Here is a 288,358-nt window from a genome sequence, read left to right as displayed (position 1 = left end):
TCATTTCAATTTGTTAAACAATTAAATATCAATACCTTCATTAAATTACTTTGACATCGAACATAAAATGTTTACAATAAAAAACTAATTCCAAACTATTTACAGATTGTACAGTTTTTTTACCATTTAAATGCATTTTGGACAAAGGAACTCTTCGTCTTTTTCAAGACTTTTCACAGGAGAACAGAAGTGCAAATGGACCCAGCCATTGCATTTGTCACACTGACCCCAGTCTAGAAGTCTGATTGATTTCGATAGTTTAAAAGCTGGAGGGGTCCACTTCTGGCATACTATACATACTTCCGTGTCTTCCAACTCGTCCTCCAAGATTTTACTATCTACTATAACCTTTGAAAATCCACTAGGTCCAGCCTCTTGACTTATTCCTTCTACACAATTTCTTTTATGAGGGTTGGTACTTTCATTTGCCTGATCACATCTGTCTGTTTCAGCTGATCGTTTTCTGCTGTTCTGTTTCTGCTTTTTCACTGACTTTTTGGCACTTTTCTTTTCATCCAGATCTTTTCTTCGTTCTTTCTCAAGTTTCTTGTTCTTCTTTTCTTCAAGTTCTTTTGTTTTCTGGTCCTCGAATTCTTTCTTCTCTTGTACTAAACTGAAGAAATCATCACACGTGACAGCTTTTCCACACTTTGGTATAAATAACCTCCTTGACGTGTTCTCTTGTTTAGATTTATCTTGTTTTACAGGTGTCTCTTCTGATTTCTGAAGTTCAATTTTTCTTTCCTTCTCGATAAACATCTGTTTCACCTCATTTACTTCCCGTCTTTCCTTTCTCGAGAGTGTTTTCGTGTTCTCATCTAAATCTGCTGTTTTCTTTGGCAGTTTATCAATCACTGCTTGAGGATTGAAAGGGTAGATGCCAGCAGTTCTGAAAGCACTTTGTAGATTACCTGGAGATAGTGCCTTGTCGTATGATTTGCCAATTAATTTAGGAAGCTGGTACCTTGTTATTACTTTATTGATATTGTTGTCTACATACTCATGACAAAGAGCACTAAATGTCCTCTTAAACGGACTGAAAACACCAACATCCAATGGCTGTAAGATGTGGCTGCTGTGGGGAGGTAACACAAATATATGAATTCCAACGAGTCTTGCCTCTTTAATGACATCAAAGGTAATGTGCGTCAAATGCCCATCATACAGTACTATAGCTGGGGGATTGACGTACTTTAAGAAATGATTCTTAAAGAAATCAAGAAATGTTTCACTGTTAGACCAACCTGTGGCTGAGGTTGTATATTTAGTGTCAGGAAGACCATCAGAAACAAGTTCTTTGCAAAGACGTTCACCTTTATATATTACATAAGGTGGTAATCTGTGACCTATCGCATTCCCACAGGCGATTACAGTAGTAGTTGGTGACTTACCAGATGTTACTGCGTTGACTCGGGTGTATCTGGACGCAAGAATTTTAGGTGGATTGTAATCACATGTAATACCTGTTTCATCAATATTCCAGACTCGGGAGGGTTTGTCAAATAAGTCAACTTCTACTAAAGTTGATTTCAGTTCTTTATAGTAAGCATCTACTGTAGATGGAGACACACACAGTGCTCTCACTCTCTCTAGCTTTTGGGGTTTTCTCATGATCATGTGGGGGAATCTGTTTACGAATCCGTTAAACCAATGCTTACTTGGTTTGTCATTTCTAAATTTATCGGAGACTCCCAAAGCCTTTGCTAACTCCATAGCTATATCTAAAACTTGCCATTTTGTGTAACCGTAACCCATTTGTGCCATAAATGCACAGTGGTCTGCAAGCTTTTGTTCTAGAGGGAAATTTATTACTGGAGGCCTTCCAAGCGATACTTTTACTCCAAATTTTCCATTAATTTTGTTACGCAACGTCGTTTCAGGGACTCCGAATTCCCTTGCAATTTTTCTTACAGAAAAGTTCTTGTTTTCTTTTGCAAAATCTACAGCTGCAAAAACGGCATCACTCGAATATGTACGTCGCTTAGACATATCTTCAATCTAAAAAAAAGAAAAGACAAAAACACATTATTTATCATCTTTATTTATCATAAATACCGCAGATCAAAAACAGCCGTTATACGTGTAAATAGTAGCGATATACCAATATGACATATATGACGTAAATAGTTGCTGTGTACAAGCGTCAAAATGGCCGATTGTGGATAGAACATTTTTATACTGCAGCTGGAAACGGCCGATAGGGTGTTAAATACCTACCTATACAAGGACTGTTGTGTTGGATAATGAGTCTAAAGTTGCAGTAAGTGTAAACAAACAGTTGTTAAAAATTTCTATGGCCGACTGTTCTTGCGCAGCGACATGGTTACATCACAGAACGTGTTTTTATTCAACAGGTGCTGCAAAAACGTCAACGTCCCGCGTATTTTGCACGTATTTTCAACGGCAACGTCATTTGCGCCATATTACCGGCCGCGCCATATTACCGGCTTTCACGATATTTAGTAAGCGATGGTTTCGCGGCTATTTTTAAAGCTTACAAAAATATTGTCCTTTATAAAAAGCACGAAATCATTTACAGAATGACAATATATTTTGCACTTTTGTGCTGTATCAGTGGCAGATTATTAATGATGTCACAGTCTAACATACGTGACGTCACTTCACAAATGCTAGCATTTTATAACTTAGGTGAATTACAAACCATTCCAGGTTCTCTACTGGAAAAATACTTTGATTTTTTTGTTGGGTTAAACGTCACATTGACACACCTATAGGTCATACTGCGACTTTCTAGCTTTTGCTGGTGGAGGAAGACTAGTTGGCTTCCTCGCATGAAGAATTCAACGCCCAGAGCGAGGCTCGAACCCACGTCGGTAAGGGGCAGGTGATTTGAAGTCAGCGTCCTTAACTACTCGGCCATGGACGATCCCTACTTTGAAATGCATTACATTTCTTGAACAACAATGTCAACAATAAATATAAATCAGAAAAAAAAATCTCGGTTATATCAAATTCGTAATGACCCTCCGCTGATTCAGTTTGTTTATTTCTAACACGCAATTATTTCAAGGTGAAATGAGGACCAAAAGGTCAGTGCTTCGGGCTTTTATTGTTGGTAACCAATCAGACCAATAGATTAAATGTTGGTACATGACTCTGGTGTTCTTACCCGATTAATTCGATAAACAATATATCTGACATCCGGGTTGATGATACAGATGTCCGGGTTAGCTCAGGTATATATGGTCACGTCTGCGGTCAGTTTGGTATTCAAAATTTTAATTTTGAGTGTTAAATTTTACAGCCAGAATTTCAACTCTGGACGAGGTAACTTGCATTTTTTCTTTCATTAATTTGGTTTTTAGACAAATATTTTTCATCTAAAATACAATTTGCTAATTATCAAAATGAAAGAATGTACTGTTAAGATTATGTACAGCCTTTCTCGGGATGGCTTTAAAATGAATTTAATTCATACAAATACAAAAAAAAAAATAGTTAGAAACAATAACTTTTCGTTTTTGTTTCAATTTAACTTTCATTTTCAATGTTCGTCATTATTTTTTTTTAATTCATATGATGTTTTATCTATGTTTTCAATTTTAATAAGTTTACAATTATAGGCAGTCTGTAAATCTCTTATTTCATACCTCTCATTTATTCATTATTTTATTTGTTTACATGTCTGTTTATTAGTTACTTGATTTATTTAATAACTGACCTTTTCATATTTGTTATTGATTTTTTGTTAATTTATTGGTTAATTGATTCATTTAATAACTGAATTTTTATTATATATATATATTATTTAATTTCTTCATTATTTTAATTTATAGCATAAAAAAGAAGAATGCGCCTTGGAAAACTTCTTTTCGCATTAACCGTGGTAGTTTTAGCAGCTGTGTTGGAAGGGCACCCCACGTGGAAGCCAATTAGGCCTAAGTGGTGGAAAAGTGAGTAGTTATCTTTTCAAATAATTCCAAGTGTAATCAAACTGCATTTTTATGTGAACTGAAATTGTTGGATTTGTATATAATTCCGCGAAAATTTGCGTGTATGTCTTTCTATGCAATGCTAATAACCTTTTTTTACAACATACACATCTACTTTTATAACTATTATATAAATGACAGAAGTGTGCTCTTTAATATGAAATGTACGCGTCAGTACGAAAGAATATCACATACATATTTTTAATTTACATTAAGTTACAATGAAACCTGAAACGTCAATATTTATAGGTTATTAGATTTGTATTGAGAAATATGCATGAGTTCTGCAGCGGAAATATTGCGCGACTTTAAGAGCGCAATATTCTTTCGCTAAAGAACGAGTGCATATTTCCCGATGCAAAGATAATAACCTTTTTGTTACATACGTATCTACATGTACTGTATAAATGTAATGTTAATATTATGAATTTGTTCAATAGCCTAAATGCTGACAATACTGAACTGAATAAAAGAATTTATGCAACGACACACATTAAAATACGTCAGGCACCCCTACAATATGAAATTCAGGCGTCAGTGTATGGAAAAATATTGAGGTTTCCAGTACCATTTTATTTAAGGAGGAATAAAAACGAGTATGTAATAATTATCGATATTGACTTTCATGTTCTAGATGTGTACTAAGAAATTTTCGCGAAATAATATGTTGTTTTTTTTTCAAGTCGTGCAATATTTCTGCTACGGAGCTCGTGCAATTCTCGATACAAATCTAATAAACTTTACATCTCTCAGTTCCTGTTGTAAGTACGTCGAGTTTGAAAATATGTGTGTGTGTGTTTATGTAAGATATGATGTTCAGGATTTATCTAATAATACTTTTTTATTACTTAATTTCTTTATAAATTGATGTATTAGTTATTTGATTAATTTAATGACTGAACTTTTATTATTCGTAATATTTATTGTTTATGTGTTAATTTATTATTCTCTTTTTTGCTTTATACTTAAACTGTAAGTCCCGCACAGTATTATGGCGTTTCTATTTAACTAAATTTCAACCATTTTATAGTTTAATATCAGTAGAAAATACATTTTTTGTGAAAGTACCCAATATAATTCATTGTGGTATTCACCAAAAATCATCATATAATCATTTGCCTTTATCCGTTAAAGTCTAACCTGATATGATTTTATATATTATTTGTGTAAACTAAAGCCGAATGTAGCAACATTTAGGACAGAGAATTAAGAAACATTAACATTATCTTAACAATATTACAGTGTAATAAAAATGAGTTCAAGACGGCAGGAAAATGAAATTCGCGTTAAATTTTGACACACTGAGAAACTACATGTAACAAAACGAACAGAATATTTAAAAGCCGCAAAACATCAGATACCAGTCACGTTATTTATATGTTTACACCAGTGTTTTTTTCTTTACTTTATGAGATAATAGTACTTTCTAAAAATTAGAATTCTTTATTCTTTCAGAGTTCTTATGTTCCCAATGGTACAACTGGCCATGGGTAGGAAAAGGTAATACTTCTTTCTTATTGCTCGTGTACATCTAACCGGTTTACTTTTTTAACACTGTTTCTGAGTAATATAATTCTTATGTAATGCTAAAGGTATTAGTGTTTTTACATGCTCTTACCTCTCGTGGAGAGATTCAGTCAAACCGAGTCTGTTTTTATATGAGCAGCACCATGAGAAAACCAACATAGTGCGTTTGCGACCAGCATGGATCCAGACCAGCCTGATCCATGCTGTTCGCTAACGGTTTCTCTAATTGCAATAGGCTTTGAAAGCGAACAGCATAGACCTTGACCAGACTGCTCGGATGCGCAGGCTGGTCTGGATCCATGCTGGTCGCAAACGCACTATGTTGGTTTTCTCATGGCGCGGCTCATATTTTATTTAGTGGCTTTCTATGCTCCCAAATGACCTTTTTATAAATTTTATTTTAACAATGTTCCGGCGGATTAATCATGTAGATAATGTTTTATTTTGCTGTTTCTAGTTTTAAGTTCTGTTGTATGTTTTGCATATTATTCAATTAATTGAAGTAATGTTAATAGAACAGGATAATCATTTTCTAAAATATTTTCTGTTTTGCTTGTAGCTCAGAGTCCAGAACCGACGGAACGAATTCCACAGATGCGAACACTGATTGGATCTTGCCGAGTTGATGTTGGTACATGCCCAGTTGGGTTCTGCTCAACTAAACTTAAATTTTCTGAGTTTTGTCCCGATGACGGCTATATATGCCCCGAAACCGAGACCCGAACTGCATTCTGTGGAGTATTTGGAAAGAGGAGATTCGAATATGTCAAACATTGTGGCTGTTGCAAAGACAATGGTGTTATTGTCAAAGGTGTTATTAAAGACTCAGCTACTAAGGATCCACTGAATAAGATAAATGTCTACTTCAATCGCAAACCTGTTGCTCGCACTGGGGAAGATGGTGAATTTAAGTCAACGATAAAATCAAGTGTCCGATCTATTGTGATAACGACAACAGACAAGAGTAGGAAATACATGGACACTGTCAAAATTGTTGATATACCTGAAGGATTTAGAGGCCCGGTAGAAGTTGAGCTTTTAATGGTACAGAAATCTGAACCTGTGAAAATTGACTCAACGGTTGGTGCAGTACTTTCTCTTTCAAACGATCCACTTGACCCAAAAGCTGGTAATACCGTCATTGAAATTCCAGCTAATTGGTTCACAGATCTAAAGGGTAAACCTTACAATGGAAACGTAAAAGCACGTGTAACATTCATTAACTCTAACGGCAACTCAGATGAAGCAGCCCCAGGTCGATTCCAAACCATTGATGATGGTACGAGAGAACCGCTCATTACAGATGGGATTGCCTCATTTAATTTCGAAAGTCAAGACGGAAAATCTATCAAACTTTCAGGGCCAGTGAAATTCACCGGAAGAGACGGTATGAAAGTTTGGGAACTAAATACGGTAACTGGTTTATGGGAACCTGCAAGAGTTATTCAGTCTAGAAGAAAACGTCAGGTCACACTTGATGACATAATCAACATTGAAAGCGATCGTTGGTACAACGTTGATAAGATCCCTGGTGCCCCTAGATGTTACTTCAAAGGTAGAATTTTTGACGAAACTAGCGGGGATGAGATCACAAGTAGTGCAACGACGTCATTTAGACCGGAAATAACTGCCTATACCTCCATTGGACAACGTTTGCGATTGTACGCAGCCTACACAACAGAGCCTAGTACTACCTGCTACGAGGTTAGATGTCCGATTGTCAGTGATCCTAACACAGCTCTAGCTGGATTTATCAACATGTCTGCTACAGAAGTTATTTCTGTCGGAGGAATAAATTTACCGTCCATAACATACCTTACTCCAAAAGAACTTATTAATTATGATGTCTCTATACAATCAGCCCTATCTGCTGTTCAATATGAAATTGCTCCAAATGAGCTAGACGTTTTCGTTAATTTTGTATCCGACGTTGCAGGTCCATTTTATACCGACAGAAATGATTGCGAAAGCTCTGACATAACACAGCCGTCTCTTCATTTCTTTAAACCAGAACTACCGAGCTACGAACCCGTACCAGATGGTACGGACATTTGTACTGCAAGGATAGCTTTCAGAGATGAAAGGAATTTTTTCAGTTATGCAACCACCTTAACAGACTTACCGGAAGTGACAGGAATCAGCGTATGGGAACAGGATGGCTCGAATTTCTATTTTACCGATGTCGCTCAAATGGAATTTTCTACTGATGAAACATATATATTCATATGTCTGAAGTACCGATGTAGTAAAGAAAGTGAAGTTACCACTGTCTACCTCGATATAGATATCCCAACGGTTGAAGAAACCTTCACTCGTACACTCCCAAATGGTACAGACATCACCTATACGACCACAACACAGGAGTTTTATTGTCGAGGAGACTATGCTGAAGGTTCTCTATCAACCGGCAAGGAAGACGCTGATGAAGTAGCTACTATTGAAGGATCGTTCAATGCTCCAGAAGATGTTGGAACTGGACCGGATTTCTACGACTCGGAGACCAACGATTGCAAAGAAGAGACTGACCCTGCAACATTCGCGTATGAATTCAATTGCTACAGGAAGCAATAGCTTTAATAATCGTAAACCATCGGGGTTTATGAATATAAATATTCAAAAGGGTTTTTTTTTCTTTAAAAATTATATTTTCAAACTTTTGATATAATTGACATTGAAATGTTCTTCAACAAGTACTTTACTACTACATTTTACAGCTATTACATATTTCACACAGTTTGCAAATCTTCTGTTCGAGACTAGTAATTATGAATTTCAATGTTGATGTTAATATTTCAAAACTGTAGGAAATAACATCTGCAAGAATATCTTTTGAAAACACAGAATGCAACTAAGGAAAAGTAGGAAGATTTATACTTTATGTGTACGCAAATGAAATAGTACACAAGTATTAATGGTAAATGTTCTTTTTTTCTTTAACTTCTGTTTCGGGAATTTGGAAATGTACTTATTTTATATAATTTTGTAATAAAAATATTTGTATTTCAAGTCTAGTTGTTTTTTTTTTTTCAGAAAATATATTTTCTTCCAAACCATACGTGTTAGGGAGTAAGAAAAGTACCAATGTTATATAATTTGAGTCCACAGATTAAAAGATTTTAAGTTTTCGTAGTGGAACATGTATCCTTGTTTGAATTAAATCTTTATTCTTGCTTGAAATTGGTAACAAATTCATCTCGCGACAGTCTACACGTTTTGAACTGCCAGTCAATTTTTTCAATGTTCTGAAGCAGGGGCTTTTTAGAAATATATAATAATCCTAAAGTATTATTTCCGTACGAAATCTACAATTTTCAATTTCCGCTATATCTGTCTGCCATATAGCTATTTCAAATATCGAATGAAGGAACAGAACACATAAGAAATGAAAATACCCGAAATGCAGTAAAATCTTTTCAAAGAGTAGGACATTACCATAGAATGTTTTTTTTTTTCCTTTATATGTAAGCGGATATTAGGGAGCATGCCTCAAAATAGAGTTACAAAGTTAGAGTAAGGAACTGGACTTATATTACATGGAATTGTCCAATAAGGAATAAAGAACAGGTTCCCCATTCCTTTTTCAAATTTCGAATAGATAGAACAGACGAAAAATGAAAATATTTGATATGCGATAAAATATTTTCAAAAAGTAGGTATACATTGCCGTCATAAAATGTTTAGATATGCAAGCGATATTTTCAACGGATATAATTATATATATACGGTATGTATCTGTACATTATTGTCTTGATGTGCTTTTACAATCATGTCTTGTGTGATAATTGCAATAAACTATAATTAAACTAAATTAAAGAGTATGGCTCAAAATAGAGGTATAAAGTTCAAATAAGGAACTGGACTTTTTTCAAAAGCCGAAAAACGGAACAGAACCCAAAGAAATGTAAATGCTACCGTTGCACTAAAATCTATTCAAAAAGTAGGCTTACATTTCTGTCATAAAATATTTTAACTACGTAAGCAGTTTTTTCCAAGAATTTGAGAGAGTATGCTTCAAAATAGAGGTACAAGGTTCGAATAAGGAAACTGAAATATATCAGGTGACAATTTCAAATAAGAAGCTCGCAGGTAATGGGACCGATCTCATTTGACGTAACTAGCAGAGCAACTCGTGACAATTGAAGGTTTTGAGGACGAGCCGCCGACGATTTCACTAGCCTAAGCTAAAAACAGAAAAGCGGGGTCGCCCCAAAGCGCCTTTTCGCTGTATTACGGGGAAACTATGTCAGGAAATTGTTGCTTGCGAACAGATGGGTGCACAGACATGGGGCTGGTCCCATTCAACGCAGATAGCCGGGCCAGGTCCTTAATCCATATTTAACTTTTCCATCTGATATTTAGTCCAGTTCCTTATTCGAACTTATACCTCTATTTTAAGGTATATTCTCTCATATATACGTTAAAGATACCGCTGACATATTGAAAGCACTTTATTACGTTAATTTATACCTACTTTCTGTAAAGATTTTATTGCATTTCAAGTACTTCCAGTTTTTTGTGTAATATTCATTATTCGACATTTTTTTTTTTGAAAAAGGAACAGGGAACCTTTTTATTATTGGACATTTACATCATATATATGTCCAGTTCCTTATTCGAACTTTCTACCTCTATTTTATGGTATCACTCTCTCATATCCGTACAAAATACCATGTATATACTTAAAACATTTTATGACGGTATTTGAAAGATTCTATTGCATTTCCAGTGTTTTCATTTTCTTGTGTTCTATTCTTTATTTGACTTTTGAAAAAGGAATAGTGAACCAGTTTCTGATTCCTTATTTGACAATTCCATCTAATAGGGAATCGATCCCTCTACGGTAACATGCAACATACCGAATGAGATATATACTGTCGAATTAAAAATGTGCGTGCACAGAGCGTCTGACTTCGGATTATTTGGAAGAATATGCTTTTTCCTTGTGCCTAATAAGCGTCCACATAACTTCCTTTCCAAACCGCAACGTCTTGCACATCAGTTCAAATAAGAATATATTATATATATACACGTAGTGTGCATTTGTAAATAAAATCACCTACAGTTCGATTAATAGGTCATACGTGTTCATACTTTTCAAACAATAATTTCTCTACTTACAAAATAAACTTTCTACTTTTTGATTATGTTTTGTTTTAGCTTCAGCTCACGTTTTTTCTTATACAAGACATACTAAAATATGGAACCCTGAGTTAAGGTTATAAAACACAATCTTTAATGTTTACAAACATGATGTTTACGAAAACGAATTGTAGTAAGCACAGTTCATATAAATAGATATACCTCTCCGGATGGTGCGCCTATCCAAGAGGCGGAAATTACCAGCCCTTTAATACAATACAATATGGGCAGTGTTGACTTTATTCCAAAATCTACCTTTAAATTGATAGGGAATCGATCGTACGCGTAGTGACGAATCTACGGTAACACGCGATATACCGAAAGAGATATGAGCAACGTCATGAGAAAACCAACATAGTGGCTTTGCGACCAGCATGGATCCAGACCAGGCTGCGCATTCGCGCAGTCTGGTCAGGATCCATGCTGTTCGCTAACAGTTTCTCCAATTCCAGTAGGCATTAAAAGCGAACAGCATGGAGCCTGACCAGACTGCGCGGATGCGCAGGCTGGTCTGGATCCATGCTGGTCGCAAACCCACTATGTTGGTTTTCTCATGGCGCGGCTCATATTTACTATCGAATTGGAAAATGTGTCCTTCCATGCTGTCATTAGAAAGTAATTTTCAAATGTTAAATGTTGAGTTGAAGTCGGATCGATTCCTGATTGAGGCAGTGCATTATTTAATATTATTCAGTCCAGTGGCTTATTCGAACTTTTTACCTCCACTTTGAGGCATACTCTCTCACATCTGTGGAAAATATGGCTTACATATTTAAAACATTTTATGACGGTAATGTATGCCTACGTTTTGGAATTAGTTTATTGGGTTTCAAGTATTTTCATTGTTTTTAGTGGGTTAAAATGATTCAGAGGCTGCTGGGACGGTGTTATCTCCCTTGGCACCGGCTCCTGGAGGTCTGCGAGTGTTCCTGAAACTGTCGCAGACCGTTTTAAATGATTAAAAAAGAAATAGGAACTACTTGATTAGTGTTATCTCTCGGTTCCTAAAAGTCTGCGAGACCTCCTGAAAATGTCACAGACCGTTTTAAATGAATAAAAAAGAAACAAGGATTATTAGGATGTTGTTTTCTCCCTTGGCACTGGTTCTTGGAAGTCTGCGAGGCCTCCTGAAAGTGTCACATACCATTTTTAATGGGTTGGAATGATACAGAGGCTACTGGGGCGGTGTAATTATTGATCCAAAATTAATAGGGGCTATCTGCTCTTGATTCCCAATCACCCTTTGAATAAAATCTGTAAAAAACCCATGGCAGCTCTTGTTTGTTTGTATTTGTTATCTAAATTTGTATGCAAAATGTTTCTGTTTGTTTCAACTTAACGCCATAATATATTACATCGACGGTCAATGCCACAAGTAATATTTTCACGAGGGATTTAATACTTTGATCTAACATATTTCCTTTTCATTTATTATTTTGACTAGTTTTAACTAAGTTTTACCGATTTTGTACCTCCTTATCAATAAAATGTCAATTTTATACGTGCATTTGTCCCTGTGAAATTACAAGATATACGTTTTAATATTTGAATGTTTCAAAGAAAAAGCATTAAAAGAACGATTTTTTCTAGTGTAGTGTATCTGTACTTATGGAATTAAATGTAGATAGCATGGTTCAAAGTTCAAAATCATCCATGCTAAACAATACGTACGAGACTGTCTTACATGTCCGAAACGTTGCGACTTGGTACTATTTCACTAAGTTACACTCGGTTTTTATCATGTTCAATATAATATTAAACTGAAACTTTGAAATGATCCTTTAGGGCAAGCGTAGTTTTTTATTATCGTGATATTCCTTTTGTATCAGTCAATATCTATCGTTAAAATGTGTTTTTTAACCAAAGTGGAAAATATTAGGTACTTGAAAATGCAGCTTTCTGAATGGTCATCTAGAACTATCGATGTCATTTGTCAGGCATACGCCTGTAAATAAATAATATTATCTGAGCAGTAAAATCACTGTAAATGCGCTCTACGTAAGTGCTCAGACCCTTCTCGCACACTATACTTCTTAAATGTGTAAAAGCATGTGCACAAAAATGACAAATTTTGCCGACACTTGGTTAGTTGTAATGTAATAAAGTAATAAATGGAAATAGAACAATAGCGCTCAGCTCATATACATGGATCTGAATACCCAACACAGAGCTATATTATGTATGTTATAGTTTTACGTATTTATGCATTTATGCCTGATGATACAGAATACTAGTACCGAAAATTGTGACACCAACATACTGATGACTTTTATTAAGTCTTTTGATTAAAATGAGAGATCAGTACTTCATGGTTCTAACTTATTGTCACTTTGGAATGAAGTTTGTTTTACAGTAACTTCAACATTCCTCAGAAACAATATCATGTACCCCACCTACCTAATTCATGCATTTCAAAATAGCATAGTCCTTAGTAAATTAGCAAATATATAAACCGAAATTGAGAGGAGCTGATTATAAATTATGCATTTCAGTTTTTATGTCCGCCGAGCGTGCGGACTTAACAAATGTTAAATGTTGTAGCTAACATTACGTCCAAATCTCATCTGCTGCCAATTGTTGCACCTTAGGGTCAAGGGGGCGCAATAGAGCGCCATCTAGCGGAACGTGACATATTATGTTTGACGACGCCACGTCTTTGCGTTCTAAGCGTTGACGGTAAACAGCTTTTATGCTCAAGATTTCATTTCGCATCTAGATTTTCGTCATATCTAAACAATTAAATATCTACTTGTAGTACATAAAAGGAGTTGAAATAACTACTGCTTACTTTAAATATATTTTCTGATATCATTCTTTTCCATCAAAGCTAGAAATAACGCATTGAAGCAAAACAAAAATATTTATTTATAATTAGAGTAAAAATATGGCTAAACGTTTGTCAGCATTTGACCGTATTTATATTCAATACTCATGTTAAAAACTTGCACCGTTTTTATCAGTATGTGTAATTGTTTTCAAATTAAACAACGTGAATATTGTATCTGGATATAGCCGCTAAATTACTGTCATTTTCAATTTTAGCTCGAAACAAAACCGTGTGATATGAACTGTCAAGTTGCCTTAAGGTTATAGCAAGCATTTAATTTACCAGGCAATGCCAAGAATGTCGCCATTTTAAGGATCACATGGTTGAACCATCTTCACGTGATTTGCTTGGATACTACTTTATGTGTTCGATAAGCTAGCAGATGTATAAGATAACTGTTTTGAGATGTACCAAATCATTCTTTACAGGCTGAAATGCTTCCCACCAGGATTTACCTTAGTCATTTTTATAATTTTTATATTGTTAACGTAGGCAGAACACGTGTACGGTTGTGGTTCAACCAATCATTATCGAATATAAATATTCGGATTTCATTAATGTCTTTCAAATACGTCTTCGATTATCGAACACATACAGCAGTATATATTAGATAAATCTTCGATCATTGAACGCATATTTCGATTATCGAACACTTGTATCAGTATGTATTAACTATCTCAATAAACTGTTACATTGAATAGATTTAAATTGATATTTTTGTACTTCAATACATGTTAGATGGTAGAAATTACACGTACTACCGACTAAAATAGTATTCAAGATGACTGCGCTTCTCACGATGTCTGCGGCACCATCGAGATGCCTGCCGCACTGGACTGAAAAGTCGGCAGAACGAGGGGATATGCCTTTTCCTTGACATGTATTTTATCTCAGTTGATCAGATGTCATGTCTTTATATAATATACTACAGAAATACATCATTCATTTTTCAGCAGGATATGAAATGACTCGGAATATTCACTGCTTTTGTAATTTTCATGTTACTGTATCCGATGAAAAACATGCGCAAAATAACAATATTACATATTTATTCACAAACTGGGCATGGATTTGTCGGCAAGACACAACTACATTCCGCTGCATTCCCCGATTTCTAAAAAGTTTTTACTGTAAAAAGACAATAACCAAAAACATTCAATTTTACTCACCTTGCTCGTTATTTTTGTAAACATCCTGCGCAATGCCTGTGCCGAAGGCGCGATGCCTTCATTTCAGTGCGGCACATTTTGTGCCGCAGGCAACGTTTCATACCCGTGACTCAGTTTGTTGGTGAAGTTATTGACACTTTTCGAAGAAATAACTGTCATATTAAAGCATATTCTCCTCCATATTTTGTCTTCCTTTTTGTTACATAAAAATTGAGTTTTAAGACAAGTCTTTACAGTAGCAAATGAAAAAAAAAATCACATCGTTCGAGATTCGAACACAAAACGTAAGATTGTCTTCTGTTTCGCCTATTGCTAACCGGCTTTGCCTGTTTAACTTTACTCTGCTAAATTTCTAAAGTCGACTTGTCCATTAATCAATTTGGGCAGTACCACTTATTATCCAAAGGGGTGTTCACTGAAAATTTCCTGACTGAATAGCGAACAGTGCAGGCCATGATCAGCCTTGATGTGCAGACTGATCTTGGTCTGCATTGATCACAAAGGCATAATCACCTGCCCCCAGCAGGCTAAAGGTTAAATACGCTTTTTCAGTGCAAACCTTATATTACTTTAGCATGGAAATTCATCTCATATTGTTGTGCAAAATGTAGAATTGTAAATTAATAATCAAGTTTTACAGGAATAGAAGTTTTTGACAAGGTGTTGCATCGAATCCATTATTCTCACATTTATGTAGAGTTATTCGGACAGAGGCACCTTTAATGATATCATCTACCATATTTCAACATAAGGAATAAACAGTACATAAACATCAATAACTAAAAACGAGAAGAGAAGAGGTGATAATAATGAGAATTAAGAAATCAATGGCTCTTGTCACCTTTCCGCTACCGAGAAAAACGTTCAGCCGTTGCAATGGTAACCATTAGCGAGTTGTGGGTCTTTACTCAGTCTTTGTAAAGGAAAGGAGTTAGACAACAGGTAAAATATTGTTAAATTTTATATATTCATGTTCATTATTTTTTTTCAAGAAATAATGTAGTATTTTTGAGTCAAAAACTTTTAACTATGCAAAATTATTCCCTAAGAATTTCAAGATAACGCCTGGTGGATCAAAGAGAAAGGGGTCTTAGAAATCCATCATTACTGTTCATATTTACTTTTAAAAGTAACTAAAACGTAGATGTGGATATGCTTCATATACGATAAAATATGAAGTGTTGTTGCAAGCAGGAGTGTACCCGAAGGATTTTTCATTCTTGCTAGTTCAATATTACATAATAAGAACCCGGGGCAAACAATAGAACGGACCTACATTGTAGATTTCGCATATAAAAGTGTTATTATCTTTATTCTTCGTGGTTGTATTGATACATAATTATGAAGTCTTAGAATTTCAATTTCAGTTCAAGATGCCGTTTTGGCAGAAATCTGGGGGTAAGGTTGCCCCTGCTAAGCCCTCAATGACCTCCTCGATGACATCACTGTCACCATCTCAACTAAATGCAGCCATCATGGACATGCTGCACGTGAACAACACCGGGAACCAGTGTTTAAACGCTTGCAGAGGTAGGTTTCCTAAATTTAAACAGATAACGCAAATTGGATGTCATGTTTTCATAGTTATTAATTTCTTTGAACTGCGCAGTTTCTGTTTTTTTATTGAAACGAATGTTTAATCATGTTTGATATACTAATTTGATAATACTTTTGTTAAACATACACGTTGCGACGGAAACAAATAATAATGGTAACAAGATTGGTTATCCCACAGCTTCTGAGTGCCATGCTTGGGATTGTCTGTAAATGGAACACATGTGCACAGTACCAAAAACTGCGTCGTGAATTTTGTAAACATTTTATGTAATCACGACAACAGGTATTTTTAATTAGAAAATCATGTACTTCTCAACGCTTGTTTTCCTTTTCACTTTTCGTGGTTTTGTAAGGGCAAGCTATTTTTGTAAAAAGTCGCAACTTACGCTTCATGTATAATGTGATTCTCCAAAATCAAACAACGCTAGAGACTCGATTTTCAATCAACCCTCCATTTTATAAAACCAGATAACGTTTGAGGTTTAGGTACCAATCCTGTGATTAATGATTAAGCGCAAAACAAATTGCAAGCCATTTCATGTGAATACACGCACCGATCTCTTTCCCCGTTTGAAAGTATCATTTTCTTTTTCGCATAGTTTCTGACATTATAGATCATGTACAAATTGATTTGGTGATGTTTCATTCCCGAACATGCAGCTTTACAACAAGCGATGCCTTTACAAATGCCTGTGCGAAAGAATTTACAAATAGTAGTTTCTGCAAGCGTTGACATACGTGCAACCGGATAAATCAGTTGTAAACAACAATTAAGAAGTAAAATACGACGACAAACATGTATTATGTTACATAATATATTACACTAAATTAACAGACATGTGCAGACAAATGCATATACACAAATGGGGCGACATTCAGTTTTTACCAATGCAGATACAGATCAGAGGGACAGAACGAGTCAAAGCCCGCGGAACACACAGCGAGATACATGCATGTCAGGTTAACTTAGCCTAGCTCTCTGTGAATTGACAGCCTGTTTCATTAACGAGCTCTGTTGGGTGGGAGAAACTCAAGAGCATCTCATTGTGGTTCATAAGATATTATCCGCACCATGAGAAAATCAACATAGTGTGTTTGCAACCAGCATTGATCCAGACCAGCCTTCGCATCCGCGCAGTCTGGTCAGGATCCATGCTGTTCGCTAACGGTTTCTCTAATTGCAATAGGCTTTGAAAGCGAATAGCATGGATCCTGACCAGACTGCGCGGATGCGCAGGCTGGTCTGGATCCATGCTGGTCGCAAACGCACTATGTTGATTTTCTCATGGCGCGGCTCATATTCATCATTATTGTACAGCAAGTATTTGTAAGCATTTAATAAAATCTATGAAAATATCCTTTGGAAGCATAGAAGGCAGCCAAGCAACATAATAGCAGACTGTTCATGAGAGGAAATGAAATGTTTAACATCCCTCACGCCCTCTGTCACCGACTTTGCGGATTTTATTGTTCTATTATAGTAAAAAATGAATGTCCATTTTTTGTCAAGGTGACCCAATCACGACGGCTGGTCAGCGGAACCAGATGATCAAGATGTTAGCCATTATTCTTATACCTGTCTCTATTCTTGTCGGACTCACCGGAAACTCATTTGGCACGACGCTCAACAACTACCTCTACTCAACGTCCATCAGATCTACACTTCTCTTCAGGTTAGTACTCCTGCTGCAGACAGGCACTTAGTTTTTTTTCTGACAAGTTTAACAACATGCATTGACTGAGGTTCCACCAGAAAGAAGTGTTTCAAACAAAATTGAAAACGCTTGCTTGTATGACAATCGAATTATTACACTTGGTATCGTTAAGCAGGTCATGGCTTGTTAATGCTGCTACAGTAATGGTAGATAATATCTGCCAAACTTTGCCTTTCAATTTTTTTTGGTTCCCACTACTTTTTAACATCTTTACAATTCTATTTGTCAATTAAAAATGTCTGTCATAATCTATCTATATTAACATTGAGTATTTCTGTTCACATTTCCATAATCCGGCTCTTCAGTGAAAAATAACAAAGGAAATATACTTTGTGTTAATACACTTCGTTGACTTACCTTAGATAATATTGTATTCTCTATGAAAATACAATATGAGCCGCACCATGAGAAAATCAACATAGTGGATTTACGACCAGCATGGATCCAGACCAGGCTGCGCATCCGCGCTATCTGGTCAGGATCCATGATGTTCGCTTTCAAAGCCTATTGCAATTAGAGAAACTGTTAGCGAACAGCATGGATTCTGACCAGACTGCGCGGATGCGCAGGCTGGTCTGGATCCATGCTGGTCGCAAACGAATTATGTTGGTTTTCTCATGGTGTGCCTCAATTATGTTTTTCACATTAAGTATCACCGGTTAAACTTCAGTTTGGATATGGCGTACATGATTCGGTCTCTGCAGCGTGAGAGAGACGGCAGCGCCCTCTACCTAAGTTCAATCCGTCCGGAGACAAAAGACTTCTTACTACAACGCTATCTTGATACAGACGAAGCTGTGCAGAATCTGCCAGAGTGGCCGACTTCACTCAGCAACACTAGATCTGAGTTCGATTCCAGCGAGACCTTCTTAAAGACTTTGAATCGACACAGGTATATTTGTAGCATAACGCTCGGCCAGTTAATGATCAGTTACCAACATCTTGATCAAGACAATTAAAGATGTTAAACATACTACTTTGTATCTATATATGAAATGAAAATAGAATATATATAAATATCTAACCCTTGAAGAAACCTATTTTATGCCTACATGTATAATGAAAACGCTCATGTATTTTTCTGTATATTTAGCAGTCTGGACAGTATTTTTTGTCTTTTTTTCGATACCGTCTGTTGCTTTTAACTAAATGGAAGCGTTTGTGTCAGTTTCAAAGATATAGCAAATGACAAAGTTTCGTCTTACATTGATAGATATGAGTTAGATACGTTAAAAGTAACGTTTCACGAGGAATTGATCACATACTCGGACTGGATTGAAGTTTTCATCAAGTGGTTCTACAAGTCTATCACTGAGGCACGTGCAGAAAAGGTACGAGTCAAAATCGATAGGATATGGAACTAGGCAAAAAATAACATATTGAGCGCGCCCTGAGAACCACATGTGCTTGCGCAGCATGATCAACCAACTGCGGATCCAGCTGGCTGGATCCATCGTCCAAATCACTATGTTGGTTTTCTCATGGCGTGGCTCATTTGTAGATTTTAATATCCTTGATTTGTTTTCGCATGTTTTGTACTACGTTTCAGTGCCAGTATTTGTCATTTACCAACTAAACTGGTAGAGACCATTTCTAACGTATTCCTTGAAAGTAAGTGATAACGCCACGACGTCATGTCTGTCTAATGCTCTGTCCGCAGAGCGAGCTACCCGTAAAAGCTTGCCAAATAAACAAAGTCTTTGTTTATGTTATAACAGTAATTATATACTTAAAACTGAAATGGAGAAAAATGTATTGAGCCGCACCATGAGAAAACCAACATAGTGCATTTGCGACCAGCATGGATCCAGACCAGCCTGCGCATCCGCGTAGTCTGGTCAGGATCCATGCTGTTCGCTAACGGTTTCTCTAATTGCAATAGGCTTTGAAAGCGAAAAACATGGATCCTGATCGCGGATGCGCAGGCTGGTCTGGATCAATGCTGGTCGCAAACGCACTATGTTGGTTTTCTCATGGTGCGGCTCATATGTAGTTTTACAGGCGATCCACCATGACATTATATAAAATGCTACAGCAATGTCCTAGAAAGTACTTCCACTAATACCATTTCTTCAACATGATCTAGGTATGGAAAGCTTTCGTTGCATACCAAGAACTACTGGTTGCATCGGAGTACCTCGGTCGTGAACGTGCGATGGGTGTTATATTTTACACCCTTGGCGAGTTCCCGACACGAGAAGAATACTTGTATTTCGTGGAAAGCCAGGATACCTCCAACGCTTCATTCGCCGCTGCTCGGCAGTACTCGACAATAGCGAAGGAGATCTACGACGCTAAAATCAAAGGAAATCCTGAAATCATGCGCACCATCCAGAATAAAAGGGGAGAAATTCGCTCTCGGAACTCTGGGGCCGTCATCAATACAGTGGGGTCTCTGCAAGATGCCAAATTCTGGTTTGAAAATATGACATACTTTCAGGTAGGTCGTAAGTGTGAGACAAAACAGGAGTATCTTCAAGGCACTGGCACACGATTTACAGCATATTTAAAAATATAGATACTGAATATTTTAGGTATTAGTCTAGCCTAGCTAATAATCGAGTCGGAGAAACATATCAAACCATTGATGGAAAGATACTAATAAAACTTCAGTCAGCATAAACTATTGTCAGAGCGTTCTTATGCGCAAGGTTTGAAAAAATCATTTCAAGCAAAAACTTTTATATTGTTTAGCTTTTAACTCAAAAAGGCGATACCGCCATTGATTTTAGCAGCAACTGTTCTTTTATTAATTTGAGTGGACAGTACATGCAGTGTATGGTAAAACTTGAGCTCCAAGCTTTTTGCTTTTCTTTAATTCCGCCTTTTTTTTAAGAATTCACTACATCAACAACTAATTTTATGATGCAGTTGTCTCGCCCAAAACATAGTTTTATGGAAAAATCTTAAACATATGAAACTTATGTAATATTTTCGTTTTGTTAAGGATATTATCCGCGAGGCCCAGGTGTCACTGGCTCTAACAATTGACGGTCTTCTTGCGGCAAGACAACAGACCGACCTCACTAATATCATCATCATCTGTATCATATTCAGTGCCGTCCTTATACTCTGTCCCGTCATTATCTACGCCGTCTACAATCTCACTGTTGAAATCCAGAGATGTTCTCTTCATATCGCAGATAGGTAAGTGGTCTCTGGTTTATCGCCTAACTTTAACAACGGCCCTATACTGTGCCCATTGATCATCAACGACGTTTATTATCTCGTTGTAAAATTCCAGATTTGTTTCCTTCATATCGCAGATAGGTAGGTGGACTCTCATCAATCTCTTTGTTTATGTTTTCCGTATATACTCTACCCTGTCATCACCTTCGTCGTCTATAATCTCATTGTAGAAGATCAGAATTGCTTCCTTCATATCGCAGATGAGTAGATTGTTTCTTGTTGATCTCCTAATTTAAACTTCGGCCCTTACTCTACCCTGTTATCATCTATGTCGTTATAAACTCACTGAAGAAGTCCAGAGTTGTTCTCTTCATATCGAAGATGAGTAGGTAATTTAATTTCGATGTCCTTACTTAAGCGTCGTCCATTTACTCCGTCCTGTCATCGTATACACAGTGTATGATATCACTGTAGACATCTAGAGATATGCCTTAAATATCGCGGTTAGGTAGAGGCCTAACTAAACTAAAGGAACCAGCGTGGGAGCCATCTGGTCTAGTCGCGTAATGGCTGTCAGGTATTTGAACACTAATTTTTCACTTGGCATGGCAACAGAGGTCTAAATTGAAGCTAGTTTCTGTTTAAATTTCATTGTGGATGTATTTTTGACATTTTGGTAGGAAAAAATGGGAGAGCAGGTTGTATTTGGTGAAGTGAAGCTATTTAGTTCGTATAGTACTCTACCCGTCATCAGCTCGTGTATATCATTGTGAGTCAATGTTCTAACGAGAGAAATTGTTCCCTAGAATCTCTCTTAGAAACATGCCCTTACTTCCTCTGTTATTACTACGTTTATGATCTCACCGAAGAAGTAGAGGATTTATTTCGATGGTCTACAATTTGGTTACTCTTTAAACGCGTCCTGTCTTTATATAGAATATATAGGAACTAAATATTTAGATTATGTTAGCTAGAAGGCCTGTCATCAATATAATCTAAGCTTCCGTCTAATCCATTTAACATGACTCGCCATCATTGTCGTCCTTTATACTCTGACCTGTTATCATCTGCGACGTCTGTAAGCTCTCTGTAAAAATCCAGAGATATCGATAGAACTGTCATCAGACTCCTAACTGACGGACAACACACAGGTATAGGCTATTTTTCTTCCGAAACTTACACACCAAGGAATTGTCTTGAATATTTCAGACAGGCTTTAGAATTTCATATAAATACAAATAAGTGTGGTACGTTTGAATCGCATCTTACACACTGTACCTATTCTAGGTATTCTATCTGTATTTATACGCCTAGGGTCTTTCTTCCATCTCTTACAATATGCTATGTGGAGAGAAAGTTAATCTTTTTATCTATAAGGTAAATGATACAAAAGATTTCCTTGAGGGAAGCTGAAGAAGAAATCTTATCTAAATAAAACTGCATGAAATATTCACGAGAATAAGCATTTTAAGCAGCCTTAAACAGATTCCCATTAACGTTGAACATTGTTTGATGATGTGATTCAGAACTAAGGCTTTAAGCAAGGAGAAGAAGAGAACAGATACCCTGCTGTATCAGATGTTACCCAAGGAGGTTGCCGAGCAACTGAAGCAGAATCAGGAAGTGAGGACCGAGGAGTTTGTACAAGCTACCATCATGTTCAGTGATATTGTCGGCTTCACTAATATTTCTTCACGCAGCTCGCCACTTCAGGTAAATTTGCTTTCCTTCGCTCTTTCACTCGCATTCCATCAACGTGTTAACCCTTATAAATAAATTCTAAGATATTTAATGTCCTTATTAACGTTTCGTTTCTTTCTAGTAAAATCAATATACTGGTAGCGACCAAAGCCGTTTGTATTTCATTTTCTCAGCTTTATGATGTGTGATAACCGATTTGAATAAGACATTTAATTAAAAGTTATCTTCTGCAAATAGTTTTCATTCATGACTATATGCATCAATTTTTTCTGCGCTTTTCCACACGTTTAACTCAATAGGAAGAGCGCAGATCTACGGATCGGCGAGCCGTGAGTTGAGTTCTCGGGCAATGTTTATGTTCTCCATGACGATTCTATAGAAGAAATGCCCCTACTTCAGATTCATGCGGAGAAGTTGGCAGTTACTTGTGGAGAACAAGTTAGAACTGGTACAGAATCCAGGAATGCTGTTAGGTAAACTGACCGTCGGTACGGAACTGATAAAAATATTGTTAAACAAGAGCTGTCACTATTGGTGACAAATGCCCCCTTAAGTAGGCCCAAGAATGCCACAGTTGTATTCGCAAATATCACATTTCATTTTGTGACCTTGACCTAAGGGGCCTCGATCATAAGTGTGACACATCTTCTCAATATGGTTAACATTTGTGTCAAATTATTTTCAAATCCCTTGATAAATGGCAGAGTTATGGACCAGACAAGAAACACTTTTGACTTCTAAGTGTGACCTTGACCTTGGAGCTAGGGGTCTGGGTCTTGCACATGACACCTCATCTCATTATAGGGAACATTTATGCCAAGTAATTTCAAAATCCCTTCATCAATGGAAGAGTTATGGACCGGACAAGAAACAGACCATGTTAACCTTTGACCTCTAAGTGTGACCTTGACCTTGGAGCTAGGGGTCTGGATCTTGCACATGACACGTCGTCTCATTATGGTGAACATTTATGCCAAGTAATTTCAAAATCCCTTAATGAATGGCAGAGTTATGGACCGGACACGAAACATACCCTGTTAACCTTTGACTTGTAAGTGTGACCTTGACCTTTGAGCTAGGGGTCTGGGTCTTGCGCATGACACGTCGTCTTATTATGGTAAACATTTATGCCAAGTTCTTTTAAAATCCCTTCATGGATGGCAGAGGTATGGACCGGACACGAAACAGACCACGTTAACCTTTGACCTCTAAGTGTGACCTTGACCTTTGAGCTAGGGGTCTGGGTCTTGCGCACGACACTTCGTCTCATTATGGTAAACATTTATGCCAAGTAATTTCAAAATCCCTTTATGGATGGAAGAGTTACAGCCCGGACAAGAATTTACCGGACGCACGGACGCACGGACAGTGCGATTTTAATATGCCCACCTTCGGGGGCATAAAAACACAAGACAAACGATATCAACTACTGATTTTACTGTCCAAATAACTCGGTGAATATCATGTCGCATGTAAAACTTTCAGATAGTTGAGATGCTGAACACGATTTACTCGTGTTTAGATGAGAGAATAGATCTGTACGATGTTTACAAGGTAGAAACTATCGGAGATGCTTATCTCGTAGTATCGGGTAAGTTGCCTATTGTCTTTGATGGATTGTTCTCTAGTTAGTAGTTCGTACAGAGCAGCTACTATTGTAACCATAAATGGAAGATAGAGACCCGGTGTTGTGATCCACGGCCTTCTCTCGATTATTTCGACAAAAGTCTCATTTCAAACAGGTTTTGGCAGGGTTATATACGCTTCTTATAGGCAACAAATCTGTGTCCCTTTTATTCTATGAAGAATATTATGATTAGTTTTATATGGAACTTGAAACAGCTTGAATTGTACTCGCTATAGACACCTAAGTATATAAAATTTAGAAATTAAAATAATCCTCATTTCTTGCACATACTGTTGTTTTACTAATTATTAATTTAGGTCTCCCTAAACCAAATGGTAAACGACACGCCTCCGAGATAGCTTCGCTGTCACTTGACATTCTAGAGCACGTGAATAGAATGGAAATCCCACACATACCTGGAACAAACGTCAGACTGCGAATCGGCAGCCATAGCGGTAGGTACTTTTTAGTAGTACTCATCAAGAAAGCCGCTTGTGCGTCAGCAAGTAACGCCAGCAATACATAACGATAATAAGTTAGAACGAAGCATTTATTAATTTAACCAAAGTTGATTTTACTATGTAATATGCAACATGCTTGATTTACAATGTATAGTTAAAGTCATGAAATACTGAATTTAGACATCCAATATACAGAGACTTTAATATTGTTCTGCGAATACTGCATTAAGAACGCTACAGAAATATATGAACCTCAGATACTATAAGATTCATAAGACGTTATTAATTCGCACGTACCGACCAGTATTTTAGGAATGAAATGAAATTGAATATTTCGCTATACCTTTCTAACACCCGCTATGTTTTACCAAATTAGCATGAAATTTTCTAAATGAAGAAATTACTGGTCTTTCTACAACAGCTTTTGCAACTGAAAGAATAAAACAACTGCCGTCAAAAGATTGAAGGAGTCATAGCAGACCCAAAATTTGTTCTGATGGTCAAACATTCTGGAAACAATTTCATTTTAATACATAATTTACTCGAAATATTTTATGGTTTCAGGTCCGGTTGTGGCGGGAGTTGTTGGTACAAAGATGCCTCATTATTGTGTCTTTGGTGAGGCCGTGAACGTGGCCAACAAGATGGAGGCGCTCGGCAAACGTAAGTCCAAAAGCCCATTACATAATGAATAAACATGATATGTTCTATCGAGAAAAAAAAACAAACAAAACCACCTGAACATGGCCGTGTATAGCTTCAGCTTGCAATTAGGAAAGCATACTTGTATACAGGTCAGTAGATACAGCAAATGATCAGTTTATATATCTGAGGAAGAAAAAAAAAGTTCGAATTTTGACAACAATCTTGATAAAGACTGTAGGGAAAACTCCATTTTTCATTGGTCTTTGTACTCATTAAACATGATATGTATGGTATCATAACTTCATATCACAGGCATTTTCTAATACCAGTATTTTACTGGGCATTATAAGTATGATATTTCAACAAGATCTCCTGTATTTTGCCAGCCTGTAAAATCCACTTGAGTAAGACAACAGCCGACATTCTCACAGAGGTTGGAGGGTACGTGATCAAAGAGAGAGAGGACTTTCCCGAAAAGGTAAATGTTAGCACTATTCTTCTTCCATATTTTTATATATTTCTCACCTCAGCAAAAAAAAAGTTGCGAATTCTTCATTATACAAAAACATTTACTTACATTTTTTCACATTTTTGTTCTGGGGCGACGATTTATCATTCAACAGGAATTTAAACAGATATCAAAAGTCAACCATCTTTGTATACTCATTTCTAGTGCTTGCAATTTTTTACATACAAAGTTTATTTGGTATATTTTGCATGGAATAAAGAATAAATAAAATGAAAGAAATACTAGACGGAGTCATTTTATGGAACCTGATGTTGCTATGAAAACTATAATACACTACAATTATAGTACATGGAATAAACGTTCAGTAAAGCAAGAGCTCTCACTGTAAGTTGACATATGTCCCCTAGTGTGTCCATCAAAAATATTACAAGATTTATGCCTGATTGGACATAATACGCCCGTCAGCAAGCAGAATATTAGTAGATCAAGGCAGTAAAATGGGCTTTAAAACAGCAATTGAGCCGTGCCATGTGAAAACCAACATAGTGCGTTTGCGACCAGCATGGATTCAGACCAGCACAGGTCAGGATCTATGCTGTTCGCTTTCAAAACCTGTTGCAATTAGAGAAACCGTTCGCGAACAGCATGGATCCTAACCAGACTGCGCAGATGCGCAGGCTGGTCTGGATCCATGCTGGTCGCAAACGCACTATGTTGGTTTTCTCATGGCGCGGCTCAATTCTGTTTGGAGGTTGGAAGGGGGAGGTGATGGAAGCTTGCCATTAAAAATAGAAATAAGGAAATAAACTCAACAAAAAGAAACAAAAAAACAACAACAGCGACGGCTTAGTGGGTATATGTATGGATATAGGCTGTAGATAAGAGGTACCAAGATACAATATCAAGAAGAAAAAACAAATTTGTGCCAGACACTACCCATAAAAAGATTTTAACTTTTCATTCAACAGGATCGGAATACAAAGAAAGATATACATCATGTTCATTTTTTCACATTCTTGTCATGAAAATACAATGTATCTTTTCTACTTTAATATTCAAGTTTATGTCTATGTATGTTTAAGTCATTTTACTCATTTACTTGAATGGAAATTGTCCTACAACACTGACAACCATTTATTCAAGATAAACAACAATATAAGTGTGTATATTTATACTAAAAATCTCTTTACTTTAGAATGACCATGACCTGCAGATGGCATTTAAAGGGAACGTGAAGACATACTGGTTGGTTTGTCGTGAAGGTTTTACTCCCCAAACGACCCCTGACCTCGAGACAAAGGCTTGAACATACTTCTGTGTTGTATAATAACATACAGATGTTTTCTTTTATTTCTAGCATTTCATTTGATGAAAAAATAAAGTATGAATCTAACATCTTTATTGTACAATAAAGAGATGTGTTTTATTGTTATGAGATATTGTGTTTCTTTTTTTACAACATTTATTTCAGTTTGATAAACTGACACATCATAAACTCTGTACAAACTCTGGTCATAAAGTATTGATCAATATCAATATGAAAGCAGCATGCCTCCAGATCGTTCGACAACAGAAGTTTTTATTTTTTTAGATATCTTGAAATAAATGATATATTTCTTAAGAAGGCTCTAAAACTTAAATTACCGACAAACTTTATGTTACGGAAACACATGAGAATTTGCTGTTTTTACTACTTTTTACGATGAAAATCGAAAAGCGTTTGTCATGCTTTTCCTTCAGGTAAACTGTCTCGATTATAAATATCTATATTTCGAAGTCATTATTCACTACTTCAGCTATAGCGCTATTGGTTGCGACGACGGATAAATGTCTTTATTTCCACGGCGGTCCGGGGGTTCGATTCCCGGCGCGGTCATATTTTTTTTCTTGATTTGGAACTTTTAAGATATTCTAGAAACAAAAAAATATATTCTAATGTTCATAATATGACCAAACTTCAATTTGAAAGAAAGATTATTTTTTAGCCAAATCTGGAAGCATGCTGCTTTAAGATTGTGGGATGGTGAATTAAAGGGAAGGGCAATATTGTTCTTATGTTAATTCTGTCTTCTAGGATTTCTTAAATCATTTAAAGAAGAGAAAGAATTCTCAAAGTCGGTTTGAAAATGAGAAAGATACGAGCATTTAAATATTTGATCAAAATAGTGGCCATTTGGTTTCCATGGCAACAAAAAACAAAATGGCGAATTTATTAAATTTCTAGATACATATTTGAACTGTATTTACTTATTTTTGTAAATTAATTTGTGTACTTTTTCCAGCTATTATGAAAAAGATTACCATACTTTACATTGTACACTCAAGAAACATATGAAAAAAAAATCAAATTAATATATTTAAAATGTTGTTTGCTAAAATAATTTCAGCAGTGTGTAAATGACGTTATAATTAAACACGCTAAAATGGCTGCCTCCATGATCACCAATTTTCTTAAATTTCAAACTGCCATATCTTTTTCAATAATGGTCCGATTTTAAAAATTCGTTCAGTGTTATGGAAGGCTTCAGAATGGCTTTCATATAAAATTACCAGGCATTCCTAGCCCTTTAACTTACAGCATTAAAGACTATCAAAACTTGTAAACTGATAGTATGAAAGGTTACCAAAGATTGTAAGTGATGGTGACATAGGTTACAGTATTAAAGATCATCAAAGATTGTAAACTTACAGTATTAAAGGTTACAAAAGAGTGTAAGGGATGGTGACTGAACTCGTACAGTATTAAATGTATGCACATATATTGGAGGAGGTTATTTATTGAACTAATAGTATTGAATGTTTTCAAAGATTGTAGAGGATGATAACTGAACTTACAGTAATAAAAATTATCAAAGCCTGTGGGCGATTATGACAGAACGTACAGCAATTAAGGTTATTAAAGATCATAGGGGATGGTGACTTATCTTACAGTATTAAAGGTTACCAAAGATTGTTGTGGATAGTGACTGAACTTACTGTTTAAAATATTATCAAAGATTGTTAAGTTACAGTCTTAAACGTTATCAAAGTTTTAGGGAAAGGTGACTAAATTCACAGTATTGAAGGTTATCAAAGATTGTAGGGGATGGTGACTGAATTTAGTTTTAAATATTATCAAATGTAGTTAACTTGCAGTCTTAAAGGTTGTCAAAGAATGCAAGAGATGGTGACTGAATTTATAGCATTAAAGGTTATCAATGATTGTGTAGGGGATGGTGTCTGATCTTACAGTATTAAAGGTTATCGAAGATCGTTGGGGATGGAGATTGAACTTACAGCAAAAAGGTTTATCAAATATTGTAGGGGATGGTGACTGAACTTACAGTATTAAAGGTTATCAATGATTGTAGGGGATGGTGACTGAATGTACAGTATTAAATGTTATCAAATATTGTAGAGGATGGTACCTGATCGTACAGTATTAAAGGTTATCAAAGATCGTTGGGGATGGTGACTGAACTTACAGTACTAAAGGTTATCAAAGATTGTAGGGGATGGTGTCTGATCTTACAATATAAAATGTTATCAAAGATCGTTGGGGATGGAGACTGAAGTCTGCAATTTTCACTATTTACCTTGTTCTCGGTGCTTCCGAGGGATCTACTTTCCAGATTTTATTTACTGTATTAAAAATTGGAATTAGAAATTATTGTAGGAGATGGTGACTGAACTTACAGTATTAAAGATTATCAATGATTGTAGGGGATGGTGACTGAACTTACAGTATTAAAGGTTATCAATGATTGTAGAAGATGGTGGCTGAACTTACAACATTAAAGGTTATCAATGATTGTAGAGGATGGTGATTGAACTTACAGTATTTAAAGTTATCAATGATTGTAGAAGATGGTGGCTGAACTTACAACATTAAAGGTTATCAATGATTGTAGAGGATGGTGATTGAACTTACAGTATTAAAGGTAATCAAAAATCGTTGGTGATGAAGACGGAACTTACAGTATTAAAGGTTATCAATGATTGTAGGGGATGGTGACTGAAGTTACAGTATTAAAGGTTATCAAAGATCGTTGGGAATGGTGACTGAACTTACAGTATTCATAATTTTAACATGTCCAAAACATTGCGGAATGATACTTACTTCACTTGGGTAATGATTACATTTTACTCGGACTTTATCATAGACTCCCTGTGTAAAATCTCAAACTTTCAACTAAAATAAAGGTATTAAATCGATATAATATTTCAATGAAACTTCAAAGTTTTGTTGTTTGTAGCGTCAACTGGGGCATTTGCAGTGAGAAATCTAAATTTGATTTCTAAATTAGTGTTATATTTATTTCTAAAGTCAATATATGTTCATTGTAACTATGCTTCGTTATACCCAAGTGGAAACTGGCAGGTACTCGAAAATGTACCTCTCTGATTGGTCAGTTAGAACCCCTAATGTACTGTGATGTCATAATAAAGTTATGAATTAAAGGTTAAAAAAAAGATTGTAGAGGATGGTGATTGAACGTACAGTATTAAAGGTTATCAATGATTGTAGGGGATGGTGACTGAACTTACAGTATAAAAGGTTAAAAATGATTGTAGGAGATGGTCACTGAACTTACAGTATTAAAGGTTATCAAAGATCGTTGGAGATGGTGACTGAACTTTCAGTATTAAAGGTTATCAATGACTGTAGAGGATGGTGACTGAACTTACAGCATTAAAGGTTATCAATAATGTAGGTGATGGTGACTGAACTTACAGTATTAAAGGTTATCTATGATTGTAGGGGATGGTGACTGAACTTACAGTATTAAAGGTTATCAATGATTGTAGGTGATTGTGACTGAACTTACAGTATTAAAGGTTATAAATGATTGTAGAGGACGGTAATTGAACTTACAGTATTAAAGCTTATCAAAGATCGTTGGGGGATGGTGTCTGAACTTACAGTATTAATGGTTATCAATGATTGTAGAGGATGGTAATTGAACTTACAGTTTTAAAGGTTATCAAAGATCGTTTGGGGATGGGGACTGAAGTTACAGCATTAAAGGTTATCAAAGATTGTAGGGGATGGTGACTGAATTTACAGTATTAAAGGCTATCAAATATTGTAGAAGATGGTGTCTGATCTTACATTATTAAAGGTTATCAAAGATCGATGGGGATAGTGTCTGATCTTACAGTATTAAAGGTTATCAAAGATCGTTGGGGGATGGTGACTGAACTTACAGCATTAAAGGTTATCAAAGTTTGTAGGAGATGGTGACTGAACTTACTGTATTAAAGGTTATTAATGATTGTAGGGGATGGTGACTGAACTTACAATATTAAAGGCCCTTTAATTACTTGAAATCTGTGAATTTAGCCTTGTCCGCTCTCTTAGTCGAACAGTTTTCATCCGATCTTCACCAAACTTGCTGACAATGTTTGTGGGCATAATATCTCGACCACTGTGGATATCCAGCCAAATCTCCCCAGGCACTCTTGGATTATGGCCCTTGAATTAGGCCAAGTTTGATGGCGGGCGTATTTTGTGACAGTCTGCCACTCTTGTTAAAGGTTATCAAATATTGTAGGGGATGGTGATTGAACATACAGTATTAAAGGTTATATTAAAGGTTATCAAAGATTGCACAGGATGAATTTTGAACTTACAGTATGAAAGGTTATCAAAGATCGTAGGGGATGGTGACTGGACATACAGTATCAAAGGTTATCAAAGATTGTAGGGGATGGTGTTTGATCTTATAGTATTAAATGTTATCAAAGCTTGTAGGGGATGGTGACTGAACATACAGTATGAAAGGTTATCAGATTGTAGGGATGACGTCTGAACATACAGTCTTAAAGGTTATCAATAATTGAAAGGGATGGTGACTGAACTTAGTTTTGAATATAATAAAAGATTGTAAACTTGCAGTAATAAATGTTATCAATTACTTGAAGGAACATGAAGTAATAAAGGTTATGAAAAGTTGTAGGGGATGGTGACTGAAATTATATAGGTATATCAATCTTACACTGCAACAAATAAACATCTATTTGAGCCGTGTCATGAGAAAACCAACATAGTGGATATGCGAACAGCATGGATCCAGACCAGCCTGCGCACCTGCGCAGTCTGGTTAGGATCCACGCTGTTCGCTAAAGGTTTCTTTAACTGCAATAGGCTTTGACAGCGACCAGCATGGATCCTGACCAGACGCGCAGTCTTGTCTTGAATCATGCTGGTGGCAAACCCACTATGTTGGTTTTCTCATGGCACGGCTCATATCTATTCAGTTTTTTTTATTTAAAAGTGATTAAACTACTACAGTTATTTTTGTACATGTACCTACCTCTTTGGTGTATTTTTTATGTAGCCAGTATAGTCTACTTACACTAATCAACTTAATTCTTACTCGAAATTCTGTCAAATAATTATAAACCAAAATTTAGAAAACGAACCCTGAACTGTTTAATGATGTAATAAGTAAATTAAAACGAGAAAGTATCAGTTGTATCATTATTGCAATTCCAGAGCCTAAAATATTGACCTATGTTTTTAAGAATGCAGAAATAAAGAACTGACTGAAATCTCCTGCTTGTTGTTTCTTTTCTGTAACAAGGGCTTTCCTGGATTTATCCTTAAGGTGGTAACAGTAACTTTTTTTTTTTTTTGAATTTTCAGAATATCTTAAATTTGACAATATTGTCCAAAAAGAATATTTTTAAGAGTATTTTACACAGGGCAAGTATAATCTTAACCACAAAATACATTTTTTACATATATCTTACAAGTTGTAAAGAGCCAACTAACAGAGATACCTTTAGAATGATGTGTATCTAATATCTAGATCTTACAAAATAAAGCCCAATATAAAAAAAACACGTGTTACTGATTTAGTGGATCAAACAGTAATTTCACTCCATTAACCCTTAGCCTGCTAAATTTCTAAAATGAACATGTCCATCATTCAATTTGGACAATACTTTTTATAATTCGAAGAGGTGTCCACAGAAAACTTTCTGTCTGAAGAGCAAACAGTGCAGACCATGATCAGCCTACACGAACGTGGTCTGCACTGGTCGCAAAGGCAGAATCACTTCCCGCCAGCAGGCTTATGGTTAAAAGTCTAACTTTTACTTGGTATAGTTCAGTTAGTAAAACTTCAAAACCCTTCAAACACAAATGACTTGACCTTAGCTAGAATACGTTGGCCTCTATGCAAGTTACCTATTTACCAAGTTTTGTCTATTTTGTCTCATTCCTAACTGAAGTTGTTGTATGATCGAAGTCCATTTTTTTTATTTTAGTAATAACAATCTTGAGCTTGACCCAAGCAACCCCAAATGCATCTTAACCATGGTCTCCATGCAATTTTGCTTTAAAATACCACGTTTGGTTGCAGTGCCTTATTCCTAACTGAAGGTACTGACCAGAAACCAATTTTCTATTTTCACAGTGACCTTTGACCGCTGAAGGAATAGTATTACCTTGTACTACCGTAACATTGGTCGCAGTAGTTCAGACAAGGAATGGGTCTGTCATTTGCATAGAAATACTCTAAGTTCACGCAGGGGTCATAAGTCTTTATTAAAAGAGGTTATGACCCAACAGTTTTGAGACACACCGCATGTTTGGTGTTCAGCCCTTTTACAGTTGGACGCTACGCTTTCTTCTTTGATTGTGTCTGACGGAACAGGTGGAGGACTCTATGATAAGTAGTTCTTAAATCCCACCAAGACTGAGCTATTTTGCTTTCCGTCTTTTGGACTGTTTCGTCGGGCCCTTAAGGGTGTTTCCCTTGTTGTTCTGTCTTCTGCAAAGGCATTCAGTACATGCGTTTTAGGTTCTTAAGGATTGCATTTATATATATAAGAGCATTTTTGTGTTTTATATTACATGTCTTCTGGCTAAGAGTGAGGTTTGGTGCACCATAAACCGGTTTAAGCTCCCCGGCGGTGGTTTTGCCACTGGCCGTTCAAAGGCGGTGTCCCACTGTTTTCCTTTATTTGTTTATTTTGTCCTTGTGTGTTTGTTGTGTGTGTGTGTGTGTGTGTGTGCGTGCGTGCGTGCGTGCGTGCGTGCGTGCGTGTGTGTGTGTTGGTCATGTGCTGCGTTTTTGGAACGCGACTTTCCCTGTTAGATATTCTTCCTTGTTTTTGTGTTAAGCAATGTCACTGAAATGTCAGGTCTGCATTTCCAAATAGTATTTTTAACATTTCTAATATGTTATATTGAAATACTCTTACCGGTAATTATGTAAATGACATGACTCTGGAAGGACAAGAGTAAAAATATTATATTAACTGTTAGTATGTATTAAGAGACATAACTCTTGCCTTTATCAAGCAAATTTACTGAAATTTGCAGACACATATTTACCTATAGCAATTAATATTTTAACAATGTTGTATGGAAATCCTTCAAATTATGTTTAAGATATGGCTGATGAGGGACTTACAAATGGATTGAAACACTTTAAATGTACTAAATATACAAGAACATGTGCCATAACTCTTGTCTTCCTTAGGAAATCTAAACGAAACATGCAGGTCTACAATTTTGCCAATTTTTTATTGAAATACTCCAAAACATGTCTTAGATACGACTGTTGACAGAAAAACAGACAGACAAAGCCAACATTTAAAACAATATTTGCTGTTTTGCCACTATACAATTATATAAATGGCTTGTGACACAACAAACTAACAATAAACCTTTAGCCTGCTGGTGGCAAGGGATTTTGCCTTTTAGACCAGTGCAGACCAAGATCAGCCTGCTAGTCATGGTCTGCGCTGTTCGCTATTCAGTCAGCAAATTTTCAGTGAACACTCCTTTAAATAATAATGGTACTGTCCAAGTTGAAGGATAGACAAATCCATTTTAGAAATATAGATTTTAAATCATTAAAACGGTCTGCGACACTTTCAGAAACACTCGCAGACTTCCAGGAACCGGTACCAAGAGAGATAACACTGTCCAAGTAGCCTAAGTGTCATTCTTGGGTAATTTGAATACCCAACTCAGAGCTAGCTGGATATTCACTTCTGACTTGATATTCGTCTTATATATTTGAAACCCCAACTCATAGATACCTGGATATTCGTCTCCGGCTGGATATTCGTCTTATATATTTGAATACCCAACTCTGAGCTAGCTGGGTATTCAATGCTGGATGTGTATTCAGTTTTCGCGAATATCCAACTCATAGCCAGCTGTGTATTCACCTCTGGTTGGATATTTGTCCTAGGTAATTTGAATACCCAGCTCAGAGCTAGCTGGGTATTCACCTCTGGCTGGATTTTCGTCTTAGGTAATTTGAATACCCAACTTAGAGCTAGCTGGGTATTCACCTCTGGCTGGATATTCGTCTTTTTTATTTAACTACCCAATCCAGAGCTAGCTGGGTTTTTAATCCTGGCTGTGTTTTCAGATTTATTTTGTGTCGTGAATATCCAGCTCAGCGCTAGCTGTGTATTCACCTCTGGAAAGGTATTCGTCTTAGGTAATTTAAATACCCAATTAGGAGCTAGCTGGGTATTCACCTCTGGCTGGATATTTGTCTTTTATATTTGAATGCCCAACTCAGTGCTTACTGGATATTCACCTCTGGCTGGATATTCGTCTTTTCTATTTGAATACCCAACTCTGAGCTGGGTGCATATTCTATCCTGGCTGTATATTTAGTTTCCTTATATGTCGTGAATATCCAACTCAGAGCAAGCTGTGTATTCACCTCTTGGTGGATATTCGTCTTAGATAATTTGAATACCTAACTCAGAACTAGCTGGGTATACGCCTCTGGCTGGATATTCGTCTTTTTGTATTTGAATACTCAACTCAGAGATAGCTGGGTATTCAATCCTGTTTGTGTATTCAGTTTTCTTATGTGCCGTGAATATCCAACTCAGAGATAGTTGTGTATTTACCTCTGGCTGGGTATTCGTCTTAATTAATATGAATATCCAACTCAGAGCTAGCTGGGTATTCATCTCTGGCTGGATATTCGTTTTTATATTTGAATGCCCAACTCAGTAATAGCTGGATATTCACCTCTGGCTGGATATTCGCCTTTTATATTTGAATACCAAACTCAGAGCTAGCTGTGTATTCAATCCCGGCTGTATCTTCAGTTTCCTTATGTGTCATGAATATCCAACCCAGAGTTAGCTGGGTATTCACCTCTGGGTTGAAATTCATCTGAGGTAATTTGAATATCCAACTCAGAGCTAACTAGGTATATACCTCTGGCTGGATATTCTTTTTTTTATTTGAATACTCAACTCAGAGCTAGCTGGGTATTCAGTCCTGGCTGTGTAACTAGTTTTCCTATATGTCGTGAATATCCAACTCGGAGGTAGATGTGTATTCACCTCTGTATGGATATTCGTCTTAGGTAATATGATAACACAACTCAGAGCTAGCTGGGTATTCACCTCTGGCTGGATATTCGTCTTAGGTAATTTGAGTACCCAACTCAGAACTAGCTGAATATTCACCTCTGGCTGGATATTCGTCTTTTTCATTTGAATACCAAACTCAGAGGTATCTGGGTATTCAATCCTGGCTGTGTATTCAGTTTTCTTATGTGTCGTGAATATCCAACTCAGAGCTAGGTGTGCATTCACCTCTGGGTGGATATTCGTATTAGGTAATTTGAATACCCAACTCAGAGCTAGCTGGATATATAGCTCAGACTGGCAATTCGTCTTATTTATTTGAATCCCCAACTCAGAGCTAGCTAGATATTCGATTCCGGCTGTGTATTCATTTTTTTGTATGTGGCGTGAATACCTAACTTATAGCTAACTGTGTATTCACCTCTGACTGGATATACGTCATAGGTTATTTGAAAACCCAAGTAATAGCTAGCTGTGTATTAACCTCAGACCTGGATGTTAGCGTTAGATCGTTTGAATACCCAACTCAGAGCTGGCTGGGAATTAGAACGTAACTAGATATTAAATATCCAATTCGCAATACCCATCTTCCAGCCAACTTCATAGACCTAGCCTAATTTAGAGTACCCGCTTAGAATGCGGGATGTCGTGTGCTCACTCCGTGGAAGTGTCATACCAAAGACGTGAAAAATGTGTTTAGTTCCTTCCTTGTTTTGCACTCCGCATTAAGAGGATAAATCTAGAACTGGTCAGTCCGGCATCAGTTCGATGTATTTTTTTTTTTTTTTTTTTGGGGGGGGGGGGGGGGGGGTATCATCATGTCACTTGTCTACGGTGTGAGGCAGCAGAATAAAGTTTGGTATTGTGCTCTCTACTACAAGTAGACACCATCGTTCCTATGAGAAAAAAAGTCATTGAAAAGTCGTTATATCAGAATACACCGACACAGACACACAGAGCAAACAAACTGACAAGTAGGAAAAAACAACACAGTAGGTCACCGCCCAAGAGACTAACCTCACTCTCATAGTAAAGTTAAAGGAGGGTAAATGCAGGGGGTGGGGGCGATGGAGTAAGGGGGAAGAAACACCAACAACAAAAAAAAACAAGACAATAAACGCAACATAAAATATGAAATGGACAAAAAGACAGATGAAAACAGGGCACCGCCTTGGAACAGTCAGTAACATTTATAGAGGAAACCGGAAGCTCGCACCAGTTAAGACCACCAATTATTTCACCACATGCAAGCATTTAAACGTTCTATCTTAAACTGATTTCCTAAAATCGAAACATGTACATCTTATCCCAATTTGGTGATGAACTAATCAGAGAATAAAAGACTAAATTTCAGATTTCAAACGTTGATGAATACGGGCCCTATACTGATTTTATTTTTATTCTACCTTCATGCGAAACAAAGGGCACAATCTAGGGGTAAAATAATGTTTGCTTTATTAGGTCAGTGACTAAATAAACTTTTGCCGGACCTTTCTTTACTTGTTTTGAAAACGACGCCATCTTGTTTTTCCATTTTTTTTATACCAACTACTAAAGACATATTTATGCAACGATTAAGCCGCAGCCATTTTCATAAACGACCTTTTTGTTAGGTACATGGGACCGGCAATGTAAACTATTTGCAGTTTCCACAAGAAGGTTTTATAACGGAATCGCACAAAGAAACGGAAGCTGAGTCATCCAGAGCGTTTGCGAATGATATTTTGATTTCTGCACTTTTTTTCTTTCAAGTGGCGTTTATGGCATGTCGACAAATTTAGCCCAGGTCTAACGGTTGCTTGTTGAATATGGGTATCCGACTAGCAACTGAACTTCGGATCAAACTTCACTTGGTAGCAAATTATTATTATTATTATTATACCAGATTTGTATAGCGCCCTTTTCATGATCAATTTCACGTTCAAATGCGCTTTACATAGTTCAAATGCAGCCACACCGGGCGCATAATTCATCCTCTACTAGTACAGACACAGAGCGATCTGACCAGAGGGACAGAGCGAGACAAAGCCCCCACGACAGAGAGATCAGAAATCAGATACAGGCTTGTCCGGCTAACTTAGCCTAGCTCGTTGCGAATAGACAGCCTGGTTCTTTAACGTGCCCAGTGTATAGCACTGATACACGCAAGGATTGCCTGGGTTCCTGACCAGTACACCTCTAGGGTGGGAAACACTGAAAAGCGTTTCTGAAAATTCCCGAGTAGCTGCCGGGGATCGAACCCCCGACCTGGATTGGAAGGCCAGTGTGCAAATCACTGAGCTATCCGTCCACCCATGTTATTTCATCATGTTTCGCAGTTTACAAATGTCGGATACGAAATGTGAGGTTAGCCTTAGTTTTTCCTCTATTATTTTATCATGTTATGGATTTTTAAGAGCTATTTCAAATCTAATTACCAAAGAGGCTGTGTAAATTGGCCACACCTATCAGTGGCGTACAAATTTTTAGACTGTTGTTGAATCAGACACTTACCTATTCGGTAGGTTATTTTGAGAAATTTTTTTTTAATCAGACTGTAGGATAAATAAAATATTAGGTTATTGTCTTATAAAATTAAAATTATTAGGTGACGTCAAAGAAAATATAAAAGACGGGTCACCTAACAAATGTGAATTTTCAAGGCAGTAACCTAATATTCTGTGTTCATTTTTGAGGATAAGTCGTCAAGAGCAATACAATACAAACAGACTTGCGAAACTTTCCTGCAAACTTTTGACAAATATGAGCATTAAACTAAGTCAACCTCTACCGTCTGGATTTCAAGCCTAGTCATTTGAATGCATTCTTGTAGGGGAGACATATTGTTTTAGCCCTGCCCGTCAGTCCGTCTGACAGTCCGTCCGAGCTTACATTTGCGTACTTAGGTGGCTATAGGAACAGTAGGTAACTGTACTTTTTCTTTGATATCATTCATTCCGTAAGCTTTTTATGTGGCTATTTTTCTTTTACGTGGCTAAAAGAACAATAGAGTGAACAAAAGAGTAGCCACATAAATACCATATGTAGGAATGTCCGCCCGTTCGTCCGTCCGCCATACTTCATTTCCGATCAATAACTGGAGAACCATTTGACCTAGAACATTCAAACTTCATAAGGTGATAGGACTTATGAAGTAGATGACCCCTATTGTTTTGGGTGTCACTCCATCAAAGGTCAAGGTTACTTCGACCTGCACATGGAAAACCGTTTCCGATAAATAGCTTAAGAACCACTTGATCCAAAAATGTTCAAAACTTTATTGGATGATTAGACATGCAAAGTAAATGACCCCTATTGATTTTGGGATCACTCCATCAAAGGTCAAGGGCACAGAGGTCCGAGTCCCTTCTACTTCATTTCCGATCAATAACTGAAGAACCATTTGACCTAGAACCTTCAAACTTCAGAGTGATAGGGTTTACAACGTAAATGACCCCTTTTGTTTTGGGTTCATTCCATTAACAGTCACAGGGGCCTGAACATGGAAAACCATGTCCCTTCAATATCTTAAGAACAACCTAACCCAGAATGTTTAAACTTCACAGGATGGTTGAACATGCGGAGCAAATGACGTCTATTTATTTTGGGATCACTTATTCAAAGGTCAAGGTCAGACGGGCCCGAAGGAACACATTTTCCCATTAATAACTTGAGAACCACTCGACCCAGAATGTTGAAACTTCATGAGATGATTGGACATACAAATTAGATGAGTCCATTGATTTTAGGGTCACTCGATCAAAGGTCAAGGTCACAGGGTGCAGCATATAGGAAACCGCTTCCAATCCATAATTCGAGGACTACCTGACCAGAACATTGAAACTTCATGGGATGACTGGACATGCCGAGTAAATGAACTCTGTTTAGTTTCAGTCACCAAGCCACCCATCAGTGTCTCTTTGATTTTCGCACCTGTCCCTAATTTGACCTCTTGCCTATCACTCCTTTGCTTTGGGCAATAATGAAAATGTTGCAGCATCTGTTTGAAAAAGCCTGTTCATAGACGGTGGCGGAAATACAAGCTTCCGTCCACGCGCTTTAGCCCCGGGTTGAGCAGAACTTAATAAATATCAAAAACAATTTAGAGACATCCGCAGATTTGTTCATACGACAATGCACATGGAACCTTGAATGATACACTAGCGTGTAATTCCATAAAAAGCGGCATATGGTTCCCAGTTAAAATAATTGGCTTGCTCTGAACGAGAAAACAATGGACAGAACTAAAAAAACTGGAATTTAGAAAGGGGATCTGAGGTTACGGAGCCTGCATATCACAGAAACTGTCAAAAGACAAAATTAACAAGTAACCGAGTATTGCAGTGGCAATACAGAAGCCCCCTACCGGAGAAAAAAAATTTACTTGACCTTCAATAGTGACATTGACCTTTGATCGATAACCATGGGTCATGTGCGCGACACATAGTCTAATCATTGGGAACATTCAGTGTAGTAATAAAAAGTCATTCAATGCAATTAAAAGTAATGGAGAAGAAACAAATTTTTACTTGACCCTCAACAGAGACCTTGACCTCTGACTGACAACCATGGGTCATGCGCTCGACACATAGTCTAATTATGTGGAACAATTGTGTGTAGTACTAAAATATCCTTCAATGCAATTAAAAGTAATGGAGCAGAAACAAATTTTTACTTGACCTTTGACAGTGACCTTGATCTTTAACCGACAAGCATAGGTCATGAGTTGAAACATTGTCTCATCATAGGGAACGTTTGTGTGTAGCACAAAGATAATCCATCAATGGTATGGAGCAGAAACAATTTTACTTGACCTTCAATAATGGCCTTGACTTTTGACCTACAAACAAAAGTCATGTACCTGCATAATCTACATATTGCCCTCTATACACATACTAAGTTTCATGAACCTAGCATGAATACGTTTTGAGTTATCGCAGGATCCAGATTTGCGGACGGACAGACAGACAGACGGACGGACAGAGGGCATTCCTGTAGTCCACTCCGGTGTTCCACCGGTAGTGGAGTAAAAAGCAGGCACCGTATCCTAGGGGTTATTATACCATGCCCAAAGTTAAGAAAGCGGGAGTATTGGAACTACCCAAGCCGAAATATTTTAGCTGAAAAACTTTCTGTTACTGTACCAGTAACACAACATAAAAGTCGTGCTGAAAGATCTGAAAAGATCGAAATATAACAGCTCTGACTGAAGCCTAAGAAATTGACTATACAATGCACACGTCAGTGAATTTGTAAGAAGAAAAGTGCGAGTAAGGGGACATAACAACTAATCCACTTAGCTAAGTAAGCAACAGTTTTCACCCGTTTGCGACGTTACACGATAGGTACAGGTATATAGTTTAAGAACTGAATCATAGTACTCCTCAAACGTGTTTGTAAACATGGACGATTTCAAACTGAAGGGGATCCGTGCTCAAAAATAATGACAAAATACAATACATATTGCATATCCGTAGCTCTGACCAACCTATAAACCGGGCCAGTCTATTTTGTAAGTACAACGACACTGTTGACCCATTTAAACGAATAGTATGTATGTCAAATCAGTCCACAATAACAAGGTAAATATAATGCCGTACCTGCTGGGCACGATTTTGATTGATTGGTTCAGTTTTGTTTATACGACGGTTTTTTGAAAAGAATTGCAACTGGGTCTGTATTTTACAAATTATGCTCATTTTGTTAAAAATTTCAGTTTTTATGTCTAAATGATGTCTCCTCGTACTCAGTATCTGACCCCTAAATTAGACATTTTGACGTCTACTTTTGGATATATACCCAGATAACTAGACGTTTCGAAAACGACAATATTGTTTTGTTAAAAAATTATAAGGTGTTGCAGGATTTCGTTATTCTTTTAATCAAATTGTAATTGAATATCTTTGTTCTTTTGAAAATTCTGATTTTAAGGGCGTTTATTTCACAGTTCCTGTATTAATTTGTAGTTCAGCCTTGTCAATAAACGCATTTAAACCTTACACACTTCCGTCTTCAAAGAATTTCTAAAAATCGAAAAAAATGAGATATTGTCTTTTTCAAATCGTGTAATTATGGCTGCTTTGGGAGTTAAAAGATTTTTCTTACTAAATCCTCTTTTTGGGTTTTCATGTCTTTCTGTACTACGTTTAGAGTTTAGATCTTTGAGTGGGCTATTTTTCACGAACATACACACTATCCCAATAATAAAAACTTGATTAGATGTACAGAGACACATTTACGTAATTACATTTGGTTGTCCGATTATGGAGCTCATTCATATTTCTATAGCCAAACCAAGCGTCTGCGCCAAATCAAGTGGCAAATCAAAATACCTTTCATTGCTAATGGGTATGATACCTAAATCAAACTGATGTAGCAATGTTATTATTATCATTTGAGTCAAATGAAATTTGTACTAAATATCACTGAAACTCGACCTTAACACTGGTGTTCCAAACCTTTTTAACTCTTACTATGCTAGACACGATTGATTTTGCCTTTGCGACTAGTGTAGATCATGATCAGCCTGCACATCCGTACAGTCTGATCATGATCTGCACTATTTGCTATTCAGCCGGTATCTTTTTGTTATGCACCCCTTTTAAGATCACTAATCCAGCAAAACAAATTTTCCGTTTTTTATAGGAAAATCATGTACTTTTACATCCGTTTTGTTTGTTCTGAGTTGAGCCTAAATAATAGATAAGCTATCCCTAGTTTTAATCTGTGACCTTAGTCTCCTTCAAAGTTTCTTAATTTTGCTTTACTATCTGTATTCTCAAGAGAGAATCGGTGACATTCTATGCTCAAATGACAAATATAATGAACAACAAACAGTTATCAGGGAATAAGACTTCATATATTGGCAGTACAAAATATTACAAATAAATATTCAGACATGTCAAGAGTTTGATGTGTGATACGCCATAGTTTGTATCCAAACGTGCCCGTTTAGCTATTAAATAATTTTTACATGCATCGCCATCGTCATTTAATTAGCATATAAGATACATCGTTATCCCCTTGATCTTGACCATTATTGTTTCTTCATAAACCTGGAAAGTAATTACCCACAAATACAAACAATCAGTAACAGTACCCTGTTTACCAAACCACAGAGTGTCATCATGATTCGGAACGAGAATAATTTCATTTAATTGACGTGGCTTCATCTGCCAAAACAGTTACTCGAGAGCCTGATATTCCAATCTGCTTCTACATTTTTCTGTATAGGAGATTTTAGACAAGAGACCTACAGCAGAAATAGGTTATTGTTCATATATTGCATGTTAATGGTTGGATAATAACCGGTTGAACACACCGCATGGTTTCATTTATAGACATGACTGTCAGATGTGTTTAGATAACAGTTTTAGACTATATAGTCAACTCTGAGCTAAAGACCATCTGCGAATAAAGACCACCACTCTATATATTTCTCAAATGATTTGTTCCCAGGATTGGCTTTATATCAGATACTTGATGTTAGTTGAAAATATACGCATTACAGTAGTCTTTTAGATCTCATTTTCTCAATCTCCCTTTCTCTTGCAATGCATCTGTACAACAAATAGTTGGTATCGTTATATTTGTGCGTGTTTTTAACATAGTTTAAATTGGCTAGAAATGCATAATAGCTGCCTGATTTGTGTATGTCCGATAATTTTTTACTGATATCAGTCAATGTTATTCAAGCAGGACACTTTATTCTATGTTACGGGACTGCAAAACAAGAGACCTACCAAAAATATGAAAACTTTCTCCAGTGCATCTATGCATCAAATTGGCATGGCATGGTTATGAGGGTTAGATATAAATTTGGCATATTAATTTATCTTAAAATATGACAGGCAGAATGCTTTTCTTGATCTTTGTGTCAGATGTTGAAATTATTGGCGAAAAAAAAAATCTTGGTTTAGACTATATCCGTGGGTGAATGTGTATGATGAATGTTTTAATAATACTTGAAAAATTGCCACTGTGCAAAAAAGAATGAACAAATATCTTTCATAGACGTGTATGTCGTAAACTATCTGCCATTAAATGCAACAAAAAGAAGTAAACAGACACCAGCTCATGATTATTGTTTTTTACAATTAATCACATTCTCCCAATCCTTCAGCACTCCACATATTATATAAAACTTACCAGGAAATTGAACGTGCCACTTACTCTCTAGATCACAGTCAGCTAAACGGAAATAATAATGTGTGTTTCCATTAATATGTCTGGACGGGAACGAGTAAGTAATAAATAAGAAGCTTTGGCTATATTATTTATAGAATATTGATAAATGTTTTATTGTTTTTAACAGAAATAAAACGCACGCTTTTTACCGCAATCAAATACCCTGTCTTTATCCATTTTTTTATTGTTAATTGAAGTATTATAACAGTCATGTCTATAAACGATGTCTATAAACGATGTGTTCAACCGGTTATTATCCAATAATTAACATGCAATATATGAACAATAACCGATTTCTGCTATAGGTCTCTGGTCTAAAATCTCCTTTAAAGAAAAATGCGCTGCATTCGTGTATCGTCTTACACTTCAAAGTGGTGTTCTGCTCTCTTGAAATCTGTAAGATACATATGAAAATATTTCATTTAATGTACGGATGTATAACTTTTTGATTCATTAAAAACGGTCTGCAATGAATTGTTTCTGCGTCACAATGGTCAAAAATAATCCGAGTTATTAAGTTTTGCATACCAACGCTATATTCAGTATCATATAAGTTATCATTGATTTGTCTTGGAATTGATTATATAAATAAAATTCAAAATTTAGGAGCTTTATCAACCTAAACCCAGACAACAACATTCATTGATGTGAGCAGATTATGTAATTTTACACGTCTATCACATGGTAAACACAGGCACATAATCAATTAAAATGATGTCTGCAGACGAACATCTTATGTTAAAAGAAGTGAAGAACTTTGTGTCTAAATATGTTATAAAATAGCAAAGCTTTTTGAACAAAATTTATTCCGCAGAAATGATCATTAACACACAAGGTAAACAGTTGCATATTTACGACTGTGTACAAACATTCTCATTTTTATGGGCGTAAAACTAGCTTATTTTATTTCTATTGTCAACTGATTGCCTGTGTGGTCATATAGTATATTGCTTCTTAACAGAACCGAATTGATTAAATTTTCACCTTTTTAACAGACTGGATAGCATATTTTGTTTTACATTGTCTACATTTAACATCCATCAACCTTATTCTGAAAATTCATTGCTATTTTCTTCTCGTTAATTATTCAAATTTATTTTATATTACACACCCCTTTTAAGTCTGACACAGACAAAGGTGGAAATAACTATTTTAATATACAGGAAAAATAGTTTTGTGCGTTGATGTTTATTTATACTCACGTGAAAGTAAAATGAATAAAATCTTAATTTGTCTTTTGTTGATATTATAAATCTATGGGAAACCTATGTTTCTGTCCTTATTAATAGCAACACACGATCGCATATTATTGATCGTACACTTGTGTGCACTGCTTAAGTTCTGTAATTATGCATATTGGACTGAAAATATTGTACAAATAGAGAATATTGTCAAAGAAAAGTGAAATAGCAGATCATATTATTCAATATAAGACCGACTCTTTATCAATGACAAAATTCTGATTTATGTCAATACTTGTCACCGGTGCACGATTTGAGTAGCTTGAACATGATTAATTACCTAGAAATTGTCAATTTGCCTTTTGCATTTAGATAGAATTTTGCTCTGGAATTTGGAAAAGTTTCTTGAGCTATATTAGAGATATTAGTTTATCTGATGTTATGTGATGTGACTCCATTTTATGCATTTTGTTATTTACATGACATTAATTTCCGAGATGAAAACAATCTACAAGGTATCCTGGATTTAATTTACAGAATGACTCATTTCGGATAGTATTGAGATAGTTTTGATGTAGTTAAATCACTAAAACACATATACATAGGTTATGTAAGAGCGGTAAATGTTTTATTTCCATTTTTGTGATTTGTTGATTACAAAACTGTCCTTCAATTTTAAAAGACAACGTCCTAAATGTCGTCACAAACATTAAACATTCACTGAGAAAATATATGCTGTCGTCAGAAAACTAGGCAGTTATTTCTATAGAGAGCCGCCTTATGGCATGCGAAATCATTCTTTGCTGTCCATATAGTGTCTTACTCATGCGTTTATGCCAAATGATATAGGTCATCTTGTTCACGAAAAATGCAACCTAAAATGGCTCTTCTATATTCTAGTTAAAAACTAATAATTCAAAACAATAAAAAAAAACCGACTGTTAACTTTCTATTGTTAATCACATATAAAATAATAGAATAATACGATCTGCTAGCTCTCTATCCAAATTCTACAATAATTTTTATCAATCAGCTGACACTAAGAGCAATTCACAATATTGTAAGACAGATCAGATCCTTATTTTCACATAGCAGATATAGGATACATCTAAAGAGCATATAAATTACAAATACAATTTCAATACCTATTGTGTATTACAACAATCCTAAATTACCTCATCCGTGAGGTGTCCTTAACAAAATGACAGTGTCATTGTCAAAGGTGTTGTTAAAGACTCAGCTACTGTTGTGCCACTTAATAAGATTAATGTTTACTTCAATCGCAAACCTGTTGCTCGCACTGTGGAAGATGGTCAATTTAAATCAACGATAAAATCAAGTGTCAGGTCTATTGTGGTAACGACAAAAGACAAGAGTAGGAAATACATGGATACTGTCAAAAATGTTGATATACCTGAAGGTTTTAGAGGCCCGGTTGAAGTTGAGCTTATAATGGTACAGAAATCTAAACCTTTGAAAATTGACTCAACGGTAGGTGCAGTACTTTCTCTTTCAAACGATCCACTTGACACAAAAGCTGGTAATACCGTCATTGAAATTCCAGCTAATTGGTTCACAGATCTGAAGGGTAAACCTTACACTGGAAAAGTAAAAGCACGTGTAACATTCATTAACTCTGACGGCAACTCAGATGCAGCAGCCCCCAGGTCGATTCCAAACCATTGATGATGGTACGATAGAACATCTCATTACAGATGGTATGGCCTCATTTAGTTTCGAATGTCAAGACGGAAAATCTATCAAACTTTCAGGTCCAGAGAAATTCACTAGAAGGGACGGTATGAAAGTTTGGGAACTAAATACGGTAACTGGTTTATGGGAACCTGCAAGAGTTATTCAGTCTAGAAAAAAGCGTCAGGTCACACTTGATGACATAATCAGCATTGAAAGCGATCGTTGGTACAGCATTGATAAGATCCCTGGTGCCCCTAGATGCTACTTTAAAGGTAGAATATTTGACCAAACTAGCGGGGATGAGATCACGAGTAGTGCAACTACTTCATTTAGACCGGAAATAACTGCCTATACCTCCATTGGACAACATTTGCGAATGTACGCCGCCTATACAACAAAACCTAGTACTACCTGCTACGAAGTTATATGTCCGGTTGTCAGTGATCCTAACACCACTCTAGCTGGATTTATCAACATGTCTGCTACAGAAGTTATTTCTGTAGTAGGAATAAATTTACCGTCCATAACATACCTTACTCCCAAGGAACTTATTAATTATGATGTCTCTATACAATCAGCACTATCTGCTGTTCAATATGCAACTGCTCCAAATGAGCTAGACGTTTTCGTTAATTTGGTTTCCGACGATGCAGGTCTATTTTATACCAACAGAAATGATTGCGAAAGCTCTGACATAACACAGCCGTCTTTTCATTTCTTTAAACCAGAACTACCGAGCTACGAACCAGTCCCAGCTGGTACGGACAATTGTACTGCACGGATAGCTTTCAGAGATGAAAGGAACTTTTTCAGTAATGCAACTACCCTAACAAACTTACCGCAAGTGACAGGAATCAGCGTATGGGAACAGGATGAATCGAATTTCTATTTTATCGATGTCGCTCAAATGGAATTTTCTACTGACGAAACATATATATTCATATTTCTGAAGTACCGATGTAGTAAAGAAAATGAAATAACCACTGTCTACCTCGATATAGATATCCTTACGGTTGAAGAAACCTTCACTCGTACACACCCCAACGGTACAGTCATCACCAATACGACCACGACACAGGAGTTGTATTGTCGAGGAAACTATACTGAAGGTTCTCTATCAAGTGGCAAGGAAGACGCTGATGATGTAGCTACTATTGAAGGATCGTTCAATGCTCCAGAAGATGTTGGAACTGGACCGGATTTCTACGACTCGGAGACCAACGGTTGCAAAGTAGAGACTGACACTGGAACATTCGCGTATGAATTCAATTGCTACAGGAAGCAATAACTTCAATAATCGCAAACCATCGGGGTTTATGATATAAATATTCAAAAGCATTTTTTATTTGAAACTTCTAATCTCAAAAATTTAATATTATTGCCATTGAAATCTCCTTCAAAAAGTACTTTACTGCTACATTTTACATATGTTACATATTTTACATATTTTGGAAACCTCCTGTTCTAGTAATTATGAATATCAATATCTGCAGATGTAAATATTTCAAAACTGTACGAAATTGAATCTGTAAGAAGATCCTTTGGAGCACAGAATGCAACCAAGCAAAAAAGATAGAGGGCTCGGATTGATCGAGTCTGAACATAAGAGGGAATAGAAAATGCAAAAATAATACTTTACATTCACGCCAATGATATAGTACGAAAGTATAAATGGTAAATGTTTTTTTTTTCCAGTAATTTCTGTTTCGGGAATTTGGAAATGTACGAATCTTATATAATTATGTAATAAAAATATTTGCATCTTAAGTCTAGTTGTTTGGTCTTTTTTCTTTTTTCAAAAACAATTACCATGGTTATATAATATGAGTCACACAAGTTAAAAGACTTTAAGTTTCCATAGTGGAACATGTATCCGTGTGTGAATGAGATCTTTATTCTTGCTTGAACTTGGTAACAAATTAATCACTTGACTATCTACACATTTTGAACTGCCAGCCGTATTTGTTAAATGTTCTTAAGTAGGCACCTTTTTAGAAATATATAATCCTTTATAATCCTAATGTATTATTGACCTACAAAATCTATAGCTACAGCTATCTGCCAGATAGCGGATTGTTTGTGTTCCAGCTGGAGTACAAAGTTTGAGTGAAAACGTTTAATCTCTTCCTGTTATTCCTATCGAATTGCACTCTGTGTATCATTGAAGGTTCCATGTACGTTGCCGTACATGAATGCATCTGCGGGTGTCTGTTATATTTTTGTGCTCGTACCATATGTAAATGTTGAGTCTTGTTCTAACCGTCCACGCCCTCTAGCCCTAGTTTGAACATAACTCAAAATTTACATGTGTTAGGAGTGCTAAAATATAATTTATAGACATCCTTGATTTTATGCCCACAATGGTATTGTGTGTACCATAAAGTGATCCTAAAAGTCTCGTTGTATAATTTGTTAAAACAATTATTCTTTTTCTATATAACCTTTTCTCTTGTTATACATTTTCCTTTTTAAAAATGAGCAATACTCGATAACATGAAGTATAACAAAAAGCAGAAGCTTTATCACGGATGTGCTCAGCTCTCATATATTTTACAACATTCTGGATTAAAGTACTGTTAAAATAACCCTATCATTGCGCACTTCCGTCTACATGTTTTTTTTTATCTGTACCAAACAATGATTATTATAGTCATTATAGGACCCCTTATGTAAATCGCCGGTCCATAGTTCGTGCTATATACCTGCCTCTAGTTCAACACAAACTTTTTTCTGGGCTTAAGTCATATCTTAAAGGAAAGGAATTATAAAAAAAATTGTTGATGCCAGGTAATAAAACCTTCGGACCTCGGGCAATAATTTAGAATATTGACTCAGTCCGGTATGCCATTCAATCAATTATTACAAGATTTTTTAATTTTGTCGCAGAGGATATCATATACAAGCAAGCATATTTATTGACTAAAATGTTAGGGCCGAACAATACGAGAATCGTTCTCGTTACAGCCTGCGCGACACAGCCTTTGATTTCTTCCGACGTTCAATTGCTAAGTTGCAGCTAAGCTGTTTGCAAGACAGGAAAATAAAACTATATCAAAAACTCTTACACTTGTACGAGCGTATTTTATGCTTATAGAAAGAATGCATTGCATTGATATTAAAAAACGTGCCAAAACACCTTATGCAACAGAATAATGCAAGCGAAAGTATTTTATTGTTGTACTTTGCATGTGTCAGATTACGTTAGTGAAATATTGTGTGGGTAAATCGCAATAACTACAATTTACAATTTGTAATGCATCAATAACAGGTATCAAAGAAGCATTTGAAAGACAAGTGAGCAGTTTATGTTTACAGTCAATAAAATATCACAGAACCGATCAAAGAGGTGTTTTAAGGCTCCCTTCAAAAAAGAAAATCGTAATATCTCGCATTAAGATCCTTACTGACGCAAGGATATAACGTCAGACTTCCGATAAGAGTGTCACAGGTACAAAACCTAGTTGAAAGGATACTGTGACCGTTTAGTCGATACCCGTTTGCCGAGCCTCGTGTATTGGTAAAGGTCTGGAGACAGTATTCACCAACGCTTAAAGCCATGAATTTAGACTTAGACTTAAAGCGCCTAAAGTTCAGTTTACAATAACTTGTAATAACCTTTTATAACAAATCAAAACAATTGCACTGTCTGTCACTATTAAATGCATATTCATGTAAAGTTTCATAATACTCTAAGCATTTTATCAAGAAAAATGAAGTATAGGATTTAGCATTCTCTATTCTTATGTCAAATTTTCAGACTGTAAGGTTGCATACCTATAAATACTTAAGATCGACAGAAGTCGAATGCATTTTATGTTTTTATGTTCAGACGTTTAGGTTACAAACCCAACTTTATACTAAAGATCAGCATAAGCCAATATTGCTAAGGAAACCTGAGCCTATTACGTGAAATTGTCTGAGTTGGTATAACTGCGTTCTATTATAAAGGCAAATAAGATATCAGTTAATTTATAAAACATGATTAACAATTTTTGGCTTTAATAATTTGTTGAAATAATGAGTATATATAAATAATGATTGTTTGGACAGACCTGCAGAAAATTCTCTAAGAACACACAATGATGTCATTCAATCACCAAAAAGGAGCAGTTACCTTTCAACGCATCTTGTACACGGCCCAAAGAGCAGTTGTCGAATGTAGTAAACATTATTTTCTCTTAACCCGATGCATAATAAATTAAGCTAGGTAATTATTTTACAATGCAGAAATTAATCAAACCACGTTTTTTCTCAATATATATAAGAACATCTGACCAGTAATAAATGTGCATGAGGTCGTAAGCTTGATGTTTTCTTGGCTTATTTGAATAACATGGCATTTAATCAAGTTTTCATAATAGCAGTCTATAGGAAAAGCCCAATTTTGATAACGTATTCGTGTACAAAAATAGTAACAACACGTAGATTATAAGGAAACTTCTCACAGTTGTAAATCTACATTATATTATCTTTCATTCGGTTTGATAATAGGACTTTGATTCCATGTTGAGGTACGCGGCCAGTTGAATTGATGACAGAAAGGTAGAATAAACAAACAGAACACTAGGAGGCTCTAGTTTACGTAAAATATAAAAAAATATATAAATATACGTATATAGAGCTGACGTCATAACCATTCTTGTATATTGACTACTAAATCTACACGTCAGTATGAGTGGCATTGCCGACAAACAAAATCTTGGTGTACATGATAGGGACGTATATTTGATTTACAGTTTAAGGGGCGGATTTGATATAGAGGTTCAAGTGTTTACAAATCAATTGCTAATATTGACGAATATGAAACGCAAATCTGATGTGAAAAGGAAAAACATCACGCAACCCAGTACAAACAAGTAACAGGTAACAGGTTGACAAATGCCTCCTTTGAACGATATTTATTTTATTTTCTAAGTCAAGCAGAAGAACACGGCAGTGTAAATACAATATTATTCTACCGAACTTCGCTAAAGAACTATTAAAGAAGCACTCAGTTGTATTTTCATTTTGTCGTGTTGGGCAACTGTGGGTGTCCACATTTCCTAGTGTACCAATAATGTTGAAAACTTTCGGTTGAGTTAAGGCATTAATTTAATTTATCAGGATAAAGAAAACGAGAGAAACAACAACCTACGTTCTTATATGGATTTTGCCATGAAAGTCAGATACCAGTTATTGGTAATCTTTAATACATTTTTGAATTGTCAGTTGTTGTTCTGAGTGATTACGCATTACTCACACATCTGTAATCGGAAAATGACATTATAGATTGTGACGGTGGTGCAGTATTAATTTTCTGCTGCTTGTAACGGCTGAAATAGAAATTATTCCCAACTTAATCTACTAGTAGTGAAATTAATTCAATCTATCACTTCCACTGACATATTGTCTAGACTTGCTTACGTAATGCAATCACCATTCACCAAGAGTAAACATGTGAGATGCACTCCCTCTGTAATCTGTCAGTGATATATTCTGAGTATATTGTTATAGAAATTACGTCGTGTATTCAAGTTTTGATTAATTGTAAAATCATAATTATGCATTGACATTTTTACTGCCATTATGTCATAGATATTGCACCTAGTTGAGTTTGTTTTTCAAGAAATATACCTGACACAGCTTTCCAGAAGTGAAAAGCCGAGATTTGGTGTATCTAGCGTTATGCCGTGAAGGATCCTAACTCTGAATGCCGTTAGGGTTTATGTCGCGGATGACTCTTGGAGCATCGGACAAAACTCTATCAAAAGTAAAATCATGCTAAATGTATTCTTTCTGTATTAAAAGTACTCTTCAGTTTTCTGCATTATTCCAAAATTGAAACGGTTTACTACCTTCGAATTCTGCACAAAACGTTTTGTTATTTAAATGGATATTTTGGAAAAAAACATAGGTCAATATTTTTTTACCACTAGTCACTTACAGGGTACCCACTTGTTATGGATTTTTGCATTAAATGTTTGGGCGAGCCGCTGTAATCTCATACGACCATCAAACTATAAGTTTTTTCCAGCTACTATTGGATCAACCTTTTCCTTACTAAGGTTTTTCGTCTATTTTGTTATAAAAACTTAATGATAATACTATATTAATTCGTTTTAAAATGATCGTAAAACATCTATTTTGATGGGTTTCTTCCATTGTATATTGAAGCCATATTGTAATTAAAAAACTAGGACTTTCTTTAGTGAAGAAGTGTAAAAGGTAATTTGCTACGACCATAAAAACATTTACCGTATTCTGTATTAAACCATAAATATATTGATAATTTCTTTAGTTTTACCGTTTAATTTGGTACAGTGTCTGCTTGCTAAAATGTTCCTCTTCTGAAATGCCCAGTTTACAATGCCTAGATTACCAAATTAAGCAAAAGGTTTTATGCCATTTTTGGTCTCTCCTACCTACAATGACTAAATAAATTTCAATCTTTTACTAAAACAAAGATATCCTTTTTGTAAACACTGGAAAATATTATCTCATCGAAAAGGTTATGAAGAATAATTGTACACTGGAATGTTTCCCTGGAAAATACATTTTGTCCATAAAATTGAAATGAATAAAGACATTTTCAAAATCATAGCACCCCTTTCAGCCCCATAGCACGGTGTAAGATTCTTGCTATTTTAACAATCCAGCTACAGAATTTAAATCTTTTCAGCTTATATTCATGTAAATTAAATGTGTAAATATTTCGAAAAGTCTGTTCGTTTTTTTTTTATTTGTTACATGTACTCTGGTAATTGTTCATTTCTGCTTAAAATGTTTATTGTGGGCATTATTTTTTGAATTGTTTTCTTCACGATGTAAGTCGTCACCCATAAGAGTTCACAATTGTACATGATGCAAGCTTTTGGAAGGTAAATGGTTCTACCAATGCGTTCCTACAATAATGTTCGCAAAGTCACATGGGGTTTTTCACACGGGGTCTTCCGCATGGATATTTCTACATGGGGTCTTCCGCATGGATACTTCCACATGGGGTCTTCCACACGGATTATTCAGCATCGTATTCAACATCATGTTTATCTATACCAGTGGTAGGTGGAAGCTCTTAATATGTCGTTGTGAGTCAGAACACAACAAATAATTCCAATCAGACACCCATATTGTATCTGGCAAGTAGTGTTATAAACAGTCTGAGAGTATATTATTTCCCACTATAATCGGTAAATTAGTTATGATATTGCTAAAACTGCATTTTGACGTTACAGAAGCTTGCTGAAATTGAATAGTCCAATGGTTTGACAATCAGTGGAACAACTTTATATTTTTGTTGATGTATGTTTACACATTTTGGCAGCTTTTTGATATTTCGGTATAAAAAATCATCACAAATTATCTTGCCTTCATTAAACTAGATTAAATATGCCTAAAATATTTTGTTGATGTTATTGAATCTCGCTCAAATTGAAATGTCAATTTACCGTCAGTGAACAAATAATATCGATCTGAATTTAGAAACAAATGAAGGAAAGTACTTTTTGAAAAGGTTGAGCGTAAGGAATGTTCCATTAAAATGTTTTACGACTTTAAGCATTGAATTCTCAAACCGTGGCGTTATGTGTCGGTATGTCATAAGATTAAGACACTGCTCTGATATTGGGCTTACGTTAACTGTATTTTCAAATATTTTTTTAATGATCAAATTAGATTAAATTTTTCTTCATGATATACTTTGAAAACGCAGCCAATCAAAAGTAGGGTTTGGTATTTGTTGGACATGTGTGTGAAAAATGGGACCTGGTCTTGTTTACTTGGAAACTATGCAGAAATTTCGCACAGAGAACTATTTCAAAATGAAGAATTAACTGAAACTTCTAATTATTGTTTCAGTGATATGAATTACGTTTTCAGTTGCAAAAGGAAGCCTACATATTTTAAAAGAATTGATAAATTAAAACCCCTTTGTATAATTTCTCAGTTTTATCATTTTCTTCCAATATGATACGTGTTAAAGGCAAAACCTTACATTCGAGGCAAATAAACTAAACTTAAGAAATTGTTATGTTACAAATGCTTTTTTTATTAAACAAATGGAATGTACCTCTGATTTCTGTGATTTATATTCAAGTTTTGTATTTTGCTCAAGGCAAGCTTATGATTATTGCGGCCGTAAATAAGTAAAGACAAACTTGAGACACATACATTGAAAGCACGACCAGAGACACATACATTGAAAACACGTCCAGGGAAACAGCCATTTTAAACACAAACCAGAACCACATACATTGGAAACGCGACCAGGGATGCGACCATAATAAACACAAACCAGAGACAGATACATTGTAAAACACGACCAGAGACACATACATTGTAGTCTCGACCAGGGACACAATTTAAACACGACGAGGGACACATACATTGTAAATACAACTAGAATCATATACCTTGTAAACACAGCCAGAGACACATACATTGGAAACATGATTAGAGACGCATACATTGTAAACACAACCAGAGACATATACATTGTAATCATGACCAGAAACATATACATTGCAAACACAACCATAGGCAGGTACAATTAAAACACTACTAAAGGAACATACATTGTCAACACGACCAGTGTCTCATACAATGAAAACGCGACTAGGGACGTATACATTGTAAACACGACCAGAGACACATACAATGAAAATATAACCCGAGGCACACAATTTGTTTACACAACGAGACATTATAAACACGACCAGAGACACATACTTTGTAGACAATCACAGACGCATACTTTGTAGACGCAAACATTGTAAACACGACCAGAGACACAAACATTATAAACACGACCAGAGACACATACTTTGCAAACACAACCAGAGACGCTTACTTTGTAAACACATCCAGAGACGCAAACATTGTAAATACGACCAAAGACACAAACTTTTCAAACACGACCAGAGACGCAAACATTGTAAACACGACCAGAGACCTTGTAACGCCAACATTAAATCGCCCCTATCGGATGTATGCACGTATTGAATGCACAATATACTGACTTTTTTTAAGGTTTTAGAGTTAGGTTTAACATAGGTTTAATAGTGTATATTCAATGCGTGCGTACACTCGTGCGGGAGAATTAATGCCGACCTACATTGCAAACACGATCAGAGACACATACATTGAAAACAAGACTAGAAACCCGATTATTATAAATATTGTTGTATAACGGATATTGAAAGCAATTCAATGATATCTTTGACTAAATAAACAAAAAATGACTTATTTCGGCTTTTAATCTGAGAGAGTAAATTGTCGTATACAACAAATGTTGTTTATGCGAGTTTAATTTACGTAAAATCCTCGTGCAACTGAAACTAACATGCCTAAATTTTTACCTACACACAACCACTCTTGAATATCAAAGTGCATCTTTAATTTATTCCTGTTTTGCACGTTATTATTGATTTGTCTGATAGTGAGTTACGTAGAATGAATATCACTCTTCTGCTATTTTCTTATCAGCTAACCAGGAGAGACATTAGGGAAAATTGTGTGATTGCAACAAATATGGAATTTGATAAAACATTTTCAAGGAAATTACAGAAACATTAGATGTCAGAATGCTATCTCAGGCAAATATATTTCTGCAAAGGAAAGCAGTATGTTACAGACCTTTGTGCTCATAACTAGAATAGAAACCTATAAAATCCTAAGGTGTTATTGAATGTTACCAAGCAATATAATATTAGCAGAGTCAGTTTAAATGAGACTATTCTTGAGATTGTAGATCTATGTAATGTGTTATACCTCTCAAGCCCAAAAACACTTGCTTAAATGGGTCACTATTATACATATACATTAAATAGATTACATTATCCCTACTGGCCAGAAAGTTGGTCTTGTGCTCTACCTGTTGATCTCACTGTGTGGGCTGTGGTAGAATCAATTTTCACTCGAAATGAATGTGCCAAGCAAATTTGTCTTTAGAAACACATACAAAAGTGGAGTAGTCTTACTTTGCAAACAGAAGCAAGCAATGCAATTAGTCAATAAAGATGCAAGTTTGATAAAGAAAAAGTGTTAAATATCTAGTTTTTATCTGTTAATTGGATATTTGCATTGAAAATTATATCGGCGCTTTCCAAGGGATTGTTAAAATCACAGGGGGCAGTGTCGTACTTTTGCCCTGGTTGATTTTCAAAATAAAGTTAGTCGTTGGATTTTATAGACATTTATATTCAAATACATATTTGAGATGTTTATATCTGTAAGGATTCCTTCGAATGATTTCTTTTGCGTAAAAAGTGAGTGCATGACTCCGGTTCCGAATTCCATAGAGACGGATTGAACTAAAATAATTACCTAAGGGCCGGTGGCGGTCAAAAATGGAACGGTCATCCATGCGGTCATCCATCCTGGCATATTCAGCTCAAATAAATGGTAATGTGGTACTGAGACACCTTTCTGACAACAATTATTCACGTCTTTTCTCATACTATAAACATATACACCTGCTATAGTCCAGTCATTCGAAGATCATATGGGACAGGATTTAGTAGGTGGATAATGATCCATTTCTTATAAATTTGTTTATAGCATATAAACGACGGAATGAGTGGATTGCTATGTCATGAAGTGCTAAGTACATGTATGTGCAAGATATGAACTCTGCACGTATTTTGACACATCTTAAAAACAGATATTTGTATGATATTTCTAACAGCGGTATCGACGCTTTTTTGCCGAATTTTCAATTCAACGAAACGTAAATCGTTGTGCAAAATTAATTACAAAATTACAAAGCACACACATCATAAGCCTTCCGTTAATTACTTTAGAAAATGTGTATCTTAGGGAATTCTCTACATAAATAATTTTGTTAAGCTTGTTTTATAATGTTAAATGTCTTTTTGGATTGTGTGCTTCATTTGTGTCTTGAGTTGATAATTTGATTATTGTCAAATCGAATTTGCTTTATTTTGGAGCAAAGAGAAATATTAGGGATGCAACTTAACAAAACGAAATTTAAGGCGGTCTTCAAACAAGGAAGCTGTCGTTTCTTTCGGGAAGCACCGTACCATTCCTTACGTTTTAGTAACTTTTATTTTTCATTTTCTGCCCAACGATCTAGTGATGATGAAAACACAATCATGTAAGACCAACATTTTCTTCTTGGATTATATTTTGGAATTATCCGCTTTGTTTTGTTTTTAATACAGACAGAAGATTGTGGTATTTTTCGTATGTTAAACCGTGATAATATAGTTGTAAATATTTGGTATTTATGCAGTAAATGATTCGCAATAATTCATGTGTACACTATGTGTGCACATTAACCTTTAGCATGCTAGGTAAATTGTCGTCTGCTGCAAATGTCGTCTGCTAAAATTGTTAAGTTCATTCAATTTGCTCCAAAACTGGAAGAAATATTGTCAGAGTAGCAAACAGCTTGGAACCTGATCAGACGCCGATTTAATCGGCGTCTGATCTGGTTCCAAACTGTTTGCAAAGGCTGTTAAATTCGCCTGCAGCAGGCTAAAGGTTAATTTAATGTTTTAGTCGTATTACTTAGTGAAAATACATATACTTCAGTCAGTTAACATTTCAGTTAGAGGATAACTCCAAAGGTTCGATGAAAGGTAAATGTGTATAAGTGCGGATATCGTGTGAAAACTTAAACATTTATAGCCAAGGCCAAATGTATTCTCAGTGGAACTGGTCTTTCACTCGTTGGAATAACTCTTGGTCCATTGTAAATATTACTGTTAACTGTGATTATATTTATATTATTATTATTATTATTATACCTAACTTATATAGCACTCTTTTCATACAAAATATATACGTTCAAAAGTGCTTTACAAAAACAAAAAGAAAACATACATACACATACATACATGAAAATATATTGGTAAAAGATTAAAATGAATAGTAATTAAAACAAGATCATCCATAAATTATGTTCAACGTTAAATTACATTACGAGACCAATCCCTTTCTAAACATTTATATGCCATGTTGTAATATTAACTTTAGCCAAAATCGTTTCCAACATAAGAGCCGCACCATGAGAAAACCAACATAGTGTATTTGCGCCCAGCATGGACCCAGACAAGCCTGCGCATCCGCGCAGTCTGGTCAAGATCCATGTTGTTCACTAACGATTTCTCTAATTGCAATAGGCTTTGAAAGCGAACAGCACGAATCATGACCAGACTGCGCGGAGGCGCAGGCTGGTCTTGATGCATGCTGGTCGCAAAAACACTATGCTGGTTTTCTCATGATTCGGGTCAATCATGAGTTATTATTGTCTGTAGGATAATTCATTCTATAAATTCACTTATCATTTACATTTCACGGATATACCTGTCCATTTGGTTTATTGTCATATAATCATATAATTATTGAAAAGGCCGGAAGTAAACTTTTTTTATTCTTTTCAGGCGACTTTTTTAACCTCAATGTATTACAATAATATACAATGTCGAATAGTTGCGATTATTTTTCTCTTGTCAGTGTGTTTAGATGACAGTTTTAGACTTTATAGTCATTTTGAGCTAAAGATCATCTGTGAAAAAAAGACCACCCTCATATGCACACCACTCTATATATTTCTCAAATGATTTGTTCCAAGGATTGGCTTAATATCACATACTTGGTGTTATTTGAAGAGATGCGCATTACAGTATTCTTTTCAATGTCATTTTCTCAATCTACCTTTTTCTTGCAATGCATATATACAACAAACAGCTGGTGTTGTTACTTTTGTGCGTGCTTTTTGACATAGTTTAAATTGGCTAGAAATGCATAATATCAGCCTGATTTGTGTATGCTCGATAAAGTTTCAATGATTTCACTGGGTCTATGTAATTCAAGCAGGACACTTTATTCTATGTAACGGGACTGCAAAACAAGAGACCCACCGAGAATATAAAAACTATCTCCAATGCATCTATGCAATTGGCATGGCATGATTATGAGGATTAGATATAATTTCGTCACAATAACTTGTCTTAAACATATGACTGGCAGAATGCTTTTCTTGATCTTTGAGTCAAATGTTGAAATTATTGGCGAAATAAATCTTGGTTTAGACTATATCTACTATATCCAAGGGTGAATGTGTATGATGAATGTTTTAATAATACTTAAAAAATTACCACTTTGCAAAAAAAATAATAGAATGAACAATTATCTTTCATAGACTTGTATATCGCAAACTATCGCCATTAACTGCAACAAAAAGAAGTAAACAGACACCAATTCATGATTATTGTTCTTTTATGATTGATCACATTCTATGACAATCCTTCAGCACTCTACATATTATATAAAAAATACCATGAAATTAAATTTACCGCTTATGCTCAAGTTCACAATCAGCTAAACGGAAATAACAATGTTTGTTTCCATTAAATTATGTCTGGACGGGAACGAGTTAGTTATGAATAAAAAAGCTTTGACTATATAATTTATAGAATATTGATATATATTTTATTGGTTTTAACAGAAATATAACGCACGCTCTTTACCGCAGTCAAATACCTTGCCTGCCTCCGTTTTTATTTTTTTTTTTTTTGTATTTCTTTGTTATTAAGGTAGTTCTGCACGTTTGGATCGAATTTTTTCTACAATGTAGAATTCGATTAAACTCTGATTTTTAAAAACTTCAGAATATACCTAGAAAATTCAGCAAATAAAAATGAAAGGTTCGTGTGCTTGATTTTTTGCTAGACTGGTTTGAAAATTTGAACCTCACGCAATATTTTATAATGGGAGTCTATGGGAAAATCATAACTTTTATAACATTCTCGCGAATAGATTTTTTCCTACAATGTAGACTTTACTGAAACTTCTCACAGTTATAAATAAACATTTGGCCTATAATTTGGTGAAATAAAATGTATAGGTCCATGTGCTTATGTTTGAGATATTTGTCCATGATTAAAGTAAACCGGACATTTCTCGCTGATCTAAGACATTATTTTAAATCTTTTAACGTGTCATATCTTTTAGTCACATTTTTTAACTTTAGAAATATAGAAACTGTGCCATTGTAATAAATTTACACACATGTTTCGATTAATTGTGAAAATTATTTTCATTTCCGTACGCCGAATTCAGGTTTTATTCTACGTTTTCCGGATAAATGACGTTACGCCATCACTTCCGGTTTATCAAACGTGCAGAAGTACTTTAATTGAAGTATTAATGAAAATCATGTGTTTAAAAGAAATCATGCTGTGTGTTCGACCGATTATTATTCAATATATAACCAATAATCTGCTTCTGCTGAAGGTCTCTGGTCTAGAATGTCTACTCTTCAAAGTGGTAGTTAAACTCTCTTGAAATCTGTAAGATACATATGAAAACATTTCATTTCAGGTACGGTAAGTTTTGCATACCAACGCAATATTTAGTATCCTGCACGTTATCATTGATTTGTCTTGGAACTGGAGGCCTCCGTGGCCGAGTGGTTAAGGTCGCTGACTTCAAATCACTTGCCCCTCATCGATGTGGGTTCGAGCCTCACTCGAGGCGTTGAATTCTTCATGTGAGGAAGCCATCCAGCTGGCTTACAGAAGGTCGGTGGTTCTACCCAGGTATCCGCTCGTGATGAAATAATGCACGGAGGGGCATCTGGGGTCTTCCTCCACCATCAAAGCTGGAAAGTCGCCATATGACCTGTAAATGTGTGTCGGTGCGACATTAAACCCAACAAATTGTCTTGGGACTGAGTATATCAATAAAATTCAAATTACAGGATTATATCAACCTAAAACCAGACAGCGAAATTTGATGATGCAAGCAGATTATGTAATTTTACACGTCTTTCACATGGTAAATACAGAAATACAGAGGCATAAGCAATCAGTATAATTTATTCAGACTTATAACTTATGCAAAAGAAATGTGCCGCACCATGAGTAAACCAACATAGTGCATTTGCGACCAGCAAGGATCAAGACCAGCTTGCGCATCCGCGCAGTCTGGTCAATATCCATACTGTTTGCTAGCGGTTTCTCTATTTATATTTATTCTTTATTATAGTCTCTTCACATTAATACAGTGTACAATGTCATTCATATATGAATTATAAGAGACTGCAACAGGTGAAATTGACTTCTAATATAAAAAGCCAGACATGATTTTATAACATACTCTATTTACTTATGTAAAAGAAAAAGAAGACCATTGTGTCTGAATATGGTATAAAATAGCAAATCTTTTTGAACAAATTTTATTCCGCGAAAATATTGCTTGTTAACAGAACCAAATTAATTGAATTTTTAACATTTTTGATAGACTTGATAGCATATTTTTATTCTACATTGTCTACATTTAACATCCATCAACCTTATTCTGAAAATGCATTGCTATTTTCTTCTCGTTCATTATTCAAATTTATTTCATATAACACACCCCTTTTAAGTCTGACACAGACAAAGGTAAAAATAACTGTGTTAATATACAACAAAAATAGTTTTGAGCGTTGATAAGTTTATTTATACTCGCCACCGGCGAATGAACAATGCATTTAGAGTTTATGCGTAGTTTTAACATTTAGCCTGCTGGCAGCAAGTGATTCTGCCTTTGCGACCAGTGCAGACCAAGATCAGTCTGTCTGCAGTGCAGGCTGATCATGATCAGCACTGTTCGCTATTCAGTCAGTAAATTTTCGTTGAACGCCCCTTCCAATAATAAATGGTACTGCCTAAATTGAATGATGGACCATTCCATCTAAGACATTTAGCAGGGTAAAGGTTAATCAGCGTAGCTCGAGATAGACGTAGTTATAGCTTCTTCTGAATAGTGGTGACTAAGATAAGAGAATTACAACGAACATGAAAGTAAAATTAATCAAATCTTTATTTGTCTTTGTTGATATTATTAATCTATGGCGAACATACATTCCTGTCCTTATTAATAGCAACACACGATCGCATATAATTCATCATACACTTGCGTGCACTTCTAATGTTCTGTAATTATGCATATGGGACTGAAAACATTGTACAAATCGAGAATATTGTCAAAGTAAAGAGAGCTAGCAGATCCTATTATTCAATATAAGACCGATTCTTTATCAAATACTTTATATTTGCGGTGAAACTCAGCGTGGGCAAAATACTGATTTAAGTCAATACTTGTCATCGGTGCATGATTTGAGTACATTGGTCATGACTAATCACTTAGAAATTGTCAACTTGCCTTTTGCATTTAGATAGAATTTTACTCTGGAATTAGGAAAACGTTTTAGCTATATACGAGGTATTAGTTTATCTGATGTAATGTGATGTGACTCCGGTTTATATTTTTCTTCTTTACATCACTTCAATTTCTAAGATGAAAACAATGTAAAGTGTATCATTGATTTCAGTTGCAGAATAATTCTTTTAGGATAATATTCTTACATTTTTGATGTACTTAAAAGACTAAGGCAAATCAATTACAATTAGGTAAAACAGTTAGAGTAGTTAAAGTGCGATTGACATTGTTTCAATATTGTTCAATTATTGGCCTTCAATTCTAATAATCTACGTCCTAAACATAATCACGAACATTAAATATTCAACTGGAAAACATATGCTATCATGAGAGAATTCGGAAGTTATTTCTGTGTCGAGCCGCCTCGAGTCTTTTGGTTTGCGAAAATACCCGTTTTATATCAAAATGTGACATATTAACATAACTGTGTAAGACGATATTTAGACAAGTTCTCCAAACACTTAATAAAATGACACAATAGAAATTGACATGATGACACTTTGCACAGATAAGTTCATATGACTTTTATGACGAGACAACATGGGCAGTTGGTATGATAATACGTTACAGAAACAATTTCACGTGACAGTTTTACAGGACAACACAGTTTAACATTAAAAAAGGTTAGACAGCCAAGTTTCCAAGATACATTGAAAAGAAAACATAGGATGTCGAGAAAATAAAAGTATTCATTGTCAAGTTCACACAATACTTCAATAAGACAACAAATGAAGCGAACAAGGTAAAGCATTGAGTTGGCATAACAGAAGAATCGGCGAACATCATATCTGTTTAACTAAACACCACCCTGTGTTAAAAAGATAACATGCCCATAGACAAGATCCCATCACTAGGTGCCAAGACGACATGAAATAACTGTTCTGTTTGACATAATTATAACATTATTGCTGTTTGACTTGATGAGAAATTAAGTTGATAAGTTCACACCAAACGTACTGCAGTATATGTGACTTCTTACTAATTTTTTTTCTGGTTTATTTATTTCATTTGTTGTTGTGTGTAAAGAGATTTTGTGTATTTCTTGCTATTTTATTAGGTGGTCGACCTTTACTGTTCTAATAACAATATTGTATGGCAGAGTAACCATCATTCCAAATTCCATTTTTATGGCTAACTATGTATCTATTTGTATATTATTTCATATAGAAATTGCGACTGTCATCAGATCAAATTGCTCAGATCACAGTTTATGCTTTCAGCGATACATAATCTATTTGTTTTTGGAACGAAAACATAAAAGCTATTCTGTAATTTATCATTTCGTTGTTAATTGTTTGATTATTTGTCTGCCTTGTCACCCTTAAAATTGTATTTGTGTCTATATACATATAAATTATGTAAGATACATATCCATTCAAACACTGCTGCAGGGTTCTTATTAAAACAGCCATTTTCTGGCTATTCATATCAAATATTTGTGCCTGTTTTCTTATTTTTATCTGCAATTATATGACGTTTCAAACAATTATCTTAGACAGCCTAAACAAAATGATTACCCGCCAACGATTTGTATCTCAAATAGAAAAGTGGAAAACCACAGTTCGCCCAACATGAAGTGTAGCAAATGTTCTGCTTAAAACAGACAATTTAGATTTATGTCATGTGAACTGGTAGCACTTCCTGAACCGATTATGCGGAACAATTTCAGGAAGTTTGCATTATGGACAGGAACTCCTTTTAATTATAATAATGTCTATTTTCATTTACATGTCTTAATTGCAAGTGCAACACTTGAATACATTTATGATATATAGAGGATATTTGTTTGTTTGCAGTGAGATATCGAAATATATCATCACCGATAAGAGAGACAATTAAATACTTTCACGAAGGCGGAGCCTGAGTGAAAATATCAGAATTGTCTCCCTTATCGGTGATGATATATTTCGATATCTCACTGCAAACAAACAAATTTTCTTTTTATTTTATGCTAGTTTATGAAGAACAACGAATTTTCTGTTTATTACGTGCATAAATGTTCATATAAATCCAATATTTCATGACGAAATTCGGATTTATTTAAGCTAGCGTTTTACATATGATACATCCGCTAAATTACCATGGACACTTAGGCACATTAATATCGAATATTGGTGATTAGCTTCATTAAATCAACACGACGCCATTTTTTTTTTTTAAACTGCATTTAAATATTTTGTGTAAAAAAATACACAGTCTGTCACAGTCCGCGGCTAACAGAGACATTGACAAATAGATTTACCGGTAGTTAAGTAGAAGCATATTTAAAACTTTTCGGGTCAATCCGTCAGTTCGTTGAATAACCGGAAGCTTGCTTTGTTTACCAAACACACGCTGAAGGTCAGATTTAAAAAAAACAACACTAAAAATCTAAACAACTGTGGAATATGCGTAAGTCCTTGAAAAATCAAGCTGCATAATTAAATATCATCATGGATTCAATAGAAATAGCTAGGAAATATTGATCTAGGAGCTGCATAGCGTAACAAAATGGATGGAAGTTGGAACATACTGGCTGGGCTTGGAGTTGAAGTGGGAAAGTACTTCGACGAAAATGCTGGCATATTACGTAAGGTTGAGTTGATGTCTTGTGATAATTAACTAAGACAACAACCAACTAAATGTGCTGTCGCCAGTAAAATCTACCACACGAGAGTTAACCAATGGAAAAAAGTAGAGGAAACACACATATCTGTAGCTACATGACAAGGCCTAGCAACCAAGCTGACAAAGGTAACAATTTAATTATATAGCTAGCCTGTTCTATACAGAATTGTCTAGCAGTTCATGACTTCTGTATGGCTTGAGTATTAGTATAATCCAATAATTTTAAAGGCAGCAAAGGGAGGTAATAAAAGAAAATATTTCAAGGGAGATAATTTATCTGGAAAAAAAAGAAGTTCGGCACTGTGAGTGATATCGATTTATATCTCACTGCTATTTTCCAGTATTTCACCAATAAGCATAAAATAAAACGGTATAACACAAACCATGTGCCTGATGTGATGGTAACTTAAATGAGTTTTTAAATTAGTACTTCGTAATTTGGTACGGATAAAAATAGCGCAAAACCTTTTCACATTTTTTTTAATTATTGTTGAAAATGTTGCCATTACCTAAGGCCTTGCTTTAAGAAATACCAAAATGATTCGCAAGTAAAATTGCTTTAAACAAGTTTTGTTATACATATTTGGCATAATAAGGCATTGCTATTCCTGTGGAGTACAATGTCATATGAATTATACAGAAGGATATCAGTTTTCAATATTTTTTATCATCTGGTAGAATTGTGATATTCTGGATGGAAACAAATACACAATGTAATGATATTTTACACCATCTAGTCATAGTATATGTAGGAACGTGGAAACTTGAAGTTTTTCCTAGTTATATTTAGACGATTATGCTTTAAAAATAGTGCAAAATTGTTTCAGTCATATATCTGTTAAGATTTCAAAGGCTACAGCAATTGAGATATTTGATTTATTAAATGAATAGTATATAAGCACGGTAAAAGCTGATAAAAAATGTTCGTACTCAGGAAACGAATTAATGTGTTTGAAAAATAGAAATATATTTTAAATGATAGATTATTAAGATATGTTAAGGCTTTAATGTATTATATTGACAAGACTCATTTGTGGTTACAAAATGTCAAGAAATGCGCAGTGTCATAAACTGAATTATGTTCTGAGTTCCGACTACTAGATTGTAAGAAATAAACGATTTAACAATGTATTTCTATACAATGCCAATCTTAGTATAAGTGTTATCAACAATTCATTTGTTTGTAATATAGAACAGATACATGCGCTACATTTTTTCACAACAAACAATTATCGTGGTATGTCTTGTATAACATTTATGAAGATTAAGAAAACATAGTTTGAAGGAAAAACATCTAACTGGTTCGTCGTCGAAAAACAAAATGGTGTCTTTTTTGTCCGTAAATTAACATTTAGGCTTATCCGCATTACCATAGTATAACACTCAACGTCAGTCATATAAACTATCAAATAATTTATTTCTACATGGAAAACATACTGTTATGAATATACTTTCCGGGTCGTTATGCTGCGAGGACCCTACTCAACCCTACTTCACTCCGTCGTGGGAGGGGGTAGTATAAAGAAACCATGTTTCAACACCAGTCACCTTCTTCTTATGCCCTGACACCCATACATCAATCAAAATTATTTAACGCATGAAATAATCATACATCCTACACCTCAACACCTTTGAAATACGGTAGTACCTCGATTTCTTTAAACATAGGATACACATATGTAATAAATGCTCCTGACAGTCTTGTGAATTTTTTCAGGCTGTATTTTTCTAATTGCATAAGTCGCTCTTGAGCTTTGTTTACAGGCTGTATGTTCCGATTTTGTCACATTGATATTCTGCTTATAGCACATATAAGAAGTAGGATAGATCATGTAATGGACGTCTTGAGCGATTTATTTGTTTATTCGTTATCCGAAGACCTCTTTTCAAAACAAATGAGCCGACAGGAAACGAAGATTGTGGTGTATTTTTCGTATGAGTTTGTCTCACAATAAGAAATCACAATTTTATATTCAAAATACTATTAATTAAAACATTAATGTCCTCGTTTTAAATTCCTGTATGTCCATTCCTAGGCAAGGCCCCTTATACGTTTGCCTTGTCACCCGTTGTTGTTAAATTTGTATTTGTGTCTATATACATATAAATTATGTTAGATACATATACATTCAAACACTGCTGCAAGGGTTTTACTAAAAGAGCCATTTTCTGGCTATTCATATCAAATATTTGTGCCTGTTTTCTTCTTTTGCCGTATCTGCAATGATATGTCGTTTCAAACAATTATCTTAGACAGCCTAAACACAAAGATTGTCCGCCGACGATTTGTATCACAAATAGAAAAGTGGAAAACCGCAGTCGCCCAACATGTTCTGCTTAAAACAGACAATTTAGATTTATCTCATGTGACCTGGTAGCACTTCCTGAACCGATTATGCAGAACAATTTCAGGAAGTTTGCATTATGGAAGGAATTGCTTTTAATCATATTAATGCCTCTTTCCATTTACATTTCTTAATTGCAAGTGCAACACTTCAATACATTTATGGTATAATGGTATAACACAAACCATGTGCCTGATTTGATGGAAACTTAAAGAAGAAGTTTGATTACTTGCTAATTTGGTACGGATAAAAATAGCGCAAAACCTTTTCGTATTTTTTTTAATTAATTAATTATTATTGAAAATGTTGCCATTACCTAAGACCTTGCTTTAAGAAATGCCAAAATGATTCGCAAGTAAAATTGCTATAAACAAGTTTTGTTATACATATTTGGCATAATAAGGCATTGCTATTCCTGTGAGGTACAATGTCATATGAATTATACAAAAGGATATCAGTTTTCAATATTTTTTATCATCTGGTACAACGTACTGATATTCTGGATGGAAACAAATACACAGTGTAATGATATTTTACACTTTCTAGTCATAGTATATGTAGGAACGTGGAAACTTGAAGTTATATAATAGTTTTATTTAGACGATCATGTTTTAAAAATGAGTGCAAAATCGTTTCAGTCACACATCTGTTAAGATTTCAAAGGCTGCAGCAGTTGAGATATTTGATTTATTAAATGAACAGTATATAAGCACGGTAAAAGCTGATAAAAATGTTCGTACTGAGGAAACGAATTAATGTGTTTGAAAAAATAGAAATATATTTTAAATGATAGATTATCAAGATATGTTAAAGATTTAATATATTATATTGACAAGACTCATTTGTGATTACAAAATGTCAGGATATGCGTAGTGTCATAAACTGAATTACGTTCTGAGTTCCGACAACTAAATTATAAGATATGAACGATTTAACAATGCATTTTCATACAATGCCAATCTTAGTATAAGTGTTATAAAGAATTCATTTGTTGGTAATATATAACAGATACATGTGTTATATTTTTTCACAACAAACAGTTCTGGTGGTATGTCTTGTATAACATTTATGAAGATTAAGAAAATATAGTTTGAAGGACAAACATGTAACTGGTTCATCGTCGAAAAACAAAACGGTGTCTTTTTTGTCCGGAAGAGAGCTGCAAGCGAGTTCATTGTTTGCCCAGAAGCGAGTTTAATTTTTGCCTGGAAGTGAGTTCGTTTTTTTTTCCGGAGGGAATATAGTAAGATGGTTAGACTTACTCCAAATCACAGATGAATATTACACTCTAATTTTGTAAGATGCACCAGTGTTTGAAAAGACAGGGCTTCTTCATTAAGACTATTTCTGTTGAATCTTATTACATACAGGCGCAAGACATTAATATAGCGTTCTAGTAATACAATTTATCAATTCCTCGGATCAGCTTAATTTTAAAGTAGCTTCACAATTGTACATTAAAGCTCTTCACTTACTTACGTCTTGCTCATTTATTAATGTCAGTCAAAATTAGATTTAATTTGATGGAGTGCAACCCGAGTGAAGTCCTGATATATTTAGAACTGGTACAAAAAAGCCAGTGACAGAAATAATTGAATGCGTAATGCCATTCATCACCTAAAAAGCGTTCAAATTATGTCTGGTTTTAAAAAAATTTCCAATTTAGAAAGATTTAATCATAGTTCAGACTGATGGTACCACAATGGCTTTTGTTCCATAAATGAATGGCAGACACATATGGTAATGTCTCTGACACAAGCCGATTACAGAATGCGTCGCAATATCAAATTGTATATTGACATTATTTAATGCCAACATTATTGTATTTGTGCTAAAGAATAGGTAATGTAAGCTTAATATGCGACTTATTCACACATTTAGAAGGATAAACAACTGTGTCTATAACAACTATGAATTCCCAGGCATTATTTCCTACGCTCAAACAAAAATAAATTATCTATCCCATAATGAAAGAGAATCAACGGGAGCAAACTGACCAGATCCATAAATTAACATTTAGGCTTATCCGCATTGCCAAAGTATAACACTCAACGTCAGTCATATAAACTATCAATTCATTCATTTCTACATGGAACGCATACGGTTATGAATGTACTTTCCGGGTCGTATGCTGCAATGAACCCACTCAACCCTACTTCACTCTGTCGTGGGAGGAGGTAGTTTAAAGAAACCAAGTTTCAACACCAGTCACCTTCTTCTTATGCCCTGACACCCATACATCAATCAAAATTATTTAACGCACGAAATAATCATACATCCTACACCTTTATATATATATTATATATATACCTTTGAAATTCGGTAATACCTCGATTTCTTTAAACCTATGATACACATATGTAATAAATGCTCCTAACAGTCTCGTGAATTTATATTTTATATTTCAGCCTAAATATCTGTCACAAATCTTTTGTCTCATTTTTTACTTGATTTCTATGAATGTAGAGATACATTTAACGGAAATTGTAAGTTTTTTGAAAATCAATGTTCATGGCAAGGACGACTGTAAAATTAAAATGCAACATGCAAACATGCAACAGATGGCAAACAATAACTTTTAGTAACCTTGGTCTAGAAATCAACATTTCCCAATAACTGCAATATTTAAGAGAATTTACCGTAAATGTTCTTGAAGAATAAAATAAGAATCTGTTGAAATAGCTTCATCATTTTGTCTGTTTTGAAATTGTGCATAAGTTAAAGTTCGCCTCAGCAGTCTGATCAGTTCCTAGGCAGTTCAGAGTATTTGCTGCAAGGTGATTTGCATATAATCCGTTGTAACACTTATGCACACATGTGTACTTTATTTAAGAATTGAATGCTATTTTCTGTGCGTTTATACGGGTACTTCTTGCAAATTCATGATTCGCGCATGGACCCCGCCGGAGGAGGGGATTCATCTCCCCCACATTCTCCCCTTGAGTAACATTTAAATTGATCACGCTACGCCCCTGACATTGGCCAGAGAAAAGGCTTATTACATAATAAAGTTATAACACAAGAGACCAAGGCTGAAGGTACATTCTATGAATATCAGCTGATGTAGAAAAAAAACACAATAATTATTTTGATTTTATTCCATCATGTTAAAATAGCGATTGCAAGCTTTTGGTATTAAAATAGATTTATCATTTGTTGTAAATATTGTATATAAATAAAAACGTAAGTTCACCTTGACTGGAACGACATTTTTCATTATTGTGATATAGGTTGATATTTTTGTCAGTAAAACCAAATTATTAAATTTTCAGTATACTCGTAAAATCAAAATCATTATAATTATGAAAACAGTTGCGAAAGTTGCTCTATATCAATATATCTTCAGAACTCGGGTTGTGCATAAATATCCATCCTTCTCCATCAGTTAACATTAATTTTCCTGTAATTCAAACTCCCAGTACAATTATGGCATTTGCAAATTGTATAATATTACATTGGATGTCAGATCGACATTGATGTAATTACGATATATCTACATATGCCATGTCTGTATCAAATCATTGATAACATCTGGCGCCATAGGCTCTTTACAAAAGCTGTACCTAAATAAATCTTCTACTTCTGCCTAATATTGTTGTCAAAATGTCACAGTTCAGAAAGTTCAGTTTTCATATATATGTCCCAGTTTTCAATAATTGAACATTAACTTATAACGAATTGAGGCGCGCCATGAGAAATCAAACATAGTGCGTTTGCGACCAGCATGGATCTAGACCAGCCTGCGCATCCACGCAGTCTGGTCTGGATCCAAGCTGTTGGCTTTCAAAGCCTATTGCAGTTAAAGAAACCGCTAGTGAACAGCATTGATCCTGACATGGTGAAATTTTGCGCATTGACATCATTACGTTATGTGAAAAAGAATAAAAGCCAATGAAAGTAATGAATGTACCAACCGCACGCATTGATACAGTACATTGCAATTTGACGCAAACAAGATTGCATAATCAAGTGGACTGTATGTATAAAGACTCTATGATATAGTATAGTAACAAAAGAACAAATCACATAACTTTACAGAATATTTTTCTGAAGGAACCTTACATACACCATGCACAAGTAAGGTTGGTACTGATCACCTGTGCGAGGTTTCATTAAATTGTGTACAATACTTCGGGAGATTAGGCGCGCACAATATTGCAAATGCAAACTCTATGTATATAGCATAGTAACAAAAAGCAAAGTCCCATAACTCTGCAGAATATTTATCTAATAGAACGTAACATGCACCATGCACAACTAGCGTTGGTACTGATCACTTGTGTGGAGATTCAGTAAATTGTATGCAAGGGTTCGGGGGATTACGCGCGCATAAGATTGCATATGCAGACTGTATGTATATAGTATATTAACAAAACAACAACTGAAAGAACTTAAAATGCACCATGCACAACTAGGATTACTAATGATCACTTGTGTTAAGTTTCATTGAATTGTGTGCTGGGTTCAGGAAATATAGTATAGTAAAAAAACAAAGTCACATAACTTTGCAGATATTTTTCTGAAAAAAACAATAACATGCACCATGCACAAGTAAGGTTGGTACTGATCACCTGTGCGAAGTTTTATTAAATTGTGTACAAATACTTCGGGAGATTAGGCGCGCACAAGACAGCATATGCAGACTATAATTATGTATTAGTATAGAAACAAAACGCAAAGTCCCGTAACTCTGCAATTTTTTTCTGAAAGAACTTTACACGCACCATGCACAATTACAGTTGTTACTGATCAGTTGTGTGAAGTTTCATTAATGTATGCCAAGAGGATGAGTAGAGTTGATGCGCACAAGATTGTGTCTACGGACAGACGGATAGACAGACAGACGGACAGACAAACAACCTGAAACCAGTATACCCCTTACAACTTCGTTCATTGGGAGTACAATAATTTTTTAACAAAACTGTGATGATTAGATGGACAAAATTCACCAGTCATTGAAAACTTGTCCATCGTAACAAAGGACAGTGTCTGTAATGTTGTAACATCTGTCACGTAGTGATGGTACGCAGGTATCTGGGATATTGTAAATACAGCTGCACCTAGGCCTGAAATAATCACATATAATTAGAAATATTAAGAAACTGAAAATGACTTTTAAAGGTTGTAAAATTATAGATTATTATGATTTTTTCCCTATAGTCAGTGTCGTTGATAGGCATCTTTCTGGAAACTCTTCAGATCATTTAACCAAAAAATCAAAACATTTAGTGGCAAAATATCGTTCAGAACTTGTTCAGTCACAAAGTTTTAAGAGATGTTTGAAATAAAATATAAAAAAAAAGCAACGCGACTCAATATGTGGCTTTCATATATTTAATCAAAACTGTACAAAAGAATTATTGTGCATCTAACAATATAGGAAAACCACGGGGAATCGCGTAATGGCAGACAGGATATAGAACACTAACTTAACATAATGACGGCGAACAGGTTATGGGGCTCTATTTTTTTCACAATAAATGGCTACGAATGTTTATGTTAAAGCTAGCTTTGGTTTAAATTGTGGATGTATTTTTGACATTTTGGTAGAAATAAAATGGGAAAGTGTTATTTCGATGACATCACTGCTCTTAATATGCTTTTGAAGTAAATAATTGTTGTAGGTAAAATCTCTCTTGAAAAATATCTTCCCTACTTATGTCATTACTTTATGTCAGTTTGAAGACAATCCTTCAAAATGAAGTAATGACTGGCCTGGCTACGTGTGTCGGCACAATGAACACCATGCATTGTATAAAATATAATGTAGGAGATAGCTTTTAGCGTAATATAACCATTAAACGCAAATGAAACACCTTAAATAACTTGTATATCTATTTTCTTTTCGCGACGAAACGAGTACACTTAAACGATGTCATCCATGCCCACACGTCATTTCATTCGTCATATTTTTTCACATCATTTATAGCGTTAATAGATATAATTTTCTGTATCTGTTAACTGCAAGAGTTCATGTATATAACTTTTAATGCGTGCACTTTTATTTCAGGTTGACACAAGAGATTTTTTCAATTAACTGCAACTGGAATTACAAATCCGAGACGACGATTTATTTTCGCGATAGAGATTATGCTTATGTGAGAAGTTTGGTCAACAAATGCTACAGACAGTCCGGATGAGCCATTCGTTCTCAGTGACATTCGTACCTCAACAGATAAAAGCTTACATTTATTGAGATCAGGAAACTGAATATTTCTATGGGGTGCATCATTTGAAACCTGCTTACATATCGAATTCCAACACAGAATGCAACATGCGTCTTTTCGAAGCGCTAAATTTGAATACATCTTCGGACATTAGAAGGGGTGTACTGCTCTTCTTAGTAGACGGCAAATCGAAAAGCCTATAGCGGTAATCAATATTCATTGGAATAACGAAAACATTTACAAACAGTAATAAAAGAAGTGGTACTAAACTGATTTGTTGCGTGAACGGCGCAGAATCAAATGTGCGAATTGTTAGTTTTTCAATTAGAAAATTAGAAACGAACATCTAGAAATGCATAATGTTATTGATTACTTACATTTCCTGCTTATTTCATTTGGGCGAAATAAAAATAACTCATAATCGTACGAAAAAAAAAACTGTTTTAAATGTTGAATACAATGTTAATTTATTCCGACTTGTCTCCATTGATGATAATTTTGTTCTTATACCCCGTCTTTGTCTTAGCTTTTCCTAACATACCGTATTCTGCTACAGGTTTGTTTAGCCTTCATTCTATGTCATCTTTCAGTGTGTGCCCCATATACCAAATCAGTTTACAAAAAATAAAAATACGGGATAGTACATATACGAGAAAAGTCGGGTCAACGTACATTTTAAAAATACTGGTCTATGTATTCCCCGTATACGAAAAACAAATTCAGTTTGTAAGTGGCACAAATACGGGATCTGTATAGAAAAAATACAGTTCCGTATATTCCCCGTATACGTCAAAAGTACGGGATCCGTATACTAAGTATATCATGCGTATACGGAAAAAATCCGATGTCCGTATATTAGAAAATACAGGTCCGTATATGTCCCATATATTAGATGCAATTGCAGTCCGTATATGTCAAAAATACGGGATCCGTATACTACGTATATCCGGAATATACAGGCTCGTATACTTGTTCTATATACTATATTCTAAAATACAGCAAGTATACGGGTAAAATGTCCAAGACCCTTCAAATACATGAAAATAAAATATATGTTGAAGCAGGACACGAATAAACACCATTTCTAATGGATTGTTTTGAAAACTCGTATATTTAATATATACGGGAAATATACATGTATGTATATTCGGCGTATACGGGATCCCGTATATGCATGACAAATATACGGACTTCCCGTATACTAGATGTTCCGAATACGGGATTGTATACTAGGTCCGTATATTTGTAATATACACCCTGTATACTCCCGTATTTTCGAAATATACGGGACCGTACACTCCCGTATATTGACCCTTTTTTCGCAGTGGGCCACCCTGATAAAAGTTTTTAAACCATGCAGTTGCACCCTAGAAATTGATTTGTCATCAGAATTTTTCATCTTTGCTCAAGTACCGTGTTATTTTCCACCAAATAACAGACCAAAAACCCTTCCCCCATCTGGAATCCTCTGATATTATCAAGCTATAACTGTTACAGGACCAGAACCTATGACCTCCCTGCTGAGCGGCAGCTACCTTAACCCGTTATTTTTGTCACCCTTTGCAATCAACCGTGACAATTTGACAAATACAGACTCAATCCGTACCCTTCAAAGACATTTCAAAATTCCATCAGGTCGGTCATGTATCGACTCAAAACAGTGCTACTTACCCCAGTCACGCATACGGCGCGGATAGCTACGTCTGGCCACGGATAGAAACGTAATAATCCGTACCGATCCGTACCTGAGCCGTACCTCAAAGTAGTAATCCGTATCAATCCATACCAACACTTGGTCAAAACGTATTCAAGACTTGTCCCAAATATGCAAGTTTCTCCGACTTTTGAACATGCACAAAAATTTGAGTGATCCGTAGCCATTTGAGCGTGACTTTAGTCAAACTTGGTTGAAACTTATTCATCCGTAGTTAAACGTACTAAACGTAGTTATCCGTACTGAAACGTACCTTGCCGTAGTTTGACAGTATGTCAAAGGTAATCGTAATGAAAACGCTGGCTACACGTGGCCTGTAAATATGAAACTTACCGACCCGTTACTAAACCTATATGTGAACGTAGTCATGCGTATTGATCCGTAGACATATCCGTATGTGTGACTGTAGCTTTACGTGATTGCAACCATTGATTGTTTACAGGTGTTAAATGAAACACGTAAAAGTTACTTGACGCTGTCAAGAAAACATGTGCTGGTAACGCTAAGCCAGACAACATGCGCTGTTCTAGCAACTGCCGATATTTCGCTACTGGATTGTCTTAAAGTTAAAACTTAAATAACAAACTTAAATCTAATATGAGAATGCCGAGGAAAAATATTACATATTCAAAACAAATAATAATGCAAGACGTGATTACTAGTATCTAGTTTTCACATGTCATTGCTTTCAACACTTAGAATTATAAACGCTTTTACAATGCCAAAATATCGTGACTTTGTCAGGAATCGCACGGGATTTTAAATAGTTACGGAACCTTTTCTTGAGTACACTGGACGAAAATCAGCCAACACAAGGCAACAGGCTTAAACTTGTCGTACATCAAAATTGTCTTTATTTGCCCAGTCGAATGTTTGTATATCGAAATGGTAATGGATTTATGATAATGTAAACTTACTACGTTTACTTAATGTTTCAGAACCCCATAAGTCTGACATAAAAGTAGATTAGGGTTGTTCTTGATCTGCTTCAGAAATTGTAAGAATTTCCGAAAAACACGTGAGCAATAAGAAATATTTTGTAGATAACCATTGTTTAATAAGTCAGGATTGCCTTTTTTCTAATGTTTCTTATGTATATGGCAACAACTTTGCATACGCAATAGTTTTTCAGTTTGAAAATGAATCTTCAAACTTACAGAGAAAAGGTTATGACTAAGATGACGTCATAAATATATGAAAGCTTTGCAATATAATTAAGACATATATGTACATTTGTATAGTAGTCTTACAATATTCGAAATTTATGATAATTTTCATTATTGAAAAACGCAAATTTAAAGATTACTATAAGACAAACCTGCTTTAGACGAAGGAACGAAGAATTGAGTCATAAAATGTTAAGTACATATTGAAAAAGTGTTAGAAAGAAAATAGAAATAAGGCAAGATAATGTCCCCATTATTTGTTATTATACTGCGGTGTTTTTCAAGTCCCAGTATGCAACAGAACAGATCAGTGTCGACATTATCTCTATTGATAAGATGCTATGTAGAGCACACTGTACATTTGAACAATTTTATTACTGAGCTGTAAATATGTATTTCCAAATGTACCGACTGAACCAGCTTGAATGAAGTACAACTAATTATATCAAAACCAAGGACATGTTGTTTCTCTCTACAATAATTTCATGAAAATCGTAAAACTGATATACCACAAGATGACAGGCGGACATTTTAGGACTGAAATTTCGCAACTTTAACAGCTATATAGAAATATTATTTTTCTCATTTTAAAAGAGCGGATATATTTACTAGTATACGAGGGGTGTTCCAGAGGTTCGTGGATTTTTTAAATAACTTTCATAATACTGGTTATTTAAACAAAGAAATCAGCAGGACAATATTTAATATTTCGAAACATAAATGTATAAGATTCAAAAGATTACAATAAACATGAATCCGTAAACGGATGTACAGAAGTCACCCATCACGGAGCTCCCGGAGCACATACGATGTCGATGACGTTAACAAAACGTTACAAGTTCCCTGACCGCTTTTTCAACATAATCTCCGCCGGTGTTTACACATTTCCGGTGTCTGCTGATCCATTTCTTTGATGTTTACACGTACCACTCTTTGTCAAGACTAGAAACAATTATCTGTGTGGTTTGCATAAGGTCAGAGGTCGACAGCGTTGGCCGCGTAACTGGGCTTGATATCCAGAAAAGTCCGTGGAGCCAGATCAGGTCTGTAGGGCGGATGCTCTAACAACTCGAATTCAAAGACGCTGATCTCAAGCTGTGTTGATGCCGCTCAATGAGCCGGTGGATTGTCCTAGTGTAGAATAATACAGTCCAGATCTGCATTTGGTCGCTTCTTTCGGAAGGCCTACGACACTCCGTAACCCGATGTCACATGTGGACGTCATGCCGATGTTGTTTTCTAACAGCAATGTTACTAAAGTTACAGCAAAATTTGAACGGAGAGAGGTATGACATTGAAATTTTCAAGTAACTACGCCAGTGCATGCTGTAAACGTCACGTTATTTCGCGGAAATTTGTCCGCCTTATAGAGATATTAACTGGCCACATTTTAACAAAAACATGTCTATATTAATGCCTGCACAGGGGTAGGTAGGTCAGTTGCAATAGATATTAATATATCGGGAGTAAGAAAAAATAGTGAAACATTTAACCCACGGTCATGACATACAAAAAATATCTTTAAAAATAGATGACCGGCGAATAGTACTAAGACGTTTATGATGTTTTAATATGATTTGTGTTATTCTATTATCTACCTAAATTTTTACAAATATCAAAACTAAACATTTTAACAATTTAAATGGTTCTCTTTTAATTTTTCATATAGGTTTTTATGTGTGCAATTTTGGTTCGTTTGTTCTACGACGAATAAATACAACAATGGTCTTGAAGACATTTCTCTACCTAGAAGACTTTAATCGGTTCCTTCGTACGTGGAGTCGTATACGGAAGAGTTTTGTAAAAGCGTGAAAAAAAACAGTGCAATATACATACTATAGTAATATTTTCTTTGTAAAATTATTTGTTACTCCAAATTGATACCCCTAAACTCTTTACTGATTTGGCATTGAAGTTTCCAAATTATAAATCATATCAAGCTTAAAACACATATAATGTTCACATTGCTAGAGCGGGACAAACGCTTAAATCATAGAAGGTCGATATTACTTAGACTCGTAACATCATGAGAGGTTCTCACTTGCGTTGAGTCGTATATGGATGATTTCTGTTACTGCTGAAACTATTCAACCAGCGCCAAATATATTTCACGACCTTACATATTACCTTTAGCTTTATCGAATTTCAATTTTAACTCCAAATTTATACCGTCATCCTACCCTAACTAATGATCCGATTCGGCTGTAAAGCCCCTTAAATGGTAGACCAAAAGCTTATAATAAACAGATATACTTTCATAAAAAAACATAGGTCATAGAAGCAAGATATTACTAATTCTTGAAATATCGTATGAGCGTTGTGTCCTATACGGATGAGATTTTAAACATTAATGAAATAACCCAGTACCAGATATTTTCATATGCAACGTATAGTAAAAATTGCTCTGTAAATATCAAATTTTATTCCAAATTGATACCGTCATCCTGCCCTAACCAATAAACTGAATCGGCAGTGAAGTTCCACAAATTGTAAATCACAATATTGATATAAAGATATAATTTAAATGATAGACAGGGACAACATATAAATCATAATAACCCGATATTACAAAGGCTTGAAATATCGTGTGCGGTTCCTTCTTGCTTTGAATCGTATACGGACGAGTTTTGTGAAAGCTTAAAAAATAGCCAGTGCCATATATCTTTCATATGCAACCTATAGTAACATTTGCTCTGTAAGTAATAATTAGTTACTACAAATGGATACCGTCGTCTTCTCCTAAACAATATCCCGATCCGACAGGGAAGCCTCTCAAATTATACATCAAAAGCTTAATACACCTTTTTGTTTTCAATTCTAGAGAGGGACAAACACTAACGTCATAATAGCCCAATATTACTTAGACCAGTAACATCATGTGAGGTTCTCACTCGCGTTAAGTCGTATATGGATGATTTCTGTGACAACCAGCGCCAGTTATATTTCATAGCAAGAATATTAACTTGTGCTATGTAAAATATCAATTTCACTCCAAAACTGATACCGTCATCCTGCTCGTACCACTAATCCAACTCGGCAGTAAAAAATCGGATTGTATTTCAGAGTTAAATATAAACAGGCAGAAAAATAATCCCTATTGTACCTTTTGTGTCGCATGCTGCCGGCCTACTTTCATTAATGTGCATGATCTGACACAGTTTTATAAATAGCGCACATAAAAGTTTCACTTAGTTTCATTTTAATATCGATAATCATTGAAGAATTCGTTCAATAACAAAACAACAAATAAAAAGGTAGAGGTATAAAATAAGGGTCACTATAACAGTTGCTAAATCTGGGATTTTGTTTTCGGCTCTTGTGGATTTTGCAAGGTCGGATCTTACTCGGCGCTTGCACGCCACGTGAGATCCGATCTGGCAAAAATCTAGCCGAGCCGAATACAGCCTCCAAGATCGAGCTAATGTTATGATAACCATATTATATTTTCAATGCCAGAGATGGACAAAAGCTTAGGCCATAGTTGCCCGATATCACTAAGGCTTGTAGTATTGTGGAAGAAATTACCAAGTACTATATATTTTTCATATGCAACGTATAGTAACATTTGCGCTGTAAATACAAAATTTCGCTCTAAATTGATTCCGTCATCATCCCATTTCCAATGAACTCAATAGGCCGTGAAGTCCCTCAGTCTAAATACTAAGATATACATGTATTTCAAATGATAAAGACAGTCATGGTAGCCCGATATTACTCACGCTTGTAATATCGTGTGTGGTTCCTACTTGCGTTGAGTCGTATACGGACGAATTCTGTGAAAGCTGAAAAAAATGATGCCGTCATCCTCCCCTATACATTATAACTATTCGGCAGTGAACCCCTCAAATTTCAGAACATAAGCTTAAAACACATATATGTTTACAATGATAGAGAGGGACATACACTTAAGTCATAGTATCCCGATATTACTAAGGCTTGTATCATCATGTTAGGCCCTCACTTGCGTTGAGTCGTATATGGACTTTCTGTGACTGCTGAAACTATTCAACTAGCGCCAAATATATTTCACAGGCCTTGCTTATTAACTTTTGCTTTGTGAAATTCCAATTTTTACTCCAAAATTATACCGTCATCCTACACTAACTGCTAAACCGATTTAGCTGTGAAGCTCCTCAAATTGTAGATCGAAGCTTAATATACAGATATTTATTCAATGCTTGATTAGAACACAAACTTATGTCATAGAAGCAAGATATTACTTAGACTTGTAATATTGTGTGAGATTCTCATTTGTGTTGAGTCCTACTGAGTTCTGTGAAAGCTGAAAGAAATTTCCCAGTTCCATATATTTTTCATTTGCCACGTACAGAAACATTTTCGCTGAAGATTTTAAATTTTACTCCAAACTGATGCCGTCATCCTGCCTTAAACAATGAACTGAATCGTCAGTGAAGCTCCTCAAATTGAAGATTACAATCTTAATACAAAGATATATTTAAAAAACGTAAGTCATAGAAGCCCGATATTACTATGGCGTTTAATATCGTTTACGGTTCCTACTTGCGTTGAGTCGGATACGGTAGAGTTTGTGAAAGCTGAAAAAATCTAACCAGCGGCATATATCTTTCATGTGCAACCTATATGAGTTTTCACTTTTACATCGGACTGGATTCGGTAAAATCAAAATCATTAGCTACAGTTTATCAAAATTGCTCTTCATCAACATATTTTCAGTACTCGAGCTCTCGTTCTTCGTCGGTTTACATTTATCTTTTCCTGTAATTTAAACTCCCAGTACAATTATGGCATTTGAAAAACAAATTGCATTATATACACATGATATCAAATCGACTCAGATGTAATTACGATATGAAGTCTGTATCAAATCAGTAAAACCAAACTAGACAGTCTACTTTTACCTAATATTGTTGCCAACATGTTACAGTTCAAAGAGTTGAGTTTCACATAGTATTTACTTGTCCCAGTTTTGAATAACTAAACATTAACTTTTGACCAAACATTTTCATCTTAGTTTGGGGACTACATGTATGACAACTGATAACGAAACGCAAGACCAACTTGTGAGATCAGAAAATTACAGACTGAAAGCAAGTTAGAAGCAATAATCAACAAAGTAAATGTTCTCTTGAGAAATGAATTAGCAATAGTTTATAGCACGCCTACATGGCTATATATTCCTGACTACCTAGCGAGGAAATTATTGACCTGTCCGATCACGTGCCTGTGACAGATATCCAGAGAAAACTCTTGTCTGAAATAGCGTGCACTTGAGTCACGTCATACAGCTCTGATACTAGTATAACATCATAAAATATATATTAATAAAAAGAAATATCCAAATCTATTTGTATTCACAATCTACTTTGAACATGTTAGACAAGAAAAATGATCTTTCATGTCTATATGTTTATGGCGGTTTAGATTCTTGTATTTTTCTTTTTAGTTATTTAGTCAGTCCATATAATATAGCGTGATACTATTAATAAATTTAACGCACGAGCATTTCACAGGTGTGGTCATCCTATATTTTAAACCTGTTTATTCCTTCACTGATACCTCAACAAGCATCTCGGCAATACCCAGCTTTCTCATTTCAATGTTTTATGAAAAATGTCTGCTGCCGAATTATATATTTTTGGCATCAAACCACATATTGGGACGCTAATATATAGTGCCTTTTGTGGATAAAGGCAATCTTTCCTTACAAGAACTTCTGGGCTTGTAACCAAGTGTATGCAGGCACTGCTATGTATTCTTTGGAGCTTGAACGATTAAAATGACACCTAATATTTACTGAATATGAGAACGTTCAATAATACATTTTCTACAAACTTATTTAGCGTGCACAGCGGCATACACGTGTGCAACAATGTACTTATTTTGCTGCAAAACCCCCGTCATTTTTGAATTGAGATAGCAGCTTAACAATATCTTTCATGAGATTTTATTTTCTATTGGCAGCCGGGACTTTCATTATCATCCTGGATAATGTACTATTGCTTAAATATAGCAGAAAAATGGTCCAAGAGACAGTTACCAGAACAGTCGTTTTCTATCTTGCCAATTTCATTATAACTTAAAGAGTAGCCGTTGTCTGAGCGTAAAATTATATGCTTCTTATTAAAGATAATCCAAAATAACTCTAAATGTTTCTGATACAGCGCAAAAATCTAAGCTTATGAAGTTATTTCATCATTGAGAAGGAAAATGTAAAAAAAAAAAAACTTTTGCCACTGACGCAAAATCGAAATTACCATTTTGTAAATAACAAATTAATCGAATTTATTCTTTTTATACAATGCATCAAAAGCAATAATGTCGATTAATTAACTGGGAAACTGAAAGTTGGATATTCAAAAGATTATCGTTCTTTGAACTGAACATTTATAAGCGTTCTTTCAAGATACAATTAAATTATTTTGAGCTGAACATTAGCTAGTTATATTTAATAATTTTATTCAGGTATTGAACTTCATATGTAGATATGGTGGATATTAATTTGAGTTTGGATTTATCCAATAATATTAGGAATTTGGTTCCCCGTGTCGAGGTATTTTGTCAAGTCAACTTCTGTGAGCTGGTACCCTGTGCCCCAACGCTTCATGATGTCATTGACCGCGTCATAATGGTAAGTGATTGATGTTCCACCACCGCTTCCACCGTAGGTAAATACAAACAGTAGCACTAGTTCACTGTCTACAACTAGAAACACTGGATTGCCGCTGTCACCCTTAATTTTCGTCTCAAAAAATGGATAGCGAATAGAAGAATGCGACGGTGTACCAAGCCAAATCATATTACTGCTCTCGTAGTTAAGATTAGCAACAAGCGCCTTTTCCTCAAAGTCGGTATCAAATACTGGAATGTGAACACGTCCAGGACGTATGGTCGTCAAATTTCTAGGCAACACCTTTGCAAAGGATATTGTTGACGGAACATCCCGATCTAGTTCACCAACAACTATGTCATATCCTCGTAGATACGGGTGTCCGTGGGTTGGAATTAAGCTCGTTTTGACGATACACCTGTCTACAACATTGTTGTTCTTGTCAACAAATCGAAGAGTGGTATTTACCTTCATACTGTAATGTCTGGCCCATAGAGCATGGCGTGGGCTTATCAAAGTTCCCGCTTTTCGTGTGTGGCCCATGCTATTCCACGGAGATATCGGGGTTAAGTCAAGAGAGTATGCCCAACATTTGTCACTTCGCAGGTATCGCTTTTGGTTGTGATCTTGTACAGAGAAAATCTTTTTCTGTACATCTATGGTTGCTCCAGATGCATTTGCTTTAATCAAAAGATCGTCGATTCCATGAATTGCTGCATTGTAGAAATGTTCCTGGAAAATCAAAACTCGGCATAAAAGACAAATGATTAATTGTTACAATCACCCTCGTCTAAAATTATCATCATCTAGATACCTAAAGTCCTAAATAAAATGCATATTATATGGTTAATATGATATGCAGAAAAAAGTTATCCGTAACTATTTGTTGACAAATTATTCTAAACTTCATTTCTTATTTCAAAATGAGTAACGCCTGGTTTTTTGTTGAAAATATATTTTATTAATCTAGAGTCATTGATACAAGTCAAAATTTCGTAAATGGATTAACTAAACCAGGCTACTGGATATTTACATGACAGTTTTCGTTAGAAATTAAAATGTCGCTACCCCATCGTTTTTAATACTGCCCAGTATTGAGTATTTCGACAAGATCAGAACTTCATTATGTGCCTAACATCAAATGGTTCGACAAGTTACCTTTACCTGTAACGTTTTGTGTAATAATCATATACAAAATATTTATAAGGTGATCGAAAAGCAAGCAACTGTAAATTCAAACACCATTGTTATTACTGTAATAATATTTCAGGATACGATTAAAAATTGACACAATATGTTTATGGCAGCATATATTTGTATTCATTCTGTATTTCTAAAAACAAAAACAAAAATCTTAGAACGTTAAAACACGTATTGCATTGAATGAAAATTTAGATCATTCTCTTACTTCAAATGCTGTCAGTGTTACGGGAGTTGTTGTATGTGGACGATGTGTTGCTACGTGATTCCTAATGAGGAATATTACCACACAAGAGGCGTTGACAGGTAGATGTACAGTTGTAACATTTGGACGAAGCTTTCCATCACATCCAGCATTCGCGAAAGAGCACCTTCAGTACAAAAAATATATAGGATCAATTTCACAAGCAAAAATAAAAGACGCAATCATGACATTTAGTTTAATATCAATGATTTATTAACGCACATAGTCGTAAATGTAGGCGGATTTTAAATGTTTCTACGTAATATTAGCTAAGGTTGTTTTAAGAATGAGAAATAATATAATGTCGTCAAAGCTGAATTGTATTTTGACAGTCTAAGTGTGATTCTATAATATGTTTTTTAATGATTACCCCCAGTCAGTTGAGTTCATAATTTCTTTGTCCGTCCCGTTCGTCTGTCAGTTCTCTCTTCATTTAGTTTCATGGAAAAAACTATTCCATTTCCTTGTCTTAACTTGAAGCAAGGAAGGACCACTAAACAGAAACCGACGATAACTGTCAGTAAGAGCAAATACGCAAAACAAACTAATATATTAAAATTTGCCTTGATTGTTTACACAATCTTTTTTGTTGACCAATTTTCTCGTTTTTAAGACATACTTTTCAATTCATTGAAGGGATTTTTTTATAGAATTTTAACTCTGTCTTTATAATTACGAAATCTCTATCTTTATAATTATTAACCATCTTCACTTTATCTTTGTCTAACATATTTTGTCCAGAAAATAATCTAAGATACTGATTGTGATTAATTTTAAATGAACTGAGAAAACAAAGTGACGATTAGCTTTTGAAATTAACTTTCAATTAGTTTATAAATGATGTTAAGTGAGCGCTGTAATACAAAGATAAAAATTTATCATCATAATAACCATAGCTACTGAGTGTGGTTTAATAAAACTGTGAATACAAAGTGACATTTAGCTAAGCCTTTTAAATTAACTTTTAGTTGGGTTATGAATAATGTAAAGGGGACGCTTTAGTTCAAAGACTTGTCAACTTGCTGACGTAAATGGTGAAATTTTGCGCATTGACATCATTACGTTATGTGACAAAAAATAAAAGCCGACATGTTATCAATAAAGTTTGAACAAAACTGTGATGATTAAATGATCAAAATTCACCAGTCATCGAATACTTGTCCATCGTAACAGAGGACAGTGCGTGTCAAGTTGGAACATCTGTCACGTAGTAATGGAATGCATGTATCTGGGATATAGTAGACATTTACTGATGCACCTAGGCCTGAAATAATCATAGAAAATAGAAAATATTAAGAAATTGAAAATTTATGAATTATACATCACACTTCTCGATTTCACGAGTATTGACTCAAAACAGTTCTACTATTACGTGGTTACTACCCTTGATTGTTCACGGATGTTTTATAAAACTCGGAAAATTATCGGACGTTGTCAAAGAAAAGAGTGCACAATTAGGCGAAGCTAAACAACATGCCTGTTATAACAACTGCCGATAGTTGGGTATTGGATTGTCTAAAAGTCATACTCTTTATTATAGTTTGAGTAATCTTAATTTCTCTTCCAGACACCAAACCCTTTAGATATGCTTATGTATTCCTTTTCAAAATGAAAAGTACCGCAACTCCTTTTCTAAACATACGTCTTTGTTGAAGTACAAGTGTGATTTTGAGTCCATCTATATTATAAAATAATGTTTCAAATAATTTTTCCACTGCTTACTTATCAGTTTGTTGACAATTAAAAGAGTTGTTGAAACGAACGTGCATCGTGTTTCTTTTATCTAATATTAGAACACGTAGGAAAAATATTATATTTTCATGACAAATGATGATTCAAGATGTGTTTACTAGTATCCAGTTTTCCTAATATGTCAGTTTTTTCAACACTAAGAACAACAATGACATTATCTCGTGACTTTGTCAGGAATCGCACGAGATTTTAAATTGCATGTAACTATTTCACATACGCAACATTTAATAAAATGCATCTTTACATTTACAGAAAAGATGTCATGTGCAAAAGTTATTACTAAAATGACGTCATCAATGTATGAAAAGTTAAGCTATGAAATGTGATAAAAAATTTAAACAAGCAAATTCGATGAATTGGTATCCCCCGCCGAAAGGGTTTGTGGTGAGGAATGGCAAAAAAAAAGATATACCTGGCAAAAAAGTAAGGATGTTAGTAAGAAGCAAATAATTTCATAAGTCAAAATCATTTTAACAGAAAACAAATGTTTAAAGTGTGCATAATAAATGTATGTTACGATGATCCTGACTAAAGAAATAATTTTGAATGGAATATGTTTACTGTAATAAGTTTAGCTTTAGAATTAAATGGTGTTATTTGAAATGTTAGCTTGAAGTGCACCTAGAACGAAATATTGTCTTCGAGTAGTTTGACACCAAGTGTTGCTGTTTAACAAGTACATTTGAACTTAAAAGAACAGATGTCCTTAAGAGAGCACAATCAAGTAAGATATCTTGAACTTTGCTGGCGGCGGGGTGAGTGTGGTTACAACTTCACATGCTAAAGGTTTGAACATTAAAAAAAAAAATGGAATGGAAATTTTTGGGGGGGGGGGGGGGGGGGGGGGGGGGGGGGGGGAGGGTGAACGGCTGAGCGTACAAAACTTCAAAGTTGGTTATAGATATTGATGGAAAATTAAAAATGAAAAAAAAATGTTGGGAGGGGGAGGGATGCATGATGCATGATCGGGTTGGTGGGCATGATTGGATGTAGGAGCAAGGTGGGAGAACGGTACAACTTTGCATGTTGATAAATAATCATGGAAGGTTTGAAAAAAATTGAAATAATTATACTAAATGGTAGGTATGTTATGTGCAAATATATGGACTTTTAAGCAATTAAAGGGCAATAACTCTGAAGTTACTGAAGAAATCCTAACGAAATTGTTTGTGTACAACCACATTATGGTGATCTAAATTTAGTCTAAGTTCTAGGGCAAATATATCACAAGTTATAAACCAGAATTGCCATATTTATAGTACCCTATATAGCTAATACTAGAAACTTCTAAGGGCCATAACGCTGGTGTTACTTGGGCAATATGACTGAAACTTGACGGGCCGCATAAATTTATACTGGTGAACATGTAAATGAAGTTTTATTTAAATATTCTCAACTACTTTCTAGATATGGCTCCGAACGGACGGACGTAAAGACGGACGTACGGACGGACGCATGTCCGTACGGACAACGCCAAAATATATCCCTCCGACTTCGTCGTGGGGATAACAATGGTATTGTAATCTATAAAAATTCAAAATTTATTATAGTATTTTTACTGACTAAACAAAAAATAACGATAGCAATGAGATTAACCTGCTTTAGACGAAGGAACGAAAAATTGAGTCATATAATGTTAAGTACATACCGACAAAAAGTGTTAGAAAGAAAATAGAAATAAGGCAATATAATGTCCCCATTTTTTGTCATTAAATGGTGATGTTTTGTAAAGTCCCAGGACAAGTGTCTTCCTTATCTCTGTAGATAAGATTTTATATAGATCATACTGTATATTCGAACTATTTGTAGTAATTAGCTCTAAATACAGTTTTCAAATGGTTGGTATTGACTGAACTAGCTTACATGAAACATATATTAACACCAAGGACATATTGTTTCCTCTCTAAAATCGTAAAACTGATAATATCACAAGAGGACAGGTGAACACTTTAGAACAGTCACTGTATTTTCATACCTTTAGCAGCTGTATACAAATATTTCATATTTGAGCCGCGCCATGAGAAAACCAACATAGTGGCTTTGCGACCAGCATGGATCCAGACCAGCCTGCGCATCCGCGCAGTCTGTTCAGGATCCATGCTGTTCGCTTTCAAAGCCTATAGCAATTAGAGAAACCGTTAGCGAACAGCATGGATCCCGACCAGACTCCATGCTGGTCGCAAAGCCACTATGTTGATTTTCTCATGGCGCGGCTCATTTCTTTTTGAAAGAGTGAATATATATTTATTCCATAGATTCCTGTTGGGTGAGCCCTCTCCCCTGCTCCGCCATTGCCAATTATCATCTAATATATTTTAGCCTTTTAAAACAAATTTAAAACAGCTGTCGACCATAAAACATTTAACCGGCGGCCATGACAAAAAGCAGACAGAGAAACAAGCGCCTGAACTATCTCAGAGAACCAAGCGCCTGAATTATCTCTGAGAAACAAGCGCCTGAATTATCTCGACAAGTGGAGACTATTACTGATGATGACAGAACATCTCCTATAATCAAGGATGACACCGTCTGTGCCTTGGCTTTCTGCGCAGGACCTCGTTTGGATCAATTCTCGAAGTCCTTGGACCAGGAAGTTGTATCCATCATCTTAAAGTAAACATTATTCTTTAGTTATAACAGAATTGATAGTAAATGCCAAACTTTTAGAATATGCTGATATTGTTACAAAGATGTTTTATGATCAAGACGCTCTGCTAAGTGTGTTTTCAAAACGCTGAAAGATATTGTCCGACAGTTGGCAGGGGCGAAGGATTTCTGGAGGCTGACTTCCAGTATCTGTACTTCTGAAAAACATTCTAAAGATCACAATAGCAGTCCATGGTTTGCTGTTTAGCGGCAGTGAAAGTCTGGCCTTGGTGTTTCTTATACTTTGTAGTCACTGGGAGTCACGGGGTCCATTCCATTTCCTGTCTAGTTAATAGTAATCTGTTTAAACTTAAGGGCGTGACATGTTTTACACAACTCATTACATCTAATGAACATATTCTATCAAACCGAGTCTGCTGTAATCTGTTTGGATACGTTTATGCTTCCAGATGATATTTCTTATAGTTTCTATTTTTCTAATACACTTCTTTATACCGACTGCCACTTTTATTGTACCCTCCTAAGATAATATAATGCCTGACTTGAATATTGGAGACGAAATAAACAATTTCAGAGACTGAGTCTCCCATTTTGTTTTGAATATAATTTATAGTTAAGGAAAATCGATAGCAGAAACACATTACATGGAAATAAATGCACAAATGTTGCATTGTTCAGTTTTGGAAAACATTTGTTAAAAGGGGTCAGTATTTTGGATTACTTATATCCTGAAAATCTTCAAGGAAAATAGGCATGTGAACACAGTTTGTCTCTTCTTAATTGTAGACAAAGCGATTTTTGGTTAAACTTTTCTTTAAAATATTTTTAAAAGTATAGACGCTAAGGTATGATATATCTACATAAAATACATCAAGAATCTAAAAAGAAAGTCTGCTTTTGACTGACGGTGGCTCCTAGATGTATTTTACGGCACTACTCTTACTTTTCTAAAAACAGTTTTACCTTCTCTGACTTTTCTTATTATTTTCTATATTTCCTCTTAAAATAAACGAAACAAAATAATTATACTGACTATTCAGTCCGGAACTTGACGTATGATATACTGCGTCAACTGAAGCCCTTTTTCCTTTTTTGAAAATATGCTTTTAATGTTTCGTGCCTACGTAACCTTTAGCCTACTGGCGGCAAGTGGTTTTGTCTTTTGGACCAATGCAGACCAAGATCAGCCTGCTCGTCCGTGCAATGTTTGCTATTCAGTCAGTAAAATTTTAGTGTACATCCATTTGAATAAGAAGTGGTACTGCCCAAATTCAATGATGAACCAGTCCATTTTAGAAAGCAAGCAGGGCAAAGGTTAAGAAAAAACGATGGTGGACTTCAGTTTCTAGATGTCTAGCAATTCATTAGAATTCTAACACGACCAGCAAATAACCTACATACATGTAGAGCAAAATATATCTCGGGTTATCCTGCAATAAACCACTCGCGTGCAATGACGTAATCCGATCCAGGCGCGTACCACGGTCGCAAAAAGTAGTTACCACTTTTTCTAACACTGTTGATCCTAGTATGTCGTGTTAGAATCGAAATAATAAGTTACCAAGTGTGATTTATCGTATAATAAACCACTGTCAGTCAAAAGCAGTTCGTTCTTATGCGAAATAATATATCACTCAGGCCTACGGCCTTCGTGATATATTCTCACGCATAAGAACTCAAAACTCGGGTTATTCTACGATAAACAAAGTTTGGGAACTTATTATTTCTTAAGTAAATACAATTTTGTAGTAAAGCCAGGATATACACAAAGGCATTTATACTGACTTCAAATGAAGAAAAGTAACAGTTTTATGGAATAAATAGGATTTTCTTGACCGGTGTCATTATGAAAATCATCAGATACAGTTAACAATTAAAGGGTGATCTGGTCTGGCTTCTCCCATCACGAACACGGAAGTATTATGGTCAGAATCTTAATAATACCTCATTATCTTTGAGATGGAGAATATTCTACAATTATATTAACGGCGCAATTTAGCGTACCGGAGTCTCATAGATTCTGTTTCTTTATTTTACCAGTGTTTGCTTTACTGGACAAGAAGAATAAATAATAGAAATATCCGAGTTATATACCGGAAATAAAAATTCAATATACGTTGTTACTGATTTCATTTTTCCAATAATAAATAATTTTGCAACAATACTTGGTTCTCCTGCAGGTTCACAAAAGACATAGCCCTCATGAAGAGGGAGCACAAACCAAGAACTTTACGTATGAACTTAAGAATATTGTTTAGCTTAAATTATATCAAAGTACATATTGTACCGAGCAAAACACAGTGTTGCACATGTTTCATTTGCAAGAAGCATTTCATATGAATGGCTTTGAATAGCAGAAACACGTATACTTTTACCACAAATGATAACTGCACATAACTTTTTAATGCAACTTTCCAATGTTAAAGAACGCAACTCCACTGCAGCCGAAGTATCGTAGGGGCAGTTATGTAAGTTCTGAGTTTAAAGATTAACCATTACCTTTTAAAAATATTTACAATGAACTTGTCTGTCTTTCAATTTGGACAATACCATTAACTGTTAATAGGGGTGCTTACCAAAATGATACTGACTGAATGGCGAACAGTGCAGATCATGATCATGCTTTATGGATGTGCAGGCTGATCATGATCTGCACTGGTCACAAAGGCAGAATAAATCGTGTCCAGAATGATTGGGGTTAACTATGGCCATTTCGTCTACTAAAGAGCATTGTCTTGTTGAAATCAATCAAATTTATATGGATCATTTTAATTTCTTTTGAGAAAAATGTTCTTTCGCGAAGTAATGCATCTGTGGTAATAATGTGGGTTGTTTAAGGGATTATGAAGATTTTGGTAAAAGTTCGTTCCAACTCACGGGATGAGTGATGTAAGATTCGACTACGATACTTATTTTTCAAAGTTACTATAAATTAGTATCTTGGCAGTTATAGAGGCAATTACTGCTAAGATTCTTCTGCATTTCACTCGTAACATATTCAAAACAAGATGTATTTCCATTTTACTTTCCTACTTTCCTCTGTTATACGCATCAGATGATGTATGAATTGACAGCGATGTTGATTTGTCAAAATAAGCAGTTTTAAGATAGGACGAATTTTTAACATAATATATCTCATACATTATTGCCTCTAAGATTCAGAAAATTTATTCTATTTTACCTTTTTCAGGATTTGTTCTACGCAGCAGCTCTAGTGTTCTTTTTACAAAACAAAGAAATGTATTTTAACCATGATAACTTTATGTAAGTGCTTAATAAGAGCAATCACCACTAAATAGCCAAAATGACTTGATCGCATAATTTACAATTTTCAACTTTGTAGGGCGTTTTTCATCATTTCCAATCAGCAAAATCTTGCTGAAATCATGTAAAAGGTCTAGGCTTAGCAATTTGATATATCATTTTCATCAGGAAGCTATAATTACAAAGATTATACAACACCACTGCAATGTCAGTCATCATTTTTAACTAAATTTTAGATTTTATTTTTAAAGAGGAAGGAATGCCTAGCGGTATTTAGAGAAAATCATTGTCAAGTTTTTCATAATGCTAAAATATTTTTATTATTAAACTTACTATTTAAACAGATACGTCAGTTTGAAATTTAAGAGAATGGCTGATTGTGGAGGCAGCCCTTTTAGTTTGCTTACGAAGTCCAAACGGCTAGCTCATATATTTAGCCGGTACCATTAAAATAGATTGAAATCAATTTTGAGAAAACCAGGTACAAATTTAATTAAATACAGATGTCGGTTTATACCTATAATCATTGTCATTGACTAATTATTTAACAGAATAGCTTTACTGAGTCAACAACTACGTGACTTTTGTTTTTGCCGACGAGTCAAGTGAACAAGGTTTACATTTTAAGAACATATTAAGGCCAAGATTGTTGTACACGAAAACTGAACAATAGGTAGAACACATGTGGATATAGGATTAGCGGTTATATTGATGACCTTAAATAAATATCGTTTATTTAAAAATTCTGTTCATAGAAAAGCCTTACTAACAAGTTAATGACCCTTTGCGAAGTAAACACCACACTGAAGAAATTGACATTATACTTACATCCGCAATTAAAATGATTTCATTCACTACACAGCGTAATGATTGTTATAAATATCGACATATATATTTATTTTCCAAAGTGTTAGTGTTTGGGGGCGAATATAAATTTTATTCCGAAACCTTGTAGGGGTTTCAATGAATAGTCAATAACTTTCATCTATGTTTACTTTCTTTGCTCTGAGTTCAGTTTCAGAATTCATTAAGTAAATTACATGTTACACAAAGGATGAACACATACGTAAAAAACGTTTAGAAGGACAGACTTTATGCTAAAGCGTCTTGTACTAATGGTATTTTCCTTTGTGGTACGTAAGTCCGGTAAATTAATTTTGAAAAGAGTGAAGAAGCTGTTTGCTTTTTTCATAATGTCAGATCAACATGGTGGGTGTTCATCTGTAATCGTGGCAGTTTACCCCATATATCCTTCAAGGCATTATTGCATGCACCTGCTTATACCTTTGTAGAGCAAAGACCTTCTGCAAGCATGCCAGCTGCTCAGATCCCCTTTCTAAATTCCAGTTGTTTAGTTCTGCCCACTGTTTTCTCGTTTAAGTAATCCCATTATTTTAACTGGGGACCAAACGCCGCTTTTCATGGAATTACACGCTTGTGTATCATTGTAGGTTCTATGTGCCCCGCCGTATGAACAGATCTGCGGATGTCTCTAAATCGTTTTCGTAGCATGTGTAAATGTTGAGTTCTGCTCAACCCGGAGCTAGATGGCGTGGACGGTGGCATGCATTTCCACTACTGTCCATGAACGGGCTCAATCGAACCGAGCCTGCATCTTTTTCGTTTTTGTCGTGTTGAGCGATTTTTTCTATTCTCTAATAGAGATTACTTCAACGGTAAGGGGCAAGCGATAATCTCTTGGACAATGGCGGGTCTGAAATCAAGCAACGAAGAAAAGTCAAGGAAGCTATTTTAATAGGTGTCAGACTGGTATTTTATACCATACAAGTGACAGGCAGAAACAATTTTTTGTAAGTAACAAAACGATAAGATGACACATATATAGATTTAGGCAAAGACAAGTATTATGTGAAATTAAGTCTTCGTTTTTAAATAATCTCTTTTATCTTTTCGAGTTCACAGGAAGTTATTTTACTGTTGACGACAATTGATAGATACGACTGTCATTCTTTAGTGTCTTCCGGGCGAGACGTTACAATTTCGATGAATTCAGAAAAGATATAGACAGATGATACGTGATTAAATAAAGACCTGTTCTCAATTTAAAGTTATCTCTTCAATTATTGTAAAACAACAGACGCTCATACTGTACCATTACCGGAACGTAACTGATGCTATCGTCTTACATTAAAGCATTTCCTGTCTGAGCTAGAAATGACAGTTTCCTAATAATAAAAGGTCGTATAATGTTATGTTTCTTATGTCAGTGTCTTTAATGTCTTATGACGAAAATGGTTGTATTTGACACTTTGCTATAACCCAGGGTTTCACGAAGTTTGCTTGTAAAATCCCCATAAAAGTCAGGTTCTAATGTTGTTTGAGGTATGCCTTAATTCAAGCATAAATGTTTTCAAAATCTCAACATTCGAACATCTCAATAAGTATGTACATCATAAGACGTTGCTAGGGATAAATCTCTATTTAAATCGGTAAGCCTTACAATACTCAACTTAGAATCATGTCTTATAATGATAAAAATGAGTACGCACATTTTGTACAAAGGGGTTTCTGGACTGGCCATTCCTTATAAGTGGGTCAAAACTTGCAGTATATGTGATACTTAAGGACAAGATCTGTAAATGCAGTTAATACGCATATCAAAAGACGATATTACAAATCAAGTTTCCTTGACTGTTGTCATGAGAGACATAGCGGATGACCTGGTTTAAAGAAATACCTTTTAATTGCCTGTTCTGTCTGATTACGACCTTGTTAGAACATGTAAATAATATGGTAGGTATCGTAATAAGAACACAATATGTTTTGGAATAATGAAGTTGCCAAGCTCTCCTGGATTCCATTCAGTTTTTTTGGTTCACATTGTTTTGTTTACTACACAGAACCAATTACTAACAGAAATAGTAAGGTATTACATTTGAAATAAGAATATACCAATACCAATACCAATACCAATACCAAAGATTTTATTCGCATAAAACATTATTACAATGTTTATAGCAATAATAATTAAACATGTTCCGTATTTTTATTTTGCTATTGGTATTTTTGTGATAAACAACTTTCTTTTGTAATGTAGCTTGTTTAAAGGGGATAAAAAGAACTTGACAAATAAAATTTGGAATGTTATCCGGTTTGAAATGTACCGAATTAAAATACAATCGCTCAACAAGTCTTTCTTCTGGTGTCTAAATTATTTTAAATCTCAGACATACAAAAAGCCACACATGACACGAATGAGCCTAGCATTTGATCTAACATAAATTAGAAGCTGCCGAGATCAAAGGACGCAACTTTGAAACCGACAGTTAAGTATTTAAGCATGAAGCCTAATATACCTGCGGTTTTGATCATTACGTGTATGAAATGCAAAATGTTTTGTCTACTTCATTTTTATTCATTTTGGCAAGATAATGTTATTTCATGATAATGTAATAATTATTTTGTTATTGTATTAAGTCTTTATCAAGAGGAGTGCATTTGCAATATATCCGTAATCTTATTGGATGAAAAATGCCCAACGATATCATAGCTTTCATTATTTTAATGACCTACCTAATAAGGCTGATTGCATTTTGCCATAACACAATAATTGAATGACAGACCGTTCAGATGAAACAAAATAGGCAACCTCAGAGATATGTTGTCACTGTTAAAGTTGCAAATAATCGCATTAAATTTTATAATGATGTTGTCTTGTTTTAGATTAGACTTATTTACTTTCCATCGATTGTCTTACCGTCCTTCTTACCTGCACACTGCTGAGAATAATGACCAAAACACTACAAGTGGAGCAATACTTACATCTCTGACGAGTACTATGTAAGTAATTACGGAGATATGGATAGTTTCATTCCAAACCACGTGATATATTATACTATGTAAGTCATAAAGTAGATTTAGATTAAAGTTAATGCCCGCCCGCTTAGCTCAATAGGGAGAGCATAAGGTCGATCACGATTTGATAAAAAACATTGTGTCTGAAATCATTTGTACTCCACCTCTGATTGATGTAGAGAAGTTAGCAGGTATTTGCGGAGAACATGTTTTACTGGTACAGACTCTAGAAACACTGGTAAGGTTAACTGCTCGCCGTTATATGACTGAAATATTATTGATAAAAACGGCGTTAAACCCGAAACGAAAGCAAAAATAGATCATATTTTGTACCACATCACGTGATAAACGATTTATGAAACGGCAACAATGTTCATTTGTCAAATTTACTCTCTTGACACTTCACTCATAACATATTCAATGCGAATCTTTTATCTTATTGTACTTTTCGTCGTATCTGCTCAAGGCCGCCAGTCAGATAAATTTTCGTATAGCGTCCTTTTCACAAAACAGAGTGCTATGGTTTACATTTAATGCCACTAATATGATCAGTTTCTAAGTATACTACCATAAAACAGCCAAATGACGCGATATAAATGGTAGTTGCTTTGAACAGAATTTAAATAGTTTTCATGTTTCATTTCTTTTGGTAGCGCTTTTTACAAAACTTCACAGTAAAATCTTGCCGAAACCAAGTGCATGAGCAATACAGAATTTGCATCATAATCATCAAAAGTTGTCATTTACCACCACTAAAATTTGATCTCACTTTTAGCTGACATTATATTGTGTTTGTTTCACTTTTTCTATTCTTAAATCCCGACCGTGATTCTCTTTTGACTTATATCTTGCATCGACAATGTTCTTCTAGAACAGGTTAGTAACAGATATTTACAAGTAGTGTTTCATTCAGTGTTTGAAGTTTCTTAATTGAAATAGAAAATAAAGAATATGTTGATAGATCAAATGTTAGACTGTGTATCACTCGTAACTAAAGTAAAAGAACTCGTCGTAAAGTTCATGTGAATAAAACGATTCAAGCGTGTCTGTCATACTTTTCCTGCATGTATAGCGGGAAATGTTGTACTTCGTTAGTTAAATGTTTCGGCATTTAGATGTTGCTTACGCTAGTGCCCTGTGCTATGGTAGTAAAGGGTCAAGTAAATGGGCATACACTTATTTGTGGAATGGAATGAGATACTTATTCCATTCGATTCCATTCCAGTATCTCATTCTATTCCAATCCATTCCAAACTTCCATTCATTTTGGAATGGAATGGAATGGAATTATAACATATGTGAAACATGCTGGTATCATTTATCACATTTTGTAATTTGAAGTGTTAATAGTCTTTGATATAGTCTGTGAAATGTTAAAAATACAACACACTCATTCACTGTAAACATTAGTAATAATTACAGTAACAAATTTGAACTAATTTGTCATAAAAAATACAAATAAAAAAAACAACAATAGTAGCATGATACATATATACTTTTATAACATATGTGAAACATGCTGGTAATGCCCCAGAATATTTAAATTAAATCCTATGCAAGTATTATCTGAATAATACATATCAAGAGTAAACCAGCGTACTTCGAGTTTGTTGCACTGTCTTGACAAGTAGTCTGAAGCTATGGGATCTAATCTTGTCATGCCGTTTTTCATGATGCTGTGTCCTCACCTACACAGTACTCTGAATCAGTTCAAATGGAATAAAAATGTCTGGCTTTGGATCCAAATGAGTGTGTTGTGGTTTGTGTTTTGGAGTTTAACGCCCTGGTTCAATCTTCTTTCAGTCATATCAATTTATATTATCAAGGCGGTAAGTTTAGTGACATACCGTTTCTGGGCAAGCTACCGCATTTTACCAGTACTTGGTACACAATTTCCCATACAAAGTAACAATTTCCCTTATTGGAACAGGGTTAGGGGGTGAAAGCCATAGAAGAAACTCCCTGAGTAAATGCCATGGGAAATGCTCCGACTCGGATTCGGGATCGAACCCAGGTCCCCCACATGAGGGACCAGCGCTCCAAATGAATATCAGAATAAATAACCGTTTTAATGTTTCAAAGCAAAACAAATAATCCATTCTGATATCACTCCCTATCCCCCCCCCCCCCCCCGCACTCCCCACTCCTCGCCTTCTTCCTCCTTAATCAAATAAAATCAGACCTAAAAGGAATCTAATGACCTTGTTATTCCTGGCAAAACAACAATAACATACCTATGTAAATAATTTCAAATATAACAATAACATAACTGTGAGATAAATTTCTGCAAGTCATATCCCTGGAGATTGTCTAACAGTTCAATGAACCAATTCAGTCTACCTGAAATTGAACTTTGGTTTGGCAATCTGTTACAAAGGGCAATGAGATATGACCTAAAGATATAAGCAAATCAGTAAGTTTTGGAATGGAATGGAATGGAATGAGATACTGGAATGGAATGGAATAAGTATCTCATTCCATTCCACAAATAAGTGTATGCCAAGTAAATGTCACACATCATGGCACGTTTTGCCGTGGTTTCAACATTTTTGATGTGGTGTAAAGTATAAATTGCATTTTTTACTGTCTCAAGAATTAGATGAGGAAAGAATGGCATGTTCTAATCTATGGCCTGGCCTGGCCTAGCCCGATGAGCTCTATTTTGTACTGGGCCGGGCCAGGCCAGGCCAGGCCAGATTTTATTATACATAGACAAATGAATGGCATAAAATCTAAATATACAATTACAATAGCAGGCAGTATTAACCTGCATTGTTTACTTGCTGCATGTCAACCAGTCCTCTGGAGAATCATTAATTAGTCGTCATTCATCTTATTTGAAATACAGATTTACACTGAAGAAAATGGTGTAACTAAATGATAACTACCCATTTTTTCTGTAATTAAATTATTTAAAGTCAACTTTAACACTTGGTTTTAAAACTAATGGCTAATTTCATTGATAAGTTTACCTGCTGCAATATAACTGAATATTTACATGCACTGAGAACACATCTCTATGGGAATTGTAATTACAGGTTGTGTCCCTACTATCCTTAGCTGACCTTTTAACTGTTCAGTTGAACCTTTAATGTGTTTGGTTTAGTTAAGCTGAGGTTCAATCTTTGGAAAAGTAAAGAAAATAATATTCATTAGTTGTGGGTCCTCTAACTCATTGTCAGGGTGTTGGCATTTTAGATTATTGATATTTTTCTTGCACAAAAAATAATGGTGCATTGTGTTTATGTTATTTCTAAGTGACATATTTCATGCTAAATGATTTGTTTGTTTGTTTGTTTTGAGTTTAACGCCGTTTTTCAACAGTATTTCAGTCATGTAACGGCGGGCAGTTAACCTAACCAGTGTTCCTGGATTCTGTACCAGTACAAATCTGTTATCCGCAAGTAACTGCCAACTTCCCCACGTGAATCATTCATGCTCTTGAGCCTGTTTCACAAGACTTTGTATGATTTTTTTCCACATACTTAGATCAATATAAAAACAATCTTACAAAAATATTCAGTATGTGTATAACCTAATCTACAAAATTTATATATCGCTTCCCCGCACCATACTATCCCAGGTTCTAGAACGGAGGTTACAAGCATTATTTTAGAAATTGAAAGTTGTTGTCCGTTAGTATTGACAGGTGCCACTCTTTATTTTACATCATTTTTGTAACTGAAATTGACCAAAATAACATGCAAAGTTTACCAATGGCACAGTGTTGTAGTGATAAGTTCTCCGACTTTCACACATGTTACCGTGGGTTCGGTTTCAATTCTGATTGTTTTCATTAAATCAATATAATGTCATTTTATTGATACTGGTTTTATTCTTACAACATTTTATGGTAATAACTTGTATGTAGAATAATGTCAAATATTTGTGTATTTCTTTCAATAAATGAACAATAAATCACGATAAGTGGTAATTTTCCTGCATTCTAAGATTACAGAGGAAATTAAAAAAAAAAAGATAATGAAAATGATCAAACAGGTGTTTCGAACTTACAGTCCCGAGATTGGTAGCTGAACGTTTATCAGCACAACTTTATCTGCATCTACGACCTGGCAGTAAAGAAATGTTTATATTTTATTTGATTTTCAATATTTGTATTTTTATTTATGTTTGGGCACATTTTTTTTTACAGAAGCATACAAAATATATTCTTGAGTGCTAGTTCAATAATTTCGGACAGTACTAAATAATCATCAATAGACAAAATAATAAAATTAGTTAGGTTATTCAATTTGGGGAAAACCAAACCACCAGTCAAGGGTCAATTGAGGTGGAGGTCCCCTGATAATAGTCATAACAATTAATCAGGCATCACCTTTAGATTAGACATAATAGTTTTATTAGCTACAGGCTTACTCCCAGGTGTATAATTTTACAGAGTGGGAGTTCAAAATGTATTTATACAATGTCTGAAATATCCAAACTTATTCCAAAAGTCAGATTTTAAAGTTGCTATAGAAATCACTTTCACGAAATTGAAATCTATGGCCTGACCTGGCCTGACCTGGCCTGGCCTGGCCCGGCTCAGTCGGAAATTAGGCTCATCGGGCCAGGCCAGGCCAGAGATTAGAACATGCCGGAAAGAATACCATGTCTGGTCATTCCTATTGAGCCAATCACTTAGGCTATCAAGTCATTATATCGGAACTTTACGAAGAATAGACGTAGGCTTGGTGGAAAATATAAATTCACATCTTATATATAACTGAAATCATTAGCAAAACTAGACGGTAAGTGGTAAGCGCAGACAAGCGAAGGCACTTAAGGAGATACTTTGTATTACAAAATATTGTCTTTAACTCTCAGACTTGCCTAAAACCAGTCTTTCAATGATGTGAAACTAAATGATGTCTCAATGTTTCCGAAATAAATTAGAAAGGCAGAACTATTGTTAATGAAGCGATATCACTTCGCCACTAGACCTTTTTTCTTTATTGAATGATTAATGTATAATTAATTAATCCAATGTAAAGCAAAGCAGTGACAATAATTAGTAAATAAAGTGTTGACACAAGAATCTAGAAAATGACTGCCAGAAACTTATAGAATGTTATGTGAAAAATGGGACATTTGTTTTTTGTTTTCAGTGTAAGATCAAAATGTCTTTCACCGAGTGAACACAAGATCCAGTATTTTTCCAAGAATGAAAATGTATGATATGGTATTCATGAATGATAGATATGTTGATCTTCAGAACGCCCTTCCACTGCATAGAATACCACATGATGCATAATTTTTAACTTTAGTAATTGAAAACCAGTGCATAATTCATTATATTTCAAAGTTACTTTAAATATCTACTCCAATTTATGTATGATGTTGAATTCATAATATAACACGTTGAACGCTACTGAAAAGAAAATGTTTATAAAATTATAAGTGCAGTTATATTCGCTTCTAAGTCATATGTTTACTTTTCGTATGACAAAAGAGTTAATATCATTTTTCCGGTTCATAACACATCAAATTGCACAACTGTAAATATTCATTATAAGACATTTGAGCCGTGCCATGAGAAAACCAACATAGTGGGTTTGCGACCAGCATGGATCCAGACCAGCCTGCGCATCCGCGCAGTCTGGTCAGGATCCATGCTGTTCGCTAACAGTTTCTCTAATTCCAATAGGCTTTGAAAGCGAACAGCATAGATCCTGACCAGACTGCGCGGATGTGCAGGCTGGTCTGGATCCATGCTGGTCGCAAACCCACTATGTTGGTTTTCTCATGGCACGGCTCATTTTATATCAATACGTCAAAAGCATATATCCACGCTGTCTCGTATTTAATTTGCATTACTAGTTATGTTACAAGAAATAAAGAAACAATACAATTTTCTGCTTTTAAATATAATCATGCCAGTAATTTTTCCTGCATTACTGTTCACGATCAACGGGAAATACATTTTTAAAAAAGATATACGGCGTTGTTGGGGATTTATATAAAGACATATTTGACAGTTTTCTATATACACATAGGCAAAAAAATAATTTTACAGAATTTCTTAAAACTTTGTGTATTGAATGAGAATCGAGTTTAAAACGGAAATATATATTAAATATCAGGTACAGGGGGCTTGATCAGCACAAAATCTTTAAAAATATTTTTTTCCAACTGATTATGACTTGAAACCTTAATCGTCTGGTAGGAAATGTGCTCAGTAATTATCAGTGAGAGCTCATACATGTTGCTTTCGGAAATGACAAATTTATCGCTTGTTTTTTTTTGTTGTTGTTGTTGTTGTTTTTTATTTTACTGATGCCTTCTGTATACACTGACAAATTTTTTCCGAATGACTCTTTTCCAGGAATTGTAAGAGTTTGAACTATAAAATGTATAAACAACTGAACTTTGAATTTGAGACCAGTATGGGAAAACATAGCTTCAAACCTGTCATTTGCAGTATCCAAAGAAAGTAAAAGGTAGGAGTTGACTCACATGAAGCATCGGCACAACAAACAGGACCAACGCCACTAATAACAATGTAGTAGGCCAACCCCACACTGTTGTGGAAGGATATTGCAGACTGTTGGCTTCAAATACCCATTAACATGATATTATGGGTAAATAAGGGGGACATTAAATTCCATATGTAAGCCTATTCTAGCTCTAGCTTCATGTGTCAACACTTAATTTACTAATTGTTGTAACTGCTTTGCTTTCAATTGAATTATTAATTATACGAATCATTCAATAAAGAAAAAGGTCGAGTGGCAAAGTATTATAGCTTCATTAACAATAGTTCTGCCTTTCTAATTTATTTCCAAAATATTGCGACATCATTTTGTTCCACATCATTGAAAGACTTGTTTTAGACAAATCTGAGCGTTAAAGACAATACTTTGAAATACAAAGTCTCTCATTAAGTACATTCACTTGTCTGTGCTCACCACTTTCCGTCTATTGTTTGTTAAAGATTTCAGTTATAGAAGATGTGCATTTATTTTTTCCACCAAGCCTACGTCTCTTCCTCATGAAATTCCAATATAATGACCTGATACTCTATCATTTGCTAAATAGAAATGGCCTGACATGGTATTCTTTCAACAAAAAATTCAATTCTTGAGACAGTAAAAAAATGCAATTTATACTTAATATCACATCACAAAAAGTGGAAACTTATCATAGTATGTGATATTTACTTGACCCTTTACTACCAAAACCCACGACACTGATGTAAGCAACATCTAGATGCCAAAACCATTTAGTAACGAAGTATTTTATTCCCAATAAACATGCAGAAATAGGATGCTGGCTCGAGACATCACAATTAATTCGTTTTATTAAGATGAATTTTACGACGAGTTCTATTACTTTGGTTGCGAGTGATACATAGTCTAACACATACCAAAATGCGGGACCTTTTTTTTTCTATTTCAATTAAGAAACTTACAAAACTGAAGAAAACAATATTTCTAAATATCTGTTACCTACCTGGTCATGAAGAACATTATCGATACAAAACATAAGTCAAAAGAGAATCGTGGTCGTGCTTTAGAAATAGAGAAAAAAGTAAAACAAACAAATATAATATCAGCTAAAATTGAGATCAAATTTTAGTGGTGGTAACTGACAATTTTTCGTGATGAATAATACTGTGCAAATATTTTATAATGCAAATTCTATATTGTTATTCCTTCTCTTGAGAAGGAATATCTTAATTCAATAAGTCACACTTGACTGAGCTACTGATGTGAAAGCTGTTGTAATTACAAGCTGGCCAATCAAACTCCGTGACCTTAGAAATAACCTCTGACCTTAAACTATTCTTTCTCAATTGAGGCGACTCATGGATTACACAATACTAAACCCGAGGATGATTTATTGATTCTTTTATTTCCCCCTGAACATAACATATGTACATTCACCAGATAGACATGTATCAGCAAATTTAAATGTACTAAACAACCAAATATTATCGTTACCTTCAAATGCATGGTTAATATGTGAAAACAGACCCCATTGTGACCCTCTAATTATGTTAAATGAAATACACACATGGAATCAGGTCAATGTCTTATTGCCATATTTACTCTACTGAAAAAGGTAACTGATTTAATTTGTTGTTGGATTTAACAATTTATGTTAAATAACTAGCGTAAATACTTACCTGATAATTTTTTGGCAGTATAAAACAGACATTGCAACCAAAATTTTACAAGATGGTCATTTTATATTTATATAGATGTGCCCTAGAAGAAACTTTTGGTATGTTTTAACTTGTTCATACACTTCTCCGCAAATATCTGCCAACTTCTCTACATGAATCAAATGTGGAAGACAAATGATTTCAGACACAATGTCTTTAATCAAATGATAAGAACAGAACAGAACGGAATATTTATTTTGACTTAAGCATATACAGCTTATCGTCCATACATGAAAATATATTACAATGGCATGCACATGAAAATGGCAAAATATTTAAAGCCCCAACATTTACTACCCTGGCAGTAAATTTTGTAGGAGGAGGCTATCAAGTAATAACGCTTCTGTAGGCTTCTGTCAGTTAAAAATAACTCACTTTCAGTTACGCACAAGCAAATGTAAACAATAGGCAGTTTAAGAAAGAAAACTTGATGAACATGCATATTTTCAGGGTTGCAAATGAATATCATCCATATTTTGTGCATCTATATTAGAATCAAACTTATGATCAGTTCATAGTTGAGACTGGCATTCCTGACATTTAATTCCTGTAAATTGAACAGTGAAACTTCAAAATCAAACAGTCATTAAGCTTTTCTGTCCTAACTGACAGGCCCATTAATTGAGAAAATCTGGCAATCAATACAGAAATAATAATCGATCACATTTTGATACCAGGGGGCGCAAGTTCGTAGTTTTCACGAAAGATAACGGGAATATCCGGCCTATAACGGATTTTAATTAGCTCTTGGCTAAGTGTCAAAACAGTCATCACTGACTCAAGTTCATATTCTGCATGTTCAAAATGACAGTTTGATACATTATTAGCAATCTGCAAAATTGTGTCCTTTATAACAGCCAGTTTAATATGTGAAATCTCAGAAATTTCAAACTGTAAGTCTTCCATTTATATAACACGTCACTTGTAAATAAACGCAACATAAAAAATAAATAAAGTTAAGACAAATGGCGATTTGCAAAAAGGGGAAGTAATTATTGTTAGATCTCTATACATACTCGGATATCCTCGATAATCTTTCCGGCAAATAATTATTCAAAGTACGGACAAGGCAGTCTGAAAGACAGCTAAATCCCCCGCCACTGCTATGGATAGTGAAAGGGTAAACCTTTGACCTTTAGCTGTGACCTTGACCTTGAACTGACATGGCTGACTCATGAATTCTGCACAACGTCTTGATGAGGTGATTATCTGACCCAAGTTTCATAAAAATCCTTCAAGGGGTTTAGGAGATACAGAGCTCAAACCTTTGACCTTCAGTTGTGACCTTGACCTTGAGTTTACATAGCTGACTATTGAGTTCTTGATGGGGTGATCATTTGACCCAAGTTTGATGAAAATCCTCCAAGGGGTTTAGGAGATACAGAGTGGACACAAAATGGAAGGCTCAAACCTTTGACCCTAAATTTTGACCTTGACCTTGAGCCGGCATGGCTGACCCATAAGTTCTGCACATCGTTTTGATGAGGTGATCATTTGACCCACGTTTCATAAAATTCCTTCAAGAGGTTTAAGAGATATAGAGTGGACACAAAATGGAAGGCTCAAACCTTTGACCTTGAGTTGTGACCTTGACCTTGAGCCAGCATGGCTGACTCATAAGTTCTGCACATCGCCTTGATGAGGTGATAATTTGACCAAAGTTAAAAATGAATCCTTCAAGGGAATTTGGAGATACAGAGCAGAAACAAAATGGAAGGCTCAAACCTTTGACCTTCAGTTGTGACCTTGACCTTGAGCCGGCATGGCTGACTCATGAGTTCTGCACATTGCCTTGATGAGGTGATCAGTTGACCTAAGTTGATGAAAATCCTTCAATGGGTTTAGGAGATATAGAGCGGACACAAAATGGAAGGCTCTAACATTTGACTCTAAGTTGTGACCTTGACCTTGAGCCGGCATGACTGACTAATGGGTTCTGCACATCGTCTTGATGAGGTGATCATTTGACCAAAGTTTTATAAAATTCCTTCAAGGGGTTTAGGATATATAGAGCGGACACAAAATGGAAGGCTCAAACCTTTGACCTTGAGTTGTGACCTTGACCTTGGGCGGACAGGCTGACTCATGGGTTCTGCACATTGTCTTGAAGAGATGATCATTTGACCCAAGTTTCATGAAACTCCTTCAAGGGGTTTAGGAGATATGGAGCGGACACGAAAGTGTTACGGACAGACGGACGGAAGGACGGACGGAGACCATTCCTATAACCCCCCACCACTTGTAGCGGGGGATTAAAAAACACGACCACTTGAACATAGCGCCCCCTGTTATCAAAATGTGACATATACTTTTAAAATGACATTATGCTTACTCCTATTTTGCCTAGTGCCTGATTACATTTTCCTTACTGATTGATCACTTCGTGAATTTTGTTCTTGAATGCGTTACAGATTAACCAGTATAACCATAGCATGTTGAAATATTCCAATACGGTACACGGCACTGTCATTTTGCCAAATGAAATCAGGGTCTAAGCAGCAAAGAAGTTGTAACTTCCAGCACGCATGGTATCATTGTCAGCAAGCATGGTATCATTGTCAACAAGCGTGGTATCATTGTCAACAAGCGTGTTAAAGGTGCCAGCATGCATGATTACTATACCAGTAAGCACAATGGGAGTGTCAGTGATCATTCCATATCTTAAGAATGATAACTTATTTGATATAATTTATCACACTGTGTATGTAGTTTAGTTGTTCTTTAAATTTTGATTTGAAACCTAACATAAAAATATAACTGAGGAAGTGATTGTAAAATTTTACTCAGTTTATAAATTCAAAATTACTTTTCGGGCCAGAGCTTTACAATGCACTCTAGGTGTTAATTCCATTGATACATGAAGCCTTCTGCTTATCAGGTTTGTTGATTACATTTACCACGTGGGAATTGTTTACATTCTCTATTTCTCTAGGGTTCATGAACTCATTAGTTCCTCCCGGCAAATTCAAATGTTTGGCAGTAAAGTTTAAATAATTTTTTGCAACTATACTTCATAATTTTTTGTTCTAAAAATAATTACACCAACTGATCAAGAATGTTTCAGATCCCCTTTCTAAATTCCAGTTTGTTTAGTTCTGCCCAATGTTTTCTCGTTTGGGGCAAACCCATTACTTTATCTGGGGACCAAACGCGGCTCTTCGTGGAATTACACGCCTCAACACCTGTATCATTGAATGTTCCATGTTCACCGCCGTTTGAATACATCTGCGGATGTCTCTAAATTGCTTTTTGTACTTTTAGCATGTGTAAATGTTGAGTTCTGCTCAACCCGGGGCTAGAGGGCGTGTACGGTAGCATGCATTTCCACTACCGTCCATGAACAGGCTCAATCAAACCGAGCCTGCAACATTTTCGTTTTTGTCGTGTTGGGCAACCTATGAAGTTTCCATATTTTTCTATTTCATTGTGTATTTATGCATTTTTTATAACTTTTTATTCAATAATTAATTCAAAATTTTGAAAAAGGGCTTTCTGATGTGAAGCATGCATACTTTATTTAAAAACCTGCCCCAGCGCCATTTTCTGGCTTTTATATGGCAGTTGGGGGTTTAAGTTTACATAGAAGGCACATATCATGCACTTTAAACATAAACATTAGTCAGGTCATTTCTTATTTTAAGTGCTCTTATAGTAAAAATTGCTAGCCTATACAATAGTTTACGATTACTACTTTTTAAAAGCTCAACAAACTTGAACATAGTTGGTCGATTTCTGTAATAGGCGGAAATGTATGATTTTCGAAACCCTTTGTATGAAACTCGTCTTCTATATCGTTCTTACTACATAATACACATTTTCGCCCACTTCTTGTCTGGTTCCTGTGTCTACCTTGCACTATGACCAAAGAGTGGGACGAAAGTCTAAGTTTGGCCAAAGAATTTCTGGATTTACTATTGTCAATTGTATGTAGGTATTCGGACATCTCAAAAGTTTGTCTTATTTCCTTGTACAACAACAATGACGTTGACGTGTTTACTGCTTTTCTCTTTTGTCCTATATAAATGTCTTTAACCTCATTTTAAACTGTGTGATAAAACATCCTATGTTTATAACCGATGTACGAAAAGTCCATACATCATTGAACCCTGTCTTTTGCAACATAAACTTGACATTTGATGGCCAATTATTTACTACTTTGTGTGATTCAAATAGATCATTTTAAACAGAATATAAAATACAATTTGTACTATGACAGTTTAACAACTTGAACTAATACTTTATTATTTTTACTTTTCTATTCAAGATTAATGGAAAACGACCAGTCTCGCCATATAGTGCATAACTGTATGTACTCATTCTATCATTCAATATCCGCTTCAAATATTTTCTGTGAAGCCGCTCCAGTTTGTCTGCTTGAGAAAATCCCCAAATTTCAGAGCAATATGACATTACAGACGTTACACATGCATCAGATAGATTAAAATTGATATGTAGAGGAATCTGTATGTCTCGGGTAATGCTTCATAATGGAAACATCGATTTAAGAGTTTTTATCTGCTAATGCCTCTATTCCTTTGCGAAGTGAACCACCACTAAGTAAAAAGCCAAGATAGTTAAAGCTGTCAACAATATCAATGTTTTGTCCGTTATATGTCCATGACAGGTTTCTTGATAACGGACCGCCCTTTCGGAATACCATAACTTTTGTCTTCTCGACGTTAACTGTTAAGCCCCACTTTTTACAATACACCTATATTTGGTTAAACTTCTGAGGTGTCGCCCAGCAATACACTGTCGTCCGCGAAAAGGATTAAATAAATTGATAATTGGTCTAATAGAATGCCACAATCGTTATTTTCTTGTAAGCGTATTTCAAGGTCATTCATGAAGTGGCAATATAATAGTGACGAGGTTAGCTCCCCTTGAAATAATCCGATCACGGAGAACATGTGCATTATCTGGGAATCGAACTCATGACCCCGCGATCCGTAGATCTGTGCTCTAAGCGAGCGGGCTTGAAATTTAATATAAATCTACATTATCAATTACATGGTATAATCTTATTGTTTCATACAAGTCATCATGTATCATGTAGTTTGAAACGAAAATGTCCATATCTCCGTAATCACTTGCATAGTAGTCGTCAGAAATGTAAGTATTGTTCCGCGGGCAGTGTTTTGTCTTTATTCTCAGCAGTGTGCAGGTAATACGGACTGGAAGGCAACCGATGGAAAGTAAATAAGTCTAAACAAAAATAAGACAAACGTAGTACAAGAACATAACTGTATTTAATGCGATTTATTTTCAAAAATAAAAAGTGACAAAATATCTCTGAAGTTACCTATTTTGTTTCAACTGAACGTTCTAGATGAATAGGCCTGTCTGTCAAGTATTGTAGTATAGCAAAATGCAATCAGCCTAAGTAGGTCATTAAAATACTGAAAGCTATGATCTTGTAGGTCCTTTTTCATCCAATAAGAATATCGACATATTGCAAATGCACTCTGCTTGACTTGATAAAGACTTAACACAAAGTAAGAACAATTATTACATTTTCATGATACAGTCACGGTACATTCAAACGGTATACTTTAAACCGAATAACAATCCAAATTCCATTTGTCAGTTCTTTTTACACCCTTTATACAAGGGTCTTTATTTAATCACGTATCATCTGTCTATATCTTTTCTGAATTCATCGAAATTGTAACGTCCCGCCCGGAAGACACTAAAGAATGACAGTCGTATCTATCAGTTGTCGTCAACAGTAAAATAACTTTCTGTGAACTCGAAAAGATAAAAGAGTTTACTTAAAACGAAGACTTAATTTAACATAATACATGTCTTTGCCTAAATCTATCAGATATGTGTCATCTTATCCTTTTATTACTTACAACAGAGATGTTTCTGCCTGTCACTTGTATGGTATATAAAAACAGCTCTAAGGGTCAATGGTAACTTTATAGGCATTGATGTCAAACAATTAAGACATTGTCAAAGAACCGATGGAAGTAAGATGTAACATTACAACACCGTGTCAAAACTAGAAAAAAAAACTTTATTCAAATTTATTTTCGAGATACCACATCCATTTTTTGAAAAAGATTTGCTGAGCTGTATTTGAAAATTCGTTTCTAATGCAATATTTAACGGCCTCATGGACTACTTTACTTGATAATTCCTCGACCTTGTGCAGATAAATTTGACTATTGACAGAAAACCATTCAATGAGACCATACACTGTAATAAATTTCCTAACTTGACTTACGTAGGTACATTTTCCATGCACAAACGCCATGCAATATCTTTGCATATTAGTAAAACATTTAAGGTGATGTCACGTTTTGAATTTCCGGTGAATAACAAAAAACCAAAGAATATTCAGTTCTTTCCAAAACCCGTTATGTTATGATTCAACCAAATAGTTTCCTTTGTCTACCAGAAAGAAACAATTCTTGTATCTTAATATTGAGGTTTGGTACCTTTATAACAGACAATAAACTAAAACAATAAAAATTCATATACGTGACTTCGGGGAACTCAACAAAGCAATTGCAAGCACAAACATTAATGTGGAATGTAAAGTAAGTTACACACTACAATATCCGACCAAGATGCTTACAAAAAAAATGCGTTTGCAGAATACAGAGATAAAAATAATTTTGACAGCTCGTGAAAACTACTGACAAATTTTGACAGGTATATGATGACTCATGACCTAATTAATTTTTTTCAGTTATTTCTAACTTCCAGTTTGATTTTCTTAAAAATGGGTATTCTATATTGTAGCTTACAACTCGTGAATAAAAACAATATAAGCATATATTGTTACCTCACTGTCGTTTTGTCTATCCAAGTCACGTACGAATTCCTATTGTTTCAGTCATTTGTCACTAATTAGAGCAACTCACAGTGTTGCAATCATACAAAACACATCTCTTATTTTCGCATAGATATTGAGGATTTATCTAATTAGCACATGTATTGGAAATACAATTTTAATACCGATTGTGTATTGCAATAATGTTAAAATATCTCAACCATGACGTGTCCTTAGAGCATGTTTTGTGCGATATATGAGCAGAATCGCCATTAAAATGAGCCGCGCCATGAGAAAACCAATAGTGCGTTTGCGACCAGCATGGATCCAGACCAGCCTGCGCATCCGCGCAGTCTGGTCAGGATCAATGCTGTTCGCTATCAAAGCCTATTGGAATTAGAGAAACTGTTAGCGAACAGCATGAATCCTGACCAGACTGCGCGGATGCGCAGGCTGGTCTGGATCCATGCTGGTCGCAAAGCCACTATGTTGGTTTTCTCATGGCGTGGCTCAAATACTTAACCTTCATTCCCCTTGCCGTTGTGAGTTCGAAACCTCGCTAGGGGTGTAGATTGTTTTCAAAATTATGAGGAAGTTATCCAGCTGGTTTACTGACAGTCGGCGGTTTTACCTAGGTGCCCGTCCATGATGAAATAACGCCCGTATGCGGCACCCGGGGGATTTAATCATCAAAAGCTTGGAAAATTGTTATATGATATAAAATCGAGTCGCTTCGACGTTAAAAACAACAAAAATAATGTGATAACCTCAAAATTTATACCTATTTGGTACATTTTTATTTACAGAAAAATATTTGTTGTTCAGTCATGATAAAAGGAAACTAAGAAATTTATTTAGGAATATAACCATGTTTTAAGAAGAAAAGCATGTTTTTAACTTCTCAAATTCTATCGGGTTTAAGTGAACAAATTTAAACTTAGAGATATAGAAATTGTATTTCATTCTTGTCAACTTTATTCTCCGAGTGAATTTAAATCATAATATCGTGAACATTTCTTCAGCTATGTACGAATTCAAATTGGATTTTAAAGACAAATGTTCAGGCTGAAAATATACCGACAAGAACACTTGTCTAAGATTTAAATCCCCATTCGAATTTGAATATTGTAAAATAAAGCATGAAAAAAGGTACACTTTACGCAACATAAAGTTTAATATACAAGTAGATGCATCACAATAATTTCATTTTTCACATTATGATATACTCCAGTAACAGTGATTGCAGTTTATGATAAAACATTACATTTTTTGTAATTATTATGTATAAATGTAAAGGTAACATCACTGTTCCTGCTATGATCATTTTTCATGATAGATATTATTTGTCAATTGTACCAAATTATCGAATTTTCACAATACCTAAGGTTAATCATTATTCGTAGTAGTAATAGTAATATGCATTGAATCAAAGAAAATTAATCATTTTCACCTCCATTGCACATAATCTACATGGTCTAGTGGGGTCCCCTGCTGTGCTAATTGTCCTCCAACTGATTTCTATTCTATAAACGCTGATAAGCAACAGGTGAGAGTTATTTATTGGATTTATGGGACACTTATTTAGTAGTGGATCTAGGCTTTGAAGTGGTATAGTATAATTTACATCCTCATTTGCATTGTTCGTTTTGCGTCTTGACATTTTATAACTGTATTTACTTTCAATCTTTATCTGGTTAAAAAGGAATTCCATTTGATAAAACTTTCAATACGGGTCTCATTATTCGAGCTACGTTTAGCACATCATTTCAAAATCGGCTTGATACCAAGCTCGTTACCAAATCTTTTTTAGCAAATCCAGAGCATATCTTCGTTTCTCCTCGTTTAATATGTTCGTGTAGCCAAGTTTGAGCAACGCTGCAAGACATTTTACTTCACAGTCATAAAAATGTTCATCATTGAACCTAAACAGACTTGCATTCACAAGTGTATTAACTCCGGACAAAAAGTAAGGCTCTAGATATTTTTCCGTTATAGCTTCTTCTAGACGACGTACTATAGATAGAGCCATCTTGATTGCAGTTACCGTTTTAGAATCGTTTCCATGGATTGAATCCGTTTCAAAAGTTTGATTTTCTAATTCATGCAAGAATGATGTCTTTAATAAATATGACGTCAAGCACTGTTCCCTGTAGTAATCATCCTCTCCAACGTATACTTGCGGAAAATATAGAGTTCGGAGAAGGGATTTAACAAGTATGTAACCCTTCAAAACTTCAGTAGGTAAAGATTTAAATATCGCTACTTCCCTGTCTGCCATTGATATCCGAAAGTATGTATTCCAGTTCTTAGTGTATCTTGAATTGGGTGTCTTAATCACAACCGGGAAGGGCATTTCAGCGCCTTTTTGAAGCAATTTTCGTGTGTGTATGAAACACTTCGGAATCCAACCGGAAGGAACGATGGATGGAACAATGTCAATGTCTATTAACATGTTTTTATATGACCAGCCAACCCATCGGAATGAAATATGATCAACGGATCCCTTTTCGGTATCCAGATACTTTACCGGATACAAATGCTCAAGGATGTCGGCTGGTAAGTCAACCAAAATGGAATTTAAAGCTACATAGAGAGCACGTACTACTTTTCTACCATCCAGAAAACCATTTGCATTCAAATAAGTTGAAAACTCTGTGGCACAAACTTCCTTCTTTAAAACAAACTTCACAAAACCTTGAAGTCCTGGTTCTTCAGTCTCTAAAGGTTCAAATATTTGACCAAAGTCCTCTAAAATCAGTTTATAATCAAACTCCTCGGGGAAAACTACTTTGGTTCCTTCACTCCAACTTCCTGCTAATTTCAAGTTAAATTGAAGAGCAGGATTTCTTGTTTTTACCTCATTGGCTAAGAAATCCATCACACGATGGACATGCTGTTCAATCAGAGTATTTTCCTTTGTTTCTTGATATAACCCCATTTCATTTGAGTCACATATAAGCTTCATATAAGAAGCGAGAGATCGTCTATGTTTCTCTATATGTTCTTTCCAGTCATCCATATATATGTGCTTCTCTTCGCACCAAAGTGTTTTCAGAATAGGACAATTGCACCACATGTGGTCGACTCCGACACAGCTTTCCGTTTCATCGGCCTTAGTGTCAAAAGATTTACTTGTAGCAAAGTGCCCTAATTCATTTTTTGATTCTTCAGACATGGTTGAATAATCATTTGAAACAGTTTCATTCGATATGGATCCGTCAGTTGTCATACGAGTCGTACAATTTTCATCAGTAACTGTTTTTATAGAATCACAATGAAGTGCTCCAACTTCTTCTTTGTTTGTTTTGTCTTCTAACTGATCACCAGGCAATACCCTTCTGTAAATTACATATTCTTTACCAAAATCATCATCTGATTTATCTAACTGTTGGATGTTAGGATTCATATTTTCCGGTAATATATATGGCAATGGGTCTGTCTCCTTACAATGTAAAATACCAAGAGATTTAAATACCTCTGTTCTTTTCAGATATATAGCGAACTGTGTCGGCGTACGACCTTCATCGTCTGTACTATTTATATCAGCACCGTCTCTGATAAGCATGTTAACGCAATCGACATCAAAATAGTAAATTGCCCAATGTAGCGCGGTGGAGCCAAATTTATCTTTCAAGTTTATAACGAGTTTTAAATCATTACTGTTTATATGTTCTAACAATACTTGCAGCAGGTTTGGGTATATAGTAGCTCTATGCACAGCGGTTTCTCCAGTTTTTGTGCGCAGTGTAACATCAGCACCACATGACAGAAGTGTTTTTACTGTTGTGGCTTTCTTTTCATATCTAAGTATGTAATGAAGCGGTGTTAGTCCATTATTGTCTGTTGCATTAACGTCAGCACCTTTATCGACCAGTGTTTTAACAATGTCTGAAACATCAAATTTCATTTCTTCATCATCTTCAATATGGTCACGTGATGTAAAAAGAGAAGGAATTGTAGAAAGATGTAAAGGCGATAGACCAAAGTTATCCTTTTGGTTTGGTTCTAATCCATGGGCAATAACACATTCAATAGCTTTTCTATTAGCCTTGTTCGATTCAGTGATATAGTGTAAAATATTTCTTCCTTTGCTGTCAACGTCAGAAACTGAACTTCCTTTGTTCAGAAGAAATTCAAGTATTTTTTGGAAATCGGGTCGATCAGGATTACATCCCAACAAATGTACAGCCGATTGTCCGGTACTAGTTCTCAGTTTAAGATCAGCTCCACTTTCGAAAAGAAAGCGTACTGCGTCCATGCAACATGTTTTACAAGCGTAATGTATAGGTGTTAGGGAAGATCCGTCTGTCATGTTAACTGAAACACCATTAGATAAAAGAATCCTTAAATATTTCCTACAGATATGTTCCTCGTCTTTTATTACTTGTTCACATGTGTGTACATAAGGTATCAAATGGATCAGAGATTGTTCTCTTGAATTCATTTCTGAGAAGTCCACACATCCTGATAACAGATTAAACAATGTTTCATCGGTACATTTAAACCCATGGTCCGAACCACGTAAAGCTAGGAACATAAGCGGTGTGTTCCCTGCTTTGTTTTTGTGATTTTTGTTAGCTCCGTATGCATACAGTACCTTCTGTATACTTGAATCCATATCATTTTCTAAAGCTGCAAATAATGGCGTTTCCCCTTCATCATCTTCAAAGTTTGGATCAGCCCCTTTCGTTAACAGTTTTTCAACTATCTCCACCTCATTTCTTGTGACAGCTTTATATAAATAGCACGTTATGCCAGTAGCGGTTCCGTCTGATACATAATAATTTGGATCAATATCTCCATCCAGAAATTCTAAAACATTCTGCTTGTCTAAATGTAGAAGCGCAAAATATACTTTATCTATTTCCTCTTCCATTTTGTAAGTTTTTCTCTAATTTAATGGTAGCTGGATCAAGTCATTTAAATCACTAGGTCTTATTTCTTTAATCGACATATGCCCTTTGTATGTATGCAATGCCTTTTATTCGACACTGATCTGTTTAAACAGATCTTGATCGATTTTTAAAGAATCATTGTACTTGTTGTATAGAATATAGATATATTTAGCGTACAGTAAGATTTTTGTAATACCTATACATTATCGGTTCATTTAACATATATATAAACGTTTAAATATATTACGAGATTTCAGTATGTTTTTTGTGACACACGCGTTCATCTGTCATGTTAATAGCTAAGACATGTGGCGATTTAAACTGTTATATAAATAAATACGTTGCTATACTTTGGTAATAAGAGATAACAGTGGCTAACATGGTATTTTTAGATTATACAATTGGATGCCTGAGTCGTTACTGTATTTAAAGGTACTAACGTACACATTTTAGACGTACAATAATTTCTCTCAAAAATTCATAAAAAATGAGTACCCTGAAAGTGACTACTGGTACGAACTTATCGACATAAGATTTTAGCAAGATATTCAAATAAATAAACAAAAATATTGTGCAGTAGGTAGTAAACTGTTGCAACACTTTTGAAATAATGCAGAAAATTTGCATTCTTCTTGCATTTTTGCCAATATCTAACTTTTATTTTCACCCACTTTATCATGTTTCAGTGTCATATATACATTCTATGCCAAACTAGATGAATATGAGCATGTTGAAAAAATTCACCCAAACTCTGGGCGGGTAGCTTTAACTTTTTCTAATAGTTTTGTCGTATCACAGTTATAAAGATGTTAAAAATTAAACAAGTTACTTCGATTAAGTAATGATGGAGTATTTCCGTTCATGAACGAGTACATTATCAAAGCATGGCAATAAAATGGTCTGTCAGTGGCGATATCGAGGGACGACAATAAAGTGATCTTTCAATGGCGCTATCAAGCAAATTTGTCTCTGATTGTGAGGGATTTTTTATCTAAACAAAAATAGTTTCCTTAAGTATCTTTGACTGAAATTCTTGTTTTAAGTATTTTCTTTAATTGTATCACTCATAGAAAATGTCTCCCCTATTCGTTCCATTAGGTCTTGGTCTGTACGCCTAATGTAATTATTTTGAATCAGTCTGTGACATAATTTACGAAAGCCCTTCAAAATTGAATTTTATAGTCTAGACAGATACTCTATTACTCGTATGTAATGAAAACTTCACTTAAATATATATTTTTTGTATAGAATAATGACCGTTGTCAGATCAAATTTGTCTATCATCATTCCATATTTAAATGAAAGACAAGCAAGGTTACTGTCAAATCAGTACAAAAAGTGCAAACCCGGACACAAGCGGTACAAAAGAATCATTATCTGTATTCCATTGATTTACCAGTTGTCTACACATGTTATAAAATAATTTGATCACGCAAGCCGTTTTTGCGGCAAACTACAACACACATGTTACAGAATGCCTGGTTTTCAATAACTTGTTCTTTTTGTATAAATGATGCAGTTTCTGTAAATAAAACAGGTTATCAAGAGATAGCGTCATATTCTTATTTTTGTAAAAGGGTCTCTCGCGATTTAATGCAAAACATCATATTTTCGAGAAACTTAGAAAGAACGATGCGGTCTCCCTATTTATTCGCTTCCTTATTATCCTTTTATTTTTCTGAATTGCATTTTCCATCAAATCAAGTTACTTTCCAAAAGGAACATGGTAATTAATAGACATAAAATGGTATTCATTTGGATCCATCATACTTGAATTAAGTTAACAGATTTGCATAAGTCATTATAGAGCCACCCTCGCTTAGATGTTTGTTATTAGGAATAATTGAAACCCATTAATCCTTAAGCTGTCCCTTTCCATAAAACCTCGAGTTGGCACGAATCTACACTTCCTAATTGAAGGTATAAAATAAATATGCAAATAGACATAGCAGGAGGAAATGGATGGTTAAATTGTGCTGAACAACACGTAACTGAGTGATCATTGTGTCGTACTCTCGTGTTCACTTTTAAAGACACTGACTTCCAGACGAGAGTGCGGCAACAAAAAAGAATTGTTTTAAATATCAGAAAATTATTGCTATGTTTAATAAAGGCCTAGATCTTTAAAACACTAAAGTGCACCTTGGGTTTTCATTCTTCCACAGATGTTCTTTACAATATTCAGAAGACAGTTAAATAAATTTTTAGATGAATGAATGTCACATTTTTCTTAAATATCAAATTTGAATGTGTGCACATTTTCAGATAGAACTTGAAAAAAAGAACTTTCTTTCCTTCCTAAAATCATGTTGAAATTTGTAATATATTCTTAAAAAGTTTCTTATTATTGAATAATGAACATTTAAGGAAATGCCAAAAATAGATATAATATTAAAGTTATCACATATTCATTAATTTAAAAGAAAAGTTTGATAATATAATACACTGTTTCCTCTACTCACTTATTGATACAGTTATAAGGAAGACTGACTTTCCAATAAACTGTGACCCCTGTTTATTGAAACTATACGGTGAAAGTCATTAGCCCCAGCCAGTGCTGATGAAGACAGAAATACCTTGGTTAATTTTAACTGCCAAGATCTTGGCCTTTTAGAAAGCCTTGAAACTTAGTTACTGAAAGATTATAAGTTATGGAAACACATGATTTTACTACTTTTTCCCATACAAAATTGGAAAGCGTTTGTAACGGGGTACCGGGGGGTAATCTGCCTTAATTATCAGCTGTTAAGTACGTATTCCTCCTAGACCGCAAGAAAATGCTTATTGACGTGGCAACCCAAATTCGATTTCCGGCTCGTGCGTATTTTTCCCCTTGATTTTGGATTTTAAATGTAGTTAAGAAACAAAAACCCATGGTCTTATGTTCACGATATGACTAAAGTTCTATTTTAGAGAAATATCATCTTTTAGCCAAAATCTGGAAGTCAGTGCCTTTATCTGTGGGACTTTCAATACATTCGGTGCAATACATAATCCTTCCAAAGCGACACTTTTATGCTCGACACAATTATTTCCCTTATACCGCGTCGTATCTGGCTAGCAGAAAACCTGTGCTTATCTTAGCGTGTCATAAAATCCTAGGTATGTCCGGCTTTATAATAGAAATAGTTTTACAAATTTCTTCAGCTGTTAAAGGCAGATCAAACTGGTCGATATATAATGGTTCATCTCGAGACGGAGCAAAAGTATCCGAATCAAATTGACTATCTGCAGATGTAGCCATGCTTAAAATCTTCAATGTCGAAATCAGTATTTTCTTTCCTTTTTTTTACTTTCGAATTTTTTAATATAACTTCAAAATTTTCTGGGCGAGTGTCGACCTATAGATCTATCAGATCATTGACAGTTTTCTTTAGCGAAATAGCATATTCAGCTTTACGCTTTGTTTTGGCAAAAACATTCCGACTTGATAAAAAGGACAGTTTATTATTTTCAGATGGATTTAGTTTGAAATTAATCAAATTGTTTTTTGCAATAAGACAATCTTCATTAAACCATACACATTTCATTTGGGTAGATTTAGAAGTTGCGGAGAGAGTTTTGCCAAAACAGCGGAATGAAATACTATCATGAATTTAAGGTTAAAAGGTAGGACTGGAGCAGGTCTTTAATTGTTCCACATAATCCGCTTTTTCGCCTGTTCTTGAGTTCAAATCACCCGTTAAGTAAACATCACCTTTATCACTGCATTTTCTAATATCATTACTAATTCTCGAAAAATCAAGTTCAAGAAGCTCAGAATTAACATGAATTAACCGATGTTTAGGCCTTTTTACAGATTTTATTAAATATCACAACGGCAAACATCAAGTACCAGTGCCGTGTGGCGGCTGTACAAAGTCTCCCCGTACTTAGATTCGGTCTTGTTATATTTTCTGGTTCTTTAGGATCATGGAGTCCATTCAACATACAAAATGTATGTGTAATAGAGTTCCGCTTAAGCCGGTGCTAGGGGGCGTGCGAGGTGTTGCACATTTCATTACCTCCCATGAACAGATTCAATCAAACCGAGTCTGTTGTTATTCTTTTTACTTGCATCATTTGCTTCCAAAGGATCTTTTTACTGATTTTATTTTTTAATGTAAATATTTGTTATTACGATGTGTGTTTCTGGAAGTGACTGATGAGCATGTTAGGCTAGGTTTCGTAGATCTATATTTAATTGCCTATATCTATTTTTAAATATATTGCATCAAGTTAATGTCGATTGATTTGTTTATTCGTTGTTTTTTTGTTTTGTTGTTGTTGTTGTTGTTCTTGTTCTTCTTCTTTACTGAGTAAAGACGTGACCGTAATGCAATTGATTTCAGTGCACTCAATTAATGGAACTAAAGAAATGTCTATAGATATAGCCCATACTAAACCAGCCAGCCAATAAGGAAAAAATGAACGAATTATAATAACTCAGCGGGGCACTATGTTGGAACGTTTTATGGCAACACACCCGTGAGGAGTTTAAACTTGTAAATTGTACACAAATATTACTTTTTTTCAAAACCAAAGTACAGGACAGTGAAAAAACATCCCGGCAGATAACATGTTAAACTGACTTCGAATAATTTTAGATAAACAGTGTCAAGAACTGTATTCAAAAATATTAACATAAACCTTTATTTACATTCAGTTTCTTTAGGATGTGTAATAAGCTTAGTTATACTCTTTGGTGTATTAACTCTAACAGGACTGACCAACGTATCAACTTGAAAAGAATTTGATTGACGGACATACGGACAAAGAGTGGTCACAATTCCTGATTTAAATTAACCCAGGTTCATTATTGTATAAAATTGAAATCTATTTTGTTTGGCAACTAAAACAAAAACCAGTTCAGAGTACACAAATACTTTATTTTACTTGTAAGGTTTTACTACATTTTATCAATGTTAATTATCTGAAATACACTCGAAAATAAAATCTGAATTATAAATTTAGTGAGAGGAAAGAATGATAACGGGAGAAATGACCAGCCTAGCGACAATAGGTAAACGTTACCTTGAGCGTCTGTAGACCTGGCCCCAAAGTACATGCAGAAAATTCAGTATATATAGCAAAATATTCCCGCCAAAATTAGAAAAATCATACTTTGCATGAAATACAACCTACTGATAAAATTATCTGAAAAAGGGATGATATAAAAATAGCTTTATACTGTATAAAATTACATAAGTTTCAAAATGCCAAAGAATAAAAGTAGCTGTTTGAGAGCTTATTGAACTGCCCTTTTTGTATTTACTAATTCAAATAAAATGTAGAAAACGATAAAAGCAAGAAATGCATGCGCTTTTCACTGTAAAAGATACAAAAATAGGTAGAAAAGTTCCAGTTGACTGAACACGAATTAGGCCAGACTTAAAATATATATGTTTTAGGCATTTAAACTGTCTAATATGATTATTAAATAAATGTTATCCGGTAGACTAGTAAGTATATCCGTTACATAACATTCACTAAGTCCTAGTATTTGCAAATGTGCTTAACATTAAAAAGAGTGCCAGAATGTCACAATATACGCCCGTCATGTAAATGTTATAGTAAAACATATTCTGTATTATTTTGGTATGCAGTAAGCTCAAACAAAATAGAGAAAAGTGGAAGACTTATCCATTTCTAACAACCACTATAAACAAAGTTTCAAAAATAAGCTAGTTATATAGTAGCAACAAGGGGAAGTAAGTCCACATTGTCAAGAAATCTATATTTTGTTTCGAAATCTATATCTTGTCCGCAAATATATCTCCGTACCAGGTAGAGATACCTTAAAATACATCTAAAAGTTGAAAGTAACATCTATGTTGTACCACATATGAAAAGTAGTCTTGGTTTTTCCCTACGGTAAATTATAAAAATGTTACAATACAAGTTATTTATAGTAACAACAAAGAGAAGTTAATCCTGAAAAAATACGTATAAGTCCGCACAAAAATCCTAACCAGGGAACGATAGGTAAACATACACCTACAAATTGGATATAACATTCATGGTGTACCACAAAAAAGTAGTCTCGATTTTTCCCTACGGCAAGTAATAAAAAGTTATAATATGAACTAATTTTAGTAACATCAAAGGGAAGTAATTCTAAAACTATGGATCTGGTTCTTGCGCATGATACTCCGTCTCGTGACGGTCAACAATTGTGCCAAGTTAAACCAAAATCTCTTTATGCATGAAGAAGAAATGCTCCAGACAAGGTCATTCTTGAATTTGACATTTGGCCTCTAAGTCTGACCTTGGCCTTAGACTTGTGGACCTGGTTCTTGCGCATGACACTCTGTCTCATGATGGTGAACATTTGTGCCATGTTACATCAAAATTCCTCCATACATGAAGAAGATATGCTCCGGACAAATTCTGTGGACGCCGCCCGCCCTCCCGTCAGGGGCGTTCCCATAATACGTCCCGTCTTTCAGACGGGCGTATAAAAATGTTATGGGCAAATATTCCTTGTTTGTAACTTCAGACGTAACGTAAAAACAGAAGTCTACTATGTTATGTAAAAAACAAATATAATAGGCACGGCAACGAATATTCAAATGTTCGTTCATTACACAAATATCCAAATACTGTTTCACTATTCGAATATTCGAGAAAAAAAAGCTAAATGAAAGAACCAGAAACCCTAACGAAACCAACTAAAGCAATATCAGACTCCGTTTGATTGGATCTATGCACAGCAGAATATGACAAGTACAGTACCCCTCACACCCCAAAAAGCACCGCTTTGAGCTGAAATGCATTACACAAAGTACTAAACATACTCCTTTACCCCAAAGGCCAAGAAATAATAACAACAATGAGTTCAGGTAAAGAGTGACATTTTGCGGCCGCTAAGTGGACACTCTTCGATGAGATACCTCGCTAGGGGTGTAGAATTCTTTCATATGAGGAAGGAGGAAGACACCAAGCTGGTTTACGGAAGGTCGGTGGTTCTACTTAGGTGCCCGCCTAAGATGAAATAATGCCTGAATGGAGCACCTGGGGATCCATCAATAAAAAGGGGAGAAAACGCCATATTATCAATACCTGTGTCGGTGTGGCGTTCAACCCAACATAAATGACAGACTACTGTATCTTGCTATTTACATTATTCTTAAGATCTTACTGTCTTCATTAGCACAATTTTGGCTTGTGACTTTCACAGTATGGTTCCAATAAATAGAGGTCATTGTTTATCGGAAATCTGTCAAATTTATATTAAGTGAATTTATTTAACAATTATATGATAACTTCAAAATCTACACTTTTTTGGCAAGATATTTTTTAAATGTTTGTTGTTCAGATATGATAATGATAAAAAAAAACTTATTAAGGAATAAATTGCAAATCTTAACATGCTTTTAGGAAAAAAGACAGGTTTTTTTAATTTTCTAAGTCGTCTCTGATTCATGTTAACATTTTTAAACTTATAAATATACAAAAAAAATAAAGAAATGAATTTCATTCCTGTCATCTGTACTTAGACTGAATTAAGTCATCTGGGTAATATATTTTGAGGTGCGCATAAATTCAGATTGGATGTTTTAGAAAAATGTGACATTCACACCTTTTTTATTTTACTGCATTGCGCCCGAGTGAAATTATTTTGAACGACGTATTACCCCCGGTATGTATAAATAGAGTTCAAATAAATAGTTTGCGAAAAAAAATTATTTTGATTCTAATAGGTCTTTTATTGTAAAATTTAGATCAAATATGATTGAACGATTTCTTCAAGCATGCATGGAGCCAAATGGTAGGTCGTCACGCTCCTTTGTTGATGCACGCCAGGACCGGAAATGGTAATAAGTCTTGCAGAAGAGTTCAATTTGGGCGAAACTGTTGGCGAATTATTCTGCAAGGTGAATATCTAACTCAGTATATATGTAAATTAATCAAGACAGTTTCGCTACGTGACGTCATCATAATATCGTTGTGATGATTTAAGCATTGCTAGTCGTATTAGAATGTACAATAAAGCATGAGCAATAGGTACACGCAACTTATCATTGAAACTGAAAATTCAATAGATGTACACAATAACTTCATTACTATGATATTGACAAATAATACAATGTTTTGTCAATAAAACCAAATTATCCAGTTTTCACAATACCTGAGGTTTATTATTGTTATAAATGTTATTATCATTTTTTTTCGTTATTACAATTATTATCATTATTATTAATTATTATTATTATTATTATTATTATTATTATTATTCCTTCTCTTGAGAAAGAACACTTAGAATTGGTAAGGCACACTTGACTGAGCAACTGGCCTCGAAATCTGTTGTCATTACAAGCAGGCCAATCAAACTCCGTGACCTTAGAAAAAACCTCTGACGTTAAAATGATTCTTTCCTAATTGAGGCGGCTCTCTGACTGAACGCGCTCCGAGGATTACATATTGCTAATCCCGAGGATGGAAAAGTGGCTTTGTTGAAACATGCCAAACTTCTTATTTTGTCACAAAGGTTAACAAACGTCGTTACCTTCACGGTCAATATGTGAAAACAAACCCCATTGCGACCCTCTAATTGTTCGCATCAAGTTCTCGCATCGAATGGTACACTATATGTGGATATGGACTGACCGGGTCAATGTGTATAGCCAGTGTTTTCTTAATTGCCATTTTTACTCAACTGAAAGAGGTAACGGATTTACTTTGTTGTTGGATTTAACAACATAAGTTAGCGTAAATACTTTGGAAATAGCGGACTTGACATTTTGCAATCAAAATTTTACAAGATGATCATTATATATTTATATAGATGTGCCCTAGAAGGAACTTTTGCTATGCTTTAACTTGTTATTATTATTATTATCATTATTATTATTATCATACCAGATTTATAAAGCGCCCCTTTCATGATCAATTTCACGTTCAAAGGCGCTTTATATTGTTCAAATGCAGCCACACAGGGCGCATAATTCATCTTCTACTAGTACAGACACAGAGCGATCTGACCAGAGGGACAGAGTGAGACAAAGCCCCCACGACAGAGAGATCAGAAATCAGATACAGGCTTGTCCGGCTAACTTAGCCTAGCTCGTTGCGAATAGACAGCCTGGTTCTTTAACGTGCCCAGTGTATAGCACTGATACACCTCTTGTTGGGTGGGAAACACTGAAAAGCGTTTCTGAAAAATCCCGAGTAGCTGCCGGGGATCGAACCCCGACCTCAGGATTGGAAACCAGTGTGCAAACCACTGAGCTATCCGTCCACCCTATAATAATTCCATTTGATAAAACTTTCAATATTGTTCTGTTCTCATTATTCAAACGTATTTCAAATCGTTGACTTGATACAAGCTCGTCACTAAATTTTAAATTAGCGAATCCGGAGTATGTTTATTTTTTTTCTTCGTTTAAAATGTCCGTGTAGCCGAGGTTGAGCAACGCTGTAAGACATTTTACTTCACATTCATAAAAAGTCGTCATTAAACCTAAACAGACTTTCATTCACAAGTGTATTAACTCCGGACAAAAAGTATGGCTCAAGATATTTTTCCGCTATAGCTTCTTCTAGACGACGTACTATAGACAGAGCCATTTTGATTGCAATGACCGTTTTAGTATCGCTTTTATCGATATCATCCGTTTCCGAATTTCTTTTCTCTAGTTCGTGCAAGAAAGATGTCTTTAATAGATATGACGTCAGGCACTTTTGTCTGTAGTGATCATCTTCAGCAATATAGACTTGTGAAAAATATAGAGTGCGGAGAAGAGATTTAACAAGTTTGTAACCCTTTAAAACTTCAGTAGCTAAAGATTTAAATAACGCTACTTCCCTATGTGCCATTGATATCCGAAAATATGTATTCCAATTCTTTGTGTATCTTGAGTTTGGTGTTTTAATCACAACCGGGAAGGGAACTTCAGGGCCTTTTTGAAGCAATTTTCTTGTATGTATGAAACACCTCGGAACCCAACACGAAGGAACAATGGAGGGAACAATGTCAATGTCTATTAACATGTTTTTATATGACCAACCAACCCATCGGAATGAAATGTGGTCAACAGACCCCATTTCGGTATCCAGATACTTTACCGGATACAAATGCTCAAGAATGTCGACTGGTAAGTCGATCAATATTGAATTTAAAGCTACATAGAGAGCACGTACTACTTTTCTACCATCCAAAAAACCATTTGCATTCAAATAAGTTGAAAACTCTGCGGCACAAACTTCCTTCTTTAAAACAAACTTCACGAAGCCTTGAAGTCCTGGTTCTTCAGTCTCTAAAGGTTCAAATATTTGACCAAAGTTCTCTAAAATCAGTTTATAATCAAACTCCTCGGGGAAAACTACTTTGGTTCCTTCACTCCAGCTTCCTGCTAAGTTCAAGTTAAATTGAAGAGCAGGATTTCTTGTTTTTACCCCACTGGCTAAGAAATCCATCACACGATGGACATGCTGTTCAATCAGAGTATTTTCCTTTGTTTCTTGATATAACCCCATTTCATTTGAGTCACATATAAGCTTCATATAAGAAGCGAGAGATCGTCTATGTTTCTCTATGTGTTCTTTCCAGTCATCCATATGTATGTGCTTCTCTTCGCACCAAAGCGTTTTAAGAATAGGAAAATTGCACCACATGTGGTCAATTCCGACACAGCTTTCCGTTTCATCGGCCTTAGTGTGAAAAGATTTACTTGTAGCAAAGTGCCCAAATTCATCTTCTGATTCTTCAGACATGGTTGAAAAATCATTTGAAACAGTTTCATCTGATATGGATCCGTCATTTGTCATACGAGTTGTACAATTTTCATCAGTTACTGCTTTAATAGGATCACAATGAAGTGCTCCAACTTCTTCTTTGTTTGTTTTGTCTTCTAACTGATCATCTGGCAAAACCCTTCTATAAATTACATATTCTTTACCCAAATCATCACCTGTTTTATCTAACTTTTGAATGTTAGGCTTCATATGTTCTGGTAATATATATGGCAAAGGGTATGTCTCTTTACAATGTAGAATACCAAGAGATTTAAAAACCTCTGTTGTTTTTAGATATATAGCGAACTGTACCGGCGTACGACCTTCGTCGTCTATACTATTTATATCAGCACCGTCTCTGATAAGCATGTTAACGCAATCGTCCTCACAGTAGTAAATTGCCCAATGCAGCGCGGTGGAGCCAAATTTATCTTTCAAGTTCAGGACGAGTTTTAAATCATTACTATTTGCATGTTCTAACAATACTTGCAGCAGGTTTGGATATAGAGTAGCTCTATGTAGAGCGGTTTCTCCAGTTTTTGTGCGCAGTGTGACATCAGCACCACAGGACAGAAGTGTTCTTACTGTTGTGACTTTTTCTTCATATCTTAGGATGTAATGAAGTGGTGTTAGTCCATTTTTGTCTGAGGCATTTACGTCAGCACCTTTATCTACCAGTGCTTTAACAATCTCTGATACATCAAATTTCATTTCTTCATCATTTTCAATATGGTCGCGTGATGTGAAAAGAGAAGGAATCATAGAAAGATGTAATGGCGATAGACCAAAATTATCGTTTTGGTTTGGTTCTAATCCATGGGCAATGACACATTCAATAGCTTTTCTATTCGCCTTGTTCGATTCAGTGATATAATATAAAATATTTCTTCCTCTACTGTCAGTGTCAGAAACTGAACATCCTTTGCTCAAAAGAAATTCAAGTATTCTCTGAAAATCGGGCCGGTCAGGATTACATCCCAATAGATGTACAACCGATTGTCCGGAAATTGTTCGCAGTTTAAGGTCAGCTCCACTTTCGAAAAGAATAACTACAGCGTCCATGCAACATGTTTTACAAGCGTAATGTATAGGTGTTAGGGAAGATCCGTCTGTCATGTTAACTGAAACACCATTTAGATAAAAGAATCCTTAAATATTTTCTACAGATATGTTCCTCGTCTTTTATTACTTGTTCACATGTGTGTAAATAAGGTAACAAATGTATCAGAGATTGTTCTCTTGAGTTCATTTCCGAAAAGTCCACACATCCTGATAATAGATTAAACAATGTTTCATCAGTATATTTAAACCCATGGTCCGAACCACGCAAAGCTATGTACATAAGCGGTGTGTTCCCTGCTTTGTTTTTGTGATTTTTGTTAGCTCCATATGCATACAGTACCTTCTGTATACTTGAATCCATATCATTTTCTAAAGCTGCAAATAATGGCGTTTCCCCTTCTTCGTCTTCAAAGTTTGGATCAGCCCCTTTCGTTAACAGTTTTTCAACTATCTCCACCTCATTCCTTGTGACAGCTTTATATAAATAGCACGTTATGCCAGTAGCAGTTCCGTCTGATACATAATAATTTGGGTCAATATCTCCATCCAGTAGTTCTAAAACATTCTGCTTGTCTAAATGTAGAAGCGCAAAATACACTTTATCTATTTCCACTTCCATTTTGTAAGTTTTTATTCTAATTTAATATCATTTAAATCATTAGGTCTTATTTCTTTAATCGATATATGTCCTTTTAAGGTATACAATGCCTTTTATTCGACACTGATCTGTTTATACTGATCTTGATCGATTTTTAAAAGAATAGAATCATTGTACTTGTTGTATAGAATAGATATGTTTAGCGCACAGTATGATTTTTGTAATACCTGTGCATTATCGGTTCATTTAACATATAGTTTACATGTATATAAACTTTTAAATATATTACGACATTTCAACACGCTTTTTGATACACGTGTTCATCTTTTACGGATTTGAGAAACGCATACAGCCTGACTTTTCACTTAGACTTTAGGGTAGCCAGTATGTTTCTATAACGTTTAAAGTCAATCGGGCTCATCGTTCTTCAAACTTACAAACTTCAAACAATCATCATTTAACCTTTAATGTTTTTAGACTGTATGATCGCCAATGATTTTACTTCTAGTGGTAGAGATCCATGGATTTACAATGCATAGTTACAGTGCATATCAACGACGCTGGTCATGTAAGACAGAATCACGACATACAAAGAATCATTTTGTGGATTCCGTGGTAAAGTAAAATATCCATATAAGTGTTAAGTAGGTACCTCTCTATAAAACTGCATTTGTCACAATTGTATAAAGTAAAGATAAAGTAAAGCCGTATAGAGAAATTGCGGTGTTTTCATACCACATAAGTATTCAAATAAATGAGACGCACATTCTTGTTTGTTTAGTTTCTTACTTATCAAGAGATGTTTATTTATACATAATTTAATATATGAAACATGATAAAAGATGTGTCTCATTTGTTTGTATTTTTATGTCATGTTAATAGCTATGACATGTGGCACTTTAAACTGTTATACTTTGGTAATATTTTGAATTAAGTTTACTTATCGATCTGGAGCCAGTTGTTCGAAACTTTAGCAGTTGATTTAGCTAACAGTCGATTAACTTATAGCGTAAAATTTCGGAACTTTAGAAAACTTAGAAATACAAATATATGGCTTAAGGAATATGAACACTAAAACCTCTTTACAGCAAAATTTAAACATACTAGTGTATGAGTACACATGTACATGTACTCTATCAAAGCATGGCAATAAAATGGTCTATCGAGGGATGCCAATAAAGTGATCTTTCAATGGCGCAATCAAGCAAATTTGTCTCTGATTGTGAGGATTTTTATCTAAACAAAAAGAGTTTCCTTAAGTATCTTTGACTGAAATTCTTGTTTTAAGTATTTTCTTTAATTGTATCACTCACAGAAAATGTCTTCCCTATTCGTTCCATTAAGTCTTGGTCTGTACGCCTTATGCAATTATTTTGAATGAGATTGTGACATAATTTTCAAAAGCACTTCAAGAATGAATTTTGTAATCTAGACAGATACTCTATTTCTCGTATGTAATGAAAATCGCACTTAAATATATATTTTTGTATAGAATAATGACCATTGTCAGATCAAAATCTATCTTCATTCCATATTTAAATGAAAGACAAGCAAGGTTCAATGTCCTTTTCAATATTCAGAAGGCAGTTAAATAGAATTTTAGATGATAGAATGTCACATTTGTCTTAAATATCAAATTTGAATGAGTGCACATTTTCAGATAGAACTTGAAAAAAGAACATTCTTTCCTTTCTAAAATCATTTTGAAATGTAATATAGTAAATGTTTCTAACTGGGTACCGGGGGTAAACTGCCTTAATTATCATCTTTTAAGTACGTATTCCTCCTAGACCGCAAGAAAATGCTTATTGACGCGGCTACCTAAAGTAGATTCCCGGCTCGTGCGTATTTCCCCCCTTGATTTGGGATTTTAAAGGTAGTTAAGAAAAAAAATCATCTGGTCTTACGTTCATGATATATATAAAGTTAAAAATCTAGAGGTCAGTGCCTTTACCTGGGAGTTTTCAATACATTCGGTGCAATAGGCAATCCTTCAAAAGCGACACTTGTATGCTTAACACAATTATTTCCCTTATACCGCGTCGTAACTGGCTAGTAGAAAACCTGTGTTTATCTTAGCGTGTCATAAAATCCAAGATATTCTTGGCTTGATAAAAGAAATAGTTTTACAATTTTTTTCAGCTGTAAAAGGCAGATCAAACTAGTCGGTATATAATGGATCATCTCGAGACGGAGCAAAAGTATCGGAATCAAACTATTTGCAGATATAGGTATGTTAAAAGTCTTCAATGTCGACATCAGTATTATCATTCTTTTTTTTAAGTTCGATTTTTTTAAAATAACTTCAAAATTTTCTGAGAGAGTGTCGACCCATATCAGATCATTGACATTTTTCTTTAGCTAAATAATCACATTTAGCTTTACGCTTTGTTTTTGACAAGAACATTTCGACTTGATAAGAAGGACATTTTATTATTTTCAGATGGATTTAACTTGAAATTAGTAAAATTGTGTCTTACAATAAGACAATTTTCATTAAACCATACGCATTTCATTTGGGTAGATTAAGAAGTTGCGGAGTAAGTTTTGCCAAAACAGAGGAATGAAATAATATGTATAGCATTTAACATACTTATTAAATGTATTAACATCATTTTCGCCAGTATCAAGTTTAAACATAATATCATAAAAATATGCTTATCAGAATTACATATATCGTAAAAGGAGTCAATTCTGATGAATTCCATATTATCTTAGAGGATCGGCAATAATGAACAATACTACTGTCATAATTTATAGTAAAAATTAATGGACAGTGATCCAAAACCCGGTTAAATCATGTATATACATTTCCGATAAAGAATAAAAATTACTGTGATTTGCAATGACATAATACACAGTGCTAGCAACAGGCTTACATCTGTGTATAGCGTGGTATGTACATTTACCATGTCCTAGGCGACCATTCTCGATATGAAAATTATTCTCTTTACAGTGTCAGTAATACATTACTAAAACCATTTATATATGTTTACGCCGTGCAGATATATCGCACACATGCTCCTCTGGATATGACAAATTTTCATATCGATCCGAGTTTAAAGCCCTGATCGGCGGCTGTTCAAATTCTATTCTGCGTATGCAACCTATGATTACAATAAGTAACAGCTATCGGCCACGGGCCACACCTTAGTACGCAAAACAACAGGTATTTTATATAGTATTTTATATAAAATAGACTCTATTTTGACAGGCGCCACTGTTCATATTCAGGATTTTCATGCTTTTTCAGCGAAAATATAAGATTAAAGGTAGGACTGCAGTAGGTCTTTAATTGTCACACATAATCCGCTTTTTCGCCTGTTCTTGTGTTCAAATCACCCGTTAAGTAAACATCACCTTTATCACGGCATTTTCTAATATTATTACTAACTCTCGTAAAATCAAATTAAGAAGCTCAGAATTTACATGAATTAACCGATCTGTAGGCCTTTTTACATTTTTTATTAACTATCAAAACAGCAATCTTTAAAGTAAGGTGTGGCGGCTGTAAAAAGTCTCCCCGTCACACATAATCCGCTTTTTCGCCTGTTCTTGTGTTCAAATCACCCGTTAAGTAAACATCACCTTTATCACGGCATCTTTTAATATTATTACTAACTCTCGTAAAATCAAATTAAGAAGCTCAGAATTTACATGAATTAACCGATCTGTAGGCCTTTTTACATTTTTTATTAAATATCACAACAGCAATCTTTAAAGTAAGGTGTGGCGGCTGAAAAAAGTCTCCCCGTACTTGGATTCAGTCTTGGTATATTTTCTGGCCCTTTGGGATCATGGAGTCTTTTCAACATTCAAGATGTATGTGTAATAGAGTTAAGATTAACACGGTGCTAGGGGGCATGCGAGGTGTTGCACATTTCATTACCTCCATGAACAGACTCAGTCAAACCGAGTCTGCTGTTATTCTTCTTTGTTGCATTATTTGCTTCCAAAGGATCTTTTTACATATTTTATTTTTAAATGTAAATATTGGTTTCTACGACGTGTGTTTCCGGAAGTGACTAATGACCTTGTTAGGCTAGTTTTCGTAGATCTATATTTAATTGCCTATATCTAGTTTTAAATAGTTTGCATCAATTTACTGTCCATTGATATGTTTGTTTCTTGTTGTTTTTGTTTTTGTTGTTGTTGTCGTTGTTCTTTACTGCGTCAAGGCGTGACCGTAATGCAATTGATTTCAGTGTACTCAATAAGTGGATTTGGAGAAATGTCTATGAGTAACTAAAGTCCAAACTAAACCAGCCAGCCATAAGGAAAAAAAATGAACGAATTAAATAAACCCATCGGGGCAATATGTTGGAACGTTCAATGGCAGCACATAAGTGAGAAGTGTAAACTTGTAAATTGCACAAAACTATTACTTTTTTCAAATTTTAAAAACCAAAGTACCGGACAATGAAAAAAAAATATCCCGGCAGATAAAATGTTAAACTGGCTTCGAATAATTTCAGATAAACAGTGTCAAGACTATATTCAAAAATATTAACATAAACCTTTATTTACCTTCAGTTTCTTTAGGGTGTATAATAAGCTTGGTTATACTCTTTGGTATAACAACATTCACTAGGTCCTAGCATTTGCAAATGCGCTTAACATTAATAACAAGAGTGCCAGAATGTCACAATATACGCCCGTCATGTAAATGTTACAGTAAATCTTATTCTGTATTAGTTTGATAGGCAGTAAGCCCAGACAAAGACATTTCTATTTTATATTTATTTCTAACAACCATTATAAAATGTTTTAAGGAAAAAATTATTTATAAAGTTGCAACAAAGGGAAGTAAGTCCATAAGAAATCTATATTTTGTTTCGAAATCTATATCTTGTTCGCATAAATATCTCCGAACCAGATAGAGATACCTTAAAATACTCCTAAAATTTCAAAGTAACATCTATGTTGTACCACATATGAAAAGTAGTCTTGGTTTTTCCCTACGGTAAATTATTAAAAAGTTACAATATAAGTTATTAATAGTTACAACAAAGAGAAGTTAATCTTGAAAAAATACGCATAAGTCCACACAAAAATCGTTACCAGGTAACGATAGGTCAAAATACACCTTCAAATTGGATGTAACAGTCATGTTGTACACCAAAAATGGTCTCGATTTTTCCTTACGACAAGTAATAAAAAGTTACTATATAAACTAATTTTAGAAACAACAAAGAGAAGTAATTCTAAAACTATGGATCTGGTTCTTGCGTATGATACTCCGTCTCGTGACGGTTAACAATTGTGCCAAGTTAAATCCAAATCTCTCTATTCATGAAGAAGAAATACTCCGGACAAAGTCATTCTTGAATTTGACCTTTGGCTCTAAGTCTGACTTTGACCTTAGACCTATGGACCTGGTTCTTTCCGCATGACCCTCTGTCTCATGATGATGAACATTTGTGCCATGTTTCATCAAAATCCTTCCATACATGAAGAAGATATGCTCCGGACAAAGTCTGTGGACGCCGCCCGCCCTCCTGTCAGGGGCATTCCCATAATACGTCATGCCTTTCACAGGGACGTATAAAAATGCTATGGGCAAATATTTCTTGTTTGTAACTTATTGTAACGTGTACAATAAAGCATGAAAAATAGATACACAGTAAGCAACTTATCGCTGAAACTGTAAATTCAATATAGATGTATCACCATAATTTCATTACTATGATATTGATATATATTACTATACAATTATCGACTATTTCATAGGTTGATATCAGGATTTATCAACCCAAAAAAAGTTATATTTACCAAGCCGAAGGCGAGGTGAATATAACGTTTTGAGGGTTGATAAATCTTTATATCAACCTATGAAAAAAATCAATAATTGTTTTATTACATGAATAGACGTATAGTCAGTCTTGTTATTACATTTGTATTCTCGTTATATTGGACGATTGAAATTGGAAAGATTGCCGCCTATTTTTAGACCAAATAAGGTTGATATTGGCTTTCCAAGCACCTATTACGATGTATTTTAATATCGTACTATTTATAACCCAAAATAAGTTGATATGATATGTACTCATTACTTTTCGAACTATTTTCAGCCAATCAGAGAAACAATAGAATACAGTCATGTAATAAAATGTTTTGTCAATAAAGCCAAATTATCCAGTTTTCACAATACCTGTGGTTTATTTTGTTATAAATGTTGTCATCATTTTTTTTTTTTTTCATTAATAAAATTTATATCATCATTATTATTATTACTTTTATTATTATCATAATTATTACTATTATCATTATTATTATTATTGTTGTTGTTGTTGTTATACATTCACTGAAAAAAATAATTAATTTCTTTCACCTTCAATGCACATTATCTTTATGGTCTAGTTAGGTCTCCTGCTGTGCTTATGGTCCTCCAATTCATTATTATTATATACCGCTGAAAGGCAGCATATTAGTGTTGTTTATTGGAATGATGAGGACACTTATTTAGAAGTGGATCTCGGCCTTTAAGAGATATATCATAATTTCAATCTTTCTTACAACTGACTGTGGGAATGCTGCGTCTTCACTAATTATGGCTATTTATTTTCAGTCATAAACCGGTTGAAAAAATAATTCCGTTTGATAAAACGTTCAATATGGTTCTCATTACTCAGACGTATTGGTATGTTTTTCTTCGTTTGAAATGTCCGTGTAGCCGAGATTGAGCAACGCTGTGAGACATTTTACTTCACATTCATAAAAGTATTCGTGATTAAATCTTAACAAACTTTCATTCACCAGTGTATTAACTCCGGACAAAAAGTATGGCTCCAGATATTTTTCCGTTATAGCTTCTTCTAGACGACGTACTATAGACAGAGCCATTTTGATTGCAATTGCTGTTTTTGAATCGTTTTTATCGATATAATCCGTTTCCGAATTTCTTTTCTCTAATTCGTGCAAGAAGGATGTCTTTAATAGATATGAGGTCAAGCACCTTTGTTGGTAGTAATCATCTTCAGCAATATAGACCTGTGGAAAATATAGAGTTCGAAGAAGAGATTTAACAAGTATGTAACCCTTCAAAACTTCTGTAGGTAAAGATTTAAATATCGCTACTTCCCTGTCTGCCATTGATATCCGAAAGTATGTATTCCAATTCTTTGTGTATCTTGAATTGGGTGTTTTAATCACAACTGGGAAGGGCATTTCAGCGCCTTTTTGAAGCAATTTTCGAGTGTGTATGAAACACTTCGGAATCCAACCGGAAGGAACAATGGAGGGAACAATGTCAATGTCTATTAACATGTTTTTATATGACCAGCCAACCCACCGGAATGAAATATGGTCAACAGATCCCTTTTCGGTATCCAGATACTTTATTGGATAAAAATGCTCAAGGATGTCGGCTGGTAGGTCAACCAAAATGGAATTTAAAGCTACATAGAGAGCACGTACTACTTTTCTACCATCCAGAAATCCATTTGCATTCAAATAAGGTGAAAATTCTTTGGCACAAACTTCCTTCTTTAAAACAAACTGCACAAAGCCTTGAAGTCCTGGTTCTTCTGTCTCTAAGGGCTCAAATATTTGCCCAAAGTTCTCCAAAATTAGTTTATAATCAAACTCCTCGGGATAGACTACTTTGGTTCCTTCACTCCAACTTCCTGCTAATTTCAATTTAAATTGAAGAGCAGGATTTCTTGTTTTGACCTCATTAGCTAAGAAATCCATCACACGGTGGACATGCTGTTCAATCAAAGTGTTTTCCTTTGTTTCATGATATAACCCCATTTCATTTGAGTCACAGATAAGCTTAATATAAGAAGCGAGAGATCGTCTATGTTTCTCTATGTGTTCTTTCCAGTCATCCATATGTATGCGCCTCTCTTCACACCAAAGTGTTTTAAGAATAGGACAATCGCACCACATGTGGTCAATTCCGACACAACTTTCGGATTCATCGGTCTGACTGCCTAAAGATTTACTTGTAGCAAAGTACCCAAATTTATTTTCTGATTCTTCTGACATAGCTGAATAATCATTTGACGTTGAAACAGTTGATAGGGATCCGTCAGCTGTCATACAATTTTCATCAGTAACTGATTTTGTAGAATCACAAAGATGTGCTCCAACTTCTTCTTTCTTTAATTTGTCTTCTAACTGATCATCCTGCAAAACCCTTCTATAAATTACATATTCTTTACCCAAATCATCACTTGTTTTATCTAACTGTTGGGAGACAGTCTTCACACTTTCTGGTAATATATATGGCAGAGGGTCTGTCTCCTTACAATGTAAAATACCAAGAGATTTAAAAACCTCTGTTCTTTTCAAATATATAGCAAACTGTGTCGGCGTACGACCTTCGTCGTCTATACTATTAATATCAGCACCGTCTCTGATCAGCATTTTAATGCAATCGTACTCAAAGTAATAAATTGCCCAGTGCAGCGCGGTGGAACCAAATCCATCTTTCAGGTTTAGGTCGAGTTTTAAACCATTACTGTTTATATGTTCTAACAATACTTGCAGCAGATTTGGATATAGAGTAGCTCTATGTAGAGCGGTTTCTCCGGTTTTTGTGCGCAGTGTGACATCAGCACCACATGACAGAAGTGTTCTTACTGTTGTGGCTTTCTCTTCATATCTTAGGATGTAATGAAGTGGTGTTAGTCCATTTTTGTCTGTGGCATTTATGTCAGCACCTTTATCGACCAGTGTTTTAACAATGTCTGATACATCAAATTTCATTTCTTCATCATCTTCAATATGGTCACATGATGTGAAAAGAGAAGGAATCATACAAAGATGTAATGGTGATAGACCAAAGATATCTTTTTGGTTTGGTTCTAATCCGTGGTCAATGGCACATTCAATAGCTTTTTTATTCGCCTTGTTCGATTCAGTGATATAATGTAGAATATTTCTTCCTCTGCTGTCGGTGTCAGAAATTGAACATCCTTTGCTCAAAAGAAATTCAAGTATTTTCTGGAAATCGGGTCGATTAGGATTACACCCCAACAAATGTACAACCGATTGCCCGGTATTAGTTCTCAGTTTAAGATCAGCCCCACTTCCGAAAAGAAAGTCTACAGCGTCCATGCAACATGTTTTACACGCGCAATGTATAGGTGTTAGGGAAGATCCGTCTGTCATGTTAACTGAAACACCATTAGATAAAAGAATCCTTAAATATTTTCTACAGATATGTTCCTCGTCTTGTAGTATTCGTTCACATGTGTGTACATAAGGTATCAAATGACTCAAAGATTGCTCTCTTGAATTCATTTCGGAAAAGCCTGCACATCCTGATAATAGATTAAACAATGTTTCATCGGTACATTTAAACCCATGGTCCGAACCACGTAAAGCTAGGTACATAAGCGGTGTGTTTCCTGCCTTGTTTTTATGATTTTTGTTAGCTCCGTATGCGTACAGTACCTTCTGTATACTTGAATCCATATCATTTTCTAAAGCTGCAAATAATGGCGTTTCCCCTTCCTCGTCTTCAAAGTTTGGATCAGCCCCTTTCTTTAACAGTTTTTCAACTATCTCCACCTCATTTCTTCTGACAGCTTTATATAAATAGCACGTTATGCCAGTAGCGGTTCCGTCTGATACATAATAATTTGGATCAATATCACCATTCAGTAGTTCTAAAACAGTCTCCTTGTCAAAATTTTCAAGCGCAAAAAACACTTTATCTATTTCCTCTTCCATATTGTAAGCTTTTTTGTTCTGATTTAATTGTAGCTGGATCAAATTATTAAATAACTAGTCCTATTTCTCTACTCGATATATGTCCTTCGCTGGTAATACAATGCGTTTTATTCGACACTGATCTGCTTTTACTTTTAAAGGAATTGAATTACTCTATTTGAATAGAATAGATATATTTAGCGTACAGTATTTTTTTTAATACCTGTACTAACAATAGGGTAGTTCTGCACGTCTGATTAGCAGGAAGTAATGACGGACTCGGTATAAGGAAAAGAGAGTCGTTTTATTAGTTAAGGCAAACCCGTGAGTAACCTTATAAAAACGGCAACGTGGCTATCTTTCTAAAGGTAAAGTATAAAATCAAAAAGTTTGACAGGTTAAATTATTCCAGATTTTGTCCTCAAATAAGCGTGTAATTTGCGGATCTCCTTAATATTAAGCAAATATTAAAAAGCAACAAGCACACGGGCTTACAAATCTTATCTCACCATTTACTATAGACAGCCTGTTTACTTACAACTGTGAGAAATTTCATGAAATCTACATTGTAGAAAAAATATCAATTCGCGAAAATGTTATCAAAATTATGTTTTCCCATAAACGCCCATTACGAACACTGTTCCAATCAGTTTGTGACTTTTATATTAAAATTTAAGAAAAACTAAGCGAGCGTGTGAATTCACTTTATAATTTTACGATATGTATATGTGTGTGTGTTTTTTTGTGTTTTTTTTAATGAGGGTTTATTTAAATTCTACGTCGTAGAAAAAAAAAGATTAAAATGTGAAGAACTACCTTAATGTAAACGTTGAAATATATTACGAGATTTCAAAAGTTCGTTGACACAGACATGAATGAACCCATGCAGTTGCCAAAGGCAGACGGCTGCCTAAGTCTTGATGCAAGGACCAATTTTAGACCGGTTACGATCAAGGTAGAACATAGACATATTTTATAAGGTTCACTACATCTATGACAGTCGTTGCACTTTCTTGTGCTGAAATCTAAAAACAAAGGACTTGACGGTATAAGAACATTTATAACTTGTGACATCTAAATAATCTAGATGAAAAGTAACAAAAAATATATAAATCTTTAAATTTGCCAACGGTTATATATAGTACTTAACATGATCAAAACATATGCCAATATGTCTGGTCTGCTTATATGTATTGAGGTTTAATGTTACTGACAGAAATAGTAAAATAGTATGAAACTAGACATCATACTCTCCTCAAGCTCAAATCCGAATGCCTGCAATGTCATAACTGCGTACTGAAGTCACAGAAGATATCCTTTAACGAACAGCCTTGCCCGTGTTGGAAACAACGTATGATAAGGACAAGGGCGAGTGCTGCAGTAGAACAATCGATTTGATTTTTTCATAAGCCAGCTGGATTGCTTGTTACATGCTGCATTTAACTCCGAACGTGGTTCGAACACCCAACCGAGAGGGACAAGTGATCCGTACCTTATGACAAAAATTTGTCGACCGCAACGGCCTACTTAAAATGCATTATATTTAATATTTTCATAAATATATTACTACTTTTTTTTTAATTAAGTTCCTGAAAACTTAAACAGCTTCAAACAACTTCAAAACCAAGTCAAATGTGATTTTACCTTTAACTTGTCTTTTAATTTTTACCTTTTATTCATTTTGCCTGGTGTATCCCCCGAATGTTCGAGGATCGCTTACCAACTGAAATACTTAATGGTTACAATACATTAAAACGAATTAGTAATATGGAGCATTATCACAATTAATCAGAGCAGTAATTGGTCATCATCATCATCATCATCATCATCATCGCTATTTTTGTTATATCGTCATCAGAATATTATCGATCACCATCATCATCATTACCATCATCGACGTCACCATCGTCATTATTAAGAGGTTAATATACGGCTTGATTGTGCCTTCTTGCCATAATGGCACGTCTAGTGTCATATTTGCGCGAGGGTTTTAGCCCGAGGGCCATTATGAAACTAGGTGTGCCATTATGGCTAGAAGGCACAACCAGCCGTTTTTTGACCTTTTTATTATATACCTTCGCTTCATTTTTATCTTGGTATTTTCATTTTACATATTTTTTCTACAAACTTACAGGGCCTAAGCATCATTTGTATTGATTTTTTCATCAACAGTGCCATCAGTATTTGGCAATCGATCTGAAAATGATTCAGCACCCTTTCGCCCGCCATAATCACGTTGCTAGATGACGTCAACGTCAGAACGCGCTGACGTTCCGGTTACACCGAGGCCATTATGATTAAGGCGGGTGAGGCGCACTGCGCCATTATGGATTTGTCAATAGAGGCCGTAATGGCCGTTTTAAATGGCTTTTCTGTTACTATTTATAGTAACGTTATAATAACGCACCATAATGTACCAACATGATATCATATCATTATCATTTCGTAATATCACAATCATTGTCATCATCTTCATACAATCATCATCATCAACATATCAGATATTCATTATACCATATCATCATCATAATCAAAATCATATCAACATGTAATATCAGATCATCATATTCTCATAAATCTGCATTTGTTATAATCGTGTAAAATAAAGCTGTAGAGAAAAAAATAAGATGATTTCATTCCGCAGAAGAATACAAATAAATGAAATGTAAATCTTTTTTTTAATTATTTTTTTTTTTGTTCGAGAGATGACTTCAACTATGTGTATACTTCTAACATTCGTAGAATGTTTAAAACCATTTTTATAGTGTAAAACATTCCTTGATCAGTACAAATTAAAAGGTAAAACATGATAAAAAAAATCTGTATTGTACCTTTTAAATTCCGTATTGTACCTTCCGTATTGTATGCTGCCGGACTACTTTCATTGATATGCATGCATGACCTGGCACAGTTCTATAAATAGCGTACATAAAAACTTCATTTCGTTCCAATTTAATATCGATAAACATTGAAGATTTCGCTCAATAACAAAACAACAAACAAAAAGTCAATGGTATATAATAAAAGGGTCATTAAAACAGTAACTAGATCTGGGACTTTGTATTCGGCTCTCGTAGATTTTGCAAGGTCGGATCACACTCGGCGCTTGCGCACCTCGTGAGATCTAATCTGGTAAAATCCACTCGAGCCGAATACAGCATCCCAGATCGAGCTACTGATATAATAATCCCTATTGTATCACAGTTATAAAAATGTTATAATTAAACAAATTACATCTATAAAGTGATGATAGAGCATTTCAATACACGAATTAGTACGTTATAAGAACATGGCAATACAATTCTGGCGCTATCAAGGCATGAGTTCAATGGTGATTTCAAGTAAATATTTCGCTAAATATGAAGGTTTTATTTCCTAAAGAACTAGGGTTCCCTTAAGTATCTTTGACTGAAACCGTATAGAAAATGCCCCCCCCCCCCCCCCCCACCCCCTCATTTGTTCCATTAGGTCTTGGTCTATACGTCTAATGTAAATATTTTGAATCAGTCTGTGACATAATTTACAAAAGCACTTCAAAATTGAATTTTCTTCTAAGTAGTCTAGACGGATACTCTATTACTCGTATGTAATGAAAATCTCACTTAAATTTATATTCTTTGTATAGGATAATGACCGATGTCAGATCAAATTTGTCTGTCTTCATTCCATATTCAAATAAAAGACAAGCAAGGTTCCTGTCATATCAGTACAAAAAGTGCAAACTCGGACACAAGCGTTACAAAAGGATCATATTTGTATTCCATTGATCAACCAGTTTTCTACACATGTTATGAAATAATTTGACCACACAAGCCTTTTTTGTGGGCAAACTACAACACACAAGTTACAGAATGCCTGGTTTTCAATAACTTGTTCTGTCTGTATACATGATGCAGTTTGTGTAAATAAAACTGGTTATCAAGAGATTATCACGTCAAATTGTTTCTAAAAGGGTCTCTGGCGATTTTATGCAAAACATTGTATTTTCGAGAAACTTGGAAAGAATGCGAAGATGCGGTCTCCTAATTTATTCGCTTCCTTATTGTCCTTTTACTTTTCTGAATTGTATTTCCATCAAATCAAGTTACTTTCCAAATGGATGATGGTAATACGATATTCATTTGGATCCATTAATACTCGAATTTAGTTACCAGATTTGCATGAGTCATTATAGAGCCACCCTCACTTAGATGTTTGTTATTAGGAATAATTTAAACACCATTAATCCTGAAGATGTCCCCTCCATAAAACCTCGAGCTGGCACGAGTTTACTCTTCCTGATTGAAGGTTAGAAACAAATATGCAAATAGACATAGCAGGAGGAAATGTAAATAGGCAAGATCATCGTTACTAAGAGAAGTGGGTGGTTCAACGGCATCTTATACTTTGTGCTGAACTACACGTTGTATCGAACTCTCGCGATCGGGTTCACTTTTAAAGGCACTCACATCCAGATCGTACGACAACAAAAAAGGACTGTTTTTAGATATCAGAAAATTATTGTTATATATAAGAGTGCCTTGAAACTGACAGATTTTAAATTGTGGAAACACATAAGAATTAGATTTTTTTACTATCTTTTCCATTCAAAATTGAATAACGTTTGTAACGGGGTACCGCAGGTGAACTGTATTTATATAAACCTTTATGTTTAAAAGTACGTATTCCTCCATGGTGTATTAGTCAAGACCGTAGCCGCGGCGACCAGGGTTCGATTCCTGACTCCGGCGTGTATTTTGTTTTCTTGATTGTAGCATTTTTATGATAGCTTACTATTTTTTCTTGTTCTTGATTTTGGCATTTTTATGGTTGCTTACTAACTAAAAAAATGATATGACCAAACAAAAGTTCATCTTTCAGCCAATATCTGTCGGTCTTATAACGTTTTCAATAGTTTTCTTCGTATAATATATATAAATGTATATGAACTCTAAGCCACAAGCGCCATAATATACGCTGTGCAGTTCCTGGTCAATAAACCAATTTGTAAATAATTAACTCATACAGAAGGTAATGTATATATAGAGAGTATTTGTGTATTTCAAATTAATGTAAGATCTTCCATCGAGTCATTTTTAAAACTATCTGCTATATTTCACATGTGTCATAGCCACTGTAGCTCGTGGCATTTTCATTTCAGTGCTCTTTTGCCCAGGTCAAAGGGAAGCAACTATTGACTAATAACTTGAGATTAGTTGATTGCATTAAATGTTCTTAAAGCACTCTTCCAAACTATTGACACTTAAAATTTATGGATCAATGTGCAGCCATATATTAACATCTGTTTTTAAATAATGCTCATGTAGATCCATTTTCTAAGAATTAACTTTCATTATATAGATTAAAACATTAGTATTAACACACTTCGAATAAGGGTAACCTAAGTATTAAAACAATCTACGGTTCCAAAGTTGATGGAGAACGAAGTCCTTCACTGGCATAAAGTCTGTAAAGATTCTGAAAAACAGGATCGACTGTTACTAAAACAAGTAAGAGCAGCGCAGATGGTTGATATTCAAATCGCGATCCTGCAAAAAAATGTCGACATACCATGCTGAAAGTATATATTTCGCTCTGAAACGTATCTTACCAGTAAAAGTGCTTTTGGTAAAACGTGTTTTCGGTACTGTGTAAGATAATTAACAATGCTTGGTTTGTTATACACGCAATGTAAACACATAACCTCTCCTTTACAGCTAAACATGATTTAAGAGGCAACCTGTATTTAGCAGTCACTTACCTTTTAAGCAGTCAGTCAGCTTACTTCCCTTTTTTCGTTATTATTTCAACCTGACTTAAGCAACAACCTGGCTTTAGCAGGTAACTGTGTCTCTCCCTTGGATGGCATGTTAATATGAGTTTGACTGTATCTCAATATACTTTATATCACGGTATGATATTCGTAGTTAAAAAAAGTTATGATAATTTCAACATGTTCAAGTATCAAGTTTTAATCAAGATGTAGATTGGAGGGATTAGACCTAATCTGTCTACTCACAATTATGTTTGCATGTGAACTATACTGGTTTGAAAGTAACGAAATAATTGTGTATTTTTTCCTCCAAGGACATCGTAATGCCTGCACTGACTTTGAAAAAGTTTAGTTTGTATATCTTTATTTTTGTTCTTATGTGTGCCGGATTATTTTTATTGATCCCGTCTTTCAAGAGAGATAAAGGGAAATTTGTGTATTTTAAGCCACGTGACAAACAAACAACATGTAGCTGCAACGTTATTAAAGACAATAAACATATAGACAAGTCAAAGAGCATAAGTAAACCATTTACAAAAGATGTTATTTTTGAAAAAGAGATAATAAAGCTAAATAAGAAACGGGTCGGTGCTGATGACCGTCGTCTAGTGGAATTGATTCGGGACTATTATCTCGTAGCCCCGTCCAACTTACCGTATCGTCTAAATTCTCCAGGCGCCTTGGACAATTCAAGAGGCCAAGCACCATTTATAGACAGCAGACTACATTACAAAGTAAGTTAAGTATGATATATGTATGTTCCCTAAATGTCGTATGTGCTGATAACAGTGTGTTTATCAGTTTTTATTTGATAGTACCTAGTTTATCACACAGTTGAAAAGTAATTAATATTTTCTGATAATAAGTTGTCCCCTTGAATTTGTTTACCTACACTATTTAATGAATGTGCTATTTATTATAGTACCTTTACTAACGTTCATTATGAAAAATATTCATAAAAAATCATTTAGACAACAAGAAAATGTCTTTTAACAATAGAACTGCAAGCTGGAAAAAAAATGAATGAGTATCAAGGTATATGGAAAGTCTCTATCAGTAAACCATATGAGAGACTTTTTAGAACAATGTCAGGAAACTTCTTTTATATCATTAATTTTAAAAACATCATATGCCCATCTTTCACTAGGATATTTTATTGTTTTATATTTATTTCAACTGTTGCATATCCTCATTTCATATAGTATAATTTTCAAGGATTTCATTGTTTCTTCAGTCAACGAGATTAAACTTAAAAAGAAAAAAAAACATTTCATCTTTTAATATTGAAACCAGCGAAATTCCCACAAAATAGCCGTTTTGGCAAAAACACGAAATTTGATGCCCATGAAATGATAACACAGTGTCACAGATTTGATAAATTTTTGGAAAATTTCATTTTACCTGAGAAACTGTGAACTATTCGCTTAAATATTTCATTCAAACATCTCCCTTTGAAAAACAAATTCACTAAAATCACGTGTAGCTTCACATTAGAATTGCCTGTTCCAACAGGAAAAAGGGTTTTACGTTGAAAGTGGTGCCTATGACGGCGAGTCATTGTCAAACACATTGATGTTCGAACGCATGAGAAACTGGGATGGTATACTGATAGAGCCAAATCCTGCTGCATTCGCGAAGCTGATGAAGAAGAATAGAAGATCTTATGCAGTAAATGCTTGCCTTAGCACCGAACCTTATCCGTCAAAGGTTAGTTACACTGTGACTGGTTAACCAAAATACGGGCTCCCACAACCCAAGTATACAACACATTCCATATGAGCATATTTTTTTTTCATTTATAACCATAAAACACCCAATATCATCGTTTTTGTTCGTGTTGATTAAATACAGCTGGAGAACGAGCGTTAAACGTGCCATAAATGGGAAGTGCGTTCGTTTTACTTAAACATCAACAAAGCTTTAAATCTGTATTGAAACATATGTTTAAATAGATGTTATGCATAATAGCATGAAAATATTTTCATTACTGCACGCTAGAACCACGAATCAATATCAATCAATATTAATCAATATTCAAATCTTTGATATAGATTAGAGAAAACAACTAACAAAGAACAAATAGCTTTTTGCATTTTCATTTTGTAAGTGTTACGTGTTGCAATTATCTTTGTGGCTGATTTGTGCCATTTCGGCTTTTCGCACCGCGCCCCCGGCATTCCAGCTACTAAATCTCGACTTTTCATCCCGCGACTCCGCTAACTATCGTGTTTCTGCTCCGCATCCCCGCTAAAATAGCGAGTTTTTGCCCTGCGTCCCCGCCATTTTAACCATCTTAATCCTCGTGTTTTCGCTCGGCGAGGTCGCGGGGCGAAAAGTCGAAATGGCACATATTAGCCACAATGATAATTGTATCACGTAACACTTACAAAACGAAAATGCAAAAAGTCGCGCTGTAAAAAGTCGAAATTAGAGAAATTAAACGGTGCGGAATACACTCCAAATCTACATCCGTACGTCGTGGAGTTGCTAATTGTAATTGCTAAATGTAACTGTTGCAACTTTTTACTGTGTAAGAAAGTATTGCAGATAACCGTTCAATATATTGCATTTTTAATTTATAAATACTCCTTTTTCACATTAACAATCTGTATTTATATTTTGCAGAAAATGATAACGGACGATTTCTTGCAGGCAAGAACGTTTCCTCAAAAGTCATCAAAGAAGCGCAAAACAAACAAAAAGTCATTTTTAGTCCAGTGTTTTCCATTGTATTCCATACTTTTGGCACTAAACTATACAACAATTGATTATCTGAGCCTTGATGTGGAAGGAGACGAGCGTGGAGTTCTTGAGACTATTCCTTGGGATAAAGTGAACATAGATATAATGTCCGTAGAATATGATAAATGGCCCGGTGGCTCACGGTTACTGTGCAAATACATGAATAACAAAGGTTACGAGTGTTTGGTGACAATGTCTGGAAAATTTATATCGGATGTGATATTGAAAAAGAAATCAGCTAGAAAAAGAGGACTTCGAAATGCGGCTTCAAATAACAGACACAAGAACGGTTCAATTAGTGCGATAAATAAATGAATTAATGAGATTTGTTTCTTCCGATGTATTTTTGTAACGTAAGGCAATATATGGTGATGAAATGCAACTATAATATTTGGCTTGACTTAACGACTTACCGTAAAATATAAAGAGTTTTCAGTTTCAGTTTATTGGCAATCAGCAATACATTTGCCTTTGGCCATTTACAAATATAAAAACTTATGGCAAAGACAATCATACACGAGAAAGTGAACATATATACAAAAGACAAAGAACAAAACACTCATAATAATTGTATTCGATCAGAAGACAAGTAGATTTTCAAGAGTGTTCTTTCTTACATTTAATGCTTCTTTAATATATCTTGCAAGACTATATATATATCTTTTACTACTGGATGACATTAGTGCATGAAACTTTTGCACAGTAGGCCATGAGCATCGGCCTAGGTATTTGGATCTTATGCAACTAAAATGTGAACAACGTAATATGAAATGGTATTCTGACTCGATGACATTTTGATTGCATAATTTACGTAATCTATTATTCCTTTCTACATTAACATATCTTCCTAGCTTTATCTCTAAATTATGTGAACATAATCTTAAACTAGTCATTTGTTTCCTTAGGTTGTCATTTGATATGACAGCTAAATACTTTTCAAAACAAAATGCAGTTTTATATTTACAATAACTATCTAATTTTGAAATGGCATTTACATTAACACTCCACTCTTGGACAAATTGATTCCTTATTCTTGTTTTTAACAAATTATAATAATTTACATTGGTATCAAAGAATAATCTGTTATTCGAATATCCGAGGTGTTCTATGATAGAATTCGTTCTGCTAGCCCAACACTCAGTATAAACATTATTACATAAATCATTATACATGTGATAAATAGGTAATTCGTTAATTTTCATAATTTTTTACCAGAACTTAACAGCTCTTTCCTTACAAATAACTGATAAAGGCATGCGTCCAAGTTCGCCATATACAGCATAGGTAGGGGTTTGCCTTTTAACGCCCAGTATATATTTACAAAAACGAATGTGTAATTTATATACCTCTTTGTAATTATAAACACCCCATACTTCGCATCCATATGTGAAAATAGGAACAATCATAGAATCAAATAAAGATAACTTTGTTCTAATATCAAGACTAACATTATCAAAAACATTTAACAGATTATTATATGCTCTAAGGGCTTGATCATGTAGTGCTTTAACAGAATTTGCCATGCCACCAGTGTACATGTAGATGAATTTCTCACATATTTTCGTTTTACTAACATTGATTTTTAAGCCCCATTTTACAGAGTAATGATGTATAGCATCTATTTGTGACTGCAGACTATTTTGATCAGTAGTGAACAATACTATGTCATCAGTAAATAAGATCATGTACATAGACAATAGTTCAAAATCTTATTCAGTTAATGCATCAAAATTCATATTTTCAGCAATATCATTTATAAAGAGTATAAAGAGCAAGGGAGATGAGGGCTCACCCTGTTTCATACCGATAGTTGCATTGAAGAAGTCAGAAATACTCATATTACTTGACATTTTTACACAGGCTTGAACATTACAATATATACATTTTAGCATGTTAGTCATTTTACAGCTTATGCTTGATTGTACTAACTTAGTCCATAAAGCATCTCTATTAACTGTATCAAATTAAAGCCCTCTGGTAATCAATAAAAATGCACCATAATAGACTTTTTGGATAAAAACTTTAGTATAACAGCATGTAATAAGAAAATAGCATCTGCTGTAAAACGCCCATCACGGAAACCATATTAAAAATCATTAAATACATTTTCTTGTTCACTCCAGTTATTGATACGATTTCTTAACACTAACGAAAATATTTTTCCAATAACATTTATTAATGTGATACCTCTATAATCCGAAGGTATATCCTTATCACCCTTCTTATATATTGGAACAATAACCGCCTCAGACCATGCCTCAGGGTATACACGGTTATCATAAATGTAATTAAAAATGGTACATAAATAAGGGGATACAACATTATTTGCATCAATAAAGAAATCAGAAACATTACTATCATAGTCATAGCTTTTATATCTCTTAAGAGAACATGTTGTTTTTTAACTTCTTCTAAAGAAATGGCTCTATCAAGATATTCCACATTTACAGCTTCATCACGTTCTGAATGAAATTGATTATTCATGAACTGATTTTGAGTATCATTTGATATATTTTGAAAATGATTTTTAAACTCATCAAGGCTAACATTAGAATTGAAACCATTAGCAGATCTAAAAAAATTATACATTTCCAAAACTTGCGAGTAATATTTTATTTTCTGAGATAGTTGCTTATCTTTAAAAAGTACATGTTGGTGGTTAATCATTTAAAAAGGCTAGATTTTTTTCAAAATACATGTAAATACTTCACTAGACTGACGGTTTAAAGTGCACTGAATAACTACATATTATTATTAATGTTATTCCTTTATCTCAAAATAAATCATTATCACTTGTAATGGTATAGAAACTATGTATGTGCGTTTCACATTCACGCCGAAACCATCACTTGGACACGTGCATTCTTGACAGTTTGATGTATGAGCACGAACCAACAATTTAAAGGTATACTTTACTCCAATCTTACTACATTATAGTTCATGTGAACATAAACTTTTTAAGTTAATCCGTATGGTATGAAAAGAGCTATGCAGTAGGTTTGAAACATACAGACTTAATACATACATAGCTAAATAAAGTATAAATCTGTACTACCAATAAAAACTGGAAGTTCTTTTATGAAATATATGTTACTGGCTGGCACTTCATACAAATATACACAGTTATCCTCTTATATAGTAGTGATACATTTGATGAGGATTTGCTACACTCGAAGTAAATATCTAAAGACAAAACACTTTAGAGAAAGGTGGACATTGCATATCTTTAAACAGTACGACAAATGTTAATGGTCTGGGTCAGGTACGAATCCGTATATAGGATCGTAGATGTTGCATAATATTCTAATATTTTGTATTATACTGTAAAACAGGTATTATAAGATAATATTTCTTGGGTAGCCTTTCTTGGATTCCTTTAAATCTGTGTCTTCTATGCAGAAATCTGGTTGTGACGGCAACCATACGAAAAAAATCAAGACTTAAAAACTTTTAAATCGGTATCACTTAAATTATGTTAGATATCTACATGAAAAAAACTAGCCAGAAATAATACTGACAACAGCACAAAGTTCAGCTGGATAAGAGTTTAACAATTACCAGTGTTTTTATTTAACATTCTAACACGGCTTGTTCCATTTTCAAAGAAGGTTGAAATGAAAAACATTCTAACACGACTTGATTCATTTTCCTATTAAACAAAGACGGCTGAAAATTGTGTGTTATTTTACGGGGTAAGTTGTGGCATTTTACAATTTCTGCATGGTTTATGGTGGGAGATACACATTTTTGTGAAAAACAATCTCTAGTTTTAATGTGAAATCTGTTAAGCATCATTTAGAGGGGAAGACTTTTACGACTCAAACTTGTTGCCCCTCATGAGGAAGAATTGACCTCATGACCGATATTGCAGAAAATCGATATCAGGGGAGACAACAGCTATTTGGTATTGGTAACAGGTGACCGGTATTGCGATGTCGATATCTACTGCCTCCGGGTATTGTCACCTGGATGTTTATTTCAATATCAAGTGTAATAAAAGAGAAGGTTTTTCATAAGATAATTAAACAAGCTTAATTGAAATGTCACTGGAGTTACAAACTATGGAAAAGGGATTTTTCATTAGAAATGTTATTTTATAATAATTAAATTAATTTTTATATCAGTATAACATATCTAACAGCAATAAAAACCATATTTTCATATTTAAAATTATTTTCATACGTATTCTTATATAAGAATGCATATTTTAACATGTTTTCGAAAAACAATGTAACAAATCCGGTGAACATTGCTATCTGTAAACCATTTAGATTCAAGTTAAAGGCAAATATCGATGAAGACGTATATATTTAAGAAATATGATCTGATTTTACATTGTTTTAAATAACGCTGTCTTTAAGTATAATATGTGTAAAAGACCTAGGTACCACCGCCCCCCCCCCCCCCCCCCCCCCCCCCCCCCCCCCCCCCCCCGAAGATCGAACCATGTTTTAGACGATTTTATAACTTTTACGGCCATAACACATTCTTGTCAAAAAAACAAACAAAGACAAATATCAAACAGGGAAGTCACAAAATACAAATAAACTTGACGAATATATTTTAAAATTGTCTGATTGGTATGTATTATACCTGCTGCCACTACCACGCCCATTCTTATGTCACAAAAATACATACGTAAGTTATTTTGTTTTTTTTTTTCTTTTGAACAGCTGTTTACAATTTATAATTACACAGGCACAGGTGTAGGTTTTGAATTATTTTATTCTGAAATGGTTGAACATCACACGTATATCAATTCAGTAATTCTTAAAATATTGGCAAAATAGGAAGTTTGTAAAATTAAAAAAAAAAGATAGTGGCAATCAGCGTGGTACAGGTATTTTGCCGTATTCAAGCATACATTATTCATTCTAATATAACTACACATATTCCACCAATATATGAAAACTGCTTGCAAAATAAAAAATATGCGAAAGATTAAAATCGCATGATAATTATACCTTGTAATTACAAAAAGAAAATACCCGTAATTCAAAACGCAATTATAGCCTTATCAGTGATATAAACGTCTGTGTTGTTTTAACGTTCCTTATTTAGAGGTAATTGGCAAGTTTTATTACAGGTCCAATAAAAAGGATTTATGCGTGATGCATATAACATTTTATTACTTCCATAAACTATCATTCAATAGGATTACAGTATAGAAATTAGTTTTATGTAAAATTATCTTGAATTGAACATGTACAATAAATTATGAAAGTAAGTTAATCACGACGACATTTATGATAACTGAAAAGATCATGAAATCAGGTAAACAAAAATATATCATTAAGTTACTGAAGTAAAATTCAATTCTGTTTTAAATGCAGATATAATTTACATTGCAAAAAACATTCTTGTACACAAAAATGCTCCGGACATAATTAAATATTCCAGCTTTAATTGGAACAAGGCGGACCTTGAATTTATTTACTAAAAATTATTAAGTAAAATATATACAAAAAAAAAATCTGTATTTTACTTTTATACGACAGTTTGCATTTGTGACTCAAGGGTCGTTAGGAAAGCTATCTCTTTTAATGTTTAATTGACATAACTGGCATAATTGACACTGATATTTAAATGTATATGAAATAAGGTGAGAACAACAACATAAGAAGAAATGCGCGTCTCTTTCTTTTTAGAACCGAAATATTAATTGCAATATTTAATTGCATTTCTTATATTGTTAATTTGTGATATTAACACAAAATGAATTACTCGCGAAGTAAAATTACATTAAATGATTAAATCATTACTTTAACGTTTTGATCACAATACCGCATGTTCACGCGGCATACTATAATATCGTCTGCTTATGACGCTACAACAACAACTTCGCGCTGAAGTTAATTTTTCTTCGAAATTAGTGAAAATAAACCGTCTGAGAACGAATCAAATTTTTATTTCACAAAAATGAAATAAATATCATTCAAAAGATAAATTCAATGAGAGTAGGAAAGTTCTTGCACCTAAGCTTTCATATCAATGGTTTTATACAAAAAATGCTTTGAAGAAACGCATGTATGAGATTTTTGCACATTTTATATGGAAAAAAGAAGGGAAAAAATGACGAAATGATTGCATCAAACTTCATGCGAAGAACGAATCAAAAATTAAGATAAAATTTAATTTAAAAAAACCTTGTGATGAATCAAATGTTGAACTTTGGTAATCTTTTTGCACCTAAGGTTTCTTATTTTTAGTAATTTTGTTATTAAGTAAAATGTGTACATGCTCTTCTTATTTCTATATAGAAAATCTGACCGCTATCGATTAGTGGCCGGAGGAATATTCTTCGGTATGTTTGTATTTGTTTATGTCTATTTTTTCACTATTTTAACATTATTACTCACAAGGCTTTGTGAAAGCCCGCCCGCTTAGCTCAAGTAGTAGAGCATTGCTCTACGGATCGCGGGGTCGTGAGTTCGATCCTCGGGTGGGGCGCATGTTCTCCGTGACTTTTTGATAAACGACATTGTGTCTGAAATCATTAGTCCTCCACCTCTGATTCATGTGGGGAAGTTGACAGTTACTTACATAATCCAGGAACACTGGTTAGGTTAACTGCCCGACGTTATATGACTGAAATACTGTTTGAAAACGGCGTTAAACCAAAAACAAACAAAAAATCAATAGCCCTTGTTTATTTCTTGGCAAAAGAAGAATGGGATATATAGTAATCAGGTCTCCATTCTTGCATTCTTCCATCCTCAACCCTTTTCGCCAAAATTGTAGAAAGAATTTGTAAGCTCACCTGAAATTAAGGTTCAAAGTGATCGATCTTTTAGTGTAGGTGGATGGTCCGGCTTCCATTATCCGTCGCCCAATGTCCATCGTCAATGCAACAACTTACATAAACATCTTCTCTTGTAATATACAGGGAGTTCACTGCCTACTGGTCCTGTCAGTGCGGAATTAACTTATGATGATTTGGCTATGTTTGTTATTCTTATAAAAGATGCTTCGTTAACCTTAGCAGTATATTCTTTAAAGTCTGAAGCTTCCCATGCAGGTGTACCGACAGTGACTCAATTTACGAAGCTGTGTTTAAAATCCTGTTTATCTCTTTAAATATTATTTTTTATATTTTAACAATTCTGTCACTATTTCAGATCTCGCTGTTGCTTAAGGTACTGTCTTTCAGTTTTTGTTAACAACTGACGTGCATCCACTTGCCTGTAAATCTAACAAATACCGGAAACTACGTGAAGGGACAGGCTTTATTGCTATCGATTCCCAACAAAGATGGCTGCACCCATAGAATTGTTGGGTGTCATCGAAAAAAAGGCACTAGAAACCTTCAATAAGAGAAATATCAATGTGAAAAAGATTGCCGTCGTACGCAAGTCGGATCGTTTCTCAAGCGGAGATATTGTCATTCCTGCAGGATGTCACGAAAAACAAGATGATACGGTTTGATTTTTTTGTCTTGTGTTTTCACGACCATTTAAACCTTTAAAAAATACCTGTTTACCAGGTCAGAGAGATGGCCTGTTTGCACCAGGCTGTTTCCGTTGAACCAGGCTAGATCAACTGATCCATAATAAGAAATGTTTACATAGGCCTAATGAACCATTAAATCATGAGATGCGGAGTAACGATCATTGTTTGGATATTCGCATCATGGTATTTTATGGTTTACTGAACTTTTACTTATGCAATGCAACTACATTTCAATGAATTTCACACTTACAACAATCTGCGAATCACTTTGCAAACAGGTACGTTTTTTTGTACACTTAAATTGTCACCATAGATTTTACAAAATTCTTAAAATAAAGTAATATATCTGTTGGAAAATCTTTATTTTGGACATTTGTAAAATCCAAGAGATAAAGGAGGAAGAAAATCTGCTGACTTCTGCGGATTTGAGATGCAGCTGAATATTCGTTTCCCCCTGCATCCGTAACTAAAATATGGCAACAGTTTTCTCCCTTTGTACAATTTCGGGTATCTCCCTGCTTCTGCCAGCTACTTTCAGTCACATGATCATAATACAGCTGGGAAAATTGCAAAATAGTGGCGAACTGATGAAACACAGCAAACTAACATATATAAATTGAAAATTAACGTAAATTCAATGCAAATAACTCCTGCTTTACTGACAGTTCTAAATCTGTTCCATATTCTCTTCATTCTGCGGCAGAAATCTAGTCAAGGCAGCTTATAAATAGCTTACCTGAGCAAGAAGTAAGCGTACACGCCAAAACAAGATTGCGAATGTGTTTCTAAGCGCGTATTTTTACAAGTCTTTCAACACAATTTGATATTTATGACAAGTATGGTTCATTTGGCCTATGTGTACATGTCTTGTTACGGGTCAATTGGACCAGCCTGGTTCAAACGAACCAGCCTGGTGCAAACAGGCCATCTCTCTGACCTGTTTACATCAGGTCAGTGGCAGGGCTTTACCCCCCTATAAATCTACCTCCTGTAAAAGGAGGTAATCCCAAAGCAAAAAGTATGCTTTGTTTCTGAATTAAAAATTCATTTTCGGACCATGTGTTTTAAACAGCTATACTGTTTAACAATTACTGAAATACAAATTAATTTTTTACACCAAAAATATCTTTACATAGAATTTGGTAATTTGCAAATTTTCCCAATTATGACAATCTCCGAGAGCATTTTCCCAATTCCACTGGTATTGGTCGCATTCCCAAAATGATGAAAAACAGGCTTGAGATGGAACAAAGTAAATTTCCATATAGGCCCACATTGTAATGTTTCCTGTCCTGGGCAATTCCGAACAATTAATCTTTGCATTTTAAACTTCTGATGCCAAGAATCTCCATTTTTTTCCTTATACCTTGTTTGAGGATAACTGTAACATCTTTAATAAAGTTCAGGTGAGCTAAAAAGTATATTTGTTTATACATGATTTTTGTATGAGGTTTTGGGAAGACTCAAAAACACAAAGAAACCCTGACTGCTAGTTCAGCCCCTAGTTCTGAAGTAATGGCGCCCCAATGGGGCTTGCAGATGAGTTCCGGATTCCCATCCCGGATTGCTGAGGATGTGTAAGAAAAAATGGGTTTTGCAAATTTGTTTTGTTATGAATTTCTAATGCAATCGTAACAGAACCTTAATTAACTTTATTAGAACTGGAATAAAACCATAATAACTCATATTTTTGTACCACAGTGATTGTCTTCTAGACTGTTGCAATCTTTTAAGATCTGTTACGATTTTTTCAGAACTATTATGGATTTATTATGGATTCCTTATGGATATATTATCCATTGCAAAATTTTGAGCATGTTCAAAACTTAGCACCCTTGCCCCTGGATACCCCTGATTTCAGAACGCCAACATTTTTTTTCAAAGGGAAGTAACTTTGCATACACGCACCCGGGGAACTGAAAAACGAGCGTATTATACGGATCAGTAAAACCAGGGGTTCCACTAGACCTGAAAACCAAAGAGTCCCGGGACCCTTGGGTCCAAATTTTGAAGGGTCCCTTTTCAAAATACAAGAGTCCTGCCCCAACACATCGATACAATTGACTATATTTTCTTATAAAGTAATACTACGTAATTAATAGCTACTACAACCAAGAACATGTTACAGCATAATAACAATTTCTGTTTCAGGTCATATAATCTCATATTGTAAATAAATTTTTATCAAAATTCATTTTAATTTGATGAGGTTTTTCTTCAGTATTTTTGTTTGTTAGCAGAAAAGTGCTAAAACACTCTGTAAAAATGTATCCAAAAACGTACTATCCGGATACTGGTACACTTCTGGAATGTCGTCTGAAATGTTGTTTTTTGCCAGTTACTTGGTCCACTAAGGTAAACCAGAGATAGTTCCTCAAATAATGATGCTACTTTTCATTAAAAATTGCATTGAAAGTCAAGTTTTTAAGTGAATTTTGGAAAAATTGCATATGTCATCGGGTGTAATTAGAATCGTGAATGGACATTCTATACTTATTTTTACTTTCCAAATTCATTTAAATTTGTGGATTTTCTCGTTGAAGTTAAGGTACAATCATTAAACAATGATCTAATTTAAAGTTTGCATGAAGAAATCTTGCAGGACACTTTTCACATGCTCGGTAATCAGCTGGTCGCTTAATTACGATAATTTAATAATTGGCGCCTTTTTTGACAGTATGCAGGCTCATGTTTTGTTTTGTTTTATTCATTCTTATTTGTTTACGCTGCGCTGCGTAGTTATGACTGTTTCCAGTCTAACTAATCAATCGTAGGCCCAGCGAGATTTGAATTTTGAGACCCGTTGCCAGATACAGGTCGGCGCCTGGATCGATTCCAAAGAATTAGATTCATATGATATAGTTAAAAAGGGACCTTAATTCAAGGCCCGGGTGTTATTTTTGAACATGTCTGGGTCTTGGCTGGAGTATTTATTGTTATTATATTGTTTTTAAATGTTATACCCCCCTAAACTGTGTCATAATTTCCGAAATAATAAATAGGTTATAAAAGTATTTAAATTTATTAAATTTTGTCATCCAGGGTAAGAGCCGCGACTACCTTACTAACACTCCTGAAGCGCCTGAGAAAAACTGCCACTGACCATGAACTACATCTATACTCTTAAGCTTTATTTTATTAATATCAAAACTTTAAAAACATTAAAACTTTAAAAATACGTTTAAAACATAGCCTCTATATACGTCCGATTGTTGACAGTACACAGGTTATTTATAGATTACACGCCACGCCTACTGCATAAATGTGTCATATCGATAAATATGCTTATTTTATATTCTCGTAAACAGTCAATGTGCTTCACCGATACCGTTTACTTATATTTTTAAAATGCTGTCATTTTGTCATTTTTTAATGTTTTTCAGTTCTGTTTTTTGCACTTTATAGTCCAAAGTCTAAATTTAATGATTATATCGGTATTAGTTACTTTACATATTATATGTAAAAGATATTTACGATCGCGCTGTATGAAATTTTGCGGTTGTTTTTATCAAAATTCGACCGTTTCTACGTGATTCTGGTCATTTTAATGAACTTATCTTCCTAAAAATGGTCTAGCAATATAGCTATATGTGTTCTTTAGCGATTCTGCAAATTTAAAGATAAAATATATATTAATAAATGTTTTACACGCGAATCCTGTGTACCCGTCGCCTAAATTACGCGTAAGAATTTTTACTTAAAATTTACCTGTTTACCTGTTGTTTGTTTACCGTTGTGTGTCGACGTCTGTATGTTTCCGGATCATCATCACTACTGGATTTTCCTATGGTGGCGTCTTTCTCGGACTGGGTCATGCTTATGCATGCCACCATAGGTCCCTATCACATATATACAGTGCTGACCAATACTTTATATTATTTTATAGCTTTATTTGATATTGGTTGCTTATGGTTTTATGATTTTATTACTGTTATTATAGAATTTGTATAAAAAAGTTAAAATTGAATAAAAGTTGGTTAAAAAGCTAGCTAGAATTTGATAAAATTTGATAAAATCACAGTCGACCTTTGCCGAAAAACGAAAACACAAAGACTCTTATTTCTGATTTTTATTTTGCCTAAAGTTTTTAATAAAATTAAGTTATAAAAATATATTTAAAACTAATTTAGTAAAAACAGGTGACCATCCTTGCCGAAATGTAAAGTGTTTGCAAGGATGTGTCTCCTAGTTTTTAAAATCATTGTCTAAAATTAGCCTAGTCATGGCTTAAAATTACGTATATGTTTAAAATTATAACAATTTAAAAGATACTGGTTGCTAAAAGAGTATTTGGCCTTTTGATTATTATATAAAACAATAAAAATAACATATGTATATATACATTTTAACAACTAAAAAGTAAAATACTATAATATAAATTATAATATTAAAACCTCTTTCGGGCTTATTTTGGTATGCTTCATATACAGTCGGCTCCTGTTACTATGTTATTCTTGGATTTATTTCTAGCTGTTCATAGTTGAGGCCCGACCCTAGCAACTTTAATAGATAGCGCCTTTCACCCTGAGGACATATCGCCTGTATTGACCGCACCAGTGCCGTTAAGCCTTACATGGTACCCCCAGACGGGGTGCATATACAAGCTCAGCCCCCCTGGTTATTGACGCCATCTTTTTTGAACGAAGTTTAGGATTTTAACATGTTTATACACGTTTCCCCTGAGATTATATTATCTCTATTGACCGCACCAGTGCCGTTAAGCCTTACATGGTACCCCCAGACGGGGTGCATATAGAGATTCAAACCCCCTGGTACTTTGTGATATTAAATTAAGGCCAAAGTTATAAAATTCATTGTTAGGTCGGGCCCCTCCTATGTAATGTTTATGTTTTGTTTATATTCTGTTCAAGTAGCCTATTTTGGTGATGAAATGTATTAGGAGGCTGTAGACCTGCTGCTCGACTTCCTTCGGAGGGAAGAGGAGTGTTTTTTCTGTCTATACAGACCAACCCGAGTTTCAGGAGTCCACATTCAAGTTCCAATCTGTGTTCTGCATTTCGTGTACACTCTTTGTGTATGTCAAAGAATACGTGGTTGAATGTTTCGTATTCTGTACAGTGTGGGCATAGATGTTTATCTGAGTAGTTCTCCCAGCCCAGACCGTTCCGCCCCAGCCTTAATCTGGTAATGATCTTATCATGGCCGGTGTTTGTGCTATAAATTTGCATTTTACTGGGGATATGTTCTGAGAGGGCGCAGCGCATTGTGTCTTGTTGTAGCCATCTCTGTCTAAAAAACTCCTTTGATTTGGCCTTTATTATGCTATTAACCTCAGATACTGCTAATTTGACCTGTTTTGGGGCTCCATTTTCGGACCCTTGCTTTGCTAGTTGATCGACCCTTTCGTTTCCCATAATGCCAACATGACTCGGGACCCATATTAGGGAAACATGTATACCTATTTTACTGAGATGGCTGATTTATGAATAATGTCAACTATTATATCAGATCTTGATTGTGACCTGCCTGTATTTATTGATTGTAATACAGACAAACTATCTGTAAATATAGCTACGTTTCTGGGCATGTTTTCGGGTATCCATTTCAGTGCATGTTGGATGGCTGTTGCCTCACACGTGAATATGGAGACCCTAGGGTCTAATTTGAAAGCCGACGAGCAAATTTCTTTGCTATAGGGATCAAAGACAGCAAAGGCCGCGCCCGCTTTATTTTCGCTGGGATTTTTGCTACCGTCTGTATATATATGGTAATGTGACCTATAATGCTTCATTATATGCATTTCTGTTATATGTTTGGCCTGGGTGGTATCTTCTGTTTTATTAATGAAGCATTTAAGGCTTAAGTCGGGGGTTGTGACCATGATCCCAGCATTATATGAAAACACCGGCTCTTGTATATTTACTTCACTTAATTGGTATTTATCTAGTAACCTATTAACCTCTCGAGTGTACGGCTGGGTTCTAAGCTCTTTCCTACCAGTGTGACCGTTTCTAACCCTTTCGATGGTACTGGGGCATTCTTTCAGTGCTTTGATTGTATTATTTATGGGCAGATTTTCACCTAGGCGGCTGGATCTGGCCCAATATTTGAGCATATTGACCTCCTTGTTATATCTAATGGTAGCTGGGCCGTTTCTACTAATACTGCCATTTTATTAGTTGTTTTATATGCTCCAGTGACTACTCTTAGGGCCTTACTTTGTATTACATCTAGCCTTTTTAACTGTGATTTGCAGGCTGACGCATATGCTGTGCTACCATAATTAATTTTGCTCATAATTAAGGAGTTATATAACATGAGTTTAGTTTTCTTATTAGCTCCCCAGTTTGTTCCAGATATTAGTCTCAAGAGGTTAATATCTTTTTCACACCTATTAATTAGATTATTTATATGATGGTGCCACGTTAAATATTGATCAAAATACATTCCTAAGAATTTGGCGGTCGGTGCTATTTCAAGGGCTTTACCACATAATTTAAGTTCCGGCGTTACTTTATTCGATTTTGCTAGGACTTTAAGATATGGTTGCCGGCACACCACTAGCACTTGTGTTTTATTAGGGTTAATGGTGAATCCCCATTCATTACTCCATTTTTCTATTACCTCAAGGACCTTTTGGCCTTTTAGTAATGCACTATGTGGGTTTGGTGATGTTACCCATGTGGCTCCATCATCTACAAATTGGGCAAGTTCGGTCCGGTCACCGGGAGGGGACTGTTTGTTGTGTGCATCTATAGCCGTGTTTAGAGTGTTCATAATGAGATTAAAGATCAGTGGACTAATCACACTTCCCTGGGGTGTGCCATTGTCAGGTTCTACTGTATCTGACAAATGGTCATTGACCTTTACCTTAATTTTTCTGCCTTCCAGGAAATTAGCGATCCATGTAAGCATTCTCCCCTTAATGCCTAGAGATATTAAATTCAAGAGAGACCCTTTATTCCAATGCCTATCAAATGCGTTACTTAGATCTAAAATATGCCTAGTAGGTAATAACCTTTCCGATGGGCCTCTTTACAGTCTGATTCGAAGCGAAGGAGGTGATCTTCGCACGAATGGGCTTTCCTACATCCTGACTGATATGGGGAGAACAGATTATTATTTTCAATATAAGTTTCAAGTCTTGGTTTTATCATTCTTTGCATGACCTTGGTGAGGGTTGACGTTAGGGAGATGGGGCGGTATGAAGCAGGGTTTGTTTTTTCCTTATTGGGCTTAAGTATTGGTACTATAATGGCCTCGCCCCAGCTTTCTGGGGTAGAGCCTTCTTTCCAAGACTGATTATATAGCTTTAAGAGTTTTTCTTTGGCATGTATTGGTAAATTTTTGATCATATCATAATGGATCGCATCTTCGCCTGGGGCAGAACTATTACATTGATCAAGGGCCATGTTTAATTCAAGGAGGGAGAATGGTTTATTATACACAATATCGTCATGTGGGGCTGTGTTATTTTCAATGTAGAGATCGTATTCTTGCTCTTTATATTGTTTATTTGCCAAAAATTCAGCACTGTAATTGTCATTACTGCTGATTTTCTTATAGTGTTGCACCAGAAAATTTGCCTTATCTTTTTCCATAACCACCGGATCGTTGTCGTTCAGAAGTGTACCAATAGAGCTAGATGATTTGCCTCTAAATTTATTGACAACGTCCCATACTTCTTTTGATGTTGTTTTATGGTTTATTTGTGTTATGTACTTTTCAAGACTGGTGCGTTTTGCTTTTTTAATGATCTCTACAGCCTTATTACGGAGTGACCTGTATTTTTGCAGATTTTCATCATTCTTATTTCTGCTATAATTTTTCCTAGCATTCTCCCTTAGTTTAACTGCATTTGCGCAATCCTCAGTCCACCAGGGTATAACCTTTTTCCTATTGTTCTTGCCTTTGACCATTGGTATACTCTTTTTACTAATACTATAGATATCATTTATAAATTGTGTGTGATTTTCATCCACTGTCTTGCCCTCAGTGTTATAATGGAAATGCCTGATTGCGAAGTCATGATATTGGTCCCAGTCTGCTTTACCTATCTTATATTTGCGGGTGGTATGAATCGCCTCTGTTTTTATTGAAAATTCTAATCCCAGCAATATTGGAAAATGGTCACTGCCAAAAGTATTATTGATAACTCCAAAGAATGCATATTGTGCCAATGTATGAGAAACTATTGCCAAATCTATTGCTGAGTCTTTTTGATTTGGTAAATCACTTAGCCTTGTTATATTTCCATCATTTAATATAACTAGATTTTTCTGTGATAATAGATTTAACATAGTCTCAGAGGCCGAGTCACACCTTGGATCGCCCGGGGGATTCCAGAGTGGGTTTTTAATGTTGAAATCTCCCAGAATTACTGAGTGGTTTCGTATGTTAGAGAACATTTTTTGATAGTGTTCTTCGGTGTTATGTTTTTCATATGCTACATAACAATTATAAATTGTTATGTTTTTGCTGTGACCATATATAGTTATGCCGTTAATTTCATATTCATTGTGAATTATTGACCTTTCAACTGTGAATTTGATGCCCTGTTTGACATATATTATTGTACCGCCTCCTTCTTGATCTATGCGTTTTTGATATGTTGCAATTTCATAGTCATAAAGCTTTGGTGGTGTTATTTTTTTTCCATATCTAAACGCTTCCTGAATACACACGGCATGTATTGTATCTGTGGATGACTTAAGGAAGCTGTTTAATTCGGTGACCTTTGTATTTTTGTCCCCTGCAAACCCCCGGGCGTTCCAAGACATTATATTAAAATTACGATTACATGCCGTCTTGGAATCTACACCGGACATTATTAATTAATTAATTGTATGGGGTTATTGTTAATTAATTTACAGGGAGTTAGATCCGATGTCACCTAATAGGGACCATATCCGGCATACCACTGGGGTGGTGGTGGGGGGTGGTGAGGTACCCACCGAGGGCGTCTGTGGCCCATTGTACCATGTGGCCTTGCATGTCTATTGAACCTATTGTGTTTGCGGGGTCCAGATAACCTTCTGTTATGGTATCTGGGTGCATTGCCTATATGTGAAGAAGTGGGTGGGGTGGGGGTTTTCCTTGCCCCCGCGGTTTGTGTTTCTTCTTGCTGTTCTGGTGCGCTATTGCCCTGTGATATGGCTTCATCTATCATTTGTTCAAGTGCCTGGTCATTTATTTGTTGACCTTGTATCTTAGGTGCTATGTTTTTGATTATTTCCATAACCTTGGTCTTATGTATATATTCTTTATTGTTGTGTAGTGTTTGTGTTGGTGTGTTTGCACGTGTTGTTTGACCAGATGTAAGGCCAGCATTTCTCATTCTGGCCTCATATTCTGTTTTGATTGCGTCATTTTTCTTGTGAATGTTTTGTAAATAGTTTGTGTATGCCAAACACCCTTTGAATGCTGCACTGTGTAAACCGTTGCAATTTGCGCATTTTTTGATGTTTCGGTATTGGCATTCATAATGCGAGTGTGGCCCTGCACAATGTGGGCAAATTGTTTTACCTGTGCACTTGTTTGCTGAGTGTCCGTGCTTTTGGCATTTGTTACACCTTAGGGGAGATAACAAGGATGGATATACTGGTACTTGGGTGCCATCATTTAGTTTCACCTTCAATGGTGTTTTTTCAGAACTAAACGTGAGTTTTATTGTTGATGAAGGCACCTTTCTTCCATTGACTATTTCGTAGCCCCGGTGGTAGACTTTTATGTTGTTCTCTTGTGCGAATGTGTTAACGTTATCATTATAGTTGATGTCCTTTATGTAAATGACCCCTTTAGACTCTATTTTCTTATTCGGACTAGAGCGTTTGTCTGTGTTTAGTGGCTCTAGAACGAAGTCATATTTTTGATAAGTAAATTGCTTGGCCAGGTCCAATTTGTCTTTGCGAATCATGAAAGTGGGACATCCCCCCTCGGTGGATGGGTCCTTGACAAATGATCCGCCTACATAGGCTATGAAAGCCGAGGATATCTCTTGAATCCTCTGCTTCGGGAACACACATGACACTGTACGCAGTGTCATTGCCACAAAGCACAGAGTGGTTGTGTTGGCCGCTGGCGATGCCCCCTTTGATCTCTTAGAGCTCTTAGTCTCCCATGTGCCTTCAGTGTCAGCCTGCACCGACATGTTTGTCGACTGCTCACTATTGGCGCCGGTGGTACGGGGTGGTACACCGGTATATGGTGGTACCTGTTCACCCTGGTGTTGATCGGCATTGTTCATTAGCCGTGGCTGGTGTAACTGGGATGCCAAGCTCTGGGTAGTTGACATCATCTAGTGCCGGTGCACCAGGGTGGGCTTTGCCTGTTGTACAGGGTGGTGCTTCTGTCTCATTAAATGAGACAGGGTCTTGGTCCTGCCTTGGGTTTAACCTTGGTAGGCTAGGGATCGGGGGTGTTTCGATGTTACCATCACACTTGGGTGACGGTACACCGGTGTGGCATTCACTAGGTGGTGTTGGCGGATCACTATCAATAGTGAGCCTCCCAGGACTTAAACTTGAGTCCGTGTCATTAGGGTTGGCTACCGGACTAGGGACAGGATATGTCACGTTACTCAAAGGGTGTAACCTAGTGGCAGACAGATCCAGGGATCCGTCAGCCGAGTCCGATATTGCCTGGGCCTTGTTTGCAGGACTTCCTGAAGAAGAGTTGAGAGAAGTTTCTCTCATTCTTTTCTTCCCCTTTACCTTCCCCAGGGATTGCATATTACTAACTGGTGTCGAGCCGCCCGCCGGGGCGAAGTCGGCACACAGAAGCTTTCTAGCCGTCCCCTTGGCCTTTACTATGGGGGTTGTACCGGGTGATCCCCCATGTGACTTGGACTTTTTCCCTGATGATTTACCCATTGTTGTTATGTCTGCTTGATTAATTTAATTTATTCCTATTAAGTAACTAATTTTAGATTTACGAATATATTCTTATACAGAATTTATGAATTTATCCGTTAAGTTTTATCTGCCAAAATCGTCTACTTTAATTAATTTGTTTTTATTGACTGTTTTACCTATCCGTAATAACCTATAATATATATATATATTATCGCTCTATGCAGTTATTTACTATATGCACTAATTGCCTTATTAATTAGCTTGTTTGTAATTGTACAATATATATCAAACCGTCAATTTTCTATATTGTACACTATGTCCTAGATACTGACTCTCTATAAGTCAGTATAAACCTTGTAATTTATCTACACTAACAGTAAAGTGCAGTGGTGTTAGTTAATCCTATTGTACCTATACGATCAGTTAATCTTATAACGCCTGCGGCCTAACAATGTAAAGCGACGCGCACGATTTTTATGTGAAAGTTATGAATTTAACCTATTTTAAGTGTTAGTTAAAGTGCTTTACGATCAAGTATTTTGATCAAGATCAAAATACCTTCACGTAGATAAATAGACCCTAAATACCTTAAAAGTGGCGGTTGTCCGGTGTCCAACGTAGATTTCCAACGACGGCCAATTAATCGAGTGGTTCTATGAGCATACCGTTGTGAGGAATAAGTCACAGGACGAGCCTATTTGCCCTACTCGAGCACCTACCGAAGCTAAGTATGACACTTGTCGATACTTTGCTATACCATACGTACGGTCAACGCACCGATAAAAATAACGTCTTATCGCTACGTAGCCAATATGGTTTAAGAAGATGTATGCAGGCTCAATACGGGTAACGCTTTATCAATGAATTAATGTTAACACTTCATTGATTCTCATTACCTATGTGCACTCGCCGTGACGTAACTTGCTGATAAAGAAAAATCAGCGTGGCATGTCCACAGGATAAAGGGCGGGAATTTAGCAGAAGATCAAAGGCAGGAAGGAGGGCATGACCGCGAGTGTTTACTTTGAATACACGTGTTTATCGTGGACATAGTTTTACTTTGGGAAATGACTGATAAGAGGAAGGATTATCAAAGGAAAATGTCTCCGGGTCCCGAGTGACGCACAGGCAATTATCATGGTCCTTTGAGCGTCTTTTGAAAATCTCCCGGACCCGGGCTCCTAAGACTATCGGGTATCGATTTTTTTCTTGATTTTTTTTTCTTTCGAGGGGGAATTTTTCTATACTTGGGGGGAAAGAAACATACTATTTCGAGGGGGGAATGGGGCCGAATTTCGGCCCCAAAAATCGGCAAACGAGGGCCCTGAACGGAGACACCGGATGACTTACAAATGAGTTAGGAGTTTTACAAATGCATTATGGATGCTATCCAGAACTAATCCACTAGCCCATTCGTGGCAGTGTGATTCTAGCTTATGAAAGCTTTGAAAGTTAGTTACTAACAGACTATATGTTCTGGAAACACATTCATGAGAATTAGTTGTTTTTGCTAATTTAAGTCTGTTTTATCAAATTTGTGTGAACAGGATTCTGTGTTTTTAGATAGAATAATGAAGGTTTGTTACTGGTCACTAAAATAGTGACTCAAAAACTGGTGACATATGTTTGTTTTTAGCTCGACTATACGAAGAATAGGGGAGCTATCCTACTCGTGTCGGCGTGAGCGTTGGTGTTAGCGTCACACAAATGTTAAAGTTTGCGTACCACCCCAAATATTTTCAAAGTCCATTGAGATATTGCTTTCATATTTTGCATACTTGTTTACCATCATGACCCCAGTCTGTAAAAAGGAGGAGGCAACTCTATCAAGCATTTTGACTGAATTATGGCCCCTTTTCGACTTAGAATAATTATGCTTATGGTAATGTTAAAGTTTTACTCATAGCTTATATTATACTATCAAGCACTGAGAATAGTCGAGCGCGCTGACAGCTCTTGTTATTTGTAACTTATTGCATGATATATAATATAAAATAAGGCACTGCCTCAATCCAGGATCGATCCAACTTCAACTCATCCAATAACATTTGAAAAGAACTGTCTAATGGCAGCACAGAAGGACATATTTTTTAATTTGATAGTAAATATCTCATTCAGTACATCGCATGCTACCATAGTATAGAAGGATCGATCCCTTGCTAAGCATAGGATCGATTCCCTATCAATTTAAAGTAGATTTTGGAATAAAAACAACACTGCTGATAATGTATTGTATTACAGGTAATTTCCGCCTATCTCCAGAGAGATATATTTATTTATATGAACTGTGCTCACTAAGTGCTTTTATTTAGAAGTGTATATATACAATATATCCATATTTGTACTGGTGTGCAAGACGTTGCGGTTCGAACAAGATATTTGGACGCTTATTAGGCACAAGGAAAAGGCATAATCTTCCAAAAAATCTGAAGTTAGACGCTCTGTGCACGTGCCGGAAGTACACATTTTTAGCTCGACTATTCGAAGATCAAGTAGAGCTATCCTACTCACCACGGCGTCGGCGTCACACCTTGGTTCAGTTTTCCGTACCAGTCCACATTTTGACAAAGTCTTTTGAGATAAAGCTTTGAAACTTTCAACACTTGTTTACCATCACCATGGCCAGTTATAGGCAAGAGCACATAACTCTATCAAGGATTTTGGCTGAATTATGGCCCCTTTTGACTTAGAAATCATGGTTAAGTTTTTCGTACCAGTTCATATTTTGACAAAGTCTTTTTAAGATAAAGCTTTGAAACTTTCAACACATGTTTACCATCACCATGTCCAGTTATTGGCAAGAGTACATAACTCCGTCAAGGACTTTGGCTGAATTGTGGCCCCTTTCGACTTAGAAATCTTGGTAAATATTTCGTACCAGTTCATATTTTGACAAAGTCTTTTAAGATAAAGTTTTGAAACTTTCAACACTTGTTTACCATCGCCATATCCAGTTATAGGCAAGAGTACATAACTCCATCAAGGATTTTGGCTGAATTATGGCCCCTTTTGACTTAGAAATCTTGGTTAAGTTTTCCGTACCAGTTCATATTTTTTGTAAAGTGTTTGACATATGGCTTTGAAACTTTTATCACTTGTTTAGTATAATAGTCTCTATCTGAAGGAAAGAGTACATAACTCTGTCATCTATTTTGGCTGAATTATGGCCCTTTTTGGACTTTGAAATTGGTTCATACATTGCCATTTAGTGCAAGACTTATCGAAATCAAAGAAATACAGGAACATTGTTTGTCTAATCTATTTATTTCTTTTGTCTGAATATCTGTGGAAATATTTTGACCCCATTCTTCAATCAAGTCTTCGAATAGTCGAGCGCGCTGTCATCAGACAGCTCTTTTTTAATTTGATAGTATAATGTCCCATTCTTTATATTGCATGTTACTGTAGAGGGATCGATCATGATTTTCGTTGACGAAAAATCGGTAGGATCAATTCCCTATTATCAACTATAATCAAATCAAAAACCAAAGGTGATGGTCAATAGGTACATTTCTTGAAGTTTCATGATAGGTCTTAGGTAGTCAAAATAATTCAACATTTAGATTGTTTTATATTTGTGAGGACTATTTTGGCCTCTTGGTTCTTTTTCATACACCTTCCACTTTCTTTTCCTTGTTCCCCACCCTACATGAGCCTTTTCTACTGACAAACATTACATACAGCATTTCTATTACAGTTCTGAATTTTTCAGCTGTAAACTGTTAATTATTTCACAAATTTGTTTCTTTTCTGTCTAGGTTCTATGCAAATTAAGAGAGACATTATTTGAAGATTTGAAAAGATCAGGAGTACCTGTAACAAAAATATCTGGAGATGATTTCAACAGTGTAGCTATATATTTAGACAGAAATTCAATCTTCAAAGAGACAGTAGGATTGGTAACAGCTGAAAAAGAAAGATATGGCTTGGGGAAAGAAAAAAAAGATGAGACAGTAATTCTTTGCAATGAAAGTTTGTTGAAATGTGGGAAGTCAGATAATGCTGATGATATTTCTTTGGAAGATTTAAGATCATTTTTGATGCAGGAGCACATTACTCATCTGTTACAAAGTCAAAGGTTTGTATTGTACATGTGCAGTCAAACAAGTATCCTCTATTTCAGTGTCTTTGTTCTGATGTACACATGTGATAAATAGAGGATATTTGAGCCGCACCATGAGAAAACCAATATAGTGCATTTGCGACCAGCATGAATCCAGACCTGCTGCATCCATGCAGTATGGTCAGGATCCATGCTGTTTACTTTCCAAGCCTATTGCAATTAGAGAAACCGTTAGCGAACAGTATGGATCTTGACCAGACTGTGCGGATGCGCAGGCTGATCTGGATCCATGCTGGTCACGAATGCACTATGTTGGTTTTCTCATGGTGCAGCTCATTTATTGCTCCAGTGTAAAATTGAAATATCTTCCATAATTGAAAACCAGATACAATATTTTCAAAAGTGGCATAGCCTAAGAGTGAAAATGTAAGATATGGTGTTCATGAGTGAAAGGTATTTTGATCTTACATGATTTATTTGCATTGTTGTTGATATTAATTGATGGAAGGATTACAATAATTACATATTACATGTTGCTGCAAACATTTTTTTTCAAAAAGATTATTGAAGCTAATTATTTCCACACTGTTTGAAACAACCAAGAACCACTGGCAAATTTGCAATTAATACATGAACCATTTTTGAAGCCATTGAGTATATTAATTTTGCTTACATATATTTTACTGAAATATTACAGTTGAGCATTGATACATAGTTTTTCTTATTCTTATTTTGCAGTTACAATGTTTTGCAATTAGTGGAAAAGAAAAGATTTGAAACTTTAAAAAGTTTATTTTCACAGTTTGGAACAGGCTTGAGTTATTTTGTTGAAGCTGCTGCAGACACTGATACTGATAAACCTGAGATTTCTGAATTTCTCAAGTGTCCTTATATTACAAGATCAGATGACAATGGGAAAAGCAATGGGGGAAAATATAAAACTGAGGGTACTTGTGAAAGGCCTGAAAGTGAAAAGGATATTGGATTGGTATATGAGTTTGATATGAAGAAATACTTGCAAGAAAAAGGTCTTACTGTTGGAAAGACTGGGTTTGATAAGAATCTCTCCATGTGTGAAGGTATGAATAGTATAGTGTTTATAAAATTGTTAAGACTTACAGTGCAGTAAGCATGACCGTGCTTGCCCTTTTGTAACAAGAATGGATTTTTTGTGCACCCAAAATATTTTTGGTGGAACACTTAGAATTCCTCTTGTCTCTTTAATGGGGGCTTTAGTTGTATGTTAAGGTTTATAAAAATCACAGATTTTTCTTTTTTCTTACTATATAAATGCCATACCATAAGGATACCATTAGATGATGCCTGTGATAAAAACGATGGTAAATATGATGTTAAGCCCTAATATAAAAAATATTATAAAACTAATGCCAGATACATATTTGATGTTATAGACATATCTACATATGATTTTTTAGATTTTAGCTTATAAAAAATTATTCCCAATATGATTTTAAAAATATCCAAAAACGATGGGGTTTTTTAACTTATAAAAATAATGCTTACTGACATTATTTGAATAATATCATTATTTTGATTTTATTTTCAAGTTTTCAGTTGTGATGCACCTACAGAACTGTTAAATACATCAGTGCTGATTAATAATATAATAAAGGTAAATCTGCTATGTTTTGTTGTTCAGGTAAATGTCATTAACCTTTAGCCTGCTGGCGGCAAGTGATTCTGCCTTTGCTACCAGTGCAGACCAAGATCAGCCTGCACATCCTGATCATGGTCTGCACTGTTCGCTATTCAATCAGTAAATCTTTAGTGAACACCCCTTTGAATAATAAATGGTATTGCCCAAATTGAATGATAGACCAGTCCATTTTAGAAATTCAGTAGGCAAAAGGTAAAACTTTCTTGTATTGTGGGATAATATCCAGTTTCTTGTTCCATTTTCCCCACAATAACAAGATGAGTATAGTAGTACTTTTCTGGTCTTGTATCATATTGATTCATAATTTGAGCCATGCCATGAGAAAACCAACATAGTGCATCAAATTGCAATAGGCTTTGAAAGCGAACAACATGGATGCTGACCAGACTGCGCAGATGTGCAGGCTGGTCTGGATCCATGCTGGTCGCAGATGCACCATGTTGGTTTTCTCATGGCACGGCTCATTTGTAATCTATCAGCAATCTTTAAGAACTGTGTAATGGCAATAGAATTTGTCAGGGTACTTTGACTAAGTCTTATTGTTGCTGATGCTTTGGGATCATGGGGTCCTCTCAGTATCCTGTATAATAGTTATACTTCCTCTTAAGCAAAGCTTGCCTGCTTAGTTCAATAGGGAGAGCTCAGATCTATGGATCATGGGTTCATGAGTTCAATCACAGGCTGAGGGGTATGTTCTCAATTTGTTAAAAGAAATCATTCATCATCCACTTCTGATTCATGTGGGGAAGTTGGCATTTACTAGCGGAGAGCAGGTTTGTACTGGCCAGAATTCAGGAAAACTGGTTATGTTAACTGCCCGCTGTTACATAACTGAAATACTGTTGAAAAACATATTTTAACTATAAAAAAAAACAAACAACAGATCCTCTGAAGCAGGTGCTAGGCATGTAAGAGATGTAGCACATTCTCATTACCACTCTTAACAGACACAATCAAACTGAGTCACTCGGCTTCTGGTTTGCTTTGTTATGTTCTATGCTGCCATTTATTTACATGAAAAGAACTGTTTGCTAGATGAGTGTGTGGTGTTTCAGGCAAAGAAGCTTCAAAACTGGTAAAAACTGCATTAGTTTAAAAAAAACTGCTTTACATTTTCTACCCTGTTATTCAAGAAAAAGTAGGTTCTTAACTTGATATATTACCTCGTGTACAGTAAATATACATAAGTCTCTATGATGTATTGTTCTCTTTCAGGATAAAAATGCTAAAAAATGTCTTCATATAACTGGGCAGAGCTGTGCATTTTCAAGACAAAAAGTTCACCTTATTTTGCAAGAAATAGTGGAAAAAAATAGCAGGTGTATTTCTCAGGTAAAGACATATACCTCATCTAGTATAATTATACTACATGTTAAAAGGTGGTAAATCACAACATTTTATCACATATTTCACTTTTCTTACATTCTGTTCAAGATTTATAGGACAGAAAGGTCCATTAAATAGAATTTGACCCCTAAAAGATATGACATTGTATGTTTTGGGGGGATTTTTTAAAAATAAATTTTTGAATTACCGTTACCTCCACACTCAGCCCATCCTCTGAAACATAACAAGTAAAAGGTATAGTTACTGTAATTCTTTTGCTTCAATTTAATTTCAAGTTTATCATTTTCACTTGATAGATATGGGGATATTTCAACATTCTGGACCAAAAATGATGTTAAAAAACTGTATGTAACTTTGGAATTCATTTATTTCAAATCTATCTTGGTTGCACAGCCATTACATGATTACATGAGCAAGCTCAGACCAAAAGAGTTGAGCGGCAAGTGAACTTAACCAAATGGTCAAAGAGGCCCCACTGGAATAATTGTTATATTAAATTTATGTAGTAATAGTGTTAATAAAATAACTGTTTAATAAAACTGAGAATGAGATTGTTAAATGACAGTGTTTAATTGTTATATTCCTATATTTGTTTATTTGTAATGAACATTTATCATGTTTTCAGAAACATTTTGTGTATGGTCCTGTCACAAGAAGACAGGAATGTTCTGACAGCAATGTAGTCAGTGCTGATGACCTGTTCAGGTATTTTTCTTACCCAGGATCTCTTCTGATATTTTCTTTATTCTTAGATACATTAGATAGACATTTCATGTGTTATTCAGTTTATTGATGACCGTTTCAGGAATTTTACTTGTAGATAATCTTTTCAGGTTTTTTATACACCCACCTGCACCCCTCCCACCACTGCCTTTTAAAAAGAGATGGTATTTTGTTATGCTCATTGCCTTTGTGTTGTCAAACTTCATAGAACAGTTTTCTATGGTGACTGGTCAGTTAATAACCCTTTTGTTTTAGGTGTTTGTAAGTCAGAGTTTTGTGTCACAGTGACCCCTAAACTGAAAATGGTTTTAGCTCAGTAAGTGAGGAACTCGTTGGCCTACAATTATCAAACTTCATAGGATGATTGAATGCAGTCATCAGAGGACCCCTTTTATTATGGGGGTCAGTAAGTCAAAGGCTAGGGCCACATTGACCTCAATGAAAATTTTTGCATAGCAACTCAAAGAACACTTATACCAAATGCTTTTTAACTTGATACGTTTGGTCAACAGATTATCCAGAATTTATAGCTTAACTACTACAGCTTCTGGGTGACACTTTGGAATATCTTCATTTTAATAGCGTTTGATGTAAAAGGCACATTTTACTTTGAAAAATAACAAAAGTAATGAAATTTAATTCTCAGTATTAATAGTATGAGGGAAGTTTAAGTTGATTTATAGAATCTCTTCAAAAGCTTCTCTTCACAACTTTTACTCCATTTCATTCAATGTTTTTTTTATTTTATTATTTTTTTTTTTTTTTGTTTGTTTGCAGTTTGCATTGGTATAAACCAGAAGTCACATTTATTATAATGCAAGTTTTTGTTATTGTAGGCCCATAATGACAGTCTGGTAATTCCTGTTCAGCAGTCTTATTTATCTATTCAGCACATAAGATTTAAGTTTTATCCAGTTATAATGAAAAGTTATTTACTCTTATGAGCTGCTGGTGGAGTGGTTAAGGACGCCAACTTCGATTAACTTGCTCCTCGCCAGTGTGGGTTTGAAATGTCACTAATGGTGTAGAATTCTACATGTGTGGAAGCCATCCAAGTGGCTGCAGGTGGTTCTACCCCAGGGCCTGCCCACACCTGAAACAATGCCTGGAGGGGCATCTGCAGTCAAAGGCAGAAAATGTTATCATATGACTTAAATTGTATTGGTTTGAATCGAAAGCCAACAAAATACATAAGCTTATGAGCTACATTCACAGCCAAAGGATTAATTACATTTGATAATATATAATCAAACAGGCATTGCTGGTCAGCTACTTTAAAAAGATCTAGCAGTCAGACTTTATAGGTGAAAATGGTATGCAAATTAATTTTCAAGAGGGGTTTTAGCCTGCGGGCGGCAAGTGATTCTGCCTTTGTGACCAGTGCAGACAAAGATCAGTCTGCATATCCATGCAGGCTGATCTTGGCTTGCACCGTTTTCAGTCAGTAAATTTTCAGTGAACACCCCTTCAAATAATAAATGGTATTGCCCAAATTAAATGATGGACCAGTCCATTTTAGAAATTCAGCAGGTTAATGGTTAATTTACAGATTTTTACTATATTTCTTTGCTATGTGATATTTCAGGTTGAGATATGCACAGCTTAGACAGGCCGCTATTATGAAGTATGGAGAGGCTGTACATGGTCAGTGTTTGTAGTTTTTAATTTATTTTTGAGAAAATTCTAGTCTGCTTTGTTAGCTCAGCAAGTGGCTCACTAAGCAGCTTACTAAACATTCAGGCAAGAGATTGTATGTTCAGGTCCAGGGAAAATGACGAAAGACAACATGTATAAGGTAATTTGTCCTCCATCTTTGATTCATGTTTGTTTTAAATTACCTGTTGAAAAACGATGGCTAATACTGGAAAGTAAACCAGTCACTCTGGATAGTTGAGCTGTCAGCCATATGTAACCGAAATACTGCTGGAAAAAATGGTGTTAAACTGCTTTAACCCTTACCATGCTAAATTTCTATAGTGGACTTTTCCATCTTCCAATTTGGACAGTACCATTACCTGTTTAAAGGGGTGCTTACCAAGAAGATACTGACTGAATAGCGAACAGTGCAGATCATGATCAGACTGCAGGGATGTGCAGGCTGATCATGATCTACACTGGTCGCAAAGGCAGAACCAGTCGTGTCCAGCATAGTAAGGGTTAATTTTTATGTTCAAAAATGATGAAACTGCTGTCAAATTAGATGTTATGCATAACTACAAAGTCATGGCTAGAAAAGCACTGCAGTCTATACTGCTCATAAACTTACAAGGTTAGTTTGTTTGTCTTTGTTGGGTTTAACATCACACCAACACAATTATAGGTCATGTGCGACTCTCCAGCTTTGATGGTGAAGGAAGACCCCAGGTGCCCCTCTGTGCATAGTTTTATCACAGGCAGGCACATGGGTAGAACGACTGACCGACCATCCATAAGCCAGCTGGATGGCTTCCTCACATGAAGAATTCAATGCCCCAAGTGAGGCTTGAACCCACATCGGTGAGAGGTATGTGATTTGAAGTCAGTGACCTTAACTACTTGGCCATAGAGGCACCCATTACAGTTTGAGCCGTAAATGGAGTATATAAAAAACAATGGAATTCAGTAATACTATTTCAAACAATATAAAAAAATTTTACCAGTTTATGTGAAAATGTTTGCCGAAAATAAGATTTTACAAGAAACTTGTTTAATTTATGTTGCTTACAAAAAATATGACAGCCGCATGTGAGACTATTTAAGCACAACAAAACAGCTAACCAATAAAGATGGCCAGCTGATTGTATGTGTAAGGGTCATTTTCAATTGAAAATAGGTCATTGAAGATCACTTCATTTGAACTAAAGAGAAAACAGTGTCTCATACTAGAAGGAAAACTAAATGTAATCAGAGTGTTTACCATGTGATTACATTTAGCCGGCACGCTTAGCTCAGTAGGGAGAGCGCAGATCCCTGGGTGGGGCATATGTTCTCTGTGATGATTTGATAAATGACATTGTGACAGCAATCATTCGTCCTCCACCTCTGATTCATGTGGGAAAGTTGGCAGTTACATGTTGAGAACAGGTTTGTACTGGTACAGAATCCAGGGACACTGGTAAGGTGCCTGCCATTAACTCAAATACATGTACTGATGAAAAGTGGCGTTAAACCCAAAACAAACAAACAAATTGATTCCTATGTCTGATCAAAGTTACTGGATAACATTTTTATTATCAAAGTTTTTCAAGGTTTTTCATTTGGAACTGGGTATAGAGCATGTGTGTATAAATGTACATTATAACATGATTGATCTCCCTTGCTCTATTTCAGGTGAAGGTTGGGCAGCCACACTCGAAGCCCTCACAGCAGCATGTATCAAGTTTGAAATGTTGTCCTGTGTACCCAGAAATACTGTAAGCTTCCTTGTTTGTTACATTGGTAGCATGTTTGGCAGCATGTTGTGTCAGCTTATGTTTGGCATTATTTATAACTGTATATACATGTACAAATTCTCGCTTCTTTTTTACGCAGGCTTGATTTTTTTTAAAGATTTGAGCTGCGCCATGAGAAAACCAGCATAGTGCATTTGCGACCAGCATTGATCCAGACCAGCCTGCGCATCGGCCCAGTCTGGTCAGGATCCATGCTGTTCGCTAACAGTTTCTCTAATTGAAATAGGCTTTGACTTGAAATGATAGTTTATGCCTGTGTTTTCTGGACGGGACTTGAAATTGTCTTTGAGGTAGCCGTAATTTTAAAATGAAGGAGTTAAAGACATCAGTTTCAACTGTTATTTTAAAAGTTCAAGCAACTTTAAATACTACTGTGTATTCATTAGAAGTAAACATTTTTTGATATTCGTGTACTGATGTAGAATCAAAGTAAGATTTCGTTGATATTAATTTTATGTTACAGTTAAAGTTAGATTTATCTGAAGAAGATATGGAAGGGAGTGGTCTAGCTACGTCAGTGGGATCATTTGTGATGTATAATTGTGCAAGGTTAGCTACCCTTTTCAAACATTTCGAGGAAGAAGTTGAATGTGGTGAGTCTGAAAAAAAGTTCTTCTTGTTGATCTTTTTCTTGTTTATACTAACACACCTTTGGACCCAGTTGTTCAAAAATTTTACTGATAACAGGTGATTAAGTTAACAGTTGACTGATATATAGGTCTATATTTCAACATTTAAGAAGATTTAGAAAAACAAATGTACATGTATGGTTTAAGGATTATGAACTCTAAAAAGTATTTACAGTAAAATCAATACATTTTACTTGTGTTCCCCATCAAGACTAATATTTTTAATAAAAATTTAACCGGCAGTTAGTTTAATAGGTGGTTAAAGTTTCAAACAACTGGGCCCTGAATGCTGTTACCATAAAGTCAGATAAACTCGTCATTTTACAGTAATAGCAGAACTTGTACTGTACACATGGTGAACTATTTAGAAAAACAGGATATTTGTTTAAAACTGAACAAATGTTTTTAGCTCACCTGTCACAAAGTGACAAGGTGAGCTTTTGTGATCGCGCGGTGTCCGTCGTCCGTCCGTGCGTCCGTCCGTAAACTTTTGCTTGTGACCTTTCTAGAGGTCACATTTTTCATGGGATCTTTATGAAAGTTGGTCAAAATGTTCATCTTGATGATATCTAGGTCAAGTTCGAAACTGGGTCACGTGCCATCAAAAACTAGGTCAGTAGGTCTAAAAATAGAAAAACCTTGTGACCTCTCTAGAGGCCATATATTTCACAAGATCTTCATGAAAATTGGTCAGAATATTCACCTTGATGATATCTAGGTCAAGTTCGAAACTAGGTCACGTGCCATCAAAAACTAGGTCAGTAGGTCTAAAAATAGAAAAACCTTGTGACCTCTCTAGAAGCCATATTTTTCATGGGATCTGTATGAAAATTGGTCAGAATGTTCATCTTGATGATATCTAGGTCAAGTTTGAAAGTGGGTCACGTGCCATCAAAAAACTAGGTCCGTAGGTCAAATAATAGAAAAACCTTGTGACCTCTCTAAAGGCCATATTTTTCATGGGATCTGTATGAAAATTGGTCTGAATGTTCATCTTGATGATATCTAGGTCAGGTTTGAAACTGGGTCACGTGCCATAAAAAACTAGGTCAGTAGGTCAGATAATAACAAAACCTTGTGACCTCTCTAGAGGCCATACTTATGAATGGATCTCCATAAAAATTGGTCAGAATGTTCACCTTGATGATATCTAGATCAGTTTCGAAACTGGGTCACGTGCGGTCAAAAACTAGGCCAGTAGATATAAAAATAAAAAAACCTTGTGACCTCTCTAGAGGCCATATTTTTCATGAGATCTTCATGAAAATTAGTGAGAATGTTCACCTTGATGATATCTAGATAAAATTCAAAACAGGGTCACGTATCTTCGAAAACTAGGTCAATAGGTCAAATAATAGAAAAACCTTGTGACCTCTCTAGAGACCATATTTTTCAATGGATCTTCATGAAAATTGGTCAGAATTTTTATCTTGATAATATCTAGGTCAAGTTCAAAACTGGGTCACATGAGCTCAAAAACTAGGTCACTATGTCAAATAATAGAAAAAACGACGTCATACTCAAAACTGGGTCATGTGGGAAGAGGTGAGCGATTCAGGACCATCATGGTCCTCTTGTTTAAGTTTATAGTTAATGTTTACTTGCTTGTTTAATCATTCATGAAAATTACATATTAGATTACTGTAAAACATTAATTAATAAATTATTTTTGATTGCCATGATTTGATACGGACACTCCCTCAATAAGGCAGTATTTTGCATTGATGAGTGATTCATTGATCTTTGTAATTTATTTTTAGACACCTATCCGCCTCTCCCACCAGTCAGTGATGTTGACTTTAGCATGTTAAGGGAAGAGGTAGGTATAATACTTCAAAATTAACTTCCAGTTTATCCCATCAAGAAAACATCCTGTCTTCACATTATACATATCTTCATTAATTACTAGCGGGGTCACCCACTTAGCTCAATGGGGAGATTGCAGATCTATGAATCACGGGGTCATGAGTTCAACCCCTGGGTAAGTCTCATGTTCTCCATCATGATTCGATAAAGGACATTGTGTGTCAAGTCATTTCATTTTCATCCTCCACCTCTGATGCATGCGGTGAAGTTGGCAGTTACTTGTGGAGAACAGGTACTGGTATAGAATCTAGGAATACTGCTTAGGTAAAATGCCTGCCATTCGTAACTAAAATAATGTTGAAAATAGGCACTAAACCTAAAAAAAAAAGAAGGTGGTTTATTCCTAACATGGGAATTCTATAATTTTTCTTTATTTTTATTTAAGGATGTACAAGCATTTTTTTTTTCAGGATATCCGCCATTTTGAAAAATGTTTCTTCGAATATTGCTTTCTAACAAAAGCTTTGCCAAAAATTAATGCTAAATAGTTAAAATATGGCTAATAATGTACCATTTAACCAAATATATTATGCTTTTTGCGAAAAAAATTTTTCACCCTTATTTTTGGCTGGCATTTGCCTAAAATTGACGTAAGATTTACAATGGGGTAGAGGTAGGTAATTTCAAATATTTATTAAAGTAGATCAGGTTTGGTTTTGATATTTTTCTGACTGATACATACAATGTTAAGCTATAAATAAAATAAAAGTTTTCAAGATAGCACCTTATATTAGCTAGAAAATATAGATTAAAACAAAAAGAACAAAAAATATCAAAATTCACCACTTCTTAACAGTTTTTTCTTAATAAATCTCTTAGATGCACGGTGACCCCAACTTTTTTCTTTCCATTTTGAAGCATTTTTGTGTGTCAATATTGCTGCAAAATATTTTGAAAATCTTAACGTCAGAATTTTTTTTGTAGATCTAAATATTTTTTTTCCATTGAAAATAAAGTGGGTGGGGTAATTATGTCAACATTTAAAACTTAAAGAGATTTGTTAGTGACAGTTATGCTTATATAATACTGATGTCACCATATACTCATATTAACCTGTAAAACCTGAAATCCCTATAAGATTAAGTAGGATATTATATGTTTTATAAAGTACCAACATTTTTTCAATTTTACAAAATTTCAGAAATGCGTAAACAGTGGGTGAAGAAAATACCCTATAAAATTAAAATGAGTTCAGTGACCTATGTTTTTTCTGCTCTTGTTTGTCTTAGAAACTAATGTTCTTCAAGCTCACAGGGTATGAAAAAATTCTTAACGTTAGAAAAAATTCGCTCGTACATCCTTAAGTAAGTGCAGTTTCCAGTAAAACATTTAAATCAAGAGAACAGTTTTAAAGTTTCTCCATTTTCAAAGAAGGCAGTATTACAGAGAAAATTTTGGCCAGTATACTGCTTATAATGATATCTTAGAATAAAAATTCCATTGAAGACTGCAGCTTTTTATGTGATAAATTGTGATTATTTTATGCCCATGCAATTGGTGGCAGGTGACTTGCAGCCAAAAAAATTGTCAGCTTACTAACTTGAATAGTTCTTAATATGCAATGTTCACCAAACTTAGTCAGAATGTATGTGAGAACAATATCTCTGCCAAGTTTGATAACTAGCAGGACAGTATTTTCTCTTTGATCTGAACCGTACTTATACAAATTGTGTATTTCTGTAAAATCTTGCTCAAGTTTGATAACATGCCAGTCAAATAGGTGTCTCTAAAGTTATGACCCGTGAATGAGTCAAAATTTTAACAATTGATAATGCCCGCTTATTGAGTAAAGTCAAATATTTTGCAGCTCTCTTGTCACTGTTATACAATATTTCCCAGTTACCAATTTACATGTAGTTTTTTTATTGTTACATAAGGTGTGTTCTCCCTCTGCTCAGTAACTCATCTGAATCCACTTTTCCTGTCACAAACCTGTATCAACCTTGCCAGTCACACACATGTATCTGCCTTGCCAATCAAACATCTGTATCTACCTTGCCAGTCATAAATCTGTATCCATGTTGCCAGTCACACATCTGTATCTGCCTTGCCAGTTAGAAATTTGTATCCACCATGCCAGTCACACACCTGTATCTACCTTGCCAATCATACATTTGTATCTACCTTGCCAGTCACACAACAGTATCTACCTTGCCAGTTAGAAATTTGTATCCACCATGCCAATCACACACCTGTATCTACCTTTCCAGTCACAAACCTGTATCTTCTTTGCCAGTCACAAAACTGATCCACATTGCCAATCACACACCTGTATCCACCTTGCCAGTCACAAACCTGTATCTTCTTTGCCAGTCACAAAACTGATCCGCTTGCCAGTCACACACATATACCCACCTTGCCAGTAACCACCCTATCTTGTCATTATCTGATGCCTCAACGTTATCCACTTTTCGATATTAATGTGTAATATTTGTCTTTAAGCCTGCTAGGTATAGCTAAAAAGTGTCAATTTATAGTTTGATCTTTCATTAAGGTGAATGTAGTACTTCACAGTGGGATGTTTGAAGTCTTTCTTCCTTTACTTCCGCAAAATTGTCAATTTCTTAGAGAGAATGCATTAGTACTCATAAGTAATCCAGGAGCTAGGTAATCTGACTGCCATTGTACTACTGCCGACTGTTTGTCACTTTCATATTCTGCATAGCAGTCAAGATCTCTTACTTCAAATAACTTGCCCATTAACGCAGTTGATTCGAAGCCTCACTTGGTGTGTAGAATTCTTTCATGTGAGGAAGCTGCCTTGCAGAAGGTAGGTGATTCTACCCAGGTGCCAGTCCAGGCCTCAAAATAATACTGGGAGATGTACCTGTTTTTTCTCCACATTGAAAAGGTGGAAAGTCGCTACATGGTGTGATATTAGACCCAGCAAAAACACAAAATCAAAAGCTACAGTATTTACATTTAAACGGAAATATTTTATGATATTTGTTAAATATGTTTCTAAATTCTATGCAGGCGGAGTGGAGTTTATTGTTCAACTATGTGTATACATTCCCTGAGCTGGTGGAACAGACAGTAGACAACGTGGATAACTGTGATACAATCTGTGCCAAGATACATACGCAGAAGGTATGTTGCATAGGAGTAATATAACTGTTATCAATTGCCCTTATACGGAAAATACAGTCAACTTCGTTTGTTTGAACTCGGATAATTCAAACACCACCCTTCACACAAATTCCGGCAAAATCCCTGTATAATAATTATATGAGCTGTGCCATGAGAAAACCAACATAGTGGGTTTGCGATCAGCATGGATCTAGACCAGCCTGCGCATCCGCGCAGTCTGGTCAGGATCCATGCTGTTTGCTTTTAAAGTCTATTGCAATTAGAGAAACTGTTAGCGAACAGCATGGATCCTGACCAGACTGCGCATATGTGCAGGCTGGTCTGGATCCATGCTGGTTGCAAAGCCACTATGTTGTTTTTCTCATGGTGCGGCTCATATATTGTTTGATGACTTGAACTACCGATATCTCAAACCAATTGTATCAGTCCCGACAAGTTCAAGCTAACAAAGTTCAACTGTAGTGGAAAATCTGCAAGTTTTTTACAGAAGAAATTTCTCTTTGTTGCTGACATGCATGGATATAATGTTCAAATTACTATGCTGTAAATAAAATTGGACTCCAGTCTGCATTTTATGGACATTCATGGTCTGTTGGTTAAGGTCGTTTACTGTATCAGTTGCCCCGTACTGTTATGTGTTTGAAAGGTCATTCAAGTTGTAAATTTCTTTCATGTAGGGAAACCACTGGAATGTTGGTATGTCTACCAACTGTCCCATGTGTGGCTGGAATAATGTCTGTGGGGCCCACCAAGGTCTTTCTCAGTCATCAGAAACTAGTCACATATGTCCTATAACTGTATCCTTTTAATAGCTTAAAAAACAAATTCCATTGTTTACCAGTTTGTTTATCAGTAACGCAGAAGGACTTATTGAATGTTACTATTTCCAGGTGTGTCAAATGCTGAGCAGTTTAAGCCGAAGCTTGAGTTCTTACTACAGTAGATACCATGTGTTAGGGGTGAGTAAATATACTGCAAAGTGTACTGTCTATCTTGCCGAATTAAAGCTGTAATCTGTCACTTTTACATTGTAATTGTTTCTTTGGGATTTGTTTTATCTTTTTAAGATTTCTTGATTTTGTTTTTATTTCGATGTCCAATAAAATATTTGAACAGAGGCATATTTTAGCCGTGTCATTGTATAGCTTTTTGACCCATGAACCGTTTTATACACTTGGAAGTATTAATGTATTTCACAAAGGTATACAGTGTTGTAAAATTTTTCTTACCTTATTATATGAATGTTATTTTGTATTTACAGGAGCCTAGGGCACAGCTTCTTCCCACAATGTATGCAAGACTTTATCTTCTCAAAGCTGTTCATCAAGTGATGATAAATGGACTTGCCTCGTTGGGCATACAACCCCTCTCCCAGTTGTGATCAAAGACTAGCTCGTGATTTACATTGTGTCAGGTCGATGTCTGACTGACTCAAAATAACTTTTCTTACATTTAAAATGAGGAAAATTAAACTGGCTATATATAATTCCTTTTCCATGAGTGAATCTTTTTCTTATTGGAACCTTGGGTTCTTGATGGTCACTTTAGAAATGTAGAGGCAAGAAGCAATGTCCAACTTTGTTAATGAGTTATTGCCTCTGTGTTGTTTTTGTTAATTTCTGGCTGCTTATGGTTTCCATGTTGGCTTATATATAAGGAAGGGTAGTATTCAGGTAAGAATGAAATGAGCCGCGCCTTGAGAAAACCAACATAGTGCGTTTGCGACCAGCATGGATCCAGACCAGGTTGCGCATCCACGCAGTCTGGTCAGGATCCATGCTGTTCGCTTTTAAAGCCCATCGCAATTAAAGAAACCGTTAGTGAACAGCATGGGTCCTGACCAGACTGCATGAATGTGCAGGCTGGTCTGGATCCATGCTGGTCGCAAATACACAATGTTGGTTTTCTCATGGCACGGCTCAAAAAAACTCTGATGATGAAGGTTCATGCTTTAACAACAGTTACGATCCTAGTCTGGGTGCAAAGGTTGATATATGACCTTACAAAGTACAAATTATTTAGTAAATTCGGCATATATGTGCATTGTACTTAGTGACTGGCTATAATGTTTAAAAGAGCATCCTAATGACTTAATGAGACTGGTATAATATTAAAGATATTACGTCTTGAACTCTTCATGACATTGTTCTATTAATTATTTACCATAACAGAATGATAAAGCCAGGGAAACGTCTGTGGAAATAATTGTTGGATATGTTATTACTGAATAAACTGAACTCAGAAAGTAAATGTTGTTGGTAGCTTAAAATGCTTTTGGGAATCAAGAATGGTCTAGATCTTGTATAAGAGTGCTGATTAACCCTTATCATGCTGGACATTACTGATTCTCTCATAGTGTAGACCAGTGTAGATCTACTCATGATCATCCTGAATACCGTAGTCTGATCTAGATCTGCACTGTTCTCCATTCAGTCAGTATCAGTTTAGTAAGAACCCCTCTTTAACAGTTAATGGTACTGTCCAAATTGAAAGATGGACAAGTTCATTACAGAAATTCAGCTGGGTAAGGGTTGATTAAGGCTGATACTGGTACCAGTCTTTTTCAGTGACATTGTATTTTAACATGTTTAAAGGTCCATTACTAAGGGAAAGTGAGTTGGCAATTTTTTTCATAGCCAGTGCATAGACTTCTGCAAGACACTAAATAATGAAGATTGGCAAGTCAAAATTTACAGAAGGTCTTTGGAACTCAAAGAAATGTATGTGTATTATGTTGAAATTTCAATGAATCGACAGAATGACCCCCCAGGTCTTTTTAACTTTCTTCATACTTAATAGAAAAATAATTGTACATAAACTGCGATTTTTTTCAAATTTCTACATACCAACTTTCATTTTCCAATAAAATGAAATAGTTTCTGTGCTTCTTAAAAGAAATTAAAATGTTCACTTTCCTTAGTATTGGACCTTTAATATTCGAGCTTTGCTTCTTGTTTACTAAAATATAAGATGGTCGCAAGTCGTTGATTTTGTAATTCCAGCATATTTTATTGTCGGGTGATTTTAAATTTTGGTAATTGAAGTATGTATAAAGAGAAAAAAAAACACTATGGAAAGTTCATTGGATGCTTTTAAAGCAGGTCTTTGAATACTAGCAAATGTTGTATATCCAGTGAAAACTACAAAAGCGTATCTAATCTCTTTAAAAGTTGGCGTTTTACGAGTCTTGTCTACATACGGTTGAATTATATATCACTATTATGGTTATTGGCAAATAGTTTCAAAGTTCAACATTTTATAACCGTCACTGTTTTATTCGCGTTGCACATGTTAAAATTTAAATTATCTCTTATGAAAATACAATACATGTTTTAATTTAAAAATCCATATTTATTCCTGTGTCACAATTTCTTCACCATTCGCCCGTCTTTCTAAATTTGTGTTATATAACTTGTACATCTCTGGAAGATCGAACATAGAAAAGGTAAATGAGCGAGTGAAAGACAGTTCATTGGGTTTGGAGACTTCTGTTTTCTTTGCCGGTCTCTTTGCGAGGATCTCCAGATTGTCAACAGTTAGGGTCTTCCTCAGCGTTTTGTCTGGAATGGAAATAACTCATTTGTACACCGATTTAAAAGACTTACCCCAGTTTAGTGACCTGTCCTCTCGCTTAGCTCAGTAGGTAGAGCGTTGGTCTACGGATCGCGGGGTCATGAGTTCGAACCTCGGGCGGGGCGTATGTTTTCCGTGACTATTTGATAAACGACATTGTGTCTGAAATCATTAGTCCTCCACCTATGATTCATGTGGGGAATTTGGCAGTTACTTGCGGAGAACAGGTTTGTACTGGTACAGAATCCAGGAACACTGGTTAGGTTAACTGCCCGCCGTTACATGACTGAAATACTGTTGAAAAACGGCGTTAAACCCAAAACAAACAAACCAATTTAGTAACCTAGCCGGCCCATGCTTAAAAAGCTTCGTGAAAGCTGATCTGATAATACAGGTATGCTACAGCTATACTACGACAGGTATTAAAATACAATAATTATTATTGTACTGTGGGTCTTTAAAGCTTTACGTCTATTTGTTAACCCGTCTAAAAGATGGCAGTCGTAAAATTGATAAAAGTATGTATTTATAATACAGAATGCAACAACAAATTCTTTTGAAGGATGGCATAGATTGTAGCAAGAACTACAGATATGTACATAGTTTTTAAAGTCCGTCAATAACAAAGGTATTCCGTGTGTCACAAGTCCTCCAAGAACTGACTGTAACATTTTGCAGCCATCAATTCGGTATACCTGTTTAGTTAAAGAAAGAGAAAGCACGTGGAAATCATACAGAGTAAAGTGTATGCCATAACGATAGTAAAAACGTATGACAAACCAGTCTTTTTTGAATCCACGTGTGAGTTGATTCTCTTATCACCATACAAGGACCTCAGATAATAATCTTTAAATAGAAACTCTGGAATAATTTGAGTTTCCCTTAAGGTGCTCTTTGTCGGCGTTGCATTACGAGGTGTCTGTGTTTTTGGTTTCTCTTCATAGGTTTTCGTTGACTTCTGTTTCACCTTGGTATGAAAAAAAAAGTAATCTTACTCATTTTTTCATAATAAGAGGTTGTAACGAAATAGAGTGATTAAAAGTACATCGGCTGATGTCGAAAACCCCGTATACACATTTTGGCGAAATAATCTTTTTCAGTCGTTAGTTACTTATAATGCCGCATGTTCTTCGAAAATACTGGATATCTATCCAATTAAAAAAAACTTTAAAATACATGCTTGCATAAATATGCCGGGCCACTTTTTACTTCTGACACATCTCAAATTTATTAATCTGGCAGGTACCGTATCGCCAAACAAAAGCAAAAAAAATGCCGAATTAAACTTGAAAACAACAATTATGTTCCGCAAACAAACCAGCTTTCGTCGCAGTTATTGAAATGTTTCTATATATACATCCAGCCAATAAAACTTCTGACCCCTTGAAAGGACATTGCCTCTATTTTTAATTAAAAAACCGTGTATTATGTATTTTTTGCGTATACTCATATTTCAACTTTTTACGATTATTTCATTCTAAATCTCATACATGTGCGATAGTTAAACAAGAAGCCTGTTGCATCTCGGTGTGCTGTTCGTCTGTCGGCATGTTCATTTTTGTATGTTCAATAAAGACAAACAAGAGGGTAATGATGACCCTCATCTTAAACTTGGCCTTGGAATCATCAAGGTAAACATTCTGATCAAGTTTCCTGAAGATAGAGTCATAACATGGCCTCTATAGCGATAATAAGCTTTTACTTTGATTTTAGCGGGTGACCTAGTTTTTGACCCCACGACCTAGTTTCAAACTTGGCCTAGGAATCATCAAGATAAACAGTCTGACCAGGTTTCATGTAGATAGGGTTAAAATATGGCATCAAGAGTGTTAACAAGCTTTCCTTTTGATTTGAGTGGTGACCTAGTTTTTGACCCCACATGACTCAGTTTCGCGCTTTTCCTATGAATCATCAAGATAAACATTTTTACCAAGTTTCATGAATATAGGGTGATAATTATAGCCTCTAGAGTGTTAATAAGCATTTCCTTTGATTTGAGTGGGTGATTTAGTTTTTGACCCCGCATGACCCAGTTAAGAACTTGACCTATGAATCATCAACATAAACATTCTTACCAAGTTTCAAGAAGAAAGGGTGATATTTATGGCCTCAAGAATGTTAACAGACTTTTCCTTTGATTTGAGTGGTGACCTAGTTTTTGACCCCATATGACCCAGTTTTGAAGTTGGCTTAGGAATCATCATGATAAACATATTGACTAAGTTTCAGGAAGATAGGGTGACAAATGTGGCCTATAGGATGTTAACAAGCTTTTCCTTTGATTTGACCTGGTGACCTAGTTTTTGACCCCATATGACCCAGTTGCGAACGCGAACTAGGCTTAGAGATCATCAACATAAACATTCTGTGCAAGTTTGTTTCAAATCAAAGAATAAATGAAACCTCTATATGACTGAAAAGGCCAAAATAGAAAAGTTTGCCTTTTCAGGGGCAGTAACTCTATAACCATTCTGGAATCTAACCGTTTTTGGACAGGAATCGTGATCTTATTGTGACTTAAGTTGTGTGTAAGTGTGGTTAAAATCAAATGTAAAATTTCACTTCTATCGTGTTCACAAGGTAAAAATTAACAAATTTTGGCTCTTTCATGGGTCAATTACGGGCCGATTGGATCTGACGGATTCATCATGAGATCCAAGATCTATTGTTGTTAAAGATATCTTGCAGGTTTGTATCAAATACAACCATAAACGAAGTCTCTGTATAGCTACAAAAACCAAAATAGCACATTTCTGGCCCTTAAAGGGACCATAACTCTGGAACCAAAAATGGGATTTGGCCAGTTTTTGAAAGGGGCCGAGATATTATGCCAATACATGCTGTGTGCAAGTTTATTGAAATCAATTGCAAAATGTGGTCTCTGTCTTGTTTACAAACCAAAAATAGCAAATTTTGGCCCTTTAAGGGGCCATAATTCTGGAACCCATGATGGGATCTGGCCAGTTTTCGAAAGGGACCGAGATATTTTGCTAATACAAGTTGTGTGCAAGTTTTATTAAAATCAATTTCTGTCGTGTTCACAAGCCAAAAATAGCAAGTTTTGGCCCTTTAAGGTGCCATAACTCTGGGACCCATGATGGGGTCAGTCCAGTTTTCGAAAGGAACCGAGATATTATGCCAGTACAAGTTGTGTGCAAGTTAGATTAAAATCGGTTGCAAAATGTGGTCTCTATCGTGTTCACAAGAAATTGTGGACAGACGACGGACGGACAAGGGCGATCACAAAAGCTCACTCTGTCATTACGTGACAGGTGAGCTAAACATTTTTGCACATCGATGAATTATTGGATCCAGACTATTTCTAGCACAAATGTTAAGTTGAAATATCAATATAGATTATACATTGCGTGACACACAACCTATTCTATAGCTTCTGCAAATTTCGCACTTGTACCGGATTCTAAAATGACCTGATAAAACAATACCTTCGCAGGCCTGTCTAGTTTCTCACGACTGGTTTTGCCGCTGGTATCCGGCAAAGTTTGTGACCTTGAGTTCTTGGTCAGTGATGGAAGATTGACATTGTGTTTCTTTATGTTCAGTGCTACTTTCTGGCCTGTAAAAATAAAAGATAAAGATACTGAAAAAAAAAACGTGTTTATAATATGTGGCAAGTTTATTTAATTTTATTCAGAAGGTCTGAGGCCCATACGGCAATACAGTAATACTCAGTAAAGATATGGTGGCATATAAAAGCAGTATATATTCTCATGGTTGACATTATGTAAATTTCTCATAATATTATTTAATTATTTTACAAATATATCTGCCAAGAATTTTCTATCCAGTAAACAATTTTAGTATTTGAATTTCAGCGGTCTGTACATCACATGTGCAAAAATATTTTCGAATAAAATGTTTTCATGAATATTTCTGTATTCTTATGCTACCAAATTCCAGATTGAGTCACCACTGACCGGAAACGAATCTTATAAGCTATGACGTCTGCATTTTTATATATGAGACATTCTACGAGAAGACCTGTATTTGTGACTTGATGTAATTATTGCACTTTAGTTTAAAACACTGGAAAATCATTGTTTTTCTTATGTTAATGCAGAAATTAGAAAGTAGTATATTGTAATTCAGATATCTAAGGAAAATCAAATTCTACCATATTTTACCAAATACGAATGTTATTTGTGTTGTCATGGCAACCGAAATTCCAAAGCACATTCTACGAGAAGGCCAAGTATTATAGAATAAAGAGGTGATCAGATAAAAGGCCCGTGATGAAACCAGAAAAACATGGTTTAGTTATATTTTAGTAAAATCATTTTAAACTGTTTCTAAATATTCAAAGGTATGATGTTTGGTGAGTAATATGCATAATTTGTCGCATAAACGACATGAAAAATACACACCATGCATAACGACGTCATACTGCTTTCATGACGTTCCTAACGTCATATCTCTAAATGCCTTACTTAAAAGTAATGTAAGTCTTGAAATAGTAAAGGTAATTTCTTCAGATTTGAAAGGTAAAAGAATGTTCATGAATATTTTGTTATCTCAATTTTGTTTTTTGTCACTAGTACAGGTTTGTCATGGAAAGGCACCAGAGCCGTACAGGGTATTTCATTTTGAAAAGCAACATTTGTTGTAAAGTTTTCACTGAACCATGTCCACTTCTGTCCTACAAGTCCCATGTCACTCTTCTATCTTAGAAGAAATCACATGGATGATGAATTAGACAACTAATTAAAAAAATGTGGTCGCAGCTTATCAAACTAAAATGTATGAGAATTGCGAATGGGACCCTTTTAGACAGTCTGAAAACAAGTTACATTTAAAAAGTTCGAAGTATACTTGCTTTTCTTGGCTAATCTCTCCTTTGTGCACGGAATGGTTTCCTGATTAATGATTGGACGAAATTCCAAGAGCTCCGTACTTGTATCCCCTGCTGATATTGTGTCGGTGCCTTCTGGGAAACCTTGGTCGTAACCCATCTCGCTCCAGTTGTTGGCGTTCGTGCGAGATAGGGGTTTTAGCTTTTGTTCACTGGAGCACAGTTTTCTGCAAGCAGTTAAGTAAAACCTCCGTACGCAATCATGCATTATTGACAAAGCTGTTGCCAACTTCGAAAACAAAAACAAAACGTACTGTTACGTGATGTATTGGCCCGAACTTTGCGGCCGAGATTGAATATCTATTAAGGACCATTTTGAAAACGCGTTCCTTTTCAGTTTTTAATGATTTTTTATAATTTGCTTCTTATTTTGCCGATTTTTTATCATACATAAAATGCCAGAATATGAAAAAATCAACTTCTACTATTCCATCAGAGAAGTTTTCACTATGCAGAACGGCTATTACAGAAGTTCAAACATTTTTGACGATCTTTTTCAATGTCAATATAACTTTCTGTTCCTGGAAAGAAGATCCTATGTTTGGAGTCATGCTGGCATTTATATCGTCACTGTAAAAATAGACGTTACGAGAGATGTTGGACCGAGCATTACAAGAAAAAAACTCGTATTGCCGGCCCATTATACTACGCAGATTTGTCCAAAAATGTACAGTCTTATACACTTTTTAGAAAGGCTTGCTGCTAAATAGTAAAAACTGTTCGACGTCCTGCCGGTCAATAGTCTAAACTATTGCCTGAAATCCGAAGGGCCGAGGGCAAATGGTGTTGTCTATTGGCCGACAAACCATTTCAAAAGTGTTTCGAATCCCTCAAGATTCTGCAGATGTTATAACAAGAAAGACATCCCTGCTATAATGCATGGGCTGGAATGACTGGACCTATTCCTTGTAATCGTATGTTAATATTCTTACACACTTGCCTTATTTTTCAGTCCACATACCCGTTTTACTCACCAAGTAATAAAACTAATGCTCTATATAGCGAATATGGTCAGGATTATACAGAACGTACCTTGCTGGCCTTTGAGAACGCAACCAGTTAGTGTACGAATATATCTGTTTGGCAGGCACTTGACAAGGACTCTGACGTGGTGTTTCTTCTACCCTGAAAACGAAAAGAAACAGTTTTCTGTCGAGGTTGAGAAAAAAATCCCTTTACCAGAAAGATTGTCATTGTTGAAAACGATTTTAGCGCATGCCAGACATCTGTATTAACGTGACGTTACTGTAGGCGCAACGTATGCAGTAACGTTTTTAATCGTGCCAACTAATAGTGAAATGCATATATTTCAAATAAGAAAAAAAAAACAATGAATAATGCAAACATGATTCCGAAAACATCTTAAAAATGTTACCTAATGTATGGCTCGTATTCAACTGTGTTGTTGTCAGCGTTTTGCTGCTGTTCCTCTGTGCTGTTTATCTCCTCTCGAACGTTTTCATGTTCATCTTCGATATCAATAGTGTCAATTTGTATATTTTCCTGGCTACATTTTTCAGGAATATTTTCAGGTTCACCGTCGAGTTCATCAAGGTAAAACTTGCCATTTTCTTGATTAGCAAGAAGGTTGCATTTCTCTTGAAAACTGTCACCAGGGATACCGTTTTCCGGAGTTCTTATTTCTGGAAGCCAGTCGTTTTGATCTTCTAATCGATCTGAAGTAAAAGGAATTAAGTATAGTTGTAATGAGAGAATTGTTAAAGTCACACAATTCGGATACAGTATGACATGGATTTGTAAAATAAGAAATAAGATTGAATATAATGGAATATTTAGTATTGATATATATTAGTTGAACACTATTCTTTACCTGAATTTCTACTTGTCAGTCGTTTTAGTATTTCAGTTCTATATTGCTCTAGGTACGGCCAAGAACATAAGTCGTCTGAAAGAGTTCCGCTTCCGCTTGGTTTTGGCGTTTCCTGTTCCGGTTCGTAAGTCACACTCCCGACTTTGGGTTGTTCTATCTGTCCAACAGACGACGAACTAGGTAAAGCACCATCAGATGTCCATTCCGAACTGACTTCGTACAATGAAATAGATGACAGTTGCTCTTCGGTGTCATTGTCTTCTTGCACTTTTGGTGCGCTTTTTGCCTCTTTACGTCGACGTCTGTTACGGGAACGTGGTGTGTCACGTGATCCGTTTGGTGTCTGTGGAACAGGACCGTGGATCTCTTCGTACATTTTATCAATTATTTTTTCCATTTCTGCATTTCTATAACAAGACGAAAACATGTAAACGGAATGCGGTTTAGCTTATTAAAAACGTTTATTCTTATTAGTGTAAGTAAAAACATATTAATCCACAATGCTATTGTTTATAACGCCTGCTGAAAATGAATAAGGTTATATATAAGTGTAATGTGCAATGAATAATTTCACCCGACTGTATCCCTGACAGAAGTAACACCTTGTTTACATTCAAAAATATTAACATGGTCGCCTGATTCAGTCGGTTTTATAAATGTTTACTATTACCTTAAATTCATTTTACTTATTTGTAAATTAACCCGTAGCCTCAGTTAAAATGTCTAGCATTTAATGAAATTTGGACTTTAGCTTTTTAATTCATCTTTTCAGTATGAAAATTAACAACAAAAAAACGATGTGATTCCAAATGAAACCACATTCATAGCAGTAATCAGGCAGAAAACTAACCTGTCGTCGTCTTCGTCGGAACTTTCACTATTTTGTGCCACATTTGTCCGTCTGGCTTCTGATCGCTTCTTCCGTCGGCGTCTTTTCCATCGGTTGTAACGTTTGTCAACCATTGCCTCAAAACAAAATTGTTGGCCGGAAGGTAATGCTGGATCTGTTTAACAGAATGAAACAAACACGTGAATAACGTTCAAGTCTTTCAATACCCATACTTCGCCAATAAATCCAAGACGTAAACTAGTGTCCATATAAGGACACAGACGCCCCCTCATACTGCGTCATCCTCTAAATAGCAAAGTTTTTAGTACAGACCATCTTCACATGAAGGATATTCGGCTAAATGTTTGAAGCAAATTATATTTAGATAAGATTGTGCATCTGAGCAACATTGAATCCATTCCTTCAAAAAGTGTATGAAGAGTTAGAAAGGGCCATATTTCTAGAAAAAATAGCCCCAGAAAAAGTCCATTATTTATGGTCATCTTCACATCAAGGTCTTTCATCCACGAAGCTTTAATATATATCCTTTCAATAGTGTTTGGGGAGTTGGACACACAAGATTTTTCTCAATATTCTATAATATCAAAGAGCCATTACTGCGGTAAAGCTAGTAATAACAAAAGTTCTTTCCTATATGGTCATCTTTACATCAAGCTTGTTCAACTGTGAAAGTTTCAAGTAAATCAGGCTTATAGTGCGGGAGACGTTGGACACAAGATTTCGGGACGGACGTACGCACAGCAGCAACCATAAATGTGGTGGTATAATAAGCTATAGTGTGGGGCTATTTTTATATTGTTCCATGTTTGGGGAAATACAAGCACAACCGAAAATACGATAGTATTGGTATATGTCGGACCTTGCCCCAATTTTACGAAAAAAAAAAAACAACAACTAATTGCTTAGCTAAGTCCGTTATTTCAAATGCTTGTTTTTTGCCGTTTAAAATTGGGGCAAGATATTGTCTTCTATGATATGTAGAATTGTGTGCAGAAGTTTGAAGGAATTATTATCTTTATACATTTAGTACATTTAGGCGGTTGGAGGGCGGGGGTTGGAGGGGTGGGGTGGGGAGGGTGCGCATTAATATTCATCTGATTCATTTTACTTTGGAACAACATACAGGCCTAAAATGTTGGATTATTATTATTATTATTATTATCATCATTGTTATTATCCTTGCCTGAGATTTTTCAGGACTGGTCCTAATTTTCCGGCTTTTGACTGTCAGAATTTCCATATATTATATAACTTATCTATAAAGAATATTTCAGGCTTTAGAAATCAGGTTTTCAGGCCTATCATTCTAATGATAAAAATGTAAAGATAATCCCAGTCTGGACATATTAAACATTTAAAGGCGCACGCTAGAGTATCATAGTCATAGGTCACCAGTATTGAAAAAAAAAAGAGTTATCTGTCCTTGAAAACGGCATTTCCCTCAAGGGCAGATAACTCTTTTTCAGTCCTAGTGATTTATGACTTTTAGTGCATATCTTTGTTTCTTAGATGATTGTCCTTCAATTTCCAAAGTTTAAAGAAATTCTTTTATTGGGAAAACTTTCGCCCATCTCATATACAGAGACTCTAGCATACGCCTTTAATACTAATGAAGTGGCCGGTGTCGTGCATATTTGAATATTTTGTATACAATATGAGCCACGCCATAAGAAAACCAACATAGTGCGTTTGCGCAGTCTAGTGAGGATCCATGCTGTTCGCTTTCAAAGCCTATTGCATTTAGAGAAACTGTTAGCGAACAGCATGGATCCTGACCAGACTGCGCGGATGCGCAGGCTGGTCTGGATCCATGCTGGTCGCAAACGCACTATATTGGTTTTCTCATGGCGCGGCTCATATTGTTACATACCGTCTTGATTGATGAGTTTTGTTCTCTGCAGACGTTTCAGGAATGTATCACACCCTTCGTCCACCTCCGGGGAGGTGTTCAGCACCGGTTCGTTATCACCGTTGAAGGAGATCCACTGTGAGTAATGTGTGTCTCGCTCTGGAACTATCATTGTTGACGACATCGTGCTGAAAATGTTCACGAGAGGTTAGTGCAGAGGTGTTGGGTGTCTCAATGTTGCAAACTTAACCAGACGCAGACTTACATGTTAATAAAACACTTGAACAACCTATTGTTGTCCTTTCAAAAACCGTATACGTAGCCAGATTCTCGAATAAACTGGCGTTATAAATTGCATACATTTAATATGCAGAAAACTAATGCACGCACACGTGCATGTACAGGCATTCAATTTGGTAAAAAGATAAAACACTAGGTGTTAAAGTTGGCACTTTTTTGTAAAATTATAGTGTCTGCTTTCGGTAAAAATGTGCAACTATTCTCCGCTATTTGATACATACTGATTTCTATTGTATAGTTTTTATGATGTGTTCCGTATAACTATTGCTTACCACGGCTTATTTGTGTGTTTTGTTAATATGTTTATGTTATGATAACATGCCGCCCTTAGTGGACCCTGATTGAAAATAAAATCTATAAATTCTGAAGATCTTGATATGTCGACTTTTTTAATATTATTCATTTTAAACTGACATGTCTATATATTATAAACGTTGGCATTTTTCATGCTGTATTATATAAAGTTCATTTGAATTTATTTACTATTGATATGCCATCGTGGTGAAATTTAACACACTGTAGAAAATGTCATTAATACTCCTTCATTTAATTTAATTAAAACTCGTCTTGATGTAACTCTACACGCTAAAGATACATTATCTGCCTTTACAAATTGACCTTAACAATGGTGGCTTTGCATACATGCGCTTAAAATCAGTCCGAAGAAATCCTATTTTTTTTTTACTTTTCTACTTATCTAATTTTCTATAAAATAATATTAAAAGGTGTGTGAAGATAGGGGAATCAACAGTCTGTTTCTATTCTAATGTTTCCAAAATTCACATTGAGTTTGTCAATTTCTTCTTTTGAAATAATGGTATTCCTAGTATTGGAAGGAAGCTGGCATCAGTTTTTGTTTAATTTTTAAAATAGTTTTAATGTTTAATTTTGATTTACTGTATTATAGCACGACTGGGTGTTGTTGTTGTTGTTTTTTGTTGTTGTTGTTGTTGTTCAGTTGTTTTGTTGTTGTTTTTTCAAAAGTTTAGCAATTTTGGTTTTTTTCCAAAATTTTGAAAAGTTTCAATTTTGACTATGATTTAATTCGTTGACTGACAAAATACTAATGAATATGACGTGAAAAACTGTTTTAGATATTACATCGGGGTATTCTCAAAACTTCACGTTTCTCTGTTATATTTTGCTAACTTCTACACGGTGTAACAGACATACGCCTAAATATTTTACAAGAAGAAATATTTCCACCACTCTATTGTTCCATGCAGAACCAGCAGCCAGACATCAATTATAACAGAATATAATAGTTAATGTACTAATTCTATTCATTAATTGTGTTCAGAGGAGATAGCACAATGCCTCTGCTTAAATTATTAAATAAGCAACGCATATGATAACAAAATTCTATTGTCCTTAAGTTCGAAAAAAAGACTTCATTGTTTCAAGCAGCTCGACCCTATATGCAAACTCCACGACGTACCCTAGAACTGATTATAAATTTTGACATTTTTAGGAATAATTTAAGGACAATAGCCGATTGATCATGATAACAATATGTAGCTAGATCATAGGCGTAGGAGCCGGGGAGGGGGCAGGGGGCCCCAAAGCTAGGGTAGGGGGGACTATAGTTTGGCCTCTGCAATATTTTGGAAAAGAGATATAACTTGCAGTCTAATATAACATTTATTTAGAATCATATAATTCTTTTCAACCTGATTTCTGATTTGCATTTGGCCTTTCTTTGCATTCTGACTTGCCTAGGATTGTTCGATTATATTTTATAAAAAGAGTATAATATCTAGCGCATCACTACAGTTCCGATTTGAGCGTCTGCAAAAACGTTGTAAGTATTTAGCCTGTTTACGCATGTAAACGTTATGTATTTACATTTTTCATGGTCTATTCAAGGGAAATAATTTCAACAACTTTATATCACAAGTAGACAAATGCAGCGCTATTCGTTTGTATCTCCAGGGCTTCAACCGAATACTTTTGAAAAATGGCACTCTTGATTCAGAACAATACATATTATGACCGATTAAGTAACACCATTGTGTTGTTTATTAGTTTATTAGAAATGCATCAGAATAACTCAATGACTGCCAAAACACAGGGGCTTGAGGAGGCCTATGGCCCTTTTGGCCCCTGGACAAAGTTTTGTAATGAATGCACCGGGGATCCCTGGCCAGACCCCCCCCCCGTCGAAAAGGTTTCCCCCCCCCCCCCCCCCCCCCCCCACCAGTTAAATTCGCTCCTACGCCTATGTAGATATAAATGTAAACATATAATGGCTCTGTTTTGACTGGACTACAAAAAATGTAACAAATCGATCCCTTCCTGAGACTGTTGTGCTAAAAGACAGAATTACATATAATTTTGCCTTGTTATAAAATGAACAAGAATTTAAAATACACCGGGTCAGTAGCTGACTGTAGCAGAATTGTGACAGATATTATTTCATATACTTACTAGACGACGCAAGCACCTGGAGCAATTTGTACTTGTTTATTATACATTGTTTCCCTTTTCCGGTTCATACAAAAATAATTGTCCGTCCTTTTTTAAGAAAAGAAAATAGTCCCAAGCCTTGGTTTAGTTAAGTGCAGCAAAATTCATACACTTCCTTTGCGTCTATATGTGATTAAAACGGTTTCACATACTGCAAATATTTTCCAACATGCAACAATTAATATTTCATTTCATTTTAAAATATTAACAATCCGCGTGTTTGTTAAAGAAAGTATATCGTTGTTCTCCATCGATCGAGAAGTTTCCTACATGTTATAATCCATAAAAGTTCTCGTTTATATACGAGTTTCTCTAATTATTTAATGCGTATATTATAACAATAAAAGAGTTTCATTTCCAAGTTCAGCGACTGTGCGCATTGTGTTACGTCCACTAGTATCTTCTTCCGACAACTGTGTTTCATTCTATTGTACAGCTAGTATTTGTTCCTTAGACACCGATTCCAGTTTTAAATCAGAATCTATTCATTTTTATTCAATTGTTAAAACTTTAAAAGGCAGACTAGTTACTTGAAACTCCACTATATCCAATTTGATATTTAAATGAACCAGTCCACCCACTTGACTTTGTAAACATACACTTTTTTCAGCTCTTTCAATTGAGTGGAATTATTTAAATTAACGTCATGATTTGGTATATCCAGTTGATCCGACGTATTGTGTGTACATTTCCAACAATAATATTGAAAAGTCCTTCGTGTTCCCTTTGATCACAAGAAATAATCCAATAAATATGAATCAACGTTAAAAAATCCTGCATTATTACAATAAACAAATATTTAAAATGTTATAAAAACTAAATTTGCAAACGATTTAATCGCCCGATAGACAATTTAAATATATTACCGTTGAGTGTTAGGTACAAGGGCCTTGTTTTGCAATTTCACTTTACGAGATACATAATGTGCTTAACATCAATATTAACCTTTCCGCAACAAAAGAACATGTCAAATCCATTTCAAAGCCTTGAAAAATTACCAATTAAACGTCTAAATTATGGCGAACACGTTCAACAATTTTGAAGAGCATTTTACTTCTTATTTTTCTCATTTTCAATATCAATTGGTTATTGATCGGCCTTCAGTAAATAATGCCGCACTTCCATTTGATTATTTACTTCGTATAATGCAGTTGTCGGTTTTAAATTAATTGGCTGAAATACGAGAATCTGGTATTTTTTCAATGAAAGAGAAACCATAAAACCTGTATTGAAGAAGGGAAAACACTTCATTGTGATCAAAGAATAAGAATAATGTTTTCATGCATATAGTCTTTTTTTATGTTCAGGTCTTTTTATACTAGGGTTCTTTTTCAGATGACAGGGAAATTAGACCTGCCTGTGAATATAGAGGCATGTTTTTAATTGAAACGATATGATGTTATCTGTGATTATTACATTCGTGATGGCATACACTACAAGTATAATTGCTGTCTAACGGCACCTGAAGTGAACGTTGACAGAAATATACCAGATGATATTCGTATACATTGTAGACCGTTTTTATGGAACAGAATTAGGGCAAAAACTGCATTGTGCTTTCGTATATCCATTTTTGCGATTTACTTGTATGCATTTGTGATTCTCATGTTCACATGCTTCCTTCTGACATCCCATTTTGCTTTGTTACATGACCATTTGTGCATCCTGTGTTTGCGTGTTTCTTTCTAATATTCATACATGCTTAATTCTGAGAAATGATCTGTGCTTGCTTCATTTTTCTAAAATATTCGTGTTGCTTTCGGACATGCTATAATCTGACAAACTACATCCATCATTCGGTTTATTTACTAGTGATTACTTGCATTGTGTCTTCTTTGGAGCGTCAAAGGTGTATGCTTATTGATGAAAAGAACATAAGTGGTTCCTAAAATGTTTAAATGCAAGGAGTTTTGATGCTTACATATAAATTTAGCTGTGGGTTATGATGCGTTGTGACAACATACATTTTTACATTCTCAAATTCTTGTTCAAGTGGAGATAACCCCCTTGTACTAAAATACGGAAACACACGAACTGTACCGAGAGTGTTAAGACTACACGTCCGGTAACCGGACAAACAACAAAATTATTTTCTGAAATAGACATAGTTTTCGAAACACTACCTTTACTATTGTGTAGCAGATATTTATAACGCGCTTTAAATAGCCTACACAGCATAATTATGTCAACTGAATTAACTGTCTCCCCACATACGCAGACGAGCGTATATCTGATAGCCTTAAATTGAGATGTAATGTAGCGCTACATCTGTATCAGTAGTATTTTTAGCTCACCTGTTTTGTGATCGCTCAATGTCCGGCGTCTGTCTGATTAAATCTAAGTTGAGTTTGAGTATAGATCATCTAGGGTCAAATACTAGGTCACTAGGTCAAATTATAGAAAAAAAATGTGTATGCGATAGAGGCTGTATTTTTCAATTGATTTTCATGAAATTTTGTTAGAATGATTGCCTTGATAAAATCTAGGAAAAGTTTGAAAATGGGATCAAAAACTAGGTCACTAGGTCAAATCAAAGAAAAACTTTGTGTATGCTATATAGGCTGTATTTTTCAATTGATCTTCATGAAATTTTGTCAGAATGATAATCTTGATGAAATCCAGAAAGAACTGGAAAATGGGTCATCTGGGGTCAAAAACTAGGTAACTAGGTCAAATCAAAGAAAATCCTTGTGTATGTGATAGAGGCTGTATTTTTTAATTTATCTTCATGGTTAGAATGATTGCCTTGATGAAGTCTAGGTTAAATTGAATATGGGTCATCTGGGGTCAAAAACTAGGTCACTAGGTCAAATTATAGAAAAATTTTGTGTATGCGATAGAGGCTGTATTTTTCAATTGATTTTCACGAAATTTGGTCAGAATGATTGTCTTAATAAAATCTAGATTGAGTTTAAATATGGGTCATCTGGGGTCAAAAAGTAGGTCACTAGCTCAAATCAAAGAAAAACCTTGTGTATGCGATAGAGACTGTATTTTTCAATTGATCTTCATGAAATTTGGTCAGAATGATTGCCTTGATGGAATCTAGGTCAAGTTTGAATATGGGTCATCTGGGGTAAAGAAACTAGGTCACTAGGTCAAATCAAAGAAAAACCTTGTGTATGCGATAGAGACTGTATGCAATTGATCTTCATGGAAATTTGTCAGAGTGACTGCCTTGATAAAATCTAGGTCAAGTTTGAATATGGGTCATCTTGGATCAAAAACTTGGTCACTAGGTCATATCTAAGGAAATACTTGTTTAAACTCAAGAGACCACATTTTTGGTCCAATTTTAATGAAAATAGGTCAGAATATTTGTTTCCATGAAATCACCAAGTTGAACATGTTTACACTGTTATGGTATGTTTCTCAGGTGAGCGGCCTAGGCCATCTTGGCCCTCTTGTTTACTTTATAACTTACGACTAAAATTTTACTCGGCCAACGCGGTATCACCGGCAGCACCGAAACTTTTTAAGTTCAACACTCTTATATACATAATTATCAATTAAAGTAGCTGCCTGTCAAAAAAGTTGCTTTTAAATGCTGCTTTTAACAAGAGCTGTCCGTAAAACAGCCAATGCTTGACTATTCAAATTGTTGTCCCAGAAGCAGGAATATTACCCTAAATGTTAAAATATCTATATAGAGTTTCAATCCAGTATCTGTATTTAAGGTTTGAAGGTAGTAACTTGTATGCAAAAAGTTAACCGGGATTTTCTAAGTCTAAAAAGGGGCATAATTTGGCCAAAATACACGTCAGAGTTATGGGACTTGATGCTATCACCTAATTTTATAACCCCGAAGACACATGTGAAGTTACAATTCAATATCTGCATTAGTTTTGGAGATAGTTACTTGCACGCAAAACTTTAACCAGGATTTTCTAAGTCTAAAAGGGGGTATAATTAAGCCAAAATACATGTCAGAGTTATGAAACTTGACCTAGTGAGGTTGGTAATTGACCTACAAAAAGAAAAAAATAAGTTTCAAAACCATATGCCTTGAAGTAATAGCTATATGTACTTTGCAACCAAAACTTTAACCAGGATTTTCTTAGTCTAAAAAGGGGAATAATTTGGCCAAAATACATGTCAGAGTTATGGGACCTGATGCTATCACCTAGTTTTATAACCCCGAAGACACATGTGAAGTTTCAATTCAATACCTGCATTAGTTTTGGAGATAGTAACTTGCCCGCCAGATTTTCTAAGTACAAAAGGGGCATAATTTGGCCAAAATGCATGTCAGAGTTATGGGACTTGGTGCTGTCACCTAGTTTTATAACCGAAAAGACACATGCGAAGTTTCAATTCAATATCTGCATTAGTTTTGGAGATAGTAACTTGCATGTAAGACTTTAACCAGGATTTTCTAAGCCCAAAAGGGGGCTTAATTTGGCCAAAATATATGTCAGAGTTATATGGACTTGACCTAGTGAGGTTGGTAATTGACCTAGAAAAAGGAAAAATAAGTTTCAAAAATATATGCCTTTAAATGATAGCCTTATGTAGTTGCATGCAAAAGTTTAACCAATGCGTGACGCCGACGCCGACGCCAGGGTGAGTAGAATAGCTAGACTATTCTTTGAATAGTAGTGCTAAAACGAATGGTATCTCAATTGACGTAATGCAATAAGTAAGATGCGTACATGTTTGATGATACACAGGCCTTTTCGAACTTGATTACCGGGCGCTTAGACAAATCAAACAGGTTAGGTCCGGTCACCGGACACTTAGCCAAAATGCGCAGTGTCGTATTTTTTTCCGTGACTTAGCGGAAGCTTCCGAGCACGAATATAAAAGCGCCCTCTGGTATCATAATGAGAAATGTACATTATGGTAACCTCATTATGCTTAGTGCTATGCTGCATTCTGCATTGTGACAAGTGAGATTGTGTTTGTTTAAAACTTTGTTAGCTATTCATGCGTACGAGTAAGCACATTCAACCTGTCCAGGAGCCATTTCTGTCCATATCATCAGCATATAGACAACATAAACACATAGGGAAGGTGTGTCTAGGTTAACCACAAGCTAATACACCGAGTGATGCATGTAACATTGCAGCATGACCGAAAGCAAGATAATGTCATAGACTAATAGCCGGGGAGCCAAGGCATGAAAAAATGGATTTACCTGTCCGGCCATGCTATAGTCAGTTTCTATACATATTATGAAAGTACAAAGTCTCGCGGATCAGAAAAATCGGGCCTGCAAAACAAAAGCTCTTGCGAAATTTGAGAATATCAAGGGGAGATAACTCTGTATATTTGCAGTTTTTTAAGCATCAAATCGTTATTTTACTAACAAAACATGGCATCATGTATCTAAAATAAGTTCAAATATATATCTTTTAACATTGCTTTTACGCATAAGGCTTATGCTTGAAAAATACGCAAAATGTACTCATTTTATATACATTTTATTATAAGATTTGGCACCTAAAATACCAGAGAATAAAATAAAAATATTTAACCTAAAATTTACAGTATGAAGAAGTAACCTTTAAAATGGTTTTATTTCTCAAAGTCATTTATTAATACCGCTGCGAAACAGTCTGTTAGAGTAGAAAATCATCTAGATACTCTAGTTCAGGTTTGGCTAAGAAATACGCAAATCCGGGGTATTTTATGTACCCCACCCACTTTATATAATGCAAAAATGTATAATAAAAATATTCGACCAACAACCAAGAAGATATATTCTTTTTATCACGTATACAATAGAATCTATATGTTTGATCATATAAAGCTGGATGAGGGGTATTTAAAAGATTTTAAACAGAAAAAGGGGGTAGGAAAACCTATGTATTTTACAACCGATAATTAGAATTAACAACCCGTTGTTAAATAAGAGCAACACTAATGGAAGTCGATGAAACCTTTTCTTGCAAACTATTCATTTAGAAAGTAATTTATTTAAATACTCTTTCGTGCAATCTAGTTTGGTTTTGGCTAAGAAATACGCTAATACGGGGTATTTTATGTACTCCACCCACTTTATATAATGCAAAAAATGTATAATAAAAATATTCGACCAACAACCAAGAAGATATATTCTTTTTATCACGTATACAATATAATCTATATTTTTGACCATATAAAGCTGGATGAGGGGTATTTAAAAGATTTTAAATAGAAAAATGGGGTAGGAAAACCTATGTATTTTACAACCGATAATTAGAATTAACTATCCGTTATTAATTAAGAGCAACACTAATGAAAGGCGATGAAACATTTACTTACAAATTGTTTAGTTGGAAAGTAATTTAATTAAATACTCTTTCGTGCAATCTACTCCAGGCGTGGCTAAGAAATACGCAAAACCGGGGTATTTTATGTACCCCACCCACTTTATATAATGCAAAAAGTGTATAATAAAAATATTCGACGAAAAATCAATGAGATATATTCTTTTTATCACATATACAATATAATTTATATTTATGACAATTTAAAGATGGATGAGGGGTATTTAAAAGATTTTAAATAGAAAAAGTGGGTAGGAAAACTTAAGTATTTTACAACCGATAATTAGAACAAACAACCCATTATTTACCCTTTAATAAATACAAGCATCAATAATAAAAGGCGACGAAATCTTTACTTGCTAACTATTCATTTGAAAGTTAATTATTTAAATACTCTTTTGTGCAATTTTGTCAAAATTGTGAAACTGTATGGGTATGAACATTACCCCGCCCATCTAAAACTATGTATAAAATGTGATTGATCGATCAATACAGTTTTTACAAATTAACAAAGTATAAATGCTTGCTTCGGGGTTGTACATATCTGTTTTTATCTTTCTCATGATAAACAGATAGATGGAATGTAGTTCTATGTGCTGAATGTAATGTAGAAATTTGACATAATGTGTAACTTTAATGTTTATAAACTGAGACATTTTGAATAATCTTTACTATTCAGAAGATTTTAAAACTAATTAATGTAATAATAATTCATTATATCACTATTCAAGAAGTTTTACAAATCGTACAAAAAAGTCGTAATTATATCCCCCAAACATATATATTTCAAATGGATTCTATCAGAGTTTTAGCTCACCTGTTACGTAGTGACACAAGGTAAGCTTTTGTGATCGCCTTTGTCCGTCCATACGTCCGTCCACAACTACTTGTGAACACGATAGAAACCACATTTTACTATTGATTTTAATCAAACTTGCGCGCAACTTGTATAAGAGCTAGGAGACGAGGGAGGAAATCTACTGGCCACCAGGAACAATAAAAAGAAGTCAATGCAACCTTTCAAGGTTATGCATTGGAATGCAGAAAGACTCCTCAATAAGAAAATGAATTAGAGAACATATTGTTTGATAAGGACATTCAGGTCTGCTGCATCGAAGAGATTCACCTTAGCGAGGACAAATCCTTCAATGTTAAGAGGCTACCAGTGCTTCCGTTGTGACAGGTTGGGTAGGAGCAAGGGAGGAATCCTAACACTGATGAGAAACAACATAGCAACTTGTATTGGTATAAAATCTCGCTTTGAAAACTGACCAAATACCATAATGGGTTCCAGAGTTAGGGCCCCTTAAAGAACCAAAAGTTTCTGTTTTGGCTTGTGAACAGGGTAGAGACCACATTTTGCAATTGATTTTAATCAAACTTGCACATAAATTCTATTGGCATAATATCTCGGTTCCTGTTAAAAACTGGTGAGATCCCATAATGTGTTCTAGAGTGGTGGTCCCTTAAAGGGCCAAAATTTGCCATGTTGGCTTTTATAGCCACACAGGCACTTCACTGTATAGTTTGATTTGAAACAAACTTGCGAAATATCTTTAACAGCAATAAATCTTGCATTCCATGATGACTTCATCAGATCAAATCATAGGTTCCAGAATAACGACCCCTATTTGAACACCTAAAGTGCCAAAATTTGTTAATTGTTGTATTATGAACAGGCTAGAAATGGCATTTTACGTTTGACTTTAACCACACTTACGACTTAAGTCACGATACGATCTCGGTTCAGTTCGAAAACCGATTTGATTGACCTTTTAACCATAAAGAGGTTTCATATATGCTTTGATCTGACACAAACTTGCAAACTTGATAATCTTAAGTTTGAAACTGGATTATGTGGGGTCAAAAACTAGGTTACCAGGTCAAATAAAAGGAAAAGCTTGATAGCACCGTACAAGCCACATTAATGATGCTATCTTAATGAAATTTGGTCAGAATGTTTGTGTTGATGATTCCTATGCCAAGTTAGAAACTGGGTCATATGGGATTAAAAACTAGGTCACAAGCTAAAATCAAACGAAAAGGCTGTTAACATTCTTGAGGTCATATTAATTACCCTATCTTCATAAAACTTGGTCAAAATATTTATCTTGATGATCCCTAGGCCAAATGTAACAGGTGAACGATATACATGACCGTTCTTTCTCAGAAAATGGTAGTATAAGTCTTAGATAATCTAAATTATAAACTTATTGAATGGCTTGTTTGCCATTACTTATAAATTACCTGGTATATTGCTCTATGTCTGGATGACAAACAACAAATAATTTTGAATATTGATAGGTAAACCCTTCAATTAGTGTTTTTATACATGACATTAGAATTAAACATTTGTTTTTTTTTCACGAATTGAACAACAAAGTGCCATGAACCAAGTATTTATACAGAGTCATATCATTTTAGATAACATCTACTGGTTTGGCACTAAAGGCTATAATAGTAATTAGAATTTTATTTATATGCGGTCCATCTGGAGCACAATTTTAGTTACACATTCCTGCAGTACTAACGACAAATAGTTACATCTGTACGTGCAATTTAAGTAGACATTAACACAATACTTCATAATACCATGCGTAACAATTTTCCGATCTGTATATAGAAATACTGGTATCAATTTAAACTTTACAGCTACACCACAAAAATGATTTTATCTCGTACTATAACTTGCACTGGCAGTGTAAATGTTAATACGTTATATTATTTAACTTTAAATATGTGATTTTAGACTGCAACAGTTCAATATGTCTTTTTCACAACTTATACACTAGTATTAATCAAATTCATCTAATTCTGTGTCAAACAGACTGTGTTTTATTCTGCGACACAATGCATTGCATTACACCAGTAGGATACGGTGTATTTTATATTAGATTTGGCGCAGATACAATATCTTAAGCATTTTCCATTCGTGCCTTTACAGAATAAAGTCTGGTTTCCGTTCAATGACGTTAAAAATCAGCTATCATTGAATTTAAAAGAATTATTTTCTGCGGTCAGTAAATGAGCAATATTGTTTTGCGACAATTTAACTGATCAAGGAAAAAGGTCACAACTACCTAGCTCAAGTCTAATATGATTACCACTCAGTAAATAAGGAACGTTTGCCTGTCAATCCCCTTAAAATGTAATGTCTGTAGTCTGTACAAGACTCCTGATGTTAATAAGGTCAAGGTTAATGTTATAAAATTAGAACTTACACTCCCCTTTGCCTTCAACAAACCTCATGGGGATATATGTTTTTTACAAACACCCCTTCTTTATATCATATTTTATATAACTTCAGATAAATTCCATCGTTATATGAGCCGCACGATGAGAAAACAAACGTAACTACTTGTATTTGTGACCAGTATAGATCCAGAAAACAAACATAGTGCATTTGCGACCAACATCGATCCAGACCAGTCAGGGCCCATGCTGTTCGCTTTCAAAGCCTATTGCAATCAGAGAAACCGTTAGCGAATAGCATGGGTCCTGACCAGACTGTGCGGATGCGCAGTCTGGTCTGGATCGATGCTGGTCGTAAATGCACTATGTTGGTTTTCTTATGGTGCGGCTCATATTTAGTGCAAATCACCTTAATAATAATTCTAAGATATGTTTTAAAATTAGTAAAGAGTAACTGCCCTTGACGTTTCATTTAGCAGTTGGATAAGTTTTGCAGTCACGAACTTTCCAAAAAAATCAGCATTTAACCATAATCATTTGAAGAGAACATCGGACTAGCAATATCGTTTTCCGTGCATTTTCGCTATTTTTGCCCCTATGGTATAATCATTTGCCTTATTCAAGGTGGGTTGGTGAATAAATTACTACTGTTTTTTGGATTTGACAAACATGCAAACGAAAGTTACTAATAATTTAAATGAGATAGTAAAAAATTAAAGTTTGAATGTAAAGGTTTCAGTACTTTTCGGTAGTGTTGCTTGCATTTTATCACATCACAATGAACAGGTTGTTAATTCTAATTATTGGCTACTGTTTTTAATCTATAATCTCTTAAATACTCCGAATTCATCTATAAGTTGTCAAAATATAGATTATATTGTATACGTGACAAAAAGAATATCTCTCCTTGATTGATGGTCGAATATTTTTATTATACATTTTTTTTTCATTATATAAAGTGGGTGGGGTAAATAAAATACCACGGATTTGCGCTTTTTGTCGCCAACCCTAAACTAGATCGCACGAAAGAGTATTAAAATGAATTTCTTTTCAGACGAGTAGTTTGCAAGTAAAGGTTTCATCCCTTTCATTAGTCTTGCTCGTATTTGTCAAATGGTAAATAACAGGTTGTTAACTAATTATCGGTTGAAAAAGGCATCATTTTCATATCCCTTTTTCCTTTAAAATCTTTTAAATACCCCAGGCCTCATCCATCTTTAAATTGTCAAGAATATGCATTTCGTTGTATGCGTGATAAAAAGTGTATATCTCCTTTATTTTGGTCGAATATTTTTATTATGAATTTTTTGCATTATATAATTATAATATTATAAAGTGGGTGGGGTACCCCCTTTTTCTACTTAAAATCTTTTAAATTCTAATCATCCAGCTTTATATGGTCAAAAACATAGATTATATTGTATACGTGATAAAAAGAATATATCTCATTGATGTTTTGTCCAATTTTTCTATTATACATTTTTTTGCATTATATAAAGTGGGTGGGGTACATAAAATACCCAGGATTTGCGTATTTTTTAGCCAAACCTGAACTAGATTGCATTATAGTGTATCTAAATAAATTACTTTCCAAATAAATAGTTTGCAAGTAAAGGTTTTTTCGACTTCCATTAGTGTTGCTCTTATCTAATAACGGGTTGTTTATTCTAATTATCGGTTGTAAAATACATGGCTTTTCCTACCCCCTTTTTCTGTTTAAAATCTTTTAAATACCCCTCATCAAGATTTATATGGTCAAAAATATAGCTTATATTGTATACGTGATAAAAAGAACATATCTTCTTGGTTGTTGGTCGAATATTTTTATTATACATTTTTTGCATTATATAAAGTGGGTGGGGTACATAAAATACCCCGGATTTGCGTATTTCTTAGCCAAACCTAAACTAGAGTATCTAGATGATTTTTTATTCTAACAGACTGTTTCGCAGCGGTATTAATAAAGGACTTTGAGAAATAAGACTATTTTAAATGTTACTTCTTCATACTGTAAATTTTAGGTTAAATATTTTTATTTTATTCTTTGGTATTTTAGGTGCCAAATCTTATAATAAAATGTACATAAAATGAGTACATTTTGCGAATTTTTCAAGCATAAGCCTTATGCGTAAAAGCAATGTTAAAATATATATTTGAACTGATTTTAGAAACATGATGCCATGTTTTGTTAGTAAAAGAGCGTTTTGAATCTTAAAAAAAACTGCAAATATACAGAGTTATCTCCCCTTAATATTCCCAAATTTCGCAAGAGCTTTTGTTTTGCAGGCCCGATTTTTCTGATCCGCGAGACCTTGCACTTTCATAATATGTATAGAAACTGACTATAGCATGACCGGACAGGTAAATCCTGTTTCTAGGCACTTTTCGCACTTTTGGCTCCCCGGCTATAATGAAGAAGTAACCATGATATTAAAATGAAACAATTAAGCATGTATGAATGTCAGAAAGGAACACATAAACATAAGATGCACAAATGGACATGTAACAATGCAAAATGGGATGACCGAAAGAAGCATGTGAACAGAAGAATAACAAATGCATATATGTAAATAGCAAGATTGGATATACGAAAGCACAATGCAGTTTTTGCCCTAATTCTGTTCCATACGTTTTTAGATAATAGAGCCAAATTGACATCATTTTATGTTACGTGGAATGCAAACTTATCCGACTTTTTCAGACTTTTTTTTAAGAAGTACGTAACGATACTGATAATATGGTACCACAAATGTCTCTTTCAGTCGATTAAACGTACTTACATGCCCAGTTCCGAAGTATCACTTTCAACAAAATTGTCGTCTGATGAGTAGAATTCATTCTTCTGCAGTTCGGAGTTCTCCTCTCTTGGAACTGACACGCATGTGTTCTTGGCCGATGTCAAAGTCGTTGACGAATCAAAACCATCTATGCTCACCGTCTCGGCTTCCTTTTTCCATGATGACAAGTTCCGAGATGGAGGAAAATCAAGATCCGATCTTTTCTTTGCGCTTAACCTTTTCCTCTTGACAATTTCTGTATCTGTTACAATCCTTTCCTCTAAACCCTTTTGCACCTTACTTTCATTTTTTCCAACTGTATCGCTCCTACTACGCCGGACTTCGAATTCTATACACATTTCTTCTCTTCCATCCGATTCCGTATACATTTTTGATGCCGCAAACGTCAGTTGCGTCGATTTAGGCGCATCTTTTCTTGTAGAGCTAGCTGATTTGGGTGCCGATAGTTTCGTAAAAATGGGTGGTAATTGTAAGTTGCTGTTGCTGCTGTGTGTATTCAAGTCGGTGTTGCCTACAATATAAATATTCAGATTAACCTACATGCACTTTCAAGTCACATCAAATACTAAGGTTTGGTCGAGTTTCAAAATGGTTATCTTTCTTACGAAAAGGACAGGTTAATCTTCAGTATAAAACTTCTTAGTCAGTCCCAAGTGGATTCAAGCTCAAAACCTTCACAGTCCGTTCCTCGTTCCACCATTAATACACATTTCCTGGTGTTAAAAACGAACTTTAATGACATACCTTATCTATCTAACTATTTTTAGTATACCACTGGTATTTTTTCTTACCTTCTTTATGTTTTGATTGGATGAAACATTTGACCAGGTGCCGTGAAAACCATGCATTGACAGAATCTTCAATTTAATTAGTATTTGTACTTGATATTTCTATCATGGAATGTACGGTATCTACCAAGCCTCTAACAATAGCAAAATCAATTCTCATGGCAGTTCTAGAAAAACATATCATCTCAGAAATGCTTTATACCGATACCTGTTTAAGGTGCTTTGTATTTCAATCAATTATAACATAGTAAACTGAGGGCATTCAAACAGATAACGCGGAACAATTCAATATCTACATGTCATATTTTTCATTTTTTTGTACATTTACATCGATCGGTTATTGAAATCAATTTATATAATACGCTCTAGCTTCATTATCTATTTGATACTTTATTTGTTTTATGGTAATATCCTACCTCAATAATGAACGGTTTTTTGCATACTTTGCGCAGTCTTAGCACTAGGATTACGCTTAAAGCGACTCGTGCACATATTTTAGGCGATTTATTTTTTTTTCTAAAAAAATCCATAAAATGTGGGTGCTGTGAAAATGACCAGTATTATAAACTTACTGGCCTGTGACTTTTGTAAGATGTTTTACTAAATAACCTTGTAACTATTGCGCAGAATTGCGTAAATTGTTGCAACGCTTTTGAAGTACATTTAATGGAGTAAAGCCAACAGCCTTCCAGCTTTTATTAACAAAATCTAAAACTTATATTCTCTCACTTTATCATCTAAATTTCATATAATACAAATCTATGCCAAACTTAGTTGAAAAATAAAAATTAGCCAGTCTGTGGGAGAGTAGCTTTATTCGCAAAATAAAATCCGTTTGGATCAAAATAGAAAATACATATATTGTAAAAGGACATAATATTATTTACCATTCTAAAACAAATGAAGGTTTACTACAAACATGTGTTCAGGCGGTTTTACATTTTATTTTGTGCACGTTTATGACCTGTACATTTCCCGTGCACAATTAAATTTGGTTTTCCTGTCGAGTCAAAAATGGCACATTATTGGTAGGGTGACTTCGGCCAAGAAAGTCCACTATTTCTAGGGGGAACCCGGACCCAATTTTTAACAAGACATGTTATATACCGAAATGTTTGTAAAAGTTTGTAGATTCTGAAAGTACCGGCATAAATTGGCATGAATGATGGCGAGCTAAGAAATCCAAGATGGCGTCCAAGATGGCCGCCATAAAATGAAAAAAGTGTTTTATGTAAAAAATAAGATTTTCTTCATTCACTTTTGATGAAATAAACTGCTGGCATGCATTGTTTTGTAGAATTATTGCAACGCACCTTTCATGAATTGTAAAACATTTAAAGGTAAAAAAAAATATGTCAAAAGACCAGATTCCTGCTAAAAATAAAAATTTTACCCATTCATTTCTCACTTATTTGTAGTTTTGAAAATTAGAACTTATAAATCCTTTTGAAAGAACTCAAAGAATAGCACAAAAGGATTATCTGATACAAAGAATGACAATTATTTATTGTAAAAGGTACTCGTACTAATGTGCCTTTATATGCGCATTACAAGCAGGTAAACAGAAAAAGTACTTGAAGAAGTTGAAACATATGGATACATGTCTCTAATTTTCTTCCTCGAGTAATGCAGGTATGAAAAAAAATGTTCTAGTTCTATTTTATGTTTTGTATTCCCCAAGGATAGGGATTTTTAACCATTATGGGTTCAGAGCATCAGAATAGCTATACATATTTGGTTCATTTACGGTAATTGTTTTAAATTCTGTATATTAGTACATTTATTTATATTTATTACCATGGACACGGATAATGTGGTATTATCCATAGACAGGTTTTCAATGCTATTCAATTATTGTGCGCATATTGCCTCAAGCAAAGATTTGCATACAAAATAGAGTATATTTTTGCATAACTTGAAATATATGCACCTTGTCGATAGAACATTATAAAACGTTTTTAAAGATGTTTTTCACAATTATTTCTAGCGGACAGATTTTTTTGTACCTTTGCATATTTATAGATTGATGTATGACAAGTTAAAATCAAAAATAAAAATAATAGGTACCCGTGCTTCTTTTTTTCAATATTCAAAGTTTATTAAGAACACCAAATCGGTATTTTTGTCTGAAGAAACAGTACATACATGTCATTATAAAACTACTGCAAACAATTATTTATTCGAAGTTTCACTCTGATATTACTGTTTATGCATCCGAATTAATAACACCACTATAACTATGCATAAAATGTCAACATATAGATATATTAACTCAGAAAAATTACTCTTGACAGATGTCGAAAGTATCTGAAACTGAGAAAAACACGAAGTATTTCTTTATGATATGAAAAATCTAGCGGACAGAATTTTTCCAAATTTTATATTATGTAAGCTAGAACTAAGACAAAAAAATCTAAACCAAAAAAATAATATCAACCCGTGCTTGTTTTCAAAAAAAAAAAAAATATTCACTCCACCCACAAAAGTATTTTTTCATTACCCCACCCACCTAAAAATTATGAACATTTTTTTTTCTTACAAAACAAATTGCACAATGTTATTATCAGTTCCTTAACCAATATTCTTACTCACATGCGGAATAATGCTCTTTTAAGGTTGCATGCCTCTAGGTCAAATACTTTTTGAGATACGTGCTACACAAGCTTTCACATCCCATTTACGTATATATTTGACCACGTCAAGGGACATAAATCTGTTTTTATTGAGTGAAACCTCAAATAAAAGCACTGGTGCACAACTTCGCATGCTGAATTTAATTCTTGTCTGGTTTCATGACTCTTGGCGCACATAATTTTGAGGTACATGCGACACAAATGTTTAGACCCTTTATGTATAATTTGACTATCAAGGGCCATAACTCTGGTCTTACTACGTGAAATGCGGGATGGGGCACAAAAAGTAAAACAACGTTTTTAGGAAGTCACATTTGAACTTGAAGGAGATATATCTACGTTAAGATTTTCTGGAATTTTATTTGACTTGGAGTCGGCTGCATCATTACTGGACAAAATAGTTTACTTTCAAATTGGCTGTCCACAATGTATTCGATTCGAGCACTTCCTACAACTACTCCTCCAGTAAAACACCATCACTTTTAAAGGTAAAATATGGATGCACGACCTATATTGTCAGTACATACGATATATTTTGCGCGAGTGCCCTCATATCCGACAATGATGCACTTTCAGCGGCGAATTCTGAACTTTACAGTGAATATCGCTTGCTGCGCGATTGAGCTGCGCACAAAATATTGTGATGAACTCCTTTAAAACGTTTCGACGTCACAGTCATTAAAAGTCTAATAAATCAGTTTTACAGGAGCTAAAAATATAAACATCGTCATATTTTCTAAACAAATATATAATCATATTCGATTTTAAATGTCAAAACTGAAAACAAATTGACACTACTACCCTGCTTAAACGTAAGAAAGATGCCATATATAAACTATATCTTCAAACCACTTTTCTAATAGTTGACTGATAACCTATCCCAAAACGGGATATGGTAGGTGGACAAAAATGTCGCCCCATTTTCGTTAGAGAAAGGGACATTGATCCTTTGATGCGTGTATGTGGTCGCACGGTCACATTTTTTTACAACGGTGTCCCTTTTTAGTGTGGTGAGAAATGTTCAGTGGGAAGGACTCTAAGTGTGCTGAGGTAACAATTTCTCAGTGATCATTTTTATTGCTCAGTGTGGAGTGATGACAGCTCTAAGTACTTTTCACAGAGCATTGATCATCTAGTAGTGTTCACTCTGAGTACTACCTACTGGGAAGTGTTCATGGTACTCTACTGTGAGTATTGCTGGGTAGTGGTCAAGGCACTGCGAGTACTGCTCACTGACTAGTGTTCACATTACCGTGAATACTGCTCACCGAGTAGTGTTCACGGCACCATGAGTACTGCTCACTGAGTAGTATTCGCGGTACTGTGAGTACTGCTCACTGAGTAGTGTTCACGGCGCCGTGAGTACTGTTGAGTTCACGGTACTGTGAGTATTGCTCACTGAGTAGTGTTAACGGCACCTTGAGTACTGCTCACTGAGTAGTGTTCACATTACCAGGAGTATTGCTCACTGAGTAGTATTCACGGAACTGTGAGTAGTGATCACGGCACTGTGAGTACTGCATACAGAGAATGAACTTAAGGACATGTTTTTGCATAAATACTTTTGAAATCTGAAAATTGTCCTGAAATCATATACTAAATATACTTTTATCTATCCGATATTTGAGTTTTATGATTATTTGACTCTTTGACCTGTAATCTGCGTAAGAATTTTAGGCAATTTATGTTAAAAAGATACTCATAAAATCTGACATATCGTAGTAAAGTATTAAACAGGAAATAATTAAAATTCATACGAAAATGAAGACATGATGGTGTGTTTAAAATTGTAGTCATCATTACTTTTGTGGCGGCCATCTTGGATGCCAGATCTCTATCATTTATGCCAATTTATGCCGGAAGCCTGATGAACTTCAGACCTTTACGAACATTTTGGTATATAACTTGCCTTGTTAAAATCTGGGTCCGGGTTCAACTTTTTGAATTGCCTAATTGTCGCCCAACCATATTATATAATATTTCCGATGACAAATAAATAGATAGGCATTATAATCTATAATACATACATCTGCGTTTATTTAAGTATTCTATGTATATTTTGAATGGATATATGAGCCGTGCCATGAGAAAACCAACATAGTGGGTATGCGACCAGCATGGATCCAGACCAGCCTGCGCATCTGCGCAGTCTGGTCAGGCTCCATGCTGTTCGCTTTTAAAGCCTATTTGAATTGGAGAAACTATTAGCGAACAGCATGGATCCTGACCAGACTGCGCGGATGCGCAGGCTGGTCTGGATCCATGCTGGTCGCATACCCACTATGTTGGTTTTCCCATGGCACGGCTCATATATTAAACATAAATTTTATTTTCTCTTGATTACACATACAGTCACTATGTTCATTCGTAATATTTACAGTCTTTAATTCATCAAGGTACTAATTTGACATTGTGAACCCATTTTAATGTCAAAGATGATTTTTTGCAGTACAAAGTTATCCGCATTTAGGGTATGCCTGCTAAAAATCTTCAAGTGTCACGGGGGATACAAATCAGTATACTTTTTTCGGTAATTCCGCCATTTTCGATAATATTCGTGTACATTTGCAACATTATTTTAGGGTAATTCATTATTTATTTCTCGTCTTCAAACATGTTACTTGTGTGGAAATAATATTTGTTAAATAGAATTAACTTGTGATTCAGTCCAGTTTGTGTGTCTATATATTTTCCATGTATAACAATAGTAATATTTTAAGATGATTTTAATAATTTCTTTAGTTAATAATGTTTTCTGTGAAAATACTAATAGACTAGCACGGCCTTATCGAAAAACACCGTGTGCAGTAATTTGCTGTTGGGAAAATGTTTAATGTTCCCTTTATATAAATCTAGGATCGTGCTTTGATACTAATGTACATTATGTAACCAAAAATGGAAGGACGGCTTAAAAGTCCTTAATCTAGTGACGAAATGATACCTAACATTAGACAACGCATATCTCGAAACAAGAATTTTCCTTTCTTCATTTTTTCCATATATTAATAATCATCTTATAACGGTTCTATATCTATAGCAATTGTGATGTTATGCATTGAATATACAAATACTGACGAGACCAAAACTCTATTTTATATACTAAGTTGACTCTTTTTTTTTTATTCGGAAGGAAATTTGAGTTACGAAAAGGACTTACATGTTGAAACACTTGTTCAATGCTAGTTTTACCGTTCGTTTGATTATACAACATTCCGTATAAGGCGTTACTTCTAAAATCCTAAGGATGACTTCGACAAATGTCCTATTTTTCAATAAGCTCAGATTGTTATTAAACTTGGCCTGAATATGCCTGCTACAGCTGATGAAAGCATATTAATATTCACTATGGACAAATTTATGGAAAACTGACTAATTTAAACGTTCGTTACATTTCAATGAGTATGGGCTCTTGACTATTACAGCAGACTAGTTACTTACTGTTTTCCAGGTAACTGTTTTGCAGATCTTCAACGGCCTCTGTCGTCTTTGTTTTCACCGTGTCCTCAAATATCTCTACTGTTTCTTTAACTGTACAATATCCATGTGTATAGTTCTTATTCAGTATTTGCTTACATCTTTCTTCTTTTCTTTGTATTTTCTCTTTTAATTTTGTCAGTTCTTCTATTCGTTTTTCTTCTTTAAGTATCTCTCTCCGTTCTTTCAATAAGCGCTCCTTTTCCGCCTTTAAGCGTTTCTTTTCTGCGTAAATTTCGTAAAATGATGACTTTTCGTCAAGTGTAGTGCAATCATACGTGTCCGAAAGTCTGGGCGTCATGAACTGATGCTCAATGTGATGATCTTTACAATCGTTCATTGCATAAGCAGAAACGTTATGTTTGGAGGTATGCCGGCTTATAATTGAACTTACCCTGAAAGGTGATATTAAAATTGATAACGTACCTATTTCATTTACTAGTATTCTAATTACAGCAAAAAAAAAAACAGAAATAAGAATGGAATAACAAAAACGAGAATATACAAAACGAACCAGCATCGGCAAATCGATATCCACATGTTTATGATATTGGTCTACATTTAGCCGATATCAGACAACAAGGGCTAAAACTTAATAGGCAATGGCGGACCTTAAGTGGTTATTAGCATGACTGAGCCTATATTGCACGAGGGCGTTACCCGCATGCTTACTAGTATAGGCCTAACTATAGTAAAAGGAACCAGCGCGGGAGCCATCTGGTCTATAATGGCGGACAGGTTTTTAAACACTAATGTTTCACTTGGCATGGCCACAGAGGTCTAAATTAAAGCTGGTCATTGTGGATGTATTTTTGACATTTTAGTCGAAAAAATGGGAGAGGAGGTTGTATTTGGTGAAGTGAAACTCAATTTTAGTACGGGTAGTACTTCCAGGTCATAGCAGTATGACTTTGATGTGATTTTACAGTAAATGTGACAAGAGAAATCTCTCTTAGAAGATACATGAGTAACATGGCCCTACTTTTCTCTTCATTTTATATCAGTTTTATCATAACTCTTTAAAATGAGGTAAGGATTTGTTCTCTGAAATGGGTTGAGCTATGTTTGGTCAGTTTTATATAGAATATAATAGGGAATAATATTTACTGGTGTATGACCTTATAAAGGTTTTTGAGGTCTAATAACCACGCAAGGAATGTAATTGCCGTTTAATGAGTTGTTTATTATATACCTAAATACAATAACCTATCGATTACTTGATTGATTGTATCAGTTAATCATATACAAAATATCGACAGTAACGAATTTATATTGCAACGACATCGTGTAAAATGTCGTCAAAATGACGTCTCTCATCCATAACCAGTTATAGTGTCCGCTCTCGGTTACAGGAGTTTGTCCTATGCAATTTTGTTGCTATATATAATAAGGTATGTGTAACAGATATTTGTCAAAAAGAATATCAGACAAATATAATGTCAACTTAAATTCCACTGTAAATATATACAAGCGGTTCAAAATTATATTTTTGGCTCTAGTGACATCTAATAGGGACCAAGCACCACCAAGTTTGATTAAGATCCGTCTGGCGATTCATATTCACAGGTATTTCTCAAGACCGACGGATCGCCGGATCGCGAGTTCGATCCTCGGGCGGGGCGCATGTTCTCCGTGACTATTTGATAAACGACATTGTGTCTGAAATCATTAGTCCTCCACCTCTGATTCATGAGGGGAAGTTGGCAGTTACTTGCGGAGAACAGGTTTGTTCTGGTACAGAATCCAGGAACACTGGTAAGGTTAACTGCCCGCCGTTACATGACTGAAATACTGTTGAAAAACGGCGTTAAACCAAAACAAACAAACATAAATCAAGAATATTCAATTTTGACTGATGAGTCTGTGCTTTATATAAGTCTTATTCAAACGCAACAGACAGATTGCAAGACAAGGTATTTACCGCCTCTGTAAGGTGATTTGCGACATTTCTTCTTCGAAGATACGACCTTGGCATTTAACACAGTGATATTGCGGCTGCTTCACAAACCCAGGGTTGAAATCTCGATTCTGTTCATAAATATTAAAATGATAATTATTTCTAAATACAAATGTATATGATTTTTAAATAAACATGTAGTGTACGTGGAAGTAGCTTTGCAATTATCAACAGAGGTAAAATAATTAGCTCTTGAACTATTAGTATTGTTCTTCTTTTTTATTGTTGTTTTTGTTGTTGTTGTTGTTTTTGCTTTTGTTTCTTATTTTTGTAGACATGGCCAGCGAACGAAAGACATGCGCGATACAATATCCGGTAGAGTTATACTTCTTGAACCAGCCAGGTCTGTTCACAGCTGTGTTAAATTCTTGTGAAAATACTCTAGAAATATACTACCATTCCTTATAACTTCTTTTTGGAGTCACTGGCTGACGGACCAGTGTATACCGGGAGAGGAGCATTCGGACATTATATACTTACATGACCTGGTTCAACCCTTTCAGGGCACATAAGCTTATGACCGTCCATGACGAATCCCTCTATGTCACTCATGGAGTTGGTGAGGCTTGGAGGAGGGTTGTCCGGGGTTGTACCGCACATCCTGTCATCGCAGGCTTGTATTGGATCAAAGAGGCCATCCTCGTTCGGAACGCTGGGTGTGTAACATGTCAAAGCCTTTGGAAAATAAAGGCCATATTTGTAATGGAAAAATTGTTAAGTAGTTTCTGTTGATTATATGCTTATATGCTGTAAGTCGTCATAACAAATAATAGTTACCTAGCTTTTGCATTACTTAAACCTATGTACATACAAACTCATTTTAGTTACGCCGAAACATTTAGCGTCACGACGACTTCCCAGATTCTACGATATAGGAACACTCCATTTGTCCCTCCGAACATTATTTCCGGAACGGACAGACACCTGTATAGAACCACCAACCTGCCATAAGGGCAAGCTCGGTCTGAAATAGGATCAACACTATTTTCATCAGCAGACCATTATTGGAACGATATAAAAACAATCGAACGCCATGAAAATCTACGGTGCTATGTTTAGGACATATGTTATTTTTTTTTAAGATTAAATTATCTCGTGCGCACGACATCTTATCTTGAGCGATCAACATCTTATCTCGTGCGCACGACATCTTATCTCGAGCGATCAACATATTATCTCGTGCGCACAACATCTTATCTTGAGCGATCAACATCTTATCTCGATCGATCAACATATTATCTTGAGCGATCAACATCTTATCTCGAGCGATCAACATCTTATCTTGAGCGATCAACATATTATCTTGAGCGATCAACATCTTATCTCGTGCGCACGACATCTTATCTCGAGCGATCAACGTATCATCTTGAGCGATCAACATATTATCTTGAGCGATCAACATCTTATCTTGAGCGATCAACATATTATCTTGAGCGATCAACATCTTATCTCGAGCGATCAACATATTATCTTGAGCGATCAACATCTTATTTTGAGCGATCAACATCTTATTTCGTGCGCACGACATCTTATCTTGAGCGATCAACATCTTATCTCGAGCGATCAACATATTATCTCGAGCGATCAACATATTATCTCGAGCGATCAACATCATATCTCGAGCGATCAACATATTATCTCGAGCGATCAACATCTTATATCGAGCGATCAACATCTTATCTTGAGCGATCAACATATTAACTTGAGCGATCAATATCTTATTTCGAGCGATCAACATCTTATTTCGTGCGCACGACATCTTATCTTGAGCGATCAACATCTTATCTCGAGCGATCAACATATGATCTTGTGCGATCAACATCTTTTCTCGGGCGATCAACATCTTATCTCGAGCGATAAACATATTATCTTGAGCGATCGACATCTTATCTCGAGCGATCAACATATTATCTTGTGCGATCAACATCTTATCTCGAGCGATCAACATATTATCTTGAGCGATCAACATATTATCTTGTGCGATCAACATCTTATCTCGAGCGTACGACATCTTATTTATATATATTAAGGCCCTTTGTGTGTGCATTTAGGTCATCAGTAAAACATACGGACTAGTTGTTAATTAGGGTCCCGCCTATTCTGCTGTTATTTAAACTTCCCACAAGTACATGTACAAGTTTATCACATCAATTGGGAAAGCAATGCATATAATTGGTCATCCTATCTTCAAAATCAAACGAACATAACCAATGATGCATACTGCATGTTAGAACAGCAACAAATTTCAGTTCTACTGATAAATTCGCGCAGAAAAGTTGCATGTATGAATTAAGGGAAAACAAGGAAAATCGTTTAATATATGGGCGAAGTATGGAAGCCCTGGAGGGACAATTGATTTCCGTACTTTCCACTTCTGACTTCTAACTTTTGCACTTCTCACTTCCAACAACTTCTTGACTTCCTACATCCTACTTCTAACTTCCTTCTTCTAACTTCCGCACTTCTGACTTCTAACTTCCGCACTTCTAACTTCCAGACTTTCGACTTCTGATTTCCAACTTCCACACTTCTTACTTCCGACTTTTTGACTCCTTACTTCCCTCTTCTAACTTCCGCACTTCTGACTTCTAACTTCCTGCCTTTCGACTTCTGATTTCCAACTTCCACACTTCTTAACTTCCGACTTCTTGACTTCTTACTTCCCTCTTCTAACTATCGCACTTCTGACTTCTAACTTCCACACTTCTGACTTCTAACTTCCTGATTTCCAACTTCCGCACTTCTGACTGCCAACTTTCTTTTTTTTGGAAGTCGGAAGTAAGAAGTGTAGAAGTTTGAAGTCGGAAGTATGAAGTCAAGAAGCTGGAAGTCAGAAGTGCGGAAGTTAGAAGTCAAAAGTGCGAAAGTTAGAAGAAGGAAGTAAGAAGTCAAAAGTCAGAAGTAAGAAGTGTGGAAGTTGGAAATCAGAAGTCGAAAGTCGGGAAGTTGGAAGTCAGAAGTGCGGAAGTTAGAAGTCAGAAGTGTGGAAGTTAGAAGTAGGAAGTAGGAAGTCAAGAAGTTGAAAGTGAGAAGTGCAAAAGTTAGAAGTCAGAAGTGGGAAGTACGGAAATCAATTGTCCCTCCAGGGCTTCCATAGCGAAGCCTACATACTTTTTTTTTGTCAAGGACTTAAATTTATTTCTTTGCATCATCACTGATTTTTTGCTGCCTTTTTTTATCAGTTACCTTATTTAAATGTCTAACCCTGCAAACATGTGAAACGGTTATAAGTATAATCTAAATAAAAACAAAAACGGTGGCAGCCGTTTGTTTTTACTAATGTTCTGAATTCACACAAAGGTCCTTTATAGATATTGATAAGATGACCGAGAAAAGATGTTGATCGCTCGAGATAATATGTTGATCGCTCAAGATAATATGTTGATCGCACGAAATAAGATGTTGATCGCACAAGATAATATGTTGATCGCTCAAGATAAGATGTTGATCGCTCAAGATATGATGTCTTGCGCACGAGATAAGATGTTGATCGCTCAAGATAATATGTTGATCGCTCAAGATAATATGTTGATCGCTCGAGATAAGATGTTGATCGCTCAAGATAATATGTTGATCGCTCGAGATAAGATGTTGATCGCTCGAGATAATATGTTGATCGCTCAAGATAAGATGTCGTGCGCACGAAATAAGATGTTGATCGCTCAAGATAATATGTTGATCGCTCAAGATAAGATGTCGTGCGCACGAGATAAGATGTTGATCGCTCAAGATAATATGTTGATCGCTCAAGATAATATGTTGATCGCTCGACATAAGATGTCGTGCACACGAAATAAGATGTTGATCGCTCAAGATAATATGCTGATCGCTTGAGATAAGATGTTGATCGCTCAAGATAATATGTTGATCGCTCAAGATAATATGTTGATCGCTCGAGAAAAGATGTTGATCTCTCAAGATAAGATGTCGTGCGCACGAGATAAGATGTTGATCGCTCAAGATAAGATGTTGTGCGCACGAAATAAGATGTTGATCGCTCAAGATAAGATGTTGATCGCTCAAGATAATATGTTGATCGCTCAAGATAAGATGTTGATCGCTCAAGATAAGATGTCGTGCGCACGAGATAAGATGTTGATCGCTCAAGATAATTTAATCCTAAAAAAATAATGGCATGTCCTAAACATACCACCGTAAAAATCAATATAGGTCCGATGCTTTTTTAAAATGGCTAAAGTTTAACTCTAAATTGCTTAAAACTAAAAACGAAGAAGAAATAAATGAAAATCCCATGAATACTTATATGAACAGCTCAAATCAATTTCGAATCCATGCAAACCATTGCGTTCCAAAGAACATGCAGACATATAAAGTAGCGATAAAACATTTTGGCTAATGTAGTGTATCCCAGTTTAAACTTACGGTGATGGGTCGACTGTCGGTTATCTCCCACATGCCATAAAGTCTGGGTTTTGAGCCGACCACACATAGGTCCGATGCAAAGGCCGATTGTGTACGTGTTATTTCCTTGTCGGCGTCAACCTCGATGGCTTCGACAGATCTGGACGAAGGGGACTGAAAACGGTTAAAGACGAACATAATTTGTTTTGATGAGACAATATTTAAATAAAGTCTGCCAATATCTGAGTAAAATGTGACTTCTGATGGCATTTTTTGTTAATGCTCGGATATTATTATAAAAGTGTTCATTAGGATCAAACATGAAATTGAAAAGGGGCTGTCGCCTTCTAGGGTTCCTCCTTACAGTATAATGGGGTCAAAGGTCAAATTAGTGCATTTACGAATAAACTACATCGGTGTGCACTCATTTTTGTTATAAACATCTAAATTGGTTTAAATATTGTTTTTCAACGCCCTTTAGTATTTCTGTAAATAAAACTGATGATTATATTAAAAAATATATATATTATATATATTAAATTATATAGATTAATATATATCTAGGAAAAAGTGGCATACGATGACAAAGTGTGTTATACTTGACATATTTGCTAATCTATATATTTGGATCAACTGCAAAAATATTTTTTGGTATGCCGTGTCCAAGGATTATTTTAATGTAATTTCAAGGTCACAGACATGTCAAGGTCAAAAATGAACTTTTGAAAATGACTTCTACAGGAATCAAAATGGTGCGTTTATTAATAATATACTCAACAACTTTTCTTTTTTTTTTCTTTTATCGCCAAATTTTGACAGATTTGGATGAATGTTCTACACAATGTTTAATGATTATTTTATTATACTAAAACATAAAAACGAGCATAGCCTGAATTATATTCATTTAACCGTAAGGGTAACAATAAGGTAACCCTTAAATTAAATTTCACATAATTAGTAAATTCATCACAGCAGAAATTCAAAGTACCATATTCTGAATGTTCAACTATGTTTAGTTGAAATGGAACATCCGTCAATATTTTCAATATGAACATGTTAAATTTATATCAGGTTTTGGACGTTATTAAAGAGACCAGTTAATGACAAAATTGTTTAATACTGCAGATGGCAGTACTTGCCACATAGAGACCAGCACCAAGTTGCAAATTTTAGATTACCCATTTGAACTGTAATGGCTCAGTGAATGTACCCACAGTTGATATCGCTGTTATGTTTATCTAATTGAACTGGTCATTAAGCAATGTGTCCAATTTTCACTCAAATCTGTCAAACTTTGACAGAGATAAAAACAAAAGTGAGGGAGCAATAAAATTTGAATTTAAGCTTTGAACTGACTATCAAAAGATTATTTACATATTGTAGCCTACACCTTTTGATAAATGTGTGCGAAAGAGAAAATATGGTTGGTTTTGAGGAGGGAGGCTACAACGAAAACGAATTACATATAAATATATAAAACTGCTCACATAAACAGTTAAAATCACTTTACTGTCATGTATACAACCAAGTATTTTAGCTTAATAAGGAGGGCGCAGATCTAAGGAACGCGGGATCATGAGTTCGATCCTCGGGAGAGGTATATGTTTTCCATGATGATTTGATATAATAATAGACATTGTCAGGAGTAATTTCGTCCTCCACTTCTGAAATATTTGGAGAAGTTGGCAGTTACTTGCGGAAAAAAGCTAATACTTGTAGAGACTCCAGAAACACTGATTAGGTTAATTGACCGTCGTTACATGACTGAAATACTGTTGAAAGTAACATTTACATATATGGAATGCTTCTCCAGCTCCTAAAGAAATGATTTCAATACTGGTGATAATTCATTATATTATATAGACTTATGTTAATTTGCCCACGAGGTGATGGTTAAATAGGACCATTTTAGAGGAATAACTGAAATATTGGTCACATAATAGGTGTACACAGTACATGTACGGTAATAAACAAAACAGAACAGATCTGTTGGAATTCAACTAAGTACTCTATACACCATGTCTTTGATTTGCTGTAATTTCTTTCCTTTTTCCTATTATCGGTCAGAAATTTATCATCATATTTTATGTATTTGTAATTAATTCTAACACGATCCGATTCATTTTCCTATTATAGGCTACAAAGAAGGCTGGAGACAGTGATTTATTTAGCAAATAATCAAGGCTTTCGAGTTGTTTATCGTCTGATTTACCACGGTTCAGAGTTCAGATGCGTAGGAATTGAACCACGAGGGCGTCAGCCCGAGTGGTTAAATACTGAAGCATCTGAACGATGAACCGTGGTAAATTAGACGATAAATAACAAGAAAGCCTTGATTGTTTTCATTCTGACATGCTCATTGATATATTTTAATAGATATTATACTGGACTTCCTTTACGCGAGGAGTAATGTATCGAACGTCATGCGGCAATATGACGTCAATTATGACGTCATAATGCTCTCTTACCGGTCCGCGCGTCAACCGTTGTTTATCGCAGAATATATCGAGCTTGATTTTCTTCTTTGTTTAACTGGAAATCAAATCGAGCCATGTTAGAATAAACAACAATTCACTGTTCTGACGTCACAACTATTACGTCATAGCGTCAAGCGGCGTAACGACGTCCTGGAAAAGAGCCCAATTGAAAACGGGCAAATATCTAATGCATGCCGACAAGGTGTACTTTAAAGTCCTTGATAACGTGTTAGAATCGAAATAATATATCTCATTTAGTGATTTGCTCTTGAATAAATCACTGTTTGTCGTTCAGATGCGTAGCATTATATCAATCGGGCTACGCCCTCGTGATATAATTCCTTCGCATCTGAACTCCAAACAGTGATTTATTCAGCGACAAATCACCAATGAGATATATTATTTCTTAAGTAGAACATTTCAAGAACTATCACCGAAGCTCTTAATGCGATATTTGCATTATTTTATTTAGTTTCAGACAGGATGTCCTTGATTACATTGTGAAGAGAAAGCTAGTATCGTGGAACTGAAACATTAGTCATTCAGATGTTTTACACATTAAAATGTAAAAATAAAGATATAAAAACATCAGAAAGATTGCTTTAGATTTTTCATAATAGTAGCATTAAGTCGCATTCAGTAAAATATTAAAATATACCTTTTGATATCTTCATGATTACTAACAGATGATGGTTCAGCTAATCAAAATGGTGAAATATGGTGTTTCGATAGTAACTAAGAGATATATAATGTGTAAAAATAACTTCCTACATGACGAGAAGAGCATTTGTTTCATTTTATAACATCAGATTCCTTCGTGATACATTGGTACGTTTGCTCTACCCGGTCCTATCACCAGCCAAATACTCGGAAATCTAAAGGCGTTGTAACAGGAGAACAAACATGCTGCCCCCTATATTCACAGTCATAAAGATAATACTAATAATATTCGATATACTTTCAAAGTCACTGACAATTATTAAGCCTTTTTGAAGTTACGACATTTATAGAACTAATATAAACAAATACCGGTAGTTACAAAATTGTAGATATTGAAAACACATGAAGAACGGTTACCAGTTCTTACATTAGCCTAACGTTAATGTGCAAAGTAATATTTTTAGCTAATTCAAAAATATGAAGAGTACCAATTTCAATCTAATGGAATAAAATTAAAAACAACATAACATTTGCAGTTATCTAATATCTATATTTAAACTTTGATATCGCTTAATTTTTATACATAGATGGTATTTCTCAACACCCACACATTCCTGAAATTAATACAGCACATGCATAAGCGACTTGAATAGATTTTTAATTGACAGCATTGACCATTTTAGATAATGCTTGAGAGAATTACATTTCATACTATCTCACAAACAGACTTAATCAAACTGAGTTCTATACTTCCGAAGGAATCTTTAGATCTATCAACAGTTATTACAGTCAAACTATATGTTCGCTAGAGCTCGACGGGACAAACAAAATGTGTTCGAGATATCAGTAGGACAAGCCAACGTGAAGTACGCATTATATAGACCTGACGATGAGTTCGAGCCAGTAGTAAGCGAATAATCGATATTCGAGCAAACGAAGTTTAATTGTACCAGTCTTATAATACGCGCCAAAGACTTTTTCTACTTGTACTGTTCATACAGACAATCATACAGGCAATCAACTAGCCTTTTTAAAAAGTGCCTGGAAACGGAAGTTTTAGAATATCAAACATGAAAAGGATAGCTTTTATAAATGAACAGAAAATCAGAGCGTACGAAAAATTAAGCACATACTATAGAAAAAACTTTAATCGTTTTGAATTTTGCCAGCCTCAAATGCAATAAATATACACGAAGTAATTTATTTACTTCTCAAATTCATAATTATTACCGAAAAACTATATTAAAAGGTAACAAAAGTGGCGAAAATCTGACGTTTATAACAAAATGCACTTATTGACCTTTGGCCTTGTGCTGTGACCTTACTATGACCCTTAGAAGGCGACAGCCCCCCTGAAACTTTTCCAATTTTTATAAAGTTAACAATGAACATGGCTGTCGGGCATTAACAAAAAATGCCATCAAAGGCAATTTCTAGGCCACTTTTCTGGATATATAGGCAGACTAATATCAATTCAAAACTTCTTAAGAAATTCTAAATAAAAAGTAGATACTAACAAGCTTGGAGTTCTTTTGAATGAGTTATGTAAAAAAAAAAAAGATGGATCGCAGCGATTTTTACGGGTAGGTTGTATTTCCACAAACAAATGTTTTTTAATGATAGCATTATAAAAGATGTTATGTTTACCTTTGTAATTTTATTTCTTGATGCACGGCCTCCCCACAATGAAATCGTAGCACGGGGAATCGGACTAGGAATCGGCGAGGACACCAATGTTGCTTCTAATCCGCCGTCCCTTATATCTTGAGAAGATGGCCTATTTTGAGAACTTCGTACTCTCGGAGATATGCACTTCGACTACACAAGATATATAAGCAAGACAAACAAGGCTAATGTAGAAAACATGTCAGGAATTTTACCAAAATAGATATAAACATCTTTCATTCTTATGAGTCAACTGATTTTTCTAAAATCAAGATAAACATGGCTAATCTGAAAACATATCAGAACTTTTACCAGTACAGATATAAACAGTCTTATTTTCTTATGATTCAAATGATTTTCAAGCACCACATGATAATACCTATTTCTGTTTCATTTTCAGTAAATTTTGTGGTTAACCACGTGACAAATATGCTACTGAGCGCATGAAAATCTCAAGATATTATTTTTCAATACATAGAGGATAATTGTTGGTTTCGGTGTAATATCACGTTATAATTTCACCGAGTGGGCACCAAAAGTGATATTTTCACGAGTGGCGCAGCCACGAGTGAAAATAACAACTTTTGGTGTTCACGAGTGAAATTACCGTGATATTACATCGATACCAACAATTTTTCTGTTTATTTTATGTCTAAAACTCTACTTTTGTTGTGTTTATTTCAATAAAATGTCGAAATTTGCGGGAATTTTTATCAGGAAGCATCGCAAAGATGACGTCATTTTAACGACGTCATCGTCATATTGTTTCCGGCTTTCAGTACGCTCGGTAAACTTTTTGACGTTAATCCGGGTATCAGATTTGATAATTTTCACTGAGTGGCCAGTGAGTTTATCAGGATATAATTCACCGTTATATTTCGATAAACCACCGAAAAACATAAAATAAAACACCATCATCGTCCTCATATGAATTTTCGCTATTATTATTATCATTATCATCATCACCTCTAGCTGGAGCAACTGATACGTATTAGACCTTCCTGCCTCTAGTAATGACATCCCTCTTGAACAGTATTCTTATGATGCGAACAATGGGATGTGTAATAAACGCAAAATTTGTCCGGTTTTCTTTCTACTTGCTAGAACTGTTCAAAGAAAGTTAAGATGGCATATAATAATCAAATAATAAAATCGCTATAATCTGTAAACATGTTTACTCCTGGATGTAAACTTTCGGTTAACGGAGCGATCCCTTGATGTAAACTTGAGGTAAACGGGGTTATTCCTAGATGTAAACTAGATTTAGACCCAGTCATTTATGCCATACAGCTCTTACGCGATTAATAGATGCCTGGTTAAAATTTTAAGACGTAGATTCTGGAAAATGTGTAGGTGCTGTATTTCTTGACTTAAGGAAAGCATTTGAATTTGTTGATCACACTATTTTACTACATAAACTAAGATTGTATAAATTTACAGATAGTACAATTAAATTATTCCAGTCGTATTTATCTAACAGGAAACAGTTGATCAAAGTTGGTAACTTCAAATCCGAATAAATGACCGTTACTTCCGGCGTTCCATAAGGGTCAATTCTCGGTCCCCTGTTATTTTTACTTTATATCAATGACATAGCATTATCAACAAACGAAGGTAATATTGACCTATACGCTGACGACTCGACAATATATGAATCTGATTATGATATGAAAATTGTTGAAAATAAACTCCTAGAAAACTTAAATAAAATTGGAAAATGGTGTTTTTCAAACAACATGCTTTTACATCCATCAAAAACAAAATGTATGCTAATATGTACAAAACACAAGCAACGCAATTGCAGCAATATGAACTTAACTATTGGTAGATCTATCATAGAAAATGTAAAAGTTCAAAAAGTTTTAGGAATTTATATCTACAGTACACTCTCGTGGGATAAACAAATAGATAAAGTATGTTTAAAAGTTAACTCAAAAATTGCACTTTTGAAAAGGATTGTTTATTTTTTAACAGAGGATATGAAAAAAACTATTCTACAATGCATATATTTTGTCTGTTTTAGATTACTGCTGTACAGTTTGGTATACAGGCAGTAAAGGTTCATTAAATAAGATTTTTGCACTTCAAGGAAGAGTTGCTATAATTGTTTTGAATAAAGAACTGCAGACAAGTAAATCTGAAATGTTAATGAAATTTTCTGAACGATGCAAATACCATTCTGGAGTAATGATATATAAAACTACAAAAAATCTTGTACCATCTTACATATCTGATATTTTAACATTTTCCAGCAATGAAATTTATGGCCTTAGATCAATTGTACATAATGATATTTTAATACCTAAATTAATATCGCACAAATTATATGAAAAGGTCATTTGGCTATAAGAGTGCTAAAGTATGGAATATCATTCCACAGAATATTTGTTGTTTGGATTCATTTTCTTCGTTCAAAAACAAATATAAAAAATATCTATTAGGATCTGAATAAGCTGCATATTTTTTACTGCCATTGTTATTGTTTTTTCTTTTGTGTGGATGAATGTTTATCTGAGTGATTTGACTTTTTTCTTCTTTTTTTATGATTGATATAAAAGTATAAAAAAAATTCTAATTAAATGGAGTGTTTGTCAAGAGTGAATGTTGAATTCAAATGTTTATCACTTAAATTCTGTCTTTTTTTTTGTAATTAGATAATCGTTTTTTATCTATTTTTTTGTGTTGAACTGTTGTTACAGTACTAATTTTACAGAAGACCACATTGAAACTTAAGATGTTTAATATGTTCTAACACTGTTATATATCTTTATGTGTTACCTTCTTTAAATAAAGTTATAATTATTATTATTAACTTTAGGTAAACGGGGTTACTCCTGGATGTAAATTTGAGGTAAATGGCTTCACTCGATCGTAGATGTAAACTTGAGGCAAACAGGATTACCCCTAGATTTAGACTTGACGGGTAAACGGGGTTACTCCTAGTTGTAAATTTGAGGTAAACGGGGGTTACTCTTAGATGCAAACTTGAGGAAAATGGGATTACCCCTGGTTGTAAACCTGAGGTAAATGGGGTTACCCTAGATATAAACTTGAGAGGTAGACGGGGTTACTCATAGATGTAAAACTAGTAACCAATGATACCGGATAATGGGTTAAAGATTGTCATCCGTTTAGAGATTAAAACCAATTTGTACATTATTTCTAAAAAGATACAATTCAGCCTTTAAAAGTAAAATATTTAGACCGTTGCTTTGTAAGTTAAATTAGTCCAATATTTTGCACCCATGGCAAACAACTTAGATCTAAATTTATTTATGTCCGATTAACACTGCCATTTAGCGGTATTTGTATAAATCATTCATTTAAGCCTTTTACAAAAAATTTTTACAGAAGTTTCTTACATAATTATGAAAAAAGAGTTTTTTCGTGGCTTTAATAGCGTCACAAAGTTTGAACAGAATCAGCTAAAAGGCCTATTTTTTCTCAAACTTTATATCTGTTAAAAGTTCTCATACTTTTTCATACGATTTTGGTGTCAGAATGCAGTCCTAGAGTCTATGATAAATAAAAAAATCCAGATTTTCTCCACATTCATGCTAAAACTAAAAACCAACCTGCAGCCTTTTCCTGTTCAGAAGGAGTGAGCTGACTGATGAACCACATGTCCTGAGTGACACGGGTGAGACGCACTCTACGACAGACACAGTGGTCATTTCAATTCCAATCTAACCCATTCTATTCTAGTTTGAAAATTAAATGCAATGGGCGTTTTATTGCAGCCGCATTTGTTGTATCCGCATCTCGCTCATATGACGTCTAATGACGTTGCTAAGCGCTGACGATTTTTGACGTCTTCTTATTATCGGATCAAAGATGCTAAACAGGGGGAATATTGGTACCGTGATGTGTATCTCAAAAGTCAAATTTATTGAAGTAAAATAACTTGCACAGTCAATAAATTAAATTCAATATCAGACGGATGAAACCTATAAAGTGGCGCATACATTTATGAAGCGTCGCGAAGTACTTTTTAACGTAGGAAACAGAAGGCATCCGAAGTTGTTTTGGTAACAAAATCCAATTATTTCAGGAATAAATGCGAATAATTCGCATATGATAGGCTGTATGACGTGTATTTCAACTGTATAAAGAAATAATACGTATGTAAATTAGAGGGTTTGTAGAATTTCTTTATCTACGTTCATTTGCTTTGCGATAATTCAATTAGAAATTTAAAGAGAAAAGTATACAAATTTCGGATATGAAGTACTTATTATTTTACTTTGTTTACATCCACAGTTAGAGCTGAAGTTACTGTATGTTTGTTAAAATACAAAGGAAACATTTTTGACAGAACAATATTAAGACAATAAATTTCAATATCAAGTTTATGTATAGTCTCAATTTTTCGACTGCAAAGCAGACCGATTTCACAGACTGACATTTACCATATGAGCCGTGCCATGAGAAAACCAACATAGTGGGATTGTGACCAGCATTGATCCAGACCAGCCTGCGCATCCACGCAGTCTGGTCAGGATCCATGCTGTTCGGTTTCAAAGCCTATTGGAATTAGAGAAACTGTTAGCGAACAACATGGATCCTGACTAGACTGCACGGATGCGCAGGCTGGTCTGGATCCATGCTGGTCGCAAACCCACTATGTTGGTTTTCTCATGGCACGGCTCATATGTTTGTCTCTACGTCTCAAGTAGTTTGGATCAAAACTGTGGTGGAAAGTGATGGGATTTAAACTTCATGATTTATAGTTTTATATAGACATTTTTTTCATTTAAGTGTGGTTATTTTTCACTAGGAAAACGTAAACAATGATTAATAATGCCCAAAGATAAACAAAAGTTAAAAAATGGCAACCTTAAAAGTTAAATGACACCTTCCATATACATATTGTAAATTTGAAATGTATAAACGTTTAACCATTGAAATGCGCGGAGCATAACAGGGTTTAAAAATAAACTGATCGATGCATACACAGCTTTTCATGACTGAGGTAGAAATTTAACGATGTAAGCGGAAAACACACTGGCAAACATGGAGTTTGATAGTGTTATGCCTACAAAACAGAGGTTTTCTCATTACTTAGAACATATAATGATTGTATTTGGAATGAGCTTTCCAGACATGTAATTTTTAGTGCGAAAAATTGGGGTTAAATTTGTATTTAAAGCCTCCAAAGTTAGTGACGCGATTTGCGTCACTGGTTATATACACATAGAAAGAAAACTTAATGCATTGTTTTGAATGGTAAGTGGGTTGTACGTGGAGGAGAGATATTGACCTGTGCAAAAATTATAACAACATCGCGACCCGCATACAATTAGTTGGATTAGTTTGGGTAAACCATTTGAATCTTAATATAAATAAGACAAAATCTCAGAGCAAGTTTAAAGGATTCAGATTTTTCAAACTATTCAATACTATCGTTGTCATCATAAGTTGCTAACCTAATGTGCTTTTTCACTGTTGTTTCTTATTAAATATTGGTTCGAGCCCCACTGGGGTTACAACCATATGACTTCTCATATGACACCAGTACTGGTTTTTCCAGGAAGCGGACTCGAGAGTGGTTACAATGAGCTTGAAGCTTTCATCACAATCGAGCTAAAACAAATTAATATAAACATTAAATATTGCTCTGAAGGAAGTTGTTTTGCAGTGTCTGTCACATCCTCAATTTCTTCTGCTAGTGTGGACAGGGAAATGGTGCTGCAGTCTGTACTTTTCCTGTACAGTATGTCCTCAGCTGTCTTATACCTCAGCTGTCTTTTCAAGTATATGGTTTTATGAAGCGAAGCTTAAACATTTGAAAATAATGTGATCAACTGTTTCTGGGGTTTGGCATTGTTTGCAGTATTTGGATGAGTTCTTATCGATTTTCGACCAATGATTTCTTAATCTACTATGGCCACACAGCAGCTGATTTTTTATTGAAAAGTATTTGCTCTCTTCTTCTTCTGTACAATTTTTAGCTCGACTATTCGAAGAATAGTCTAGCTATTCTACTCACCCTGGCGTTGGCGTCGGCGTCACACCTTGGTTAAGTTTTTGCATGCAAGTACATACAGCTATCATTTAAAGGCATATAGCTTTGAAACTTATTTATTCTTTTTCTAGGTCAATGACCAACCTCACTGGGTCAAGTTCCATAACTCTAACATGTATTTTGAGCAAATTATGCCCCCTTTTGGACTTAGAAAATTCTGGTTAAAGTTTTACATGCAAGTTACTATCTCCAAAACTAATGCAGACATTGAATTGAAACTTCACATGTGTCTTCGGGGTTATAAAACTAGTTGATAGCACCAAGTCCCATAACTCTGACCTTCATTTTGGCCAAATTATGCCCCCTTTTGGACTTAGAAAATTCTGGTTAAAGTTTTGCGTGCAAGTACATACAGCTATTACTAAAAGGCATATAGATTTAAAACTTATTTTTTCTTTTTCTAGATCAATTACCTACCTCACTGGGTCAAGTCCCATAACTCTGACATGTATTTTGGCCAAATTATGCCCCCTTTTGGACTTAGAAAATTCTGGTTAAAGTTTTACGTGCAAGTTACTATCTCCAAAACTAATGCAGATATTGAATTGAAACTTCACATGTGTCTTCGGGGTTATAAAACTAGTTGATAGCACCAAGTCCCATAACTCTGACCTTTATTTTGGCCAAATTATGCGCCCTTTTTGACTTAGAAAATTCTGGTTAAAGTTTTGCGTGCAAGTACATACAGCTATTACTAAAAGGCATATAGATTTTAAACTTATTTTTTCCTTTTTTAGATCAATTACCTACCTCACTGGGTCGAGTCCCATAACTCTGACATGTATTTTGGCCAAATTATGCCCCCTTTTGGACTTAGAAAATCCTGGTTAAAGTTTTACATGCAAGTAACTATCTCCAAAACTACTACAGATATTAAATTGAAACTTCACATGTGTCTTTGGGGTTATAAAACTAGTTGATAGCACCAAGTCCTATAACTCTGACATGTATTTTGGGCAAATTATGCCCCCTTTTGGACTTAGAAAATCCTGGTTAAAGTTTTGCGTGCAAGTACATACAGCTATTACCAAAAGGCATATAGCTTTGAAACTTATTTATTCTTTTTCTAGGTCAATTACCAACCTCACTGGGTCAAGTTCCATAACTCTTAACATGTATTTTGAGCAAATTATGCCCCCTTTTGGACTTAGAAAATTCTGGTTAAAGTTTTACATGCAAGTTACTATCCCCAAAACTAATGCAGATATTGAATCGAAACTTAATATGTTTCTTCAGGGTTATAAAACTAGTTGATAGCACCAAGTCCCATAACTCTGATATGTATTTTGGTCAAATTATGTCCCCTTTCGAACTTAAAACTCTTTTGATATTTAACATTTTGGGTAATAATTTCCTGCTTCTGTGACAATATTTCAAATAGTCGAGCTTGGCTGGCTTATGGACAGCTCTTGTTTGATTCTGCTCTGCTGAAAATGTCTTGTATGGTGTCTGTTTTATCTGAAAATGATCATTTCTTATTCCATTTTTTACAACTTAACTTTTCATAGCAGTCACAGCTTCCCTTGCATTTAACATTCCTGGAACCTATGCTCTTCTGTATCTGCCATACTCAAGGAGGCAATGCAACCACAGTGATGTTATTCAATTGCTGTTCACTGCATTTTCTTTAGGAATATAAATTACAGACTTAAACAATTTCTCTTCAGTTTTTATACGCCCGAAGGGACGTATTGTGTTATGACGCTGGTGTCCGTCTGTCTGTCCGTCCGAGCTCACATTTGCATACTTTGGTGGCTATAGGAACAATAGGTAACTGTACTTTTTCTTTGATGTCATTCATTCCGTAAGGCTTTTATGTGGCTATTTTTCTCTTACGTGGCTAAAAGAACAATAGAGAGAACAAAAGAGTAGCCACATAAGTATCCATATGTAGGATCGTCCATCCATCTGTCCGTTAGCAATTTTCGTGTCCGCTCTGTAACTCTTTAACCCCTTGCAATATTTTCAAGGAAACTTGACACAAATGTTCACCACACCGAGATGATGTGCAGAGTGCATGTTTTGGATGTCTCGCTTCAAGGTCAAGGTCACACTTAGGAGTCAAAGGTCATATCAGTTTGTTTCGTGTCCGCTCTGTAACTTTTGAACCCCTTCAAGGATTTCAAAGAAACTTGACACAAATGTTCACCACACCAAGACGACGTGCAAAGCGCATGTTCCGGATGACTTGCTTCAAGGTCAAGGTCACACTTAGGGGTCAAAAGTCATATCAGTTTGTTTCATGTCCGCTCTGTAACTCTTGAACTGCTGGAAGGATTTCAAAGAAACTTGGCAGAAATGTTCACTACATTGTAGCGATGTGCAGAGCGCATGTTCCGGATGACTCGCTTCAAGGTCAAGGTCACACTTAAGGGTCAAAGGTCATATATGACTTTGCTTTGTGTATATTGCTCTGCATTGCGGTGCTCTTGTTTTATTTTGGCAGATCTCTTTTTAGCTCATCTGATTTTTTGAAAAAAAATGATGAGTTATTGTCATCACTTGAGCGGTTGTCGGCGTCGGCGTTGCCTGGTTAAGTTTTATGTTTAGGTCAGCTTTTCTCCTAAACTATCAAAGCTATTGCTTTGAAACTTGGAATACTTGTTCACCATCATAAGCTGACCCTGTATAGCAAGAAACATAACTCCATCTTGCCTTTTGCAAGATTTATGGCCCCTTTTGTACTTAGAAAATATCAGATTTCTTGGTTAAGTTTTATGTTTAGGTCAACTTTTCTCCTAAACTATCAAAGCTATTGCTTTGAAACTTGGAATACTTGTTCACCATCATAAACAGACCCTGTACATCAAGAAACATAACTCCATCTTGCTTTTTGCAAGTTTTATTGCCCCTTTTGGACTTAGAAAATCAGTTTTCTTGGTTAAGTTTTATGTTTAGGTCAGCTTTTATCCTAAACTATCAAAGCTATTGCTTTAAAACTTGCAACACTTGTTCACCATCATAAGTTGATCCTGTACAGCAAGAAACGTAACTCCATCCTGCTTTTTGCAAGATTTATGGCCCCTTTTGGACTTAGAAAATATCAGATTTCTTGGTTAAGTTTTATGTTTAGGTCAACTTTTTCTCTTAAACTATCAAAGCTATTGCTTTAAAACTTGCAACACTTGTTGACCATCATAAGCTGACCCTGTACAGCAAGCAACATAACTCCATCCTGCTTTTTGCAATAATTATTGCCCCTTTTGGACTTAGAAAATCATTTTCTTGGTTGAGTATATGTTTAAGTCAACTTTTCTCATAAACTATCAAAGCTATTGCTTTAAAACTTGCAACAGTTTTTCACCATCATAAGTGGACACTGAACATCAAGAAACATAACTCTATCCTGCTTTTTGCAAGAATGATGGCCCTTTTTAGACTTAGAAAATCATGGGTAGGACAATATTTCTATTACACAAAAAAAATCAGATGAGCGTCAGCACCCGCAAGGCGGTGCTCTTGTTTGTACTTACAATATATATTTTTTTTAATTACTTCCCTTTTATGTTACTATAAATAGCTTATTTTGAAACTTTTTTATTATTGGCCGTAGGGAAAAACCGAGACCACTTTTCTGTGGTACAACATGGATGGTTCCTCCAATTTTTAGGTGTATTTTAACATACCTGTACCTGATAAGGATTTTTTTTTGTAGACTTTGGATATTTTTTTTGTGGACTTAGATTTGTTTTTTGAAGTTTTCCTTTTGTTGGTCCAGTCCTTTGGGGCTTCAACAGTCAAGTTCTTAAAATTTTGCTCCCATCCTATGATGTAAGCCTTTGGGCGTATATTGCCCCGCTTGGCGGCGGTCTTGTTATCTTTTAAAAAGAGTTAATTATTTTTGCTCGAAACTTCTCCTTTAGCCTTTTTGAGTGATAAATCATTTTGAGGAAATGAATGAAGTTCTCTTTTCACTGAAGGGAAACAAGTTCCTGACCTCCAGGTGCACCTTATTAGCATCAGAGAAAGTTCTAAAATCTATCACTGTGTGAAAGTATACTAATGTTATCATTATAGTCTCGGTTCTCAAGATGTTGACATTTATTATATGACAAAAAATACTGATTTTCTGATGAATAAACGGTAGTCAATATGTAATTTCTTATTAGTATAATATGGGTTATTATAACAATACCTTTATCTGCAATGTTGTATTCTAGTAACTGCTGTTCTTGTCACTTTTCGGGGGTGTTTTAACAGGAGAGAAAATGTGTGTTAACAGAGAGATTCTCGCGCTCACTTTCTGTTATAACACCTTTTCATATACGCGCGTTCCGTGTCAAAGCGTAAACGTCATTCGGCCCCAAAACGGATAATTCAAAACAAAATGACGTCAACGTAAAAGACAACTCAGACATTCCCGCACATTTCGTGGAAATTTAATGGCGTTGACTTTGTATTCATTTATCAGTTTTTACAGGTTTAATGCTAGAATAGCATTAGTGCATGTTCATTTCATGTTATAACATCTGCAGAATCCCTCGGGATGCGTTTGTTTTATGCTAGAATAGCGTTAAGTGCATTTTCATTTCATGTTATAACATCTGCAGAATCCCTCTGGATACATTGGTACCCTCGCCCTGGCGGGCTCGGGCACCAACCAATCCCTCGGGATTCTGCAGATGTTATAACACAAAAAAACGCATGTTATCCCTACATTTGAATCGACAGGATTTTTCCAGGCCTGTATCCCATGAAGCTTTTGTGCCAAGTGTGATCAGGCCTGGAAAAGTCCACAAGAGACATATATGCATCGTTGTAGATCAAGTTACTGCTTTAATGACAGGGGTTTTTTTTGTAAACATGTACGTATTTCTAAAATTATATCAGCCAGAATTGAAAATAACTTTAGGCAAATATGACTGAAAACACATTCAAAAGGTGGACTCTTTGATGCATGGAACGTCAAGATGCTGTCATTTCATCATTTCTGATGTCATATTTTATCAATGATGTCACAACTGAATGAACCATTGAATATTTTTCTGTATCCGAAGGGAGTTGAATACATGTTTTTATGCCCCCAGCATCTACTGATGCGGGAGGCATATACTAGTAGTGATTGTCCTGTCCGTTCGTTCGTCCGTCCATACGAGGTTAACCAAATGGGACCGTTTCGTCTAGCATCAATACCCCTTACTAGAATGACTTGATAATAATGCAGATGTAACCTGTGACCATTCCTCATCTTCAGACATCACCTGACCTCAGTTTGACCTTGACCTCATTTTGGACTTAGGTTGCTTTATATGGGCCATCTCTTGGTTAACCAAATGGGACCATTTCCTCTAGCATTAATACTCCTTACTAGAATGACTTGATACTAATGCAGATGTAACCTGTGACCATTCCTCATCTTCAGACATCACCTGACCTCTGTTTGACCTTGTCCTCATTTTGGACTTAGGTTGCTTTATATGGGCCATCTCTTGGTTAACCAAATGGGACCGTTTCGTCGAGCATCAATACCCCTTACAAGAATGAATTGATACTAATACAGATGTAAACTGTGACCATTCCTCATCTTCAGACATCACCTGACCTCAGTTTGACCTTGACCTTGTTTTGGACTTAGGTTGAAAATCTATCGACAAGGATGCCACTGGGGGCATCAAGCGTTTATTGAATGCAGCTTCTTGTTTTCTTCATTAGTTGAATTTCAGACAGAAAATTTGTTGGTATATAATAAAAACAAATGCAATCCAAAATGCTTTAACAGACAAATCATGTACAATTTGAAATTTATTCCTGAACTTTTCATTTCCATATTTCAGATGAAGTAAGTGTGAAATGTAAGCACAATGTGGTGTTTTAGATGAGTAAAAAGTATTTAAAGAAACAAAATGGAACAGTACACTATACTTGGTAGAGTTGGAGAGGGAGCCCATGGTATTGTGCTGAAGGCAAAACATATTGAGGTATTGACAAAAGATAGACTGATTTTCTCTCTATATTTGAAGAGTCAAAGTTCAAATATTAATTACACGTAATTGAAGTTGTAAATCTTACATGCCCTTTGCCTGATATAGAAGTAATCAAACAGATTGCTAGTTGCATTAAAGTTAAAAGTCATGCTGATTCTTACAATGTTGCAAGACAATGCATCTATATTTAACTAATCTATCTCATCATTTTAATTATGTAAGTGTTTTTTTTTTTCTTTTAGGTAGAGGCCATTTAGATAGCCTCTTCCACAACTTTGATTTTAGAACTCTGGGTTTTACTTCTCCTGTGCCCAAAAACCAAGCTGTTTTTCTGAATAATAGGCCCAGGCCTCTTTCCACCTTACAGTGTAGTAAAAAAACCTTATCTGACGTGAGTTTAACACTTGATACGATATGGGGGTTCTCTTATATAGGGCTCATCAGATTGGTTGAAAGAAAGTAGTCTTGTAGGACAAGCTGCTTAAAAAAGCCCGCCCGCTTAGCTCAGTATGGAGAGCGCAGATCTAAGGATCGCAGGGTCATGAGTTCAAGCCCTGGGAGAGGCTTATGTTCTCCGTGACGATTTGATAAAAGACATTCTGTCTAAAATCATTTGTCCTTCACCTATGATTCATGTGGGGATGTTTGCAGTTACGTGGAGAACAGGTTTGTTCTGGTACAGAATCCAGGAACACTGGTTAGGTTAACTGCTCGCCGTTACATAACTGAAATACTGTTGAAAAATGGCGTTAAACCCAAAACAAATAAACAAACAAGCTGCTAGAATTTTCACTGCTGCAGTTTGTACTTATCCTGCAATTAACTAAAGAAACACAGTTTTCATCTGCAGTGCCTATTTTGAAGTCTGATGAAAATGGTATGTACAGGAATCTTGATAGACTGTTGAGCATGTAGCTAAAGCAATCATATTAGGGAATGTTATAAATGGAAAGAGAAGGATAAAGAACAAATAAATCAACTTCAGTTTTCAATTGTTGAGATGCTTCTGCTTTGCTATTTATTATATCTTAGTCAGAATTGCACTTGCCCTGCAGAATTTCTACTTGGATTTGTTGGGTACTGCCCTGTATCTTATTAACTTATATGAAAATCCAGTTGCATTTATATAGACAGTTTGTATGTCAAGTGCTAGTTCTTTTTCTGTTGGTAAGCAACATATTTACATGTTATGAAAAAAGACTGCTTCATTTAATGAATAAAATTTCCTTATTTTCCACAAATACCATGATGTCTAAAAGTTAAGGAAGGTTATCAGTAAAATATCAAATAAAAATCTTTGTAACAATTGTTTTGTTTTAGAGATTCATTCAGTGTGAACATATACCATTTTGGGTTATTCCTCTTGAATTATTTAGAATTGTGAAAATTTACAATATCCACTTATCAATTTAAGCGGTACTTATCCTGTGTTCATCAAACTTAGTCAGAATATTCATGGAAATGTTACCTTAGCCAAGTTCAAACCAGCCAGATAGACTTTGACATCTATACCCTAATTCTTTTACAAACTCTTTGAAAATTTCAAATTGTAGAGCTTTTGCTGTTGCCCTTTCATTATTCATCACAAATTTTCTACATATAAACAGGTTTCTCAGAAACTACAAGGTCAAATGCTTTCAAACTTCACAAATGTCTTCAGCATCATGATGATGACTTACCAAGACAAGTTACGCAACTCTGTCAAAAAATAACCCTTTATTAACAGAAATTTTGGTTGAAGTTTTGTACCGTATGTAAGCTTTTGTATGTGAGCCGGCATTATTTTGAAGAGTTTCAGAAAGTAGAGAACGCTGCTGTTAGACAGCTCTTGTGACATGTGTTTTTAGATGATGTGTTTTGGTTGTTTCAGAGTGGTGAGGTAGTTGCACTGAAGAAAATACCTCTGAGAAAATTGGAGGATGGAATTCCAAATACTGCCCTCAGGTAAGTGTTACCTACAAATTATTATTATTATTATACCAGATTTATATAGCGCCCTTTTCATGATAAACACGTTCAAAGGCGCTTTACATATAGCAGACATACCCACACAGGGCGCGAAATTCATCCTCTACTAGTACAGACACAGAGCGATCTGACCAGAGGGACAGAATGAGATAAAGCCCCCAGAACAGACAGAGAGAAAGTTTTAGATACAGATGTGTCCGGCTAACATAGCCTATCTCTTTGCGAATAGACAGTCTGGTTCTTTAACGTGGCTGATGTATAGCACAGATACACGAAAAGCCATCTTTCCTGGGAAGAACCAGTACAGGTCTCTTGTTAGGTGGGAGACACTCAAGAGCATCTCAGAAATATCCAGTGCCTGGACGGGGATTCGAACCCCAGACCTCTGGATTGACAGCCAAGCGTGTTACCACTAGACCATCGGCCCACCTATAAATTTACAATGGGCCGCACTAAGTCTTGTCTTTAGTGGATATAGGATTGGGCCATGAATAGGAGAATTTTTTGTCATTTTGAAGGAAAAAGGAATAAAGGGGAGTTTTAAAAAGTGGCATATTTGATAAATATGTTACATTTCAGAAGATATAATAGTTCACATTGCTTTGTGTTTTAAAGTAAACATGTACAGATATTTAATGTAGTTATTTGAGAATATTTTCTTTTGCATTTAAGAGAAATCAAGGCCTTGCAAGAAATTGAAGACAATCCATATGTAAGTATTCAGGGGTGACCAAGTGGTACATTGATATTATTGTCAGGACACAAATTTGTCATTAAAATTTAATGTACGGCAATGAAAGCTTGAATTTTAATTAAACTTTTGGGCCAGTGGTTATGAAAAATAAGTTTGGAGACCAGTCTAAACAAGCCAGTATCTGATTGGTTCTTCCTTAGATCATTTCTGGAAAGGACCAATAGCAAGGTAACATTCTGTGACTGGTCTCCAAATTTATTTTTTAACCCAGGCTCTGAATACATATTCTGGGAAATCAAGAGCTGAAGTAAAATATGTTCAGCCCCAGAGTATTGCAAAATATTTTTGCAGATCCACTTTTGGAGATAAAAGAATGTGACCTTTGTTCATTTGGATATAATTTTGCGTATTGTGGTTGGAAATTCATAAAAGTTGCTTGCCAGGACTATTAATAATTCCACACTATTGCAAATAATTGTCTTATTAGAGCTAAGTGGTGTCTGATTACATACTATCTTAAGCACAAGTTTGACTGTATTTTCACTTTAAATGCTTTTAAAATGATTTGATGTGTATGCCTATTACATGCAATAACCATAGTTTGAACCTTGAGTAGAAGAAAGATCATCCTTTTAAGCAAATATATGGGAACTTGTCAGGACTGCTGTCAGTCGTGGTGCTTGAGCCATTGATTCTTGAGCCAGCGATGTTTCACTGTTTGTGAAGAAATTTTCACAAGAACTGCTTTATTAATTACAGGTGGTGAAACTACGAGAGGTGTTTCCACATGGAAGCTCACTTGTTCTGGAGTTTGAGTACATGTTCTCAGATTTGTCAGAAGTTATACGTAATTCTGACAAACCATTGTCGGAAGCCCAGGTGAAATCATATATGTTAATGGTGCTGAAAGGTGTGGCATACTGTCATGAGAACAACATCATGCATAGGGTATGTACTGTTGAATTAGGATAACTTTTTTTTCTAAATTAAAAAAAAGGTCTAAAAGAGGTAAAACCTGAAAACCAGTCAATACAGTGTCTAATAGGGGTGGAACTTAAACACCTGTCCAGGGCCACAGCCAGGAATTTATTTTACTGGAGGCAGAATCCCAGTGTTTAGGGTGGGGGATAGGGGCAGACCTTAAAACAAGTTTTTAAGCTCTTCTGGCAAGTAAACAGTTACTGCAATTACCGTTTTTACTGCAAATATCCTGCAAAGTAGTATCAAATCAGTCGTAGCATCTTTAGCTAGCAAATGGGTATGTTGCATTATGTTCGTGATTATTTGTTTTCCAAAGACCTAGCTGTTCTCCGAGGCTACAACTTTACTCTGATAAACTGTTACTAAAATTATGATATGCAAGAAATAACAAAGTTTTACTAGAGAACTTACAGTTTAAGCAGAAACACTTCGAATCTCTTGCCAGTCACTGATGCTGGATCGAGCCACACTCAGGGCGTAGAACTCTTTATGTGAGGAAGCTATCCAGCTGACCTAGAGAAAGCGGGTGGTTTTACCCAGCTGCCTGCCCATGATGAAATAATGCTTGGAGGGCACCTGGGGTCTTCCTCCACCAGAAAAAGAAGAAAGGTCACCATATTACCTATAATTGTCGGTGTGATGTAAAACCCAACAAAAAAAAACTTGCAAAAAATAAATGAATGATTAGAAATCTTGAACCTCAAATTTTACAGGTATAAAGTGCCTCTGTTTGCCTCAGTGTGGCAATGGCCCTGCTGTCAGTACAGTGATTTACAGAAAAATCATAAAGTAAAACATGAAAACTTGTCAATACAGCCCTTTAGAGAAAAGTCACGGGCTTTTTAATATTTCATGAAAATATGTCTTTAACAGAAAACTTGGATTTTATTTATGTAAATGAAAATACTGCACCTAACAGGAAGGTTAAACCTCATATAAAAGGAGGGTTTCTAAAATATTGTCACACAGACATATCTGATATTTCTGTATACACACTTCTTATCTTTTGATAAACACTATGCACTGTAAAATATTTAATAATCGTTGGGATTATTTTTCGTGTTCATGTCAATTTATAAAAGTAAATTGTTTCCGTGAAAAAGACTTCAACTTTATATACCTACTGTAAATAATAAATTCAAAATGGTAATTTTGATTTTAAACAAGGAAGCTCCATCATAAGAATCAGGAAAATCCATCTCGGGGATGGTGTGGGGGGGGGGTGGTGAATACAAATACAAAATACAAATACATGGCATTTATATAGCGCAAAAATTATAAAATATTCTATTGTGCTTTACAATTACATAACACACATTTAAAATATATACATTCAAAAATGAACAGGATTCTAGAACTTAGATTTAGAGATTTGGACATGTATAGATACTATTTTACACCACTACTGATATTTTGTATTTTAACAAGACTACACTCATTGTTCATAAAACTGACTAAACAAATGTGTTTTTAGTTTTGATCTAAAGCTGGCTTCAGACTGAATGTCTTTCAGGTAAAACAAACCTCCCAGCTTGATTGAGGAAATTATCTTATCTGGTTTGTTTGCAGTTCATTCTACGGTGTGCCTTCTGAGTAAAGTCTTCAGAGGAAGACTAAAATATGTTTGTTGTAGAGAGGTTGGTGTTATGCAGAGATTGTTACTATGCAGAGGTTGTTACTATGCAGAGGTTGTTGCTATGCAGAGGTCATTTTACTAAGACTTTTGTTGAATGGAACTAAATGTAGTTGCTTTTGTAACAGAGATGTTAGGTGTGTAATTAAAAAAAGATATACTGTAACAATTTTTCAGGATTTGAAGCCAGCCAATCTGCTGATTAGCTCAACAGGTCACTTGAAGATAGCTGATTTTGGACTGGCAAGAGTATTCCAGAACAAAGGCAATAGGTTATACAGTCATCAGGTTGCAACCAGGTAGGCATGCTAGAACTGGTTACGTTTCACAATTTTTGTGACTAACAGTCTTGTAGTTGTAGGGACATCTGTCTCTACTGACACTCATGTCCTGAGAACCCTTACTAGTATTGTTGTAAGGGCATTTTTCTGTCCTGAAATCCTTGTCTTGGTAACCCCTACAAGTCTAGTTGCAGGGGCATCTGTCTGTCCTAAATCCTTCTTCTGATAACACATACTAGTCTAGTTGTAGGGACATCTGTCTCTACTGATACTCATGTCCTAAGAACCCTTTTTAGCTCGACTATTCGAAGAATAAGTAGAGCTATCCTACTCACCACGGCGTGGGTGTCGGCGTCGGCGTCACACCTTGGGTTAAGTTTTTCGTATCAGTCCACATTTTGACAAAGTCTTTTGAGATAAAGCTTTGAAACTTTCAACACTTGTTTACCATCATCATGGCCAGTTATAAACAAGAGCACATAACTCCATCAAGGATTTTGGCTGAATTATGGCCCCTTTTGATTTAGAAATCATGGTTAAGTTTATCGTACCAGTTCATATTTTGACAAAGTCTTTTGAGATAAAGCTTTGAAACTTTCAACACTTGTTTACCATCACCATGTCCAGTTATAGGCAAGAGCACATAACTCCATCAAGGATTTTGGCTGAATTATGGTCCATTTTGACTTAGAAATCTGGGTTAAGTTTTTCGTACCAGTCCACATCTTGACAAAGTCTTTTGAGATAAAGCTTTGAAACTTTCAACACTTGTTTACCATCACCATGTCCAGTTATAGGCAAGAGCACATAACTCCATCAAGCATTTTGGCTGAATTATGGCCCCTTTTGACTTAGAAATCATGGTTAAGTTTTTCGTACCAGTTCATATTTTGACAAAGTCTTTAGAGATAAAGCTTTGAAACTTTCAACACTTGGTTACCATCACCATGTCCAGTTATAGGCAAGAGTACATAACTCCATCAAGGATTTTGGCTGAATTATGGCCCTTTTTGACTTAGAAATCTGGGTTAATATTTCATACCAGTTCATATTTTGACAAAGTCTTTTGAGATAAAGCTTTGAAACTTTCAACATCTGTTTACCATCACCATGTCCAGTTATAGGCAAGAGTACATAACTCCATCAAGGATTTTGGCTGAATTATGGCCCTTTTTGACTGAGAAATCTTGGTTAAGTTTTTCGTACCAGTTCATATTTTTTGTAAAGTGTTAGACATATGGCTTTGAAACTTTTATCACTTGTTTAGTATAATAGTCTCTATCTGTAGGAAAGAGAACATAACTCTGTCATCTATTTTGGCTGAATTATGGCCCATTTTGGACTTTGAAATTGGTTCTGTTTCCATACAAGTCCATGTTTTGTCAAAACTATTTGACATATGGCTTTTAAACTTTGAACACCTGTTTATCATTATGATTTCCATCTGTAGGCAAGAGTACATAACTATTTTGACTGAATTATGGCCCTTTTTGGACTTTGAAATTGGCTCATATATTGCCATTTAGTGCAAGACCTATCGAAATCAAAGTAATACAGGAACATTGTTTGTCTAATCTATTTATTTCTTTTGTCTGAATATCCGTGGAAATATTTTGACACCATTCTTCAATAAATTCTTCGAATAGTCGAGCGCGCTGTCATCAGACAGCTCTTGTTAGTATTGTTGTAAGGACATATGTCTGTCCTGATAACTCATGCTAGTCTAGTTGTTGAGGCATCTGTCTGTCCTGAAATCCTTTTCCTGATAACACATACTAGTCTAGTTGTAGGGACATCTGTCTCTACTGACACTCATGTCCTAAGAACCCTTACTAGTATTGTTGTAAGGACATATGTCTGTCCTGAAATACTTGTCCTGATAACTCATGCTAGTCTAGTTGTTGAGGCATCTGTCTGTCCTGAAATCCTTATCCTGAGAACCCTTACTAGTAAATGGTTGTCCTGGTAACTCCCTAGTTCTCAATCAGCTTGGTCCAAACTTACAGATATGAATCACTGTGAAGTGAACTTGTGAATATCTGAACATACATGTATTATTCCATCTCAAGAGTTACTGAATTTTAAAATTTAACAGAAGGCTTTATCACTGTTATCTGAACTTGCATGTACCTTGTCAGGCAGTGCATTTACCTTGTCAGTCAGTGCCCGAACCTTGTCAGAGGGTGCATGTACCTTGTCAGTCAGTGCATATACCTTGTCAGACAGTGCATGTACCTTGTCAGTCAGTGCCTGAACCTTGTCAGACAGTGCATGTACAAAAGCCATACATACTAACAGGAGTACCGGTACATTATTAAATCTTAAGGAAATATGGAATTTTCAAGTGTCATTATTGGTCCACTACCTTACTGTATAAGTGGAAGAGTTTGTAAGGAGGAAATGTTTGCGAATCTCGCGAATTAAAAAATTTAGCGAAAATATCAGCCAGCGTAAATTTTCATGTCCACCAAGACACATCAGTATAGTCAAAGTAAAGTTTAACAAACTTAGCTTTGGCTCTTCAGTTTTCAGCAATTCAGGAGTATTTCTGCTTGCAAAACATCTTGAATTGGCAATTTGCAAATTTCTTGAATCCGAATATATCCACTTATACAGTATATATTAACTGTTTTAGAAATTAAAATGGTTTCTTCTGTTTTCTTCAGATGGTACAGAGCACCTGAGTTGCTGTATGGAGCAAGAAAATATGATGAGGGAGTTGATTTATGGTATTTCTTTATTAATTTTCATGGGCAACTTTTTAAGACTTTAGAAGATTCAAGATTGAGATGGTGTTAACAAGGAATCTAAAGCATTGTTCATGCAGGTCTTCATAATTAACAGATTATTCAAAATTTAGAAATGTTATTAGTATTAAATTAAAAGATGAATTAAAATTTCATTGCCTCAGTGTGAAACTATTGTGTTGGCTTCTGCGTGTATATTTATATGCAGTTTTGTGCTTAGGGGACATTTTGTAAACAAAACATGAATCAGTTGTGATTCAGTTATATTTGAGCCGTGCCATGAGAAAACCAACATAGTGGGTTTGCGACCAGCATGGATCCAGACCAGCCTGCGCTTCCGCACAGTCTGGTCAGGATCCATGCTGTTGAATAACAGTTTCTCTAATTGCAGTAGGCTTTGAAAACGAACAGCATGGATCCTGACCAGACTGCGCAGATGCGCAGGCTGGTCTGGATCCGTGCTGGTCGCAAACCCACTAAGTTGGTTTTTCTCATGGCACGGCTCATTTATGAAGTTTGGAAATCTAGTTGTTTTTTTTAGCAAATTGGCAACTCTGTCAACATTAAACAGTGTCGGTTTAGAAAGAGATGTTTAGTGCATAGATATTAAATATATTTTATGAACTTTGCATGAATTATCAACAACAACCAAAGTTAAGGTCAAGGCGGTACAGTTGTTCACTCGAACTCGGATCATTTGATCACCAGCCTTTACTCAAACTCTTCATTAAGTCCCGGCAAATCCCTTTATCATGTATATTTTTATGGGGGAATTACTGATTAAACTCAAACAAATTTTGTCGGGTTCAAGCGGATGAAATTCAACTGTTTTTCTTGTATGAAACTTTAAAGAAAAAATCCCTGAAGTGTATGTCAGGTAGTAGCAAAAATTGACACAGTCAAGCAAGAATTTAGCTGTGCCTGTAAATAGGCCAACAGTACTGTAACAATAAATGCTTCAAACTCTAGAGACATACAGGTAATATGTCCATGAATACTTTATATTGACTGAAAATATTGAAAAGCAGTGTTGAATGCAATACTTCATGTAGAGATAAACTCTAATTTTTTGTACCTTATGGTTTTTATGAAAAAAAAGTGCTTTATTTTGCTTTTCAGGGCTGTTGGATGTATATTTGGAGAGTTGTTGAATAACTCGCCTCTCTTTCCAGTAAGTTTCAAATTGATTCCCCATGTTTTTATTTCATAGAATGCTTTTTTGCAGAAAACAAAATTTATTGTCAAATCGTATTGTCTGTTGAACTTCTCAGATTCATTATCTTGAGAGAATACTAAATTTATTCATTGTGAATAGTTTAGGGACATGGTCTAAACAGTGTGACATGTAATCTTAGCCTTTTCTAAGAATCTCCCAGAAACGATGTAAAAGGTTTGTTGTAGGCTTATTTATAGATGCCACCAGAGTCCAAGAAGGCTGCTAGTAATTTTTAGTTAGAGGAAAGTGCAACTCAAATTCAAACATTAGAACATTAACCAGTGTAAGACAAAATATGTGTCCTCCATGCAAGTCATTTTCAGTCTGAAAAAAATAAAGGATGGATACCAGGCCTGTTACACTGGAGGACCTGGGGATCTAACTCCTGACCTCTGGTTTTGTAGTGAGGCAGTGTTAGCTATGGGCCTCTGCATCCTCTCTTTTAAGTAAAAAGGAAAAATATCTAAAATTATCATATTAAAGCCAAGCCACTGCTATAAGCAAAATTTACCTTTTTAGACTCAATGTATAGCAGAATTCAATATTAACATTGCCATGCTTTTGGTGTTCACATAACATTTTAAATATCTGATACCAGATTTCCATTCATTATGTATTTATTCAGGTAAGATATGATAATTTATATCAACACCTTTACTTTTAGCAACATAATTATGTAACACCTTTTTTTTCAGGGTGAAAATGATATCAAACAGCTGTGTTGTGTACAGGGGGTACTTGGTACACCAAATGAAAAGATCTGGCCTGTAAGTAAGCAGTTTGTTGTTGTTGTTTGTCACTCGGAATTAAATGTATATTGTTTAAGCTAGAACCAAAGATTTTTTTGTGTGTGTGTGTTTGTGTGTATTTAGTCGCACACAATTTAGATCATATGACTTTCAAGCTTTTGATGTTTGATGGTGCAGGTTCACCTCAGATGCCCCTCTGGGCCCCTTAAGCACGAGCCTGCACCTGGGTAGTACCATTAACCTTCTGTAAGTCAGCTGGATAGCTTCTTCACATAAACGAATTCTGTATCCAAAGTGGGGTTTCGAGCCTACAAGGTAGAGGGGCCAGTGACTTGAAGGGATCAGACCTGTATCATGGGTGTATTTGGCAACCATGGATGTATGTGGCAACCATGGATGAATTTGGTGACCTTGGATGGATTTGGCAGTAATTTGACAACTATATACGGATTGCACAAGTAAAAAATATGAAGGCACATCAATATACAATGTATTAGTTGTGTCAGACTCATCTAGAGGTTATGGGTTGGAAGCCATTTGGGAGCAGAATTTGATATGGTCTCTGCAATCTCTTACTAAGGCACCACAGAACTGGTAAAAAATCTAGGAACAACTTTTGAGCATAGTTAAGTAAATAGTGTAAACTTTCTAGGCAGTGTATAATCAATAAGTTTGAACTTTAAATTAACATAATATAGTGCTAAGATATTAAGTGAAGAGATCTTCACTGATGGAGAAGCAATGACTTTTAGTTTTTGTATCAGTTTATGTTTAGAAGAAGTATTTGAGCTACGCCATGAGAAGACCAGCGTAGTGGCTTTGCGACCAGCATGGATCCAGACAAGCCTGCACATCCGCGCAGTCAGGTCAGGATCCATGCTGTTCACTTTCAAAGCTTATTGCAAGTAGAGAAACCGCTAGCGAACAGCATGGATCCTGACCAGACTGCATGGATGCGCAGGCTGGTCTTGATCCATGTTTGTCGCAAAGCCACTATGTTGGTTTTCTCATGGCGTGGCTCATTTATGGATTGAATGTTATTTCTTGTGCATTTGTAGAAGGGTATAAACTACATTTGCATTTAAGGCAAATCCATGAACTGTGCTACCGGTAGTTATTCTTGGATTATTTGATAAAAGTCCTTATGTGGTTTATACCCATATGAATGCACAAGAAATAACAGTGCTTATGTTTACATTTGATAGTAGCTTACTACAAAAAATATAAGGTTCCTTTCCATAAATATAAGAATACAAAAAATATTTTGATCCAATGAAAATACAGTTCATGATTTTTAGCTCGACTATTCAAAGACTATTGGTGTCACCATCGGCGTCACACCTTGGTTAAGTTTTTGCATGCAAGTTCATACAGCTATCATTTAAAGGCATATAGCTTTCAAACTTATTTTTTCTTTTTCTAGGTCAATTACCAACCTCACTGGCTCAAGTCCCATAACTCTGACATGTATTTTGAGCAAATTATGCTCCCTTTTGGACTTAGAAAATTCTGGTTGAAGTTTTGCATGCAAGTTACTATCTCCAAAACTAATGCAGATATTGAATTGAAACTTCACATGTGTCTTTGGGGTCATAAAACTAGTTGATAGCACCAAGTCCCATAACTCTGACCTTCATTTTGGCCAAATTATGCCCCCTTTTGGACTTAGAAAATTCTGGTTAAAGTTTTGCATGCAAGTACATACAGCTATTATTTAAAGGCATATAGCTTTGAAACTTCTTTTTTCTTTTTCTGGATCAATTACCAACCTCACTGAGCCAAGTCCTATAACTCTGACATGTATTTTGGGCAAATTATGTCCCCTTTTGGACTTAGAAAATCCTGGTTAAAGTTTTACATGCAAGTTTCTATCTCCAAAACTAATGCAGATATTGAATTGAAACTTCACATGTGTCTTTGGGGTTATAAAACTAGTTGATAGCACCAAGTCCCATAACTCTGACCTGCATTTTAGCCAAATTATGCCCCCTTTTGGACTTAGAAAATCCTGGTTAAAGTTTTGCGTGCAAGTACATACAGCTGTTACTTAAAGGCATATGGATTTGAAACTTATTTTTTCATTTTCTAGATCAATTACCAACCTCACTGAGCCAAGTCCTATAACTCTGACATGTATTTTGGGCAAATTATGTCCCCTTTTGGACTTAGAAAATCCTGGTTAAAGTTTTACATGCAAGTTTCTATCTCCAAAACTAATGCAGATATTGAATTGAAACTTCACATGTGTCTTTGGGGTTATAAAACTAGTTGATAGCACCAAGTCCCATAACTCTGACCTGCATTTTAGCCAAATTATGCCCCCTTTTGGACTTAGAAAATCCTGGTTAAAGTTTTGCGTGCAAGTACATACAGCTGTTACTTAAAGGCATATGGATTTGAAACTTATTTTTTCATTTCTAGATCAATTACCAACCTCACTGGGTCAAGTCCCATAACTCTGACATGTATTTTGGGCATATTATGCCCTCTTTTGGACTTAGAAAATTCTGGTTAAAGTTTTACATGCAAGTTACTATCTCCAAAACTAATGCAGATATTGAATTGAAACTTTACATGTGCCTTCCAGTTATAAAACTAGTCCCATAAGTCTGATATGCATTTTGGTCAAATTATGTCCCCTTTTGAACTTAAAACTCTTTTGATATTTTAACATTTTGGGTAATATTTTCCTGCTTTTGGGACAATATTTCGAATAGTCGAGCTTGGCTGTCTTATGGACAGCTCTTGTTATCAAAAATATTAAATCCAAGGAAAAATTACATAGTTGTGTTGGTTCAGTTTTGATCTTTAATGTGAGAAAAAGGAGTTTTAGCTATCATTGAAAGTTTAAATGGTCAAATGTTTCTGTGCATGATGTGTCCATGATGTCGACAGGTCTGTCCATCATAAATGGCAGAATTATTTTAAGGAATTCGATTTCTGAATAGGTCTGTGCATCACTAATTTCCTGTTTGTTCCAGGGTATGCACGAGTTACCAGATTATAACAAAATCACATTCCCAGAAACTGACCCAGTGCCATTTGAAGAAGTAGTCCCCGATGCTTCTAAAGAGGCACTAGATTTGTTGAAGAAATTTCTGGTTTATCAGTCAAAACAGAGGATCTCAGCTAAGGAGGTAAGCAGAAAATTGATGTAGTTAACCTAGTTAAAACCTTTGATTCACTTAGAAAAGTTTGTTAAAGATTCCCTCTCCCTTATGCCTTCTTAGCTGTCCTGAACCGAAGGTAGTGTATGTGTATAATCCGGTATGTTATCATCTGTAGTTTTAGTGTTAACACTCTAGAGGTCACAATTATGACAAAACCTTCAAATAACTTGGTCAAAATGTTTGCTGCAATAATATTTTGGAAGAGTTTATTACTGGGCTATTTTGGTTAGAAATAGTAGAAAAAATTTGTAAACACAAATTTTCTACCTGATCTGTGCAAAGAGCTATAAAAATAAATAGATTGGCAACTTGAAAGGCATATAGAGCAAATCTCGCCAACCTCCCGTGACAAAAAAACGAGATCTTGTTTACCGGAAGTGGCGCTTTCTCCACGCGCCATTTTGTATGCGAAAGCAATTATTCATCGGTAAAATAATTATCACCGTATGACCACGCTTCTTTCGATGGCAAAAAAAACGTGTACTTCGTGTCTTAAGACCATTTTACATTAAACTAATTTTGTTTTAGAAGCTAACATGTATTTTAAATGTAGTTTTAAAGGTACAAATTGTAACTCCATGCTCGCCGATGTTTGTTTTTAGTAAGATAACGCAGAATCACGCTCTGACACGAGCTCACGCGAGATTACAGCCAGTTGCCATTCTGTGTATTTTATACTTCTTTGATCTGTGTAAGACATGGTCAAAATATTTGTCTAATAAAACCTATGCAAAGTTTGCAACTGAGTCATGCGGGTAAATCATATAAAAAACTAGGACTGGGATGATTACTCGGTTAATCAGATATGATTCGATTACTAGGTGAAACCGGTTTATATTTTGCAAAACCGCTAATCGCTCTTAAACAATAAACATCCCACGAACCCAATAAAATGTATATTACTGCATGTATACATTACATCCTTGACAGCAACATGCCTGAATGTGTTTATCGATCTTTATTTTATCAATCGCGGGGTGTATAGGGGTAACATAAACATTTGTTACTTTATCTTTATACATTTCTGTGACCAGTACATACACCTGCAGTATATTTCCACAAAAGCACATCAACATAATCAATAGTCTCTGGTTTGCCAGTTGTGATATATTTAAAATAAAATACACGAAAATATGACTTATCAGTTATCACACTGCTTGCAATAAGTTCCTAATGAAGTCAGCTGCCGGAAGTACCTTGATATGGAAAAGGATTTTCAATATGGCAGCTGATTATTCGATTCGATTTCATACAAAGGATTAACCGGATTCAAAATTTTGAAATCGTCCCTATAAAAAACATATTAACACTTTAGAAGTCATTATTTTAACCTGATAAACATGAAAACTGGTCAGATTGTTTTTAGCTGAAGTATACTTGACAGTTATTTAAAACACAATGCTGTATTTTATCAATCTTTTTACCTACTACTGCAGGCATTGGTACATCCCTACTTCTTCACAGAACCGTTACCTGCTCACCATTCGGAACTGCCGATACCACAGCGTAGTCAACGCGGGATACAGAGACGCCAGACAGCACACCAGTATAACATTGACGTCCCGCTAGAAAAGTCTCTTATAGACCCAGAACTGCTGGCACCTCATGTTGTTAAAATAAAATGAATACTAGTATGAGGAAATTTCTGGTGTCCGTGAGTTGTTGGTGCCAAGAATCGAACATACGCATATAGTCCGAGAAATTCGTAAAATAATTGTGCACATCGTGTGAAAAGCATGAAACTTGGCATGCTAGCTGATGAATATATTTCATTTTATTTAAGAGTGGGAAGCGGGCTGTGAAAATCAAAATGGCTGCCAAAATCCAAGATGGCCGCCAAAACTTACAGTTCTATAGGAAAATACTGAGACGACTGTTAAGATAGCATTGAAATAACATATTTTGGCATATTATTATATAATTATATCAAATATCAAATAGGCATGATGTAAAAGCAAAAATAAAATCCAATATGGCTGCCAAAATCCAAAATGGCGGCCAAAATATTATGTTTACGAAACAAAAACGCACTACAATTGAGCATTTTTGTAATTATCTTGAAACTTGGCAAATAATTGTATACAATCATACTCAGCTTCCAATAAGAATGACAAATTAATAAAAAAGTCCAATATGGCTGACAAAATCCAAGATGGCTGCCATCATGTTTTCATAAGTGAATCACGCAACCATTGGGGTTTACTTTTTGTGTGAATATTTATGAAATTTACATAATTCATGCATAAGTGTTCACTCCTGAAATAACATATAAGTGTACACTCCTGAAATAACATTAACATTTGTTAATAAAATCAATTAGTATGGCAAACAAAATCCAAAATGGCGACCTTAAAAAATAGATGTAGTTTTACATATTACAGAAAAGTTATCATTTCCAAAAAATGCCATATATCAAAGTTCACTGGACCAGTTCTGACCATCGAATGTTTTATATGCATTCATATATATGTATGTATGTTAAAACAAAACTGCAAAACAACATCGTTTAGTGGATACATACTGATGTTTTACATATTTCAAGTGTCATTTCAATTCTACCAAACAGACCTTGATATTTATTGTTCGCAGTCACCACTACATTTACACAGCGCGGTGCATTTTAAGTTTGCCTTCAAGCAACTAAGTATTGATATATCAGAAAATCGAGGAATATATTGATTATGACAATGATGCAGTCATATCATGTAAAGCAGCAAACATTGTTGGCCGGGATATGTTCAGTGGTAAAAATGTGCTTTTAATGGAACATTGCAAGAAACTTGCTAACAGAAGGCTATACCAAAATTCCTACAGACTATTGTAGAGATGATCTTAGGGGGTTCAAATATTAAGACTAGGACATCGAAAGTTGATGAGTTTCAATCCGCCATGTCCAGAGCACAACTTATGATATTTAACAGCACATCTACTCGTCGCAGAGACACAACAAAGAGTGTGTATAATTGCAAGCAACGTGAACCATTTCTACCAATATATGTAGGACTCATTGTACATGCAGAGACCAGAAAGCGTGGTTTTGTGGATAAGCTTCATGATCTCGGTCTGTCAGTCTCGGTGGTTCACGTTGATTGCAATTATACACACTCTTTGAACAATGCATCATTGTCATAATCAATATATTCCTCGATTTCTCTTAAGGCAAATCCTACATCATCATTAAATGCCAAAAAACTTCTCGGCCTTCATTATATGCATGCATGTCTTTAAAATGTGCCATGAGTCTAGTTTTCAATCTTGTTGAGTGAACTGTGAAATGTAGATACTTTATGCAAGGTTGACCCACCTCATTTATTTCAAATAAAACGTGTGTTATTATCAAGAAGAGTTGCATTTGCAGTGCTCTTCCGTGTAACTTTCATAGGTGTTGCATCACTGTATACTGATGCAGCCGCTTAGTTGCCGTATCAAGCTCTCGGTCTCTGAACTTTACTCTGCATGTCTTATGCCATTTACCTTTGTTCTTTGTCAAAGTATCAGCTATGGATGTTTCCCTTTTCAAACTTTCCAGTTTTAAAAGTACTGGAAGACAAACCCCTGGTTCTATGAATTTATAGATATTATCACAAAATGAGGTATACTCCTTTCCAAAGCCTGGATGAGTAGGGTTAAGGTTAGCAGGGCATTGTAGGGGTTCTCTTGTAGTTTCTTGGCATATGATACAGAGATGCCAATTGATTTCAATACCCTCCTTATCTGTGTTTGAGGTATCATTTGAAAAGTTAGTAGTTTATAAGCATATTAGGTATGTTATTTGTCCAACAATGCAATAATCTATAGCAAGAACATGCAGTAATAACCTCCACTAACAAGAGCTGTCGGAGGACAGCAACGCTCGACTATTCAACAGCTTTGTCAATTGAATGAATGCAGAAGTTGAAAAAGGAGCATAATTTTGTAAAATGCAAAATAGAGGTATTGAACCTCTGTACTGCATGTCATATCACGACAGTGAACAAGTGTGTGAAGTTTCAATCCTTTCCAATTTGTAGATACTGAGATACCAGCTTACATACAAAACCTTAACCAAAAACTGCTAAGTCGAAAAAGGAGCATAATTTTGTAAAAATGCAAAGTAGAGTTATGGGACCTTCACAGTGCATGTTAGATCACGACAGTGAACAAGAGTGCGAAGTTTCAATCCGTTCGATTAGTGGATACTGAGATATCAGATTACATACAAAAATTTAACCAAAAACTGCTGTCGAACAAGGGGCATAATTTTGAAAAAAAGAGTAGAGTTATGGGACTTGCTTAGTGTATGTCAGATCATGACAGTGAACAAGTATGTGAAGTTTCAATCCATTCCCATTAGTAAGTACTGAGATACCAGCTTTCATACAAAACCTTAACCAAAAAATTCTAAGTTGAAAAAGGGGCATAATTTTGTAAAAAGCAAAATAGAGTTATGCAACCTGTGCAGTGTAGGTCAGTTTATCACAGTGAATATATGTGTGAAGTTTCAATCCATTTCCACAAGTGGTTACTGAGTTACCAGCTTACATACAAAACCTTAACCAAAAATTTCTAAGTTGAAAAAGGGGCATAATTTTGTAAAAAAGCAAAATAGAGTTATGGAACCTGTGCAGTACAAGTCAGTTTATCACAGTAAATAAGTGTGTGAAGTTTCAATCCATTCCCACAAGTGGTTACTGAGATACCAGCTTACATACAAAACCTTAACCAAATCGGGACGCAGACGCCGACGCCGACGCGGACGCCAACGCATGGGCGAGTCCAATAGCTCTACTATTCTATGAATAGTCGAGCTAAAAACTAGGTCTACTACTACTACTACTATTGTTTCATGCTGAAAGTAAAAAATGAACACTAGTTAAGGCTACAGTTTGTAGTTATCCAAACAACAAATGGGTAGAGTGCTATATGTTAGTAGCATACATGAAGGATTGAATATATACAGATAAATACATGAGCTATAGTAGGTAAACATATACTGAAATGCATGGAACTATGTGCACTGCATGTTAGACTGATGTGAAAATTATACAGTCAGGGTGTTAAAATGTGTAGATAAACAGTTGATATATCTTTGATAGATTTACTTGGAACAGAAATTATATTTGTTATTTTGAATTGCGGGAACATGTGTCAGTATTTATGTTGTTGACATATATTATAAATGGCTAAATTTAAACAAACGGGAACAACTTTTGTTAATAATTGATGCATTTAAACAAAAGGAAGGAACTTTTTAAAAATTTGTTTTAAATATCAAATCAAATAGTTGATATATAACAATTTAACTTTTATTTTGAATCCATACAGCATAAACAGTATTTCTTGTATACTTCTATTAGTATTTATTCAATAAAATTGCATTTTCATTTACTTTGTTCTTGAAATATGGTAGAAAACATGTTTTGTTTATTTGTCTGTGTACTAGAGAGCATTTCAATTAAGTATTATTGTTAACAATGCATTACTTCCACCTAAAGTAAACAATGCTTTGTATTTTTTGGCAGCCATTTTGGATTTTGTCAATACAAATGATAGACTTATTCCAGGTATTATATTATGATATTCTACTAATTCCCATGTGCATGCTTTTTGCATGTTTTACATAGCTGTTTAATGATTTCCTTAATTTTTTCATAAAATTTTGAATTATGGCGGCCATCTTGGATTTTGGTGGCCATTTTGGATTTAAGACGCTGCTCCCACTCTTAAATGAAGAGTAATATATTTATCTACTACCATGCCAAGTTTCATGCTTTTCACAAAAAGTGCACAATTCGACCCTTTTTAGGAACGGATTTCTTGGACTAATGGAACGAATATGAGCCAAGAGGTCTCTGAAATGAAAATAGTATATAAATATGACAATTTCATAACCAAATAAATGAACAGATTTCGTCAACTTACTGCTGGTTGTAAGTCAATTTAACAAATATTTGTTCTTTCAATTTTAGTTTTGAACATGCTTAAGGATAATGTTAAATGTTAGTTGATTAATGTTGTTGTTGTTAAGAACATGGTAAAATGTTCTTTTAGATGATACTGGGTTGAAACATGGACTATTAACTTAGAATTTTAAAATAGAACTTTATCATAGTTTCTATCTGATGTTTCCTTCAAATTAACAAAGATAGGGGCATCCGTGGCTTAATGATAATAGGTCCAAATCGTTTGCCAGCTGTATAGATTGTAAGCTACACAAGAGGTTGATATTTTGTACTTGTTTGGGTATGCATACGAGTGGGATATTTTATTATATGCTTTGGTATGCACCTTTTGTGCTAAAGTTCTGAACATTGCAGTTTTAACAAAATTTAGTTGAATGTTCCAGAACACTTAAGAAATATGATTTTACTGTTTAAAACTTTGTATCTTTATCTGGAGAAAACAGCTTGGTAGATTTATTGGACAATTTTTAATGGATGCTTAAGATACTTAAAACAAATTATGTTTCCTGCCCCTGTGTGTTTCTGTGAATTATAAAATGACTTGTGAAAAACAAAATTGAATTGGCACACGCCAAACTAAAATTAATTTGAGCAAATGTATTATATACAGCAAAGTGTATGTTCTTTTCAGTTTGCTAAAATTTTATTTATCAGAATCCGTCCGTTATTTGCTTTTATGCAGAAGCTTAATATATTTTTTTTATGTATTAATAAATTGTACTGAATTTCCACCTAATAGTGACGCATTATGTTAGGGAAGGGAGTGAACTCTTGTGGTCTTATGATAACGACATATTTATTTCCTCTAAAAGAGGATCCTTCTTTTATCATTATATATAGCAGATATCATTTTGTTTATTGTTTATCTGTGCTATTTCAATATATTTTTTATGGTGCAGTATCTTCAAGAAGTGAAAAATTAATGTGTGGTCCGATTGTTCACTGGTGAAATAATAGTTTCTGAATACAGATATTAAAACTCTGTGACATTGTTCCCCCTGAGCAAGGATTCCTGAAAAAAATGCAGTTAAACTTGTGAATACAGGGGGTCACCACTAGCTTATTATAAGCCTTGGTCAAAAATTGATGAGTAGGATATTTCATCCCATTTAGTGGCCTATATATTTTTTAGTGAAAAAGAATATAATCAGTTTTGTTTTATCTGTTAAGATTTCCTACAATATGTTGGTTCATATACATTGTAAATATAATAAAAATAAAGAGACAAACCTTTGAAAATTTAAGTTAATTGTTTATAGACAAGTGCTGGTTAGTACTCATTTGGTCTGTTAATGACTCTGTAAGTGGGGTAGGGCGGGGGACTTGAACCAGTGAATGAAGGGGTTGAGTGACTGACACCTTATCCACTGTATTACCACTCCCATGATTAAGCTTTAGCCTGCTGGCGGCAAGGGAATTTGCCTTTTGTGACAAGTGCAGACCAAGATCATCTTGCACACTCGCGCAGTCTGATCATGGTCTCCACTGTTCACTATTCACTCGGTAAATGTTCAGTGAACACCCCTTCGAATAATAAATGGTACTGCCCAAACTGAATGATGGACCAGTCCATTTTAGAAATTTAGCAGTGTAAAGGTTAATTATTACTGGAACAAGACTTGCTTTTATCTAATTTTACTGTCATATTATCGGCTGATTTCACAGTGTATTTGATTACATCACATGAAAAATCTCTAGTTTACAATGACACAATGATTCCCCAATGACACACACAAAAAAATACTAGTGCACAAAGACAGACTGATTATTGAACATATACCGAGCAGAGAAATTGTGATTCTTTGAAATTTGTGTGCATGAATGTGAAATTGATTTGTCTGCTTTCAATTACATTATATCATTTCAAAGGGACTAAAGTAATTGAATTTTCCTTTATTTCCATTCTGTCATTAAGTCATTTTATAGCATTAATTTTTTATCTGACCTTTATTTTATTTTTTATTAGACCATAGTTTCAAAAATCATAAAAAGGTTCAACAAGTAAGAAATATCAAACATTTTAGAAGCTCAACCAATCATGTGCTGTAGTAAGTGAGGAGTGCTTAGGTGACTTAGTAGACGGACCTTCAGTTGAGATAACTGAGTCAAGGGTTGGGACTATTCTTATACACACATTTCATGAATACAGTAAAACGTCTCTTAAACAAACAGTCTGGAAGGTTTGAAGATACAGAAGGATTTTTTTAAAAATGCATAGACCAAAGCGGAAAATTTTTCAGTGGTGATTACAATTTAACCTTTAGCCTGCTGGCAGCAAGTGATTCTGCCTTTGCGACCAGTGCAGACCAAGATCAGCCTGCTGGCGGCAAGTGATTCTGCCTTTGCGACCAGTGCAGACCAAGATCAGCCTGCACATCTGTACAGTCTGATCATGGTCTGCACTGTTCGCTATTCAGTGAGTCAAATTACCCAGAGTGGTGAACACCACCTTCAAATGATAAATGGATTGCCTACATTGAATGAGGCAGTCCATTATGTTAGAAAATTAATGACTATAGAACTAAGACCAGTCGTGCACAGTCTGCTATTGGTCAGTTGTCAGACTGAGCAGAATAACCAATGAACTCTTGTTCGACACCTAATAAACACTGGTGCATTCACTAAGGAAATGGCTATTCAGTCAGCTTGGTTGCTGGTTTGAACCTAAATGGTGTATCAGGCTGTGGCAACAGATATTATAGTGAAAAACCCCTGCAACAAGTATAACATCTAAGTTGAATTTATATTTAATACCGTGTTTGAAAGCTTCATGCTCAGTCCTTTGGAACTTGAGATACCATTTTCAACTGTACATAATTACCATAAAACCCAGTAAATAAAAAAAAAAACATTTTGACCTATAGCTAGTCTATTTTTGTCAAGAGTAATGTAATAGATGCAGCAGAGCGGAAATACTTTAGCAAAATACCACAAGTGAAATTAACAAATGCTTTTAATGACTGCCAGTCAATAAGAGATTAAATCTCAGAGGAAATATTGTAGAAACAAGTTTGTCTATTTTTTGCTATGTCATTATTTATTTCATTAATTGCAGACAATGTCATGCATTATTGATGCAAATTTTGCTTTGTGCACAGCCTGTATAGGTTTTATTAGAACAATATGTCAAACCACTGTGTAGAAATGTAGCTAGAGAAGTTTATACAACAATTTTTTAATACCCCATGGTGGGGGGTTATAGGAATGGTCTCCATCCGTCCGTCGGTCCATCCATCTGTCTGTCCGTAACAGTTATGTCCGCTCCATATAACTTAAACCCCTTGAAGAATTTTCATGAAACTTAGGTCAAATGATCTTCTCATCAAGACAATGTGCAGAACTCATCAGTCAGCCATGTCGGCTCAAGGTCAAAGGTTTGATCCTAAACCTCTTGAAGGATTTTCATGAAACTTGGGTCAAATGATCACCTTGTCAAGACGATGTGCTGAACTCATGAGTCAGCCATGTCGGCTCAAGGTCAAGGTCACAACTCAAAGTCAAAGCTTTGAGCCTTTCATTTTGTGTCCGCTCTGTATCTCCTTAACCACTTGAAGGATTTTCATGAAACTTTGGTCGAATGATCACCTCATCAAGAGAATATGCAAAACTCATGAATCAGCCATGTCAGCTCAAGGTCAAGGTCACAACTTAAAGTCAAAGGTTTGAGCCTTCCATTTTGTGTCCACTCTGTCTCTCCTTAACCCCTTGAAGGATATTCATGAAACTTGGGTCAAATGATCACCTCATTATGTTAAGACGATGTGCAGAACTCATGAGTCAGCAATCTCTTTAACAAGTCTAATCTCCCTGCATTTATCAAGTAACTTATTGGTATCTCCCTGCATTTATCAATGTAGGTTTAAAATTAAGATTACATGTACCATTTTCTGTCATTTGTTGCATGAGCTGAGATATTATCATGAAACTTTGCATGGCTATATCAACTACAAGTAAAGTTAAATCAACGATTTATATTTAATTATTATGAGCAAAGTATATGGTGCAGTTGAATCAAAAGCCATAGACTCAAAATTACTGTTTAAATTATTTTCTACTTTGCAAATTTGTTTACCTGGAATTTTGCAGAGCTAGGTTCTTTCTGAATTTTGTTAATGTATGTATGCATAGAGCAAATATTTGATAGTGCAAATCTAAAATTGCAGATTCGGACAATAGATAAATAGTGGACAAGACTTACTTGTCCCTACCCATACACTCTGTCTCTTGTTCTATATATACGGAAAAAAACGTAAACTGTTTTATGAAATAAACTTGGATACTATGAATACTATATTTCACAGTGACAGAAGTTTAACTACTAATATATACTAATTACGGACCATTTTAGCATACCTCAGCCTAATTAGAGACAGATATGGATATATGATATGTGCACTTACTGTTGACTTCAAAGCTACAATAGTGATTGTCTTTTCCTGTTTTTAAATGAGTTGAAATTATTTAACCTATAGATGTGCTTCTGAGATAAATGTTAACATTTTTTATACAGATCAGCTTCGTGAATTTACCAGTCAGACCTGAGTATATTTTTCTTGAAAGGTGTAACCTCGTATTTCAGTGTCTGGTTAAACGTTATATGAGCCGTGCCATGAGAAAACCAACATAGTGGGTTTGCGACCAGCATGGATCCAGACCAGCCTGCGCATCCGCGCAGTCTGGTCAGGCTCCATGCTGTTCGCTTTTAAAGCCTATTGGAATTGGAGAAACTATTAGCGAACAGCATGGATCCTGACCAGACTGCGCGGATGCGCAGGCTGGTCTGGATCCATGCTGGTCGCATACCCACTATGTTGGTTTTCTCATGGCACGGCTCATATATATAAAACTGGAAGATGTGTTTGTCTGTTTATGACAAGTGCTCGCGTCTATGTTTAAGTCCCCACTTGTTATCCGCGTGGGCGGCTGCATCATAATAAGGCACAGGAGTCTGAAATTCTATTATTAATACTCGAGAAGTCTAAAAAATTTGCCCGTATTGACTATATATGAAATAAAGAATTTTTATATAGTGTCAAACCTTTTGGACTATAGATGTCCGAAATTTAGGCGCTAGCACATTTGAAGCCTTTAAACAGTAATGTTTACAGACTCGTACTTGCAGGTTTATCAACCCGTCGACCCTGTTCAGGGCGTCTGTAACGCTGAGGTCCTGCGGCCAAATGGTGTTCAGCACATTTTGTTGCGAGAAATCAAACTGTGTTGAAAGGTTTGAACAGCAGGCTTTGTTTACATTATATGAAAGTGAATTATTTATTATCACGTCCAGTCACACTATGAATGAATGAATTACAGCCCTTTATATTTACATAATGATTGTGGCATGTTTACAAATGCCTACCCATTTTAATACACTATGTTAAAGGTAATATGCAAATATGCATACATTGCAACGAGTTGATATTAGATTTGTTAATGATACGAAATTTTAGTTTCTTATAAAAAAAAATACATTAACAGTTGAAGTTTTAGCTCGATTCTGCAGTACCATAGCTTCTGAGTTGGACTTTATGAATATCTATTGTGCAAGAATTAAGTTAAAGTGTAAATGTCTTTCATTTTTGAAAGATCCTGTTATCAAATTTATTTAAATTTTCAATCTTTATACGAAATGATGTGAAAATGCATGTAAGTGGATCGTATATGGTTAGAGGTACAGAGGAATTTGACACGGCGATAAACTAGACAAATTTACTTAAGACATAGTTGGATGTTCTCTACATTTTAGCTTAGGTCTTTAATTAGAAATTCAACGCACGTTGATAATAAAACCAAACACGGATTTACATTTGTACATGTATCACGTAAAATACACTTACCTGTTTCGTTTTGAGTTATTAGAATTTTGAAAGCGTGGGTTTAAAAGTGTTAAGGAACTATGTTTAACGTAAAGAAGGTTAAAATATAAAAAGTGTAATACTTTTAAACAATATTTTCAATCTTGATAAGAATAACATGGAAGTTAAAGCGATAAAAACGGTTTAATCGTAAAGGCTTTGGGGATGATAATTACTTTAATCGAAAATAAATATTTAAAAATACCGCGAGTATGTTAGTCAAGGCGGAAATAAATCATTGTGAAAATTACACAATTGTTTAATTATATGGCATGTGTTTTGAAAATTGGTGAAATTTAAAATTAGATAATAACGGACAATCAAATTTTCGAAAGGAAATGCTTGTTAAAAACAGATACGATCACCTTAAAACACCTGTGGCCGTGTTTTTTTCTTCTGTTAATTAGTTTCATTTTTGGGGCGAAAAATATCTTTACAATACCGATAATTAGTAGCAATACGGAAAGTTTGCTTATAATGCTATGATAGACTGTGCTCATTATTCGCGGAATATTGGCACGTTTGAGTTATTTACGCACTTGAGTGCCATTTTATTGTCAGATCTCTTTATTAGATAGAGCACATTTCAGGGAGCACAACTATCTGTGAGAGACTTTGCATGTTCATCATATCTCCAGAGATCCGGGATTTTATTCGTTATTTGTTGCTACCATACCTACATGTGATTAAGGACATTAATATCGTAAAACTAGCTACTGAATAGATGTGTTTTAAGATCAAAGGGGATTTGTAATTTGTACGTGTATGAAATCTGTGCGGGATAAAAACAGTATAAAAGGAAGTTTTACTCCAGTGAACAGATTTGAAATTATGTGATGGAATTACGAACGCGGTTAATGATATGCTGAAATAGGTAAATATCATATATTTCTGTATAGATAATGATTCAATTCGAGATCTGGTTTAAACGCACGTGTTTCAAGTTGTGTATTTTGTCCAAAAGGAGCTACGGATTTGTAGTACACTGGTCAGCACTATTCATGACACAGGGGAACTATACATGTGGTCTAAAATCACACATAATTTCATTACTTATAAAAGTTTATTTATTTACGGGTCTTTAGTCTAAAACTACTTAAAATAGGTTCGCCATAAGGCGCACACCAATAGTTCTATTTACTGTGTATAATGTTATTTGTTTAGGCTGAATTAATTATCTCTAACGTATTGATCTTGTTTTGTAAGTGTACGATCATAAAATGATATTACAGCTATGCAATATATGTATAAATCGATCTTAAGTGACTTGCTCATGTCAATTTTCAGCGCGTGTTCTCTACTTATTCCCCTTAATTGATCTAAAAGAGCAGCCTGTTGCCGCTCAATCATATTACAGGGGCATACAATATTTTGTCAGTGATGTGGTCTACATTAGGTCTATTTCGGTCCAGAGAACATTTGTCTTGATCAAATATTGTTTGATTTTGAGTAAATAGCAATTTACCATCTACCGGTATGCTAATTTTGCGTGCAGAGTAGAAACAAATTGAAACCTTCACCGAAACTAGATAAGGGATAAATTGATCAGTGTTTGAACTCGAAGTAGCGTGTCTGATTGTGGTGATTATAGAGCAGATGTGACAGTTTGTGTTAATGGGACCATTATGTACCAGATTTCGGCACACATGTAGGTTAGATTTTTGTGTCAGTCTCCTTTGGACATACGTACCGATAAGAGGGAGTGCTGGTATAACAGCCGATGGGTTCGAACCATTAACTTCCGAATTCAACTAGCAACACATTATCCATTATATTCCCCCGCCACGACTGCCCCTCGACCCTTAAGGTTATACTTGAACATAATCTTAAGACCAGTGTGAATTCTGAAACATTCTAATACTAGTATATTCCGTACAATTATAGTCAAAACGAGGACTGAACAATTATGGCCTGATGAAAATATAGCATAAATGATAAAACTCTACGTGTCTACAAAATGAGATAATCAATTTTTAATTATACTTGTTTGTAAGTGTTATCAGGGAGAGTTAGTGGAACACCTTTCATCAAACGTATTTTGTATACACGTGTATCTCCCATTTTCGTACCAGTTAGTGACATGCTATAAATAGGTACACCATCATACTTAACTTTGTATTCTAAAATAGATGAGGAAAGAAAAAGGTAATAAAATAATAAAAAGATAAAAATATACTGTCAGGGAAGCTATCCTCGGGTCATAGGTTTAAGTGACTAAATTTGTTTACTGTCTATGGAAATTGGGCTAACTTCGTTATCTTGACAAACGGAAGATAAGTGGAAGGAACGACAATAAATGGTGATAGATTACCAGGAAATTAACCCATTGACATTGACGTTGCACTACAACGGATTATTTGTACAGGGAACATTTTTTTTCGACACAAAATCTAGTATACAGTCAGTTTCATTTTTGGGATAATCAATGGACGAGACACATTACAGGACTGAAAGTGAAAATGGTGATAATTTACAAGTTTTTACAAGAATGACTAGACACTTTTTAACAGTAATACTGGATTTTGAGACAAGAAAGCAATTCTACTTTTGCATAGGCATATTTTCTCCGTTTTTATCATTATTCTGTGAAAAAATATGATAAAAGGAAGATATGGTTTTGTTTTCAAGTGGGGAATGAGCGGAGATTGTATTGGTAAATTTAATACCTTAGATTTTTGACTTTATATCCGTACATGTTGTACAGAGAACTGTGTCTCGAGAATATGGCTGGTTCTCAGTCGTTTTCGTAACAATGGAGTATGTAAACCAACCGCCTTTTATGCTAATAAAATATCCAGAGCTAAACCCATGTGAATACCGTGTTTTCGAATAGGAGTAGTGCCTGATACACTAATGAAACTATAAACAGAATCAGAATTGTTCATGTATATCTTAGAGAATAATTTATGTCGTTTTCCCGTTTTAGGCATCATACGAAAGTACTTTGAATCTTTAGGACCCACGGCAAGGATCGGATCAATTAAACAATATTACAGTAACCATGCTAAAAGTCTATAAATTCCACAGTTCCGGAAGTTCCCAATGGATCAATTCTAAATTTTCTTTGAAGCTGTAACTATCGATTCACCATTGTCTAGACGCGACAATTATATCAGTTTAGACATTGTTACAGAGATACTTGTCGCGTTAATGAAAAAAAAAATACCGCCAGCATCATGTGACGGCTGCAAAAAAAACCCCGAATGCCTCCGAATGTGTTATTTTCTATAGATCTAAATGACCAGATATTCAATATGCTCGTTTCTAGTCCCTCCAGGAAAATTCTTATTGCATTTTGTACATGATCACTACATGTATCAAGCTTGTAATGGACCAATATCGAACACAGTTAATTATCTGTACGGACATAAAATGAGTTCCTAGCTCAGTTAAGGCATGCAATTACATTGTCTTCTATCTTTTGGATGATTTATAGTTCTATATGAAAGTTTGAACACTGGACTCGATGCGGACATATGGATGCTTTATGAAAAGAAAATTGTAAAAAGTGCATTGTGTAAAGTTATGTATTCTTTTCACTGGAAGAGAGAAAGGGGTGCTTTATAACTGTTTAATATGCAGTCTTTAGCTCTTTTTTCTGAAGTAAGTGGATAAAGATGCTAAAACAAAGGATTGTGATGGCCGCTGTCAATATATTTTCTTTCTACATGGATCCTACGTTGAGGGTCGCATGCTCACGAAACACGTGCTAAATCGCGAGCTTAGCAAAGTCTAACATTACTGTCGTCTGTTCATTAATGAATCACAGATTTGAACCTATCATGTCCTCGCTGCTCGTATCATGTTCTAATGTGAGATCACCGGGTGCAACAAGGATAAAACTATTGATCTGTCTTTTATAATTGCAGTGAGTGAGCAGGAGTCACCGGTTGCAACTAGCAAGTAACAGCATTCACTAATACAGTGGGAAGGATGGGCGGAACTTTGTCATGCGGAGGTCAAGGTCACCGACCTGTTGCAGACGACAAATTGCCGTACGGAGCTCCGGTTTCAAAGCCTGTCGGTATTGTGCAACCACAAGAGAAACTGACACCGAATGATACTACAGGTAAATAATTTTCATTTTTATATCACTAAGACGAAATAGATGATAAATTCAGCCATTCCTCTTCACGCCTACATAAGCATGTTTTTTTTTTTTTAAATTTAACTCCTGTACGTATGTAATATTGTTGAGAATTCTCTTGATTTCAAATGCATGTATCCGTTTCACATTATGCTCAGTTAGAAATTCATTCAATTTTTTTGTCTCTTTTAAACTGTTGGATATGTAATAAAGTCTACCGTCTTTCAAATCAGGCAAATAACACTTAAAGGGATTTTCTGGTCTATAAAGATGTAAACAAATAACTCTTAAAAAGGTATTTAAAACAGACTAAAACTTTTTGGGCTGTAAACGTATAAACAAGTCGGTGTGTACAATCTGATAAAACTGTTTGAACACTTATAAAACGCTGTATAAAGTAGCCCACATATCTTGAGAACAATCAGGGGGACCTTTCAACATGTTCATAACCTTTATCTGTATGATTGATAGCTCTTGCATTATGTCTGGTTTCATGTAGAAGGACCTTGTAAACATTGTTACCACAATGAATATCTTTACAGATAACTATTTTTACGATGAGCTACACCTGCTTTAACATGTTTTTGGATGTTTCTTAAAGCTGGCATTTATCATTAAAACCAGGTCTTACGAACAGTTCTTGTAGCAAACTGTAATGTATGAAAGATAATTTTTGTCACTGGCGTTATCTTTTAGGTTTTGTGTGACATGCTTTTAGGAAGAAGAGTTTTAATACCCTAAAACTTCACCAGCTGGCATCTTGCGTCCGTCTGGCGACACACTAGAAAATAGTCTAGTAGTTTTTTTTTAAACATTAAACATTTTTCTTACTTCTACCAATTTTTATAACTTCAAGACTTATCTCCCATGAAAAAATATAAGATTCTAATATAGACTATTTAGACACCTTCCTACTTAGTTACTCTTAAGTATTTTAATGCATGTATATAAATTATAAAGTTTTACATTATTTTCTATGCCAGTTCAGCATGATACAGGAAAAATACACATAGCTACATTTTTAACACAATATTTACATTTCTTTTCTCAGTACAATGTACAAATTAAAATATCAGGCTGAATATTATTATCATTACACCACATTTATATAGCACTCTTTTCATGCACATGTACACGTTCAAAAGTACTTAATATTATGCTTGTGTTTCATTTTTATTCCATATCGGTCGCATTTTTGTCCATGGATTTTGGTCAACAAACACTTGAGAAAAACTTAATTTAAACATCAATTATCGTAAATAAACAAAATTCCGCATCTTGACACGGACTTATGTGTAGGCGACCGTCTTTTTTTTTTTTTCATTCTGTCGAAGCTACTTGACAAAAGGGATAGGTTTGCGGTTAGGCATAATTCTACATAAATAATGTTTCAATACAGCTTAAATAATAAAATATCCATTTGTAGCAAAAATCTTTTACATATTGCAGTAGTGATATTTAGGAGATAACTTTAACTTCGAAATTTATCGAAAAATGACAAATAACAGCATTCTTTGCTAAATATTAAACTAGGAATGATGACCACAGTCTGGTTGATTCATGCTTTTTATGAGCATTGACTATTTCAATAAACTAAACTACGAAGGTTGAGTTAAAGAAAGAAAAACTTGTACCGTTTGCCAAAACATAGACGTTGAAGACGAATACCATTTTCTGTTGATACGCATGTATAATTATATATCATATATTTTAACGTTTTGAAGAAGCAAAGTATTAGATACGATTTTAGGGATTTTATTTTTTTTAGAACTAAAAACATGAACACTTTTGTTTGCCAGATATATACGGTATACTAAGTTCTCATCAACTGTAACAAAGACTGGCGAAGAAAGGGCAACAAATCACTAAACTCTTCGGACAAATCGATACAACAGCTGTCCACTATCATATCTGTTATCAAGTCTTTGTTTATCGTATCTTTGACCATTTATTTAGCAAGGTACGCTAATCATATAAACAGCTGAACCGGTTTTTAATCTGGTATACTAATTCAATTTTTCTATCACCAAGAACAAAGAGACTTTAAAAAAATATCATGGAGAGATTTACTAAATAAATATACTAGTTATCTTTAATTGCATATTATTTTGACAAGAATATCATGTCGAGGCCAGAGCAATAAGTGAATTGTGTAATCGTGACATCTGTATCTGATCATGGGATGTCTAGTTATCATTTTCAGTATGCATTTACATCTAGGAATGCATTTGTGGAAGATCAGTTGGTGATTTAGCCTCTTATACATGTTTTCCTTGTCTGAACACCATTTGATTGCAAATTCTAGTAATCTCCCATTCCCTTTAGATTTCTTCTTATTCGTTGATTCCATACCTCATGTTTTTATTTCGATGTAAATGAGATGTGGAACCAAAATTTGTAGTCCTGTTTGGCGCCATATAACCTATACTGTTTTGGTGCGCCGTAAAACCCAAATAAATAAATAAATAAATTCTTATTCGCTGACAAGTGACTACATATAGATTGCAAAGTTTGTCTGGCTTCGTCAGTTGCCTATTGTAATTTAATTTATGCGTGATTCATTTAAATCTTGTAGATGTTTTTATGGCTGCTATGTGAATGATAGATCATGTTTTAATTTCAGTTTAGAAGTAAACAAACATTTCATAAGATATTTTAATATCGTTTTTTTTCACGTGCAAAATCCCTGTATGATTTACGTCATACAAAAGAAGTTTCAAGCCCGTTTATCTTCGCAGATAAAAGTAAGAAATCATAAACAAACAATTTAATGGGATACAAAACCTATAAAAAAATTCAGATTGTTCAGATAGATTTTTTTTTTAAACGTTAGCATAAGTGCTTCTGTATAGACATATTCTTTTGGCAAATAAAGATTTTATATGCCCAGAATACTAATTAAGTTAATTCGTCAAATGCATCAAAGTACAAAATGCATCAAATGCAACCACCGCAAAACATTAACAAAATGCACGTTGCCGGGGTGTTTATAATCACGACAGTGAATCAGGTGCAACCACATTATTGTAAAATTAATCAAATTGTCAAACACCTTCCTAAAAGAACTTTATTGTAAAACAGAAATTTATATACTGAATGTAAATAATGTTCTTGACGTACTATCTGTAGATATATTAAAATAAAAAAAGGAATTCGACAGGCTGAGATATACTAAGTGGTCGGACCTGGACAAGCCACTAGGGCACAACTAGCCCTGGCCTGGGTTCAGAATACTGTTCCGATGTATTACAGACTCAGCGACCCTCTAGTACACCCTAATCTAACCTTACGGGCATCCATGGACGATCGTTTAAGGTCGATGGCATCAAATCACTGGCCCTCTCCTTTCAGTTCGAACCCTGTTTGAAATTATAAACAGACAGTTTTATGGGTTATGGAACTATAGATTTTTCAAACGACAGAAATAAAATAGATATTTTAAACGTTAGCTTGAATGCTTTTGTATAATAATGCTTTTTTTGCAAGTAAAATTTTACAGAATTCTAATTAAATACAAAATGCATCAAATGTAACCACCGCAAGACATTAACAAAATGCACGTGTAACAAAATATCTATAACCACGACAATGAATCAATTGCAACCACATTAGTTGCGGTTATATGTAGAAAAATTAAAGTAAAATTAATAACATTTCCAAATGCAGTATCTTTTTAGTAAGCACCCCTTTAAGCAGTTAATGGTACTGTCCAAATAGCTTGGGAATCCAGTCTGACAATTTCTAACTTTTTTAATACCTGCAAATTGACAATATCAGAAACTCGATGAATGCCAATTAACACTAATTAGCGCAAATTAAGTGATCTTTAATTCATAGGTATTAGGTATGATTTCTTCTGGCAAAGCACAAATATTATCAACGGCTTCCCAGGCTACTGTCCAAATTGAAAGATGGATAAGTTCATTATATATATTTAGCAGGGTGAGGGTTAACACAAAAAGAATGCCACAGGGTGAGATGTACTAAGCAATCAGATCGGGACATACCAGAAAATAACTGGCCGCGGGCCTCAGAATGCTGTTCCAATGCCTTACAGACTGAGTGACCCTCTAGTGCACCCTGATCTTACCGGAGAGGCATCCATGACCGGTCGGTTAAATTCGTTGATATCAAAATCCCTTACCTCTCTCGCCTCAGTTTAAACCATGTGAGAGAGCCATCCAACTGGCTTTAGATAGGTCGGTGGTTCTACCCGCGACAAGTACCTGCCTATTCCGGAACACGTGCGGCCTTTCCACACGACAGTCGCAATATAACCTGAACTGATTGTTTTTGCGGGGATTAGCACCGGTTTTTAAACAGTATTTCAGGTGTGTAACGGCGGCCAGTTAACCTTACCAGTGTTCCTTAATTATGTACCTGTAAACCTCTCTATCAGAGGCTGAGGATTTCAGACATGTCTTTTTTCAAATCATCACAGGGAATATACTCATCTGCCGGGAATTGAACTCACGAACCTGCGATTCGTATGTCTGCTCTGTTCCTATTGAGCTACCAGGTGGGCTAACCTGGAACATAAACAATCAGTACAAACTTCTGGTAATTTCATTTAACCTACCAAAGTTAGAGCTCGTTGCACTAAACATTATTTAAATCGACCAAAGAGGTCACTAATCAAGATCTACTGAAGGCCATTTTCCATCCTAGGGGTGTTTAGAATGGGTAACTAAGTGTTGATGTATTTGATACGTATCTTATACGAAGCGCTGTATGTTAGTCTTATTAAAATTTCAACTATTAAAATCAGAAGCCGTATAATCGGCTTTTAAATCTCTGTCGGTATCTCTTAAACGATGTTGTAGTAAAGTCTATCGTAAAATCCTCCTAAAACATGAAAAAATTGAAGAAAAAAAAAATAGAGAGATAGGGGCGGGGTAGGAACGAGCGATGAGTTTTTTTCCTGGATTGGTACCGGTGAACTTAAAAATGCCTTACATCTTCATGTCTTTGTTTCATTTTCACGTGATAGTATTCATGGAATATACGAAAACTGACACAAGAAAGGCATCTGACGGATTCGCTCACATACTACCGAATTAATCTCATATTAAAATTTTGAGCCGTGCCATGGGAAAACCAACATAGTGGGTTTGCGACCAGCACAATCTGACTAAAGTACTTGATCTTCTAAACGAAGATCTGAGAACGACCCATTCACATTCGTCTTCTGTATATTTTGGATTTCCAAGATTGCTATTTTTATTTTCGCAAATCTGTTTTTGTTTGAACCAATCGGACAACTTGTTCGAATGTCAGAGTAAGAAAAATTTGCAGTTAATCCAGGGCTCGAACCCGGGATCTCTCGCTTACAGAGAAAGTGCGCTACCGACTGAGCTAACCGGCTATCTGCCATTTTTTACATAAAAATTGTTTATATCAAATACCAAGGCTTTTTAAAGCTTGCAGAATGTTGTAAGTTAACTTTTGATTGGCTAGCGGAAGGGTTGTCAGAACGAGGCCATCAATAGCTCGTTGTCAGATCCTATGCGTAGCGTAATAGGAGATGTACTTTAGTCAGATTGCGACCAGCATGGATCCATGCTGGTCGCACACCCACTATGTTGGTTTTCCCATGGCACGGCTCAAATGTTTCATAATTACACGGAGAGCGTGATGTGGGCTCCAGAAAGACTTACAACCAAGTTGGCAATTAGCTAACCTCTGATCCTATTATTTAAAACCATCATATTTATGAAGGATGTATGTTCACATGTCACGCAAACAATATCGTTTTATATCTGTATATATGTCACGCTCGCAAATGAAACTGATCTACTTAAGCCCACAAAATAATAGTACATTATTAACCTAGATCCAAGTTTATAAATCTGTGGTCTGAAACACGAAACTCAAGCAATTGATTGATTGTTCCTTAGCAGAAATCTGACATGACCAATAGCAAGGCTGAATTCTGAGACCAGTTAGTTTTATAACCTAAAAACCTAGTTAAATGAGATTTACGAAACTGAGTTGATCGCCGGTCTAGTTAGCTCCATATCAAGTGCACAGGATGTCGAAGTTTTGAATCCCTGACCGCATATTTCCGTGGTGATGAATTGAATACAGTGTGTCTAAGATAATTGTCTTCCATCTGTATCTATTTACCGCTTGATACATGTTGGTAAGTTGTCAGTTACTGGTGGAGAACATGTTAATAACGGGCTAGTAAATGAACTCGCTGGTTAGGTCAGCTGGTCACTGAAACGGAGTTTACACAAATAAAACAATACTTAATTACACATAGGGATATTCGTATGGAAAGATTTCTCGTGCACGCTATTTCAACATTATAAGGATTATCTTTAGTTGGGTAAACTATTGACCTTTTGTTGAAGCTACTTACTATAAATATATTGGAATAAATGCCATGTAAATTTAGCTTAAATAAATCCCGCTTTTAGACGGAAACTACCTTTTTGGCCTTGAGTATATTTTGAAAAAAATACTAAAAAAAAAAAAAGAAAAATAAGTTAAAAGGAAAAGGTGTCGTTATCAACATGATGTCGAGGCATAGCTTATGTATATATATCTTTAATGATCTTATGTACATAGTTTCTAAATCATTATAAAGAAGGCACTAGGTCACAAAACACACTCAATCATGAAGTGAATATCCGCCCTATTGTGTTTTTATACCGTAGACGCCCATATTTATTGGCACTAGTGTTTTGAAGTTCCTCAGAACTACAGAATGAATGAGTTAAGATAAACATTCTTTGCACGTGCACAAAACTGCATTCCTTCATTCCATTCACCGGCTGCAATTGTTTAGCGCAAGACCTTGTAATTTACAGTCTCTCGAGTATACAGGGTTGATTCAAAAGTCCGCTTTCAAGAAATATTCTGTGTGCGTAAATACAACTGCCTTAGTGCCGAGTGCAGTCAGAATCCTGGCCAAGCGGGTAGCCTATCACATTATAACACTTCGCTTGATTATATCAGTTTTACCATACTATTCATAATACAGAAGAACCCTTACCTTGCTAAATTTCTATAATGAACTTGTCCATCTTCCAATTCCGACAGTACCATTAACTGTTAAAAGGGGTGCTAACTAAAAAGATACTGACTGAATGGCGAACAGTGCAGATCATGATCAGACTGCACGGATGTGCAGGCTGATCATGATCTACACTGGTCGCAAAAGCAGACGCAATCGTGTCCAGCATGGTAAGGGTTATCTCGCACACAATAGGGTATACTTCATTATGTGAATATGTGTATATTATTTCCGGTAAATGTCAAAAACATATATAAAATAATATCATGATACTAATAATTGTTTTCAAAAGTGAGATAATTGTATATTTCACATGTCGTCCTCCCTTTCATCTATTTCCAGATCATAATTTTCTCAACACAACTGAATCTGTGTCCGTCTCCCTCGCGTGTCAGGCTGCAGCTTTGTTTGACACCCCTCCCTATGTTAAACGCTGTATTTTCTTTTCTCAGAAAAGTTCTCAAGGAATATGTAAAACAATGTTAATTGTTATTACTTACGTTTTGTGAGCAATATGCGGAGTCTGCTAAAGTATTTAGGGTAGTAATTAATATTAACAAATCCTCTTGAAGAATAATAACAAATTTACTTTACGGATGCTGAGGGCTACTGAAAAATGTATCCCTGACGTGTGTAACGTATTTATTATATAAACAACACTTTAGTTTCTTACCATTAATTTCTAATATACATCACTCGGTTTCTTGTACGTTTTCAAAATATTTTGAAAATTTGATATCACTCCTCGATTTTTATAAACGTCTAGTAATCTGAAAACTTAAAATTGAAATACATGTACACAAACTATGTGTCGTAGAATGACCTTTTAAATAAAAGTTATAAAATAATTTAGATGAAAGAGTATTCACTGACGCAGTTTTTTGCGTATTTAAAATTTTCTATGAAGATCGTTCCGATTTATTTCTTTTACATTTTTCGTATACACGAAATAGTTTCATCATACTTACTGAGTGGAGAGAGAAAGACACTGTCTAGTCTTAAAACAAATTTCACTTTTTTATGCCCCCCACCCCCCAACTCCCACCCTCCCTCCGATCGCTTTGCACTTTGCGTCTGTCAGTCGGTCTTTCGGTAGAGCGAACAACTTGAGAACCACTTGACTCAGAACTTGGTAGCATGATTGGGCTTATGAAGTAGATGGCCCCTATTATTTTGGGGTCAATAGGTCAAAGGTCATATGGGCCAGAACCTTTAAAACGGTTTCCGATCAATATCGTGGTAGCATGATTGTCAATGACCCTTGTAGTTTTTAGGATCAGTAAGTCAAAGGTCAATGTCACAGAAGCCTGAACCTTGAAAACAGTTTCCGTCCAATAACTTGAGAACCACTTGACATAGAAGCTTCAAAGTTGACAGCATAATTTGGCGTATAAAATACATGACCCCTATATTTCTTTGGGTCAGTAGATCAAAGGTCAAGATCACAGGGAATGAACCTTGAAAACAATTTCCACTCAATAACTTGAGAAGCACTTGTCCCAGAACCTTCAAACTTAGTAGATGAATCCTATTGTTTGGGGGTCAGTAAGGTCACAGGGGCCTGAACGTTGAAAACGGTTTTTGCTCTGTAACCTGAGCACCACTTAACCCAGAAACTTCAAACTGGATAGCAATGTTGGGCTTATGAAGTAGATGACTCCTATTTTTTGGGTCAGTAGGTAAAAGGTCAAGGTCTCAGTGGCCTGAACATTAAAAACTATTTCTGCACGGTAACTTGAGAACCACTTGACCCAGAACCTTCAAATTTGGTTGGATGATTGGGCTTATGAAGTTGATGACCCTTATTGCTTTGGTTGTTAGTAGGTCAAAGGCCAAGGTCATAGTGATCACGAACTGAAAACGGGACAACACATTATGGATGGGGGCATACGTGTTTTACAGCCCTTGTTTTTACCGAAGCTTTGATACAACGATGGTTATATTTACCCCAGGCTGACCATATATTTGTGTTCATTTGAGACAGATTTTTTTTCACGCGAGGTATGGACGTGTTAAAATATGGATTTGTTATTAGATTGAGATAATCAGTGTTTGTTAAAGCAGACGTTAACTTTTAAACAACTCTACTTACATCACAGGCTAAGCTCAGTTACAAGAAATAGAGGTACATGTTTGTTTTTCTTTGTTAACATTAAGGAGGACTGTAATTTTATTGACGCAAGTCTAAATTCTGTTTGCATGCAAACAAATGCGTACTATGGTCAAGAACCGGAAATAGTGTACTAGTATTTTCACAGGTTGTCAATGACTTCATGAGAGTTGTAGTAAAATAGAATCAGATTTCATACACGAAGTATATTTGACATGAGCTCAGACGGAAACAATTATCCCTAATTTTCTCCAGTACTGTTCGATACCATCTGTTTGCTGATCTAAATTGGTACCATCTACTTGCCGCCATTTCCGATAATAACAAATTTCATGTTAGTGTGGCCTCGTTCTGAACCACCGACGCACATACACTTCCGGTGGAATTTTATTTATTAGGTCCTCTTATGAATCGGGGCTTCCAGTTTCTTTTAATATTAAGTACTATTGCGTTACGCCATTCTTCTGTGAAAAACAAATTTATTCAGAATTAAAATTAATGTAGCGGAATTTAAACTGACAACAAATTGTGCAGCTGGATAAGATTTGCAAAAAAAAATATTTCAAACAAAACCGCGCAGGATGTACGACTTTCATTCCTTGCCAAGGAAACGCCATTACTCGATACGTTTGGATGTTATCCGTGAAAGCGTGTCGTTGGCAGGTACAAACATTTTTTCACAGCTAATCAACCATCATTTTGTATAACTGACTTGTTTCTATCATATTTCAGTCGTATATGTGCGGAAAATGAGCCAGATTTGACGTTAAGCATTGTACTTTCTAAATGAGCCAAGCATATATTTTCTGTGAGAATACCTGTCTGGTTTGACAAGCCGAATGCTTTGTAACATCTGGCATTTTTGGCGCATAATTATGTTTGTATAGACCATTTTGCAGACTTGTCGAAAATGTCCATCGTGTAGCTTAAGCAAATTTCATCTCTAACATAAAATATACTGGCGTGTACCATTATGATTAACGTCAAAAATAACGTTTTCTTAGAACATTTAAAGTGTTAACGTCATGTCGTTCATACTTGTAGGTTTTCCTCAAAGCTAATTGATATGATAAAACATGTAAGTTGTGTAATTTTGTCTGTAAAATCTGGAGTTTGAAAAAATAACATGTAACAACTGTTAAATGATAGCCATTTTCAACATGGCGACTAGAAATAAATTACATAATTACAAAACTTCCATGACTGAAAAATATAGGTTCAGTTCACAATCCCAGGGTCTTTAACGTAAGAAATCTTGGGATCTTTTACGTTAACTTAGAAATCGTTGTGTCTTTGATGTAACAGTGAGTACAATGTATATAAGCACAATCTTCTAATCAGTTCTGTGACAAAATCTCTAAAACAGACTGGCGTGTATCACTATTTCATAAAATGCTAGAAAAACTACAAATATCTGAGAGGTTGTGACAAAGTCTTCATTTTCAAGCGGCTATTGTAATATATGCACACCTATTCTGGGGACGGGCTAAGATGTAAAATGGACGGAATAAATAAAAAAAAATCATTTGTCATCTTTGAACGCCAGATATGCCTTTTTCTTGATTGATAATAAGATACATTTTGATTGAAAGCAGAACGCCTTTTTTGACCATTTAACAAGATTTACTGAAGTTTTATTAATGCTCGTTCAAACAACATATGAGTTAATGTTTTCAAGGGCGGTACTCAAAATAAGCTTATCGTCGATAAATAAACATTTTCAAGCGTTCTTTCAAATATTTCAGATACCAATAAATCACCTAGTGTTTGTACAATAAGCCACTAGTATGTAGACATGTATGTAAAATGTAGAAAATTTAAGATTAAAACTATGGAAGTATGTTGGGGGGGGGGGGGGGGGGGGGGGGGAGATAGGCGACATAATCAATCATTGACGATTAATAAGAGGCGTAATGAGACGTACTAACGTCGAAATTTGAATCTCGATGAGGAGTTTTATTAAGCCAGAATCAAAGTTTTAGTCCTTCAGATGTAAAATTGTCTTTAAACAATGCTCAGAATTAACATGACAGTGCGATAATAAAGTTTCAGCCGAAACATGAAAAGCTTATGCATTCATATTTTGACCAGGAAAACGCTTTTTTTCATGCGTTGCACATAGAAAGATAACAACTAGACTAGTCTTACTTACGTTTACACCAAATCGAGTTAACATGCTACTTTTTCTACTTACAGACATATCAAAACCAATTCCACTGGTCATCAACTACAATAACAACAACAACAACAATGGTCTGAAGTCCGACAAAAAAGACTCGCACTCCGGTAATGGCAGGTCTTGGAAGTTCTGGAAGTCGATGTCATTACGGAGTTCGAAGCCCTCATCTAAACCCGTCAAGATGGATTCTTCACTTCCGAATCTGGACAGCCAACTTGCAGATGTTATTGAGAAAAGCGAATTTACAAGGAGTTTGAGTTATAGACCTCCTCCTAAGCCACCAAGGTCGTTTATTCTTCGCACAAATTCTTTAAAGACATCCAAACCATGTGGGCCTGTCATTGCTGACGGGAAACATGCTCTTAACACGGCCAAAAGTGAACGTCCAGACGAAACTTTTCCTGTTTCAGTCAACGCAGACGACAAGTTCAAATCACCTGTTCAAACCAGTGTAAAGGATTATGAGAATGTTGATTCTGAGGGAATAAATATCTGTCTATCAGAGAAGGTCGATAGTGTGCCATTGACAGTTTCACAAAAATGTTGTTCCTTGCCAAATTATAGTCTTGGACCAACTAGTGTCACGCGTAGGCAGCCACCAAAATCGTCAGGGAAAATCAGAATTGTCTCCCCTGAGCTGACGAGGAAAGTTCCACCGAGGCCTCGCAAGAAATCGGCTGAAATAACGGCGGGAGACAGACATATTCTTATACTTCAAAGTGCAGCTGAACTTATTTGTCAAAAGATAGACCCATTTGTTGTCATTGAGAAATTAGCCGACGCCGGTTTAATGGACGCAAGCGATTTGAACGTGTTTAGAAATCCGTATGAAAGTAGACAATTATGTGACAATATAGTGCAATCAGTTATGGATCGAGATTATGTCTCATTTCTAAAGTTTTGTGATATTTTACGCAGTGTGACGGATTATACAACCGTAGCAGCCGTTCTTGACGCCATGATAGCTGTTTATGACGTCATTTACGAAGTTCAAATAAGTAACGGAGATACGTCACCAATACTTGATGACGAAAAAACGGTGTCGTTTGACGTCGTTTACTACAGTCTAGAAACTGGCAAAATAAGATCGGTTGTTGAACTGGAAAAGTTGAGAAATTCTGAAAATAAACGTCATTCCCGAGACCTGCTGTCCTACAAACGCAATTCCCGTCTTTCATTCCAGTCCTTTCAATCCCTTACAAGTGAAGCGTCAAGTATATTTAGTGAGGATATCATTACAAACGGACTTCCAATGGTTACGGTGTCCATTGCGGGACACGTTCTGTGTCTAGAAAAAGCTCGATCCCTGGCTACGGTTATTGAAGACCACTACTGCATTCTTGAATTCCACATTGGGAAGACGCATCTCCGCGGGTCCGACATGGAGCATATAAGCCGAGCCTTGGCGTTAAATACCTGTATACGTGTCTTAGACCTCAGGCTCAACAACATTGGCAACAGTGGTGCTGTGTACATGGCGAATGTCCTGTATCAAAATAGGACGTTACGGCAGCTAAACCTTTCCTCCACGGGAATTGATAGCGAGGGGTGTAAGCTTTTGGCAGATTCTTTGAGAACAAACACTAGCCTCATTGACCTTGATCTGAGTTTTCTAGATATAGGCGATAGCGGATGCCTAGCTTTGAGCGGAATGTTAAAACAGAATCGATGTTTGAAAAAATTACGTCTTAGAAGTGGCAGCATTACGTGGATAGGTTGTGGATTCCTGTTAGAAGGAATAGAAATCGGCAAAACAGTCAATGAATTAGATTTAAGCAGAAATTTTATTGGTGACACCGGTGTGGAAATGTTTCTACGCCATATGAAGGACGATTCTTCTCTAAGGGAGGTCAATCTTGAAAACTGTGGTATAACTGCAGCAGGGTGCTCTACCCTTTCTGATGTGATACTTACAAACAAGTCCCTCAGAAATTTGGACTTAAGCGTAAACTTCATAGGGGACCAAGGGATTTTGAAGCTTTCAAATGCGCTAGATAGAAATAAACATATCAAAACTCTGGGACTCAATATGTGTGGCATATCAAACGACGGCTTTTCAAAATTATTAGATATTTTAGAGGGAAACGCGACATTGACAATGCTGAAACTATGCTATAATAGATTAGGACGTGAGCACTCGAACCCAGAAGCAACTTCGGACAATCTAAAATACAGAGTAAGAATTGTGACGTCATCAAATCCGAAACTCAAGCTGTTGTTATGGGGAAACACGTTCGAAGAATCTAACGCAATATCACAGTTTAAAGAATTAAACGCGACGTTGTAGTAACGTGAGCATTCGTTTCCAATGAAGCATCATAAAAATGTGTGCATTGATAAAACGCTTATGAATACGAAACTGATGTTAGTAACTTTAATCCAAATAAGTTCTAACCTTGACACTGACTTTAGGCGGGACGGTCGTAAAGCTCTTTAGACTAAAACGCTCTTTGGAAAACGAAATCATGCTGTTGGCAGCTGACAGTATTCTGCACCTTTCACTACAAAAATGTACTTGTTTTTATTTCAGAACGTCCAGGTTGTACTTTAGTCATGTATATGTATAGCTTTTTGGTTTGACCCAAGTGATTTATTTGCAAAATTGTAAATTTTTGATAGTTGCACTATCAAAATACTACTGCTATTTTAACATATTGTACAGTATGTAAAAGCCGTCTCATTATATATTGATTTTAATTATATTTCTTATTCAAAATTGCCATCAAATGCCAAACGCATAAAGGTTTCATTTTAACTTTACGTCATGATTTCCCCTTTTTATAGACAATCGTATTTAAACAACCAACCACTTCCTTGGCTTTTGATTCTGTAACCAGTGTTTATAAATTTGTTTCTGAAGTACACAATCTTACTATGCGTAGCGTTTTACGAGACGATTTTTTATTACGTACCAGAGAATAGCAAAGATTCAGAAAAAAACCCTAAACCTTTAATTTCCCGGAAATGATTATATAGCTTTAAGTGGTTACGTGTTGTGTTGAGTCAGTGTTCGTAAATATGACTCAAAAAAGTTTTCAATACCATTGATGTTGTTCTGCATTCTAAACAACGCTAGTGGTGTTAATATGAACTATTTTTTTTGTAATATCACAGTCAATTTAGAATTTGTGGTCAGAGTTCATTTTGATAGCGAATTTCGAACAACGGAACTTCAAGAATATTTTTGTAAGCATAAAAACAACATACATTTAAAAAAGATTGAAAATTGTGTTGGCCAAAAAAAGAGAGTTGCATATGAAAATATTTTGTTCCATAAAATTAAAATGATATAAGATATTTTACAATATAAAATGCTCGTACTATTACATCCGTTTGTTCGATCAACCTGTCCTTGCGCATCATTGATTGATGAACTAGTTGCTGATGATTAGCTGGAGAAAGAATTTAATAATTGTTTATGTATACAACTAACATTATACTTACATACGCATTGATTTCAAGAAAATTTGCGGTCAACATTTGTACATATTATTTATAATTTTCATGCTGAGTCAAAACATTATGTCTACAAGTAGCAGCTATTTGAAAGAGACAAACACATTTGTCACAAGATATGTTTAATAAGGCTGATATTTCAAAATGTGAACATTGTCCTATTTATTTTCTAGCGGAACGCTATGGTCATTTTTTAAAAAAAATATTGTTTTGTATGTATCTGTTTATAAAAAAAAAACGATCAAGATAAAAAATAAACAATTTATAAATGAAAATTTGATTTGTAATGATATACACTTGATAGACAATACCCTTTCATATGACCCAGATTTTTACGTCTTTTCTACTGACAAATTTCGTAAAATTTACATTGAAATGTAGAAAAATAGAGCGAGTTGAAAAGTAAGCATTTAAGGTATCCCTATAGTATATATACATACGGATCTTGTCCTTATTTCTCCTGTGCACTAAATAAATACTGCACTGATAGAATATGAGTAGAAAGGATTATTTTCCTTTAAAATGCCGAAGTGTGGTAGAATATATTTATGACTAAATGGTTGATATCTAGTGAAGAGAAAAAAGCTGCTTTTCTTGTCGTTTTCCATAAGTTCACTTCAAATTAAAGGCAAAAGCGCTGGTTTTATGCTAAAGGTTACACTATACCAAAAAAATAAAAGGTCGGTAAGGATGACCTCCCATTTATTTTGCAAACGAGTGTAGGGGAAGTAACTCTGTTTGAAAAAAATTGGTCGGTAAGGGTGACCTCCCCTTTCTATTGCAAATGGCGTCAACGGAGTTAGGGGAAGTAAATCTGTTTGAAAAAAAAATAGATCGGTAAGGGTGACCTCCCCTTTGTATTGCAAATGGCGTCAACGGGGGTAGGGGAAGTAACTCTGTCTGAAAAAAAAGTAGATAGGTAAGGGTGACCTCCCCTTTGTATTGTAAATGGCGTCAACGGGGGTAGGGGAAGTAACTCTGTTTGAAAAAATAGATCGATAAGGGTGACCTCCCCTTTATATTGCAAATGGCGTCAACGGGGGTACGGGAAGTAACTCTGAAGAAAATAGGTCCGTAAAAGTGACCTCCCCTTTATATTGCAAATGGCGTCAACGGGTGTAGGAGAAGTAACTCTGTTTAAAAAAAATAGATTTGTAAGGGTGACCTCCCCTTTATATTGCAAATCGCGTCAACGGGGGTAGGGGAAGTAACTCCGTTTTGAAAAAATAGATTGGTAAGGGTGACCTCCCCTTTATATTGCAAATGGCGTCAACGGGGGTAGGGGAAGTAGCTCTGTTTGGAAAAAAAGGTCAGTAAGGGTGACCTCCCCTTTATATTGCAAATGGCGTCAACGGGGTTAGGGGAAGTAATGAAAAAAAATAGATCGGTAAGGGTGACCTCCCCTTTATATTGCAAATGGCGTCAACGGGGGTAGGGGAAGAAGCTCTGTTTGGAAAAAAAGGTCGGTAAGGGTGACCTCCCCTTTATATTGCAAATGGCGTCAACGGGGTTAGGGGAAGTAATGAAAAAAAATAGATCGGTAAGGGTGACCTCCCCTTTATATTGCAAATGGCGTCAACGGGGGTAGGGGAAGTAGCTCTGTTTGGAAAAAAAGGTCGGTAAAGGTGACCTCCCCTTTATATTGCAAATGGCATCAACGAGTGTAGGGGAAGTAACTCTGTTTGAAAAAAATTGGTCGGTAAGGGTGACCTCCCCTTTCTATTGCAAATGGCGTCAACGGGGTTAGGGAAAGTAAATCTGTTTGAAAAAAATAGATCGGTAAGGGTGACCTCCCCTTTGAATTGCAAATGGCGTCAACGGGGGTAGGGGAAGTAAATCTGTTTGAAAAAAAACATCGGTAAGGGTGACCTCCCCTTTGTATTGTAAATGGCGTCAACGGGAGTAGGGGAAGTAACTCTGTTTGAAAACAATAGATCGATAAGGGTGACCTCCCCTTTATATTGCAAATGGCGTCAACGGGGGTACGGGAAGTAACTCTGAAGAAAATAGGTCCGTAAAAGTGACCTCCCCTTTATATTGCAAATGGCGTCAACGGGGGTAGGGGAAGTAGCTCTGTTTGGAAAAAAAGGTCGGTAAGGGTGACCTCCCCTTTATATTGCAAATGGCGTCAACGGGGGTAGGGGAAGTAGCTCTGTTTGAAAAAAAAAAATAAGTCCGGAAGGGTGACCTCCCCTTGATTTTGCAAATGGCGTCAAGCGGAGTAGGGGAAGTAACTTTTTAAAAAAAAGGTCGGTAAGGGTGACCTCCCCTTTATATTGCAAATGGCGTCAACGGGTGTAGGGGAAGTAACTGTGTTTGAAAAAAATTGGTTGGTAAGGGTGACCTCCCCTTTATATTGCAAATGGCGTCAACGGGGGTAGGGGAAGTTACTGTGTTTGAAAAAAAATAGATAGGTAAGGGTGACCTCCCCTTTATATTGCAAATGGCGTCAACGGGGTTAGGGGAAGTAAATCTGTTTAAAAAAATTGGTCGGTAAGGGTGACCTCTGCTTTATATTGCAAATGGCGTCAACGGGTGTAGGGGAAGTAACTCTGTTTGAGAAAAAAAGAAGTCGGTATCGGTGACGTCCCCTTTATATTGCAAATGGCGTCAACGGGGTTAGGGGAAGTAAATCTGTTTGAAAAAAATTGGTCGGTAAGGGTGACCTCCGCTTTATATTGCAAATGGCGTCAACGGGTGTAGGGGAAGTAACTCTGTTTGAAAAAAAATTAGATAGGTAAGGGTGACCTCCCCTTTATACTGCAAATGGCGTCAACAGGTGCAGGGGAAGTAACTCCGTTTTGAATAAAAATAGATCGGTAAGGGTGACCTCCCCTTGATTTTTCAAATGGCGTCAAGGGGAGTAGGGGAAGTAACTCTGTTTGAAAAAAAATTAGATCGGTAAGGGTGACCTCCCCTTTATATTGCAAATGGCGTCAACGGGGTATGGGAAGTAACTCCGTTTTGAAAAAATAGGTCGGAAAGGGTGACCTTTATATTGCAAATGGCGTCAACGGGGGTAGGGGAAGTAACTCTGTTTGAAAAAAAAGGTCGGTAAAGGTGACCTCCCATTTATATTGCAAATGGCGTCAACGTGTGTAGGGGAAGTAACTCTGTTTCAAATTGAAAAAAATAGGTCCGTAAGGGTGACGTCCCCTTGATTTTGCAAATGGCATCAAGGGGAGTAGGGGAAGTAAATCTGTTTTGAAAAAAAGATCGGTAACGGTGACCTCCCCTTTATTTTGCAAATGGCGTCACGGGGGTAGGGGAAGTAATTTTTTTTTGAAAAAATAAGTCGGTAAGGGTGACCTCCCCTTTATTTTTCAAATGGCGTCAACGGGGTTAGGGGAAGTAACTCTGTTTGAAAAAAAAACGTCGGTAAGGGTGACCACTTTATATTGCAAATGGCGTCAGAGGCGGTAGGGGAAGTAACTCGGAAAAAATAGGTCGGTAAGGTTGACCTCCCCTTGATATTGCAAATGGCGTCAACGGGGGTAGAGGAAGTAACTGTATGAAAAAATATTAGGTCGATAAGGGTGACCTCCCTTTTATATTGCAAATGGCGTCAACGGGGGTAGGGGAAGTAACTCTGTTTAAAAAAGAAATAGATAGGTAAGGGTGACCTCCCCTTTATATTGCAAATGGCGTCAACGGAGGCAGGGGAAGTAACTCCGTTTTGATAAAATAGGTCGGTAAGGGTGACCTCCCCTTTATATTGCAAATGGCGTCAATGGGTGTAGGGGAAGTAACTCTGTTTAAAAAAGAAATAGATAGGTAAGGGTGACCTCCCCTTTATATTGCAAATGGCGTCAACGGGGGCAGGGGAAGTAACTCCGTTTTGAAAAAATAGGTCGGTAAGGGTGACCTCCCCTTTATATT

General features: G+C 35.3%; 10 protein-coding genes across 16 annotated transcripts in view; 5 read left to right on the top strand and 5 right to left on the bottom strand.

Moving 5' to 3' along the window:
* The window catches only part of LOC123555205 (uncharacterized), a 23,627-nt gene extending 21,188 nt beyond the window's left edge, over positions 1–2,439 (bottom strand). The window contains exons 1-2 of the mRNA XM_053520903.1: positions 2,428–2,439; positions 301–1,998 (exon numbers count right to left, since the gene is read on the bottom strand). Of these exons, the coding sequence (XP_053376878.1) occupies positions 301–1,998; positions 2,428–2,439 (1,710 nt within the window). The remainder of the gene's footprint in view (positions 1–300; positions 1,999–2,427) is intronic.
* Positions 2,440–15,988: 13,549 nt separating this feature from the next.
* LOC123530317 (uncharacterized) lies at positions 15,989–27,225 on the top strand. Its single transcript, XM_053520902.1, has 13 exons — positions 15,989–16,145; positions 17,683–17,845; positions 18,558–18,779; positions 19,101–19,218; positions 19,974–20,327; positions 20,835–21,034; positions 22,543–22,729; positions 24,203–24,308; positions 24,662–24,799; positions 25,370–25,468; positions 25,837–25,934; positions 26,409–26,411; positions 27,115–27,225. Exons 1-13 carry the CDS (start codon positions 15,989–15,991, stop codon positions 27,223–27,225), a joined length of 1,956 nt encoding a protein of 651 aa, XP_053376877.1.
* Positions 27,226–83,931: 56,706 nt separating this feature from the next.
* On the bottom strand, positions 83,932–89,074 carry LOC123529480 (uncharacterized). The gene is made up of 4 exons (XM_045309829.2): positions 88,944–89,074; positions 86,687–86,807; positions 85,508–85,670; positions 83,932–84,831 (listed from the first exon to the last, which is right to left on the bottom strand). Exons 1-4 carry the CDS (start codon positions 88,993–88,995, stop codon positions 84,004–84,006), a joined length of 1,164 nt encoding a protein of 387 aa, XP_045165764.2. The 5' UTR covers positions 88,996–89,074; the 3' UTR covers positions 83,932–84,003.
* Positions 89,075–112,706: 23,632 nt separating this feature from the next.
* On the bottom strand, positions 112,707–138,981 carry LOC123528875 (uncharacterized). Its single transcript, XM_053520901.1, has 4 exons — positions 135,828–138,981; positions 128,955–129,176; positions 126,249–128,662; positions 112,707–116,821 (listed from the first exon to the last, which is right to left on the bottom strand). Exons 1-4 carry the CDS (start codon positions 138,880–138,882, stop codon positions 113,723–113,725), a joined length of 8,790 nt encoding a protein of 2,929 aa, XP_053376876.1. The 5' UTR covers positions 138,883–138,981; the 3' UTR covers positions 112,707–113,722.
* On the bottom strand, positions 128,511–129,312 carry LOC123528877 (putative ankyrin repeat protein RF_0314). Its single transcript, XM_045308933.2, has one exon. The coding sequence runs from the start codon at positions 129,220–129,222 to the stop codon at positions 128,659–128,661; it is 564 nt and encodes a 187-aa protein (XP_045164868.2). The 5' UTR covers positions 129,223–129,312; the 3' UTR covers positions 128,511–128,658.
* A 5,930-nt stretch (positions 138,982–144,911) lies between the features above and the next one.
* Positions 144,912–150,448, top strand: LOC123529270 (uncharacterized). The gene is made up of 3 exons (XM_045309528.2): positions 144,912–145,347; positions 146,126–146,320; positions 147,239–150,448. Exons 1-3 carry the CDS (start codon positions 144,937–144,939, stop codon positions 147,668–147,670), a joined length of 1,038 nt encoding a protein of 345 aa, XP_045165463.2. The 5' UTR covers positions 144,912–144,936; the 3' UTR covers positions 147,671–150,448.
* Positions 150,449–154,595: 4,147 nt separating this feature from the next.
* Positions 154,596–184,581, top strand: LOC123530059 (DALR anticodon-binding domain-containing protein 3-like). The gene is made up of 13 exons (XM_045310748.2): positions 154,596–154,774; positions 169,377–169,696; positions 170,420–170,760; positions 171,250–171,314; positions 172,575–172,691; positions 173,332–173,411; positions 175,015–175,073; positions 176,739–176,821; positions 177,324–177,453; positions 179,250–179,308; positions 182,332–182,445; positions 183,336–183,404; positions 183,707–184,581. The coding sequence occupies exons 1-13, from the start codon at positions 154,607–154,609 to the stop codon at positions 183,824–183,826; spliced, it is 1,725 nt and encodes a 574-aa protein (XP_045166683.2). The 5' UTR covers positions 154,596–154,606; the 3' UTR covers positions 183,827–184,581.
* Positions 184,582–185,518: 937 nt separating this feature from the next.
* Positions 185,519–232,225, bottom strand: LOC123530058 (uncharacterized). 2 transcript variants are annotated; one of them, XM_045310746.2, is made up of 16 exons: positions 232,017–232,225; positions 228,424–228,594; positions 223,661–223,813; positions 219,758–219,952; positions 219,242–219,348; positions 217,285–217,715; positions 210,408–210,936; positions 195,440–195,606; positions 193,570–193,723; positions 192,720–193,126; positions 192,264–192,564; positions 191,921–192,013; positions 190,853–191,055; positions 189,465–189,595; positions 186,799–186,985; positions 185,519–186,005 (listed from the first exon to the last, which is right to left on the bottom strand). In XM_045310746.2, the coding sequence occupies exons 1-16, from the start codon at positions 232,113–232,115 to the stop codon at positions 185,797–185,799; spliced, it is 3,537 nt and encodes a 1,178-aa protein (XP_045166681.2). In that variant the 5' UTR covers positions 232,116–232,225; the 3' UTR covers positions 185,519–185,796. The 2 variants fall into 2 exon arrangements, with proteins under 2 accessions (XP_045166681.2, XP_045166682.2); XM_045310747.2 differs by lacking the exon at positions 228,424–228,594.
* A 102-nt stretch (positions 232,226–232,327) lies between these two features.
* On the top strand, positions 232,328–261,010 carry LOC123530060 (cyclin-dependent kinase 20-like). 3 transcript variants are annotated; one of them, XM_053521868.1, is made up of 11 exons: positions 232,328–232,469; positions 240,241–240,384; positions 242,261–242,334; positions 243,031–243,070; positions 243,812–244,000; positions 245,844–245,965; positions 248,614–248,676; positions 249,814–249,865; positions 250,606–250,677; positions 253,641–253,796; positions 255,266–261,010. In XM_053521868.1, the coding sequence occupies exons 2-11, from the start codon at positions 240,310–240,312 to the stop codon at positions 255,452–255,454; spliced, it is 1,032 nt and encodes a 343-aa protein (XP_053377843.1). In that variant the 5' UTR covers positions 232,328–232,469; positions 240,241–240,309; the 3' UTR covers positions 255,455–261,010. The 3 variants fall into 3 exon arrangements, with proteins under 3 accessions (XP_053377843.1, XP_053377841.1, XP_053377842.1); XM_053521866.1 differs by having other exon boundaries at positions 232,421–232,562; XM_053521867.1 differs by having other exon boundaries at positions 232,421–232,578.
* Positions 261,011–265,469: 4,459 nt separating this feature from the next.
* Positions 265,470–284,202, top strand: LOC123530216 (uncharacterized). Of its 4 annotated transcripts, none has more exons than XM_045310963.2 (3): positions 265,470–266,500; positions 269,500–269,695; positions 281,041–284,202. In XM_045310963.2, exons 2-3 carry the CDS (start codon positions 269,560–269,562, stop codon positions 283,308–283,310), a joined length of 2,406 nt encoding a protein of 801 aa, XP_045166898.1. In that variant the 5' UTR covers positions 265,470–266,500; positions 269,500–269,559; the 3' UTR covers positions 283,311–284,202. The 4 variants fall into 4 exon arrangements, with proteins under 4 accessions (XP_045166898.1, XP_045166896.1, XP_045166899.1 ...); XM_045310961.2 differs by having other exon boundaries at positions 265,471–266,500; positions 269,496–269,695; XM_045310964.2 differs by lacking the exon at positions 265,470–266,500 and adding an exon at positions 267,902–268,088 and having other exon boundaries at positions 269,496–269,695.
* Positions 284,203–288,358: the final 4,156 nt, after the last annotated feature.

This window comes from Mercenaria mercenaria, chromosome 13, assembly GCF_021730395.1.
Source record: "Mercenaria mercenaria strain notata chromosome 13, MADL_Memer_1, whole genome shotgun sequence".
NCBI lineage: Eukaryota > Metazoa > Mollusca > Bivalvia > Venerida > Veneridae > Mercenaria > Mercenaria mercenaria.
Note: the sequence above shows the minus strand (reverse complement) of the source record. Positions and strands in the feature narration are given on the sequence as shown.

Coding starts and splice junctions, on each gene's coding strand:
- LOC123530317 (XM_053520902.1), top strand. CDS start 15,989: ATGCCGTTTTGGCAGAAATCTGGGGGTAAGGTTGCCCCTGCTAAGCCC. Junction 19,219..19,973: donor CTGAGGCACGTGCAGAAAAG/GTACGAGTCAAA, acceptor AACATGATCTAG/GTATGGAAAGCTTTCGTTGC. Junction 24,309..24,661: donor TGCTTATCTCGTAGTATCGG/GTAAGTTGCCTA, acceptor TTATTAATTTAG/GTCTCCCTAAACCAAATGGT.
- LOC123529480 (XM_045309829.2), bottom strand. CDS start 88,995: ATGGGGACATTATATTGCCTTATTTCTATTTTCTTTCTAACACTTTTT. Junction 86,808..88,943: donor CTTTCTAACACTTTTTGTCG/GTATGTACTTAA, acceptor TGATTATTTCAG/GCCTAGGTGCATCAGTAAAT. Junction 85,671..86,686: donor GGACAAGTATTCGATGACTG/GTGAATTTTGAT, acceptor TTTGTACTGAAG/GTGCTCTTTCGCGAATGCTG.
- LOC123528877 (XM_045308933.2), bottom strand. CDS start 129,222: ATGGAAGTGGAAATAGATAAAGTGTATTTTGCGCTTCTACATTTAGAC.
- LOC123528875 (XM_053520901.1), bottom strand. CDS start 138,882: ATGGAAGAGGAAATAGATAAAGTGTTTTTTGCGCTTGAAAATTTTGAC. Junction 128,663..128,954: donor AGAAAATGATATGGATTCAA/GTATACAGAAGG, acceptor ATGGTGTTTCAG/TTAACATGACAGACGGATCT. Junction 116,822..126,248: donor GGTTTAATGACGACTTTTTA/TGAATGTGAAGT, acceptor CCATTAAATTAG/AGAAAAACTTACAAAATGGA.
- LOC123529270 (XM_045309528.2), top strand. CDS start 144,937: ATGCCTGCACTGACTTTGAAAAAGTTTAGTTTGTATATCTTTATTTTT. Junction 145,348..146,125: donor ACAGCAGACTACATTACAAA/GTAAGTTAAGTA, acceptor CTGTTCCAACAG/GAAAAAGGGTTTTACGTTGA. Junction 146,321..147,238: donor CCGAACCTTATCCGTCAAAG/GTTAGTTACACT, acceptor TATATTTTGCAG/AAAATGATAACGGACGATTT.
- LOC123530059 (XM_045310748.2), top strand. CDS start 154,607: ATGGCTGCACCCATAGAATTGTTGGGTGTCATCGAAAAAAAGGCACTA. Junction 170,761..171,249: donor GAATCTCTCCATGTGTGAAG/GTATGAATAGTA, acceptor TTTATTTTCAAG/TTTTCAGTTGTGATGCACCT. Junction 173,412..175,014: donor AGTGCTGATGACCTGTTCAG/GTATTTTTCTTA, acceptor GTGATATTTCAG/GTTGAGATATGCACAGCTTA.
- LOC123530058 (XM_045310746.2), bottom strand. CDS start 232,115: ATGACCACTGTGTCTGTCGTAGAGTGCGTCTCACCCGTGTCACTCAGG. Junction 228,595..232,016: donor TGAACAGGAAAAGGCTGCAG/GTTGGTTTTTAG, acceptor TATCTTGTGTAG/TCGAAGTGCATATCTCCGAG. Junction 189,596..190,852: donor GGAGAGATTAGCCAAGAAAA/GCAAGTATACTT, acceptor TTATTTTTACAG/GCCAGAAAGTAGCACTGAAC.
- LOC123530060 (XM_053521868.1), top strand. CDS start 240,310: ATGGAACAGTACACTATACTTGGTAGAGTTGGAGAGGGAGCCCATGGT. Junction 248,677..249,813: donor GATGAGGGAGTTGATTTATG/GTATTTCTTTAT, acceptor TTTGCTTTTCAG/GGCTGTTGGATGTATATTTG. Junction 250,678..253,640: donor CAAATGAAAAGATCTGGCCT/GTAAGTAAGCAG, acceptor TGTTTGTTCCAG/GGTATGCACGAGTTACCAGA.
- LOC123530216 (XM_045310963.2), top strand. CDS start 269,560: ATGGGCGGAACTTTGTCATGCGGAGGTCAAGGTCACCGACCTGTTGCA. Junction 269,696..281,040: donor GACACCGAATGATACTACAG/GTAAATAATTTT, acceptor TTCTACTTACAG/ACATATCAAAACCAATTCCA.